We start from the raw sequence: 248,441 nt of genomic DNA, 5'->3' as shown, positions 1-248,441 counted from the left end.
GTTTAAAAAAACCGTAAAGTTTATTGACCACCACCCTTAAAAAATCAATACAGGTTTAACACCTATTTATGTGCTTAGCAGAGAAATCTATCCCTCAAGATAAGCCTGACTTAAAGGTTAAGCAAATCAGACAGGCATAGTAGAAGTAATAAATTTGATGCATTATCTCACCATTTAAAAAGCAGTTTAAACTTCGGTAATACCTGGTATTGGATCTGCTATTCCTTCTGAGATTAATTTTGTTCTGGGAGATTCTGTTTTCCTCCTGGCGCCTACATCCTTTTGTTCCTATTCATTCCTTTTTGTAAGTCTTTCGGCACCTGTGATGCTTGGAGTCTGGTCCGGGGTGGGGAAGCAAGGAAGTGAGTAGTCGTTATTTACAAATGAATTCAAATGTGTGGACACAAGTGACTTTGCCAATTTTATGTTAATCCAAGTATGCATTTACTGAGGATATCTTTGAAAAGTGGTTTTCTTTGGGGAAGGAATTTGCCAGATAATATGAGATCCTGCAGAGAAGTAACATAAATCTTCCTTACAACATTTACTTTTCTTATTGCAGACTGGAGATCTGTAATCTAAATAAAACAAAAAAAAAATTTTTTCACTACTAACTATTCATTTATAAGTATTTTTGTGAGCACTAAAGTTTTGGCTGTATGGAAGGTGTAGGAAGTGGAGTGGCATGATATGTTTTATGGCACTTAGTTTGATACCCACAACTGGTACTCAGAATGAGTTATGCAGGCAATACCAAACAAGTGGCAATAAAACCTTTATAGTCCCTCACACCATTATGTAGTTTGTTTATGTCACATGAATCAGAGAAAAGATATTAAGGGGAAATTTTAGTATTTTATTTATTTAACAGTAAATTTTATTTATTTTTATTTTTTATTGGGGTATAGTTTTACAATGTTGAGTTAGTTTCTACTATACAGCGAAGTAGTGAGTATTTTAAAAATAATATTACTCTGTCACCATATATGATGTTCCTTTGCCCATTAAGTGAAATTTCCCTAGTTTATCCTAAGTCAATGCAAGTATATTTCCAATGTTACAACATGTCTACAAAATAACATCATAAAATCTTTTCGGTAAAATTGATGGCATTATCTGAAGAATGTCTTCTTCCCTACTGAAAATATACTCCCAACACTGCAAACTTTTCATGTTCTCTTTCAAATAATCCCCAACCACGCTGTTTAAGTCTGATCTAGACTGCCTCAAAAGTCTACAATGAGCCTTGTTGTTCTTGTTTTAAGTAAAAATGTTCATTCCAGTCTTTGCCTACGGAACTTATCCAGGTCAACTGTTATGTCTTCCATGACATTTCCCCAACTTTCCAAGGCAAAACCAATTGCTTCCTTTTCAATTGCTCTATGGTGCTTATTATATTTATTATATTTAACACCGTCTTGTTGCATTGCAATTCGTTGTGTATTTGCCCCTTTCCCTCACAGATCATGAGTTCCTTAAAGGCAGGAGTTGTGTTTAATTCATCCTTGTATCCTCAGTACTTACCACTACTCCTGACATTATATTAGGCTCTAAATACATATTTATTGAATGAATAAATACAAATAGCATTTTTAAAATACCCATTCAGAAATTCCATTTAATCATTTACATACTCCTTTCTAGAAACAAACAAAGACAATTTGGTTGCAAGATGAATTGAGACCCTCCACTTAAAAGAGCCTTTCCTCCTCCCCCACTCCCATCTTCACTTCCTTCTGAGTTTATTGACTAGAAGTTAGTGATGCCTTAGAAAATGTCCATGAACACTCTCCCCGCATTTCCCAACCTTCCTTCCATCCCATTAAAAAATCACTGAGTATTTCAACTGGTAGGAAACTTGGAGTAGTTCATCACCCTCATTCTGTTGTTGATGAAACTGAAGCCCAGGGTTCAGCTTGTTTTAAGGTGATAGAGGCAATCACTTGGGGGAGGGAGTAATGGAACTCTATCTCCACTGAGGCAGCCTTGTTTATTAGCTTGTGGGGAAATGCAGAGTTTAGGGTTAACTGATTAGAAATGTAGTCAGTAACTCTATATATTCCAATGTTACAAATAGACCAACCATTAATTAGAAAGATACAAGAAGGTCAAGTTTTGTGCGAAGTAGGTTGGTTAAGGGAGGGGGCCTTAATTTTCCATTTTTCCTTTCTCCTCTGGCATTGGGAGGGGGAACTATAAGCCCTGTCTTTGCCAGGAGAGAACTCATTTCAGTCTCTTAGGTCAACATCAGAAATTAAAACATCAGAAATGAAGTAAGTCCCACTATCATTTTCTCTGAGGCTTGACCATACCAGTCATCTTTGGCTGCTCTCTCTCTTGCCTATCATACCCTCCAGGGTGACAGCAATGGAGTCAGAAGAGCTGCATTTAAGCCTGATTCTTTGGAAACCACAGGTGTCACTGAAAGACAGTGATGAGTCACATTCCTCCCAGTGAGGAGAACTTCAAGAAACTTACTTGATCATCAATTTTGTATGTAGAGGAAGGGTCTAACTACAGATATGGATGACCTCTTGAACTCTGGTGACTGGCTTAGCTGATAGGGGTCTGGAAGAAGCCAGGTTGAATGACTAGAGACCAAGAGATCTGGGGATAAAGCACAGTTTAAGTATGAGCTGGAAAGACAGGGGTGTGGCCTGATCATGAAGTCTATCATTGAGTGATATCTTTTATCTCCCCGAGTAGATTACAGGAAATTTACACCTGTCTCTGTGGATGATAGCTCTTCTCATCAGAATAACCAATATGTAGAGCGGGGGAGGCATCACCAACGCCACTGCCATCACTTCCTCAGTCATGCCAAAGCACGAGTTCTCTGTGGACATGACCTGTGAAGGCTGCTCTAATGCAGTCACTCAGGTTGTCAGTGAGCTGGGAGGAGTTCAGTTTGACATTGACCTGCCCAACAAGAAGGTCTGCATCAACTCTGAGCACAGCGTAGACACTCTGCTGTAGACCCTGGGGAAAACAGGTAAGGCCGTTTCCTACCCTGGCTCCAAGTAGTGAGGGCCTGGGCCTCCAGCCTGCAGGATGGACCAACGTAGACACAACTCTGATCCTCTCCTGCCTTCCAGACAGATCTAAGACCTGGCAATCCTGCTCAGTGATGGGAGTTCCTGCAGAGACCTTCACTTGCCCTGCTCCTCTGTAGCTTCCCTGCAATAAAGTCCAGCTGCTTTTGCTGGGGGAGGTGGGTGGGCAAGAATAACCAATATGTATCGAATACATATGTGCTAGGTCCTGTGCTATGGGCTTTGCATGGTTTATCTCATTTAATCTTCAAAATATCCTTACAATGTGGGTGTTGGTCACTATTATTTCCATTTTATAGGAAATTGAGGCTTAATGACATTAACTGCCCAAATCATATAAACTAATATAAATTGATGAGTGCAAGTGGAGCTTCAAACCAGCTATGTTTGACTCCAGAACCCAATAGGCTTGGTTCAAGTGCTACTGCCAGGTATCTCCACTAAAGGGTTGCTAGGTTTTCTTTTATAATTAATGTTTTGTGGGTACTTTAAGACTGTAAACTCCTGAAGCATCATTCCTTCACCACTGGTTTTAGTATCTGTATTAGTTTCCTGTGGCTGCAGCAACAAATTATCACAAACTGGGTGGCTTAAAACCATAGAAATTTATCGTCTCAAAATTCTGGAGGACAGAAGCCCTAAATAAAGATGTCTGCATGTGTGCTCCCTCTGGAGGCTCTAGGGGAGAATTCTTCCTTGCCTCTTCCAGCTTTTGGTGGCATTCCTTGAATCGGCTACCTCACTCCAGTTTCTGCCTCTGTCTTCATATTGCCTTCTCCTCTGGATGTCTTTCTCATCTGTCCTTTATAAGAACACTTGTCACTGGATTTAGAGTCCCCCCCGGGTAATCCAGGATGATCTCATCTCAAGATCCTTAACTTAATGACATCTGCAAAGACCCTTCTTCCAAATAAGGTCTGATTCACATGTTCTATGGATTAGGAGATGGACACGGCTTTTGGGGAACCACAAATCAGCTCACTACAGCATATCCACTGATGATTCTTGATGAAATCAATTATTATTATGGTTACCAAATTGTAATTTTTGTAACTCCATCCTTTCTTCTATAATAATTTGTTATCATTCTTCTACAAGAAGGAACTTTTCTTTATCCCCTATTTATCTACCTATCTATTTATTTCGGTATAGATTCATGAATTTTTTTATTCAATGGATTTGTGCAGTATAGAAATAACTTAGCAGGTTCAGGTTGTCCAAACCCTGTGTATTCCAAAGAAAGGTTTGGCCCTTGCCAGGCTCCAGGGCCATAACTTCTAAGCACTTGAAATATCCTGCCTGTTAAGAGTGGTTTTGTTTACCTAAGGCCTTGGACCACACTAGATAGCTATGCTAACAATGTGATTTATGGTGGGGGCTTTGGACCACACAGTATCAGCTTGACCACTGGAGGGGTTAGAGAATTAAGGTCAGCCACCAGGGAGTCAGCCATGCCTATGTGATCAACCTCCCCCCCAAAAAAACAAAAACCCTGGACACTAAGGCTCAGGTGAGCTTCCCTGGTTGGCAACACATCATGTGATGAATGTCCACAGCACTCCACTGGGAGAACACAACTTCAAGCTGCACCTGGTCTCCCTTAGACTCTATACTCTGTGCCTTATTCCATTATTGATTTTAATCTGTATCCTTTCATTGCAACAAACTGTAACCATCAGTATAACAACTTGACTGCCTTGTGAGTCCTTATAGCAAATCATTGAATACAGGGTGGTCTTGGGAGTCCTTGAACACAGGATTATAATCTGTTACCATATTTATTTATTTTGATGTTCAAATAGTGCCATATTTGGCCCAATACCCAAACATTTAATTACTTTAGTATAATTCCTCACAATAAGGAGCCATGTGAACCTCTTAAACAGGGAGTAAATGATCAAAGCTATGGAAAACATTCCCTTGCCCTTCCTAAAGTCCCACCCCATTCCACATCTTCAGCCTGGATGGAACATCAGTGTATCAACATGAGAAGTACAGTCCCTTCATAGGTTTACACACATACACACCACCACCACCACCAACAACAACAACAAAAAGAAAACAATATTCCACTACTTAAGACAGTCCTATTATACTCCTGTTCTGGTTGTTTGCAAACACAACTTGAGGCAAATATCTTCCAGAGGTTTTGCGGCTGGAGGATTGAACCTCAAACCAAGGGTGGTAGAGCATGTGTTCTGAAGCCTCCAGTTTGTCATCTATGGCCTAAGAGTAGGGCACTAAAGCACACTCTGCCTGAGCAGAAATCCCCCTGCATAGCTGGTTTATATCCTCTCCCTTCTCTTGTTGCTTCTCTGTTCCCTTTATCACAAAGCCCCAGATATGGTGGTGGTAAAGGAAGCTTGTTGGGAGAGATCTAGACTTCACCTAATTGTTGTGCATGTTAATGTTAGTATATGTATATTAACTACTAAGCGTATCATTACCTGGTATCAGATTCAATTTTGTCAAATGGGATTTCTCCGTTACTTAAGATCCAGATACATTAGGCTCAAACATCACGTGGAAGTCCAAAACCCTCTAACAATTTTCTGCAAAGTCTAGGGAAACTTATAGTCTCTTGCTCAACGTGTCTTCAAGTTTCTTCTGCTTCCATGAGTTGTTTCTCTGTTCAAGGGAGAAATTGAAATTCAGTCTCTTTATAGAGTTACACACACATACACACACACACACTCCCTCTACTCATAGAGAACATTTTTGAAAGTAACCACAGACTATTCATTATCCTAGTTTTATTATTTTTATGCATACTCATCTTTTTTTGCTACTCATGTAACGTGGCTGCTTGCTCACAACATTAAAAACTCAGAGGGAGCATTGGTCATGACATGTTGTAGCAGACTCCTCTGGTGCCCACATCACATCGACAGTGCTGACTTACCTTGTGTGCATAGCAGCCTACCCCAAGACCCTGCCATGCATCTTTCTGCATTCTGCTTTCTTGGGCATCACTGGAGCTCCCCAGAATGCAGGGGAGTTTGTATTTCCCCATCAGGAGAAATCCTCAATCAATGGAGAATGGATGTCCAGCCTCCCAGCTTCCAGGTGGGCTGTTATAGGAGGAATTTTTCATCCTTCTCAGAGAGTGGTCCTTATAGAAGTGAGCCCCTGCTGCCGACAACAGCAACTTTGATAATATGCCCTTTGGTTTGTTCTCCTGTCCTGCCTTTCTCCCTTCACTGTCATTCTTGCTCCCTCCCAATTAAACTACCTGCGCCCAAATTGTTCTGCTTTGGGGGGAACATGTCTTATATTATTGTTTGATATAACTACTTAATTTTAGTGTTGTGATTTAAATTTGTATGTATGAGCTGTCCCAAGTCTTAGTTACTGAATCTTCTCCTATCAGCTATGGATTGGCTAAGGGGACAAGGCAGAGTGAAGGAAAGAATGTTGCTAAAAGTGCTAGAAGCTACATCTTGAAAACATGTTCAAGAGGTCAGAACTTGGACATTTCCAAAGAAGTTATGATACAAGGGTGAAACAAGTGGGCTGGGGTCTTTAAAAAAACATAACAAAACAAAACTGTAGTCCTTCCTAACAAAAGCTTACATGCCCACCCCCACCCCCCAAATAAAAACTAAAGATATACTCTTTGGAGAGACAGAATAGCATAATGCTTAAGAGCATAGACTCTGGAGCCAGGCTACATTCACTCAAATACTGCTTCTGCTGCTTACTGTGTGAACTTGGGTAGACTACTTACCTTCTCTGTGCCTCAGTCTCCTTTTCTGTATAATACCTGCCTGTAAAATTATTACTTAGTAATAATACCTGCCTCATAAAGGTATTAAGAGAATTAAATAACAGTATGTGCTTGGAACAGTGCTTGGCACATAGTTTTCAATTATTTTTTAACTTTTTATTTGGACATGGAGTAGAATAAAGAATAATACAAAGCATATCCTGTATCATTCACTAACATTTCATAAATGCTAACATTTACTACATTTGCTTTCAAACTCTCAGGCACACCATTCTTCTCAACATCATACTGGAGGTTCGGCCAGAGCAATAAGGTGAGGAAAACAGAAAGAAAAAAATAAAACTATGTTTATTTGTGAATGTCATGTTTATGTCATAGGAAATCCTAAGGAATCTATTTTAAAAAGTAGAACTAATAATTGAATTTAGCAAGATCATAGGATACAAGGTCAATAAGTAAAAAAACAATTGTATTTCTACATAGTAACAATAAACAATTGGAAAATACAGTTTCTGAAAATTGAGATATTCACAAATTCTTAATTTCAAAGTATTCAATCCAGTGGCTTTTAGTATATTCAAAAGGTTGTACAACCATCACCACTATCTAATTCTAGAACATTTATAACACCTCAGAAAGAAACCTCATGTCTAATAGCAAACACTTCTCATTCCCTCCTCCCCCTAGCCTTTGACAACCATTAATCTACTTTCTTTATGGACTTGCCTATTCTGGACTTTTCATATAAATGGAATCACACAGTATGTGTGGACTTTTGTGTCTGACTTCTTTCACTTAGCATAATGTTTCCAAGGTTCATCCATGTTGTAGTATCTATCAGTACTTCATTCCTTTTTACAGCTGAATAATATTCCGTTATATGGATACACCACATTTTGTGTATTCATTCATAGGTTGGTAGACATTTGGGTTTTCCACTTTTTGGCTATTATGAATAATGCTACTATGAATATTTGTATACAAGTTTTTATGTGAATATGTGTTTTTAATTCTGTTGGGTATACCTAAGAGTTAGAAAATTAAATTTTAAAAATAGCATTTTGAATAGCATAAAAAGACACAAACTGCTTAAGGATGAATTTAACAAAATATATGCAATCCTTGTATACATAAATCTATGAACATTGCTGAGGAATTTTTCAATATCTTGAAAAATATATTATGGATTGGAGGACTCATAATTGTTGAGGGTGATTCTCTTCAAATTTTTCTATAAATTTAATGCAATTCTAAATTCCCCAAAGTATTTTGATTTAGAAGTTGACAAGCTAATTCTAAAATATACATGGAAATGCAAAGTGCTTTGAATAGCCAAAATAATTTGGGGAAAGAATAAAGTTGTAGGACTTACACTACTTCTTTTCAAGACTTACTACAAAGCTTCAGTGAGCAAAGCAGTACAGTGTTGGCATAAGGATAGACAGAGATGAATGAAACAAAAGAGGGCCCCAGGTATATCATCAATTGATTTTCAACAAAGATTCCAAGATAATTCAGATAATTAGGTGGGGAAAGGATAGGCTTTTAAACAAATCTTGCAAAAACAATTGCATAGTTGAATGGAGGAAAATGAATCTCAATCCTAACTTCATATATACACAAAAATTAGACTTACATGTTAAAGCTGAAACTGTCAAATGTCTAGAAGAAAACAGAGGGAAATCTTTACAATCTTGGGGCAATGATTTCTTGACAGGGCACACAAAATAATGAACATAAAAGAAAAGCAGATAAATTGGACTCCATCAAAATTTAAAACTTCTGCATTTTGAAAGACACTGCTAAGAAAATGAAAAGGCAAGCTATGACTAGGAGAAAATATTTGCCAGACACATATCTGACAAAGGACTTGTATCAAGACTATACAAAGAACACTTGTAACTCAAAAGTAAGAAGAGAAATTAACCAATTAAAAAATGGCCACAGATTTGAATGAGCACTTGATAAAAAGATATGCAAATAGACAATAAGCATATAAAAAGATACAAAAATAAAATTCTTTTTAAAAAGATACTCAAGGGCTTCCCTGGTGGTGCAGTGGTTAAGAGTCCGCCTGCTGATGCAGGGGACACGGGTTAGTGCCCCGGTCCGGGAAGATCCCACATGCTGTGGAGCGGCTGGGCCCGCGCGTCTAGAGCCTGTGCTCTGCAACGAGAGAGGCCACAACAGTGAGAGGCCCGCGTACCGCAAAAAAAAAAAAAAAAAAAAAAAAAGATACTCAATATCATCAGTCATCAGGGAAATGCAAATTAAAACCACAATGAGATACCACTACATTCCACCTGAGTGGACAAAATGAAAAGACTGTAACAGCCAGTGTTGACAAGAATGTGGGAGCCACTGGAAACTTCATATGTTCCTGTTGGGAATGTGAAATGGTTCAAGCACTTTGAAAAATAATTTGGTAGTTTCTTATAAAGTTAAACATATGCCCATCTATTACCAGCAGTACTACTCTGAGGTACTTACCCAAAAGAACTGAAATTATATGTCCACACAAAGACTTGTAGAAGAATGTTCATAGTAGCTTTATTCACAAATACTATCAACAGGTGAATAAACAAATTGTGATATACCAATACAATGAAATACTATTCAGCAATAAATAGGAATGAACTACTGGTATATGCAACAATATTCTGCTGAGTAAAAGAAACCAGACACTAAAGAATACATGTCATATTATTTGATTTAGTATATAAAAGTCTAGTATAGGCAAAATTAATCTGTAGTGACAGAAAATAGGTTAGTGGTAGCCTGAGGCTGGAGAGTCAGGGAATTGATAGTAAAGGGGCAGATGGGAACTTTCTTCAGTTGGGATGATTGCTACTTGGGTGTCTACATTTGTTAAAACTCATGGAACTGCTCGGTGAAGATGGCTCCATTTTATGGCATGTAAATTATACACCAGTGAAGTTGTTATATGTGTAAAAAAAATCAGAGAATACAAAAGTGCTCTTGGAAATTAAAAACATGACAATCTAAAAATGTTTAATTTAATAGAGTTAGAAGTTAAAGTATAAGACCTTATGCAGAAAGAAGAATGGCTGGAGGAAGAAATTGGAAATAGTGGATCAATCCAGAAAGTCCAATATTCAACCATTAGGAATCATACAAAAAGTAGAGAAAACTGAGGAGAAGAAAGTGGCAAAAAATTATACAAGAAAGTTTTCTAGAATTACGGGGCACAGAACTTCACATTAAAAGGAGGCACTTGTTGCCATGAACAATAAATGAAAACCAAGGCCCAGAATTGTGAATTTGAGATCACCAGGGATAAGAAAGTTTGCAAGTTACCAGAGGATGAAAACTAGACCTCGGGAGACAAGAACAAAAACAGGGAGACCAGTGTTATGAGTGAATTGTGTCCTCCTAAAATTTTAGATTTGAAATCCTAACCCTTAGTATCTCAGAATGTGACTGAATTTGGAAATAGGGTCTTTAAAGAGGTAATTAAGTTAAAATGAAGTCTTTAGGATGGGCCCTAATCCAATATGACTGGTATCCTTACAAGAAGAGGAGATTAAGACAGACGCAGAGAGAGAAGACCGTGCAAAAACAGAGAGAAGATGGCTAATCCACAAACCAGCTAGAGAGGCCTCAGAAGAAATCAACCCTGCCAACACTTTAATCTCAGACTTCTAGCCTCCAGAATTGTAAGAAAATAAATTTCCATCGTTTAAGAAAAAAAAAAAGGTTTCCCGAGGGAAATAAATATGTCAAGAAATGGAATCAGAACACTGTTAGAATTCTTAATGGCGATTAGATGCTAGAAGATGTTAGAGCAATATCCACATTATGCCAAGTAAAATGATTTTTTAACCTAGAACACTACACTTAACTAAATTATAAATCAAATTTGAGAGTACAGAAAACATTCAAGGTCATGCAAGAATGAGGGATTTGATCCGCTCTTTTCAACTACTTTTCCTTTGGGTGTGCCTTAGCCGGCTAAGGAACAGGACCAATTTCTCAAATTGTTCTCAATATTATAATCTCTGATATAAGTACTTTAATCTGTTTAAAGCTATTTAATGCTAGGAATTGTTGGAAAATGAACAAGAATGAAATGAAATGAAAATGGTAAATAATGAAACATTACAAAGTTTTCAAAAGCTGTAATAATACTACTATTAGGTGTTAACTCACGTTTACATAAAACTTTGCAATTGAAAGACTTTTAACATGGTCAGAAGAAATGAAAGATCCTGTAGAACAACGGTCCCCAACCTTTTTGGCACCAGGGACCGGTGGCTTCCTGGAAGACAATTCTTCCTCGGATGGTGGGGGCAGGGGATGGTTCAGGCAGTAAAGCAAGCGACGGGGAGCGACGGGGAGCAGTAGATGAAACTTCAATCACTCGCCGGCCGCTCACCTTCTGCTGAGCGGCCCGTTCCTAACAGGTTCGCGTTCTGGTCCGCCGCCCAGGGGTTGGGGACCTCTGCTGTAAAGTAAGCGTTTGGCCTAGAGACTGGCACATGATAGATCCTTATGGTGGACACACTCTAAGGTGGTCCCCAATGACCTCTCACCTCTGGTATTCAAATCTTTGTAGAATCTCCTTCCTTAAGTGCAGGTGGAAACTGCAACTTTGTTCAAAGATAATGTGATGTCTCCCTTGTGATTATGTTACATTACATAAGGCTAGCCTCCAGTCCATAGAGGTCTTCAGTTCTACAGATGCAAGGAGATGAATTCTGCTAACAACCTGACTGAGCCTGAAAGTGGATTCTTCCACGACACAGCCTGCAGATGAGAACACAGCCTGGCCGACACCTTGAGTGCAGCCTTGTCAGACCCTGAGAAGAGGACTTGCTAAGTGGTGCCTGGACTCTTGACTCATAGAAACTGTGGGATTATAAATGTGTGTTTGTTTGAAGTCGTTAGATTTGTGGTAATTTGTTATGCAGCGAAAGAAAACTACTACACTGCTCAACAAATGTTAATTGATTTGAAATGTAAATGAGGTTACGTCTACTGTCTAATCGCCTTCTTTCTGACCATCCTCTTGGTTCTGCATTGTTTAACCCCTGCCCCACGTCATCTGGTTTGTGACAAGAGATTCTGATTGATCTTGCCGCCCGCCTTGGGATGATTCTTGATGTCTGAAGTAGAGAGCTGCTAGTTTTTCTGCCCAATATCCGCTTGCCCCTGATTTAGTAACAGCATCATCTTCTTTTAGGGAACTGTCTCTCTCCAACTTCCAATCATGGTATGCTATCCTCTGGATACAGGGTGGGCACATGAACCAGGCCTGCCCACTCATTGGCCCAGCTAAGGTCATGTGACCCAAGCATGGCCAGTTAGAATCTTGATGGTAACCTGTGGGCTTTGGATGGGAGAAATTGCTTCTCTGCAGTCACTAAGCAGATATAATGTAAGCCTGTGGCTGTGCCTTCCCCTGAGAATGGAGGAAGCCTGTGGGCAGCAGGACAGTGTTAACACAAAGAAGCAGATTTTAGAACTTGAGATATTAAGTCCCTGAGGACAGTTCCAACTGCAGACTTCCCAGTTTTGTAGACCAGTTTGAATTAAGTTTTTGTGACTTTCAACTAGAGCTCCAACTTATATAGCGTCTTTTAGACTCTGCCTCCTAATCTATTTACCAGTGACCCTGACATCATTTCTTCTGGTCCCTGAGTGAGAAAAATACGCTGAGTCAGCAATGGACTTCACAATCCTGCATTAACTTTGTAAGGACATTTCTAATCACCCTCACCTCCCAAATCTCTCTGGTTTTAGCCCTCAGAGTTGTCCTTCTTAAGCATATTTAATAAGCTGTTAGGACAGGTTCTATCTTTAGATGAAATGTGGCTACTCCACCTAGTTTTTTAGAGTTTGTGTCTGTGTTTCATTATCTTGTCACAGCAATCAAAATCTAGGAGATATATACATATATTTTATATTTTTTTAGAGATTCATATATTTTGTTTTTGTTTTTTGGCTGTGCTGGGTCTCCATTGCTGCATGCGGGCTTTCTCTAGTTGCGGCAAGCCAGGTCTACTCTTTGTTGTGGTGCGCGTACTCTTCACTGTGGTGGCTTCTCTTTGCTGTGGAACACGGGCTCTAGGTGCGTGGGCTTCAGTAGTTGTGGCACACAGGCTCCGTAGTTGTGGCTTGTGGGCTCTAGAGCACAGACTCAGCAGTTGTGGCACATGGGCTTAGTTGCTCCACAGCATGTGGGATCTTCCCAGACCAGGGCTCGAACCCATGTCCCCTGCATTGGCAGGCGGATTCTTTTTTTTTTAATTAATTAATTTATTTATTTTTGGCTGCATTGGTCTTTGTTACTGTGTGCAGGTTTTCTCTATGCGGCGAGCGGGGGCTACTCTTTGTTGCGGTGTGCGGGCTTCTCATTGCGGTGGTTTCTCTTGTTGTGGAGCATGGGCTCTAGGCACGTGGGCTTCAGTAGTTGTGGCTCGCAGGCTCAGTAGTTGTGGTTCACGGGCTCTAGAGCACAGGCTCAGTAGTTGTGGCGCATGGGCTTACTTGCTCTGCAGCATGTGGGATCTTCCCCGAACAGGGCTTGAACCCGGAACCCCTGCACTGGCAGGCGGATTCTTAACCACTGTGCCACCAGGGAAGTCCGAGGATATATTTTTGAATTTCTTGAAATTTTACTTATAGACTTCACCTAGTTAAATATTGCATAAAAATCATAACGAAAACAATACACTCTTTTTTCCTACTCTTCAACAGAATATAAGGAAGTGTTTTTTAAAAAAACTTTCAATTGGTCCTAAGAAAACTTTTTGTCTTAAAAGTAATTTTTTTTTATTAATACTTTACTTTTTAGAGCAGTTCAGAGCAAAATTGAGTGGGAAGTATAGAGTTCACATATACCCCATCCCCACACATGAGCAGCCTCTCCCACTATCAATATCCCACATCATAGTGGTACATTCATTATAATTGATAAACCTACATTGACACATCATTATCAGCTAAAGCCCATTATGGTTCACTCTTCATGCTGTACATTCTATGGGTTTGGACAAATGTATAATGACATGCATGCACCATTACAGTATCATACAGAGTAGTTTCACTGCCCTAAAAATCCTCTGTTCTCTACCTATTCATCCTCCACACCCACCCCCTCACCCAATCCCTGACAACCACTGATCTTTTTACACCTCTGTAGTTTTGCCAATTCTAGAATGTCATATAGTTGGAATCATAGTTTGTCGCCTTTTGAGATTGGCTTTTTTCTCTTAGTAACATTCATCTAAGTTTCCACTATAGTCTTTTCATGTCTTGATAGCTCATTTCTTTTTAGCAATGAATAATATTCCATTATCTGAATGTACCACAGTTTATTCACCTACTGAAGGACAACTTGGTTGCTTTCAAGTTCTGGCAATTGTAAGTAAGGCTGTTATAAACATCCATATGCAGGTTTCTGTGTGGACATAAGTTTTCAACCCATCTGGGTCAGTACCAGGGAGCATCATTGCTGGATCAAATGGTAAAAGTATGTTTAGTTTCATAAGAAATTGCCAAACTGTCTTCCAAAGTGGCTGCACCATCTTGCATTCCAACCAGCAGTGAATGAGAGTTCATTTTGCTCCACATCCTCACCAACATTTAATGTTGTCAGTTCTGGATTTTGGCCATTTTAATAGGTGTGTATCTCTTTGTTGTTTTGATTTGCAATTCTCCAATGACACGCTGTTGGACATGTTTTCATATGCTTACTTGTCACCTAAATATCTTTTTTTTTTTTTTGCGGTACGCGGGCCTCTCACCACCGTCGCCTCTCCCGCCGCGGAGCACAGGCTCCGGATGCGCAGGCCCAGCGGCCGTGGCTCACGGGCCCAGCCGCTCTGCGGCATGTGGGATCCTCCCGGACCAGGGCACAAACCCGTGTCCCCTGCATCGGCAGGCGGACTCCCAACCACTGCGCCACCAGGGAAGCCCCTAAATATCTTTTTGGTGAGGTATTTGTTCAAGTCTTATGCCCATTTTTTAAATTGGGTTGTTGGTTTTCTTACTGTTGAATTTTGAGACTTCTTTGTGTAATTTGGATAAGAGTCCTTTATCAGATGTGTCTTTTGCAAATGTTTTCTCCTAGTCACTACCTTGTCTTCTCATTTCATTGATTAAAGTAATTTTAAGGAGTGTAAGTATTAACATTTATGGATTATTCGATTGGATAAAAAAATTTAAGGTGGTCTAAATATTGAACATGAAGTTATGTTTAATAATTATTTATGTGTATGATACATAGTATTACTTGTGTTTCTCTAAAGTTGGAGGTACTATTACGCCTATAATTTAGTATAACATTACTATATTTTTTTGATTTTTAATTTATAGATATAGGTCACAGAAGTAAATTCAGTTTTAAGGAGTAATATATTATAAATTTGCTTCAAACAATATATTAAATATTAAAACAGTGTTAAGGAATATTGCACTTTCACAACTGCAACTAAACTGTTTAGAAAGCTAGCAGCACTGGGTGAAAGATACATACAGCAATACCATGCTGTAAACATTGTTTTGAAAACATGTTGTTCACATTTAACTCATATAATTATACGCCACTATATGAAGAATGTTTAATTGAAACAAGCAACAAATATTTACTTAACATAAAGTTTATTCACATGTATAAAAAGTGTCTGTGATAACAAATCCGTTAAAACCAAAATATAATCAAACCTGTAGGAAAAATATGCATTCAAAAATGGGTTGCTTTTTCCAGATAATGAAAATGCTGACAAATTTGTACTGAATTGCCTTAAACTCTTAAACTGTTAGGGAAACATTTGTAAATGACAAAAAATGTTGAAGGAAACACACAATACAGAAGATTGAAGGCATCATTATATGTCATATGTGTTCCAAAATGCTACACAGGCAGGATCTACAAAATAATCTACTTTTTAAAAAAATTACAGAAATTCTAGACACTCTTCTAGTAGTATAAATGTCACATACAACATTTCAAATCAAACTGGTAACTAATTTATTTCACATTCAGTTAGAACAAAAGCAAAACGAATAATATGAAATTAAGCTTTTAAACAGCTCTAACAAACTTTTTCTCACTAAAAAATTCTCTTGCACATATAGGAAAAGTGCACATATACATAACTTATCTGAGAAATAGGAAAAAATGATTAGAATTTTACAGGCAAATGGGAAACCAGACACAGAGGACGCTGTTGCTCTAGTTTTTAATTGTTCTGAGAATTATCACCCAGCTCTGTATAATCACTCAGAGGGCACAATATTAACAGATGCAAAACTTTGACACAGTCATAATTTGTGCTCTCTTTGATTTTTTTCATCTTGAAAAGAGAATATTCTGTGTAGAATTATCTAGCCTACTGAAGGCATAACCTATTAATGTATACTTGTCTTTTTCTAGGCTTATTCCCTTTTCATACCCATATTACATTCATTTCCTGATTGTGATAGAGGGGAAAACTGATATACCTAACTAGAAAGCTTTGTGTCAAAAATAGATTTAATGGTTAACACCGATAAGTTACCCAGGGAAGAAGCACAAAGAAAACAAATTAATCAAACTAGAAAACCCACCACCAAAAGTATACAAGGAATAGAAAAGCGTGAATGGGACAGAAATATGTGTCAATAATTTTATATTGATATTTTCCTTTTAATTATTATAAGTATTTGATTATGGTTCTATCACATTTTCTTTTTTATATTTAAAGTATTATGAACTCAACATTGGATGCTCTACAAATACCAGTTATTTCATAATCTTAATGATAAATTCTAGATTTGTTCAAGTCAGAGCAACAGTTTCACACTTAATGATGGCACATGACAAATCTAGGCTACTGCTGGGGTGACAGGGGTTGTCACAGGCTCTGAAGCTAGACTTGCAGTTAGATTCTTGTGAGTCAATGGGAGTAAACAAGTTCATGGAATATTTCAAATTGTGATTCAATAAAAGATATATCGTATCTTATATATATATTGGGTTTTTTTTGCAGTACGCGGGCCTCTCACTGTTGTGGCCTCTCCCGTTGTGGAGCACAGGCTCCGGCCGCGCAGGCTCAGCGGCCATGGCTCACGGGCCCAGCCGCTCCGCGGCATGTGGGATCTTCCCGGAACGGGGCACAGAACCCGTGTCCCCTGCATCGGCAGGCGGACTCTCAACCACTGTGCCACCAGGGAAGCACCCGTATCTTATATTTTTATTCATCCTAAGAAACACATGTGTGAGAATACATATACAGATATGTAATATATGCACCTATATACATTTATGTATATATGACAAATGTTTATACATTTCTCATACAAACTTAGAATTGTCTCTATTTTATAATTTCATAATTTGAGACAGTGTAATTCTATAGATATGAGATGGGCCTAGAAAAGTGTGCTTGCTCATTCTAAACCTAGCTCTCACCAACATGTTAGATTTTGGTCAAGCTATCCTTCTATGCCTCAGTGTGATTGCTAAAGTGAGTAGAGTTTGCCTCTGACCTTTTAAAGAGGATTAAAATAAGGGCAAAGTGCAAAGTTACATGAGGAAAAGTGCTTATGTAAGCCAAGGTATGACAAATAGTAAAATTTTTATAGGTAACATAGGTGGCTTTAAAAAGACTTCTTCCTAATTATATCTAAATGTTGCCAGATGATTTCTTTGTAACACACAACCAAAGAGACTGAAAATATAAAAGGTAAAGTCTTTAGCAGTCTATAATGATTAAGATCTTTCTTTTATCTGCATTAAGATCATGCTGTCTTAAAAGAGAGACATACACTCAAACACACAGTATGATTTATATTTTCTAAACATTTAATTTGGAAGGAATTATCAAATGCATGTGAGTTTTAATCTCACCTGTGTGAAAATTATAAAACAAAATACAATTTTATAAATGGTCTTAAACAGGAAAAAAGCAATGCCTGGCAAAAAACATAAAGAACAGAATTTTCTATTTCTCAGGAGTATGTTTTTTTTTGAGCTCCTGCAAAGAGGAAACAAATTCACATATACGTATACACCCACTCAAATAAATTTGTGCACAAACATTCATTCCAGAAATTTATAGCTTATACTCTACTATGTTCTTAAGGGGAGACTGGTCATATATACAATTAGAAGAAAATACAAAATATAGGTCAAAATGATTACCTATGGTGTTCTGTGTCTAGACATTAAGAGATACAGGGGGTTGCTGGTAACTTTAATCAATATTATTTTGATAGCAGAAAAGTAAGTTACTTCTTCCAAGTTCTCCAACTATTATTTATAAAATTCAACAAATTTTCCAGATTAATAGTTATAGTCAATACAGACAACGTAGCAATGAAAATGGGTGTGTCTACTCATCATTAATATGCACAACTTATCAAGTTGTCACTCCTAGATTTGAGGCCTGTATCTTTATTTGGTGGTATAACAACCCTTGCAAATCTGTAACATTGCAACCCTGTTCCCTCCGAAGAACTAACTCTCTAGCAAGTATTTGTTTGGTTTTTTTTAAAGAAAACTATTGACCCCACTCCCCATAATAAAACATGACTGATAGCGAGAGTTCACAATAAGAACGTGCAAAATATGGTGAATGCTATGCAATAATTTAAAATAAAAAAACAAGTGATTATATAAAGGCCACCAATTTATATTTAAATGCCAAATTCTGTGAAGTATTTCCAACCAAAAAGAAATCCTAAAAAAAGAGTAGGTCAAATATTATGACTTGGGATAATCTAATAGTTAGAAATTCTTACCTTTTTAGTATTCAATACAAGAAATCTACAAACTTCTTCTGTACAGAGGATACAGATAGTTCCCCAGTTGTAGCTGTGACACCCATAACAGATTTTTTGAACCATTAAAAGGAACAAAAAAGTGCTCTCTTCTTAACTGCAAAGATACAAAGTTCCTTATCCAGCTGATTATGATCAAGTTCAGGTCCAGGATGCTAACAGATCTCCAGTGGCATAGTACACGTGCTTGTTCCTCCTTTACTCTCTGCAGTTTGTCATAAAGGGCTGAATCGACATGTCTTTTTGGTTCAGGGAAAACAAACCATTTAAATAATGTGAATGTCCTATATCACCAAGACAACAAGGTGGGCTTAGTGAGATGGGAGTGACATAGATTTTTTAAATACCCTAAACCCTTTTGCTGGCCCAGGATATGGTGGTGGTGGCGAAACACTGTGTTTTCTGGTCAGTGCCATTGCCTGTTCATAAGAAGGTAATCCTGTGTCCTCCAATGAAGGTGGCAATGGAGACAAGACAGCCTCCTCAGGTCTTCTGAAAATGATGGAGGGAGTGTGTCTGCCCCTTCTTGCATAGGTGGCTGAAGAACTAAACAGAGACAGCATTGAGGTCTAGGAAAGGCAGCATTTTTAGGTTAAGATGGCAATATTAAAAAATCCAACCATTTTGATAAAGGTGAACCCAATTTATTTTTATTGTTTTAATTTTTTGGCCGTGCTGCGTGGCTTGTGGGATCTCAGTTCCCCAACCAGGAACTGAACCCGGTCCATGGCAGTGAAAGCACTGAATCCTAACCACCAGACCACCAGGAAAGCCCCTGAACCTGACTTATTAATATAACAACAGTTTTATTTTACCCATAAACTCTGAAAGAATCTTGATACAATGGAAAGATCAAGAACTTTGAAGTCAGTCATGGGTAAGAAACAGGATCTTGTCATTTCATAGCTGTGTGACCAGAGGCAAGGTAATCTAACTCAGCTTTCCTCCTCTATAAAATGGGGATAACAATAGCTACCTCAACAGAGATGTTTTGTGTGGATTGAGAAAGATGTCTTATGTAAAGCATCTAAACAATGTCTGGAACACTGTAACAAGGACTCAAAACACGTGAATTCCCTTTTTCTCCTGCTCCTGAATTAAAATTTTCTCAAAGTATGGTGTGAAACCAAATCCAGGCTTTGTTGAAAGGCAGCATAACTCCAAGCCTAGGAAATTGATGCCACAGAGATAATCACAACAGCGATGCCCGTCTCTCTCTCCTCTGTTCCCCACTGAATCCCTGCTGCCTGGGCCATCCCTCCTAAACAGGACTTCTATCATATCATTCTTCTCCGCAAAAGTCTAACCTGCAGCCTACTTTCTACTGAATCAAGTTCTAACTCCTGTGCCTCCTTTCCAAAGCCTCCCTTATTTTGGCCTCACTTTATTTTATAGCTCTCTGCTCTTGCCAAGGTAGCCTCTTTACTCTCCTCTGTATGTGCAATGAATTCTCTGGTCTATCTCTGTGGTTTCACCTGCATTGTTCCCTTTCTCAGATTATTATCTTTTCCCCATTGATCTCCATTGATTTAAGTCCAACAATTACAAAAAAATTTTTTTTAATTAAAAAAAAAAAAGGCCTAGTTCAATATGGCCACTGTTTTCACAAAACTGTCACCTACACCACCAGCCAATGAAATTTGAAATGCAACACAGGTCTGGTGTTTTGAAACTACATTTTCCCTTCTCACTTGTGAATTACAAATTAAAATTTAGACATTAGTAAATTGATCTGTTTAGACTGTGAAGTTGGCTGCCTATGAAGCATCTATGCCTAAATTAACCTCTTATAGTTATGACTAGTAAGATAATTAAAATGTAAAGGTAATCCCCAACCTCTAGTCAATATTTACAGTATTCTTCCCAATAAGAGACAGCTTAGCAGACCCAAAATACTGCAAACTTTTGCAAACTGAATCAATCAATTTGCCCCTTAGAATGCCTTTTCCTTTGGAGGTTATAATGAGATCTGGAACTGGACGGAAGGAGAGAGGAAAATTGCAGAGAGAAAAAAAGAAAAAAATCTGTGTAAATCTAGGAACTGGATAATCATCCCTTCAATAGTTGAGAGGTGACTGATAGCCTCAGAAGTTTACTTAGAGGAGTCAACACAATTCCTCCTCTGTCAGAAACCTGGAATGTATTCATGCTAGGCTTGTCACTTGCCACATTCATTAGCTTGTGACGAAAAGTTCTACTTGTTTGTTTATAGGAAACAGGAGAGACAGATGTTTTATTTGAAGAAATGAAGTTTTCCACGTTGACCTTCAAAATTTAAGTTACAGGAACAGTATAATTATATTAAAGTCATTAAGTGTCTCCACAGTGATTTCTTACAAGATTGAAATCAGAAAGTATGCACCAGGAACACCTCAAATAAGCTGAGAGCATTATATTATGCCTATTTTCCTCCGTAAAATATAGGGACTAAGAAATGAAAAGATCTTGTTTCCCATTTCTTGGCATGTTTTTACAGAGGAATGAGACAAACTATTCTAACAGTGATCTTATTTTTTACTCTTTTCTTTTTCAAATATTCCTCACCCTTCCCCCACTTCCAGACTTGCAACATGTAGAAAGAGAACACATAACTCTGCTGCAAGAATTTCTTGGGACAATTGATGAGCGGTACTTTACTAAGTATTTAAAAGTTAACCTTAACACAGGTGAATGTCTGGTTAACCTAGTTTGAAATGTCCCCTATAAAGGGTTTCTGTGAGAATCAAAGTGAGACGGTAGATGTAAAAACGACCTGTAAACAGTACAGCATTATGCTGTACTAACATTAAATATAACTAAACTTTTAAAATAAGAGATATCCAGGTCTTCAAAATGTTATAACAACACACATAGAAAATATGCGTAATAATGCACCTCTTTATTCCTTGTGTCTTTGAATTCTGCTTCTAACCTCATGCAGGGAAGAAGCTAGAAGGTTTCAGAGAAAAAAGGCGTAAGGTAAGAAGGTGTAGTGGTGCAGAAAAGTAGAAAAATGAAGAAAAACCGGAAAGAGGAGAGAAGACAATGTCGAGCATGAGGACACTGAACAATGGCTGTGCTCACAGACCTTGAGGGAAATTATTAAATGTGAGGGCATACAGAGACTTTTTGGGGAAAATACTATAAATGGGGTGGAAAAGAAGGAAAGATAAAAGGCAAGGAGAGTCTTTAAAGACATATTTTCCGATTTCTTCATTAACCTGTGAGTTTCCAGGTATGCTGCAGCTTGTGGAGAAGGACATATTGAATAAAATCTTAGTCAAAAGCCCTAGAAAACAGGAAGAACTTGCTCATTTCCTGTATGTTAAGTAAGGGAAACCTCTCAGCTTAAAACATAGTGGCTTAAGAAAAATTGCACAAAATTTTCCTTATCTTCTCTCACTTTTCAAAATTTTATAGGATTTACAGAAGTCTCAGACAATCTCCTTAGTCCCTGCCCACGATCACATTAATGCCTCAGGGAGTTGTTCAGGAATTCCAGCTTGGGGATAGAATTACACTATACTTTGCCCCTGTCCTCTGCCCCCTTTGCTGGCATGTCCTCCTCCGCACCCTTACTGTAGGCATCCTTAAAGACTCCGTCACTTGCCTTCTGTCCTTTCATCACACTCAGAGAACTTGCCTACTCTCATGGCTTCAGCTTTTATCCTCCAATGGATTTATCTTAATTCCATATCTGTTGCCCTAAACTCTTACCTTAACAATAAAGAAAACGTTTTTATTATGGTAAAATACGTGTAACATAAAATTTGTCGTTATAACCATTTTCAAGTGTACAATTCAATGGTATTAATCATATTCACAATGTTGTACAACCATCACCACTATCTATTTCCATAATCATTTTATCACCTGGTTACCATCATTAGCTTCTTCATAGAGTTTGAAAGTGTAAATTGGGATATATAAGCATTAATTTCGATAGCCTGTTTCGCATGTGGTACTTTTTGTTGAATAAGGTTAGTTCTTCACTTTCTCATCTCTACTTACAGATAAGATAATAGAGAAGATAATAACTTTTTATTCTAATAAGGATGTTGAGATTCTATTATGCAAACAATTATGGCCTTTATGAAGCTTTACTAATGTGCTGGAACTCAGTTAATAGTAATGTACCAATGCTGGTTTGTTAGTTTTACAAATGTACTATGGTAACATAGGATGTTAACAACGAGGGAGCTGCGTGAAGGATATAAGGGAACTCTCTGTGCTATCTTTGTAACTTCCCTGTGTATCTAAAATTATTCCAAAATCAAAAGTGTATTTTAAAAAAAAGGCAGCCATTTTTTTAGCCATTTAAACATGACAGTATAGAACGTACAATAGTAAATTAAATATTTTTATTTGGTACTTACCCTGGATGTCGTTGCCTGTGACACTTAGTGATACAAAGATAGTAACCAAGTAATCCAAAAATAACCAAAAATATTCCAGCAGCAATTAGTCCAGTCAGAAGGCCCATAACATCGATTTTCTCTCTGTTAGCATCTTAAGATAAATCATTAAAATAACATGAATATAACAACTGAAAAGCACCCCCTATGACTTCAATAAATTCAATGCTGGGTGTAAGCATGCTATTAGGCATCTAATAATTAATACTGATTACTTTTAAAAGTCTGTGCTAGAAACATGACCAGAAAAAATTTAGATACACTTCCTAAAAGCCCTAGCTCTGACTTCATTTATTTTTAATTTTTTTAAGTTTTTGACCACACTGTGTGGCACACAGGATCCCCAACCAGGGATCAAACATGCGTCATCTGCACTGGAAGCGTGGAGTCTTAACCACCAGACCGCCAGGCAAGTCGTTAGCTTCATATATTAAATGGATGAAGGTCAACACTCAGTGGGATAAACATGTTCTTTGTTCAACTATACACATTTTGGCATTAACTACTAAGATAAATGTAGTAAGCAACTCTGGTGTAGCTATGTAATACAGTCTCCCTATAGCTGGGGCCCTACCTAGGGGGAATGAAAAAAGAGCTGTCAAACACAAACAAAACAAAACAAACCTGACTAAAAAGCAGCTAGAGATGATAAATGTAGATAAAATAAAGGATCTCCCCTCTCTAGGAGTTACTTAATTCTACCTAACAATCCTAATTTACCTAGTAGCATAAGTATTCCGTTTACTTGTAATGGTAAAAAAGAAAAAAAAATTAAAATAGTTTACTATTTGAAACTAATAGAGTCCTACTTTTATTCTGTGCAAGTCTTGACTTAGCTGGACTGTTTAAAATAGCATTAAGCCTATTATCTCATTTCCCTACTATCTCACCAAACTTGATTTTCAGTGTGTAAATAGATGAATGTGGCCTTCTCTTAGATAGCCCAGTGTATAACTGAGAAATCTTCCTTGGCTTTACAAGGTATGTATGTTGTGCAACAACCAAACTCAAACAATGAAACTAAAAATGTACTATGATAGAGGGTGGGAAAAAACATGAAAATTGATCAATTCTTGCCTTACCTGATTCTGTGGTTGGTCCTTTAATTGAATATTCTTGCCAAAATGCCATCTAAGAGAAAGGTAAAATTTCCAAGTTTATTTAATTTCTTTATTGTCATTTCATTTGGTCTCAATGACCTAGACTAGGGGTGGTAAACGCTTGGCATGTGCCACAGGTAGGATACTAGCTCATTCATGCTGGAGGGCGTGACTCACTCTAATAAAGTACTGCCATCCACCACTGTTTCTTCCAACTCTGGAATTGGTCAGGGGATTATTGCCAGTGCTAGCTCTCTACTACTGTGCGCTGATAGTCTCCCTTCACCTGCCCAGAGCCCTCGCTCAGGCATCAGGGGACACTATCGCATTAGAGAGTCGATGAAAGTAGCAGAGGTGGAAGTTGAAGCAGGGGACTCATTATCATGTTTGAAAAGGAGTCTGATTTTTTGCTACATTAGGCGAGCCCTCAGTCTCCTAGGAAATTTTATTGAAAGTTATTTATTGATTTGGAAAGACATCCCTGAGACTGTTTAAGTTCAGTGTTACTTGAGAGAATGGAAGCCATTTTCAAGGAACCGTGATAAAATTAGAAAACGGGTTTGTGAAAAACAATAGAATTTCAACAGGCACAACTACAACGCAGAGTAGACTTTCTTTCCCTTCTCTAATAGATGCAGCAGATAATAGCAGGGAATGGAATCTGGGCACAATTTTGGAAGAAAAAAGAACTAAGTTTCAATAACACCTGCATTTAAAGGATACCTAGAGAGGTTCTTATTGACCAAAGAGTAAAATGGGATTCTTGAGGAAGGGGAAAAGGAGCTGGGGTTATTTAATCTACAAAAGTGAAAAATCTGGGTCACTTGTCATTCTTAAAGAATATGCCAGATTATAACAGGGACAGTGCTGGTTGTTTGTTTTGTACCTTTTCAGGATTAACAGATAGGATTTAATTGTATTTTAAGGGAGAACTTCTAAAGGTTTATTGCCAAGCAATGAAATCCTGAATGCAGGGACTATATATCTTATCTTCAGTCTCTAGCAGAGCACTTGGCACATAGTAGGTCGTCAATAAGTACTTGAAATATAAATACAGTAATCAAAAATGGTAAGTCCTAATAGAAAAAATTGCTCTGAGTCTTGAATGATTGAAGCCTGAGTCAGAGAACTAACTCAAATAATATCCTGAAGTTCAATTCACTCTGCTTCATTATTGTCTTTGAATATCATAATGTTAAACACAGAAAATCACGACATAATTGATAATTTGATAATTACTATAAGCCCAGTTAAGTATAAAGCCAAGTCTAAATGGGCTAATTATAATATAAGAAAGTAGAAAGAGATAACAGGTATGCAATCTGAATTTTATTTAAGGCACATAATCTCTACTGACTGAAAGTGCCACTTTCTTAAGTACAATTTAATAGATGTCTAGCCAATTAACATATCAACCAAATTACCGTTTTATCTTCATCCACAAAAATTTCTCTGGCTTCCTCATAATTACAAAGCTCTTCTCTGCATTCTCTTTCTAGGTCACTGGAAGTGAAGAGCTCCAAATCAAATCTATTATATAGGAGGTGTCTACGTATGAACAAGTTTGCTTCTTCTTTTGATGTAAAGACTAGCAAAAAAATAGAAAGATTTCAAACACCGATAAAAAATAAGGCAGAAAATTCCTGTTTTAATTACGGTAAAAGCATATAGTTCTTTTGATCTGGTTAAATTATACCAAACTTTCTTGTGTGGTTTTAAAATCTGACAAAAAGAAATATCATCAGTAAAAATAATTCCTGCTAAATATGAAGTACAGATACTAACAAAATTCCAGAACATACTTGAGTAGATTATGTCTGAAATTATCAGCATAAATAAAAATTATTTGAGTATCACTTTTTCCTCTAGACAATTATTTTTCCAATAAATGGCAGGCCAGACTATTCTATTTCTAAAGTGTTGGTTTCCTATTATCTTGACTGAGAAAAATTAGTCTGGTGTAATGGAATGGACAGAGTACTGGGCTAAGAGTTAGAAGACAGACTCTTCTTTTTGATTTGGCTTAGCTATCAGCTATATCCTGGGATAAGTCACTTATCTCTCTGGGTTGCCATTTCCTGAAACACTTTTTTTTTTTTTTTTTTGTGGCTGCACTGTGTGGCATGCGGGATCTTAATTCCCTGACCAGGGATTGAACCCATGCCCCCTGCACTGGGAGTACGGAGTCTTAACCACTGGACCTCCAGGGAAGTCCCGGGGTTGCCATTTCCTCGTTTGGAAAATGGGAATATGAACTAAATAATAACTAAGATCTCTTTATGTTTTAAAATTATAAATTCATACATTTATATTAAAATTGTTCTATCAGGTTTATACCAAAAAATTTTAAACTTCTAAGCTAATAAAATCATAAGTTAATTATAAGATTAATTAAAAGCCATTCAGTCCCTCCCAAAGGAGTAGCTCCCTCCACTCAGCCCCTAAACATGTGTCTACAAAGTTTTATAAGACTCCGTCTACGTGTGCATGTAGGGAAGGTAAATGGTAAACACCATAGCTAAGCACAGGTTGACACAAAACCAAAATATCCTACCAAGGCAGTATTTTCAAAACCTGAAAACTTCAAACTCGTTCTGGTGTCACACAAAGCTGAAGTGATCTTGCTCCAGATCGTATTACTGAGACTGGAATTCAGAAACTCTCTGAGAACTACCCCAACTGCTTATAAGAATTTAAAAGTCTTGGTATTTCTCACTGCTAACCATTACTAAAGGAAGAATATATTAAAGTGAGCAACTGAAAGATGGATCAAGACTGACGACAGGGACTTCCCTGGTGGCGCAGTGGTTAAGAATCCGCCTGCCAATTCAGGGGACGTGGGTTTGATCCCTGGTCTGGGAAGATCCCACGTGCCACAGTGCAACTAAGCCTGTGCCACAACTACAGAGCCTGTGTTCTAGAGCCCACGAGCCAAAACTACTGAGCCCACGCACCACAACTACGAAAGCCCACACGTCTAGAGCCCGGGCTGTGCAACAAGAGAAACCACTGCAATGAGAATCCTGCACACCACAATGAAGAGTAGCCCCCGCTCACTGCAACTAGAGAAAGCCTGCGTGCAGCCAAAAATAAGACCCAATGCAGCCAAAAAAAAAGACTGACGACAGTGCATGGTCTGGAAGACTAATACTAATCTGAGAGTGACCTCAGGTTGGCCATTTATTCTTAGCCTTTGAGAACAGTCACACCTTGGCCAAGATATTTTCCTTACTAATCAATCACTTTTCCAAGCAGGTCTGAATCTTAACAGAGCTGGATTTGTCCAATACAGTAGCCACTAGCCACGTATGGCTATTGACCACTTGAAATGTGGCTAGTGTGAATTGAGATGTGCTGTAAGTGTAAATACACAGGGGACTTCAAAGACATGGTTTAAAAAAATATCAAATATCTCAATGCTTTCTATCGCTTATATTTGGAAATACTGGGTTAAATATTTTGGATATATTAGGTTAAATTAACTACATTATTAAAATTAATTTCACCTTTTTTTTTTTTTTTTTACTTTTTAAAATATGGCTCTAGATAATTTTTTATGTGGTTCGTATTTTATTTCTATTGGCCAGTGCTATTCTAGTGTATTCATTTCTATGTTAGAAATAACACATATGAGCTATTTGAACCAAGGGGGAAGCCAGAATGGGATCATTGGTGACAGATGTTTTGAGAAATATTCTAAAGGGTAGACCAGTGTGATAAAATATTTTTGTTCTTTCTTCTTCTTTGTCTCCTTGTAGATTTTACACTACCACCTAATGGAGACAGAATGAAAAATTTTCCAAGTCTCCATCATCTCTCATTGGGATTCTTGCAATGGCCCTCTAAGGCAGAGGTCCCCAACTCCCGGGCCATGGACCACTATCAGTCTGAGGCCTCTCAGGATCCGGGCGGCACAGCAGGAGGTGAGCAGCGGGCCAGCGAGCGAAGCTTCACCTGCCACTCCACTCCCCATCGCTTCCCATCACCAGCATTACTGCCTGAGCCATCCACCGCAACATCTGTGGAAAAATTGTCGTCCAAGAAACTGGTCGCTGGTGCCAAAAAGGTTGGGGACCGGGCTTCCCTGGTGGCGCAGTGGTTGAGAGTCTGCCTGACGATGCAGGGGACACGGGTTCGTGCCCCGGTCTGGGAAGATCCCACATGCCGCGGAGCGGTTGGGCCCGTGAGCCACTGTCGCTGAGCCTGCGCGTCCGGAGCCTGTGCTCCACAACGGGAGAGGCCACAACAGTGAGAGGCCCGCATACCGCAAAAAAAAAAAAAAGGTTGGGGACTGCTGCTCTAAGGGCTCTCCTTGTCCCCTACAGCTACACTGGTTTCCAATGTGCCTGGTTCTCTCCTGCCTTTGAACTTGCTGTTTCCTCTAAATAGAACTTTCTTCTTTCACTCTGCTCTCTCATTTCCTTCAGGATTTTGTTCAATGTTACCTTGAACCCCATCCCCACTCACCCACCTCTGGCAGTCCCCATCTCCTACTATATTTTGTTTTTCTTCATAGCACTTATCACCATCTGGTGTTCTGTACGCTTTACTTACTTGTTACCACTCTGTTCCCCTAGCTAGAAGGAAAGTTCCATTAAAGCAAGGGATGTTGACACATAGAGATGCCAAAAAAATTACTTACAAAAATAAATGAATGAACTTGACTTTCCTGTAGTGGGAAGGAACTCTTGGACCTAAATTCTACCCGTTGAAGCAATTCAGAGGTATAGTCCGTTACTCAGCTTGGCATAGGTTTAAAATATTAAACCAGTAATGAAGTAACTCTGAACCTGCCTAACTTAGCTATATTGTACTTACTACATGAAATCTAATTTCAGAATGGAGAATTAGAATCTGCCTCTGTATTGCTACTTCTCAGGTACGCCCAGATCTTTACATTTTATTGGCTAGAAAAGCAGTGCCAAATTTCTCATCGTCGGTCTCCTATTCAAGTCAGTTTTCTGAGTTATAAAATGCCCCTGCCCTCCAAATGGGACTTTCAACTTAAAACGAAAATAAAAAAGCGAGTCATAAATATTTTTGTTGTTCCTGAAATGATATTTATGCCAACGAAAGTCTTCACTGATGTATAAAACATGCCCTCCAGGAGGGGCTGCTGTTTACCACTTCCCTGAGTGTGAAAGTTCTGATTCAGTCCATGGTTGACCTTACACTTTCAGTGCCTTATCAAACATCCTCCTGCCTCCCTTATGATCTTAGGAGAAATACTGTCCTTGTTATTTGGGTTCTAAGTAGCCCTGGATTTGCTTTTAATTGAAAGAGGCAAACTTCCTTGCCCCTGGAGCATCCTGAACTTCCAGCGAGAGTTCCTATTTTCCCTCTGGCTGTTGCTGGAGGATGCACTGGCCTTTGCACCTTTGTATCTGCCTCAGATTGTCTTTCCATCTCTGTCTCCTGTCTTAGACCATCCTAGGAAGTTGCCTGTGCATTCCCCTATTTTAAGTCCACCAACTGAGATATTCCATTTTCCTCCTCTCTCCTGTCTCCCCATGCTTTCTAAATAAATTCTTTTTAGGACATTTCAACCCCACCTTTGGGCTTTATCAGAATGCAGCTGAAGGTCCTTTATTTTCCTAATTACTTTTCATATCTACATTTATTATATCTCATTTGCAGATAGAGAGCACTGGCTTCTGTGCCATACAACTCTCCGGAGACAGAGTTACTGCTAACTCACTCTTTCCTCTGCTCTTGAAACTCTCTGTTTTAACTTCTGTCATAGAGTTTATGGAGATTATCAGTTTACACCCTGCCTCTCCCACTAGATGAAGTAGTCCTCCCGGTCAGGATTACAGTCTTTCATTTCTACATCTCCAGTGCCTAGCAGAGAGCTCAGCACATAGTATATATTAATAAAGAGGTTATTACTGAACAAATCAGCTTTTTAAATATAGAGGATTCTTCTTTTACATTTCCCACAGCTATCTCCAGCCTTGTGCACTCAAGTATGATCTCTAAATTCCTTCCATAGTTTGTGATGTCCTTGAGACTGTCTTTTATGCTGTATCGTGTGAATGAATGAATACACTCCCAAGCATTCTGGAGATCAGCATCTGGTCCTGCTGAGCATGGATCATCCACCTTATGTATGAGTGGACTTACATATATGGTGCAACTTGGGAGGCACCAAGAAGGATTTCCTTCCAAATCTCCCCCATCCCACTGGCTAGCCTATCCAATTGCCTAGAATTCTGCCGTCAGTGTTTGATTCCTTCAGGTTAAGATACTGCCCTATCTTAACACACACACACACACACCCTCCTAGAAGGTTTGAGACACTAAGCTGTATTAATCATTAATAAGTCATCCAGGAGTATTAGTGTCACAGATCCTTCCCAAAAGAAAACAAGAGTAGGATCTGATGAGAATGAATAAGGGACAGGAATGTGTGGAGAGGTAGATCCAAAGCACTGGCACTGGGTAGGGAAGCACAATGACTACGCAGGGAGAAATGAAAGCCATTTTTTTTTTCCTTTTCTGCTTTTTCTGGTTAGGCTTTCAAAATATGGGCAGGAATCAGTCTAAGACCTGGAGTCCACAAGGTATGGAATTCTAGGTTAGCAAGCCCCAAACCTAATCTTCTCATACCTTCTGACTTTACCCAGATAACCAGGCATTTAAAAGTTAAAAAGGACCTCAGAGATCATTCCACTCCCCATCCCCCATCATTTTACAAGCTGAAAGGGGTTAAGTAACTTGCCCAGAGTCTCCTAACACATCCGGACTAAATCCTGGTCTCCCTGTCCATCTTTCCAGGAAGAACTGGAAGAACTATGCTCATTATAATTACCACATAGCTTCATCTAGAAAAATGGCGCTCACTGATTTTCAGAAGTTGAAATAGGTTTTCCATTCGGTTAACCACCAACCTGGTCTTAAATATATACTTAGCAAAAGTAACTCACAGAAATGAATGTGTATAAATTGCACTTCACATAACAAACCACAACATTACCAAATAAACCACAAATTAAAGGACATTTTTAGTGCTTCTATGATTGACGGGGGCACGTAGTTTCAAAGACTGCACTTTCTGGTTTGAGCTCTATAATCCGAGTCGGGTTTCTAGGAGGATTTTCCTGGAGCCGGAAGCCAGGCTTACCTTCTTCTCCCGCATGCCTCGACTCCTCTGGACTTCTTCTGAGATGAGGGAACGCGAAGGTAAGTATGCGCAGTTGGCTGAGTAGCACCAGGAGCGTAAACATAGTCTGGCAACTGTCAAACAAACCGAAACAAACAAAATAACCAACAAAAACCACGTCAAAAAAGGCCCCGGCTCAGCACTTTGAGTTCCTGTGGGAACTGAGTCACCTACCTGTTGTGCTCAAAGCCACCGCGCGACTGCGCCCCGCGCGCGGTTTCGGTCGCCGGCGTCCGACCCGCGCCCGGAAAGCGGCGCCGAGAGCGTGCCCGGGGACAAATGCCGCCTCCGCCCTACCCCTCGCCTCCCCACCCCACCCCACCCTCCGGACTCTGCAGACGGCAGAGCGGGCACCTATCGCCGCGGCCGCCCTCTGCTTTCCGTTGGAATCGAGCCCGGTCCGCCGAGGTGGCCCCCTCCGAGTCGCCCATTCCCCGTCGGGGCCGAGCCGCCGGGCCCCGCACCTGCAGCTCCGGGCGCATGTTCCAGCAGCTCCCGGGCCGGAGCCCCGTGCTTGGGTAGTCCCTGCGGCCGCCAGACCCTCCGTCTCGGCGCCCCCAAAACCCTCGCCTTGCTCTCCGCAGGACCGGAGTGGCCCGCACGCTCGAGGATGCGCCTGGGGTCCGCGGAGCGCCGCCCTGGCCGGCACGGGGACGCGCGGCGCAGGCCCAGCCTTGATCCCGGGAGGCCGCGGAGCTGCGGGAAAAGGAGGAAGCAGCTCCTTGGGAGTACCTGGCAGCGCTCCTCCTCCCGGGGGCCGGCTCACCTGCGGCGGGCGGGCAGTTGGCCGGCGTCTCCGGGGAGCCGTCCCTCGCTGCAGCTGTCGCCGTCGCCGCCGCCACTTCTGCCCTGAGCCCTGGGCTAGCCCGGCCGCCCGCAGCCAGTTCTGGCCCCGCCTTGGCGCGCGGGGGGCAGGTTTGGGACTGGTTTCTAGATCCCGCGTCCTCCGCCGACTCAGGGGAGCGTGTTCGACTCCCAGTAGCTAAGCAGAGCGCCCCTCGGAGCGTCCGGGGCTTTTCGCTTTGGGTTCCACTAGGCTAGGGGCTCTGTCTTGAGACCTTAGGTCTCAAAGGGTGGTCCGCGAAGGAGAGCAAAACATTCATCGGAGAAGTACTATGAACTGGGAAGTGACCTTAAAAATTAATCGATTACGTTGGTTCTCAAATCGTGATCCCCCAGGTCTGGGTCATCTCCAAGATCCTTTCAAGGGGTCTCCGAGGTCAAAATGATTTCCTTTATGGTACAAAGACATGATTTGCCTTTTTCACTCTCATTCTCTAATGAATATACAGCGGAAATTTCCAGAGGCTGTTTGACGTGTAATGATGTCATCACTCAGCTAACAGGGCGCCTGCATGTGTATTGTGTTTTCCAGTATTTTCTATGGTAGTAGGTTTAAGTATCAACATGTACATTTTTATAGAGATTCAAAGAGATTAATAAAATTTGCTTGTTCTTAGTGCTTTCTGTACTGTTATTCGCTATCTTTAGTCATACCTGGCAGGATAGCTATAACATCATTTTTTCAAACAAGTAGTCATCTGAAATCTTGAGCTTTTCTTTGAGCCTAGGCAGGAAGACAACAAAAACTAAGTACACTTTGTTGTCTTGATTTGAAATAATATTTTGAAAACTTCTCAGTTTAACAGGTAATATGATAAATACCATTAGATAAAATTCACATAAGTAAAAGCTCTTTGGGGTCCACCACCTATAATGACTTACAGCATTTGGCAGTATGAACACAAACTTCAGCCACTATGGAGCTGCAAGATATTTTGAGATCAGGTAGCAAAGAGAGAAGAGACTAGTCAGTAACGACATTGTTCAAGATTGTCAATTTCTTCTGTTATTTATTTGCTGTATTCATCTTCTTATTTTGTATCATTTGCTTTTTTAAAGTCACAGTATTCTTATGCTTTTCTCCCAAAACATTTTAAATGCTTTTATTCTGGCCATCTGTAGAATTGGGCCGGATATTATGAATCTCATTTTACAAAGGATACTGAAGCATGAAGAAGTAAAGGATCTTGGACAGTCATTGGTCAAGTAGTAGCCCAGCTCTTGACTCTTTCCAGTGCTTTTTTGAGTTATTACCAAGCCGTGGAGGGCAGGAGGTAAAGAATTATTTAATTTCAAAAGAAAGAAAAAAAAATCAGAGCAATGAGATTAATAGACTTGGATTAGTATGGTAATGCATCTCTGAGTTTGAGCACATACCCACCCACTTACCTGTGTGAACTCAAGAATGAAATGGAAACTCACTCTGTTGTGTGGGCATGAGGATTGACTCAAAGACTGTGACAGGAAATGTTAAGGTTGCAGCCATGAAGCTCCGCGATGTTAAGGTCACATCCACATCCTTAAAGGCACAGCGTTAACTGTGTCATCAGACTACTCAGAACAGAAGATGCTACTTTACTGAACTTATGTTTCTGTGACATTTTAGCCTTGACATTTCAACATCGGTTGTTTGGTGTTTTAATTTATCCCCGTAAAATCAGTAGGTGGAAAATGAAAGACTCCTACTGTTCAAGGCTGATTCTATGTCTCTATGCAAGTATTTTCAGATTCAACAAATAGGCAGAGGGGCTAAAGATTTTATTTTAATCATTTGCTTAAATCCCTCTAAAGGAACTTTTGGCTAGAGCTCACATTTAATTCTATCATTTAAGAACAATGATTGTTAATAACAAAATAAAATGAAAAACAGTGTGAGAGGTTATCTGGTTTCCTGGTCACCTGATTTTATGTCATGCTGTGGTTAGTAACGAGAACTACATGTCATGTTAAAAAAAATAGTAATCCTTAGAGTCCTTACAGGGCACATAGGAACCTGAGTCAGTGTGGTTCTGAGCTGTCCTCTGGGGCCTGTGACAAGGACCTATGTCATAGCTGGTCACAAAACTCTCACTCTTTGTTCAGACCTTGGCATTTTCACAGCTATGATTAGTTCTTTCACTCATTGGACTCATTTTATCATCATAATCTTACTCTCTGATTGCCACACAATTTTTTTTTGGCCTCTTTTTTGTAAACCCAAGCTCAGGTAATAATGTGCTAAGTAAACAGTTGTTGTTGTTTTTCATACACAAGTTTATTTGGCATCAATTGCAAAACCATACTTTCATGCACAATGTCTGAAAAGAGAGTTTAGACAAATCATGTATTTTTAGCTACACAGCTGACAGTGTTTAAGAATCATTCAGGGACTTCCCTGGTGGTCCAGTGGTTAAGACTCTACACTCCAAATGCAGGGAGCCCGAGTTCGATCCCTGGTCTGGGAACTAGATCCTGCACGCCAAAACTAAGAGCCCGTGTGCCACAACCAAGACCCAGTACGGCCAAATATAGAAATAAATATTTTTTAAAAAGAGAATCATTCATTTATTCTGCATCAAAGAAGGGTAATAACGGAGTGCTGATGTTGCTGGTACTGATTAAAGACATACATTATATGGAAGACCTGTTAGGAAATCTACAACCTAGGATCCTATTTATCCTTCTTTGGTGAAGGATTCTCCTTTGTTATTTTATGTACCACCCTGGTTTGAAGCTCTCAAAATGAGAGTTCTCAATGACTGAGTTTTGACATATAAAATGTGGGTTTTAAAGCACTGTTTATTTTACTGATGTACACTAATGGCTTTAGTAGAGTTTATGGGTCTCTTTTACCCACCCTCAACACTGCCACTCTGACAGCAAATTGAGAGCCAGGAACAAAGTTCACCAATTTTCGTACCTTGTCGGGCACATGGCAGGATTTCCTGACCGCTAAGTGAATGAAAGAAGGAATAAGTTCTAGTCCTAAGTTTGCTTCTCTCTAGCTTTGGACAAATCACTTCTCATCACTCTCTCTGCCTCTTCTGAGATATTGAGGGTTTGGTGTGAATGAACTCTAAGACTCCTTCTTGGGACTTCCCTGGTGGTCCAGTGGTTAAGAGTCCATCTTCCAATGCAGGGGATGCGGGTTCAATCCCTGGTCAGGGAACTAGGATCCCACATGCTGCAGAGCAACTAAGCCTGTGCGCTGCAAGGAAAGATCCCGCATGCCCTGCATGCGCAATGCAGCCAAAAGTAAATAAATATTAAAAAAAAAAAAAGAAAGACTCCTTCTTATGCTAAAATTGTATGGGTCTTTGACCATTCTTAATCATGAAAGTATAAAGAGGGCTCTATTTAAGTAATTTTCTAATTTATTCTTTCCTGTCTGGATAGTTTTGGATTATTTGCTTTTATATAATTTATGTTATTTCAAATGAAGTCATTATATCAAAATATAAAATTTGGAATTTATATACACAAATTACCTATTTTATTATTTGTTCACCCTTAATTGTACAAAATGGGAAGTTAATATAATTTTCTATGTGGCAAAAGAGATAGTAAAACATTTTAAAATTTACTTTCTTTGGCTTCTCTGATAACTTGATTTACACTTTTCATTCTTGTGTTATCAGGAGACATTGCTGCAGAATCGTTTTCCTATTATTAGGACTTCTATTTTCTTTCTTTCCAACTTTGCTTTTTCTTGGATTTATATTGAATTTATATCTTTTTTTTGGTATTTCTACTACCATTTTCCCTGTTTTGGCTCTCCAACTGCCTCAATATTTTTTTCATTTTCTCTTGTATCCTCAGAATTTAGAATTTTAAAATATGGGGCACATTGATCTGTCTTTCTTCTCTAAGGAGAATAATGTTTTCTCTTTCTTTTGAGATACATGTTGTGCCTACCATGAGATTATCTGTATAGTGTTGGACACAATATACATTGGATGAATTAAATTATTTCGAATTTATTGAGCTTCCCTGGTGGCGCAGTGGTTAAGAATCCACCTGCCAATGCAGGGGACACAGGTTCGAGCCCTGGACCAGGAAGATCCCACATGCCGCGGAGAAACTAAGCCCGTGTGCCACAACTACTGAGCCTGTGCTCTAGAGCCCACAAACCACAACTACTTAAGCCCATGTGCCACAACTACTGAAGCCCGCGTGCCTAGAGCCCGTGCTCTGCAATAAGAGAAGCCACTGCAATGAGAAGCCTGCGCACCACAAAACGAAGAGTAGCCCCTGTCCACCACAACTAGAGAAAGCCCACACACAGAAACGAAGACGCAATGTAGCCAAAGATAGAGAAAGAAAGAAAGAAAGAAAGAATTTATTAGTTTTCAACAAACAAATTAACAAACAAACAGAAACCGTTTCTAAGCTCATAGATACAGGGAACAGATTGGTGGTTGCCAGAGGTAGCGGATAGGGAGTAGGTGAAATGGGTGAAGGGGGTCAAAAGGTGCAAACTTCCAGTTCTAAAATAAATAAGTCATGGGGAGGTAACGTACAGCATGGTGACTATTGTTAATAATACTGTATTGCAAATTTGAAAATTGCGGAGTAGATCTTAAAAGTCTTCATCATAAGGAAAAAATTTTTTCTGTAAATATGTATGGTGATGGATGTTAACTAGACTTATAATGGTAATCATTTCACAACAGTATATACAAATATTGAATCATTATGTTGTATACCTGAAACTAATTGTTGTATGTCAATTATATTTCAATTTAAAAAATTAAAAAATAATTTATTAGTTTTTATTGCCATATTTTTAAAAATAAATTTTATTTATTTATTTTTGGCTGGGTTGTGTCTTCGTTGCTGTGCGTGGGCTTTCTCTAGTTGCAACGAGCAGGGGCTACTCTTCGTTGTGGTGCTCAGGCTTCTCATGGTGGTGGCTTCTCTTGTTGCAGAGCATAGGCTCCAGGCACGTGGGCTTCAGTAGTTGCGGTACGCGGGCTCTAGAGCGCAGGCTCACTAGTTGTGGCACATGGGCTTAGTTTCTCTGTGGCATGTGGGATCTCCCTGGACCAGGGCTTGAACCCATGTCCCATGCAGATTCTTAACCACTGTGCCACCAGGGAAGCCCTCCATATGTTTTTATTGTTCTAGTCTTTTCTTTTTTTTTTCTTGCAGTACACGAGCCTCTCACTGTTGTGGCCTCTCCCGTTGTGGAGCGCAGGCTCAGCGGCCATGGCTCACGGGCCCAGCTGCTCCGCGGCATGTGGGATCTTCCCGGACCGGGGCACGAACCCGTGTCCCCTGCATCGGCAGGTGGACTCTCAATCACTGCGCCACCAGGGAAGCCCTGTTCTATTCTATTTTTGTTTATATGTTCCCTTGTTCCCGTTTCCCAATCCTATTTTTTTCTTTTTCCTTTTATTCCCTCTTATTTCTTCTAAGTTGCTATTTTGGAAAAAATTTTTTTTTCTCATGATTTTCAACTCTGTCTTCTTTCCCTTTCTAAGGAATTTCTTTAATTTTCTTAGGTTGAACTACATGAAATTGCCATTGTTGTAAGTTAAAAAATGCTTGACTATCAGCAATTTCAAGTGGTTCAACCTAATAGTTTTCCTCAGTGCTTAGCACAGTGCTTGGCAGATGCTCAACTAATATTTGTTGAATGAATTCATAAATAAATTCTTTTCACTGGTTTCTCTGAGGGCCTGGATAACGTTAAGCAGAGAACTCTTTACCAGTTGTGGACTCAGAAATTTTTAATCATCAATAATCTTACTGATTTGCTCATTACCTGGTCTTATTAGTTCTTTTCCTGACAACTAAGATCTTTTTTCATGCACTGATGAACAGGTGCAGATATTTTAAGAAATTTATCTAAGGAAATTTAGCAAGTGAATCAGGGGGAGCATTGAAACTAGGGTTTGTGGTTTCTACCCAATAGGATTTCCACTTCACCCCGTTGTCATTAGACTTACTTAATCATTCAGTAATTTCGTTTATGATTCATGCCCTATGAATCATGAAGAGTTTCTTTTGTTTTCTTTTAGTCATGAAAAGGTGAAATTCAAGATCTGTCTCTGACATGCGGCATCAACCTCTCATGCAATGAAGTGCATACTTTTTCTTTCTTTTTAAAGAAAGCAATATGTACGCTTTGTAAAACATCCAAATAATATAAAAGTTAATTAGTAAAAAGGCAACTGCTCCAAAAGAAAACTGTTAAAGTAGGTTTCAACACAGCCCAATCCTTTTTTAGTGAACTCTGAAGAACTGTTTAAATGCTATGTCATAGGAATTTTTTTTTATGTTAAGTGATGACTCCTTGGGCACATTTAATACTGCAAATATTTTCTTTGCACAGACTCTTTTATAATGTGTAATGTTTTAAAAATGTGTTTTTAAGAGTTGTCTCTCTCACATCTTATTCCAAAATAAACTCCAGATGGCTTTAAGAATAAAATGAAAAACAATGACCCCATAAAAGAATTGGAAGAAAATACAGGTGGAGAATATCTTCTCCTAGAGTGAAGAACTCTCTAATAATAAAAGCAAAGGAAAAATGATAAAGGAAAAGATTGATATATTTGACCTCATAAAAATTAAACATTTTTAGACATTATAAGACACCATTAAAGTTAAAAAGCAAATGACAAACTGGGAAAAATATTTGAAACATACGTGATAGATAAGGAGTTAAGATCTTTACCCTTTAAAGTACTGTAACAAATCAACAAGAAAAAAGATCGGGCTTCCCTGGTGGTGCAATGGTTAAGAATCTGCCTGCCAATGCAGGGGACACAGGTTCGGTCCCTGGTCCAAGAAGATCCCACATGCCGCAGAGCAATTAAGCCCGTGAGCCACAACTACTGAGCCTGAGCTCTAGAGCCCGCAAACCACAACTACTGAAGCCTGCGTGCCTAGAGTCCATGCTCTGCAGCAAGAGAAGCCACTGCAATGAGAAGCCTGCGCACCGCAATGAAGAGTAGCCGCCGCTTGCCGCAACTAGAGAAAATCCGCACGCAGCAACGAAGACCCAACGTAGCAAAAACTAGATAAATAAAAATAAATAAATTTATATTAAAAAAAAAAAGATCGGGACTTCCCTGGTGCGCAGTGGTTAAGAACCTGTCTGCCAATGCAGGGGACACAGGTTCGGTCCCTGGTCCAAGAAGATGCCGTGGAGCAACTAGGCCCGTGCGCCACAACTACTGAGCCTGCGCTCTAGAGCCCGTGAGCCACAACTACTGAGCCCTCGTGCTGCAACTACTGAAGCCCGTGCACCTAGAGCCCGTGCTCCGCAACAAGGGAAGCCACCACAATGAGAAGCCCACGCACTGCAACGAAGAGTCGCCCCTGCTCGCTGCAACTAGAGAAAGCCTGCGTGCAGCAACGAAGACCCAACGCAGCCAAAATAAATAAATAAAATTAAAAAAAAAAAAAAAGATCACCTAAAAACAGAGACGACAGGATTTCCCTGTCAGTCCAGTGGTTAAGACTTCACCATCCAATGCAGGTGGTGCTGGTTCGATTCCTGGTTGGGGATCTAAGATCCCACATACATGCCTCATGGCCAAAACACCAAAAAACAAAACAAAACAAAACAAAACAAAAGCACCATAAAACAGAAGCAATATTGTAACAAATTCAAAAAAGACTTTAAAAAAAATCTTAAAAAATACACATGACACATGAGCAGACAACTCACAGAAGAAGAAATATGAACAGCCAATAAATAAACCTTAGAAAATGTTCAGCTTTCACTAATAATTGAAGAGATGAAAAGTAAATGAGATTCCTTTTTTGTTAGTTACATCCTGTACTGAGAAGGGTGTGGTAAAAAGGACATTCTTTGTTCACTACTGAAATAACCATTTTAGAAGGCAATTTAGCAATTCACTTCAATTAATGCGGAGATTCTGCTCTTAAACATCATGAGAGATTATTGCCTTGTCCATTTTCATCAACCTAACTATTGCACTTTTGTACTGATGGTTTGTAAAGATAATATCTCATGGGTCATCTATCTAATTGTAGACCTAATGTCCCCTCAGTTATTTCTATATTTTACCTATTTATCATTTTCTAGGTATACCACTAACAACCTCAATAAAGTTCTAGTTTATTCATAACGGTTTAAAAAAATTAACAAGTTGACTTCAACAAAGTGAACTGATTTCTCCTGCCTCCATTACTTTTCAGAAATTTAAGAAATACTTTTATCATTTTCTGTTACAAAAGCAATATTTATGCTTATTGTAGAAAAATTTAGGGGATAAGGACAAGGGAGAAAGTTGCCTTATTCCACCTCCAAGTGTACCACTTGGAGGACATAATGCTTAGACCTTTTTCTAGCCATAAATATATGTATGTAGTATACATATTGTCAAATTAACCTCCAGAAAGCTTATAAATGTATATGCCCACCTACATGCAGTGGGAAATGACAAGCAAGATCATAATTTTCCCTTGTTAACAGTGGATATTAATGTTTTTAAAAATGATTTTTAAATGGTTTAAAAATAGCCTTTTTGTTTTAATTAGTTGTGGTTTTTTTTAACATACTCAGTGGATATTTATAGATCTTCTTTTTTTGAGTTCCCTATTAATATTTTTTGCTGGATTGTATTTTAGCCAAGTGTAATCCCAAGATTGTTGGAACTGTTTTGTTTTAGTTGGGCCCAGTTGATTCTTGGAATTTCTACAGATCAATAAATTACCTTTTATCTATGATTTGTTCTACGTGCAAATTGTAATCACTGTACTTTGTAGAAGTTGCTCAAATCATTTCACCTTTGCATTTAAGGTCATATTAAATCTCTCTCCCTTAAAAAAAAAGCCACACTTCCTTAATGATGTCTCTTTAGGCACTCTAGGGGATACAAAGATGAATAGTAATATAAACAACATTTTAAAAAATTGAGATACTAGTCACGTAACATAAAATTTATCATTTTAACCATGTTAAAATGCACAATTCAGTGAGTTTTAGTATATTCACAATATTGTACAACCATCACCACTAACGAATTCTAGAACATTTTCATCACTCAAAAAAGAAGCCTCATACCCCTTAATCAATCACTCTCCACGCCCCCTCATCCTCACCCCTGGCAACCACTAATCTACTTCTGTGTCTGTGGATTTGCTTATTCTGAATATTTCATATAATGGTCTTTTGTGGCTGACTTCTTTCACTTGGCATGTTTTCAAGGTTCATGCATGTTGTAGTATGCATCAGCACCTCATTCAGTTTTATGGCTGAATAATGCTCCATTGTGTGGATATACCACATTTCATTTATTTACCAGTTGATGGACATTTAGGTTGCTTCTATTGTTTTACTCATAAGTAATGCTGCTATGAACATTCATGTACTGTATATGTTTTTGTGTGAACATATGTGAACAAAATTCTCTTGGATTTAAACCTAGAATTGGAATTGCTAAGTCAGATGGTAACTCTACGTTTAAATTTTTGAGAGATGCATAACATTTCTGAAGACTTAATATGTGTGTGACACTTAGTAAGCACTTGACTTGCATTTTCTCATTGAATCCTCACAACTTTCTGTGGTTGGTCCAATTATTATGTCCATTTTACAGAAGAGAGCAACTCAGAGATGTTAAAAAAACTTGCTCAAGTACCCACAGCTAGTTGGGACAGATCCAGGTTTTGAACTATGGCAGTCTGGTTACAGAATCTGAACTCTTTACTACTTATTGCCTTGACACATATGGTTCGAATGGGCAGAAGATAGCTCACAATAATGAAACAAGGTGAAATGAAGCAAGAATTATAAGTCCCATGTAATGTGTTAAGAGGATTATAGAGGTGCAGAGTAGATTCAGGAAAGGCTTTCTAAAGGGAATATTTGAAGGGAACCTTAATTTATGGGAACAAGTTCAAGAAGAGGAGCTGGGGTGAAAGCCAACTAGGTGAAAGGACTATTACAGGGATGGCAAGTTAGTTTTACATCAAGTGGCAATTCCAGTTCATTGGTAGTGACTGTCTATAGCACTGTGTGGAGATACTGTATGCCAGCTCAGTGGGAAAGAGTATGATGAGTCATTAGCAAAATCTGCCATGGGTGAGGGAGTGGAGATTTGAAGACCTCGTGATATGAACGCTGAACTATTACGCTATGGAGATGAGAAATTATGGGGCATGTTCTGGAAAACAATGACTATATGATTTTGACTGGATCATAGGGTATGTGTAAGAAAGTGGAGGCCAAAATAAGATTGCAAATATGTGATGAGGCCATATTGCACAGTGTTTTAGATGACAGGCTGATGAGTTTGTACTTAATTCAGTAGACAGTGAGAGTCATTGAAGATTTTCGAACAGGGTAATATTGGCACAGGAATCCTACTATAAGAAGATTAATCTGGTGGCATACAGAATGCATTGACATGGAGAAAGGTTAGAAACAAGGAGACCAGTTAGGGTAATGTTAAAAAATTTAGTAGATGGTGATAAATTCATGTTAAAACAGGGAACTACCATTTTTTCCCCCCATTAATTCCTTAAAGATTAAAATGTAGGTGTGAGGAAATGAACACTCTAATACTCTGCTGGTGATACATTGGTTCAACTTTTCTGGAGGACATTTTAGCAATGTGTATAAAAAGACTTAATAATGGTTTATTCTTTTTAATTCAGTATCTGTAAATTTATGCCAAGGGAGTAATTCTGAACATATGCAGAGATGTAGCTCCAAAGGTGTTGCATTGCCATTTTAGAAAACAAATGTAGCCCAGTTACTGGTTGGGCAGTTTCTCTTGTCACCAGCCCATCTGAGTCAGGACTTGGCATTTAATTCACCGTGGAGAACACACTGCATGAAAAACATTTAGTTAGCAATGCTGAGTTTACTGAAGATTATGTAGGGGAGATGGAAAAAAATCTTTAAAAAAAATTGAAAAACATTCATTAGGGGGCTCCCCTGGTGGCACGGTGGTTAAGAATCCTCCTGCCAATGCAGGACACGGGTTCGATCCCTGGTCCGGGAAGATCCCACATGCCGCGGAGCAGCTAAGCCCGTGCGCCACAACTACTGAGCCTGCGCTCTAGAGCCCAAGAGCCACAACTACTGAGCCTGAGTGCCACAGCTACTGAACCCCACGTGCCTATAGCCCGTGCTCCACAACAAGAGCCACTGCAATGAGAAGACCACACACTGCAACTAAGAGCAGCCCCCGCTCGTCACAACTAGAGAAAGCCCATGTGTAGCAATGAAGACCCAATGCAGCCAAAAATAAATAAATTAGATAAATAAATTTTTAAAAAATTCAGTAAACTTGATAAATATTCCTTAGACATTCCTGCTTCCTCCACAGTGCTGAGCAGGGATCCTCATCTCTCTGCCCCTTCCCTACACAGAACTTAGCCCTGCTACCCCTCCTCTCTTTTACTGTTCCAAATTACTTTTTCTGCTTGATTTTGGGAATAAAAGTCTATTGCAAGTGGGCCTCTTTTTATAAAAGCTGGTTTCTATTAGAAAAAAAAGTGTCATAAATATTTATGGAGGATATAAAAATTACTTATGAATTACACAAAACATTGGGAAACATGTTAAAAAAAATAGGAGGGATTTGTTGAACAAATTATGGCACAGCTTGTTACTACCTAACACTTATTGAGTGATCACTCTTTGGAAACATTTTCTCCCTAGGTGTATTCATTTCCACGGTTTTAAACATTACTTATGTGCTGACAACTCCCAGTTGTATACCTCTAGCACAAATCTTTCCTCTGTGTTCCAGACACATATTATCTCACTCCAGACTAACATATGTATACTTGGTATCTCTACTTGATGTCTCATAGATGGCTCAGAGTTGCTATGTTAAACCTGGTCCTCCCTGATCCTGGTCTTCCTAAACTTGGAAAATGGCTGTGCCATATGAAAAGTTACTGAAGTTAGAAGCTTAGTAGGCAATCTTGATTCTTAATTCCTTCCTTTTTCCTACCCCATATCCACTTTATTTGCAAGTCCATTGAGTACTGCCTCCAAAAGAATGCCATCAATCTCTTTTTATAGCCACTGCTACACCCACACCAGAAGTTTCCATGCAGAGAGTACATGATGTGTAAAGGCACAGAGACCTAAGAGGACTGGATTGTCTGAGGAAACTATAGGTACATTAGTGTGGTAGGTCCATGTGGTTTTAAAGAGATGCTGGAAAGGATGTCCTTGCAGAAGTGGGAGAGGATGGGATTCAGAGCAAAGGCAGCAAGCAGGTTTGGGTGAGGACCAAAGCAGGGACATGGAGGAAACACTCAGGCCATCTCTTTTTAGAAATATTAGTAAAATAAAAAATCATACAACAAGGCAGCATAAGTCACAGTCTTTTTTTTTTTTTAAACAGGTACAATGTTTGTTATTAGAGACATAGCACAATAACAAGTGGGAGAGCATACAGAGAAACAGTTCTTTTTCTTTTTAAATAAATTTATTTATTTTAGGCTGCGTTGGGTCTTCGTTGCTGCGTGTAGGCTTTCTCTAGTTGCGGTGAGCAGGTGTGCGGGCTTCTCATTGCGGTGGCCTCTCCTGCTGTGGAGCACAGGCTCTAGGCACACGGGCTTCAGTAGTTGTGGCACGTGGGCTTCAGTAGCTGTGGCTCGCGGGCTCAGTAGTTGTGGCTCCCGGGCTCTAGAGTGTAGGCTCAGTGACACACGGGCTTAGTTGCTCTGCGGCATGTGGGATCTTCCCGCACCAGAGCTCAAACCTGTGTCCCCTGCATTGGCAGGTGGATTCTTAACCACTGCACCACCAGGGAAGCCCCAGTCACAGTCTTTTAATAAGCAAAGAGATGTTACAAAACTGTTGCCATCCCATCTGGAAGGATAGGTTTTGCTAAATGTACAATATCAAAGGTGTTACTATTAAAAGCAGTTATTAGAAAAGGAAAAATAATACAAACATAAATGTTCTCTCTTAGTCATGAGTGAATTTGTTTAATCTCAAAGTCAGAAGTAGTTTTACATTGGCAGATTTTGACTTTGGAGGAAGGCCCAATACACACTTTATTTTCTCTCTCTCTCTTTCTTTCTTTATATTAAAAAACTTGAATTAAAGATGTAATTCATATACCATAAAATTCACCTTTTTAACATGTATGATTCAATGTTTTTAGTATCTTCACAAGGTTATGAAACTGTCACAACTAATTCCTGAACATTTTTATCACCTCCAAAATAAACCCCATACCCACTAGCACTGATTCCTGATTCTCCCTCTTTATAGCTCTTGGGAATTACTAATCTACTTTCTGTCCCTATGGATTGGCCTATTCAGGATAGCTCATGTGCACAAAATCATACCATATGTAGCCCTCTGTGACTGGCTTCTTTCACTTAGCATCATGCTTTCAAAGTCCATCCATGTTGTAGCATGTATCAGTACTTCATCCCTTTATATAGTCAAATAATATTCCATCATGTGAATATACCACATTTTATCTATCCATCTATCATTTGATGGGCATTTGGATTGTTTCCACTTTTTGACTATGATGAATAATGTTGCAATGAACATTTGTTTACAAGTTTTTGTGTGGATGTATGTTTTCACTTCTCTTGGGTATATATTTAGAAATGGACTTGCTGGGTCATCATATGGTAACTCTGTGTTTAACTTTTTTGTGGGACTGCCAAACTGCTTTCCAAAGTGGCCCACCATTTTACATTCCCCCTAACAACAGATTACAATTTTTCCACATTTTTTTGCCAGCACTTGTCATTTTCTGTTTTTGTTTTGTTTTGTTTTTTTTAATTACAGCCATCCTAGTGCCTTCCCTTCCTTTCCTCTCTCTGAAGTCCTATCTCATTTGCTGGCTGAAACCTGATATTTCATTTATCATTCTTCATTTTAAATCATCTGAGGATGATTGAAGTTGGCAGTCTACACAGTGTGTTAAAAATCAAGACATTTCTAGAAAGTCTAGAATATTTGGAAGTTCTGGTAATACTGGGCAGCAATTGGCTGGAGCTGAGTAGAGACTCTCCAGTCTTCATCATCTTCTACTGTCTTACACTTGGGTCGCTTTCCACGTTGTTCGTTTTTACTTGTCTCCATAGATAATTGAGCTTTCAGGTCCTGGTTAAAGCCATTTGGCATAACTTAATTGTGAATACTGACTCTCAGATCAAAATATAATGTACTCCACATAGAAATAGAGGAGGTACATAAACTTCATGGGGAAAATTATAAAACTTTACTGAAAGAAATCAAAGAAGACCTAAATAAATGAAGAGAAATAATATGTTCAAGGATAGAAAGATTTAATTCTCCCTAATATAATCTAATTCAGTGCAATATGATAAAAATTCTGACAGGCTTCTTTGTGGAAACTTGACAAAATAATTCTAAAATTGATTTGGAAAAGCAAAAGGCCAAGAAAAACCAAAACACTCCTGAAGAAGAATATGGTGGTGGGAGAGTTGCCCTACCAGATTAACACATGACTTAGTATGTGAAGAAATCTGGCATTACAAATCATAAGGATAAAAGGACTCTTCAATAAAGGGTGCTGAAACAATTTGTTATCCATGTGGCAAAAAAATTCAGTCCTCATATGGTATACGAAAATAAATTTTAGGCTGTTTAAAGACCTACATGTAAAAAGCAAAAGTTTAAAATATTTAAGAACAAATATCGAAGAATATACAACATCAGGGAAGGAAAGGATTTCTTAAGCAAAACACACAAAAAAGGACATCCTCAGAGAAGAATATAGGTAAGTGAAATAAAATAATTTTCAGCAAAAGACATAATGAAAAAATGTGAAAGGACAATTTACAAACAAGAGGAAATATTTTCAAAACACATCATTGACAAACAATTGGTATTCAGAATATATTTTTAAAAACCTCTTTCAAGTCAGTAAGACAAAGACAAACAACCCAATAAAAAATGTGCAAAGGAGGGGCTTCCCTGGTGGCGCAGTGGTTGAGAGTCCGCCTGCCGTTGCGGGGGACATGGATTCGTGCTCCGGTCCAAGAAGATTCCACATGCCGCGGAGTGGCTAGGCCCGTGAGCCATGGCCGCTGAGCCTGCGCGTCCGGAGCCTGTGCTCCGCAACGGGAGAGGCCACAATGGTAAGAGGCCCACACACTGCAAAAAAAAAAAAAAGTGCAAAGGAGAAATCAGAATGGCCAGTGAATATATGACAACATGTTCAATATCATTATTAATCAGAGAGATGTAAAATAAAACTAGTACCTTATTGGAAGAAATAAAAACATCTGACACTTCCAGGTGTTAGAAAGGATATCCATCAATGGAAACTCATAATTACTGCTAGGTAGAGTGAAATTGGTAAAAATAACTCCAGAAAGTAATTTAGCATTTTCTCAAATTTGAAGATGCCCATACCTTACCACTCAGCAATTCCACTGCTGGAGTACTCTTGAGTCCATGAAACAGGATAGAGGTACAATAATATTCTTGGCAGTATTGTTTGTAATTAAAAAATTGGGGTGGCCATCAACCAAAGAATGCATAAATACATTTTGGTGTATTTATCTAATGACAAGCAATACAGCACTGAAAACAAATACTTTAAGGCAACATATAAAAATTTTTAACAAATGAAATGAGTGAAAAAAGAAAGTTGTAGGAACATATTTACATTTATGCCAATTATATTAAGTTTGAAAGCATGCACAAACTAAATAGTGTATTGATTAGGGGAACATTCACATGTAATAAAACTATAAAGAAAAGCAAAGAAATAGTAGAAAAGAAGTGACAGTTACTTACTTCTGAGCATGGGAGAAAAGATGCAATCGAGAAGGGATAAAGAAGAAGTGGTATACAAATGGGGTGTGTGTGTGTGTGTGTGTATGTGTGTATACACATACTGTTTATGTATGAAGTAGTATAATAAAATCTCAGAGGAGTTTTCATGAAGAAAGGTAGTGGGGAGAGGAATGGGTTAATTGGGAACCTGGGTTTGTGTAGGAGTATAAAATGCGGAAGGGAGGTATTGAAGAAAGTCTTCACTTCACAGTTTTGCCTAAGGTTGGCCTTTTCCAAGATAGGGATTCTACTTCTTTACACCTTAATGTCACAAAGAATTGGGAAAATGTACGTTTTTAAAAATTATTTTGCATAAGAGATGACTACCCCTCAGGGCATAGGAACTGCAAACATTACATACATTACCAATGTGAAAGGCACAATAAAGGAATTTCCTTTTTTCCCCTTTAAATGGCTTGATAAATTTGAAAGAGCCCTGGATCAAGAGTCAGAGAACCAAGTTTCTAGTTTTGCTCTGTCCTAATTAATTGTGTGACCTAGAGTAACAATTTTGTCTCACTGAATCTCAGTTTCCTTAGCAAGATTATTTCTAAGGCTCAGCTTTTTTTTTTCTTTTTGAGTTACGCGGGCCTCTCACTGTTGTGGCCTCTCCCGTTGCGGAGCACAGGCTCGGGACGCGCAGGTTCAGCGGCCATGGCTCACAGGCCTAGCCTAGCCACTCCGCGGCATGTGGGATCCTCCCGGACCGGGGCACGAACCCGCGTCCGCTGCATCGGCAGGCAGACTCTCAACCACTGCGCCACCAGGGAAGCCCCAAAGCCTCAGCTTTAACTTTAGTCATTCTGTGAGTTACAGAGCCTCTCAACCAAAAAGAAAGTAGGCATGTTCATCATTTTCATTCATTAAAATTCATCATTTTAATAAAGATATATTCTATTAATTTGGAAAAGCAGAAGAGAGTATTAATTTTCCTCCCACAGTCTTAATGAAGAAATAAAGAAACTAATTTTCCATTACCATTCAAGGAGCAATCCACTCCTTCACAGATTGTGAAATTAATGTAACAGATTCAACCAACTGAACCGTCTATGCATCTTTCTTCCCCTCTCCCATTCCAAGCCTGGGAACTATATTTTATATAAACAAAGTTTAAATAGTTAGCTAAAAACAAATGCCTTTTTAAACTTAAGTATATATATAGTACTGTAGTTAGAGCAAAATACCTGCAGACAGTTTCCAGTATCTTTGACTTTATAGCATTTATTATCTTCTGTGTCTGAAGCACAGCAGATATTATGATCTTTACTAATTATAATTTTCCTAATTAAAGTAACTTGTATCTATAATGCCTTATTTTCCTAAGGTGTTCAATGTAGTTAGCAGATATTAAATCATTTATCTTTATAACATATCAGTGAAGCTAGTAGAAGTATTGTTCTCATAATTTAGAGGAGAATATGAAAAGTCAATGATCATAGGTCATGATCATACAGTAATTTTTGTCATGAACATTAAGATTAGATCTCTGTCTCTCTCTCTATATATATATATTTTTTTTCCTCCCCCACCCACTTCCCATTTAGGGGAAATTCCCTACCATGCACAACCCTAGTGGGATGCAGGGATCTGCCTTCCACTACTGAAACCAAAGGGCAGTGATATCCCCTCTCCCTGGCTTGGGGCAGCCAGAGTAAGGGCACATTATCCAGAATATAGGATTTGGACATTCTAGTTCAGGGCCTTGAATCTTTTTCTTTTTTGAAAATAATTAATTATTATTATTATTATTATTTTTGACTGTGTTTGGTCTTCGTTGCTGTGCACGGGCTTTCTCTAGTTGCGGTGAGCAGGGACTGCTCTTTGTTGCAGTGCATGGGCTTCTCATTGTGGTGGCTTCTCTTGTTGCGGAGCACAGGCTCTAGGCACACAGTCTGCAGGAGCTGTGGCATGAGGGCTCAGTAGTTGTGGCTCGTGGGCTCCAGAGAGCAGGCTTAGTGGTTGTGGCACACGGGCTTAGTTGCTCTGCGGCATGTGGGATCTTCCTGGACCAGGGATGGAACCCGTGTCCCCTGCATTGGCAGGAGGATTCTTAACCACTGAGCCACCAGGGAAGTCCCCTTGAATCTTTTCTTAATTTTTATTTTATATTACAGTTGATTTACAATGTTGTGTTAGTTTCAGGTGTACAGCAAAGTGATTCAGTTATACATATATATTTTTTTTTTTTTTCAGATTCTTTTCCCATATAAGTTATTACAGAATATTGAGTAGAGTTCTCTGTGCTGTACAGTAGGCTCTTGTTGATTATCTATTTTACATATAATAGTGTATATATGTTAATCCCAACCTCCTAATTTATCCCTCACCCCCACCTTTCCCCTTTGGTAACCATAAATTTGTTTTCTTTTTTTTTTCAGCATCTTTATTGGAGTATAATTGCTTTACAATGTTGTGTTAGTTTCTGCTGTAAAACAAAGTGAATCATCTATATGTATACATATACCTCCATATCCCCTCCCTCTGTGTCTCCCACCCACCCTCCCTATCCCACCCCTCTAGGTGGTCACAAAGCACCAAGCTGATATCCAAAAATTTGTTTTCTAAGTCTGTGAGTCTGTTTCTGCTTTGTAAATAAGTCCATTTGTATCATTTTTTAAGATTCCACATATAAATGATATCATCTGATATTTGTCATTCTCTGTCTGGCTTACTTCACTTAGTGTGATACTCTCTAGGTCCATCCATGTTGCTACAAATGGCATTATTTCATTCTTTTTCATAGCTGAGTAATATTCCATCGTATGTATGTACCACATCTTCCTTATCCATTCATCTATCGATGGACATTTAGGTTACTTCCATGTCCTGGCTATTGTAAATATTGCTGCAATGAACATTGGGGTACATGTACCTTTTTTTTTTTTTTTTGCGGTATGCGGGCCTCTCACTGTTGTGGCCTCTCCCGCTGCGGAGCACAGGCTCCGGACGCGCAGGCTCAGCGACCATGGCTCACAGGCCCAGCCGCTCCGCAGCATGTGGGATCTTCCTGGACCGGGGCATGAACCCGTGTCCCCTGCAACGGCAGGCGGACTCTCAACCACTGCGCCAGCAGGGAAACCCTTCGTACCTTTTTGAATTATGGTTTTCTCAGGATATATGCCCAGGAATGGGATTGTAGGATCATAGGGTAGCTCTGTTTTTAGTTATTTAAGGAACCTCCTTACTATTCTCCATAGTGGCTGTACCAATTTACAGTCCCACCAACAGTGTAGGAGGGTTTCCTTTTCTCCACACCTCCTCCAGCATTTATTATTTGTAGACATTTTGAGGATGGCCATTCTGACTGTTGTGAGGTGATACCTCATTTTAGTTTTGATTTGCATTTCTCTAATAATTAGCAATGTTGAGCATCTTTTCATGTACTTTTTGGTCAGGGCCTTGAATCTTGAGAGAGTAATGCACAGATGCAGAAACAATTAAGAATTACTTGTACGTACTAGAAAAGATAGCCAGAATCTACAATGGTGTTATGTGTCTGCTGTCAATTGTGTCGTGTGGTGTGACCTATCCCAGCGTCCTAGCCAGATGATTCCTCTGGTGTTATCTGGGTTCTGGTTCCTGATGATGAAGCCTCCTTGGCTTCTGCCCATTTTCTGAATCTCCTCCTCCAGGTTTCTCATTGATTTTGTGAGCTGCCCAATGCCCTTCCAATAAATTCCTCTTCTGCTTATGTTAGCCAGAGTTGATTTCAATTATTTGCACACAAGAGCACAGATTCCCTTAATCTAACTGCTTTTGAAGGCATGATTTTTTTTTGGGCCGCACTGCGCGGCATGCAGGATCTTAGTTCCCCGACCAGGGGTCAAACCTGCAGTGGAAGCAGAGTCTTAACCACTGGACCACCAGGGAAGTCCCAAAGGGATCATATTTTAATCACTAAGTTGTCCTGTATACTTAGGATATTTAAGTTTTGCACTAAATTAAAAAATTTCTCTGCTATATTAGTTGAAGTCTAGCTGCAAACTCATAAGTCTTTGTATATAGCCTTTAGGATAATGTCAACCACATATTTTTTATTGGACCTAATCAATAAAGTTAAAATGGAATTACAGATTGAAAATATTTCCATTATATCGAGCAAGGAAAAGCAAGATACAAAGCAGAATGTATAAAATACTCTCAATTTTATACACATATTGGTGAATAGAAAAAAGTACTGGAAGAATAGGGAATAAAAGCACTCAGACTTCCCTTGTGGTGCAGTGGTTAAGAATCTGCCTGCCAATGCAGGGGACATGGGTTCAATCCCTGGTCTGGGACGATCCCACATGCCACAGAGAAACTAAGCCCGCGAGCCCCAACTACTGAGCCCATGTGCCGCAACTACCGAAGCTCACGTGCCTAGAGCATGTGCTCCGCAACAAGAGAAGCCACCACAATGAGAAACCCGCACACCACAGCGAAGAGTCGCCCCGCTCGCCACAACTAGAGAAAGCCCGTGCGCAGCAACGAGGACCCCAAAACAAAAAAGAACCCCCCAAAACTCCAAAACACTAATAAGTGTAGTGGGAATATAAGTTTGATTTCTTTGTGCTTTATTTTGACATTAAAAAATTGACATGTATTATTTCATAATTAAGAAAAACCCGTAATAACTTAAATTTCTGTTTTTTTAAAAATGGAAATTTACTGTTAAAAGAAACATTTCCACAGACTCTTTACTGATTTAGTGGGCTTTTAGTCAATGATTCATGGATCAGGCAGCATTCAAACTAACAGAGAGGAGCTCTGAATAACTGCACAAGATGAGAGATTTTTATAGACTAAAGTGAGGGGAACAAGGAAGTTATACTGGGCATTTGCTGGTTGATTAAAGCAAAGTTACTTTCCTTATATGGAGCAAAGGAGCGTCTTGGAGCAGGTCGGGTAACTTGTGCTGAGCAGGCAAGTACTGATTTGTTGACCTAGGACTTCCTTTCTTGGGAGAGCCAAGCATAGAAACATAGTGAAGTTTTGTTTTGCTGACATGGGGCTTAGCATGAGCGACTCCAGCTTGGGCCTCATCTGATTACTTTATACCATTACAAAAATAGAAAAAACTAGACCTCATTTTGCAAACATAGAAAGAAAATTAGTCATAATTTGGCTTCAACAATTACCAACACATGGCCTTTCTTGTTTCATCCGATATATGCTTTACTCCCACTAATGCTAAATTATCAGCTCAGAAAGATTTTTTTCATTTAATTGATTATTCCTTCTTTTGCATACGTTACTCTCCCTTTTAGGAATTCTTAATCAACATCTGTTTCTTTCACTTCTTTAAACCTTATTCTCATATTTTTCTTTCCTTTAGCCTTTATCCCTTTATTTTGGTTAAATTTCTAAGTTTGCCTCCTGCTTTACTAATGCTGCTTCTAACTTTGCTGTGTACTGTCTTCAATGCAATTTTAAATCCAATCTTTTCTAGTCTCAAAGTGTTTCATTTTTATGAATGCTGATTTTGTTCTCATAAACAATCACTTCTTCGATCTTATTGAGAAAAAGAATCAGAAAATGTTCTAGACTTTTCTTGTTTTTGTATTAAATTTATTTTAGAGGGATCTTTTCCTCTGATCATTCTAGATCAGGGGTGGTCAAACTACAGCTCTCAGGTGCCTGTTTTTGAAAACAGTTGTATTGTAATACAGCCTCGCCCCTCTATTTACATAGTGTCTAGGGCTGCTGTTGCATTATAAAGGCTACAATAGCTGCTTTCCTGCTACAATACCACTCTGTCTAGTTGCCACCGACTGTATGGCCTGCAGAAGCTAAGATATTTACTATCTGGCCCTTTATAGAAGACGTTTGTTGACCATTTTCCTAGGTGGTATCTTACTTTTGAATTGCAGAGTATTTTCATAATTCCAGAGATTTTTCTTTATTTGCCTATCAACAAGGATTATGAACAAAGGGTTAGTACCAGAATCAAAAGGGGACCCTTTCAAATTTTGCCTGCCTGGGACCCACATTAGACCTACCAAATGAGAATTCTCTGTTGTGCCAACCTTCTTTCTCTCACTACCCTGGCTCCACTGTCAAGAAGATGCTCTGACCATCTGCTTTTATGGCCAGCTGTGTAATTTGTACCTGGGGAGGCTAACTTCCTGGACGTAGTCTACTTGGAAGACTGGTTTTTTCTCCATGCTTTTTCCAGTTTCTCCGCTACGTTAATACAAACCAATAGGAATCAAAGTGTTATTTTAAGCTGCTTTGGCTTGACATAAACAGCTATAATAAGTAACCAAAATAAACTTGCATTTTTAACCTCCTTTAACTGGTTTCTTACTCAGAGTATAGATTATACACATATACGCATGTTAATTCACACAGGGCAATGTGAGTTAAACACCATTATTAACTCAGGTCAGATTAGTTTGCTACTTCAGAACCAGAAAAGAGGACTTTCCAAAATGAGTCTTAGACCTGAGTAGGAAAAAATGAACCATAGATTTGGTATTAGTGTTAGCTTATTTGTGATTTCTGGAAAAATCTTTGAATTTTCTGTCCTCTGGTTATTCAAGCTTCAGAATTGTAGTTGGAATTGAGACTTCTATCTCCTTCCAGCTCTAAAATTCTTTACTATAACAATACTTGAGTATAGTCCTGGAGCCTGTACTAGTGCTAAGCTCCAACGAGTCTCCACAGAGGAGCCCTGGTTGATCAGAGGGCCAGCTGGGAGGCAGGGGAAAGGCATAATGATGTAGAAAATAATTGAAAAGTAATACCATGGTTTTTCCCAAGACTGGTCCAGATCTCTCTTACTTGGTCTTGTGAAGTTGTTTTTAACTGACTTAATAGGGACGTTTCAAGCCACATTTGGCCAGAATATAAATTTATTAGATAAATCTGATCTTCAGAAAATTATCTCAAGTTGGCCTTGTGTTTTATATCTTTATTTAACTTAGATCCACATTTTGGATACAGGTTTTTACTGAACTCTGTGAATAAAGGAGCCCAACAAGCAGTGTATTTTATAGCAGTATAAGTTTTAAGAGCTCTTTCATCCTTTCCCGACTTATGTGGAATTCCTGTTAATGTCAGCGGGATTTACAATGATTGAAATGAAGGGAGTCTGTGTCCTTGAAAAGTTTGTAAACAGTCTTTAGATATATAAATGATATTACATACTTATGAACAACATATAAAAGTTTAAATAGCATTAACATGAACAGAATAAAATAAGATAAAGATATGTCTGTATTAGCAATTGAAGAGAATTGGAGAGGAAATTGAATTAATTATCTGGGTAATTGCCTTGTTTTTTCACTTTAAGTTTGGGACAGAGGCTCACTACTCAGGTTGAGTAATGAAGTGCCTTCTTTCAGATACAAGGTTCTGTATATTGGAGTTAATAAATCAAGGACTGCAAGGATAGAACCACTTTCTTCCAGATGAATTTTTTTTTTTTCTTTTCTGTTCTCTTAAGATGATTTGTCTCTGCATCCATTCCTTTATCCCACAGTTTGAGTCAGGGAAAAATATGTGGGTGTTTTATCTATGTTCTACAACTAATTTTGGAGGAAGAAGGGGGTGGAGGTTGAACATTCCATTATACATTCTGGCATAAGTGGGTCTCTTTTTTTTTTCCTAATAGATTTATTTAATTAATTAATTAATTTATTTTTTGGCTGTGTTGGATCTTCATTGCGATGCGAGGGCTTCTCATTGCGATGGCGTCTCTCATTGCAGAGCACAGGCTCTAGGTGCGCAGGCTTCAGTAGTTGTGGCATGCGGGCTTCAGTAGTTGTGGCTCGTGGACTCTAGAGCGCAGGCTCAGTAGTTGTGGCACACGGGCTTAACTGCTCTGAGGCATGTGGGATCTTCCCAGACCAGGGCTCGAACCCATGTCCCCTGCATTGGCAGGCAGATTCTTAACCACTGCGCCACCAGGGAAGCCCTAAGTGGGTCTCTTTTTTATCTCAATGTAAATATTCAGTGAGGAATATCCCAGCTTCATTCATCAAAGGTATACAGACAGGGCTTAAGTAAATCTTTGTTTTGAGGTTATGGACTAAATCTTTAATCTAGTTTAAAAGAAAGAGAGGAAAGAAGAGTGTGGAAGGCTCAGAGCAGCCCATCCACACTATTTTAGAAAAATACTTGGCCTATTGAACAGAGGAATAGTTTGGTATTTGAAGCCCTAGGCAAAATCCATCAGTAAGTCCTAAAACTTGGAGTAAAGGAGTAAGACAGGAAAAGACAAGAATACTGTTACTCTGAAGTCTTTATCTTGATTAGGAGAATAATGCCAGCAATGGCATAATACAAGTAAAGGGGTGAGAAAGAGGATCTGGTTGAAGGGGCAAATAAGATAAATTTTATAAACTTGCTGGATTTGTCTCATTGCTTTTCATTAAGATTTGGATTGGAAGTTAAAAGAAAAACCTGGTATATTAGGAAAAAAAATAAAAGTCTTAGGAAGAATATGTTTAATGCAAATTTTCTGATACGAAGATTTTTTTTTTTTTTTTTTTTTTGCTGCGGGGCTTGCGGGATCTTAGTTCCCCTAGTTTCTCCAACCATGGGTTGAACCTGGGCCCTTGGCAGTGAAAGGGCAGAGTCCTAACCACTGGACTGCCAGGGAATTCCCAAGGAATTTTTGATTTGTTCTCCTATGTAGTATACATGCAACATAAGGTTAAATAAAGTCAACTAATCATAAGCTCCAAAAAAAAAAACCCACCAAATCATAAGCTCACAATAAAACCTCTCCCGTAGTATAGGTAGTACGTATAGTAAATGTTTTGTAGTTTATTAATCTATTGTCCTGATATTGACACCTAAAATTCAATAGCTAATTGACATGTTACATTGTTATATATGTCAAATTGAAAAGCCAGAGTGAAGACCCAATATGTACCGCAAATTTTAGAGCGATTTCGACTACAATTTGTGACACTACCAACATGAAATTCTTTAAGTTATATGCAAATCTGACTTTAAATTTAAGTATATATCCATAAGTATTTATTAAATGTGTATCATGTGCTGAGCACTGTGCTGAGGCTGCAGATACAAAGATGCATAAGATACAATCCTTTCCCACAAACGTGGAAACGAATAACTATGATGAAATGTGATAAACGCTGTGACTAACAAGTTACAAGCACTTGTTTTCACTATAGCATTTTGATATAAGCTATAGAAACCTGTTCATTTACTTTGTGCATATAACATTTTTATTTGATGTACATATTATCTCCTGTTATTCTCCTAGGGAGTCATTGTGCTTATTCATGACAAACTCTTAAGTAGCTCCAGGCCTATTAATATAGGATGTGAAAACTGTGATTATAGAGAACCTAGTTTGGGAGACATGTAAATATGCTCACTCCCTTTACGACACCAGGTAAAAATGACATACTTTCATTCTCTGACAATTATGGTTAAGGTTGGATTAAGACATTCTGAAGCCTTAATCTGTGTCAAGTGTAAAAGTGATTCTACATTATAATAAAGATTCACAATCTATTTAAAAAAGAACACACACTTTGTAGTGAAGAAAGCTTTTACTTTGCATATATGTAAAGTTACATCAGATTAGTTGAGAGGAGGAAATGAGGACAGAGAGCTAAAAGGGAAAAAAGAGAGAGCACAGAAGAAAGAGGAAGAACTTCCCATCAACTGGGCTAGGACTTAGATGCCTGATAGCCAGTTAATCAATTAATACTTATTCATTCATTCATTAATTCACTTACTTAATACTTATTGAGTTCTTAAAAATAACACGCATAATAACAATAGTAATACATAATAGTAATAATAATAATGATAATAATAATAATTGCAGTTATCAGGTATGAAGTGCTTACTACTTGCCAGGCACAGTACTGGGCCCTTTATGCACCTTACCTATCATAGTTATATCTTATAGGTGGTTACTATCATTATTCCCATTTTACTGATGTGGATTTTGAGGCACAAAGAGATTGAATACCTTGCCCTAGGTCATCAGCTAGTAAATGACAGAGTCAGAATTTGTATCAAGCCATCTGCTCTTAACCACTAGGAATGTGCCATCCACTGTGCTAGCCTTTGGGGATTTAAAAAGTAAACATGACCAGATTCCCTGTCCTGAAGGAGTTCACAGTCTTACTGGAGAAAGAAAGTGCAAATAATTGCCCTGCAGTGTGATTAAACACTACGATAAACATATGTAGAATCCAGTGATTATACAAAGGAGGGAGTGATTAATTCTGCTTAGATGGGAGTAAAGTGTTGATGAAATTTCAAAGAGGCAAACTGTGAGCGGGAATTTAAAGAATGAGAAGGTGATTTTTAGGCAGGCAGGGTAATAGTGAAAGTAGAAGGAGCAGCATATGTAAAAGCTAAGGGAACTTCAAGTTGGGGCGAGGTACTGGGGAGGGAGAGCCTGGAAAGGAGGACTCCAAGGATATGCCAGGCAAGTGGAAGAAGTGTACGGAATTCTAAACAGTTTTATTATGTTTATTGACTTTTAGATAAGGCATGTCTGTATTAGCAATTTATTCAAAGGTAAAATAGCCTTTGAATAAGCCATCCGTTAAATAGAATTCATTATAAAATGTAACAATTTTGATAAAAACTTTAAAAAGTAAAAGACTTTCCCAACAGTTATTTTCACCTCAAGGGTATCACTTTCACTTTGGGGATATCACTTCTGGGTGATATTCATTGTACACACAGACATTTCAAAAAACAAAGTTCCATCTTATTACACTGTATTAAAATACCTCTTAGATATTTTGACATAGATATCTGGACCAGGTAGTTTCCATCTGGCTACCAGCATCAAAGGTCTGGTGTTCAGAGACAGAAGAAACAAGGTCGGCAACATAACTTACAGAATGAAGTCCTAAGGCTTCTGTTTGTGAGGTATGAGAGAGAAAATCTCAACCTGGGGAATGGTGTCTAGCTTGAGTCCTCACTTAGGTCCTCTGAGTTTTACAGGCCCTTTCATAAAGAATCTGGGGCTGGGGTCAAAGAATCCTAAAGCCCTCTTTAGGATTTTTCACTTTTAGTCTTTAGACTCTTCCTTTTACCTCTTCCCCACACAATTGACTAATACCATGAATTAGATCTCTGACGGATACAGAGGGGCAGGTAGCACTGTTTCTAGTATGAGTCCATTAAATAATCATGTGATAATTATGTAATTAAGTATTATGGTAATCATATGATAAATAGTTACATACAATAAAAATGTTATGATTATAATAGAAAGGTGTTTCCTCACAATTTCCCTATTATTTTTTGTGTAATCTTCAATTTTAGTGTACTATAATTTACTCATTCTTTAGTATGATATTTAGGTTATTTTCAATTTCATGCCATTATAGATAATGCTGCAATAAATAACACTGTGTACATATTTTTTCCCACATGTTATTTCCTTAGTATAAACCCCCAGGAGTGAGGGGAAAAAATAATATTTTCATAGCTTTTCTGTGTATTACCATATTGCTTTCCAAAAAGGGTATGCTATTTATAAAGATACCAAAGGTATGAGTGACCGATTTAGTCTCGTACTTCACCGGCATCAAGTGTTACAATTCAACAACAAAAATTGCTGATATAATAGGAGTAAAAAAAATCTCAAGTTTATTTTGACCTGCAACTCTTTGAGGAACTACAAGGATGGTCATTTCATGGGTTCTCTTACTGTATGTGAAAGAAAATTCCAATTTTGACTTAAGGCAAACCTACATAGTTATAACTTAAAAGAATAAGGTGTTAGAATTTACCAGGTTTTGTTAAATATTTTAATAATTTAAAAAATTCCGTAAGTTTACATTTAAACTTGGCAAGTTACACTGTGCTAAAGTTTTCTCTTATCCTTCTCAGAATTCAAAGATATATTTGTAGTTTTAATCAGTGTACCCATTGCTGTGTTCTTTGAGATTACTTATATTTTTATGCACTGAAACAGTATACTTATTTTTTAAAGGTTATGAAGGGTTTGAATATATTAATATACTATGTAATTTTCTAAATATCCAACATTTCAGAATAATTATTTCAAAGTTTTCATTACTATAAATAGCATTGCTATGAACACCTTTGTACAATTGTTATTCTCCTTTCTCTTGTCTCTATTTGATTATTCCCTTTGGAATGTTATCTCAAGAATGGGATTATGGGGTCAAAGTATGTGCCTAATTTTAATTGTTAATTGTTGTTAACATAATGATGGGTTATTATTTATTTTTTTTTGCGGTACGCGGTCCTCTCACTGTTGTGGCCACTCCCGTTGCGGAGCACAGCCTCCGGATGCGCAGGCTCAGCGGCCATGGCTCCCGGGCCCAGCCGCTCCGCGGCATGTGGGATCCTCCCGGACCAGGGCACGAACCCGTGTCACCTGCATCGGCAGGCGGACTCTCTACCACTGTGCCACCAGGGAAGCCCATGATGGGTTATTTTTAAGTGATTAACTACTCTTGTTTTAAAATAGACACTTCAATTGGAACCAAGGTGTTTTCCATTGAACCAGACAACTATAATGAATATTTTAGAAAAGGAGAAGTGGCAAAAAGTTCTGAAAATTACTTTAACTATTTCTTCTAGGGACAAGTTATATTTTATATTTACCAACCATTGGGACATTTGCATAGAATTATAAGGGGATCAGAGGTCATTAAGTTCAATTCCTTAACCTCTGAACACCTTAGTTTCTTTTTTTTTAGCATCTTTATTGGAGTATAATTGCTTTACAGCGTTGTGTTAGTTTCTGCTGTATAGCAAAGTGAATCAGCTATATGCATACATATATCCCCATATTCCCTCCCTCTTACATCTCCCTCCCACGCTCCTTATCCCACCCCTCCAGGTGGTCACAAAGCACCGAGCTGATCTCCCTGTGCCATGCAGCTGCTTCCCACTAGCTATCTATTTTACTTTTGGTAGTGTATATATGTCCATGCCACTCTCTTACTTCTTCCCAGCTTACCACTCCCCCTCCCCGTGTCCTCAAGTCCATTCTCTGTGTCTGTGTCTCTATTCCTGTCCTGCCCCTAGGTTCATCAGGACCATTTTATTTTTAGATTCTATATATGTGTGTTAGCATACAGTATTTGTTTTTCTCTTTCTGACCTACTTCACTCTGTATGACAGACTCTAGGTCCATCCACCTCACTACAAATAACTCAATTTCGTTTCTTTTTTATGGCTGAATAATATTCCATTGTGTAAATGTGCCACATCTTCTTTATCCATTCATCTGTCGATGGACACTTAGGTTGCTTCCATGTCCTGGCTATTGTAAATAGTGCTGCAATGAACATTGTGGTACATGACACTTTTTGAATTATGGTTTTCTCAGGGTATATGCCCAGTAGTGGGATTGCTGGGTCATATGGTAGTTCTATTTTTAGTTTTTTAAGGAAACTTCGTACTGTTCTCCATAGTGGCTGTACCAATTTACATTCCCACCAACAGTGCAGGAGGGTTCCCTTTTCTCCACACCCTCTCCTGCATTTATTGTTTGTAGATCTTTTTTTTTTCCCTGCGGTATGCAGGCCTCTCACTGTTGTGGCCTCTCCCGTTGTGGAGCACAGGCTCCGGACGCGCAGGCTCAGCGGCCATGGCTCACGGGCCCAGCTGCTCCGCGGCATGTGGGATCCTCCCGGAACGGGGCACGAACCCGTGTCCCCTGCATCGGCAGGAGGACTCCCAACCACTGCACCACCAGGGAAGCCCCTGTTTGTAGATCTTTTGATGATGGCCATTCACACTGGTGTGAGGTGATACCTCATTGTGGTTTTGATTTGCCTTTCTCTAATGATTAGTGATATTGAGCATCCTTTATGTGTTTGTTGGCAATCTGTATATCTTCTTTGGAGAAATGTCTATTTAGGTCTTCTGCCCATTTTTGGATTGGGTTGTTTGTTTTTTTTGATATTGAGCTGCATGAGCTGCTTGTATATTTTGGAGATTAATCCTTTGTCAGTTGCTTCGTTTGCAAATATTTTCTCCCATTCTGAGGGTTGTCTTTTTGTCTTGTTTGTAGTTTCCTTTGCTGTGCAAAAGTTTAAGTTTCATTAGGTCCCATTTGTTTATTTTTGTTTTTATTTCCGTTTCTCTAGGAGGTGGGTCAAAAAGGATCGTGCTGTGATTTATGTCATAGAGTGTTCTTCCTATGTTTTCCTCTAAGAGTTTGATAGTTTCTGGCCTTATATTTAGGTCTTTAATCCATTTTGAGTTTATTTTTGTGTATGGTTGAACACCTTAGTTTCTTAATGTGCAAAAAGTATATAATAATAGTGCTGTTGTGGAGACTAAAACAAGAGAATGCATGTAAAACACTTAGCTCTTTGTATGACACATAGTAAATTATCAGTAAATATTACATTATCAGAGTATAGCTGCTATAGTTAGCATATACCATATTGAAAGGTCGTATTCTATCCATTCATTTACTTGTCATATGTGAGAGGCATTTTTTGAGAATTTGGTATGTAAAAGTGAACAAAGCTACACAGCAAAGAAAACCATTGACAAAATTAAAAGGCAAGTTACTGAATGGGAGAAAAAATTTACAAATGATATGACTGATAAGGGGTTAACATTCCGAAGTACAACTCAACATTGAAAAAACAAACAATCTGATAAAAAAAATAGACAGAAGACCTGAATAGATATTTTTCTAAAGAGGACATGTAGATGACTAACAGGCATATGAAAATATGCTCAACATTGCTAATCATCAGGAAAATGCAAATCAGAAGCACAATGAGATATTACCTCACACCTGTCAGAATGGCTATCATCAAAAAGAAGACAAATAACAAATGTTGATGAGGATGTGGAGAAAAGGGAACCCTCATACACTGTTGGTTGGAGTGTAAATTGGTGCAGCCACTTTGGAAAACAGTATGAAGGTTTCGCAGAAAACTAAAAACAGAACTACCATATGACCCAGCGATTCTACTCCTGGGTATATATCCACGAAAAACCGAAGCACTAGTTTGAACAGATACACGAACCCCAGTGTTCATAGCATTGTTATTTACCATTGTCAAGGTATGGAAGCATCCTAAATGTCCATCAATAGATGAATGGATAAAGAAGTTGTGGTATATATACACAATGGAATACTACTCATGCATAAAAAAGAATGAAATTTTGCCACTTGCAGCAACATGGATGGACTTGAAGGGTGTTATGCTTAGTGAAATAAGTCAGATGGAGAAAGACAAATACTGTATGATATCATTTATATGTGGAATCTAAAAAGTACAACAAACTACTGAATATAACAAAGAGAAACAGACTCTCAGATATAGAGAACAAATTAGTGGTTACCATTGGGGAGAGGGAAGGGGGGAGAAGCAAGATAGGAGTAAGGGATTAAGAGGTACAAACTGTTATGTATAAAGTAAATAAGATACAAGGATATATTGTAATACACAGGGAATATAGCCAATTTTTATAATAACTATAAATGGAGTATAACCTTTAAAAATTGTGAATCACTATGTTGTACACCCGTAACATATAATATCATATGTCAACTATACTTCAGTTTAAAAAAAAAAAAGACAAAAGAAAGTGAAAAAACTAGTCTCTGACTACATGGAGCTTATGTTTTAGGATATAGGCAATAAACAAATATACCATGTTAGATGGTGATTGTGTTATAGAGAATAAAGTGTGTGTGTGTGTGTGTGGGAGAGGGTGGAATTCCCTGGCGGTCCAGCGGTTAGGACTTCGCCTTTCACGGCAGTGGCCTGGGTTTCCAGGTGGGGGAACTAAGATCCCGCAAGCCAGCCACGTGGCTCCGCCAGCAAAACAAAACAAACTCAAGACCTTGCAGAAGCGCAGTAGGTACCATTTAGTACAGTCTATTGTGAAGTTTCATCTCAGGGGCACTGTTCATATAAAAAAGCAAGGGAGAGGGTAGTAGAATATGTGTATGTGTGTAACTGTTTTATTTAAGGTAGTCAGGGATAATATGGTGACATTTGGGCAAACACCTGAAGGAAGTGAGGGAGTTAAAAGAAAGTTCCAGATAGACTTTTACTTGCAAATATGGTTAAAATTTTGAGGACAGGGACAATTTCTTTCAGATTTTGGTAGCAGAGCAAAAACTATGTAGGAGGCCTGAGACATATTGCATTCTATATTAGTTAGGTGCCGTAATAGGTGTGATCATCAGTGTGATTAGATGTACAGTTTTTCTCTTAATTATTTCATTAAAAAAATCAACGTTTAATTTTTTGCATGCATAACACTTTCATACGATTCAAACATAAAAATACAAAACGATATTCAGTGAGGCCTCCCTCTCTCTCCTGTCCCCATTTGCAGTTCCTATTGCTCCTATTTTCTTTATCCTTCCAAAGTTTGTTTGTTTTTCCTACTTAGGAGGTCTCATTGAAAACTTGAGATCACGTAGCCGTGGCTGCCGCTCACCAATCTCCTGTACAGCTGGTTCTGTTGGATACTTGTCAGCTGTGAGCCATTCACTCTCAAACACACACTCTGCAGAATCCGAAGGATTTTTTTTTTTAACATGGATATATAAACCAATACTGAAAGTAAACAGAGAAAAGCATCGAACATCCAGAGACAACTTTCCAGGAGCATTATTGTAAAAAAAAACCCAAACAAAACCCCCAAAAAACACAATCATATTGCCCCAGGTGCTCAAGATTCCCCACCCACGCTCGACTAGGGTTCCAAACGCCTGAAAACCGGAAGTGCCCTAGGGGTGGGAAAGGTGAACCGGAAGCGCGAGGGCAGCGGGGCTCCGGAGTCCTTTGGCTGAGGTAACTCAGAGCAGTCAGTAGCTTGCGGGTGACCGTTTAGAAGCAGTCCAGATTGTTTTCATCCAGGGTCCATTTAAGAGTTTGACCTGCATCTCTGGCTGCTCAGGGGCTGACTTTCCCCCTCGTCCTTCCCCTGACTGTGCGTTGGTGGCGTCTAAAATCTTCCACTCACCGGATCAGGGAGAGGCCGGCACCCTCGGACCTCCCTCTCTTTGGGCTTCTCGTGCCTTTTCCTGAAAACGATGTCAAGGCTGCGGGTTAGTAATGTGTGTCTTGTCTGTTCGTCATAGGGAAGCGCAGACGCGTCCATCCTGTACTTGTGCTTTAGACTTGTTTTGTTTTTAAACCTCGCATTCGCGTTTTGAATAAATGTAATCATGTTGGTCATTCTTGTGAAAAATTTCGAATGAGTCTGGTGCTCGAAGTTTCTAACATTTCAGACTGTGACTGGTGAGTCTCGATTTTCTTTGGTGGATGTTACTTGGCGGAACGTTTGAAGTATAGTGCAAAAATCCTTCTAGGGCTATGAGCAGTTACCGAAGTGTGTACATTCTCAAGGAAAGTTTCTTTTTTCTTTATTCTTAGGGTTATTTTATTCTGAAGTGCCTTGCACAAGCAAACTGGAATGGAATCTGCCTGGTTATGAAATGACTGACCTCATCCTGATAATGCTGAATTGTAGATTTTTTATTTTTTAATTTTTTTTTTTTTGCGGTACGCGGGCCTCTCACTGTTGCGGTCTCTCCCGTTGCGGAGCACAGGCTCCGGATGCGCAGGCTCAGCGGCCATGGCTCACGGGCCCAGCTGCTCCGCGGCATGTGGGATCTTCCCGGACCGGGGCACGAACCCGTGTCCCCTGCATCGGCAGGCGGACTCTCAACCACTGCGCCACCAGGGAAGCCCTTTTTTTTTTTCTTTTTTTAACATCTTTATTGGAGTATAATTGCTTTACAATGGTGTGTTAGTTTCTGCTTTGTAACAAAGTGAATCAGTTATACATATACAGTATGTTCCCATATCTCTTCCCTCTTGCATCTCCCTCCCTCCCTCCCACCCTCCCTATCCCACCCCTCTAGGTGGTCACAAACCACCTAGCTGATCTCCCTGTGCTATGCGGCTGCTTCCCACTAGCTATCTATTTCACGTTTGGTAGTGTATATATGTCCATGCCACTCTCTCACTTTGTCACAGCTTACCCTTCCCCCTCCCCATGAATTGTAGATTTAAATTACTCATGTTATTGTCTTAATCTGCCACTTAGCTTTGCTTTTGGACATAGTCAGTGATGACTCTCAGGGCGTTTATGGGAACCTTTATAATCAGTATAGTTCATTTAGGGGACTGCCCTGGCGGTCCAGTGGTTAAGACTCTGTGCTTAGAATGTAGAGGGGCATAGGTTCGATCCCTGGTTGGTGAACGAAGATCCTGCATGCCGCCTGGTGTGGCCAGAAAAAAAAAGAGCAGTATAGTTCATTTAGAAAGAAAATGTGAATATTCCACTAACAATCTTCCCCTTAGATTAGTGAAATCCTTTGATTTTGATTGTTTGCTATTTTGTCTTGGTTGTGATAAATGTCTATGGCTGTTTTTGTTTTGTACCTTGAAGGAAAAACCCTTGCTGAAATATTCCAACCTGAAAATCAGCAAATGCTATGTAGGTGGAATTTATTCTGCAGGCCTTCACAGTTTTCTTCGCTAGCCATTTCTTTAGCCAATTTAAGTGTTTATGATAACCTTCCCTGGTTTCAGGGTTAGTTTGGAGTAGTTAGTGAATTTTAAAAAATTATATTCCCCACTTGATGATTTATAAAGTGTGCTAATGTAACTTGAGAGAATATTTTAAATTTTATACGGCTTCATACCATATTATCAGGAACTAGTATCAGTTTTTAAATTTGTTTAAATTAAGAAAATTTTTAACATCTTTATTGGAGTATAATTACTTTACAGTGGTGTTTTAGTTTCTGCTTTATAACAAAGTGAACCGGCTATACCTATACCTATACATATACTAGCATCAGTTCTTATAGTGCCCACTGGGTGGCAGCATGGTGTTTTTCAGTTTCTTTAGCTTTGACTATGGATTTCATATTTCCTCTTGCTATAATAGTGATATTCTGATTGTAGTAGATACCTATCATATGCTGAATGCCAGACACTGGACTAAGTACTTTATGCATATTATTTCATTTAATCCTAAAAAACAAATCCAAAACCCTCTGACATAAGTATTTCCATTATTCTTATATCATACGAGGAAGCTGTGGGAAAGAGATTAAATAATAATGCAAGGCCGATAGACTACAAGGCTGATAAACTACACAGCCAATAAGTGGTAGAGCCAGAATTGGAATACAGGTGTTTAACTGCTACTTCTTGCTAGTCAAATTAAAGTTATTGTAAGTTTGACCAAATAGTGAAGAACCAACAGTTAAAATGAGAAATCTGGATATTCTGAAAGAGGTGAGAACTGAACATTGGTTTTATATAATGTGCCTCAAGACAGTTGGGGGTGCATGGTTTCCAAAAGGCAGCATTTCCTAAATTGTGTTCCAAGGAGCACCAGTCTTGCGAGATGCTTCAATAAAAAAGGTTCCTGTGACCAGAAATGCTCTTGGAGATTCATTAAAGGCTCTCAAAAATCCTGCAGAAAAGGAACCTGTTTAACCCAACTTTTTGGAACTGATAGCGTTCTTAAATTTTCTGATTATATCCCACATTAAAAATTACATTTTATATGCAGGCCAGTATAATCATATGTATATACACCTGAAATAAAATACTAAAATAAATACACATGAGGCAATACTTACCTTTAGTATGAGCAATATACTCTTATATTTTCTATTTTATTTTTTTCCAGTCTTTTTTAAAATGGTAAATATCTTTGTTGATATTTATTCTTTTATTAGTCCTGGTAATAGTTGAATTAACACAGTGTTTCTTGTTGGGAAAGTATCCTTTATAATCAATTCAGGCCACTAGCAAAGTAAGAACACAGGAACAATTTTATTGTTAGAATTCTCCAAAATACATTTTTTGGCACACATGTTCCCCAGAATATTAGTTGGCCTTGTGAATTATCAAAAAAGTGTTCCACAGTCAAGATAAACTTGGGAAATTCGGTTTAAAGTTAAACAGGTTCTACCTATGCTAATGGTATTGTTAATCTCTGAGATGGGGAGTTAGTGTGCAGTGTTTCCCAGATTTATTTGACCATGAAACCTATTTTTAGATCTTGTGGCTCTTGTGCCTGTTAGAATACACTTTGGGAAACGATCATATTGATAATTAGGGCAAAAATGTTTTTGTTGTAATATATGCATTTCAATTGAAAATTTTTATTGTAAATTATTCACCTAATTTTCGTAAGTCATTTATCCTATTTGCTAATATACATGGCAGAGAAATATGTCAGAAAGCCTTTTAGCTTCTTAGTTTTCTTCTGACCCATGGAAACTTTCTGTTAATAATAAGAAAAGTATGAAATTCTCTGGCACTGATTAATTTCATATAAACTAAAACTTTTATTTTCAGTTTAAATTCAATGAGCAGTAAATTTCCAGGTGTGTTAGAGTCAACCGTATTAAGACATTTTGGCAATTTGTGTTTCATATTTGGAAACATTTGGAGTTTAGTTAAAGGTTATAAGTGTTTAAGAAATGTTTAAAGGATTTTCCTACATTTTATTTATAAGCTGGACAAAATCAGCGGTTATATATTTGATCCAGAGATCTCTGTTGTGTTGCTTTAGATTAGTTGAATTTATGGTACCTTTAATAGTTTATTTCATGTTTGGTTCCGTAATGATCCATAGGGAGAGAATTTCCAGTTCTCTCATTTCCTTCACACATCTCAGACCATTCAGTTTTAGAATTTAGATATTTCTAACTTTATAAAATTTGTATATGAAATCCCTACTCCTTTTCTTAAATCGAGGAGAAGTTTGACAAAGATTTTACCAAATGTGAATAGAGAATGTTTTACTCATAATAGTGTAAAACATTTTCTGTGAGAAACTCAGTGTTTTAGTAATTACACATAATTTATAGAAAATTTAGAGCAATACTTATCAAGTGTTCCCACAGTGCATTTCCCACTGGAGCTTAAGAAACCTATAAACTAGGGACTTCCCTGGTGGAGCAGTGGTTAAGAATATGCCTGCTGATGCAGGGGACATGGGTTTGATCCTTGGTCTGGGGAGATCCCACATGCCGCGGAGCAGCTAAGCCCGCGAGCCACAACTACTGAGCTCGTGCGCCACAGCTACTGAAACTCACGCACCTAGAGCCCGTGCTCCTCAACAAGAGAAGCCACTGCAATGAGAAGCCCGCGCACTGCAATGAAGAGTAGCCCCTGCTCGCCGCAGCTAGAGAAAGCCCATGTGCAACAAGCAAGACCCAATGCAGCCAAAAAATAAATAAATAAAATTTAAAAATAATTAACTTGAAAAATAAAGAAACCTATAAACTAAAACAGTTAATGAAAAATAACTTCTATGGCAGCATTATCAGTTGATGTAATAAAGTACAAGATTATGTGAATTAGACAATAAGAACAGGCAGTATGCACAATAAGGTACTAATCATATGATATGGGCAGCAAGTACAGTTCAGAAAAGGAGCAGTTGGTGTCAGATGGATTCATAAGAAAGTTTCATGGAGGATATGGAATTTGATCTGATTTTTAAATATGTTTAAACAGAAAAGGTAGAGGAAGGCATTCTATATGAGAGCAGAATGTGTGAAGGTATTAATCAGTTCAAGCTCCTTAACATGGCATGAAAGATCCTCAAGATGTGCCTGCTTCTCAAGCCTCATCCCATCATCTCCCAGCTTTACATGTTAGACTCTAATATCCTTAAACTGTTTTTAGTTCCTTATAGAAAGTGATGTTTCATCCATTTGTCTTTGCTTGTGCGGTTTTTCCCCTCTAAAATGCCCTTACCTCATTTTCCACTTTGCTAATTTCTTAACTTTAAAGATTTTTAAGCCTCAACCTAAAACTCACCTCCCTTAGGAAGTCTCTGACCTTCTCAAGCCTTCCTTGATCTCCCCTTTCTGTTTTAGAAGCCCCTTCTTCCTGATACCATAATACGCTGTAGGAGAGATCTCTACCATTACACTTAACCACATTGTATTATAATTATCTGTATATATCTGTAGCTTTCTACCAGAGTTAATTCCTTGAGGACAAGGTCTCTATTTTTTTTTAATCATTACATTTTGAATATAGAAGGGGCTCAACAAATGTTTGTTTAATGAATGAATTTTTTTTGGTTTCCTTTATTTATTTACATTAATATTTTCAGGCTTTAATATTCTCCTTAGTTCTGGTATTTTGAAATTTATTGAACAAGATCAGGTCTACAATGTTATAATGTCCTGTTCCTCTCTGGAATCTCAAAAATCTTTGTATCTTGGCCCTTGATCTTATTCTTCACTCTAATTTCTAAGAAAGAAAGGAGAGTTGTTCCCTTTTTTTCTGAAGGCTAATCATTCTCTCAGACCTCACTTCTTCAAATCCCTCTCTTCATGTTTAATCACATGATCTTTACTGGCTTTTTTCTATAAAATGTAAAATGTTTGAATTTCTTCTCTTCTGTCCCCTACTTTTCCTTGATCACTTATGACCTTAAACTACTACCTTATATCTCACTTAACATATCATTTTGTGAAAACTGCTCATCAACAACCTCCTACTTTCCAAATCGATTTGTGTCAGTAAGAACTACCCTCCTATCCTTCAGCCAAATTTGATTTCCCCTTGCTTATGGTATATCTCAGAATTCTCCTCCATGAACTATTTCTTGAATTCCTCAATAGTCTAAATCTCTTCTCTGAAGGTTAATTAAATCAGAAATTTACTGCTAGAAATAGCACTAGACACCATCTGCTTCAATTTGCTATTGCACTTATAACTATTTGGGTAACAAGACAGGATATTTACAAATTAGCAATCAAATTAAAATTTAAATTTAGTTTAGCATCCTTATTTTATAGGTGAACAAATGAGGCTCAGTCACTGTGTGCTTTGAACTCTGAACCCTTAGAGAACCCTTTTTTATCTATCATGTCTTTTTTATCATGCCTAGTGTTATCATGTCTGGGATTACACTTACTTGAATAAATGCTTTACATTTCTCGACTTTGAAGGTAAAGACCATTAACTCACATTTGTATCACTTGCAGTTTCTTGAACAGAGAGATGTACTGATATTTAATTATATCACTGTTTACTATATGTAAGAAGTCTAATTTAAAAAATCTATATGTGGGGCACTTTTTCCATTTTTTCTTCATTACATAATTGTTCTTCCCTAGGTCTTCCTAGTGTTACAGAATCTTTCTTAATATACCTTATTATAAAATGTAGTCATCTTAATATCTCTTAAGATACAAGCACAGTTACAAGAAACACTTTCAGTGCAACATGCAATGCAACGCAACAAAAATTAATTGACTGCCTGACTTTAGTAAATTATTGTATGAGGCAGTATGGGCGTGAGCGGTGAGGTGGTCACTCAGGCCCATGCTCAGGCATATGACCTGTACCTGTCAACTTTTGCCCTATCTGTTAAATATATGCTATGTCATTAAATGCTTTTAAATCTAAAAAAAAAAAAAAAGAATGAGACTTGGCCACTAGTCTCACTACTTAAAATGTAACAGCTAACACATAACTATTGCTAATACAAGATAGAATGTGAATGCAAATTTAATCAGTTCCCGTTTGGCACTGTGCTAAGTGGAATATAAAAAACCCTTTGGGGGAAAAAAAAACCCTTTGGGGGCTTCCCTCGTGGCACAGTGGTAAAGAATCCTTCTGCCAGTGAGGGACACGGGTTCGATCCCTGGTCCAGAAAGATCCCACATGCCACGGGGCAATTAAGCCCGTGCACCACAACTACTGAAGCCCGCATGCCTAGAGCCTGTGCTCCTCAACAAGAGAAGCCACTGCCATGAGAAGCCTAAGCGCCGCAATGAAGAGTAGCCCTCGCTTGCCGCAACTAAAGAAAGCCCGCGCGCAGCAACGAGGACCCAACACAGCCAAAAATAAATAAATTAATAATTAAAAAAAAAAAAACCTTTGGTTCTTCACTTTTAGAGGGGATACACTGTAGGAAATGTTTGTAATGTTTATCATACTGTTATAAACGGTCCTGATGGAGTTAAGGTGATTTTCCAATGAATCTTATAGCAATCCAAGATCAGATAATTAAATAGTGATTATATATTTTTAAATCCTGCTTCGGTAATTTTTTCTCAATGTTTTTCAGTCTACACATACACCAGCTTGTGTGTGATTAATGAATACAATTTTTTACATAAGGGTTCACTTTTTGTGACATGTCATCCATATTTTACACTCAAATATATTAATAATTACTTATGAAGGAGACATGCTTATAAAACTGATTTAGCATTGATTTCAAGTCATAAGAGTATTTCCAAGAATAAAAAGCAATATGAAAAACTAACTTATGGGCTATTTAAGGAAAAAAAAGGAAACTTGGAATTTAGAGCTCTTTAACAAAGAATTTTTGGGGAAAAATTCTTGAGAAGTTCTAGTAACTGAAAAATCAAATCTTTATTATATATGTAAAACGATTTTTGATGATTTTGTTTATAATCTGAATGTTTTAGCTAATGTCAAAGCCTACCAATTGTTATTATGTGAAATGATAGTGTGAAATTGATGCTGTTATAGTATAACAATAAGGACGTGACTCATGTATTTTATGTACACATTCATTCAACTGTAGTGACAAATGGCTTCATGCTGTGTGATTAAATGCATATTAGCGATTGCCCTAGGCATTTGATTATTACCATCTTTACTTCATTACATTACCACACTGTATGGCCATATAATTTATAAGATAATACACACATCACTTTGTTGCTGATAGGAATTATTCTGTTTTATGGATGGTGTCCTTTAATTTTGCCTTTCATGGATTATAAAATTGGTTAATATCTGCTGAAGTGAATCACTGGAGAAGCAAATAAAGATGTTGGCCTCAGGTCACAGTGTCATTTGTGATACTGGCAAAATCTTACAGGTTCATTTATCCCTGTACATGATTGATAACGGCATGGGTTAAATGGAGAAAGCTTTGCTTCTATTAAAGGATCATCATGAATGAAGACCTCCCACTTAAAAGTCAGGCATGATGAGAAGACAAGAGACTATCTACAGGTCAAATTAAATAACTTAAATAATTTAAGTAGAATGACAGTGTAATTTGTCCATTTTGTGTTATTACTCTGACCCCTATCAGGACTATAGGCTAACTTACTTTCTTCTGTATAGTATTTAAAGTGTAATTTTTAATAAATACTTTCAAAGATAAAAAAGCCTTTAGAGCTCTTAAATTGTGGTAAAATATAGATTTTTTATTATGTGCTTCTGAAAAAAATCTCTTTTTAAAAAAAACTGCAATACTTTAAAAATTCTGAATTATATGGTGAATGCTGAGGTAATGCTTTAAGCATTTTATAATATTATATTGACTTTATTTAACTATATGTTAATAATGAAATAGAAATAATATAAATGTCATAACTATGTTTTATAAGTATATTTATTATAAGTATTTATAAATATTATAAATAATAAATTTATTATTATAAATTACTATAAATGAACTATTTACAAGAGTTTGTTGGTAACACTTTGATGCCAAATGTTAAAAATAAAGATACAGTCAGCATTTTTTAATGACTGCTTTCCTATATGGAATCATTGTTTGAGTTTAACTATTAAAATTGTGGTTCAAAATAGGGAAGCCATATGCATTTTTAGATAATAAAAACAGTATTGAAATGTGAGAGTGTTTTGATCTGTTAAGAGTAAAATACAGTAGGGCTTCCCTGGTGGCGCAGTGGTTGAGAGTCCGTCTGCCGATGCAGGGGACGCGGGTTCATGCCCGGGTCCGGGAGGATCCCACATGCCGCGGAGCGGCTGGGCCCGTGAGCCATGGGGAGAGGCCACAGCAGTGAGAGGCCCGCGTACCACAAAAAAAAAAAAAAAAAAAAAGAGTAAAATACAGTAAAGCAACTATACTCCAATAAAAAAAAAAAATTGAAAAAAGAGTAAAATGTGGATGAAATCTCAAATTAAATATTACGTGTCTCTAACTGACCAGAAAGGTATTTTTGTACATAAAAGCATTCTCATTTCTTGTTCATTGGCTGTTGAACCCTTACTATATGCCAGGACTTTAATATATTACCTCATTTAATCCTCACATCCTGTGAAATAATTATCCCTGTTTATAGATGAGGAAACTGAAACTCAGAGGAGTCACACGGTAGGTAAGAGGAGACAGAATTTGAACCCACATCCACATCTGTTGGGGATTCTTAGAGGAATCTGCAAAGATGGATATGTCGTTTTCAAAATACATAATAAAAATCTACATTTTATCACAGATCTTCAAAACTGTGCATTTCTCACTTTATCAAGCGGGCTATATTCATACTGTGAAAACTTTTTCTGGACTCTTGGTAAAAAATACATTTCACATCATGATCCAGTACACATACATGTGTTTACATTTACATATAATTAAAACAAAAGTTTTATGAAATTTCCCTCATGTGAAGATTGCTGATATATTCTAATCTAACCTATTCTGTTCTTTTCTATTCTCTTTCATGATAAGAATTGCTGCTTGCAACTAAACTGATTTTATATCTCTCTAAGGATTCTCAACTGACGTAATTCTGTACCAACTTAAAACATACACAGTAAAGTTTTTTCCTTCATTATAGAAGTTATGTATACTCTTCGTAGAAAGCAGAATGAAGGGGAAAACTCATACCTTGATAACTGAAAGACAACTGCAGTTAACATTTTGTTGTATTTTCTTTCAATGTTTTTTCTGATGTTATTTATATTAGTATTGTTTTAACTATGATATTATGTAATTTTGAATCCAAATTTTAAAAATTTAGTGTTTACTTTTATCAAAGTTATGCGTGCATGTAATGGAAAGAATCAAAAAACTTTTACAAGGTTTGTTCAGAAAAACAGTAATCTCCCCTGCCATTTCCAACTTTCCAGAGCAACTACTTTAAATTATTTTAGCTGATTCTTTATACATTTACTTCCAGAGCTCTAAATAATATACTTATCACTACTATTTCTTCATTTTCCAGTTAGGCATTATTAAATGACTTTCCATAATGGAAGATGAGGATTTAACTTTCTTTCATCTTTTGCCCCAACCCTTCCCCCTTCACATACTATCCATACTCCCCATATAGTTACATCACGATCTTGATTATTTCTGTACTTAGAGTTATATTATTATGACTGCATAAATGCTTTTCACAGCCGAACCATTGTAGTATGCTATGATTATTTTTTCTTTCTTATACAACATTCTTCCCAACTCCATTGTCTTTTTTCCCCCATTCCTTAATTTTTAATGTATTCATCACTAATTCCAAATTTTTCTCAGTTATATAAAATTGTTATTAATGACTTAAAAACAGTTGGTAAACTGTTAATTTCATCCTATTGAGGAGCTTTCTACCAAAGCTTACTGTCTCCCTTCATTACTACTATCTCCCTAAAGTTTTAAAATTTGGATTCAAATTTACATAATATCATAGTTAAAACAATACTAATATAAATAAATACCATCGGAAAAAATATTGAAAAAGAATACATCAAAATGTTAACTGCAGTTGTCGTTCAGCTATCAAGGTATGAGTGACGTTTTCCCCTTCATTCTGCTTTCTATGAAGAGTATACATAACTTCTATAATGAAGCTATACTGCTATTTCCCTTCACCATCCCTGGAGTTCCTTTCCTCTTTCTCTCTTGTATAGGATACCCTGTTTCCTGCATCCCATACCTTTCTCTTTCTCGGAGAAATCCTTAAATAGCTACCTGAGAAAGGGTGCATGGAAGGAAATTGTTTTGGACACTGCATGTCAGAAGGTATCATTTACTTTCACACTTGACATGGCTGGTGAAATTCCAATTTTGTAGTGATTTCCTGTTAATTTTGAAGACTTAGCTTCTTTATTCTAGCTTTCATTGTAGGTTTTTTTTAAAAAAAATTTATTTAGTCTGTGCTGGGTCTTAGTTGCGGCCCACAGGATCTTTAGTTGCGGCATGCAGGCTCATAGTGGTGGCATGCAGACTTCTTAGTTGTGGCATGCATGTGGGATCTAGTTCCCCGACCAGGGATCGAACCCAGGCCCCCTGCATTGGGGGTATGGAGTCTTACCCACTGGACCACCAGGGAAGTCCCTCATTGTAGATATTGAGGAATTCTAATGTAATTTTTCATCCTTTGTATGGAAAAAAATGTTTTCCCTTTCTGGAAGCTTATAGGATCTTTCCATTTTCTCCAGTGTTTTATTATTTCACCATGTTGTGTCTTGGTGCCAGGTCTTAAATGAGCTCTTTGCAAACTCCTATTTTTTAGTTCTGAGAAAATTGATTTTGAAAATTTTTGGTGATTTGATTTATTCTCCTCCAGTTTCTCTCTTTGCTTATTTTGGACTTCTAGGGTACAGTTGTTGGACCTTCTGAATTATCTAATCCTTTTTTCACTTCAATTCTGTATTTCTTTGACTTTCTGCTCTTCTTTTTATAATATTTCTTCAGTTTTGTCTTCCAATCCTTCTGTTGAAGTTTTCATTTCTACTATCTTAATTTTTTTTTTTTTTTTTTTTTCTGTGGTACGCGGGCCTCTCACTGTTGTGGCCTCTCCTGTTGCGGAGCACAGGCTCCGGATGCGCAGGCTCAGCAGCCGTGGCTCACAGGCCCATCTGCCCCGTGGCATGTGGGATCTTCCCGGACCGGGGCACGAACCCGTGTCCCCTGCACCTGCAGACGGACTCTCAACCACTGTACCACCAGGGAAGCCCCTACTATCCTAATTTTTAAAAGAACTGTTTCTTTCTGTGAATCTTCCTTTTACGTTAGCATCTTCCTTTTTTTCCATAAATGCAGTGTATACTCTTATTTTTTAATAAGAATATTAATGATGTTTCTCTGCTTAATCTTTGCTTCCTCTAAATTGCTTTAAAATTTTTTCTATTAGATTTTGTCTGTCTTTGAAATTAGACACTTTCCCCCAAAGTCAATTGGTCTTAAGCTCTCTGCTCTGTATTTAAGAATGGGGCACCAAAAAAGTGGATTGGAAGCTCTAGCTATATGGATAAGGCTTACTGACTGCAGTCTTCATTTTAGGGTAATCTGACCAGAACATTTTGTGAGGAAACTCCCAGTGTCATATTACTTATGTTTTTTCTCTTGGCCAGTCAGATCCTTGAAAACACACTTCCAGTCTCCTGCTTTGAGTGCTATCTGCCTGTCAGAAGGTGTGGGAGCCCTGTAGAGGAAGAAGGCTTGTGGGCCAGGGATGTCTCAAAATTTGGTAGATAAACTTTTCAGTATAGTAGCCACTCCCCCCAGCCCCACCCCCGCCCTTCTCAGCTGTGCCTGTTATCTCCTGGTTTTTTTTTTTTTTTTTTTTTCTGTGGTACGCGGGCCTCTCACTGTTGTGGCCTCTCCTGCTGCGGAGCACAGGCTCCGGACGCGCAGGCTCAGCGGCCATGGCTCACCGGCGCAGCCGCTACGCGGCATGTGGGATCTTCCCGGACCAGGGCACGAACCCGTGTCCCCTGCATCGGCAGGCGGACTCTGAACCACTGCGCCACCAGGGAAGCCCTGTTATCTCCTGTTTTAGAGACCCTGTTTTATCATCTTCAAAACAACTTCTAATTTGTCCAGGTAAGGGAAGAGTAGTCATTTGGCTACCCAGAAAGAGAGCAGGAATCCGTGGGTCCAGCCTCTTCTTAAATAGACTTTCAAGCAATTGTCCTGTTTTTGGCTTCACATTACCTTCACCTTTACTTTAGAAGCCCTTGGTATCACCAGACCATTTGTTTGCACATGGGAAAGGAGGGACCAGGGAAGGGTTTGGGGAAGTGGGGCAAGTGATGTAAATCAGATTACTTCTTAGTTTTCCCTGTTACTGGCTTTGCTTTTTCAGGTCTTGCAAATATTATTACTCTCCTATCTGCCTGCCAAAAGCCGAAATTTTATTGGTTTTGTCTCATCTCTCATTCTCTTGGTCAAAGGTTTATTCCTTAAATCGTGCACTGTCATTTACTGGGGCCAAACTAAATGCCTGTGTTTAACCCACTATCTTTAACTGGAACATTCTGAGTCCTGTTGTTGTTATTGATATTTTAACAAAACATTATAACATAAGTATTTTCTGTCACTATAAACTACACAAACACATTTTTGAGAGGCACTATAATGTAGTGGTTAGGAGTGAAGCCTAGAATCTTCTTACTGGGTTCATATCATGGTTCCACCCCTTACTGTGTAACCTTGGGCAAGGTACTTAATCTCTTTTAGCCCTGTTTTTTTTTTTTTTTCATTTCTGAAATACTAATAGTAAATATCTCTTAAAGTTGTTTGGAGAACTAAATATAGTGTTAAGTTTTGCATATAGTAAGTGCTCAATAAATATTAATTATTATATTTTCATTTTAAGTGGCTGCATATATTTCATCAGGTAGTGATAACTTAATTGACTAATTTCTTATTACTGGACACTTAGGTTGTTTCCAATTTTTCTTTCTTGTTTTTATTAACAAATATTTAGTAGTAAACATGTTAACATGAAATTTTTCCTGCATTTAGGATTTTTTCTTTTGAATAGATTCTTAGAAGTAGAGTCAGTGTCTATCTGTATAGTTTATGACTCTTGGGATATTTTTAATTGTCTTCCAAAGGATTGTTTCTGCTTACATTTCTACCAGAACTGTTTGAATGCTTTTTTTTTACTGTCCTTTTACCAGTACTAAGTATTATTTTTTAAAAAAAACCTTTGCTAACTTGGTAGGTAAAAATATGTCATTTTAACATACATTTTTTAGATTACTAGTATAACACTTTTCAAGAAGAAAAGCAGCCAGTTTTATCTTCTATTTTAGCTCATTTAGAGATGTGTGGTAAGCTATCATGGAAAGTTGTTTTATTGATCCACATATATTCTTCCTCTTTTTTTTTTTTTTTTGGCCATGCCACATGGCTTGTGGGATCTTAATTCCCAGACCAGGGATCAAACCCAGGCCCTCTGCAGTGAAAGCAAGGACTCCTAACCACTGTACCTCCAGGGAATTCCCTCTTCGTCTTTCTTGATGACAGTACCTGACATTTCCCTAAGTAGTCCTCTTCACTTTCTCGGGCATGTGATGTTTGTGAGAATTACCTGGATTGACTTCATCTCCAGCTGCAAAGGATGAGCTGGTAGAACTGTGTTTCCATTAATCCTGAGCTCAGTAATTGGTTCAGGGATGGAAAGGTAACCCAAGCAGCCCCTAATAGGTAACCTTAGGACTTTCATTGGGACACAGGCTCTCTTTTTTCTTTCTGAAAGAAGGAACAAGGAAGTGTGTAGCCTTGGTAGCTGCTTGCAGCCGTTTTGGCATTATGAAATGATAGTCTATGGAGAATGTAGCCAACATCAAGGGAGCATAATCAAAAATTAAAACAATAACAATCCAGGTGCTGGTCACATTGGTTGCCTGAAGCCAGATCTAATTCTAGTCTTTAAATCAGACAAGCCAATAAGTTTTCTTTTTAAGCCAGTTTGAGTTGGGTTTTCTATATTTGCAGCTGAAGGTATCCCACTCACTGAGTTAGCAGTAATAGTTGGAGCAGTGCTTCCTACTTTTTTACATCTCACATCATGGCACAATTGAAAAATGATATTGGTACAGTGCAGAGGGGCATGCGGACAAAGTTAACTCCTGACCAATTGCAAACAGCCCTGGGTGTTTGGCTTTCCCAGGCTGTGCCTGGCCTTTGCATGACTGAGAGGAGTAATGAGTCTCAAACCTGTAACTTATTCGTAGTATACTGTCTTAGCACACCAGTCGGAAAACTCTGGGTTAGAACAAAATACTTATGAACTTAAGACCATGGGATTGATTCCCATAGACTTTGCTTATTTTGCTCCTTCTATAACACTCTAACTCTGATTATGAATTTAAAATGTGTACCAAATGGGGAAATAATTAAATCTTCCTAATCATTTGCCCTGGTTCAGATTTTGGGAATATTTGCAAATTTGTGGGTACTTAGCATTAATTTTCTCTGATTCTTAATACAAAAGATAGAGTTGTCACCAAGTTTCTCATTTCTATTGTTGAGGCTTGAGTATAGTCCTCATAGTTTCAGTTAGTCCTTTAAATCAGCATTTGGTAAACTAAAACAAGGAAACAAATCCTTTCCTAGATGAGATCTAAAATCTACATTTTCTATATATTTAAATAAAATTCAATGACCAAATAAGTATCCCGTGCTTAGGTTAATTTGTATCTGTGTTTTTCCACACTTGAGTGGACTTGTTAAAACAGGATTGTTGGACCCTGCCCTCAGTTCTTGATTCATTGGATCTGACTTAAGCCCTAGAATTTGCATTTCTAGCAAGTCCTTAGGTGTTGCTGATATTGTTGGTCCAGGGACTACATTTTGAGAACCACTGATTTATTTCATTGCTTTTGTTGTTTGCTTAACACTATTGATTATTAAAGTTAGCCGATAGGTAATATGATTTTCTACTCTTAACATAAAGATACTGTTCTCAAATTCTGCAGATATTTGGCTAATGATTTCGAACTTTGAGCATTTAGGACAAGCAGTGTTGTATGTAGCAAGAAGCAAATACCAGGTCACTAAATAAATGCAGTTTAAAGTGTATTTCTGATAAATGAATAATATTTTGACATTGACTTCCTATATAAAATAGAAGGAGCATTCTGATGGAAATAATTTAGCCTTCTGTAGTAATAAAAATCACAAATAAAAATGTAGCAAGCTTCTTAAAGTGATCACTATGTAAAATCACTTTTGGGATATGTTGGGATATAAGTAATAGATAATATCTATTTAAAGAAATATAGCCTTCTGATAAAATATTAATAATACTTAAACATTACCATTATTTTGTGTATTATTTTTAAAGGTGTCAATAGTATAGAAAATGAAATCATACATAGTTGTCAATTTTTCCTGTATTCTTTTCACAATTATTTATTATTAATTTAACTGGTTGGAGTTGTTAATTCATCTAAAAATATATTTCAAGCCTTTAACAGTGCTGATCTTTTAAAATATGAACCTGTGTTTTGGGGGTTAAACTTGAAATTTATTGTCAGATTAGGGAACTGAGTCTTTTCCCTCCAAGGTTACACAGTTGATAGAGCAGTCAAGTTTTTACTCAAGTTTAGGCCTCTGACTTTTAGTGATTTTTTTTTTTTAAATATACCATACAGGAAGTAATATCCTACAAACCTCAGAGAAGCAATTTAAGGATCAAAGGAAAAATATAGGTGAAACTGCTTTGTAATATGTAAGAAGTTGTATAAAAACAAGCTACTCTAATTGCCTGTTAATTCATTGAGTACTTTGTGCCTAGAAATGCTGTGGGGGGAGTAAATGAAAGCATGTAGAACAGTTCTTGCCTTTAAGAAACATCCAATTTGGAGAGGCAGTTGGAACACACATAGAACAACTGGTAAATTATTGTTATACTTTGTAGTGTTGAATTTAACCACTCAATAGAAATTTAGAAAATGGAAGGGTCAGAGTGGTTTAGAGTGGTCAGGGAAGGATTCCTGGAGAAAAGAGGCCTTTAATTGGGCATAAAAGATAGATAGAGTTTAAATGGGGGGGGGAGTTGAAAAATTATTCTAGGTACTGAGGTGGTAATGAGCATGGATTAGGTAGGAGACTGTAAGGAAACTATAATAGAGGATGTCTTGGTCTTCTGTTGGGACCTCTATTTGGTGTAGAAGAAGATTAAATTTGAATCAGAGGATGAAACTAGAGAGTGGGGAAGCTTTAAAAACCGGGCAGATGCATTTGGACTTGATTTGTAGACAAGAGGAGCCCTCTTGAATTTGGAGATTGATGAGATTTAAGTGGTATTTTGAAAAATAACTCTGGAGAAAATATGCAGGATAGATTGAAGTGGGGGAGAAGATTAAATAAAGGGATAACAGGAAAATGTGATTATAATTCATGTCTGAGGTAATGAGAGTCTGACTAGATTGATAGCAGTAGGAGTAGTGATGCAGAATGAATCCAAGGGCCAATTAGAAGGAAGAACAAACAGGTCCATTTAGAGGTTAGATTTAGGGGATAGAGGGGAGTGAAAATGAGACTGAGAGAGGGGGGTGGGGATAGAGAGAGAGAGAGATGGAGAGAGAAAGAAATCAAAGATTTTATGAATGTTCGTTGGAGACTTAAATAAAATATATCACATATTTTTAAAAGTTTAAAAGATTTCAGGGAGAAATGCAAATGTTGATTTGTTAAATCTGGGGTGAGAAAGTGCAGTGAGAACTTTTGAGATAACTGAAGATACATTGGAAATCATTCACAAGGTAGTCACAAAATAGAACTTTGGAACTGGAAGTAAATTTAGAGATAAAGTAAGAAAGTAGATTTAGAAAAGTCAAGCATGCTTGTTTGTCTGAAATCACATGACTACCTATTAACAGATTTGTTAATATCAACTGATTCGGGTCTGTTGCTCTTTGAATGATTATTTATGTGCCTAGTGCAGGGGTCACTAACTAAATACCTTTAAGGAGTAGGAAAGTGAGGTAAATTCATTGAATAGTTAACAAATATTTATTTAATCTCTGATATTACTTTATATCAGGCCCTGTCCTAGGTGCTGAAGACACAGCATGGCCAAGAGAGATGAGATTTTGCTCTCACAAAGCTCATTTTTTTAAAGGAGGAGACATAATAAGCCAGGTAAACAGATACATAACAGATAATTTTGGGTAATGGAAAGTGCTGTGAAGAAAATAAAACAGGATGATGTACTGAAGAGTGATGAGGTGTGGTGCATACTGAAGAGGTAACATTTGATCGGAGACTTGAAAAACATTAAAGAAGTTCTGTGTAAAGGTGGAGATAGAACACCTCAGGAGGAACAGCAAGTATGTAGAGGTTAAAGCTGAAGTAAATTTGGTATGTTTTTGAACTGAAAGAAGATTTATTCAGTTTCTGTTATATACCAGACATAATGCTAGGCTCTGGGGGATACAGCAGTGAATAGAACAACAACACTGGCTCCTCAAACTAAGTGGCAAATCATCTAGATTTGCACTATCTGTTGGACACTTCTATTGGTAAATTGATAATTTTATGTAAATGATAAACAATATAAACATATAATTATCATTTTGTTTATGTTATTTTCCCCCCATAGTCTTTGCCAAACAATATTTAAGGCCTAGCACACTTATTATCTTTTCCTGTAACACTCTCTTTAAGCCCTGTGGACAGAATTAGTTGCTTTCTTTTTTTTTTTTTTTTTTTAATTTATTTAAATTTATTTATTTTTTACTGTGTTGGGTCTTCGTTGCTGTGTACAGGCTTTCTTTAGTTGTGGCGAGCGGGGGCTACTCTTCGTTGTGGTGCACAGGCTTCTCACTGTGCTGGCTTCTCTTGTTGAGGAGCCCGGCCTCTAGGCATGTGGCCTTCAGTAGTTGTGGTGCGTGGGCTCAGTAGTTGTGGCTTGCGGGCTCTAGAGCACAGGCTCAGTTAGTTGCTCTGTGGCATGTGGAATCTTCCCGGACCATGGCTTGAACCCGTGTCCCCTGCATTGGCAGGCAGATTCTTAACCACTGCGCCACCAGGGAAGCCCTAGTTGCTTTATTTGCATTTTCATTGACACTTGTATATGCATCTACTTTAGTGCTTTTCACACTGTTGGTTTCCATGTCTGTCTCTCCAACCAGCTTGTGAGCTCATATCCTGGGAAACTTGCTTAGTGCTCTGCATGCACTAGCATGTGCTCTGCATATGCTAACCTAATAAAAGTTTCTTTAATCAACTGCTCTGTGCATTTCATCATGTATTTTTTTGAGGACTAACATTGTTCAAGGTGGTCTATGCATAGCAGTTTCTCTAATTAAATAGGATGTGGGTTTTGCAATCCTGTTTGAGGCTTTTGGTTAAACATGATGGATTGACCACAAAATTTATTTTTCTCATTCTCATTAAAAGGCATAAAAGGAATATTAACTCAGACAAGAGAGAGCAGGAGATGATTCAGTAGCATCTCTCAGAAAGCAAATAGAGAAGTGGTGACTGACTTAAAAGTTTGGAAGTATGCTTGGCACTTGGAAATACCAAATACTAAAGACAGGAATAAGGCTTGGGCATAAAAACGATTTGTTGAAAATCTTGGTATAGAATACTTGAACCTTCCCAGTCTCCTTCCCCACAGGAGATGGGAAATTTATGCTCTGAAAAAAATTAAACCATGGCAGTTCTAGTCAGGAGTACACCAGACACAGTGGAGGACAGGGTTGAGGCATAGGACTGCAAATGAAAATTGAGTAAAAATCTGTCCACTGAATTGTGGAACCGTTACCTCCTGTCTATCACACTTCTATCACAGTGCACCAACAGATAAAATCCTCTTCCTCTCCTCTTGCATTCCAAGACAGAAGAATGGAGTTTTTCTCTGGAGAAAATGAAAGTCCTGAGAGAAACGATGTCTACATATTGATGTTGGGGAGGTGGTCCCCTAAGGAAAAGACTGTCTTGCCACCCAATCAGCCAGTATTGGAGGCTCTTAGTCAGTAAGCCCTCCCCAGAACTTCCATTCAGCTTTTTAGTATATTATTCCATTTAAAACAATAATAGCTTTATATAGATATATTTTACATACCATACAATTCATTCATTCAAAGTGTACAATTCAGTGGTTTTTAGTATAGTCACAAAGTTGTGCAGCTGTTACTACAATCAATTTTAGAACATTTTTATCACCTGAAAAAGAAATCCCAAGCTTATTAGCAGTCTCTCTTTTTTTAAAAATTAATTAAGTAATTTGGTTGCACCAGGTCTTAGTTGAGGCAGGTGGGCTCCTTAGTTGCAGCTCCCAGGCTCCTTTGTTGAGGCTTGTCAGTTCCTTAGTTGCGGCTTGTCAGCTCCTTAGTTGCAGCATGCAAACTCTTAGTTGCGGCATGCATGTGGGATCTAGTTCCCAGACCAGGGATTGAACCCAGGCCCCCTGCATTGGGAGTGCAGAGTCTTATCCACTGCACCACCAGGGAAGTCCTAGCATTCTCTCTTTATTCCCGTCTAATTTTCCCAACCCCCAGCCCTAAGCAACCACCAGTCTACTTTCTGTCTGTGTGGGTTTACCTATTCTGGACATTTCACATAAATGGAATCATACAATATGTGGCCCTTTGTGACTGGCTTGTTTCCCTTAGTATAATGTTTTCAAGGTTCATCTGTATTGTAGCATGTATCCGTACTTCGTTCTGTTTTATGCTGACTGACATTTCCATTTTATGGATATGCTGCATATTATTTATCCATTCATCAGTTGGTGGACATTTGGGTTGTTTCCACTTTTTGACTATTATGAATAATGCTCTTATGAACATTCATGTACAATGTTCTCTTGAGTACCTAGAGGTAGAATTGCTGGGTCATGTGGTAACTCTATGTTTAAACCTTTAAGGAACTGTAAACTTTTTTTGTTATTCTTAACAAGCCTCTTTTAAGCACACCTAAGTTTATGTTAAGGAGGTAATTTTTGTTTTTAGCCTTATTTATTCATTATTAAAATATAGTTGATTTACAATGTTGTGTTAATTACTTCTGTACAGCAAAATGATTCAGTTATACATATATATATTTCTTTTAAAAATTCTTTTCCATTATGGTTTATCATAAGATATTGAATATAGTTCTCTGTGCTATACAGTAGGACCTTGTTTATCCATTCTCTGTATAAAAGCTTACATCTACTAAGCCCAACCTCCCACTCCATCCCTTCCCCAACCCCCTCCTCCTTGGCAACCACCAGTCTGTTTTCTGTATCTGTGACTCTGTTTGTATCATATTTTAGATTCCACATGTAAGTGATATCATACAGTATTTGTCTTTCTCTTTCTGACTTACTTCACTTAGTACGATAATCTCTAGTTGCATCCATGTTGCTGCAAATGGCATTACTTCATTCATTTTTATGGCTGAGTCCTATTTCATTGCATATATGTACCACATCTTTATCCATTCATCTGTTGATGGACATTTAGGTTGTTTCCATGTCTTGGCTATTGTGAATAGTGTTGCTATGAACATAGGGGTGCATATATCTTTTTGAATTATAGTTTTGTCTGGATATATGCCCAGGAGTGGGATTGCTAGATCATATGGTAATTCTATTTTTAGTTTTCTATGGAACCTCCATACTGTTTTCCACAGTGGCTGTACCAACTTACATTCCCACCAACAGTGTAGGAGGGTTCCCTTTCCTCCACACCCTCTCCAGCATTTGTTATTTGTAGAATTTTTGATGATGGCCATTCTGACCAGTGTGAGGTGGTACTCACTGTAGTTTTGATTTGCATTTCTCTAATAATTAGCGATGTTGAGCATCTTTTCATGTGCCTGTTGGCCATAAGGAGATGATTTTTGGAAAGCCCCAAAGGATGGGAGCTGGTTGCCAGGGGAACCAACCACATCATTAGAGGATTGGAACTTTCAGCCTCCCCACCCTCAACTAGACCTTGTGGTAGGGAAGAGGGGCTAGAGAATGACTTGGTCACTATGGCCAATCAATCATGTCTATGTAATGAAGCCTCCATAAAATTCCTTGAACTATAGGGGTTTGGAGAGTTTCTGGATTGATGAACAAGGATGCATCTATGTGCTAAGAGGGTGACACACTCCAAACTCTATAGGGACAGATGCTCCTGTGCTTGGGACCCTTTTGGGTCTCTCCCTGTTTATCTGTTCATTCACATCTTTTAATGTCCTTTGTAATAAACTGATAATCTAGTAAGTAAACTGTTTTTCCTGAGTTCTGTGAGCTGTTCTAGCAAATTAATCAAACCTGCAGAGGGGGGTCATGGAAACCTCTGATTTACATGATTTACAGGCAGTTGGTCAGAGGTACAGGTGACAACCCGGATTTGTGATTGGCATCTGATGTGGTGGTGGGGGGCAGTCTTGTAGGACTGAGCCCTTAACCTGTGGGATCTGACTCTATTTCTAGGTAGATAGTGTCAGAATTGAGTTAAATTGTAGGACACCCAGCTAGTGTTGCAGAAATGCTTGGTATGTGGAAAACCCCTACACATTTGGTGACCAGAAGTGTCAGAAGTGAAGTATTGTGTATGAAGGAAAACAATAGTGTTTTTCTTTATAGTCTCCATTCTGCTCCCTGGATGTGTTCCTCTAGTCTGTTGGTTTCTTCTTGGCTCTACCTCTGGATTCTTGGCTCAGTTCTTTGAAAGTCTTTTCATTTTCCATGAGAAATGGTCTCTGTTTGCAACTGAGTAACTGTTTCAGTCTTGTTTCCCACCTGTAGAACTTTGGTGGCCCAGAGGCTTCTTCACTTTGAGCTGTCTGAGTCCTTTTTAGTCCAAGCTGGCAGTGCTCCTACCAGTACTATTAAACAAACAAACAAAAAAACAAAAACCAAAAACAAAAAAAACCACTGAAACCAAAAAACCCATAAACTAACTCAAAACAAAAATCATAACACTTTCTGAGTTTCCTATGAATTTTTTCTCCAAAGCCACACCCATAATTGTTTTCAAGATGGACCTCTGTCTGCTTTGGACATATCAGGCTGCTCTGAGATAATGCCCTTGAGATTCTTATATAGTAACATTGCCTTGCATTTTCTGAGGCATTAAAGGGTCTTGCTTTGATATTTATTTTGAGCTCTTTCTTACTGTGAACATTTTTGTTGATTAGAGACTGGAAGTGTGAACTGGTTTTAATTTTCCAACCCAGCACATCTTGGGCCCTTTATATTTCCTACAAATTTGACTTAATGAACCTAAACAATTCCTTCTTTAATTTATCTGTCTTTACATAGCTTTAATATTCAGCTAGAAAAAAAAAGACTAGTTGACACTTCCAACATTCTGCCTGGTAATCTCCTTAGTCAGATTCACATTTTAATTAGGTACATTTTTTATCTTCCAAGTTACCTTAGTACTTTGGCCAGTTATTTTGTGCCATCTTTACAGACTCTAGTAACACTTCCTCATGGCTCTTCCAGTTTCCATAGTCTTTTTGCCACTCTTCTAGCCTCTGCTTACCATGCAGTCACCGCATCAGTGCTACATATTCTATGGTTTTGTATGGCATCATTTCATTTCCAATATTCATTTCTGTATCAGTTACCTGTTGCAGAGAATAAGAAACTACTCAAAACTTAGTGTCTGAAACAACAATAATTTATTATTTCTCATAATTTTGTGGATTGACTGGGATGTTTATCTGTTGACTTTATGTAAGCTGTTTCATACAAGTTTATTTAATTGATGGGTTTGCCTGGGGCTGAGTTCAGATAGAAAAGATAGAACTCCTGGGTTGCTTTCTTTGTATGTTTTTTCACCCCAGATTGCTTAATAACATGGTGATCTCTGGGAAGTATTCCAAGAGTTCAAAGGCAGAAACTACAAGACTTCTTGAAACCTAAATTCTGGTACTCAGACAGTGTCAATTCTCTCACATTGTATTGATCAAAGAATGTAATACAGCTAGCCTAGATTCAGAAGGGTTAAGAAATATATTTCATTTCTGGATGAGAGGAGCAAGAAAGCTCATACTGCAAAGAGGTGTGAATATTGAATGGGAGGAATTTGTCGCTGTTAAACATGTATGTAAGAATATACACAATATATAAATAATCACCAGATAAGAGAGGTTTTTATGTTTATAAAACAAAAACACAATTCAATGCAATCCCTATCAAACTACCACTGGCATTTTTCACAGAACTAGAACAAAAAATTTCACAATTTGTATGGAAACACAAAAGACCCTGAATAGCCAAAGCAATCTTGAGAACGAAAAACGGAGCTGGAGGAATCAGGCTTCCTGACTTCAGACTATACTACAAAGCTACAGTAATCAAGACAGTATGGTACTGGCACAAAAACAGAAAGATAGATCAATGGAACAGGATAGAAAGCCCAGAGATAAACCCACGCACATATGGACACCTTATCTTTGATAAAGGTGGCAGGAATGTACAGTGGAGAAAGGACAGCCTCTTCAATAAGTGGTGCTGGGAAAACTGGACAGGTACATGTAAAAGTATGAGATTAGATCACTCCCTAACACCATACACAAAAATAAGCTCAAAATGGATTAAAGACCTAAATGTAAGGCCAGAAACTATCAAACTCTTAGAGGAAAACATAGGCAGAACACTCTATGACATAAATCACAGCAAGATCCTTTCTGACCCATCTCCTAAAGAAATGGAAATAAAAACAAAAATAAACAAACAGGACCTAATGAAACTTAAAAGCTTTTGCACAGCAAAGGAAATCATAAAGAAGACAAAAAGACAACCCTCAGAATGGGAGAAAATATTTGCAAACAAAGCAACTGACAAAGGATTAAGCTCCAAAATTTACAAGCAGCTTATGCAGCTCAATATCAAAAAAGCAAACATCCCAATCCAAAAATGGGCAGAAGACCTAAATAGACATTTCTCCAAAGAAGATATACAGATTGCCAACAAACACATGAAAGGATGCTCAACATCACTAATCATTAGAGAAATGCAAATCAAAACTACAATGAGGTATCACTTCACACCGGTCAGAATGGCCATCATCAAAAAATTTACAGACAATAAATGCTGGAGAGGGTGTGGAGAAAAGGGAACCCTCTTGCACTGTTGGTGGGAATGTAAATTGGTACAGCCACTATGGAGAACAGTATGGAGGTTCCTTACAAAACTAAAAATAGAACTACCATATGACCCAGCAATTCCACTACTGGGCATATACCCTGAGAAAACCGTAATTTAGAAAGAGTCATGTACCACAGTGTTCACTGCAGCTGTATTTACAATAGCCAGGACATGGAAGCAACCTAAGTGTCCATCGACAGATGAATGAATAAAGAAGCTGTGGCACGTATATATAATGGAATATTACTAAGCCATAAAAAGAAACGAAATTGAGTTATTTGTAGTGAGGTGGATGGACCTAGAGTCAGTCATACAGAGTGAAATAAGTCCAAAAAACAAATACTGTATGCTAACACATATACATGGAATCTAAAAAAAAAAAGGTTCTGAAGAACGTAGGTGCAGGACAGAAATAAAGACTCAGTTGCAGAGAATGGACTTGAGGACACAGGGAGGGGGAAGGGTAAGCTGGGAAGAAGTGAGAGAGTGGCATTGACATATATACACTACCAAATTGAAAACAGATAGCTAGTGGGAAGCAGCCGCCTAACACAGGGAGATCAGCTCAGTGCCTTGTGACCACCTAGAGGGGTGGGATAGGGAGGGTGGGAGGGAGACACAAGAGGGAGGGGATATGGGGATATATGTATATGTATAGCTGATTCACTTTGTTAAACAGCAGAAACTAACACAACATTGTATGGCAATTATACTCCAATAAAGATGTTAAAAAATTAAAATTAGGGCTTCCCTGGTGGCACAGTGGTTGAGAGTCCGCCTGCCGATGCAGGGGACACGGGTTCGTGCCCCGGTCTGGGAAGATCCCACATGCTGCGGAGTGGCTGGGCCTGTGAGCCATGGCCACTGAACCTGCGCGTCCGGAGCCTGTGCTCCGCAACATGAGAGGCCACAACAGTGAGAGGCCCGCGTACAGCAAAAAAAAAAAAAAAAAGAAAAAAAAGAAGAAGACATAGAAGACAGGAATCAGCAATTCCAATATAAGAAAATGTCAGTGGAAAACTGGAAAACAGTGGTTGTACATCTGAACCAGGCTAGGTTGGAGCAACAGAATGCAAGGATGTGGGAGAGTCTTGACTAGAATCATTTGATGTTTTTGAAAACATAGAAAAATTATTGACCAACATTTTTTGGAGCATTTGGAGAAAGTAAGTGGCAGGTACAAAGCAAAGTAAGAAATGGAAAAAAGTCTCAACAGTTATTAAACTTGAGGACAACTGAAAAGGACATATAATTATATTTTACTTGGCTTGGCAGTAAACAATATTTACATAGTTTTAATAATTTAAACCAGTAGTTCTCAAAGGTTTGAGACCTTTTTATACTTTTAAAAGTTATTAAAGACCTTAAAAAGAGCTTTTATTTATATGGGATATATCTTTTGCTCTTTTCTGTATGAGATGAGAAATTAAAACTGAGAAAATTTTAAAATGTTTATTCAAATAAAAATAACAAATCATGAAATTGTAACATGAAATAACATTTTTATAAAAAATAACATTTCCTTAAGCAAAAATATTTAGTGATTAAAAATGGCATTATTTTCTATTTGCAAATTTTCATATCTGGTTTAAAAGGAAACAACTGGATTCTCATATCTGCTTCTGCATGCTTTTGCAGTATCATAGTATGTAGCTTATGGAAAATTCCACAGTACACTAATGAGAAAATAAAAATAAAGAAGGCAAATAACACTGTAGTATTATAGTGAAAATATTTTTAACCTTGCAGAACCCCCTTCCCACAGTTTTAGAACTACTGATGTAAGGTGACCTTTGAGCCAATCAAAAACTGAAGATGGAAGAAGGGAAAGTGGTGGTAATTGTGTGTGATGTAAGTGAGCTAAATCAATTACTATAACAGGACGTAAAAAGTACAGTAAAATGGATACATCAAGAAATAGAGTTACATTATTTGGAAATATAAAGGTATATATCTGAAGAAACGGCCAAAATTATTGAAAGTAGCAGACTCTGGGAAGTGGGAATGGGGAAATGTAGACCATATGATCACTGTTTTCCAGTGTTTCTTATCAGCTCTTCTTTTTTAACCAAATGCCAATATTACTTTGGTTAAAATTAAATAACAAAACAAAGCAAAGAAAGAAAATTAAATAAGACATGACCCTGCCCTTAGGGGTCATCTAATGTAAGAGTTGTCTTATATAACAATAATTACTTGTAAATATATGTAGGTATACATAGTTATAATAGATTCTCAATGATATAGTAGCATGATAGATTAGAATTCCTTTGCAGCAGGTAATATAAAATTTGACCGAAACTGTCTTAAACAAGAACATTTATTATCTAACATTATGCAAGCGTAGAGGTTGAGTAGATTCCTGGTTTGGTATAGTTGGTGCCTGAGCAGTGTTGTCAAGGACCAAGTTTCTTTCTTTATTACTATTCTGTCATCCTCACTGCCCTCAAGCTGACTTACCTTGTGGTGAAATGTGGCTTCAGCAATTCCAGGTGTTAAGACTAGACAAAACAATATCCAGCATAAGAAAAGGCTCATTTCTTCCTGTGACTTCTAGGAGCAAGGAGAGCTTTCCCAGAAGCCTCCCTTCAGAATACACTTTCCTTCTGAACTCTTTGGCCAAGATTGAGTTGCTTGCTATTTATAAATCAATTAATGGCAGGAGTAATGGGATTATGTAATTGGTTTAGTTTAATCTTCTATGGTGAAGAAGATGTTTGGGAATTAGTTACTGTGACTCTAGATATAACATGTATTTTAAGATAGTTAGATATTATTATAGCTGCTCAGCAAAAGGAGAGAACCACTCTAATTAATGAGACCAAAATGACTTCTTGGGGGAAGAGACGTTTTAGTGGAGCCTTGAAGTATGGTAAGATTTATAGATCAAAATGGGAGTAGGGATATATACAGAAGAAAGTAATTCCTAGGTCATAGGGGTGTCTGGTGTATTACATAAATGGACACCATTTCTACCCTTTCTGTATATACACCCTTTGCAATGTGACTTTGCATCGCTGTACATTAAGAAATGGAGTGTAGTTTTTCACCTCTTGAATCTTGGCTGGCTTTGTGCTTTGCTTTGGCTAATAGAATATGACAGAAAAAATATTACACGATATATGAGCCTTGGCCTCAAGAAGCCTTGTATACTCTGCTTTTTTCCTCTTGGAACCCAGTCCAGCCACTATAAAAACAAACTTAGACCACCTTAATAAATGATGAAAGGTATGTGGCCCAACTGTCCTCGTACTCCAGCTGACAGTGATTCCCCTAAAGCAGAGTCATCTGACACGCAGCTGATCACAAACTCATAAATAGCCCTAGCAGAGAACAGAGAAACTACCTAGATGAGCCTAGCCCAAATTGCCAATCCTCAGAATCTTGAGTTAAATAAATGTTTTGTTTCTTTTTAAAAATTGAGGTATGACTGACATGTAATGTTATATTAGTTTCAGTTGTACAACATAATGATTCAGTATTTGTTATGTATTGCAAAATGATCACCACAATAAGTCAACGTCTGTCACCATACATAGTTTTTTTCCTTGTGATAAAACTTTTAAGATTTACTCTCTTAGCAACTTTCAAATATACAATACAATATTATTAACTGTAGTCACCATGCTGTATATTACATGCCCATGACTTATTTATTTTAGAACTGGAAGTTTGTACCTTTTGATTACCTTCATCCAATTTCACCCCCACCCCCATATCTGGCAACTGCTAATCTGTTCTTTGTACCTATGAGGTTTTTTATTTTTAATTTTTGGGTTTTTTTTTTTAGGTTCCACGTATAAGTGAGATTGTACAGTATTTGTCTTTCTCTGTCTGACTTATTTCATTTAGCATAATGCCCTCAAGGTTCATCTATGTTGTTGCAAATGGCAAGATTTCCTTCTTTTTTTACTGCTGAATAATATTCCATTATATACATATGTATATACCACATGTTCTTTATCCATTCATCCATTAATGGACACTCAGGTTGTTACCATATGTTGGATAGTGTAAATAATGCTGCAGTGAACCTAGTGGTACATATATCTTTTCAAGTTAGTGTTTTCATTTTCTTTGGATAAATGTCCTGAAGTGCAATTGCTGGATAATATGGTTGTTTTATTTTTAATTTTTCGAGGAACCTCCATACTGTTTTCCATAATGGCTGTACCAATTTACTTTCCCACCAGCAGTACACAAGGGTTCACTTTTCTCCACATGTTCTTTCTTGTCTTTTTGATAATAGCCATTCTAACAGGTGTGGAGTGATATCTCATTGTGGTTTCTATTTGCCTTACCCTGATGATTAGTGATGTTGAGCATATTTTCATATACCTGTTGGCCATCTGTTTGTCGTCTTTGGAAAAATGTCTATTCAGAGCTTCTGCCTTTTTAAATTGGATTGTTTGCTTTTTTTGCTAGTGAATTGTATGAGTGCTTTATGTATTTTGGATATTAGCCCCTCATCAGATATATGATTTTCAAATATTTTCTCCCATTTGGCAGTTTGCCTTTTCATTTCTTGATTTTTTGTTCTTTTATTGTTGTTTTTGTTTTTGTTTGCTGTGCAGAAGCTTTTTAGTTTGATGTAGTCTCAGGTGTTTATTTTTGCTTTTGGTGTCAACTCCAAAAAATCATCATCAAGACTGTTGTCAAGGAGCTTAACTCCTGTTTTCTTCAAGGAGTTTTATGGTTTCAGGTCTTTTGTTCAAGTCTTTAATCCATTTTGAGTTAATTTTTGTGTACAGTGTGAGTTAATGATCCAGTTTCATTCTTTTGCATGTGGCTGCCCAGTTTTCCCAACACCATTTAACAAAGAGACTGTTCCTTTTCTATTGACTTTATTTCTTTAAACATACTAAGCATATATTCTTTTTAAAATGTTTATTTATTTATTTTGGCTACGCTGGGTCTTAGGCATGCAGGATCTTACAGTACCCAGATACTTGGTCAAACACCTGTCTAGATATTGCTGTGAAGATAATTTTTAGATGAGATCAACATTTAAGTCAGTTGACTTTGAGTAAAGCAGATTACCCTTTATAATGTGGATGGACCTCATCTAATCAGTTGAAGGATGTAAGAGAAAAAGACTGAGTTTTCCCAAGGAAGAAGAAATTCTGCTTCCAGACTGCCTCTGGACTTAAGTTGCAATATTACCTCTTTCCTGGGTCTCCAGCCTTTTGGCCTGCCCAAAAGATCTTAGACTTGCCAGACCCCACAATCACATGAGCCAATTCCTTAAAATAAATCTCTTTCTATATATACACATTCTATTGGCTCTGTTTCTGTGAAGAACACTTGCTAATGTAATACCTGTCAGAATGGCTAAAAAAAAAAATAGTGATACCACCAAATGCTGATGGGGCTTTGGAGAAACTGGATACTTGTACAGAACCAAACGGAATGTAAAATGGTATAACCACTCTGAAAAATAGGCAGTTTCTTTTAAAACGGAAAATTGACTCAATATTTATTCAGCCTGGCAGTTGCACTCTTGGACACTTACAACTAAAAAATGAAAACATGTGTTCATGTTAGAAACTTGTACATGAATGTTCATAGCAGCTTTATTCATAAGAGCCAAAAACAGAACAACTCAGATGTCTTTCAATGAGTGCATAGTTAAACAAACCATAGTATATCCACACCATGGAATGTTGCTCAGCAATAGAAAGGAATGAACTATTGATACACACAACAACTTGGACAAATCTCAAAGTAATTATTATGAGTGAAAAGAATCCAATCTCAATGGATTACATGATATATGATTCCAATTTATAATATTCTTGAAATAACAAAATTAGATAGAGAAAAGATCAGTGTAGTGGGCATGGAGACAAAGAACCTGCATGAGGGAGCCTGTGTTAATGGTACAGTTCTGTATCTTGATTGTAGTGGTATAGCTATACAAATAATAAACTTGCACAGAATTATAAACACACAAAGACACATACACAAACTAGTGTATGTATAATTGGTAGGATCATTATAAGCTCTGTGACTTGTACCAATGTCAAATACACAGTTTTATATTGTACTCTTATTACATAAGATGTTAACATTAGGAGAGGCTGAGTGAATGGTGCATAGGACTCCTTGTACATTTCTTTGCAACCACCTGTGAATCAATTATTAAAATGAAAAGTTAAAAAGAAGAGCTTCTTGGGACTTCCCTGGTGGCGGAGTGGTTAAGAATCCACCTTCCAATGTAGGGGACACAGGTTCGATCCCTAGTCCAGGAAGATCCCACATGCTGCAGAGCAACTAAGCCTGTGCACCACAACTGCTGAGCCTGTGCTCTAGAGCCCGTGAGCCACAACTACTGAAGCCCGCGTGCCTAGAGCCTGTGCTCCACAACAAAAGAAGCCATCGCAATGAGAAGCCCGCACACTGCAATGAAGAGTAGCCCCCGCTTGCCGCAACTAGAGAAAGCCCGCGCTTAGCAATGAAGACCAAATGCAGCCAAAAATAAATAAATAAAAAATAAATTAATAAAAAAAAAAGAAGAGCTTCTTGCAGCCTGATTCATACATTTTCTGGGTTGAGAAAGACATTGAAATGCCTTGGTTTTTAGTAAAAGGCAGTTATCCCAGTCCTTCTTTTTTAACTTTCTTGGGTTTAAGGATTGCATTGCTGTTAATTAGTATTCACACCACCCTTACAAAATGCTTTATATAAAAGCAAAGTTTAGGAAGCACAGTATCCATCTCAGCCGTTGTATGAAGGGATTAGTGATAGGTCAAGCCTTGTCTGTAACATTAGGAACCCAGCCTTTGGGTGTTAAAGGGCAGAAAATTTGGTCTCAAGGGTACTAAGGTAACAGAAAAAGCCTCAGCCACAGAGAAATAGAATAGGATCATTGTTGCTGTTTTGTGTATGAAGATCAGAATAGCAATGATGACAAAACTGTTATTCAGTGTTAAACCTGGAGGGTTATGGGATACAGGTTGTTATATTTTTATGGTAACTGTGCTTCTACTTGAAAAACCTAAGTAAGTTTTTTTTTAGTTAAAACAGAATGGGCAGTCCATGTGGAGGCAGAGAATTTTGACACAGTTTTAGGTTCTGTGGTTTGGAGACAAAAGAGGAGCAAGTTTGGAGTGGGAATGGAGACAGTAGCATGACCTCAAATGGGCAGCCAGGGCAGGATTCTTCTCGAGACCATCCTGTCAGAGGGAAGGCTTGTGAGGCTTTGGGAAATAGGCCAAGGAGAATGGGGTAAAGTAGTAGTGTTTCTCTTCACTTATAGATTTTTATCCCGTAGGCAATAAGGGGCTAATCCAGACTGAGTAGAGAAATGACACAAATGTGCTGTAGGAATTTCAACCAGCAGTATTTTATAGGAGAAATTAGAGTGGATGGAGAGTACCTATATGGCTGAAAACCAGTTTGTTTGTTTTTTAATTTTATTTTTTGGCTGCGTGGCATGTGAGATCTTGGTTCCCCGACCAGGGATTGAACCTGGGCCCCCTGCATTGGAAGGTGGAATCTTGGCCACTGGACCGCCAGGGAAGTCCCCCAAAACCAGTTTTATTCAACAAAAAGTGTTGTATTGGGTTGGCCAAAAAGTACCATAACATCTTACAGAAAACCCGAACGAACTTTTTGGCCAATCCAATAATTCAACAAAGTGGTGAGGGTCCTGACTCACCTGGGAGTATAAGATAGAGACATGTATTTATGAAAATGATTCTGTACTCTAGTAAATCTTTTTCGGCGTGGACTAATTTGTATCTCTTCATAGTCATACTCTGCACGATCTGTATATAGTGCATCAAACTTAGAAGTGTGACCTTAAATTTAAATTTTGTTTAAAAAACCAGGAGGTCAATAAAATTTAAACTGCTTAACAACTATGTATACAAAAAAAAAAAAAAAGAGACATGTGAGAGGACTAACGCGACTGAATCTTTAAAAAAGGCTGGAGTTTGAACTTGAGTACATAGAAAAAAATGGTAACATCCATGGAAAAGAGTTAACTTGGGAAGAGAAGTTGTTTTGCTTTGCTGTGTGGGTTATGGTGGGAGGGGCATAAAATGGTGAGGAGGGACTGGACTAGCAGCCCTCCCACAGCTGGTTGAAGCTTGAGTTTGGACCATCCTATGACTGGTGGGCCACAGCTGACAGGAGTGGGGAGGGAGGGAGAGCCCGAAGGAGAGCTTTGGGAAATGATTACCTCTGGGGTGCAAAGAATGAAGCAAAGCGGGTTAAGTGAAAAATGGGATGTATAAGGGCCACAGCGAAGTTTAAATAAGTTCCAGTCTTAGTCCCAAAACCTTTAGATTTGACATATTTATGCCTACCACTTCCATTTAAAAGTTGGGGTACTGTCACATCTTAACTCTGGACTGTTGTCATGACTTCGATTCATGTTCAGTAATTTGGAAGGGGTTTTTAAAAATACGGTGACTTAACAATATGAGCAGAGTTGTTTGGCTTTGGTATGTTTAGTCCCTGCTTATAAAAGATGGCAAGAGAGACTGTTCTGGACCACTGTGCTTAGAGACCCCTCATGCATAAGAAAGAAGCGCTGTGTAAGCTCCATAATGAATGGGACCATTCTAGATGTGTGTGAGCCCTAGATCACGATGTCTAACATTGTAAAATACATAAACTAAAACACCGGCAGCTTTACCTTTAGCCTTCTCAAAGTCTTATTTGTTTCTGAATTCCCATGTCACTTCCCATGAGAGCATGTATGAATCTTTTTCTATTTTGGGTAATAATATTGTTTATAAATTTACTCCCTCTCCCCCTTCTTAATACTGTAGTTTAGTAGTTTTTAGCACTTTCTCCTTTGGCCATGTCTGAAAGAAAGTCTGGGGAATTCCCTGGTGGTCCAGTGGTTGGGACTCCTTGCTTTCATTGTCGAGGGCCCAGGTTCGATCCCTGATTGGGGAACTAAGATCCTGCAAGCTGCATGGTGCAGCTGGAAAAAAAAAGTCTGACTGAGCCGTCCTGTGAAGAAGATAATGGGAACTTCAGTTTACTCCAGGTTACACAGTCAAGATTTTAATTTCCAGACTGAAGTCTCTCTTCTATAAATTGTCTGTTATTATTTTTGCCAGTGATACTTTCTGCTGTCAAGAGCTATAGAATGATATAGAATAGTATCATGAAAAACAGGTCAATTTCTTAAAAGTTGTGTTTTTGATTTATTTTTTCCTTTTGGTTTTTAAGCAATTTGGATTATTTAGTGTATGAATCATTTCTTCCCTCAGGTAACTGTGAGAGATTAAAAACCAAGTTCCCCTACAAAGTAACAGAGATTCGAGGCAGATGTTACAAAGTTTAGGAAATACCCAGCAGCTCTAGAGGTTGGTATCTATCCTGTGTCCAGTTCATCTTATGATTTGCTTTTTGGACTTTATTTGTTTGGGGTTTCCTACTTGGTGTCTGGTCTGCCCTTCAAAGCTAACACTGCTTATGGGTAATGACAAACAGCCGAGTTCTACCCAGGTAACAGACATACCTTGTAAAGAAGGCCCTACCTTACAAGATTAGAGCCAAAGCCTTTCAATTCTATGGAATGTTATTTTTAAGCTGGCTTTCACACTTAACTCCTGATCTGTTAATGGTAGTATGTAGTGGGTTAAAATGGGATTTTGTAAGTGATCCTGGCAGTTTCACTCTTAGTGTCCCAGCTTAGAGCTGGGTGCTGGAAACTTAGCATCTCCCTTAAGGGGCAGTAGCTTGACAGGCTTCCCTATGCAGAGTCTTGGCATTGAGTAACCCTGCCTCACCTCAACCCCTGGTCCTGGAGCTGTGGCTTGATGGCTCCTTAAAGGCCATTTCTGCCCTGCAGTGGTCATAAAGGGAAGACTGATAACTAAGCTCAGGCAAAATTTCAAGACCTTTGGCTTTATCCTAAAAATGGAAACTAAAGATATTGGTAATGATTCTCTGTATAACATCTTGAATCTGTTACACAACCAATTTAAGGAAATGTATTCCATTGTTATTTCATAGGAAATAAGTTGCTGAGTTCCAGCTTCAAGGAAGAGCTAAATATTACATCATATGATATCTCTCTTGATTGAACTATTAAAGCATTGTATCAAAAAACAAGAAAATGTGACATTGTAAAGCCTTTGGAAATATAAGTTGTAAAACAGCAGATAAATTGAATTGCAAAAGAAAAAAAACCCTTTTTATATTACAGGAAATAAATGTTAATATGGAGAATGATTTTAAGACTGAGTTAGCATCATCTGTCTTCACTCTTCAAAGTTCTTCAGAGACATTGTTTTCTATTCAGCTATTAGATTTCAAAACAAGTTTACTGGAAGCATTAGAAGAATTACGTATGAGAAGGGTAAGTTTCTTTTTAAAATGCTTTTTTAAATCAGAGAACTTGATTTTGTCTTAAGGGGAAAAAAAAGGCAATGAAATAACCTCTTATTTAGAAAGAAGAAATACAGCCCAGATAACAGAGTAAAAGAGAAAAGGTCAGATTTAGTCGACATCAGGAGATGGAAAAGAAGAAGTTATAAACTAAAGTGAAAAATAAAACAGAGATTTGGTAAGTCAGCTAGTACTGAGTGCCTTGGAATTCATAGATAGCATTACAGTTGGATACTATGGCTGATAAAAAAAAGAACTGCTCTTTCAGGAGATTATAGTTTTGTTACGGCTGTAAAATGGGTGCCAATGAAATGATTAAATATGAAACAAGTAACATGATTAAGTGACAGAATAAGTGTATGTAGTAAGTATTCTGAGTTCAAATAATAAACTATCCTTATTTTTGGAAGTGATAACCTTGAGATTTTTAGAAAGGAGATATCTAGTATAAAATTGTAAAAGATGTTTGGTTTTAGCAGGAGATCTGTATTGGACAAAAACCCTTAAAAGCATTTCATTTCTGAGATTCTGTGGGTCTGAATTTGCAGAGCATGTTGTCAGCTCTTTATTAGATAGGTTGGAGTTAGTAAGATTCTGAAAAGAAGAAAATAAACTCTAAAACACTGTAATAATGATCTAGGGATGTGGTCACTAGGACTTATGTGTAACTGAAGATAGAACAAAAGAGACAGAAAGGAGAATCAATAGAATTTGCTAACTTTCTGAAAATAAGGTATAAGTGAGAGAAAAAGAGATCTGAAACAACATTTTTATTATATGAACCCTGTTCTAGGATTTAAAAATATTGCGATTTGTTGTCATAATAAGAAAATTTAATTACCACAATGCTCATCATGTATAAAGCTACTTACGGGCTTCCCTGGTGGCGCAGTGGTTGAGAATCTGCCTGCCAATGCAGGGGACGCGGGTTCGAGCCCTGGTCTGGGAAGATCCCACATGCCGCGGAGCAACTAGGCCCGTGAGCCACAACTACTGAGCCTGCACGTCTGGAGCCTGTGCCCCGCAACAAAAGAGGCCACGACAGAGAAAGGCCCGCACACTGCGATGAAGGGTGGCCCCCGCTTGCCGCAACTAGAGAAAGCCCTCACACAAAACGAAGACCCAACACAGCCAAAAATAAATAAATAAATAAATAAATAATCCTTCCCTCTACTTTAAATAAATAAATAAAAATAAAGCTACTTACTATCAGTATCACAAAACTCTATTAAACAAAGAAGAAATCCCGCTAAAAAAAGGTATCTTAGATAAGCATTGAAAATAACTACTATTATAAAATTACCTTAAGATGTTATCTTTTCTAAGTAAAGCAAGTTTAGGTAACTATTTAAAGCTTTATATTCTGTTTTATTACGTTTTAAACACTATATTTTTGTCTGTTTATATTTCTTCCATGAAAAATAAGCTTCCCTTAAAAATCTTCTGAGGGCTTCCCTGGTGGCGCAGTGGTTGAAAGTCTGCCTGCCGATGCAGGGGACACGGGTTCATGCCCCAGTCCGGGAAGATCCCACATGCCGCAGAGCAGCTAGGCCCGTGAGCCATGGCCGCTGAGCCTGCGCGTCCGGAGCCTGTGCTCCGCAATGGGAGAGGCCACAACAGTGAGATCACGGCCCGCGTACCGCAAAAAAAAAAAAAAAAAAAAAAAAAATCTTCTGAAAAATTTCAGGGTAACAGTAGGAACAGTGCTTTTTAGTAATCAAGTGCAGGAATGTGTACTACGTTTTCTTAATATTTATTTATTTATTTTATTTTTATTTTTGGCTGCATCGGGTCTTAGTTGCAGCATGAGGGATCTTTGTCATGGCATGCGGGATCTTTCGTTGTGGTGCATGGGCTCTTTGTTGCGGTGCTTGGACTTCTCCCTAGTTGTGGCACACAGGGCTCTCTAGTTGTGGCTCACGTGCTTAGTAGCTGCAGTGCATGGGCTTAGTTGCCCCGGGGCATGTGGGATCTTAGTTCCCCAACCACGGATCAAACCCCATGTCCCCTGCACTGGAAGGTGGATTCTTAACCACTGGACCACCAGGGAAGTCCCGAATGTATACTACTTTTAATAACATTCCCCACTGAAAGGAGAACTTTATTCTTAAAAAGGGGGAAGTTCCTCCTTTCATTGGAAAATGACAGTTATGATTTTCACATTTACCATAATGGCAACACTTTATCCATATTGCTGGATTTTATTTTTCATCCATATTTTAATAGGAAAATTTCAAAAACGCATAATAGTTGAAAGAATTTCACAGTGAACACCCATATATCCACTAAGATAGGGAGAATAATGGCCACCCCAATGATGTCCACATTCTAACTCTCAAAACCTGTAAATATGTTACCTAACATGGCAAAAGGGACTTTACAGATATGATAAAGTTACATATTTTGAAATGGAGGGATTATGCTGAATTATTCAGATGGGCCTAATTTGTTCACACGGGTTCTTATAAGAGGAAAGCAGGATAATCAGAATCAGAGCAAAAGATATGATGTCAGAAGTAGAGGGTGTGGTCAAAGAGATTTGAAGATATTATACTGCTGGCTTTGAAGATGGAGGGTAGAAGCCACAAGTCAAAGTGTGCAGGTGGAAGCTGGAAGAGGCAAGGAGTTCCCCCACAGAGACTTCATGAAGGTGTACAGCCCATCCAACACCTTGGTTTTAGCTCAGTACGAATATTTTAGATTTCTTTCTTTTTTAATTTATTTTTTTATTGAAGTATAGTTGATTTACAATGTATGTTAGGTTCAGGTGTACAGCAAAGTGATTCAGTTATAGGTGTGTGTATGTATATATATATATATGTGTGTGTGTGTATATATATATATATATATATATATTCTTTTTCAGATTCTTTTCCCACATAGGTTATTACAAAATATTGAGTATAGTTCCCTGTGGTATACAGTAGGTCCTTGTTGGTTATCTATTTTATATACAGTAGTGTGTATATGTTACTCCCAAATTCCTAATTTATCCCTCCCCACTACCTTTCCCCTTTGGTAACCATAAATTTGTTTTCTATGTCTGTGAGTCTGTTTCTGTTTTGTAAGTATGATTTTTTTAAGATTCCACATGTAACTGATATCATCTGATATTTGTCTTTCTCTGACTGACTTACTTCGCTTAGTATGATAATCTCTAGGTCCATCCATGTTGCTGCAAATGGCATTATTTCATTCTTTTTTATGGCTGAGTAATATTCCATTGTGTGTATATCTATATATTGATATCTATATCACATCTTCTTTATCCATTCATCTGTTGATGGACATTTAAGTTGCTTCCATGTCTTGGCCATTGTAAATAGTGCTGCAATGAACACTGAGGTACATTTATCTTTTTGAATTATGGCTTTCTCCGGATATATGCCCAGGAGTGGGATTGCAGAATCATAGGGTAGCTCTATTTTTAGTTTTTTAAGGAACCTCCATACTGTTCTCCATAGTGGCTGTAACAATTTACAGTCCTACCAACAGTGTAGGAGGATTTCCTTTTCTCCACACCCTCTCCAGCATTTATTATTTGTAGAATTTTTGATGATGGCTATTCTGACTGGTGTGAGGTGATACCTCATTGTAGTTTTTGATTTGCATTTCTCTAATAATTAGGGATGTTGAACATCTTTTCATGTGCCTTGTGGCCATCTGTATGTCTTCTCTGGAGAAATGTCTATTTAGATCTTCTACCCAGTTTTTGACTGGGTTGTTTGTTTGTTTGTTTTTGATATTGAGCTGTATGAGCTGTTTATGTATTTTGGAGATTAATCCCTTATCAGTTGCATCATTTGCAAATATTTTCTTCCCTTCTGTAGCTTTTTTTTGTTTTGTTTATGGATTTTTTTGTTGTGCAAAAGCTTTTAAGTTAAATTAGATCCCATTTGTTTATTTTTGTTTTTATTTCCTTTACTCTAGGAGACGGATCCAAAAAGATGTTGCTGAAATTTATGTCAAAGACTGTCCTGCCTATGTTTTCCTCTAGAAGCTTTCTAGTACCCCGTTTTACATTTAGGTATTTAATCGATTTTGAGTTTGTTTTTGTGTATGGTGTTAGGGAGTGTTCTAATTTCATTCTTTTACATGTAGCTGTCCAGTTTTCCCAGCACCACTTATTGAAGTGACTGTCTTTTTTCCATTGTATATTTTTCCTCCTTTGTTGTAGGTAAATTTACCATAGGTGCATGGGTTCACTTCTGGTCTTTCTCTCCTGTTCCATTGATTTATATTTCTGGTTTTGTGCCAGTACCATACTGTTCTGATGACTATAGCTTTATAGTATAGTCTGAAGTCAGGGAGCCTATTTCCTCCAGCTCTGTTTTTCTTTCTCAAGATTGCTTTGGCTATTCGGGGGTTTTGTGTTTCCATACAACTTAAAAATTTTTTTGTTCTAGTTCTGTGAAAAATGCCATTGGTAATTTGATAGGGATTGCATTGAATCTGTAGATTGCCTTGTGTAGTACAGTCATTTTGGCAATATCGATTATTCCAATCAAAGAACATGGTATATCTTCCCATCTGTGTCATCTTTGATTTCTTTCATCAGTGTCTTATAGTTTTCGGAGTACAGGTTTTTTGTCTCCTTGGGTTGGTTTTTTCCTAGGTATTTTATATTTAAAAAAAAATTTATTTTATTTATTTGGCTGCATTGGGTCTTAGTTGCGGCACGTGGGATCCTCATTGCAGCATGCAGGATCTTTTGTTGTGGTGCACAGGCTCTTTGTTGTGGTGCATGGTCTTCTCTGTAGTTGTGGCACGTGGGCTTAGTAGTTGTAGCACGTGGACTCTCTAGTTGTGGTGCATGGGCTCTAGAGCACACATGCTCAGTAGTTGCGGCATGCAGGCTTAGTTGCCCTGCAGCATGTGGGATCTTAGTTCACCAACCAGGGATCAAACCTGTATCCCCTGCATTGGAAGGTGGATTCTTAACCACTGGACCACCAGGGAAGTCCCTGTATTTTATTCTTTTTGATGCTATGGTAAATGCGATTGTTTCCTCAATTTCCCTTTCTAACCTTTTGTTGTTAGTGTATAGAAATGCAGCAGATTTCTGTCTATTAACTTTTTACCCTGCAACTTTACCAAATTCATTGATGAGCTCTAGTAGTTTTCTGGTAGTGTCTTTAGGATTTTCTATGTGTAGTATCATGTCATCTGCAACCAGTGGCAGTTTTACTTCTTTATTCCAATTTGGATCCCTTTTATTTCTTTTTCTTCTTTGATTGCTGTGGCTAATACTTCCAAAACTATGTTGAATAAAAGTGGCGAGCGTGAACATCCTTGTCTTGTTACTGATCTTAGAGGAAATGCTTTCAGCTTTTCACCACTGAGTATGATGTTAGCTGTGGGTTTGTCATATATAGCCTTTATTATGTTTGGGTAGGTTCCCTCTATGCCCACTTTCTGGAGAGTTTTTTTCATACATGGGTGTTGAATTTTGTCAAAAGCTTTTTCTGCATCTATTGAGATGATCATATGGTTTTTGTTCTTCAATTTGTTAATGTGGTGTATCACACTGATTGATTTGTGGATATTGAAGAATCCTTGCATCCCTGGGATAAATCCCACTTGATCATGGTGTATGATCCTTTTAATGTACTGTTGGCTTCAATTTGCTTGTATTTTGTTGAGGAGTTTTACATCTATGTTCATCAGTGATATTGGCCTGTAATTTTCTTTTTTGTGTGGTATCTTTGTCTGATTTTGATATCAGGGTGATGGTGGCCTCATAGAATGAGTTTGGAAATGTTCCTTCCTCTGCAATTTTTTGGAATAGTTTCAGAAGGATAGGTGTTAACTCTTGTATAAATGTTCGGTAGAATTTGCCTGTGAGGCCATCTGGTTCTGGACTTTTGTTTGTTGGGAGTTTTTACATTACTGATTCAATTTCATTACTGGTAATTGGTCTGTTCATATTTTCTATTTCTTCCTGGTTCAATCTTGGGAGATTGTACCTTTCCAAGAATTTGTCCATTTCTTCTAGGTTGTCCATTATATTGGCATAGAGTTGCTTGTAGTAGTCTCTTAGGATGCTTTGTATTTCTACGGTGTCTGTTGTAACTTCTCCTTTTTCATTTCTAATTTTATTGATTTGAGTCCTCTCCCTCTTTTTCGTGATGAGTCTGGCTAATGGCTTATTAATTCTGTTTATCTTCTCAAAGAACCAGCTTTTAGTTTTATTGATCTTTGCTATTGTTTTCTTTGTTTCTATTTCATTTATTTCTGCTCTGATCTTTATGATTTGTTTCCTTTGCTAACTTTGGGTTTTGTTTGTTCTTATTTCTCTAGTTCCTTTAAGTGTAAGCTTAGATTGTTTATTTGAGATTTTTCTTGTTTCTTGAGGTAGGCTTGTATAGCTATAAACTTCCCTCTTAGAACTGCTTTTGCCGCATCCGATAGGTTTTGGATCATCGTGTCTTCATTGTCATTTGTCTCTAGGTATTTTTTGATTTCCTCTTTGATTTCTTCAGTGATCTCTTGGGTATTTAATGTATTGTTTAACCTCCATGTGTTTGTGTTTTTTACGTTTTTCTCCCTGTAATTGATTTCTAATCTCATACCGTTGTGGTCAGAAAAGATGCTTGATATGATTTCAATTTTCTTCAATTTACTGAGGCTTGATTTGTGACCAAAGATGTGATCTATCCTGGAGAATGTTCTGTGCGCACTTGAGAAGAAAGTGTAATCTGCTGTTTTTGACTGGAATGTCCTATAAATATCAAATAGATCTATCTGGTCTATTATGTTATTTAAAGCTTCTGTTCCCTTATTAATTTTCTGTTTGGATAATCTGTCCATTGGTGTAAGCGAGGTGTTAAAGTCCCCCAGTATTATTGTGTTGCTGTCGATTTCCTCTTTTATAGCTGTTAGCAGTTGCCTTATGTATTGAGGTGCTCCTATGTTGGGTGGATATATATTTATAATTGTTATATTTTCTTCCTGGATTGCTCCCTTGATCATTATGTAATGTCCTTCCTTGTCTCTTGTAAGTCTCTTTATTTTAAAGTCTATTTTGTCTGATACGAGTATTGCTACTCCAGCTTTCTTTTGATTTCCATTTGCATGGAATATCTTTTTCCATCCCCTCACTTTCAGCCTGTATGTGTCCCTAGGTCTGATGTGGGTCTCTTGTAGACAGCATATATATGGGTCTTGTTTTTGTATCCATTCAGCAAGCCTGTGTCTTTTGGTTGGAGCATTTAATCCATTCACGTTTAATGTAGTTATAGATATGTATGTTCCTATGACCTATTTCTTGATTTTTTGCGTTTGTTTTTGTAGGTCCTTTTCTTCTCTTGTGTTTCCCACTCAGAGAAGTTCCTTTAGCATTTGTTGTAGAGCTGGTTTGGTGGTGCTGAATTCTCTTAGCTTTTGCTTGTCTGTAAAGCTTTTGATTTCTCCATTGAATCTGAATGAGATCCTTGCTGGGTAGAGTAATCTTGGTTGTAGGTTCTTCCCTTTACATCACTTTAAGTATATCATGCCAGTCCCTTGTGGCTTGCAGTGTTTCTTCTGAGAAATCAGCTGTTTTCCTAATGGAGTTCCCTTGTATGTTATTTGTCGTTTTTCCCTTGCTGCTTTCAATAATTTTTCTTTGTCTTTAATTTTTGCCAATTTGATTACTATGTGTCTCAGCATGTTTCTCCTTGGGTTTATCCTGTATGGGACTCTCTGTACTTCCTGGACTTCGGTGGCTATTTCTTTTCCCATGTTAGGGAAGTTTTCAACTATAATCTTCAAATATTTTCTCGGGTCCTTTCTCTCTCTCCTCCTCTGGGACCCCTATAATGCAAATGTTGTTGCATTTAACGTTGTTCCAGAGGTCTCTTAGGCTGTCTTCATTTCTTTTCATTCTTTTTTCTTTATTCTGTTCCACAGCAGTGAGTTCCACCATTCTGTCTCCCAGGTCACTTATCCATTCTTTTTTTTTTAAAATAAGTTTATTTATTTTATTTTTGGCTGCATTGGGTTTTTGTTGCTGCACGCGGGCTTTCTCTAGGTGCAGTGAGCAAGGGCTACTCTTCGTTGCAGTGTGCAGGCTTCTCATTGCGGTGGCTTCTCTTGTTGTGGCGCACGGGCTCTAGGCACGCGGGCTCTGTAATTGTGGCGCACGGGCTCAGTTGCTCCGTGGCATGTGGGATCTTCCCAGATCAGGGCACGAACCTGTGTCCCCTGCATTGGCAGGCAGATTCTTAACCACTGCACCACCAGGGAAGTCCCCACTTATCCATTCTTTTGCCTCAGTTATTCTGCTATTGATTCCTTCTAGTATAATTTTCATTTCAGTTATTGTATTGTTCATCTGTTTGTTTGTTCTTTAATTCTTCTAGGTCTTTGTTAAACATTTCTTGCATCTTCTTGTTCTTTGCTTCCATTCTTTTTCCGAGGTCCTGGATCATCTTCACTATCATTATTCTGAATTCTTTTTCTGGAAGGTTGTCTATCTCCACTTCATTTAGTTGTTTTTCTGGGGTTTTATCTTGTTCCTTCATCTGGTACATAGCCCTCTGCCTTTCATCTTGTCTACCTTTCTGTGAATGTAGTTTTTGTTCCACAGGCTGCAGGATTGTAATTCTTGCTTCTGCTGTCTGCCCTCTGTTGGATGAGGCTATCTAAGAGGCTTGTGCAAGTTTCCTGAATGGAGCGACTGGTGGTGGGTAGAGCTGGCTATTGTTCGGGAAAAATCTTTAATTCCAATTAATAAATGTAGGAGGAAGCAGAGAAATAGAAACCACCCTTAGAACATCACAGTAATAATTCCTGCAGGGAAGATCCACTGATGAATGCTAAAATTAGTGGATGAAACTTTTAGGAGAAACAATAGTTGCATAGTCACACAATATCTTCCCCAAATTATTTAATAAGTTACTGTGGTGGTTTTATACATGTTTACATATTGTTTGATACTCCTCCCTCTAGGAAGTGGAGCTTAATTTCCCTTGCCTTGATTGTGGACTAAGTTCTAACAGACAGAAAATATAAAGGGAAAAATACTGTGTTTTTTTTAAAACACAGTATGTTTTTAAAAATACAGTTTACTGTGGAGAAACCTGGCAGACACCACCTTAACTAAGTGATTAAGGTTAAGATCCCCAGAAAGAATTTGTATTGTATCAATAATTCATGTGAATATGAAGTACTCATGATATGATGTGATGAGAAGGGATCTTTACCTCTGTGGTATTCTTCCCCGAAACATAGTATAATCATGAGAAAATATCAGACAAACCCCATATGTGGAATATTCTGCAAGATACCTCAACAATGCTTGTCAAAAGTATCAAGGTCATGAAAAACAGGAAGGCTGAGAAATTCTCACAGATTGGAGGAGTCTAAGGAGACATGATTAAATGTAACATGGTATCCCATTTTGTGTTCTGGAACAGATATTGGTGGAAAAACTAGTGAAATATATAAACTTTGTAGTGTAATCAATAATATTGTTACCATGTTACTTTCTTAACCTTGATAAGCATATCCTACTTATGTAAGATTTCAACATTAGGGAATCTGGGTAAAGGGTATACAAAAACTCTACTATCTTTACACAAGTCTTCTGTAAATCTAAAATTATTTCAAAATAAAAAGTTTGTAAAAAGAAATTAGTACTTTGAAACAGTGAAAATTCAAGAAATAGTATAGTACAAATTAATGTGATTCTTTTTTTTATTTTTGAGAGATATTAAGTAAGCAAGACTATATTTGGTCATTCACTTAATGTTTCCTGAGCACTTACTGTGACAGGTTTTAGAGATTATAATACCATGTAATAATAAAGGAGTGCAGAATATACTGTGAGAGTGTGGCTAAGGAAATGCCTAACTTTACTAAGGGGAGTGAGGTAAGCTTCATGGAAGAAGTAACTCATGCAAAGATATGAATGAGTAGGAATTTTGGATCAGTCTTTCTATCAATTATGTTAGTCTTTTTAAGGAATTAAATTTTGACTTTGATGATTCTCTTGCATATTTGTTTTATGTTTTATTACTATCTGCTCTTATCTTTATTATTTCCTTACTTTAATTTGTTGTTTCTTTGTCTTGAACTTTTGAAGATGGTATTTAGTTGATTAATTTTAACCTTTTTTTCTTTTCTAATATACAGTATTTAAGGCTCTAAACTTTTCTCTTAGCATGCCTTTAGCTGGATTCTACAAATTTATGTAGATTTTATCTTCATTATCATTCAGTTCAAATTACTAATTTTTTTTTTTTTTTTTTTTTTTTTTGCGGTACGCAGGCCTCTCACTGTTGTGGCCTCTCCCGTTGCGGGGCCATGGCTCATGGGCCTAGCCGCTCCGTGGCATGTGGGATCCTCCCAGACCGGGGCACGAACCCGTGTCCCCTGCATCGGCAGGCAGACTCTCAACCACTGCGCCACCAGGGAAGCCCTACTTTCTAATTTTGTTTTTGTTTTTGTTTTTTTTTGCGGTACACGGGCCTCTCACTGTTGTGGCCTCTCCCGTAGCGGAGCACAGGCTCCGGACGCACAGGCTCAGCAGCCATGGCTCACGGGCCCAGCCGCTCTGCGGCATGTGGGATCTTCCCAGACTGGGGCACGAACCTGTGTCCCCTGCATTGGCAGGTGGACTCTCAACCACTGCGCCACCAGGGAAGCCCACTTTCTAATTTTCATTGTAATTTATTCTTTGACCCATGCGTTATTTAGACGTGTACTACTTCATTTATAAATATTTGGGAGTTTTATTTTACTTTTTTTAAATTTTACTTTTTATTAACTTTTAAAAATTGAATTTTAGCATAATTTTACTATGTCAGATTGTAAGCCCTATATAATTTCAATCACTTAATATTTTTGGAGCTTTTCTTTCTAGCCAAGCATATAATCAAGTTTGGTAAATATTCCAACATAGATGAACTTGAATATAATATGTATTCTGTATTTCTTGGGTGCAGTATACTATGACTGTGAATTTGGTCAACTTTGTCAGTCTTGTTCAAATCTTCTATATAATTATTGATTTTTTGTCTATATTTTCCTTCTTTTTCTTTATCTGTCCATGTTTCAGTCTGGTTATTTTTTTTGTTCTTTCAGTTAATGAATTTTCTCTTCAGTTTACCTAATCTGATGATTAAGTCAATCTATTGAGTTCTTAATTTCACTTCTTAAATTTTCAGTCCTAATATTTTCATTTGGTTCTACTTTTATAACTTTCATTCCTCTGCTGAAATTGATTTTGTCATATAATTTCTTGAGCATATTAGTTTTATCTACTTCAGGTCTGTGTCTATAAACGCCAATATCTGGACCCCTTGTAGATCCATTTCTATTGTCTCTTTTTTTCTCTTCATTTCTGGTGTTTTGACCTTTTGGCGGGGCGCAGCCAAAACAAAACACAACAAAAAAACCCACAATGATTTGCTAGGGAAATTGTGAAGGAAACTGGGTAATTATTGGTATAATATGTGGTAAATAACATTAAGCAGCATTTTAATGCCCCATAAAATTAGTTATGCTATGAGTGAAATCATACCCCTTTGTAATTATAATGATTTGTAGAATCTGTATCTTTATACTGCATAGAAAACTGATAAAATGAGTATTATCCACATTGCTGAAAGATAACATTATAATATGCTTCTACTATATTAGGATTTTGATTTAACTTCATGCTTTTTATTAAAAATTATTATTTACATTTTATTTGAACTTTTCATTTTTATTCATCAAGCAGCTTTCAAAAGTTATTAATAAAAATTCTTATTAAATTGTCAATGAGAAAATATATATTAAATTTGGTAAGAAAATCCCATGTGTAACTTCAATAAAGTATACAAGATAGAACCTTAAAAGTGTTTATTTTTTATTAGCTGCCTTAGGACTACAAGGATTTAAGTGTTTTTATAAAAACAATAAAAGAGGAGTAATTTGATGGTTTATTTACTCTTTATAACCTTTAGAAAGTGCCATGCTTTTTTTGAAGTACTTGCTTCAGGCTGTAGTTTTACAAGATGGGCTGTGTATTGGTCAGGCCTCTTCAATTCTTGACCCTGAACAGATTTAGGGACATAGTACATACACCAGGCACTTGTCCAAGCAGCCAAAACTGTTACTGGGTACTTTTATTCTCCTTTTCAAACTCATAATCCACCTCCTACGAAATTGCCCAATTCAGTTCCTCATGTTGTCTAATACAATACTAATCTCTCTTTCCGAGAGTTTCTTGGTTTGATTATCTATAAAATATCCAAGATAAATATCTCTAATATGCATGGCATAGCCTAAAAGTTCACATTTAAAAAAAAACTCTTTCCTAATTCGTATTTAAACTACTGTTTTCATGTTAGTCAACTTAATCTATTACAAAGACTTCCCAAATAGAAAAATATTAATATTAGAATATCCATAACAATTTAAAAGTTTTTTGCCTTTCCTTTCAACAAATATTTCTTATTTTGAAGTGTTCAACCAAATAATCAGAATGTATTTGTATATTTAAAATAGGTAGTGTGATTTTGAATGGTTTTCTAACTTTTATGGGATATGAAGATTAAATTCTGAAGTTTTTGAAGGAAAGGAGTATATTATAGCAATTCATACTGTCCTACACAACCCACAGTTTCTTAAAGGTGATATAATGGCATGTTTAAGAGACTCTGGAGACAGATCATCTAGGTTCAAATACTTGCTCTGCTGTTTACCTGCTATATGACTTTAGGCAAGTTATTTATCCTCTTGCTGATAACCCAGTTTCCTCATTTATAAAATGGCAGTAACAAGAATACAAGTAACGCATAAAATTATACCTAAGGTTAAATTAATGTATAAAAAGTGCTTAGAACAATATCTAAATCATAGTAAGATCTGAGAATCCCCTGTAGCCACTGAAAAAGAAGTGTAGGGCTTCCCTGATGGTGCAGTGGTTAAGAATCCACCTGCCAATGCAGGGGACGTGGGTTCGAGCCCTGATCCTGGAAGATCCCACGTGCCGCAGAGCAATTAAGCCCGTGCGCCACAACTACTGAGCCTGTGCTCTAGAGTCTGCGAGCCACAGCCACTGAAGCTCGCGTGCCACAACTGCTGAAGCCCGCACACCTAGAGCCAGTGCTCTGCAACAAGAGAAGCCATTGTGATAAGAAGCCCACGCACCACAACGAAGAGTAGCCCCCACTCGCCACAACTAGAGAAAGCCCACGTGCAGAATCAAAGACCCAATGCAGCTAAAAATAAAACAAATAAAAAAAATAAAAAATAAAAGAGAAGTGTATAACCAGGCCCATATGAAGAAAGCTGTATCTTGTACATTTTCAATCCACCTGCTTTGGGAAGATATGCATGTTATATGTTCTACACACCTCCCCCCAAAAATGTGTATACACTTATTTCTTTTTTCAACGTTTTGGCTGTAGGTACATATTACTTTGAGAGCTTCTGTTCTCTCCTCACTTTATTTATCACATAGCATACCTTGTTCGTATACATTCTGTCCCTTATTCCATGCTGGAAGAACCTTGACTGTGTCTTAGGGTCCAACTCTCACCAATGTGAGTTAGGTAAATCCTGACTGTCCTAACCTCTCAGGAAGGTTCAATGCATTTCACCAGCCAGCAACTGGTTTAGGAGTGGGCATATGACCTAGTTATGGCCAATGAGATATCAGAAGATATGATTAGGAAGCTTCTGGGAAAAGTTTTGTTATCCTTTTAATAAGAGATTACACTTTTCCTACTGTAGGATAATGTCCTTTCAGTCCTTGATGCCTAAAGTTAAAGTAGCCAAGGGGTGAAAAGCTTAAGGAAAATCACTTGGATAATGGCAAAATGGAAAATGGGCAGAATTATAGTCCTTGATGATATTGTTGAGCCACTGAAATAAATTCTAGAAGGACTCTGCCTTTGGACTTGTCATGTGAAACAGTTAAGTCCCATAAGCCATTGTGAGTCGGGGTTTGTTGTTGCTACTTGCTGCTGAAAGCATTTTCAGTGAGACAGCTTTCATGAAAGCCTCTTTGAATACCATAGCATAAGTGTGTGTATGTGTGTATGTAATAAAACAAAGAACATGTGAGAGAGTCATAGGAAAATATTTCATAACAAAATGTATTTTATCTGTTAACATCCACTCTTTGATTTCTCCCAGTTTGTTATGAAAATTGTTAAACATACAGCAAAACTAACAGAATTTGACAGTGAACACTCATACACCATTAACATTTTACTGTACTTGTTTTATCACGTCTATCCATCTACTTAACCCTCCTTCAGCTTTATTTTTGATGATTCCAGAGTAAATTGCAGGCATCAGTGCACTTCCTAAATACTTCAGAATGCGTATCATTCAGAATTCTATGGTGAAATTATGTGGGCCTGTACATTTCTTTTTTTTGAGCTTTTAAATTTATGACTATAGGGCTTTTGAAGATTGTTATTTATCTTCTTGGTTGAGGTCTGATAGTTTGTGGTTTTAGAAGAATTGGTCTGTTTCTGTAAGTTGTCAAATTTATGAGCATAAACTTGTTTGTAGCATTCCCTTAACTTTTTAATGGCTTTAGGACTTTTGTATATGGTTCTTTTAGCACTTTGAGCATATTTTAAATGATTGATTTATTAAAGTCTTTGTCTAGGTCCGTTGTCTGCACTTGCTCAGGGACAGTTCCTATTAAATTGTTTTTTTTTTCCTGTGTATGGATCACACATTTTTTAAAAATAATTATTTTATTTATTTATTTTTGGCTGCGTTGGGTCTTTGTTGCTGCACGTGGGCTTTCTCTGGTTGCGGTGCGCGGGCTTCTCACTGCGGTGTCTTCTGTTGTCACGGAGCATGGGCTCTAGGCACGTGGGCTTCAGTAGTTGTGGCATGTGGGCTCTAGAGCGCAGGCTCAGTAGTTGTGGTACACGGCTTTAGTTGCTCTGCGGCATGTGGGATCTTCCCCGACCAGGACACAAACCCGTGTCCCCTGCATTGGCAGGTGGATTCTTAACCACTGTGCCACCAGGGAAGCGCTGGATCACACTTTTCTGTTTGCTTGCATGCCTTGTAAATTTTTTTTGAGAAATGGACATGAATATTTTGAATATGTGACAACTCTGGAAATAAGATTCCTACCTCTTCTCAGGGTTGCTTCTTGTTTTTGTCATTATTTTTTTGTGTAGTGACTTTTCTGAAATAATTGTGTTAAGTCTTCAGTTTTTGTCCTGTGCTCTTAGCTTAGTGATCAGCTAGTGCTTTGTTTGACATAGATTTCCTTAAATACCTGGAACCAAAACAAACAAGCAAAAAAACTCTGTCTTTGCAGAAGAGCTCTGTGTGTGTGTGTTGGGGTATGCCTTCAACACTCAACCAGGCAGCTTTCAAGTCTACCCATTGAAGTTTCTGACAGAAGCTTCAGATTTCTCTAGTGATACCTTGTGTTTATTGTGTGGGCTAATTCAAGAGTATTACAATATTTTAAATGAAATCAGAGGGTTTTTCTAAATAACTGCTTCTTGCTTGGCTTTGGGCTTCCCCCCTTGACTTTGGGTCTTCCTTTTGTGCTGCTTCCCAGAGAGAGTCTATCCTTTCAGCTCTCCCGGCTATGTCTCACTGTTTTTTTACTTGACACTTGTTAGTTGGCTGGTGGCAGCAGGTGGGGAATAGGAGCATTCTCTGATGTTTCTATTAAGCCTCAGTTTTTGGTGAACCCAAGTCTCAAGGTGAGGCCTCCACAAGAATTCTGATCCCTCTTTCATATTTAATTGTGGGCCTAGCATGTATTCCTTCCCCTCCCCAAAGATAGAGCTGTTTTATTTTTCTAGCCTTCTTCTCTCAGCTGCAGTGGGTTTCCATAAGTGCTCTCATGGGCTAGTTTTTATTGCCCTTCCCCCTGTAGATTAAGGCTTTTGTTCCTTAGAGGAGATAAGAAAGACAGGTCTGTCTAGGTAGAGTTTTCAGTGGTGTCTGCTGGTCCCTTTTCCCCCCGCTGCAGAGGATTTCCACTAGTGTCCTTAGATATAGTTTTTGTTGTCCTATCCCCTGCAGATTAAGGTTTTTGGTCTGTAGAAGATTTAGGGAAGAAGGCTTGTGACTGCTCTCCTCCTCCCCAGCCAGTACCACAGGAGAAAAGCTTTCTCAGATTCTTCCCATCCTTCCCTGTAACCACCTGGTGGGTTTCATGGAAGAAAAGCCTGTTAGAAGGTATAAACCTCCTTATTTCTAGAAGATATAAACCTCTTTATTTCTAGGGACCTCAGGAGATTCATGTTCTTACACCAGCCCATGTTCTGCCTTTAGAAATTTATTAAGGACTTTTAGCTGAGTTTTTAAATCGGTACTCAATGGCTTATGTCCCAGGTAAGCAAATGCTGTGGTTCTGTTCTCCCTGCAGTAACCCGTTTCTCTACCCAGATTTTGGATTACTTGGTCGATCTGGGACCTCAGTTCTCTGATGGATTTGGCTATTTAATTTGCAATTTTTCTAGCCCTTTTCCTTGTTGTAAATGTGGGAGGATGCTCTTTTTATCTCTCTAGAAAGAGTTGAAACTGGAAATTTTCAAGTCCTAATTTTCCTAGTATTTTTCTTCTTTTTGACTTAGGAAGCAGAAGCTCAGTATGAAGAGCAGATTGGTAAAATTATTATGGAGACACAAGAACTTAAATGGCAAAAGGTGAGTATTTTCTCCCCTCTAATTAGCATTTTATTTTATGTATTTTATTCCTTAATTGTGAAGTTAATTTTTAAATTTCCTAAACATATTTGGGGAATTGTGCTTCATTTTAGAGAGTCTCAAGAAAATTCCAACTAAAACTGTTAAGAACATTTAGGCTTCCAGAAAACTGAGAATAACTTTTTTTTTTTTTTTTACAATGTTGTGTTAGTTTCTTCTGTGAGAATAACCATTTTTCCCCAGGCTTTCTGATAAGAAAATAGACAAGGATAACTCTGAAAACTACTATGAACTATTTCATATCTGAGAAACATATTTTGTGTTATAGAGGAGTCAAAATATTTTTTAAGAAGTGAAACTTCAGAATAGTACCGTATTTTCCTAGGCTGTTGTTATATACTATAACCAAATCTTAAAAAAAATAGTATCATATCTGATTTTCTTTTGATCCTTATCCATATAGAGGCATTTTTGATAGTGCCTCTCTTGCCTTTCCACCAAAGTAATCTTTTCTTTTTTAAATATTTATTTATTTATTTATTTGGCTGCACCAGGTCTTTGTCGTGGCACATGGGATCTTTGTTGACATGCAAGATCTTTTAGTTGCAGGTTGCGGGCTCTTAGTTGCAGCATGTGGGATCTAGTTGCCTGACCAGGGATTGAACCCAGGCCCCCTTTATTGGGAGTGTGGAGTCTTAACCACTGGACCACCAGGGAAGTCCCCCACCAAAGTAATCTTAACAGCTAAAAATTGAAAGCTTAATTAAGATGACCCTTCTTCTCAGTATTTGGCAATATTGAAACAGGAACTTGGAGATAACATGTCAGAAATAGAATTCAAATGACAGAGGATAGGCCAACGATGGGAATTTTGAGGCCAGAGAGATCCACAAGGTTGTGTTGGGTTACATATTAGGGACAGGTCAAATAAAGAGACCTGTTTGTGGAGAGAAAAAACAGGTAAACACCAAATACAATCTAAAGCTCCAAGCAGACATAAAGTCAGAATGTAAAGTCAGAATGTAAAGTCGTATCTTGTTTTGAATAGAGTCAATAGTAGAAAATTATCAGAATCCTTAAGTTAATCAGTAAGTTTAATACAATCCAATTTAAAATACCAAGTGTGTGTTTGGTGTACTTAAGCTGATTCTAAGGTTTATATGGAAATAAACTTACAATAGTGGCTGGGAAAGTTTTGAAAAGGAATCTAGTCACACTAGATTCTTAAATATATTATAAAGCTATAATAGTTAAAATAGCTTGGTAGTATACATGAACAGATAGACTATAATGGAGTCCAGAAATCGATCCAAATACATAAGATAATTTAGTGAATGATAAAGGTGACATTGCTGATCAGGGGGGAAAAGTAGATTATTCAAGAAATGATATTAAAACTGGGTATACCATCTGAAGAAAAATAAAACCAGATTCCTACCTTACTTTACAAAATTGTAGAAAAATAGAACTTTCATATATTTCTTATTGGCAATGTAAATTAAAAGTATCTTAAGTTCCCCCAAACACCTAAATCCCATAGCCTTCTATATAACCCAGTTCTAATTTGTTCCTTTTGAGATACTACTAAGACTCTGTCAAGGTAGTGTCCTCACTTACTGCAGTGAATTCCAATAAACATGGTTTTGCTTTATTAACAGGTTGTTTGGTGGTGTTTTGATGGAGTTCATTTTTGTATATGGTGTTAGGTAAGGGTTCAGCTTCATTCTTTTTCTCCTTTTTTTTTTTTTTTTTTTTGCGGTACGCAGGCCTCTCACTGCTGTGGCCTCTCCCGCCACGGAGCACAGGCTCCGGACGCGCAGGCCCAGAGGCCATGGCTCACGGGCCCAGCCACTCCACGGCATGCGGGATCCTCCCGGACCCGGGCACGAACCCACGTCCCCTGCATCGGCAGGTGGACTCTCAACCACTGTGCCACCAGGGAAGCCCAGCTTCATTCTTTTGCTTGTGTATATCCAGTTTTCCCAGAACCTTTGGTTGAAAAGACTGTTCTTTCCCCTTGAATGATCTTGACACCCTTGACCATGTGTGTGAGGGTTTATTTCTGAGCTCTTTATTCCATTGGTCCATGTGTCTTTCTTTATGCCAGTACAGCACTGTTTTGATTCCTGGAGCTTTACAGTAAGCTTTGAAATTAGGAAGTGTGAGTCCCCCAGCTTTGATCTTCTTTTTCAAGATTATTTGGCTATTTTGGGTTCCTTGAGATTCCATATGAATTTTAGGATGGGTTTTTCTATTTCTGCAAAAAATATTATTGGGATTTTGATAGAGATTACATTGAATCTGTAGATAACTTTGGATAGTATTATTTTACAAATATGAAGTTTTCTAGTCCCAGAGCAAAAGATGTGTGTGTATTTTTTATTTTTAATTTAATTTCTTTGGGCAGTGTTTTGTAGTTTTCATTGTACAAGTCTTTCATCTCCTTGGTTAAGTTAATCTCTATGTATTTTATTCTTTTTAGTACTATTGTAAATGTAATTTTTTTCTTAATTTCATTTTTGGGTAGTTCATTGTTAGCATATAGAAATGCAATTGATTTTTGTGTGACTTTGTATCGTACTACTTTGCTGAATTCATTTATTCAAGTTTTTTGTGGAATATTTAGGGTTTTCTACATATAAGCTCATATCATATGCAAACAGATAACTCTTTTTCCTTTCCAAATTGGATTTCTTTTTCTTGCCTCATTGCTTTAACCAGTGCTTCCAGTACTATGTTGAATACAAGTTGTGAAAGTAGGCATCCTTGCCTTGTTCCTGATCTTAGAGGAAAAGCTTTCAGTCCTTTACCATTGAATATTATGTTCACTGTGGGGTTTTCAAATATGGCTTTTATTATGCTGAGGTAGTTTCCTTCTATTCCTAGTTTGTTGAATTTCTTTTTTACCATGAAAGGGTACTGAATTTTGTCAGGTTCTTTTTATTGCATAAGTTGAGATGATTATGTGCTTTTTTGCCTTCATTCTGTTAATGTGGTGTATTACACTGACTGATTTTTTTGTATGTTGAACTCTCTTATCCCAGGGATAAATCCTACTTGGTCATGGTGTATGATCCTTTTAATATGCTTCTGAATTCGGTTTGATAGTATTTTTTTGAGAATTTTTGCATCAGTGTTCATCAGGGGTACTGGTCTGTAGTATTCTTGATGTGTCTTCATCTGGCTTTGGTATCAAGGTAATACTGGCATCAAGCATGAGTTAGGAAGTGTTCCTTCCTATTCAACTCTTTGGAAAAGTTTGAGGAGGATTGCTGTTAGTTCTTTAAATGTTTGGTAGAATTCACCAGTGAAGCCATCAGGTTCAGGGCTTTTCTGTATTGGGAGATTTTGATTATGGATTCAGTCTCCTATAGTCTCTTAAAATTTTCTATTTCTTCATAATTTGGTCTTCGTAGGTTTTGCATTTCTAGGAATTCTCCATTTCATCTAGGTTACCCAATTTGTTAGCATGCAATTGTTCATAGTACTCTCATCATACTTATTATTTCTGCAGAATCAGTAGTAATGTCCCCACTTTCATTTCTGATTTTAGTAATTTGAGTCTTCTCTGTTTTTCTTAGTCCATCTGGGTAAAGGTTTATCAATTTTGTTATCTTTTCAAAGAACCAATTTTTAATCTCACTTATTTTCTCTATTGTTTTTCTGTTCTGTTAAAGGGAGGGGGATCTCTCCCATTCTTTTCTTTTTTAAAAATTTATTTATTTATTTATTTTTGGCTGCATTGGGTCTTCGTTGCTGTGAGTGGGCTTTCTGTAGTTGCAGCAAGCGGGGGCTACTCTTTCTTGCAGTGTGAGGGCTTCTCATTGTGGTGTCTTCTCTTGTTGCGGAGCACGGGCTCTAGGCATGTGGCCTTCAATAGTTGTGGCATGTGGGCTCAGTAGTTGTGGCTCACAGGCTCTAGAGCACAGGCTCAGTAGTTGTGGCACACGGGCCTAGTTGCTCCATGACATGTGGGATCTTCCCAGACCAGGGATCAAACCTGTGTTGGCAGGCAGATTCTTAACCACTGTGCCACCAGGGAAGCCCTGCTTCATATATTCTGATGGTCTGTCATTCGGTTCATAAATGCTTATAATTGTTATATCTTCTTCCTTATTGAACGTTTTATGGATATATAATATCTTTCTTTGTCTAATGTAACTTCTTAAAATTTAAAGACCATTTTTAATTTTATTTATTTTTTGTTCTTTTGGTTATTATTTTATTGGAATATCTTTTTCCATTTTTCTACTTTCAACCTGTTTGTGTCTTTAGATCTAAAGTGAGTCTCTTATAGACAGCATAAAGTTGGATCATGCTTTTTATCCATTCTTCCAATTTTTGTCTTTAGGTGAGAGAGTTAAAATATACATTTAAAGTAATTACTGATAAGGAGCAACTAACTTGTGTCATTTTGCTATTTGTTTTCAATGTGTCTGATAGTTTTTGTCCCTCATTTCCTGCATTACCATCATCTTTTGTGTTTAGTTGATTTTTTTGTAGTGAGATGTTTAAATTCCTTTCTCATTTCCTTTTGTGTATATTCTCTAGCTATTTCCTTAATGGTTACCATGGGGATTACAGTTAGCATCTGTCATTATAGCACTCTAATTTGAATTTGTATCAGCTTAATGTCAATAACATACAAGAACTCTATTCCTTTATAACTCCATCTACACCCTTTTCAGTTGTTGATATTATAAAATTACATCTTTATATATTGTGTGCTCAAGAGAATAAACTAGTAGGGTTTTTTTTGTTTTTTTGTGGTACACGGGCCTCTCACTGCTGTGGCCTCTCCCGTTGCGGAGCACAGGCTCTGGACGCACAGGCCCAGCGGCCATGGCTCACAGGCCCAGCTGCTTCACGGCATGTGGGATCTTCCCGGACTGGGGCACGAACCCGTGTCCCCTGCATCGGCAGGTGGACTCTCAACCACTGCGCCACCAAGGAAGCCCCTAAACTAGTAGTTTTAAAAATGCATTAGTCTCTGAATTATGTAGAAAGCAAATATGGAGTTACAAACCAAAGGTACAGTAATACTAGCTTTTAGCCTAATAATTGTCTTTTTTAAAAAAGTATTAGTTTCTTTAAAAAGAAATAAAAACTGCTGTTAGAGTAATACTAGCTTTTATAAATTGCTCATGTATTTACCTTTACTGAGATTTTTATTTCTTCATACGGCTTTGAGTTGCTCTCTCTTGTCCTTTCAATTCAACCTGTAGGAATCATATTATTTCTTGCAGGGCAGGTCTAATGGTAATGAACTCTCTCAACTTATGTTTATCTGCATTTTAGATCATGTAGAGGAAAGGCAGCTTATGTGAGATGGTGATAAGACTATGAAGTGTATTTCCTGAGTCCTTGGAGTACTTTCCCAGGTTTGTCTGAAGTAAGAAAATGTCCAAGATTGGGGCACAAGTAGCCAGTTTCATGTGGTAACCTCTAATAGGTGTGTATGGTAGAAGCCAGTGAAGTATAGGAGACTGTGGACTTAATAGTATTGAGAGTTAGACATAACCTTCTTGGTCATGGAAGTTCAAGAATGTCAGATTTAAGGTGCCATTAATTCTCTCTACTTTTCCTCAAGATTGGGGATGATTGGGGCAATGACATTTCTAAATCAATGACAAGACTTTGCAGAGTTCTCTAAAAACAGGTCCAGTAAAATGAGTGCCTCTGTTACTGGAGATCCTCACGTTGGGAACACAAAATCAAGTAATTTTTTTCCTACTCTCATAATTATAGCTCTCTCTCAAGAAAAAGTTTTAATCCATCCAGAGAAGTAGCAAGCAATGGTCAGAACATATTCAGAACCCACTGTAGGGGTTTATTTTAGGAAGTCCATTTGGACATGTTCAGTGGGGTCCTGAAGCTTGGATTTACAAGGATAACAGTTTTACTAGGATTGTGAGGGAGACAGATGAGATTTGCACCAGAGACATCCTCAAAAATCTTAGTAAAATTTCCCCACCAATGCTAATTGAATATCGTTTTCAATATGTCCTTGCTCTGATGGATAATTCCTTGTAAAATATGTTTGCAGAGTTTCGTCAAGGTTCTCTGGTGCCACCAAGTGTCTGTCCTGAAAGTGCCAGGGATTCTCTTGTACTTTACAACCATGTATTCTTTTCAGATTTTGGAGCCAGTTGTGGGCATTCCAAAATAGGATTTTTTAATCTCCAGAAAGATTTAGCTTTTTAGAGTATAATGGGGCCAGGACCTGATTGAGGGCTTCCTGTGTGTCATAAAGATAAACCTAGGATATTTCTTTTAGCCTTTGTTATCCCTTAATAGTGTGGCTTCATGATAGCCACCTCCTTAGGAAGCATTAGAGTACTTAAAAGTACTTAAAACTGTTGTTCATTTTACATTGGGATTCCTATTAAGGTTGGAAACTCTCATTGTTTCTACAGTATTACAAAATCATGGACTACTCTGAAAGGTATACCTAATATTAGTTTTTTGTTAACTCTCTTATCTCTTGACAATTGGCAAGCCCTGCTGAGAGGGTAAGTACTGTCATCAGGACTGGTTTTACTTCTGGTAAGGAGTCATGTTTTAGGGGTCAGTTGAGACTGTTCCAGTATATCTTGCCTTAGTTCCCATTTCAGTTATAAAAATAGATATATCAACAAATAATATTAAACCTAGATTTTCTAGGAGGAGTTTCTAATAAATCCATTTGAGGCATAGTCATTGTCTGGACAGAGGTTAGATCTCATGGAATTCCCCTTCTTTGGGTAATGGGAAAAGAGTAGCAATCTTTAAAGTATAGCACTGAGTTGAAATGTGTGAGGAAGAAAATAATAAAAAGTTCATAGGATGTAAGCCTGCTTGCCAAGAAGTGTGTTTTCAGTAGCATCCAGGATTGTACAGCATACAGAACCATCAAATTTAAACAAGATCCTTAAACCAAGTCAGTAGAGGCCTCTACTCGTTTGGCTGCTGCTTATTACTATCCTTAGATAAGGAGTAGGATTTTCCCCTCACTGGGTTGAGGGGAAGATTGTAGTAAGCAGTTGGGCCCTGATGATATCTGTGGTGTTCTGTTAGAGTATTAAGGACTTGTCTACATTGCTCAGATACAAATAGATAGAAAGCTTTATGACAATTTGGAGGGCCCCAATTGCGGGGGTCCAAGGGGGACTGTTGAGAGTTATTTTTAAATCACAAAATTCTTGTCCATGTTTAAGTTCCTAAGGGAAAGGTTCCATTGTTGAGGACTTAAATTATATAGAAATGTGTCAATTTCAGAGATGTTTGGAACCCAGTGTCTACAGTAGCCAGTGTAATCTGGACAACTTCTTAATTTTCTTTTAGTAACCAGCCTTGGAAAGTATTGAAGGGCTCATAATTTATCAGGAATAATAGATTTACCCCCTGGGGATAAATTATTCCCTAAATAATGCACTTTATTCTTACAAAATACTAAACTGTTTTTTGGAATTCTCATGTCCTTTCTGAGCTAAAACAGTACATAGATAAATGGAGTCAGTCTTAGAGCTCTCTTCATCTTTAGAACATAACGAAAGCTTGCCCGCATATTGTATAAGTGTAGAGTTTACAGGGAGGTTTAAGGTCCCTAAGTTCCTCAGTAAACCACTGAGGCATAACTGTCCAGGTAAATTGTTGACTCTCCCAGGACAGAACAAACAGGTAAAACTATTTTGATCTAAAGGGACGCCATAGAAAGCAGAACACGGATAAATATATAGTAGTAAAGTATGTAGAGTCAGGTGGCACTAAAGATAAAATAGTATCTGGGCTCAATGAATTGGGGAAATTGATATTTTATTTATGGCCTTAAGGTCTTAAATCTTCACCCATTGGGTTTTTGACTGGGGAACAAGTCAAAATTTTAAAACTGGTATAGGTATGATTGATTCATCCTTTCTTTATTAGGCTTTAGGACAATTGACTTTAGTTCTTCTTCGTTTCTGGTTTTAGAGGTATTATATAAAGTTAAGTAGAGGTTTAGATGGGTCAGTCTGAACCCTGCTGCCAATATCAGTTAAGACATTTTTCCCACAAAGAGTCCACTTCATGGAGATCTTTATTTGGTTCCATGGTACACACAGGTACCTAAGTCAATATCCAAATAAGCTATGATCTGATTGTGAATAGAATCCCCAGGAATCTTAAAAAACAAACAAACAAAAAAAAACTCCTCCTCCAAAAAAACAGGAGTTTAATTTTTCAGTTCTACTTGCATAGTAGATTCCTATCTCTTAAGTCAATGGGTGTGGCGTCATAAAGGAGAAAATAATATTCCTCACTTGAGAATCCAAGGATAACGGTTATGGGCTAAAACGGGACGAGTATCTTTGGATTATTAGAGATACACCCTATTTGAGTAGCTCATTGACCCTGAGGGAAAGGTTATGTGATGTTGCCAGAGTCTATGGTATGTATAAAATTTCCGGGTTTTTTTTTAATATTTAGAGAAATTGCTCTTTGCAAGTTTGAGGAATAAATGGGAAGTTGGGTGTGTGTCAGAGCAGTGACATTGATTTGCCCACCTGATATTTTTTCCCTTCATTTTCTTAGCTAGTTCAGGATGTTTTTTTCCCCAGTGTCTTTTCTGCTTATAATAAGTATCTACAGGTGTCTTTACCATGAGACTCACTCCTCTCATGCTTGATGACAGGAGTGGGAGTATTAAATTGTTTTATCTGTAAGGGTACCAGTTTCTTCTTTTGTTCTAAGGCTTTTTGAAGATCTGAATTTGTAGATCTAGTAATGGGGCTGTTTCCCATTCCAGTTTTTGTTGCATATTAAATCTATTTCTAGATTTACGGCTGTTCACAAAAAACGGGGAGAGAGCTGGAGTTCATGTTTACTTCAGAATCTGCTCCTCAAAGGATTTATCCCTGAAGTGTCCTATAAATTCATTCTTTCCTTGTTTGCAGGAGTAGAGTCTAATATATTTTTATAAGAAAACTGGGCAATATCCTCTGAAAAATTTTGTCCAATATCTACAGCTTTTCTAAATGTCTGGTTTCCGGAGAATTCCCTGACAGTCCAGTGGTTAGGACTCGGTGCTTTCACTGCCAGGGCCCAGGTTCATTCCCTGGTCAGGGAACTAAGATCCTGCAAGCTGCATGGCGTGGCCAAAAATTTAAAAATTAAAAAAAAAAATGTCTGTTTTCCTATGCAGTTCGGGATTTCCTAAGTCATTCTTGGGATCTTCTCACTTTGCCTTTTCTATTCTTTATTTTTTGCTTCTGAGCATATGAACCAATTGATACAGACCTTGGAACTGGCAGTATTATTTTTCAAAATTAGTTATGGGAATTAAAATATTTTAAAGTAATTGCTAACTTCAGGAAAAATAAAACTTGTATATATAGAAATGTAATCATGGGACTTCCCTGGTGGCGCAGTGGTTAAGAATCTGCCTGCCAATGCAGGGGACACAGGTTCGAGCCTGGGTCCAGGAAGAGTATCCCCCGCTCACTGCAACTAGAGAAAGCCCACACGCAGCAACGAAGACCCAACGCAGCCAAAAATAAATAAATAAATAAAATTTTAAAGAAGAAATGTAATCATGATATACCATATGGCTTAGCATTGAATAAAAATTGCAGTTATAAGAGTATAAATACTGACTGTTGATTTAAGCCACAATTTTTATATAATTCTGTTGGAAGAATAGACGGAGGACATGTAGGATTATGGTTATACAAGAAAGCTATCATATAGGAGGTCAGTAGATAAATTTTTTAAATTGTAGAATCATGGAGTAAAATAACAGAAGCATTTGAAAGTGGTTGCCAGTTTTACTAAGTTTTTAAATTATGAGAATTATTTGATAAAGATAGAAGAAAAAATTCATCTTGAATCTAAAGGACAGGACACACAACTTGTACCAAAAAAAGGTGGAGGGGAAAGAAATGGAATTGTATACATGGATTTTTTTTCAAAAATGCCCTGTGGTAGTTTTGGTTTTGTAAAAAATTATTTCAGTGAATTTAAAGAATCATATGTTACCATGTAAACATTTGTGCTTAGATAATAAAATTGGTGTTTTTGGAAACTGTAATAAGACTATAGTCTGCTTGTATATTAGACTTAATTTTAATAACTTTTGGTGAAAGGTATTTTCTTGAAGAAAACTTTAAAGTAAGCTATATTCAGAGTTTAAAATTTTAGAGAGCAATATGTTTTATCATGAAGAAGCAACTGGAAGCAAAATTATTGTATGCTGAGTCCATGACAGTTAAAAAAATAATAAAATTGTCATAAGTTACATTTTAAGAGCATAAAATAATATGTGCAATGAATATGTTTAACTTTAATTTGTGAACCCAATTAAAATTTAAAACTGAAAGTGGCTAGAATCTGTTTTAACTTTTCATGATTTTAAAATAGGAAACTCTTCAGAATCAAAAGGAAACATTAACAAAGCAACACAAAGAAGCAATGGCAGTTTTTAGAAAGCAGGTAATTTCATAAGGATAGACAAACATTACAGTTTTAAATATTGCACTTTTCCCACTTCTCATGAATATTATGACAGGTTGTTCTCCATACTCACTGAGGACAAAAAGGTTATTATTGGAAGCAGGAAATAAGATTATTTTGAATCACAACTGATAATAATGTAATGTAGTAGAATGATTTAGTTAAGGAAAGAAATTAGGAATACTATTTTCTTGGAGATGTGTTTTCATTGGTCCTAAATAAAATATGTTAGTGATATGTGTGTTCTTGCTCTTTCTCTCCCTTCTCCCTTTTCTGTCTTTAATTAGCATATCTTAAGAGCTTACCTTTTCCACATTACTCCTTTACCCAAGCTAACATTATAACACTGGTGAAAAGCTGAAATGCAAGTAGGAAGAGATGTGATTATCATGCACCTCCATAAATATCAACTACTAACAACTAAGAAAGATCAGTAGAAGAATTGAAAAAAATATATTTTAAAGAAATGAAGAACAACTCCTTCTGTTATTTTGAATTCTATAGCTCTTCTTTACTACCTCACATTTCTCTTCAGTTCCTAATTATAAAATAGAAGTGTAAGAAATGTGCCTATGGAAAATGTACTCTAGAAATGCTTTTCCTTATAGCCATGCCAACATCACCATTTTTTTTTTCCTTTTTCCTTCCCCCTTTTTTGTTTTTATCTCCATACAAGTGTGTGTGTTCAGAGAGAAATGCATAAAAAGAAATAAACCTATATAACCTAATCACTAGTGGGTTAAGGTTATTGGTAATTTACACTGTAGTGTGGATTTGTTTAAGCAGATGATAAACTTCCTTATAGTCTGAAATTGGCTTTACCTAAGTTATGAGAGTTTTAATTGAAGGGTGAGGAAGCAGAAACCAAATGTACAGCATAGTATTCTTTAGGAGAGAGCAGTTCTATGTCTCTGTTACCACAAGGGACTCTGGGCAAGAAGAAACATCCAGGTAATTGAAGGGTAAAGGAGAAAGTGCTATTGGGTTCTTTTTTTTTTTTATTTTATTTTCTTCTTTCTCTTAAAAAAAAGGATTCTTGAAGGTAAGTGAGGAATATGGAAAATGAGATGGAGAAATTCCAAAGAAAAATTTTATTTCTTGACAACTTTGCCTAGTATCCTTGTGTTGCTTGGAATATTTAATTGGTTTCCTTTGGCAAGTTCACCCTAGTTTTAAAATGTCATTATTTATTTATTAAACTAACACATGCATTTAAAAAAAATTTCAGAAAATACTGTCAGTGCAAATACAAATGATACCAATTTTATAGAAGTATGCCTTCAGAAATTGTTATATGTTATTGTTTATGAGTAGATGGCAAAATATTGAAACATTTAAAAAAAACTGGAGGGAAAAACTAAACTTTCAAGGATGATTGGTGCTCTGATCGTGAGATTAAATTGTTCATTTTCTTTGGTGACTATCTTTTTTCCCCCTTTTATACCTTTTATTATTTATTTTTTCAGTGTAAAAGTAGCATAATCACATTGTACTAAGTTCAAACAATATAGACATGTAAAACATTTCTGTAGTCTCACTGACCAGTGCAAATCACTGGTAACATTTCACTTACCTGTATTTTAATTTTTAAAATTCTTTATCAGTTGCAAATGAAGATGTGTGCCTTGGAAGAAGAAAAGGTATATATTAATTTTTTAATAATTTGAAACATAGCTTAAATGCATTTAATTATCAGTTGTTCACCATAATGGAAAGGAGCATTGGTAATGAACAAATGGAGACTGTTAATTTCTTAAAATTTTAGAAACAGAAAGGACCTAAGGAAATCATGTTACTTGAGCTCTTATCATTTTACAGTTGAGAGTACTGAGGCCTAGTAAGATATGAATGACTTGCTGAAGCTCCCATTTTGAAGTGGCAAAGCTGGGACTAGAACCTAGATTTCTTCAGCCCCTAAATTAATTGCTCTTTCCACTATACTGCAGTGTTTCTATTAAGTATAATATATTTTTAGTGCCTTTTCAATGAAATTACCTTCTTTAAAAAACAGTAAGATGATTTGCATCTGCATGCAGACCAACAGGAAAAGAGTATACAACTCTGAACAATGCTAGAAATTCATGTGGCATTAAATGTTTTCTCTAGCTATTCAATAGTTCATACATGTTTTTATTATATCAAAGGACATGTCATTTATAATATTAAAACTTAGAGTTATTTTTAGCAAAAGACTTTCTTTTAAAATTTTTCTCATATCCTTATACTTATAAAACAAATGTACTTGTGTCTTATTGATTAGAATATATTTATTCTAGCCATATGAATTAAATAATTATATAGTATCCATAAGTTCTCAGGAATGCTCTACTGATAAAATGATTTATTGTTATAATGAGATTTTCCATTTCATGATATTTGTAACCTTGTATAGACCTTATTGTAATTTTATGGTATCTTGAAGTCATTAGAAATACAAGTTGTAGTACAGATACATGTTTAAATTCTGTGAAGTATTAGGTTGCAAGCAGAGATTTTGGTTCTTGAACTCTTGTTCTCCCTGTTAATAATGTCACTTACATTGGAAAGTACTGAAATATAGTTTTTTACTTGAAGGGAAAATATCAACTTGCTACAGAAATAAAAGAAAAAGAAATAGAAGGATTGAAGGAAACATTAAAGGCATTACAGGTAAAGTAACTTAGTATTGCTTGAAAAGTAATTTGGTATTTTAGCATTGTATCAGTAAAATGCTGTAAACATGTAGTGTAGCAAAGTGAAGCTGAAAAAAATTCATATATCATATATAATTTAGTACTTTTTCCTGAGAGCCTTGGATTTCAAATTAGTAGGATTTTTGCTTTATCTTTTATTTTAAAAGGAAATATTAACATAACTTTCATTATTTCTCACAGTAATATAATTAGATATATGTTATTTTTAGCACTTTATAGATGACAAAAGCAAGTTAGGCCTATATATTATAACTGATTTATCTATGGTCCTTAAAAATTAACATAAAATAGCATTTATTGTTATTATTATTTGCTAAGTACTATGCTTATTTTCTACAAATACAAAGATGAAGGAAACATCACTTTGCCTTTAAGTCATTCAGTCTCATACAGAGGTATGAGGTATACAACAGATGATGAATCATTCAATACATATTTATGAAGGTCTACTATGTGCCAAACCCTGCTCTAAGCACTGGGAATACAGCTGTGAGTAAAAGGGTCAAAAACCTCTGCCCTTGTGGAGTTTACATTCTAATGGGGAAGACAAACAATAAAAAGAGATAAAAAGTAAAATAGAGATTGTTGGGGGAAAAGATATTCACGTGATTTCAGAGTATCACCCTATAGATAATATTAATTACAAAGAGCAAAGTAATTATTTTACAGTGGAAGGATCTTGATGGTTACTACCTGAATCAGGTAATTCACACTGTAGTGTGGATTTATTTAAGCAGTTGACAAGCTTTCTTCCTTTAGTCTGATTACAGTAGTACAAGGATTCCTTTTCTCCACATCTTTACTAGCACTTTTTATCTCTTGTCTTTTTGATCACAGCCATTCTGATAGGTGCGAGGTAATCTCATTGTGAGTTTGATTTGCATTTCCCTGATTATTAGTGATGTTGAGCATGTTTTCATATACCTGTTCATCATTTGTATGTCTTTCTTTGAGAAATGTCTGTTTAGGTCCTCAGCTCATTTTTTAATTGGGTTATTTGGAGTTTTCTGCTATTGAGTGTGTATATGACTTCCTGCTACATTTTGGATATTAACTCCTACTCAGATACATGGTTTGCAAATGTTTCTCCCATTACATAGGTTGTCTTTTCACTCAGTTGCTTATTTCCTTTGCTGTGTAGAAGCTTTTTAGTTTCATGCAGTCCCACTTGTCTATTTTTGGTTTTGTTGCCTGTGCTTTTGGTGTCATGTCTAAAAAATCATTGCCTAATGTTGAGAAGCTCTTTTCCTAAATTTCCTTCTAGTAGTTTTATGGTTTCAGGAGTTATGTTTAAGTCATTTTTTTTTTTTTTTTTTTTTTTTTTTTTGTGGTACGCGGGCCTCTCACTGTTGTGGCCTCTCCTGTTGCAGAGCACAGGCTCCAGACGCGCAGGCTCAGCAGCCATGGCTCACGGGCCCAGCTACTCCATGGCATGTGGGATCTTCCCGGACCAGGGCACGAGCCCGTGTCCCCTGCATCGGCAGGCGGACTCTGAACCACTGCGCCACCAGGGAAGCCTTATGTTTAAGTCTTTAATCCATTTTGAGTTGATTTTTGTTTATGGTATGAAATTTTGTATATTGCATGAGGTAAGGGTCCAGTTTCATTGTTCTGCATGTGGATTTTCAGTTTTTCCAACACCATTTATTGAACACTATCCTTTCTCCATTATGTGTTCTTGGTGTCCTTGTCGAAGATCAGTTGGCTACAGATATGTGGGTTTATTTCTGGGCTCTCTATTCTGTTCCATTGGTCGATATATCTCATGTTGGTTTTGGTTTTGCTTTCGTTTTGTTTCTTGTCAGTACCATGCTGCTTTGATTGCTGTAGCTTTGAAATATATTTTGGAATCAGGAAGTATAATGTCTTCAGTTTTGTTCATCTTGCTCAGATTGCTTTGGCCATTCAGGGTCTTTCGCGATTCTCTATAAATTTTAGGATTGTTTCTTCTATTTCTGTAGAGACTGGCATTGTGATTTTGATAGGGATTGCACTGAATCTGTAGATCACTTTGGGTAATACAGACATTTAAACAATATTTAATTTTCCATCCATGAACACAGTATGCCTTTACATTTATCCGTGCCTTTTAAATTTCTTTTATCAATGTTTTATAATATTCAGTGTACAGACCTTAGCCACTCTGCTTAAATTTGTTACTAAATATTTTATTCATTTTGTTGCTATTGTGATTATTTTCTTAATTTTCTTTCCAAATAGTTTGTTGTTTGTGTATAGAAATGTGGCTGATTTTTGTATGCTGATTTTGTATTCTCAATTTTACTGAATTCATTTATTAGTTCTAACAGTTTTTTTGTTGTCTTTAAGGTTTTCTATATGTATGATTATGTTACCTTCAAATAGAGATAATCTTACTTATTCCTTTGTGATTTGGATGCCTTTTATTTCTTTTTCTTTTCTCATTGCTCTGGCTAGGACTTCCAGTATTCTGTTGAATAGAAGTGGTGAGAATAGGCACTCTTGCCTTATACTGGTTTGATTATGATGATCACTGTGGGTTTTTTATAAATGGCCTTTATTGTGCTGAGGTAAATTTCTTATATACCTATTTTGTTGAGAGTTTTTATCATGAATGGATGTTGAATTTTGTCAAATGCTTTTTCTACATCTATTGAGACGAACATGTGGTTTTTTTTCTTTCATTCTATTAGTGTGGTGTATCACATTGATTTATTTGCATATGTTGGACCATCCTTTTAACCCAGGGATTAAATCTCACTTGGTGATGGTGTATGATCCTTTCAATATGCTCTCGAATTTTGTTTGCTAGAATTTTATTGAAGATTTTTGCATCTATGTTCATCACAGATACTGGCCTGTAGTTTTCTTTTCTTGTAGTGTCTTTGTCTGGTTTTGTCGTCAGAATGATGATGGTCTCATAAAATGAGTTTGGAAATGTTCCCTGTTCCGTGTTTTGGGAGAATTTAAGAAGGATTTGTATGAAATCTTCTTCAAATGTTTGGTAGAGTTCTTCCATGAAGCCATCTAGTCCTGGGCTTTTCTTTGTTGGGAGGTTTTAAATTATCGATTCAATATCCTCATTTGCTATTGGTATGTTCAGTTTTTCTAGTTCATCGATCTTCAGTTTTGGTAGGTTGTATGTTTCTAGGAATTTATCCATTTCTTTTTTTTTTTTTTTTTTTGCGGTACATGGGCCTCTCACTGTTGTGGCCTCTCCCGTTGCGGAGCACAGGTGGCTCCGGACGCGCAGGCTCAGCAACCATGGCCCATGGGCATGTGGGATCTTCCCGGACCGGGGCACAAACCCGTGTCCCCTGCATCGGCAGGCGGACTCTCAACCACTACGCCACCAGGGAAGCCCTCTATTTCTTTTAATGGGAGAATTTGTTGGCATATAATTGTTCATAATAGTCTCTTACGATCCTTTTTATTTCTGAGGTATCCATTGTAATGTCTCCTTTCATTTCTAATTTTGTTTATTTGATTCTTCTGTCATTTTCTTAGTCTAGCTAACAGTTTGTCAATTTTGCTTATTCTTCCAAAAAACCAACTCTTAATTTCGTTGTTTTTTTTTCAATTGTTTTTGTATTTGCTATTTGATTTATTTCTGTTCCAATCTCTATTATTTTCTTCCTTCTGCTGATTTTGGCCTAGTTCTTCTTTTTCTAGTTGTTTGAGATGTAAAGATAAGTTGTTTATTTGAGGTTTTTTTTTTTAATGTAGGTGTTTATCATTATGAAATCTCCTGTTAGTATTGTTTTTGGTGCATCCCATAAGTATTGATATGTTGTGTTATTGTTTTTGTTTTGTCTTGAGATACTTTTAAAATTCTCCTTTTTTTTTTAACATAATGAATGTTCAAGAGTATGTTGTTTAGTTTCCATGTATTTGTGAATTTTCCTGTTTTCTTACTGTTAATTTCTAATTTTATTCCACTGTGATCAGAAAAGATACTTGGAATGATTTTGATCTTCTCAAATTTAAGACTTTTTTGACGACCTGTCACATAGAAGGTGACTTTTCTGTGATACACCATATGGTAGACATATGATCTATCCTGGAGAATGTTCCATGTGTGCCTGAGAAGAATGTGTATTCTTCTTCTATTGAGTGAAGAGTTCTGTATATGTCTGTTAGGTCCATTTAACCTATAATGATGTTCACATCAACTGTTTCTTCATTGATTTTCTGTCTGGATATTCTATCCATTATGGAAAGTGAGGTACTGGAGTCTCCTACTGTCATTGTAGTTTTGTCAGTTTCTCTCTTCAGATCTGTTGATGTTTGCTTTGTATATTTAAGTGCTCTGATGTTGGGTACATATATACTTATTATATCTTCCTGTTGAATTGACTCTTTAGCATTATAGAATGACCTTCTTTGTCTCTAAAGACAGTTTTGACTTAAAGTCTATTTTATCTGATATAAGTTTAGCCACCCCTGCTTTCTTTTCATTACTCTTTGGTATATCTGTTTCATCCTTTTACTTTCAGTCTACATGTGTCCTTAAATCTACAGTGAGTCTCTTACAGATGTATCACTGGATTTAAAAAAAATTTGTTTAGCCACTCTGTGCCTTTTTATTGGAGAGTTTAATCCATTTACATTTAAGTAATTATTGATAGGTGTGGAATCACTGTTGTCATTCTGTTGATTGTTTTCTGTTTTAGTTGTGTTGTACATCTCTTCCTCTCTTGTCTTCTTTTGTTACTTGATGTTTTTTATAGTGATTTTTAAAATTCTTCTCCCTTTATCTTTTGATGTTGTTCCATAAATCATATGGCCTTTCTTCACCCTCTTTCATTCTTTTTTCTTTTCACTGGATAATTTAAAATGATCTGTCTTTGAGTTCACTGGTTTATTTCTTTTGTTCCATTGAGTGTGCTGTTGAAGCTATTACATTTTTCATTTCATTCATTGTGTTCTTCAGCTCTAGAATTTTTTTGGTTCTTTCCTTATGACTTCTGCCTCTTTATTGAACTTCTCATTTTATTCATGTAATATTTTCCTGATTTTTTTGAGTTATCTATCTGTGTTATCTTGTAGTTTGCTGAGCTTCTTTAAAACAGTTATTTTGAATTCTTTGTCAGGTAGTTCATAGATCTCCAGTTCTTTGGGGACAGTTACTGGAAATTTGTAGTATTCCTTTGATGGTGTCATGTTTCCTTGATTTTTTGTGTTCCTTGTAGCCCTTTGTTGGTGTTTGTGCATTGAAGGAGCAGTGACCTCTTTCAGAGTTTTTGGACTAGCTCTGGTGGGTATAAACCTTGACCTACTGGTGGATGTGAGGATGCTGGCTGGGTGGCATATGTGGTGGTGCCAGGTGTAGTGCTGGGTCTAGCAGCTCTGGCTTGGTTGGGGAGCAGTGATGCTTCTTGTTCCAAGAAAGGGCACAGTGGCCTGGGCTCTAGGCAGCTCCATCAGCTCAGGTAGGTGTAGACATTAGCAAAGACTGTCAGTGTCCTTGGAGGTGAAAGCTGCTGGCGTCCATGGTAGTGATGAGGGCTGTTGAGGTCCTTGGTGGTGAAGGCTACTGGTCTCTTCCTGCTCTCCTTTTCTCCCATTTGGGGGGAGTTGTTGCTGAGGGCATTTCTTTTGGCGCCAAGCTGTATGAACCTAGACAATTGAATGACACAGGTGAAATGCTTCCTATATTTTTCTATTCAGACATCCTTGTTTTTTTGTGCTCTACTGGGTTGCTGCAGCTTCTTAATAGTACTCCAGAGCTCTTCCAGAACTATTTTCATTTTTAGGTACTTGTTAAATCATGTGGGGGTGTGGGAAGGCTGGGACCTCCTGGTCTACCATCTTTCTGATGTCACTCCCATGAATTCTTTATATTTCTCTGAAATAAGCCCTTTTTGTTTGTGTTCTGGATTTCAGATTGTTTCTTCAGTTTGTCATTTGTATTTTGATTTTGTTTGTTTGGCTTTTTGTTTAACATTTGCTATAAATTATTTATTTTTCCTTTACGGCTTTTGGAGATTGTCATGGTTAGAAAGGCATTCACAACTACAAAGTTATAAAAAGGATTTGCCAATGTTTTCTTTTATTACATCTAAGTACTCAAATTTTACATTAGATCTTTGATCATTTGAAGTTTATCTTTGTAACAGTATGAGATATGGATCTAAGTCTATATTTTTTCAGGTTGTTATTCAGTTGTCTTAACACTATTTAGATTCTCCTCATTTGGGATATTAAGCAATTTTTATTTTGGATTTCATTTGTTACTTTGATGTAACAAAGTGAATAAAAATTAAGTACAACAAAATGTCAATGAGTTCCAAGAAGAATGTTTTTAATAAAAAGAAGGGCATGGATTCCATGCCTCAATTTGGATGAATTAGAGGCTGGAAGATATTAGTGATATAGTAAAGACTCCTTATATCTTGTTTCTTCAACAACAACAGCAACAAAGCAGTAAGTGATTAGAAACTCCAGAGAAAACAGATTACTGTATAACTAAGGCATAAAGTAAATTAAAATTTGGGATGGTTTTGAGCAATTGATGGGTTAAAACAAGAGAAGATATTTAGGTCCTGACCCTAGTAAAATCATCCTTCATGTAGCACATTGGACCTATACAAAGGAAATGTGGTATTAACACCCTGTTGGGCTTGGCATTAAACAATATCTATATTGATTGTAATAACATAAACACTGTTGACTTCCAGTTTTTAGAATTAACCTATAAGCAAAGCATGGGAGACTTAATTATGGTTACAGAACAAAACTTAAATGTTACTAACCTTGTTGATGAAAAAGTAAAGGTGCAGTGAGATGAAGTTGATGGTGATATCCAGAAATATTCTTTAAAGTTGATGGAAAAGAAATAGAGGTTTAAGGCTACTATTTAAAGTTTATGTAGTTATACAGTTTAGTGATTCTTATCATACCTCAGATATCCAGTTTAAAATGACCCCAGTAGGTAAACTTTTTTTTATTATTTAAATTAAAAAGTTGTTCTTATAATTGAGTATACCGAAATTACCATTATAGCTATTATAGAAGACTCTAATGTGTTTTCTTACAGTATCTTGAACTAGGCATAACTTACCTCTTATTTCTGAATAAATCTTGAAAAAGTGTTACTTTTTTTTTCTACTAAAATGTTGTCAATAAAGAAATATGCCAATTTTGTTATAAGTGCTTTGTTATTTTAGCACTTTTTCTTGAATTATTTCATTTGATACCACTCATGCATGTTTAATTATCTGGATAATGTAATGAGTATTTTCAAATCAAAAGAAATTTCTTCATATGGCTGACCCTCTGTGCAAGAGCTGTAAGGATTTGTTTTGCCTTGTTCAGCCTGTGACATAGTACAGGTGATGTATATATTACTTTATGGCTGGATGAACATGATATATAAACAGTGTAGAACAATGAAGATACTTCTGGTGTTTCCCCTCCAAGTTAAAGAAAAAAATTTCCTCTTTAATTATGGATCTGATATAAATCCATTAGGCAAAGAAAGTTCACAGCCTCTTAGCCATCATGTAGCAACCTCCCTCCCTCCTTTACTTAGGTTGCTACTTTTTTTCCTTTCATGAGGTTGTGCCTACCATGTGCAGGAATAAGAAATCAGATAATGCCTTTTCTTGAAAAGCTCATAGCCAAGCCACTCTACCTACTGAATTCTAAAATGAAACAAACAGACACAAAACCACAACACACCAAAAGCTGAATTATTTTTCTTTTAATGGATTCTTTGAATGTGTTTAACTTCTATCTAAAATGGTACCTTGTTACTTGATTTTAAAAGGATTAGTTAGGGCTTCCCTGGTGGCGCAGTGGTTAAGAATCTGCCTGCCAGTGCAGGGGACACGGGTTTGTGCCCTGGTCCGGGAAGATCCCACATGCCGTGGAGCAACTAAGCCCGTGCGTCACAACTACTGAGCTTGCGCTGTAGAGCCTGCGAGCCACAGCTACTGAAGCTCGCACGCCTAGAGCCCGTGCTCTGCAACAAGAGAAGCCACCACAATGAGAAGCCCGCACACCACAAGGAAGAGTAGCCCCCGCTCACCACAACTAGAGAAAGCCCGCGTGCAGCAGCAAAGACCCAACACAGCCAAAAATAATAAATAAATAAAAATTTAAAAATATATACATATTAAAAACTAATAATAAAGGGATTAGTTAGAGCAGGGCAACCTGCTTATATCTTAGTTACCTGACAAATTAAACTTTGTTTATGTAAACAGTATGCCTAAGGGCTAAATTTTGCTGAGTGTCCTGTAGATTTTAAATAAATTATTTCTGCCTATTAAAGCCTTACTATTATACATGATCCTGTGGTAAGCCTTTGTCTTCTTGAACCTCGATTTTCCTTTAGGTAAAATGAGGAAATTGAAATACATCAGCATTTCCCAAACAAGACCATTTTGTGAAGCAATAACGTATTATATTCTCTACTTCACTTAATTTTTTTTTTGCGGTACGTGGGGCTCTCACTGTTGTGGCCTCTCCCGTTGCGGAGCACAGGCTCCAGACGTGCAAGCTCAGCAACCATGGCCCACGGGCATGTGGGATCTTCCCGGACCGGGGCACGAACCCATGTCCCCTGCATCGGCAGGCGGACTCTCAACCACTGCGCCACCAGGGAAGCCCCTACTTCACTTCATTTTAAACTTACTGAATTTATAAATTAAGACATTAATTCCTCTCACAGAACTGAAGGCATATTTAATACATAATGTGTTATTTCTACTATTGAATCTTTATCTTATTAGGCCTTACCTAACCACAGTGATACAAGGGAACTAAATTCCTAGAGCTTTGACTGTGCGCATTTATCCACAAGGAATTCTTAGATATTTGGAAATTTTGTAGTTTGGAGAATCATAAACTTACAGAGATGTTAGAAATACGTTACAGAGAACTATTTTCCTGGATGATTTAAAAGTAATACGCCAGGGACTTCCCTGGTGGTCCAGTGGCTAAGACTCTGTGCTCCCAATGTAGGAGGCCCGGGTTTGATCCCTCGTCAGGGAACTAGATCCCACATGCAGCAACTAAGACTTCACATGCTGCAACTAAAAGATCCCACATGCTGCAGTGAAGATCCCACATGCCACAACTAAGACCCGATGCAGCCAAATAAACAAATAAATATTTTTTAAAAAATAAAATAAAATAAAAGTAATATGCCAATCTGATGCCCTGTCACCCCAAATACTGTAATATCTCTCCTATAATCAAGGACATTGTCCTACAAAACCATAACACAACCATAAAATCAGGAAGTTAACACTGATATATAATTGTAAATTAATTCTCATGCCCCATTCAGGTTTCACCAATTGTCCTAGCAAAAGGATCCAGTTTAGAATCTTCTGTTGCATTTAGTTGTCATGTCTCTTTGATCTCTTTCAGTCTGGAACAGTTCCCCAGTCTTTGTATGATTTTAATGCCTTTGAAACTCTTGAAGATCACAGTTTAGTTATTTTGTAGAATGTCCCTCAATTTCTGTTTGTTTTTTTTTTTAATTGAAAAATAGTTGATTTACACAGTTGTGCCAATCTCCCTCAGTTTCCGTTTGGATATTTCCTCATGAATAGAGATAGTTTATGCATTTTTGGCAAGAATATTACAGAAATAAGGCCTTATTCCTATAATTGAATTCTATCAGATAGCTGATGATTTCAGTTTGTCTTATTATTGGTGATGTTCACTTTGAACATTTGATTTAGGTGGTATCTGACAAGTTTCTCCACTGGAAAGTTACTCTTTTCCCCTTTCTAATCAGAGTATTTTATAAGCAGGTACTTTGAATAGAAATGTTCTGTTTCTCTCCAAACATTTAATATATTCATTTATTTATATCAGTTTAGAACCGTAGTTTCTTATTTTATTCAATGGATAAAAATCTGTGACTATCATTATTTATTTTGATCCTCACATGATCATTAGTTTGGCCAGTAGGAGTCCATTCAGACTGATTTTTTAGTCTTTTGGACATGACTTTATCATTCTTTCAGCATTTTCCTGCTCTCAGGTAAAAACAAAATGTTCCAGGATCACCTTGTAGTTTATGTAACCTTGCCCTGGAATACAGCATTTCTTCACATTGCCTTGGTTCCTTTTAGTGGAAAATGGAATGTAGTCACCCAGATCTGGGCATTGTTACACTCACTGCTATTGGGGTGTCATTGGTCTCAGACCTTCTTAGTAGACAGAGCTAGGGAATCTATGTATGTATTTATATACACACAAATATATAAACACACATTTATAATTATGTTTGTTTCTCTATCAATCTATATATGTCAAAAACCATGAATTCACATTACTTCCATTTCCAATCCAAAACCATAAGGTTAATTTTAATTTATTTCCCTTCCATATTTATATATTTCTTTACTGTTACAGCAAGAAATATGACTTTCTTTATTCTTAATATATTTACTTATTTGATAAATTACCCTGTATGTGATCAGGCCTCCATTCTGCTACTCCTTCCTAATGTGGATGCCCTCTTCTCCCTGCTTCAACTCTGATACCTGGGTTGCCCTTTTTCAGCACTGCCTACTAAGCACCCTACTCAGCTTTTGACTCCCCATTCAGTCCTGATACCCTGTTCTGGAATGCTGCCACCACTACCCCTTCACCTCTTCCCCACCTAATGAACTTGGGACTGAGTTGTTCAGGAAGGTGAGGGGTTAAATATTTTTAGCACAGTACTTAAAGGACTTTATTCCCAAGTAACATAAATCCCATTAATTTAATGGGAAAATAGATTTGCTCTAAACAAATGTACTTTACAGTAAACTTTTCATAAAATTTTCCAAAAAGTGAAGGATAGCTATAACTAGGAAAACATTTGTGCTTTATCTTTCAAATTGCTTTCTGTTGTTAATACACTAATTAGTGTTAGTATAGTTTTGTTCCAGTATTAGAAAGCTGCCTATACCTGGTATTATAAACCAGTTTTATGTGATTTCAGAATGAATAATCATTATATAGAACATCTGTAAAAAGATTTCATGTCAATCTAGTTATGTTACTTTCAAATTTGACTTATTTGACATAGGAATGCAGCTACATGATAGTTTTTTAAGTTGGAAAGTGCTCTAGAGGTGTTGATAAAATAGAGCTGTGAATCATGGTTCAGAAAGAATAAAATGCAGAGATATTGATGTTTGAAGAACAGTGACCTGAAAGAATTTGGTAAATTTGCTCTATGTTTATCAGTTTTATCTTTGGCTAATGGTAGCTGTATTAGTGAAGGTTCACCAGCGAAACAGAACCTGTATATATAGAGAGAGAAAGAAAGAAAGAGGGTGATTGATTGATTATGAAGAATTGGCTCACACAATCACACAATTATGGAGACAGAGAAGTGCCATGATCTGTTGTCTGCAAGCTGGAGATTCTGGAAAGCTGGAGGTATGATTCCAGTCTGAGTCCCAAGGCCAGTCTTTTTTTTTTTCCTCTTATTTTTCTAGATGACCTCTACCTTTTTACTTTGCTTTTGTCTGTATGCCTTAAAAATACTCTGATCTCATCTAGTCTCATTTCTTTAAAATGGGGTCTACATGCAGAGGGCTTCCAAATGTATATCTCCAGCCCCAACTCCAGCCTGGATTGACTATTGGATGTCTAAAGGACATCTCAAACTTGACGTGTCCAAAACTTAGTTCCTAAAATCTCGCCCTGAAAGCTAACTAACTTATTTGTCTTTTCTGTTTTTGTTAATTACAACTCCCTTCTTCCTGTTGCAGATTTTTTTCAGCTTTTCCCTCAGAGTATATCCAGAATCTGACCACTTCTCACTACATCTACTACTAACACCCTAGTCCTCTTTCATCATCCTCTTTCATCTCAATTGCAGTAGTTATATGAAATGTTCTTCCTGCTTCCACTTCTGTTCTCCTTCAGTTTTAATATAACAGTCAGAGTGATCCTTTCAAGGAGTAAGTGAGGCTCTGTCACATTTGTGCTTGGGTCTCTTCCGTGGCTTCCTGTCTCATTCAGAGTAAACCATTATTATGTACCCCAAGACCTACAGTGATTTGGCCCTACCTCCTCTCCTACTCTTCTGTGAACTCATCTTTTGCTGTTCTTCCCCTTGCTTACTAAATCTTCCAGCCACATTGGCTTCTTTGCTGTTCTTTGAACACACAAGACATTTGCCCACCTTAGGGGCTTTGCACTTGCTGGAATACTCTTCCTTACTTTCTGTTGAGTCTTACTCAAAAGTTGCCCTCTCAGAAAGGACTTTCCTGGCCATCCTGTGTAATCCCCTTCCCTGATTTATTATTTTTCCTTAGCACTTATCAATATCTAATAGAGCTATATATTTTAACTTATTTATATTGCTAATTATCTACATTCCCCAGAATTTAAGCTGGACAGGATTTTTTGGTCCAATACTATACCCCCAATGTCTACATTAGTGCTTTACTTATAGTAAGCATTCAGTATTTGTTGAAGAAATGAATCACATATAACTCATTCCACCAAAATGAAATAAAATTATTAGTTCAAGGCAGTATGCTAAAAATTTATTTCACAGGAAATGTGAAGTAATTTAAAGAACTTTTGCTTAAATTTTAGCAAATATTAGGTGGGTTTAAGTAAATAAGCACTCATACATGGCTAGTTGGAGTTTAACTTGGTCCACCATTCTGGAGGACTATGTGTGTAATAACAATTGTTAAGTCTATAAAAATGAACAAATCTTAGGAGTCCTGCTTCTTGGAATTTATTCTGCTAAAATGAATAACTACAGAGTTTTCTTGGTACAGCATGTTTATTTCAGAATTCTTTCACAGAACTGAAAACTCGGTAAATCTACAAAAATGAGAGTGATTTGATAAACTATGGTATAAAGTTAAACAGTGGAATACTGTGTAGCCATTAAAAACTTGTGTTGTAGATTAATTTGTAATATAAAAGTGTTTGCTATATATTAAGTAAAAATAGGTTACAAAATAGTACATGTATTATTTTTCTACCCCCTACTGACTCTCTTTTAAAGTATAAATACATAGAAAAATATCTGGAAGTACCACGGTATTAATGATTGTTATTTCTGGGTTGTGAGATGGTTTAAGACAATGTTTTTCCCCTATGCTTATCTATTTTATCAAAATTTTTTCAACGAAGAGCTAATATTAAGTAGCAGACTCTCCTAGACTTTTCTTGCTGTCCTTCTTGCTTTATTTTTCTTCATAACTTCTTTACTTTTTACTTATATTTAATTGTCTGTCTACCACCACCCCCACTAGACAGAAAGCTTGTTACGGGGCAGGGACTTTGTTCTTTACTTTTTACTTATATTTAATTGTCTGTCTACCACCACCCCCACTAGACAGAAAGCTTGTTACGGGGCAGGGACTTTGTTCATTGTTGTATCCCAGGATCCTAGGAAAATGGCTGGCATATAGTAGGTGCTCCATAAATATGTGTTGAATAAATAAATAAATGTATTGTTTTTGTTATAAAGAATAAAGTTATGGTAAGTAACATTTTGAAAAAGTGTCACTGGAAAAAATTGCATATAAGATACACGTCACATTATATAACATATAATTTTAATATCACAAGGAATTTATAACAAATAACTAAAAAGTTTTCATGAGACTTTTTTTCCCCTTATTGTTTTCAAGGTTTCTAAATATTCTTTACAGAAGAAAGTGAGTGAAATGGTAAGGAAATTTCAAAATATACACCCACCCCAGATTAGTGCATAATGTGCACAGTATTTTTGTCAATATTAATGTGACATTTATTGTAAAAAAATGTTGAAACTGGATATTAATATCCCCTTTAAAGGACTGAATTACAATTTCAGATATAGCTTAAATGAATTTATTTTACAAATTTATTTCCAGATAGTGTTTACATGTTATAAAATAAATTTAACACAGTTCCCAAATTATTGGTAGAGGTCTTATATGAAAATTGAACAACAAAGAAGTGAAAACAACAGAATTCTGAAACCCCTTACTTTAATGATATCTTTTCTAGGTATTTGTGTAAACACATAGTTATTACTTTTAGCCTGAAAATTTGAAATAATATGAAGTAGCATTTGAATACTACACTTGGGATATGGTACTCATCCCTTATCATTCAACAAGTGTTAATTTGTTGTGCATTCCTCTTCTGCAGTATATTAAAATTAATATTTACATTTTTACAGCATAACATTTTATGAAATATTTACTTTGATATTCTATCTTTCTATCCCTGTTCGATTCAGAAGAATTTTTTTCTCTGTATTTTTGATTGAGCAAAATTCTCCCATATCCACTTATATCTTTAGAGGGCTTCTTGGGTGGGTTTATGCTATTTCGTTCTTCCTTCTTTGGAGCAGACTGTAAGGCAAGTAAAAATAATTTTTGAGTAAGGTTTATGTATTATATCTATGAGAAGTAAGAAATGAGAGATCATTCCTTATGACGTTAAATACAAAAATATAAAGTAAGTATTTTGCTTCTTGAAATGTTTTGGTGTGTTAGAAAATAAAAGAGCCATAGAAAGATTGCTAAGCTTGATTGAATAAAAGATGTGAAAATTCTGTCACTGTTCAACTGGAAAGGCTACAGATAATATTGTCAGACTATTTTAAACTATGATTTTAATTAAGGAGCTGAAAAACTAGATTCTGGTTTAGCTTTAAGTACCATGACATTTGTACTGAAAGTCATCTTCAACGCTACAGTGGTTTTACACAAAATATAGTGAAATTGAATAATGTACCCTCTGACCTGGGAGATAAGGCTACAAGTTAAAGATCAAAGGCAACATAAAATGTGTTTTATTTTATTCCACTTTAAAATTTCATCAAACAGATACTTATAATCTTAAAAAAACATGGAAACATGCAATATACTTTTGATAGTTTTTGGTCACTTTTGAACATTTTGTTAATGTGAATTTAAGACTCTTAAGAACCTACTAAAATTTGAATTATAGTTATATTTTTTCTGACAGTTCAAAGCATTAAATAAATCACTTTACATTAAAATAATTTTATATATTGATAGATATACAATATTTCATGCCAATTTTGGCAGAATATTATGTATATTTTAGATGATGGATTTAAAAGTTAAAAATAAACCTTTTTCTAAACATTCTTACATTATTCTTTTTACATTATTCTTATATAATTCAGGTGACCTTTTCTTTATTCAAAGTACTAAACAGTATTCAGTAATCCAGTTAATTTTATTCAAATCAGCACATTATCCTTTTATATTGATATTATTTGACTATGTGCAAGACATGAAACAAGATGGTCACTTGTGCCAAGGCAGGACTTTGGGGAGCAATTGATAAGTGTCCCAAAAGAAATAATTTTAAAAATAGTATTAAGACACTTTTAAACAAGTTCATGATTTCCTATAGGCAAGCTCTTAACTACTAGTAAATTTCTGTCTTGTGGGAATTCAATAAGGTGATTTTCATGTAGAGGTGGTATGTCTCTAGATAAATTAACACAATTATGAATGGAAAGATTCATCTAGCTCTAAAAGTACCCAAATTTTCTCTTGAACAAATGATCACATTGATCATTACCAATAAAACAAATGCAACTAAATATGATAAAAATAAACTATAGAACATCAAATTAATTGATTTGGTCATTGATGAAAATCTTTCCTGCTTTGTTCCCATAATTACTGTATAGGTGACTATGTTGTGTAACTGAGTTGCCAATAGAGCTTAATGAACAAAATAAAAATTTATCCAACCATCTCTTAGTTATAGTTTCTTTTTTGTATATCACTTTCCTTTAAAGAAAAGACTTATAAGAATAATTTATTTTGTCTTTATTAAATTAAAACAATTTTTCAGTATTGAAGGTTTTGATGAGATTTGGAATTACCACATATTTTCTTTCAGAGTAGAATATTTTTAGACTAAAGACTTGTCTGGAAGTAATCTTCATGATTATAATAATTATATACATCTGTACACATAAAATATGTAACTTTAGTTTTTTTAAGTAGTATATACCTAATGTTGTGACTAAAAAGGTGAAAGTATCAATATCCTAAGAAAGATGCCATGGGTTTTTAAAAAGTGAGTTTTATAATCCATTGATTTATTTTGGGTTTATATTGAAGAAATTAAAAGGTAAGTTGCAAAAATAGAAATGAGGAATATATGAAGTTTGTTTTGGGGTTTTGAATCTTTTTCTCTACAATTTACTTATAACAAACTAATTGTTTTAAGGGAAATTAATTTTATCTCCAGAAGTTTTCAAATCAGTCTCTATAAGGAAATAAGAAATGAGGGAAATGAGCAGCTATGGCTTTTATTAGTAAGTATAGTTCTGAAAAGTTGGGTGTAAATGTTATTTTAAAATTATTCTTATTTTAAATGCCTTAAGAGGCTTTTAAATAAACTTTTAGACCACACACACTTGTAATTATGCATGTGCTGTCTTTCTCTAATCTTGATTTTCAAAGATTAAAATTGTTTAAAATGAGGTACGTATGTATTTGGAAAGCAGGCAATCCTGATATTATTTTCTTGTTGACAGTCTTTGCATTTAGTAGTAAAAGTGTATAAAAGAGAAAATAACTTGACCCAATTCAGACAGGTAAAAAGAACAAAAACACTACATACTTAGCCATTTCTTAGTCATTGCAATAAAATAATCTTTATTATGCTATAGTATGTAATGTTAAAGTTATAATAACACCATCAATTTAGTTGTATTATTCTTTATAATGTTCTTAGCTTTCTCAGGCAGGTGTTACCAATCTGCTTTTTGTTGTTGCTTCCCAAAGAATTTAAACTATTTGCTGACAGTCATGCAGTTAGTGGCAAGCTGCCCTCTTCATCTCATTATCAAAACTAAATCAGGGCAGCCAAGTAGGTTTATATGTGAACAGCCACATATAGGCCTGTATGAGCTAATGAGCTGTAGGTACCCATTGTGATTTAAACGTCTTTATAGCATTTATCATGGCCATTGTATAGACTAATGTATTTGAAAATCAGAATTGTATCATGCAAACAAATGAAACTGCATTTTAATTCAACTTTGGCTTCAAGCAAAGGATGTTGGGATAGAGTATGTTACAAACTAATCTAATGTGTACAGAGCTCTATGTATGTAGAGAACACCTATGAACTCACTTTGATCTTTGCTGCATTTTTACTTCCCGGGATTAGTTAACCTTTGCAGACATTAACAGTATTAATGTGTATTAATATGTAGTAGATGGTATTCTCATAAAGGCTATCTAAAAATTGATTTGACTTGAAAAATTGAAAGAATTCATTGAATTGAAAAAAATGTCTTTAGATCAATTTTTAGTGAAATTGTATTCGGTTTCTACACATCTCCTGAAAGGAGTATAATTCTCTAGAGAATTAAGTGGTATTTGAGAGGAACAGAATATGGGTCATTATTGTTCATTGTTTAGTTATTGATAATAGTGACTACCCAGGTAAGCATAAGATCTCAGGAGTAAGTGCACTTGTCAGCTTGTTTGAATTTATAACTGCTGCATGCTTAATTCAAATGACTAAGTAGTGAATTTGAAAAGCCCATAGAAGTGCATGAGAAAAATTTAACTCATCTTTCATAACCATTGCCAGTGTACTTATTACCACTTTGCTTAAAATTGTTTAAAAAAATCTTTGAAAAAGTTAAGATTTTCACCAGATTTGCCAAGTTAATATAGTTAGGTACAACTTAAAGTATGATGTGTGTTCCTTATTAATATTAGAGAGGGCTATTCTTAGTCCAAATAAAAATTAGGCTATTGAAGGCACTTTTATCATTTAAGGAATAGTAATAACAAAACATTATATTGTACTTGGTATGTGATAGGCTCTGTTCTTAGTGCTCTGTAGGCATTAATTTGTCTTATCTTCACAACAACCCTATGAGGGAGATACTGGTATAATCTCTATTTTAAAGACAGGGTAGATAATTTTCCTGAGGTCACACAGCAACTAAATTACAGAGGCAAGATTTAAACATAGGCAGAATAGCTTTTGACCACTCTACTATACTGCCTGTACTTTGGTGTTAAGCAGTACAAAATGGCTCTGGTTAACTTATGCAAAAGGAAATTTAGTGGAGACACTTGCAATCAATCAGAGAGTCAAGAATAGTTTTGAAAATGAACAGGGACTAGGTTAATTCCGGGGTTTGAGAAGCAGGATGTAGGAACCCAGGACGGAGGAGGTCTCATATCAGTCTGGATAGGATCACTACTGAACTTCTTTAGCTTTATAGTCTTTTTTGCTCAAGATTCAAATTCCAAGAATGTAGAAATCAATTGGTTTATTTGGAGTAATATGCCCTATACTTGACTAGGGGAGAATAGGACCCCTGAATTTGGTCTACTAGATTGCAATGAAGAAATATTTCAAGGAAATACTTGAAAATGTGTTACTTTTGGGTAAGGGAAATAGATGCTGTCCAGGCAAATGTAACAAATTGCCACTGTCAGAACTCTGTGAGACAACAGTTCATTCAGAAAGTAATTACTGAGTGACTATTGATGGGCTACACTGTTCTTTGTTTATCCTCTCTCAGTAGGAACTGAAACGTGTGGCAGAAATGAATGAAAGTTGTGAAATCAATGATTCTGCTAATGCCAGAATAAAAACTTTCAAAGAGTGTTATTGATTCTGTTAACATAATATTTCTTCTAAAAATTTTAAGTCATTTTTCTAAGTATGGTAAAACAAGCTCCTTTAGCTGAAAGCAGTGAAGGCCCATATTATATTATATATAGGGTCTAATTTTTACCAACTGTGTCTCCTAGCTTAAGTAAACTTTCTGCTATACTATACTGTCTCCCTATCACTGATAGATATTGTTCTCATTGTTCCAGTTTTTAATGCAGTGAGAAGGTGCTATATTCATTAATATTAATCTCAGAAAATTTATCTGAGTTTTGATAATGTACATTATGCCAGCATTTAGAGAAAAAAATTGTTTCCTAAATAATCAGGAGTATTGCTTTAATAATATTATCCTCACTTTGCTTAGTGCTGTACTGGACTAATTAACTTTTCAGTAAATAAAACAACCAATTGATTTTGAAAAAGAAATTATTAACAAGGAAAATATAACTTTAAGTGACTATTTTGTTACAGGAAAAAAAAATGCTTTAATTTTACCTAGATTTAGAACCTAACTAATATTTCCTCTCTAAGGTGTACTCAGAGAGTACTTTTTCATGACATACTTATGTTAATAACAACAGTTATTAAAAACAATAAATTGTTATGTATGTTTAATAAATATGTGTGTATATATATATATATGTATGTATGTGTTATATATGTATAACATTTAAAATAACTCTTCAAAATAGGAACAAAAAGTCCAGTTACATTTTCTGGCTAAAGAAGATCATCAGAAGCAACTGAATGAAATTGAGAAATACTATGCTACAATAACAGGTCAATTTGGACTAGTAAAAGAGAATCATGAAAAGTTAGAGCAAAATGGTAGGTGCTATCTTATTTAAACTTAACATATTTAAGAGGAAATGTTTAAATGGACTTATTTATAATGAATAAATTGAACTTATCTGATACTGGTAATAGTAAATGGCAGTTTAATTAATATTATTAAATTCAGTAATAATTATATATATTTCATTGAGGCTATTTTCCTTGTCCATGTTAGTAATATTTCCTTAAAATGTACAATGAATATAATGTTTTCCTAAGTGTCTTTCATGTTACAGTACAAGAAGCAATACAGTTAAACAAAAGACTTTCAACTTTAAATAAAAAACAAGAATCTGAAATATGCAGTTTAAAGAAGGTATGATTGATATAGTTTATTGTATTATATAAAACTAGTTTTATGAAATAATACCAGAAAAGTTGGGTGGGTTTTTTTGTATAAAGATAAATGAAATGTTTTAAATACAGATTTATAAACTTTGAGTTATGATTTCAATAAATGCAATGAATGAATTTGTTCTAACCCATTCAAAATATTGTTTCTTTGACTTGTGACCAGTGGCATGCATTTTTATGATGATATGAATAACCAATAAGCATTCACTATATGTTAATCTCATTAGCACCATTCATTCATTCATTCAACTTTTGAGTGGCTCTGTGTGCCGGGTACTATATGGCACTTAGGGTACAGGTATGAAGAAAATGAAACATGTTCCTGCTTCTTTGAGTTATAGTCCAATGGAGGAGTTACATATAAAACCATCACACAGATCAAATAAGTTAAAACTGTTATAAGTGATATGAAGAAAAAGTAGAGGATGTGATGACATTATCATAGATGACTTCATTACATTGGGGGTAAAGTGGTGGGGGAGGGAAGAGGATGATGTTTCAGGCAAGGGAACAGCAAAAGCCTTGAGACAGGAAAGAGTTTAATGTATATGAGGAACAAGAAAAAGTCTGGTATGGCTGGAGCATTTTGAGTGAAGGAGTGCATTGGATATTTATTGGTAGCTTACTGAGCGTCAATATCCCCTTTCTCCTTTCTAAACTTATCCAGAGTTTTGTTTTGATGCCTCCAGCTTTAGAGAGGAGCCCTAAATTGGCACAAGGCCATAAACATATTTCATTACTCTAGCCACAGTCTTTGGCTTAGGAGTGGATAAATGACCTTACCCGGTGGTTATAAACCAGGAAGAATGTAACTCCTACTGGGGCTGGTAGTCATCCTACAATCATGAGAAGCTAAAAAGGAGGAACTTGAAATGTGGATGCCAAATTGCTGTGATATAAAGAAACCTGTTCTTTGATGACACTTTTGAGTTCCTGAATGGACCAACCCTGCACTTGCCCTGCCTCTAGACTTTTCAGTTATGTGAGCCAGTAAATCCGCATTATTATTTAAGCCAGTTTCCTTAGGGCCAGTTTAATTTTCCATTATTTGCAACTAAAAATATCCCCACTGATAACAGGGGAGAACGGTATGAGAGCAAGGTGAAGTAGGCAAAGCCTTGTTCTTTCTACAGAGAATGACTTATTTCCTTTTCCTAATCTTTTCAAAGCCCCAACTGAAATAATACCACTTTGGACCACCTCCTTATCCCTGAGAGAATTAAGTACCTGTCTTTACTGACACTGAATAAATGCTTTGAAACAACATTTACTGAGTGTCACTTAAATATCTTTGATTTTCTAAAATTGGAATATGATATGCCTGGGTTTAATTTTTTTATTTTTATTTTTTTTGCGGTATGCGGGCCTCTCACTGCTGTGGCCTCTCCCGTTGCGGAGCACAGGCTCTGGACGCGCAGGCACAGCGGCCATGGCCCACGGGCCCAGCCGCTCCGCGGCACGTGGGATCTTCCCAGACCGGGGCACGAACCCGCGCCCCCTGCATCGGCAGGCGGACTCTCAACCACTGCACCACCAGGGAAGCCCCTGGGTTTAATTTTTTTAGTCACTTTTTCTTCTTGATGTTCTCTGAGCTTCTTGGATTGTGGTTTGGTGTCTGACATTAATTTGGGGAAAGTCTCAATCATCAGTGCTTCGAATATTGCTTCTTTTTCTTTCTTTCATCTTCTGGTACTCCCATTATGTATATGTTACAATTTGCATATGTTACATTAGCTGACCCGCAGGTGATGGATAGTCTCTTATGCTTTTTCAGTCTTTACTCTTTGTTTTCAGTTTTGGAATTTCTATTGTCATATTCTCAAGCTCAGAGGTTATTTACTCAGCTTTGTCCAGTCTACTATTGAGACCATCAAAGTCATTCTTCATTTCTGTTGCAGTGTTTTTGATCTGAAGCATTTCATTTTTATTCTTTTTTAGAATTTCCATCTCTCCATTTACATTATCCATCTGTTCTCCCATGTTTTGTCTGTTTTTTCCATTAAAGCTTTTAGCATATTAATCATAGTTTTAAAAAATTTCAGGTCTGATAGTTTTAATATTCCTGCCATATCTGACTCTGGTTCTGAGGCTTGTTCAGTCTCTTCAAATTGTGTCTTTTGCCTTATAGTATGCCTTGTAATTTATTTGTTGGAAGGCAGACATGATATACTGGGTGAAAGAAACTGCAGTCAATAGGCATATAGTAATGTAGTGGTAAGATAGGGGTATGGGTGCCCGATGATTAGATGAGCCTGTTGCCCCTGGACTGTGAATTTCACCAGTGCTTCTCAGTCCCTGCCCACCCACCCCGTACGGCACAAGGATGGTTGGAGGGGGATAGAGTTGGATATTACCCTTCCCTCAGGTAGTTTAGACTCAGGTCAAATAGTTTCTCCTGAGGGCAGGACTTGTTGATAAGAAAAAAATGAGTTGGTGTATTCAAAATGGTTACTTTTTCTCTCCTTTTCCTCCTGCTTTTAGCAGGAGGGAATTTTCTCTGATATTCACTATGAGAGGACCTGGAGGTAAAATTTCACAAAAGTTTGAGACCCCAATGACTGTGTCCCGCTGAATTTTTTAACTCTGAATTGTCCACTCTGAGCCTCTGGGAATTAGTCAATTACAGTTCAGTTTTTCCTACCCTGGCATTGGTTCCTGTGGAGGTTTCTGTTTCTGATTCTCTGTATTTACCTGTCCATCTCTCCAATTTTTGAGGCAGCAATTTGCCTTATGACCTCATTTGTCTAGCAGATGTAAGAGGAGTTGTTGATTTTCAGTTCAGCTTTTTACTTGTGGTGGGATCAAGTGGAAACTTCTAACTAAGCTCATTACATGCTGGACCAGAAACCAGAAGACCCTCTGTTTTTATATTTAACTATAATTTTACAAAAATTAAAAATTTATTAAGACAACTTATTATTTACAGAGACACAGGCTTAAGTTTTGGAGAGTGTGCTACCAGATAAATGACATATACTTTAATATGTAATTCAAGAAATCAGGAAATTTTACTACTTTATCTTTTAGTACCATTTCCAGGAAAGCAGGACCACAGGGGCTAAAGATTGATGTGACTTCTGAATGCTAAGCCAGAGTTCAAAGACCATTAATATTTGTAACTCTGTTATATCTAGGTCTTGTTCTTATAACTGCCAATAAATTGGTTTCAAATTCCTTGGACTCTCTCCTTATACCCGAGGGATCAGAAAGTAAGAGCATAGGGGTAGCCCAGTACAGAATATTAGAATGGTAATAAGTGTATGTCCCTAGCCCTTAAAAATCTTCTCTCTAAGCAGAAACTAACACACCATTGTAAAGCAATTATACCCCAATAAAGATGTTTAAAAAAAAATCTTCTCTCTATCTAGCAAACTACCTAAAAGGATAGGTTTTTAAAAAATATTTATTTATTTGGCTGCATCGGGTCTTAGTCACAGTGTGCGGGATCTTTGTTGTGGCATGTGGGATCTTTCGTTGTGACGCGTGGGCTCTTTGTTGCGACGCACGGGCTTCTCTCTAATTGGCGTGCAGGCTCTCTAGTTGTGGTGTGCGGGCTCTAGAGCGCGCGGGCTTAGTTGCCCCCTGGCATCTGGGATCTTAGTTCCCTGACCAGGGATCGAACCCACGTCCCCTGCATTGGAAGGTGGATTCTTAACCAGTGGACCACCAGGGAAGTCCCAAGAGGACAGTTTATATGTAAAGAATATTTCTTTTCAGTCACATTTAAGAATATTAGAGATGGTTCTTACGATATAAGGAGAAAAAGCTGTAATTTGAAAATTTCGTCTGTCATTTCAAATCAGAATTGTTAAATGGACCATTCATTTTTATCAATATAAACTTTGAAAGCAAATATAAATAAATAATACTGACTGAGTAGTTGTGAATAAGCATGTTTTCAGTGATATCTCTTTGGTTCATTTTTTGTTTAATATTGTTATCAGCGTCTTAAGTGGTTAGATCATTAATTTGATGATTATATTAAAATAGTCATATGTGCTTTATTCAGTTAGTTTTTGCATTATTATGAAAATATTATACCTCATAAATTTCTCTATTAAATTATGTTTTTTTTTCATTAAATAAGAACAAATGTTGCATTGTAATGTAATAGACTATTGTATTTCTAATGTATAGTTTAAGACTGACCTGTAGATGGAGATGAGGCTCATGTACATCCATGGAGCATTTCCCTTGCTGGATTTTTGTGAAAGGAGTAAAGAATGTCTCTGTACACAAGTGGAATAGTGTTGCTCATGAGCACACTTGCCCCCTTTTCCCAGGTCTTGCAGCCTTGGCCAGGGCTGCCTAAATGTACTGAGGTGTCATGTGATGGTGGCCTCTGTCTCTATAGAAAGCATTAAGTCAGTAATCATGCTGCTAAATAGTTCTTGGAAGAGAGATTGTAGAGAAGGGTAAAGTGAGAGAATGTTACTACCTTTGAGAGTTCCAAGTTCGAGAAGCTGAAAGGGTAAGAATTTACAAATATATTTTTAAACAGATAGTTTTTAATATTTCAGACATACTAGGCACAATAATTTTGTAGTTTTTAGTGTAGCCTTAATTTTTAACTTTAAGAAAAGTGTGTTCTGTTTTGATTTTCTTTTTCAGAGGCTAATCGAGCCTACTAACATAGTTTTCCATTACTCAGTTAACACTTTTAATCATTAATTTTTCCAAATATAACTTTTATTTTTCTTTTATGCTGTTCTATGATTATGTCCAGGACAGTTAAGTTACTGGTTTGTGATAAGATGGAATTCTTTTTTTTTTTCTTTTTCCTTTTGTGGAACAAAGTTAAACAGACCAAACTTACTTGTTAGATAAAACTAAGTATTACAGTTCTGAATGCTGGGTTCACCATTATGGCAATCATGAAGAATTCCTGATACTATCTGTGAGCAGCATTCATAACCTCTGCTATTTGTCTGAGTAAACGTCAGAGGACTCAAGGAGATAGTGATATTTAACAGACTACCTCATACCAGAAGAGGAGGGGTAAAGGAGAAAAGGGCTTGATATTTATGACTCTAGGAACTATAAGTTGTAATTTAATGAGATCAAAGCATGTGCTGCATGCTTATTTGCTGCACTAACAGCTTTGAATAAAATGGTTAGAAAACAGACAATGTACTAAAAGTTCAGGATATTTAAAAGCTATAAGAGCTATAAAATCAAAAACGTACTTTCAGTCGAAAATCATTTTGTGAAGGTCTCTGCTTTTAATTTAATATGCTATTAAGATTACATAATATATAAAAGAAAAAGAAAGACATAAGAAAAGATTAGTTTTTACTTTTGTCAGCCACATACTGGGTTTTTGCCCCTTGCCACTCCCTTCCCACTTCCCTGTTGTTTTATAACAGTTATTGTAATAGGAATTGATGTATTTTAGAGTATCTTCTGTAAAACTTAGCTGATTACAACAGCTCCATGCTTTCAGTTGTGGAAAAATGTATTGACAGAAAGACATAAGACATTTGTTGCACTTTGTAACCTAGGCAGAAGAAAAACTTTTAGAAAACTAATCCTTTTTTTTAATTCAGAGAATTGTAAGCTACTTTAAGTTTTAGCCATATACTTCAGTTTAATTATATTTTTATCAATAGGACATTGTATCTTAGGAGTGAATCTAGAACAGAACACTAATTTAAAACAAGCCATCTAATTAATTTCTAAGTTGTTTACTTTATACAGGTGTATCTTGCTCCAGGAAAACCCAATATAGAAAAATTTTAAATTCAGAAAAATTGTTGGAAGTTTTCTTTTAAAAATTACCATTTTAGTGCACAAAAAAGCAGCTTGAAAGCAAGGTTTTAGAACACCATGTGCAAAGCAAAGAAAGATGTACATTATTTTAAACCTAATATCATTGGTGTCTTTTAAAAAAATCAGTTCAGCATAAAAGATTTTTTATTACTCAGGTGATGTTTGATTAAATAACAAGAAACAACATAAGTATTAGTCAAACATCCTGAAAATCTGAGTTGAGATTAAAACTTTGAGGTACTCTAACAGATATTTTTCCTTTGAACTAATCTCTTTTAAATTTTTAAAAACTTAAATTAATTGCTGAAATGACTGTCTTTAGTTTTGTATCCTTCAGTACGCGTAGTCAATTTAACTATCATCCTGTTTTTGAATGTTTATCCAGGGTGGATATAATAAGATCAATAAATTCGTTTATTCAGGAAGTTTGTTGAGTCAATGACCATATGGCTTATGAACTAGAATGTTTTATTATATTGTCTTATATCTGTAATTGTTTCGTAGAATATTCTTGGATCTGAATTTGTAATGCAGAATTAACCCATTTTAATCTCACAAGTTTAGGGTTGTTGATTAAGACAGTCAAGGTTCTAGCCCCAAAATATGCTGTTCTTTTATTTATTTATTTATTTATTGCTGTTCTTTTAAAGTTAGCATGATGTTAGTGACTCACCACCTACTAAGCTTTATTTTTTTATCATCGATAAGAAAATTTTAGTGGTCTGTTCACATTTAAATGAGAAGCATCTATTTATAACATGGTGGTCTACAGGGTTGTGGTTGTTACCTTGATCAGAGGAAGCCATCTTGTTCAATCAGTGATTAAACCCCCAGCACTGTACTTCCCTATATGCTATACAATATACTGAGCACTATACTACACCTACCACTTTCTATACAATTTTACAAATTGACTATGAACTATCGTGTCATTAACAATAGTCTTATTTGGCTGACATTGACTGCTGTCACCAAGTATTTTTATTGCCATTTGCTTTATCCTGAATAAATCAACTTTGATTTCATCAAATCTTATTTTAGGCAAAGGTGTCACATTTTTTTAATATCATGTTCATCACTCTTTTCTTCTTATGTTCATTAAAATTTTTAGTTCTTCTTAGATCCCTGACTGTATTACGTTCTATGGGATAAGTATGAAACATGGTTCTTTTCCTTGAGATGTTCATAGTCTACAAAAAAACTCTTATTGTAATCAGTTATGAAATAATGAATCTTAATTCTTTAAATAAAGAATACTTATTCATAACACCATTAGGACTTCAGACCACTTTATTCTAAAAGTAGAGAAAATAATCATAGAATCCCTTGAATTCACCTTAGTAGTAATAACAGGTAACAGTGCCTAGAACATAGTAGATGCTCAACAAATACTTGTTGCATAGATTATTACATGCCAGGCACTCTGTTAGTGTTTTAAAAAATTATATCTCCATTTTACAGATGAGGAGCTTGAGGCAGAATGCATTTAAGTAAGTTACCTAAAGTTACACAACAAGGAAAATAGAATGAGGTTTGGAACCCAAACAAATTTGGCTCCAGAACCTGTGATCTTAACCATTCTACTGGTAACAGTAACAGTATAAGCAATTCATCCGTGTAAGTTTCCTCTCTGCTTCATTCACCATTAGAAAGCATATGTTTATTAAAAGGGGAAGTTGCTAATATTCATCCTCCTAAACTACTAGGTCCCCATAGACCTTGACTCTTTGTATCTAGACTAGTATTTCCATTACCTTGAAACTTATCATTAAATACTGCTTCCTTTGGGCTCTGTCATTCAGCCCTTCTCCTTCTCCAACCAGAGCATCCTTTTCTATCACCTGTACCATTTACGCACCCCACTCTGTTCTTAGATTGACCTCTAGTCTTTTAGTCTCCATTACTTCACCCAGTCCATTGGCCTGTTTCTGCCTACACATAATTCCCTGCATAATATTTCTCATTTATTCTGTTTATTTTAACTCATACTTTACCTTTTTTCTCTAAAACTAAACCTTTCAACTATAGTCATCCAAAGGAGGTACATGACTTAGATCATACTAGTGTTGCTTTTCTCCTTATATTCTCATTTGCAATATGAATTTAATGATATCTGCCTTTCCTGTTTTATATATGTGTAACAAATATAAAATAATATGTGGAAAAGCACTTCAGAAAGTTTAACATGCATAGAAATTTATGGGATTATTGTTACTTGCAAGTGGAATTAGGTTAAAATTAAGGCACATTTTGATGGTGCAGTTTTTCTGCACCATAACTATAGGTGGGTTATATGCATAGGCTTTCAAGACAACTAAAACATTGCCTCATCTGATAAATTTTTTATCAGATAGGAAAGTCTGAAATTTCTTCCAACTCATTAATTGCTTTTTCCCCCTTCATGCTTGAATTATATTCTGTTTTTACAATGACTAGTTCTCTCCCAACTATTTGTCTTCTTCAGATCTTCTCTAAATTTCATGGAATCATAAGGATCATCTGATCTACTGGTTTTTACCTTTCTTTGAGTTGTAGAACCTTCTGTTAAAGATGTGGAAACTCAGTATTAAAACAAAGTAGAGCTACTTGTGCTTGAAGGGAGAGTTTTAGGAACACTGGAGCCATGCAAGTTGGCTCTTTCTTCTCTATCAGCAGCTGTGGAGGGGCTCCATGGAACCGCTAGGACTTCTCAGAGCACAATTTAAAAACCGTTAACTGGATCCAACAGTTAGTTGAATTATTCAGAGTCAAGCATCTTGTAAAAAAGTCTCCATTTATCCTCATTTTGTACTGTGTACTATTTGTAGTCAGTAATATTCTAAACAACCTATAAATTTTATAATGTTAGTTGAAATTCTTCATGTAGTGGATATTGTGATAATTCCTCAACATCTAGTGCACCTCATATGATCAGTCGGTCTGTAAGCCAATTAATATCATCTCCATTCCTTATGCCAGCATTTGGTTCAGGAATGAGCATGTGATCTAATTCTGGCTAGCAGGAGGTGGTTCAAAGAAAAATTCTCTTACTCTTTAGTAAGAGTTCCAGGAAGAGACAGTTGCTGTGGAATACCTAAATTACCTCATTATTATTTAATGGTTTAAGTATGGTTTTCTGATAGTTATAACCAAAGCATCCTAACTTATACTGACAATTCATGCTTTTCATTACAGAATATTGTATTTTGTACAAAATGATGTTTAAAATATAAAATGTATTAATTTTGAACATCTGTGTGATAGTTCACTTTTTAAGGGTCTTTGGGTACAAATAAATTCCTCCGGTTCCCAGATTATCTTTTTTTTTTTCCGATTCCTCCAAAGCTGTATCATAATGTCTCTTTCTTTTCTTCATATTCTTTTTTTCAATTAGCTCATCCTCCTTAATTCCATCATTCACTTCATATAGTTGACTTCATATCTATATTTCTAGCCTCGCATTTCTTTTAATGTCCAGTTCTGTATTTTCAACTGCCTGCAGGTCATCGCCTTTTATGACTTACTGTAACTTCAGGGTCACCCATTGGATTGATTCTTTATTCCCCCCATGCTTCCTCCTCCTGCTGCCAAAAAAAAAAAAGAAAAAATCATGCAACTCTCCTTTCAAAGGAAACCATCTTGCTGCCTATGAAGGTGAACCATCACTGATACCTTGAAACTTCATTTGAGGGAATTCATCATATGTAACCTTTTATAATTTGAAAAATAATAAATGAATGATTTTTTTTAGAACAGTAACAGCCTATGGCTTAGGCTTTGTGATTTGTGCTTTTTAACTTTCTTAAGAGTGAATCTCAGAATATTGTCCCTCTCTTATTTCTTGTCTTTAATAGATTTTTCATCTATTTCATCAGTAAAGTAGATTTTTCGTTTCCTTTCCATTTTCATGCATCTCTGTTTCACATTTCATGGTCTCTTATTTCTTCTAGCTTCATCTAAACCCTTTGAAATCATCTTTTTTCCTTCATTTCCTTTGTCTATTCAATTATATCTTCCTTTAGAATGTCTCATATTTTTCATTATCCATTTCTCAGTGGTATAGACATTCATCATCTCATGCCTGGATTAGTAAAATAGCCTCGTAGCCAGTGTTCTATTCTCCAGTTGTGGTTTGTTTGTTTGTTTTTTGGGGCGGGGGGTGGTATGCGGGCCTCTCACTGTTGTGGCCTCTCTCGTTGCGGAGCACAGGCTCCGGACGCGCAGGCTCAGCGGCCATGGCTCACGGGCCCAGCCGGTCCACGGCATGTGGGATCCTCCCGGACCGGGGCACGAACCCGCCTCCCCTGCATCGGCAGGCGGACTCTCAACCACTGCGCCACCAGGGAAGCCCTATTCTCCAGTTTTGATTCACTCTTTTTGCTAGACTAACTTTACTAAGTTACTAGTTTAATATTCTTGCTTCTACGTGCCTGACACATGCTAGATACTTAGCATATGTAGAAGGAATGATAAATTGAATAGTTCTCCTTTGTCTACCAAATCAAGTCCAAAACTTTTTTTTCCAGCTTTATTGAGATATAATTGACATATAACATTGTTTAAGCTTAAGGTATACAACATGTTGATTTAGTCCCAAACTTTTAAAATTGGCTTTCCAGAACTTCCATGGTCTGGTCCCATTTTACATCTTCAACATTGTTTCCTACTACTTCCTAATAAGCATCTTCCATTCTGTTTAATCCAAAATCTTTGTTGCCATTATCATAATTCTTAATTTTCCCTATCTTTTTACCTTTTCTCTCCTCCATATTCCCTGCCCCAACTTGAAATGCCTTCTCTCAGCTTACTTGTATTAAACAGGATTGAGGCAGGAAACAGATGGTACATTGGTATGGGAAATTGAGAAAAGTTTGATGAAAGAGCTATTTACAGAGTTGTAGGCAGAGTTAAGGGAAACCAGCAAGGGATAGAAGCTAGACCTGACGGTGGCAAGGGAAGGAAGCAGATACTGGAACCTGGAGGGAGCTATAGGTAAAGCTGTAGAAGAAAGCTACAGTTCAGAAGCTGTGACCTTTGATAAAGGTACAGAGCTATTGCCAATTTGTTGTCATGTAGGGAGGGAGCTGGGGAAACACCTCCATCTCTCTATCTTCCCAGCATACTGATTTACTGATGCTTCCCAGAGATTGAACCCCACAAGCCAGAGAGAAGGGAGCTTGCTTGCTGTATCCACAGATGCCACACAGGCCACAGAGAAAGTAGAGGGTGAATCAGGAGCGACAAATGAAGGATATCCAGTATACTACTCATTCTTCAAGGCCTACCTCCTTCATTAAAACTTCTTTCATTATTCAGTACATGCTGATTGTTCTCTTTGTACATTATTTTGTCTGCCTGCTTTTCTGAAAATAAAGCTGTATCTCTTAACCCACGCGGTTACTTTAGCAGTCATTTTATGTAGTGCACATATCTAAAGGGAATATGTGAACTAAGACCAATGAATCCATTCTCCTGGATTTTGGACTAGGGGGTAAAAGGTAATCAATCAGGCAAGTTTCCCTCTAGGTGGCTGAGGTTATAACATGCAGAACTGTGGAGGTATTGACAGCCCTGTTTTCTGCTCTTCCTTTTTCAGCTTCCTTGATACCACATTCTCTTGGTTTTCTTCCTGCCTCAGTTGACTGTATTTCTCAGCCTTCTGTATTAACAGCTTCTTTAATCCATGAATCTTGGAGTTCTTTAAGACTCAGTCATTTGTCATCATCTTTCCTCTAACTAATAACTAAATGACTGCACCTGTTTCCATAGCTTTACATACTATTTAAAAACTGATACATGAGAAATATGTGTTTATTGTAGAAAAAAAGAGAAAACACTTAACAGTAAAATGAAGAAAATAAATTCACCACTGTAATCTCACCACACTAATTAACCTACTTCGGTACTTAAATACAACCTTTTAAAAATTGAAGTATATTAATCAAGATTCTTAATTGTAAGATGATTTTTTTTAGCAAGGGAATTTGGATGTTGGTCATCTCAGACTTGGAAAATTGTCAGAAACAAGAGAAGGTATATAACCAACTTCCACTACTAAGTTGTTGTACACTGCAGCTTGTACCATCACTGTTGACCATAGTAGATACTGCTACTGCTACAGTAGTATCACTGTTATCCATGGAAGGTTGAAGTAACTAGCACAGCCCCTGCTATCTACCAACAGAAAGGTTTGCAACAGTTCTTGTTCTTATGTTACTAGTTCCTGATCCAATATCCAAGACAAGTGCTTCTGATTATCAGAGCCTGGTGTCATGCTTATAAAAGTAGTATTTGGCATTTCTGGCTTCTCTAGTGGGCCTTCAAAATTCAAAGGGAGTTCAGGTGCTGTGTAATCAAGAATGTGAAAATCAGATCCTTGAGTATTTAATATACAATATACACAGAACAGCAGTACAATAAAGTACACGCCATTCAGAAGTTGGTGTTTCGGGATTTAAATGTGTTTGGATTTATCTGTTAAACTCAGTGGATATATAACTTCACAGTGAAGACTTCTTTTGTATCCCCTTCAAGTCTATCCTCTACAATGATGCCAGAGTTATTTTTCTAAAATGCAAATCTTGTTATGTCATTCTCTTATTCAAAATCCTTCAGTGGTTAATTCCTCATTGTCTATAGGATAAAATTAAAACTCTTTAGCTTGGCCTACATATCTTTCAATATTTGAATTTTGCCAAATTTCTAGTCACAACTACCAGTACTCTACTCCTCCCCCTTACCCATAACATATTAGCTCCAACCATATCATATTAGTTCTGTTTCCCTGAAAAATATGCTCTTTCATGTTTCTGTACTTTCTGAATCTTTTTGCCTGGAATATCTACTCATTTTTTTGTCCTCTTCAAAAATTTATCTTCAAAGACTCAGTTCAAATACCACTTTCCTGTGTAATGCCTCCTTGATGCCCTCAACCAAACTGTTTCATTCTTTATACTTCTATACATTCCTTCCTGTATTATAGCACTCATCACATTATAATTATTTCTTACATAAATTTTTCTTATTAGCTGCTAATAACTTGGGAATTGATAATCTTTTATATCATGTTTTTATCTTAAAGGATTTTTGTTGAATAAGTCATCAGTGAAAACACCCTGCTTCTGGTTGGTTAGTTCATTTAGTTAGTGTATTCTTTTTAAGAACAAAGATCATGCATTCTATCTTTGTGTCATTGCGTTTGCCTATTCCATGACTACAAATAGCATTGGCTAATTATCTTGCAAGGAACCTAGGGAAAAAGGACCTTGATGGGCAAGTAGTAGTATCTTAATATATGAAATATAGTAAATTATAGTGATAGGTTTAAAATTAACTTTAAAACTGTCAGAAAAGTGCCTTGCTTTGATGAAACGTGTACTGAATTCTCTGTTTGATGTTTCTTATGTTAAGGAACTTAAAAAAGTAACCTCAGACTTGATAAAGACCAAGGTCACATGTCAACAACATAAGATGGGAGAAGAAAACATCAGTTTAACAATTAAAGAACAAAAATTTCAAGAACTTCAAGAAAGACTCAAAATGGTATTTAATTAAATATATTCATGTTTATAAAATGAACATTTTTGTAAAATTTATGAGATATATAAACAATAAGAGGATTATAATACAAAAACGTTCCTTCTTTGTAGAGTTAATATACATAGTAAAGATTTTACAGATTTTTAAAAAACTGCTAGATAACTTTTGGCATTATCAACAAAACTTTAAGATAATAAAATTTAGCTATAACCACTTTATTTTCACTTTAATATGGTATCAGGTAATCTTCTGGTATAATGGTATCCTCAAGAAAGATTCTGAAGATGAGAAGTTCTGTAATTTCTAACATTAATGTTTATAAGTTTGCACCAGCCTGTACTGGGTATCTAACACCATCTTCAGTTCACTAGAGTCACTGCTTCAACAGTAATCAAACATTGGTTCTCTGGAGTAATAATAGGTCATCACACTCCCAAATTTGTTAAGCACTGAATTGAATGTACAATTTGCTGAATTTTGTATCATAACTTTAAAATTATTCACATATTTTAGGAATTGGAATTAAATAAGAAGATTAATGAAGAGATTACCCATATTCAAGAAGAAAAACAGGCAAGCAATCATAAGATAATTTGGAAGCCAGTAAATATTTTAAAAACCAAATACAATGTAGGAAATAAACTAAGTTAAGTAACAAATGGAATCATGCCTAGGTCAATTCCTAGCACATAGTAAGCACTCAGTTGGTGTGTATTGAATGGATACATGTGTACCTCTTTTAACCAGGTCTCACCTATACTCCCATTAAAAAATAAATCAGAGGAGAAATGGAGAGATGTTCATCAAAAGATACAAACTTCCAGTTGTAAGATGAGTTAGTTCTGGGGATGGAATGTATAGCATGATGACTTTAGTTAACAGTACTGTATCATATATTTGAGAGTTGCTAAGAGAGTAGATTTTTTTTTATGAGACTCCGAAGACATATTATTTTAAAAGTATTTATTTAGTTAGTTGAGGGGTAGTCGATTTACAATTTTATATTAGTTTCAAGTGTACAACTTAGTGATTCAAAATTGTTATAGATGATACTCCATTTAAAGTTATTATAAAATATTGACTATATTCCCTGTGCTGTACAATATATCCTTGTAGCTTATTTATTTTATACAGAGAGTCTTAAATGTTCTCACCACATACAAAAAACTTGGTGATTATGTGTGGTGATAGAGATTTTAACCTTATTGTGTTAATCATATCACAATAAATATGTGTATCAGATCATCACGTTGTACACCATAAGCTTGCATGTTATATGGCAATTATATCTCAATAAAGCTGGAAAAAAGATTACATTAAAATATTTTATAAATAAATAAAATAAAAAGAATAAAAATAAATTAGTTTTTTTCCTTAGTTTGGACCACTAGCAGATAATTATTGAAATGTATGTATGCTTAGAGCATGCATTTACAGGACATTTTACTCTCATTTGCATTTATTTGATATTTATACTTATTCTATTCTAAAAAAACATATGTGAAAGAAAATTTCTCCTGTTTCTTTTTTTTCTCTTCTGCTTTTCCTCTGTTTGATTCTGAATGCATGCCATGCCATCCTAGCCCACCAGCAGTGATATATTTTAGTAGTGATAATATTTACCATTTGGGGAGAAAACCAACAAAAGTTTTAGTTTTGAATTCTTTACATTTTTCAGTAGTGTCACAGAATTTGTGGTCCATTTCAAAAACTTTGTTAATTATTTGAGGAACTCTTAGAAATAATACTTTGTAAGAAATCATGTAATACAAATTATGTTAAATATTAAATTAATAAAATATGCCATTAGTTTATTTTAGTATATTGTTTATTATGGCATTGAAATTAAACTGTAAAGATAATAAGTTAAGAAGCTAGAAAATATATTTTTAAGAATGAGTTTAGAAACATACCTACTGCCTTAAAACTTTATCAATTAATATGTCATATTTATACTTTTTTATAGGGCATCATCATTTCTTTCCAACAATTGCAGCAGTTACTTCAGCAACAGACTCAAGCTAATACTAAAATGGAAGAAGAATTGAAGGTGCTAAAAGAAAATAATCAGGATATGTATACATATCCTGATTATATATATATATATATATATATATATAAGTATATTTTCATCTAATGAGTTTTACCTGTTTAGTTGCATTCGTCTGTCCAACTTTATCTGAGATCATTTTGAATTTTAAGGGTAAAATATTGGTCTCCTTCATCAGCTTGTTATCAATGTCCAAAGTAATGAGCATTTATTTTATTTTATTTATTTATTTTTCCCCAGCATTTTTTAATGAAAATTTTTGAACATACAGGAAAGTTGAGAGAATTGTATCATAAACAATCATACACCTACCGCCTAGATTCTACAATTAATATTTTACCTATTTGCTTTATCATATGTTTCTCCACCCCTTTTTTATAATATGCATTTCAAAGTAAATTGCAGTCATCTGTACACTTCACCCTTAACATATTACATCATGAGCATCATTAAATAGAGCTCAGTACTTGACAGATCTTTTGTTTGCTTTTTGAGGTAAAATTTATGAGCATGTTTTATTTTAACATTTAAGTTGCTAGTTAAATGTTCAGTTTTATCAAGTAACTGATTTGTAGCAGATTGGATGGGTTAGTGTTTTTTTTTTTCTGTGTCTTAGAATTGTGGCCAAGATCCAAAACTGAAAATAAAAGGTGACAACTGTCACCACATTCTAGGAGAGGAATCTGTGACCTCACAGAAATGGAGCGGGGCGGGGGTGGGGGGTGGAAGCTCCCTCTTCACAGGAACATGATAGAACTGGCCCTATTACCATAACAATCACCCCATCATCCTCTTCCCAGTATATATACGAAAATGATTGTGGAGGAGAAGAAGTTATGGCCACTGATGTTTTGGGAGTGCAGGTTCATTAAGAGAGATTTTTCTCTTAAATCCCTAATAGAGAGAGATGCACTTCCCCTCATGAATCTAAGTGAAGGAGTCTACAGGAAAATCGTGTAAAAATTGGGGTACAAAAAGGGGAAACTGCCATCTTGTTTTTTAGATGGATGTTTGAGATGCTATCGAAACCTGAAGGTCCACTGTGGTGTTGCCAGTAAAATGTGATAAGTTCACGTGGGAGAACTTGGCATATGTTTCTTGAAGTTTTGAAGTGTATACCAAGAACATATAGACTGATGCCCAGTGCTAGTCTAGAAATTTCAAGGAGGAAAGTTTTTGGAGTAATCTGTTCCAGTGGAGCTTGAAGTGTATATTATGCTTGTTCTAATGCTATATGGCCCTGGAAGTGTGCAGAATTGAGAATATGGTGGTTCCTTGGCTCCACGTGAAGGCATGTGGAGGTTAGTGGAAGAGCAGAAACTGCCAAGTGATGGGATGTTCAACTCAAGAGAAGGCGTTGGGGACATGTTCCACTGGGGTGGCCAGTGGAAAATATTTGTGCGCCTCTGAAGGGATTCTTGGTAATGAAGGGTGGAGCTGAGCATTTCCCAGGAAAAGTACATTCACCTCCCACAAAAAGACCACTCTCAGCAGAGGCCTGGGCCAGCTTCATGGGAATGTAACCAGTACAGTTGCATAAAGCCCAGAGGAGCCTTGAGTTCAGGTTTAATATTCTGTGGTCACTGTCTTAACATTATTTTTAATTAATTAATTACTTTATTTATTTATTTTTGGCTGTGTTGGGTCTTCATTTCTGTGCGAGGGCTTTCTCTAGTTGCGGCGAGCAGGGGCCACTCTTCATCGCGGTGCGCGGGCCCGTCACTGTCATGGCCTCTCTTGTTGCAGAGCACAAGCTCCAGACGTGCAGGCTCAGTAGTTGTGGCTCACAGGCCTAGTTGCTCCGTGGCATGTGGGATCTTCCCAGACTAGGGCTCGAACCCGTGTCCCCTGCATTGGCAGGCAGATTCTCAACCACTGCGCCACCAGGGAAGCCCCGTCTTAACATTTTTTTAAAATTCTATTTATATATTTAATTTATTTTTGGCTGCGTTGGGTCTTCGTTGCTGTGTGCAGGCTTTCTGTAGTTGCGGCGAGCGGGGGCTACTCTTCATTGTGGTGTGCCGGCTTCTCATTGTGGTGGCTTCTCTTGTTGCAGAGCACGGGCTCTAGGCATGGGCTACAGTAGTTGTGGCTCGCAGGCTCTAGAGCGCAGGCTCAGTAGTTGTGGCGCACAAGCTTAGTTGCTCCACAGCATGTGGGATCTTCCCGGACCCAGGCTCAAACCCATGTCCCCTGCATCAGCAGGCAGATTCTTAACCACTGTGCCACCAGGGAAGCCCCTTTTAAAAATTTTATATTTGAATATATGTTTTGTAAATTAAGTCTGATGAGAAAATGGAGCATGCACTGGGGCTTGAAGCCTCAGCTCCAGCATTCTCCTGCCCCCTACTGCCTACCAGGAACCATTCTTGGCTGCTGACTCTTCTACCTTTTGGTGCCCTCAGCCCGGCACAGCCTTAGCCTCCCTGCTCCTGTCTTGCCACTGCTGTGAGTCGACTGGGTCACATTGGTGGGTAGAGGCTTGTGTTCTCTTGTTGCCCTTTAACACAGGTGGAGGCCTAGATGTAGCAGGGAGGGTCTGAGCTGAGTACATGTGCCCTGAAGCATCCTCTGTCCCAGGTTGGCAATGCCCCGGCACATTAGGTAGTTGCCTTGGCAGGGAGTGAGTCCCCAGTCCAGGTACTGAGTTGCATCCCTGCCTGGCAGTTGCAGTCCTTTAGAGGTTACCCACCTACTATAGGTTGGGGCAGAGGAACCATGGGATGGAGAGACTGACTTCACCAACTTCAGCCAGGACATAATACATAGGTGTAGCAGCTTGCAGGAGGTAGAACCCAGTGCTGAGTCGTGTGGTGAGGCCCTTAGGCATCTGTGAGGGTCTGCCTTTGGCCTGTGAATATTCCCAGGGGACCATAGCATTAAGTAGAAAATAAAAAGCACCATGGTAGGTGGAAAGGAAGGAAAAAAGAGAGGGGGAGAGAGAGAAAGAGAGAAGGAGGGAGGAACCACAAAGAAAAGAAAAAGTTTTGTATCTAAGTGTCTTTAATTTCTGTCACCTGGCCCCAGAAATTATGCTGAGTCCATCATCATTGAATGAAACGAAACTTAACCTGAACAATGAAACACTTATCTTCTTACCATTGATGTTCTATGACTAGTCATGTAAAGAGAGGTTTGCCTTCCTCTTTTCTTTTGCCTGCCCCCAGTACTAGGGAGAGGGAAAACGTATACTAGAGCCAAATCTCTCCCTTCTTTTAACGCTTTCACCTACTCCAATAAAAGATTAGTTTAAAAAAATTTCTCTTGAAGTCCAGTTATCAGCAAGTATCTCCCCCCCTCACCTCTTCTACCCACCCTATAGATGCATAACTGGGACTGTTTCTCTAAGGTGTTGAACTTTCTCTCAAGAAACATATGATATAATTTATCCAAATTGTTGATGAGTAACAGTTATCAGGATTGTCTGATAACTTTCAATCCATTTAAAGGAGTTGATGCGTAGATTTTTAGGATGATCAAAATGTTAGAGATTAGCCAGTCCAACCATTTCATTTTGTGATGAAATAGAGATCCACTAAATGTAAGCAGTGTAGTTCAAGGCCCTATAATTAGTGGCAAAACCAGAATTAAATCTTTGTCTTGATTCTACTTCAGCACTATTTCTACAACATTACATTGTTAAGATATTTTTTCCTAGATCTGTGAGAACTGCCATTCTTGTTACATCAGTTATACAAAGACTGCAACTTTCAAATTGCCCTTCATCGGCTCTAAATCCAATGTTTATGTATTGTTGAATTCTACAGGGCCTACAGTAGTCATAAATATATGTAGTCATGTGTTTCTTTGAGTTAGTGATGAAGGTAACTATGGTTCCAGGATCTTTTAACTATAACTGCCAGTATTTTAGATAATCCAAATGCCTCTCTCTTTTACCAGCCCCATTATTGCCTGAGCCTTGATAGTACATGGAGAAACTAGATTTCATATAGTAAAATTTCAAACAAAGTATTGGCAAGAACAGGGTAGAATTGTCCGCTTTTTAACAGATAAGGGCATTAAAAAATAAACAATACCATCTATCATCACTTTCATTTTATAAAAGATAACGTTTTAACACCAAAAGTATATTAAGGATGTAATATCAGATAAAGGACAGTCCTTTACAAGAGAACACACTTGATGACTTTATATTGACATTTCTTGCCATGGACTAGTGAGATTTTTGTCATGGATCAGTACTTGTTTACAGACTGGTGCTGGAGAACCACTGATATATAGTATAACAAAATATTAATGTTTAACTCTTGCTGAGGATTATGCTGCGTAGATATCTCAAGTGTTTTCCCGAGGAGCATTCTAATCCCACCTGTACTAAAAGGGATCATTACTCTTCATAATGGCCTACTGTTTTTCAGTGCACTGCAATCATGCTATCACCTGTCTTATTTTTTTTTAAGTACAATTTGGAGCATAGAGACCTAAATTCTCATGATAGAGAATATTTTCTACTATGATTTAATCATAGTTTAGTCCAGATAAAAGTATAGTTATGCTGCTATTATCATAGTGTTAGGAAGAATAATTTATTTATTTAGTTTGCTCCTATAGTCATAGTGTTAACATAGTATTAACCAGAATAATTTACTTAGTTTTTGGTATATTAAAGCATTAACAGGTGGTTTTATTTTGATTTTCCACAATATACATTTTTTCAGAGAGGGTTTTCAGACTTGTTAATCCAGATGCAAATAATAGCAAATAACTTCCTGGTAGACTGTAAATTCCATAAAAAGAGTAGCATTTTCACTAATAAGAGCCCAAAAGAGTATCTGCCACATGGTAGGAGCTCATTAAATCTTATTAAATTAGTGAATGATTAACAATGAGTAAATTCAGACTCTTTGCAAGTTCAAATATTGCTAGGTCAGGGCTTCTGGTTAAACATATCAGATTGAACCTATACATTCCCTTCTATTTCCTTCTGAAACTGCAATAAATGACATTAATAAATCCACAAGGATGAGGAAATAGGGAGAAGAAACAATAAAAATTAAGTTTTAAAAGTGGGAACCATATGGAAAATTAGTAATTTACTTAGCAAATGAGAGAAAGTAGAAACCCAAGTTGAAGATACAGAAATAATCAGGAATTGCAAGCATCATGTGCCTCTAGAAGTAAGGTGCACAACTGAAGCCAAAAACTAGAAGGTCTGTATAGGAAGCTGTTGCATATCCAGATTCTTTCCCCTACCCTGCACAAATAGGCACTCCCTGCCTTCTGTTTGGCAGAAGATTGGAGAATTACTTTGGAGAGTTTGAGGAGCAACTGAGGTTTGGGAGATTCAGTAGTGTGCTAGAGGCAACTGGTACCAGGGAGAGCTAGTTGTTAGAGCTGTTGTCATTTTGTTAGTTGGTTCAAATGAGTGGTAGCTTGAGTTGACCATGGTGGGGTTTTTAACACTAATGAAATTGGCAAGTGCTGCAAATCAGGCTTTTTTTTTTTTTTTTTTGAGACCCTATTTACCAGCACAGTGCTAAGAGTATTGTATTGAAAACAGTTTGGGAAGTCTAAATACTGAATTCTGAAACCACCCAGCCTAGTCCTTAAGAGGACAGTTAGCCTTGTAACATCCAGGCAGCAGAATGGAAGATTCCATTATGGGGCAACTAACCTGCTCAAGAGAAGAGACTATAGCTGCTGCAGTTAAGCTCTCCCGATGAAACAACTCAGCCAGATCAGTGCACACTGAAGCCCACCATTATAGTGACAAAATTTTGTAGTTGACAAAGCTTTCAGCCAGCTTTTTAAGATTTCATTGTTAAATATGAACAAGCAGTTAAGGATCACTGGATATTTGAAGAAAGTCTCCAATGTGAAAAACAAACAAAACAAACAGGGTAATGAAAAAAAACTTGGAGAAGCTAAGAAAATATACTCAGTTAAGAGAAATATATTTATTAATCCACAAAACAGTAATTGAGTCTAAAAAAAGAAACATTCCTAGAATAAAAGAGAACCCTTAAAATAAATGTATTAGTAGACATGAAAAAGTACAATGGAAAAGTTGGAAGATAATATCGAGATGATCTGAGAAAGTAGAACCAAAAGACAAGAAGATGAAAAACAGGAAAGGAAGAAAATGAGGGGTCAGTTCAAGAGGTCTGGTGAGTTTCAGAGAGAACAGAGAAGATGGAAGGAGAGCAAGTGACCAAAGAAATAATGCAGGAAAGTAACCCAGAACTGAAGGATCTGAGTTTGTTTTGCCTAACAACAGTGCATATCATTACGAAATTTCATACTACACTTAAAGAGAAGATTATAAAACTCTCGGTGGGAGAAAAAAAAGTAGGTCACATAGGAAGGATCCAAAATGAGAATGGCAACATAATGACTTCAGACTTTTCATTGGCAGCACTGGAGGTAGAAGATAACAGAACCATGCCTTCAGAGGTTCCAAAGCAGAATTGTATGGTATTTAGCCAAAGAAGTTGTTGAGTATTGGTAGAATAAACATATTTTCAGACAAGCAGGGTCTCAAAAAATGCCTCCTTTATCAAGAAGTAGTAGAAAGGTTGCTTTATCAAGACAAGGGAGTAAACCAAGAGGAAATCATGGGATCTAGGAAACAGGAGACCCATCACAGAAGAAAAAAGGAAAATTTCAGAGATTACCTGATCAGTGTAGCAGAATGAAAGAGCAATTGGTCCAAATTCTAAGGGAAGGATGGAATGTCTCCAAAACATGGAAACTGAGAAAAAACCTGGCAGTTTCTTTTAGATGGGGGTATAAGTAGGGACAGGAAATGATTGATATATATTAATATAATATACTTTTTAAGAACATAATGCTCTTGGTCATTTATTATTACTAGGATAAAGTCTTGGTATACTCTCCCATGTCTCCTCTAAACTTTGATTTGTCCATCTTAAAATACAGTGTTATTAATATAAATACTGTAAATATTTATTACAATGTTAAAGTACTAAGCATCTATTAAATACATGCCATTGTAAATATTCAGAGACTGCCCTGTTATTATAATATGTACCTATAAATTAAGATGAAATCATGACTTATATAAAAATATTTGCATTGTCCTAAAGTAGAGGCAGTCAAAATAGGTATTCATTGAGTGCTCTCAAAGTGCATAGTTCTTTATGAGCTAGAGGAGAATCTTCATGTTAAAACTGCAAAATGCTTTTTTTAGATGTTTCCATAATTTTGCATAATTATATCCTTGCATATTGATAATCTGTATAGTAATTGAGAACTCTAAATAGATGGAATACTATGAAGCCTTTATTTTATTTTATTTATTTTTTTGCTTTTATTACTTATCTTTATTTGAACAGAAATCTTAAATCTTCAGAGGCTCACAAGTCCACTGTCTACTATAGTTTCCTCTAGCTTAGAGACTCTCCTTGGTGCTTTGACGTTGTGGGTTCTGCCTTCACGGGTGTGGTGAATCCATGGCTTAACCCCAGCTGCTTTCACTCATAACTGAGTGGTTAGCAAGACCTCATATGGCCCCATCCTGTCCACTTCACAGCCAACTGATGGTCATGTCCTTGCTCTTTCCAGCTTTTGAGGAGGATGAGGTGTTTGGGTTGAATAGGGTCCAGGGGTACTTCAGGTGGATAGGCATACCTATTGGAAGCACACTTATAAACAGAGGTTGGTATAGTGGCTATAATTTTGACATAATTAGCAGTAGTAGGTCCTTTTAAAACATCACTGGATTCTTCTGCCTGAGTAGACACCTGGAAAAGCCTGCCACACAAAATTTCAAAGGGGCTTAATTTAGGCTTGCTTCTGGAATCCACTCTAATCCATAACAGGGCAACTGGCAAGGCTTTATCCCAAGTGAAGTTAGTCTCGACATACTTTAGCATTGCTCTTTTTTTAAATGTATGATTCATTTTCTCACCTTTTCCTGTTGATTGTAGTCTCAGGATAAATGTAGTTTCTAATCAACACACAACGCTTTAGACACTTGTTGGGTTATGCTAGAGACAGCAGCCGGTCCATTGTCACTTTGAAGGGTGTTAGACGATCCAAATTAGGGAGTGATTTCCATAATGAGGGCTTTAACTACTTCAGAGATGTTTTTCTGTCCAGGTGGGATATGCTTTCACTCATCCCGAAAAAGGTACAAACACTAACACGGATTTAAAATTTCCTGGGGCTCTGGGAATTTGAGTAAAGTCTATTTTCCATTCCTCAGTGGGGCAAGTTCCTCTATGTTGAGTTCCCATTTGAGGGGACCTGTCATGCAATTCTGAGTGACTTGCTGGATGACCTTTTGCAGAATAGCCCCTATTGTTATTATTATTTTTTAACATCTTTATTGGAATATAATTGCTTTACAATGGTTTGTTAGTTTCTGCTGTATAACAAGGTGAATCAGCTATACATATACATATATCCTCATATCTCCTCCCTCTTGCATCTGCCTACCACCCTCCCTATCGCACCCCTTTAGGTGGACACAAAGCACCAAGCTGATTTCCCTGTGCTGTGTGGCTACTTACCACTAGCTATCTATTTTACATTTGGTAGTATATATAAGTCTGTGCCACTCTCTCACTTCGTCCCTGCTTACCCTTCTGCCTCCCCGTGTCCTCAAGTCCATTCTCTACGTCTGCATCTTTATTCCTGTCCTGTCCCTAGGTTCTTCAGAACCACTTTTTTTTTTTTTAGATTCCATATATATGTGTTAGCATACAGTATTTGTTTTTCTCTTTCTGACTCATTTAACTCTGTATGACAGACTCTAGGTCCGTCCACCTCACTACAAATAACTCAATTCTGTTTCTTTTTATGGCTGAGTAATATTCCATTGTATATATGTGCCACATCTTCTTTATCCATTCATCTATCGATGGATGCTTAGGTTACTTCCATGTCCTGGTTATTGTAAACAGAACTGCAATGAACATTTTGGTACATGACTCTTTTTGAATTATGGTTTTCTCAGGGTGTATGCCCAGTAGTGGGATTGCTGGGTCATATGGTAGTTCTATTTTTAGTTTTTTAAGGAACCTCCATACTGTTCTCCATAGTAGCTGTATCAATTTACATTCCCACCAACAGTGCAAGAGGGTTCCCTTTCCTCCACAACGTCTCCAGCATTTATTGTTTGTAGATTTTTTGATGATGGCCATTCTGACTGGTGTGAGGTGACACCTCATTGTAGTTTTGATTTGCATTTCTCTAATCATTAGTGATGTCGAGCATTCTTTCATGTGTTTGTTGGCAATCTGTATATCTTCTTTGGAGAAATGTCTGTTTAGGTCTTCTGCCCATTTTTGGATTGTGTTGTTTGTTTTTTTGATATTGAGCTGCATGAGCTGCTTGCAAATTTTGGAGATTAATCCTTGGTCAGTTGCTTCATTTGCAAATATTTTCTCCCATTCTGAGGGCTGTCTTTTTGTCTTGTTTATGCTTTCCTTTGCTGTGCAAAAGCTTTTAAGTTTCATTAGATCCCATCTGTTTATTTTTGTTTTTATTTCCATTCCTCTTGGAGGTGGGTCAAAAAGGATGATTTATGGCATAGAGTTTTCTGCCTATGTTTTCCTCTAAGAGTTTTATATAGTGTCTGGCCTTTCATTTAGGCCTTTAATCCATTTGGAGTTCATTTTTGTGTATGGTGTTAGGGAGTGTTCTAATTTCATTCTTTTACATGCAGCTGTCCAGTTTTCCCAGCACCACTTACTGAAGAGGCTGTCTTTTCTCCGTTGTATATTCTTGCCTCCTTTATCAAAGTTAAGGTGACCATACGTGTGTGCGTTTATCTCTGGGCTTTCTATCCTGTTCCATTGATCTATATTTCTGTTTTGTGCCAGTACCATACTGTCTTGATTACTGTAGCTCTGTATGATAGTCTGAAGTCATGGAGCATGATTCCTCCAGCTCCATTTTTCTTTCTCAAGATTGCTTTGGCTACTTGGGGTCTTTTGTGTTTCCATACAAATAATGAAATTTTTTGTTCTAGTTCTGTGAAAAATGCCATTGGTAGTTTGATAGGGATTGCACTGAATCTGCAGATTCCTTTGGGTAGTATAGTCATTTTCACAATGTTGATTCTTCCAATCCAAGAACATGGTATATCTCTTTATCTGTTTGTATTGTCTTTAATTTCTTTCATCAGTGTCTTATAGTTTTCTGCATACAAGTCTTTTGTCTCCTTAGGTAGGTTTATTCCTAGGTATTTTATTCTTTTTGTTGCAGTGGTAAATGGGAGTGTTTCCTTAATTTCTGTTTCAGATTTTTCGTCATTAGTGTATAGGAATGCAAGAGATTTCTGTGCATTAATTTTGTATCCTGCTACTTTACCAAATTCATTGATTAGCTCTAGTAGTTTTCTAGTAGCATCTTTAGGATTCTCTACGTATAGTATCATGTAATTTGCAAACAGTGACAGCTTTACTTCTTTCCGATTTGGATTCCTTTTATTTCTTTTTCTTCTCTGATTGCTGTGGGTAAACTTCCAAAACTATGTTGAATAATAGTGGTGAGAGTGGACAACCTTGTCTTGTGCCTGATCTTAGAGGAAATGGTTTCAGTTTTTCACCATTGAGAACGTTGTTGGCTGTGGGTTTGTCATATATGGCCTTTATTATGTTGAGGTAAGTTCCCTCTATGCCTACTTTCTGGAGGGTTTGTATCATAAATGGGTGTTGAATTTTGTCGAAAGCTTTTTCTGCATCTATTGAAATGATCATATGGTTTTTCTCCTTCAGTTTGTTAATATGGTTTATCACATTGATTGATTTGCGTATACTGAAGAATCCTTGCATTCCTGGGATAAACCCCACCTGATCATGGTGTATGATCCTTTTAATGTGCTTTGGGATTCTGTTTGCTAGTATTTTGTTGAGGATTTTTGCATCTATGTTCATCAGTGATATTGGCCTGTAGTTTTCTTTTTTTTGTGACATCTTTTTCTGGTTTTGGTATCAAGGTGATGGTGGCCTCATAGAATGAGTTTGGGAGTGTTCCTCCCTCTGCTGTATTTTGGAAGAGTTTGAGAAGGATAGGTGTTAGCTCTTCTCTAAATGTTTGATAGAATTCACTTGTGAAGTCATCTATTCCTGAGCTTTTGTTTGTTGGAAGATTTTTAATTACAGTCTCAATTTCAGTGCTTGTGATTGGTCTGTTTATATTTTCTATTTCTTCCTGGTTCAGTCTCGGGAGGCTGTGCTTTTCTAAGAATTTGTCCGTTTCTTCCAGGTTGTCCATTTTACTGGCATATAGTTGCTTGTAGTAATCTCTCATGGTCTTTTGTATTTCTGCAGTGTCAGTTGTTACTTCCCCTTTTTCGTTTCTAATTCTATTGATTTGAGTCTTCTCCCTCTTTTTCTTGATGAGTCTGGCTAATGGTTTATCAATTTTGTTTATCTTCTCAAAGGACCAGCTTTTAGTTTTATTGATCTTTGCTATCATTTCCTTCATTTCTTTTTCATTTATTTCTGATCTGATCTTTATGATTTCTTTCCTTCTGCTAACTTTGGGGTTTTGGGGTTCTTCTTTGACTAATTGCTTTAGATGTACGGTTGGTTGTTTATTTGAGATGTTTCTTGTTTCTTGAGGTAGGGTTGTGTTGCTATCAGCTTCCCTCCTAGAACTGCTTTTTCTGCATCCCATAGGTTTTGGGTTGTCATGTTTTCATTGTCATTTGTTTCTAGGCATATTTTGATTTCCTCTTTAATTTCTTCAGTGATCTCTTGGTTATTTAGTAGTGTGTTTATATTTTTTTACAGATTTTTTTCCTGTAATTCATATCTAGTCTCATAGCATTATGATCGAAAAGATACTTGGTACGATTTCAATTTTCTTAAATTTACCAAGGCTTGATTTGTGGCCCAAGATGTGATCTATCCTGGAGAATGTTCCATGAGCACTTGAGAAGAAAGTGTATTCTGTTGTTTTTGGATGGACTGTCCTATAAATATCAGTTAAGTCCATCTTGTTTAATGTATCATTTAAAGCTTGTGTTTCCTTATTTATTTTCATTTTGGATGATCTGTCCATTGGTGAAAGTGGGGTGTTAAAGTCCCCTACTATTATTGTGTTAGTGTCAATTTCCCCTTTTATGGCTGTTAACATTTGCCTTATGTATTGAGGTGCTCCTATGTTGGGTGCATAAATATTTACAATTGTTATATCTTCTTCTTGGATTGGTCCCTTGATCATTATGTAGTGTCCTTCTTTGTCTCTTGTAATAGTCTTTATTTTAAAGTCCATTTTTTCTGATGAGAATTGCTACTCCAGCTTTCTTTTGATTTCCTTTTCCATGGAATATCTTTTTCCATCCCCTCATTTTCAGTCTGTATGTGTGCCTAGGTCTGAAGTGGGTTTCTTGTAGACAGCAGATATATGGGTCTTGTTTTTGTATCCATTCAGCCAGTCTATGTCTTTTGGTTGGAGCATTTAATCCATTTACATTTAAGGTAATTATTGATATGTATGTTCCTATTACCATTTTCTGAATTGTTTTGGGTTTTTTATTGTAGGTCTTTTCCTTCTCTTATGTTTCCTGCCTAGAGAAGTACCTTTAGCATTTGTTGTAAAGCTGGTTTGGCAGTGCGGAATTCTGTTAGCTTTTGCTTGTCTGTAGAAGTTTTAATTTCTCTCTCAAATCTGAATGAGATCCTTGCTGGGTAGAGTAATCTTGGTTGTAGGTTTTTCCCTTCATCACTTTAAATATGTCCTGCCATTCCTTTCTGGCTTGCAGAGTTTCTGCTGAAAGATCAGCTGTTAACCTTATGTGGATTCCCTTGTATGTTATTTGTTGCTTTTACCTTGCTGCTTTTAATATTTTTTCTTTGTATTTAATTTTTGATAGTTTGATTAATATGTGTCTTGGCGTGTTTCTCCTTGGATTTATCCTATATGGGACTTTCTGTGCTTCCTGGGCTTGATTGACTATTTCCTTTCCCATATTAGGGAAGTTTTCAACTATAATCTCTTCAAATATTTTCTCAGCCCCTTTTTTTTTTCTCTTCTTCTTCTGGGACCCCTGTAATTTGATTGTTGGTGCATTTAATGTTGTCCCAGAGGTCTCTGAGACTGTCCTCAGTTCTTTTCATTCTTTTTTCTTTATTTTGCTCTGCGGTAGTTATTTCCACTATTTTATCTTGCAGGTCACTTATCTGTTCTTCTGCCTCAGTTATTCTGCTATTGATTCCTTCTAGAGAATTTTTAATTTCATTTATTGTGTTGTTCATCATTGTTTGTTTGCTCTTTCGTTCTTCTAGGTCCTTGTTAAACTTTTCCTGTGTTTTCTCCATTCTATATCCAAGATTTTGGGTCATCTTTACTATCATTACTCTGAATTCCTTCTCACGTAGACTGCCTATTTCCTCTTCATTTGTTTGGTCTCGTGGGTGTTTACCTTGCTCCTTCATCTGCCATGTGTTTCTCTGTCTTCTCATTTTGCTTTACTTACTGTGGGGTCTCCATTTTGCAGGCTGCAGGTTCGTAGTTCCCATTGTTTTTGGTGTCTGCCCCCAGTGGGTATGGTTCATTCAGTGACTTGTGTAGGCTCCCTGGTGGAGGGTACTGACGCCTGTGTTCTTGTAGATGAAGCTGGATCTTGTCTTTCTGGTTGGCAGGACCGCATCTGGTGGTGTGTTTTGGGGTTTCTGTGAACTTATTATGACTTTATGCAGCCTTTCTGTAGCTTGCTGGTAGTTGAGTGGAGCTGGGTCTTAGCGTTGAGATGGAGATCTCTGGGAGAGTTTTCACCATTGATATTATGTGGGGCCAGGAGGTCTCTGGTGGACCAATGTCCTGAACTCGGCTTTCCCACCTCAGAGGCTCAGACCTGACACCCAGCTGGAGCACCAAGACCCTGTCAGCCACAGGGCTCAGAAGAAAAGGGAGGAAAAAAAAGAAAGAAAGATAGAAAACAATAATAAAATAAAGTTATTAAAATAAAAAAATTTTTTTAAATAAAAAAGTAATAAAGGGCTTCCCTGGTGGCGCAGTGGTTGAGAGTCTGCCTGCCAATGCAGGGGACACGGGTTTGTGCCCCGGTCCGGGAAGATCCCACATGCCGTGGAGCAGCTGGGCCTGTGACCCATGGCCGCTGAGCCTGCGCGTCTGGAGCCTGTGCTCTGCAACGGGAGAGGCCGCAACAGTGAGAGGCCTGCGTATCGCAAAAAAAAAAAAAGTAGTAAAAAACAAGCAAGAAAGAAGAGAGCAACCAAACTGAAAAATAAATCCACCAATGATAACAAGAGCTAGAAACTATACTAAAAAAAAGAAAATGAAAAAAAAAAGAGCCCTAGGACGTATGGTAAAAGCAAAGCTATACAGACAAAATCACACAAAGAAGCATACACATACACACTTAGAAAAGGGAAAAAAAATATATATATATATATAAAAGGAAGAGAGCAACCAGATCAATTAACAAATCTACCAATGATAATAAGCTCTAAATACTAAACTAAGATAATCATAAACCAGAAACAAATTAGATGCAGAAAGCAAACCCCAAGTCTACAGTTCCTCCCATAGTCCACCAGTTCAATTTTGGGATGATTCGTTGTCTGTTCAGGTGTTCCTCAAATGCAGGGTACATCAAGTTGATTGTGGAGATTTAATCCGCTGCTCCTGAGGCTGCTGGGAGAACTTTCCCTTTCTCTTCTTTGTTCCCACAGCTCCTGGGGTTCAGCTTTGGATTTGGCCCTGCCTCTGCGTGTGGGTCGCCTGAGGGCATCTGTTCCCGCCTCTGCGTGTGGGTCGCCTGAGGGCATCTGTTAGGGGGCTGTGGGTCCCTCAGGCCAGAGGGAGGGAGGGGTACGGAATACCGGGTGAGCCTGCGGCGGCAGAGGCCAGCGTGACATTGCAACAGCCTGAGGCGTGCCGTGTGTTCTCCCGGGGAAGTTGTCCCTGGATCACGGGACCCTAGCTGTAGCGGGCTGCACAGGCTCCCGGGACGGGAGGTGTGGAGAGTGACCTGTGCTCGCACACAGGCTTCTTGGTGGCTGCAGCAGCAGCCTTAGTGTTTCATGCCAGTCGCTGGTGTCTGTGCTGAGAGCCGCGGCTCGTGCCCGTCTCTGGAGCTCATTTAGGTGGTGCTCTGAATTCCCTCTCCTCGCGCACCCCCAAACAATGGTCTCTTGTCTCTTTGGCAGCTCCACACTTTTTCCTGGACTCCCTCCCGGCTAGCTGTGGTGCACTAGCCCCCTTCAGGCTGTGTTCACGCAGCCTACCCCGGTCCTCTCCCTGGGATCTGACCTCTGATCAGCTCCCAGCCCCCACCCGCCCCAGCGGGTCAGCAGACAAGCCTCTCAGGCTGGTGAGTGCTGGTCGGCACCGATCCTCAGCGTGGGAATCTCTCCACTTTGCCCTCCGCACCCCTGTTGCAGCGCTCTCCTCCGTGGCTCCGAATCTTCCCCCCCACCCCATCTCCGCCAGTGAAGGGGCTTCGTAGTGTGTGGAAACTTTTCCTCCTTCACAGCTCCCTCCCAGAGGTGCACGTCCCATCCCTATTCTTTAGTCTCTGTTTTTGTTTTTCTTTTGCCCTACCCAGGTGGGGAGTTTCTTGCCTTTTGGGGAAGTCTGAGGTCTTCTGCCAGCATTCAGTAGGTGTTCTGTAGGAGCTGTTCTGTAGGTGTATTTTTGATGTATTTGTAGGGAGGAAGGTGGTCTCCACGTCTTATTCCTCTGCCATCTTGAAAGTCCCCTAGGCCTATGAAGCCTTTAAAATGAGATAGATCTATATATAATGATATGGAAATTAAGCAAGATACATTATTCATAGTTTTAGAAAAGCAGATTGCAGAACAACATGGTATGTATGATGTGGTTTCATCTCTACTTAAAAAGATATATTTTATGTACTTGTATGCTTATAGATAATTTCTGGAAGGATACACAAGAAACTACTAGAGTGGTTACCTCTGGGGAGGAGAGCTGGAAAAACAGTAGAGGAAAACTTTGCCTTTTCTTTCTATCCTTTGTGTGGCTTGGATGTTTACCCTGAATGTACTTAGCTTTAATAACGATAAACAAATGAACATAAAAATTTCAGATATATTAGACATGTAGGGAGAGTTCTTACTATTTGTCCTTTTAGAGAAGTTTACTTGGATTATCAGCAGACACTGAAGAAACCTAATAATATTGGTGACACTGATTTAATTGCTTTTAAACCCTTGTCTTAGAAAACAGTAGTATTTTTACCCTTTAAAGGTTTTTTGGGAACAGGAGAGGGGAGTGTGGTGGTGATTATATAATATGTTAATATATGAAGTAATAAGTTAATATAGTAAATATTGAAGTTCTACTAAAAAAGTGTTAATTTGAAATTAAAAATTTAAATTGTATTTAAGAGTTTTCCAGCCAATTAATTTCTGAAATAAACAGATATGGAAAATACGTTCTGTGGTAGATAAAAATTTTTAGTAGGGTTAGGCTGGATTGTGCTACATTTCATATTTTTCAGTGCTGTAGTTTATATTACTTTTTCAGTACATTAAAACTTATGCAGTGAAACTGAATAATGGCAATGTTTTTATACCCTTTTATAGCCATTTCTTTTTCATAACCTCCCCCTATTTCCTGTTAACTAAACTATAAGCACCTTTCTGTTAATTTATGAAAATTATTGTTGAGGTAGCACATTATCACTGATCTGTATGGCACTTTCAGCATGTTAGAAGCAAAGGTCCAAGCAACATAAAACACATCAAAATTCATTAATGTGGTATTGATTATTTTTTGGATAATTAATTTTATTGCAGACCCTTGAAAGAGATAATGAGCTGCAAAGGGAGAAGGTGAAAGAAAATGAAGAAAAGTTCCTTAGTCTTCAAAACAAGCATGAGCAAGCACTAGAAACTTGGAAAAAGCATGTAGGTTTATTAAACAGTAAAATATTAAAATATTTTAAGTAGTAGACATTTAAAATAACTATTAAATGCTAAAAAAAAATTGCAAAAATAATATAGGAATAAAGTCAGACACATTGTCTTCTTGTACTTATATTTCCAAGAAGTGAATGTTTTTAAAGCTAAATTTAATAAAATTTTCTGTAATGCTTTCGTGCATGAAAAACCATACATATATGTGTGTATTTATGTATATTTTGTATGACTTTTCGTATGTGACAAATAAAAATTAATTTTCCTTTTCACAAAACCATTGATAGTGTTTTAGTAAATGATTATAATACAGAATTATATAGGCCTTATTGTTAGCTGATCTCTTTAGCTTTCCTCAGCAGTTTTCTTGACTTGTATTAAAGCCATGTGTTGAACATATATACAGTAGTTGTGTTCTATAGTATTAACATTTTATCATGAGAATTGTTATGTTATAAACGTACTTCCTTAAAGCACAACTCTTTATTTTACATTAAATTTTAATTTCAGTGAAGTAGATAATAAAAGTGAAAAGTGATGTAAATTAAAGTTGTGAAATATAAGGTTCACTTTTATGACTGGTGAACCCCCAAATCGATTACTCTGCTTTATTATCTATTTTTATTGCCTTCAATTCTTTTAAAAGAACTAAAAAAAATAGAAGGTAATTATTTAAGAGTTTATGAAAGCTATATTTTGGGTAAGTAAGATTATATTTTAAACTATTATACTAATTATAATATATAATTCTAATACTATAATAATATATATATGCATACTATTCTGTAGATGATTTTGTTTGATATAAATTGTTATGTAAGTAATTCTTGATTTTTTGATCCATTTGCAGCTAACATGTTCTCTTAATCTGTATTTTGAAGAGATCAAATCTTCACTGATGAATTTGATAAGCGTTACCTAATTCTCAAAAAATATTTTGTAATTAATTGTATCAGAATACTATAAAATGCTTAGTGGCCCCTAAATAGGTAAAGTTTGTCATTAAGCAACAAGCATAGTAATTTTCATTTTAGCTTCAGCTAATCTACCCTGCATCCCAACACTTCCTTCTCATTTCTAAGGCTTAAAAGATCATGGAAATAGTACTGTCAGGATAAGGAAAACTATGAAGTAAAAAGAGAATATAAACTTGAATATGCCAGTCACACCAAAAATAATTAGTTGAGATAAGAGAAAATTAAGCATTTATTTTTCCTAATGATATTTCAAGTATGTCCCTCCCCCAAGAAAAAAAAGTCAATTGAATTAAGAAAATAAGCATTCAGCTTCACTGGTGAGGCCGCAGTCTATAATTTGGATAAAATTGGTTTTGTCTTAGGATTTTTAGCATCTAAAATCATTTCACTTCCATATGATTTCATACTAAACAGAACATAGGTAAATTTCTAAAAAGCTGCTTTGGTTCTATAGGAGTTTTCTTGAATGGGAGGTCAGATCTACTCTTTAATTGTATTTCTATCTTGATATCAGTTTTTCACCATTCTTGAGTGTTGCTACTGAGATTGGATCAAGATGGGTTTTTAAAAATCATTAAAAGATACTGACAAAAATAAGATGAAATCATATATACTGCTGTTTAAAAAAATAAACAGTGACTATTACTAGATAATATATTTAAAACTCATTGAAATGTCTTAAAGAACATGGTATGTGTATCTGTTTTTATTTGGCTAGTTATACAGCCAATGGTTGTGTATAGATAAAAAGATAATAAATGGGGATGTTTAGAAATTATTTAGGGAAAGGGGGTATCACAAAAGGAATTCAATTCACAACATATGTTGAGCATCTGTTATGTGTTAAGCACTATTCTAGGTGCTGGATTTTCAAAGATGCCTAAAATACAAAGATTATTAAAGAGCTCACACTCTCAAAAGACAGGTAATTATTAAGTTAACCACAATAGTGTTGAGTGTTTTTAGTAGTGTTAACATTAGTATTAACAAATTACTGTGAAAGCACAAAATAAATCATATTGTTTAACTAGGTTGGAGAAAGTTTTAGAGAAAAGATGACACTAGAATTTGGACTTGAAAGATGAATAGGGTTTCACCAGGCAGAAGGTGCCTGCTTCCTATACTTCCCATTCCACTCTGTGGGTATTCCATTTGAGAAAGGGAAAAATGATGGAGGCATGAAACTGCATTCTCCAGGATGATGAATAGTCTGATCTAGAATGTGACAGTGGAAATTAGGTTGAGATCACCTTCTGAAGAGTTCTTTACTAAGGAAGTTGAATTTTATTTTATAAGTAATGGGAAGCCATTGAGATTTTTAAAGCAGAAAAGTGACATAGATCTGCATTTTAGAAAAATAACTCTTGCAACAGTATGGAGAATGGCGTTATGGAAAGAGATTAGTAAGAAGAATGTTGCAAATAAGCTAACCACGAGCCTATGAGGGTGTAAATTAGGGCAACAGTAGTGAGAACAGAGAAGAGGGATAGATACAGGAAGCATTTTGGAAGTAGAATTAGCAGGATTAGTGACATTTTATGTATAATGGATTTTAGAAGGAAAAGGAGTAAACTGTGATTCTGAGATTAATATAATGAGCAGAATAATAATGTCACTTATTGACATAAGGAATGTGAAAGGAGAAGCACATTTGGTGGATGAAAATGAATTTAATTTGGGAACTGATGAATTTATGGTGACGGCAGGACATCTGACTTGAAATGTATATCATGCATTTGGAAACGTGAATCTAATCTTAGGAGAGAGGTTGGGAGATGAGATATAGATTTAAGACTTATTAGCATAAAGATGAAATTTGAGCGTATGATAAGATCATCTGTGGAAGGAGTGGTAGACTTGAAGAGAAGGCTAAAGAAGAAAGAGCCTTGGGGAACACCAACATTTTGCGAGTGGTTAGTGTGTGTGTATTGGGGCAGGAGGGGAGAGGGAGCCTGATAAGAATGGTGAGAAAGGTAGAAGGATAAAAAGAGGTAGTACCATGAAAATGAAGAAAAGAGGCTATTTCAAGAATAAGTAGTCAACATAGTCGAGCTACAGTGCTGTTAAATGGTGTGAAACTTGGAACAAGTCCTTTGGCTAATTTGCAGGTGATAGCTGAGAAAAATAATCAGTAGAACAATGAGGGCAGAAGTCGGTTGTTAAGGAGTGGTGAGAGATTAGAATTTGAAAGTAGTAAGAGTGGACTTTATTTTAAGAAGTAAGAGAGTTAGAGTAATTGAGTCAAGGAGAAAAAAGTTAGGAACGTGACAAGAGCATATTTGTTGGCTGAAAATATACTGGTATAGTGGGAAAGATTGAGACTAGGCAGGAGTGAAGAGATCTTTGCTAGAGCTAAGCTCTAAGGGAGACAGGAGTGACTTCCCTGATGGTCTAGTGGTTAAGACTTCACCTTCCAATGCAGGGGTGTGGGTTCGATATCTGGTCGGGGAGCAGATCCCACATGCCTCGCGGCCAAGAAAAACCAAAACATAAAACAGAAGCAATATTGTAACAAATTCAATAAAGACTTTAAAAATGGTCCACATCAAAAAAATCTTTTAAAAAATGGGGGGAGGGGGAGACAGGAGAGGATGGGATAGAGAGCACTTGTGGAATTTTTAGTCGTTTAAAATTAAGAGAAACTTTTGTAATATTTTATGACAAAAAGGTATTTTTCTCTTCAATGGAACTTACTTTGTCTTACATTTGAGGTTCCTATGAAGGAGAACCCCCCCAAGAAAAAGATTATGAAATTTTATAGCCAGTAAAAGCCCAGTGTGTAGATGCAAGTATTAGGCTGAAGAGTCAGTTTCTGTTGTACTGCTTAGTGCTCAGTATTCTTCATCTAATTGAGTTAAAATCTGTATATCTAATTTGCAACAAGAAAATAAAACTTTAAGAAAGCAATGAAGTGGTAACTTTTATAGAATTTTTATGATTAAAAATAAATTAATTTTTCATTTGTAACAAGAGGTAGTTTAATGTAGTACTTGAAAGCACAACCCCTAGACTTAGCCTTGGATTTGAATCTTGACTACCACTTTATATCTACCTGATCTTGGGCAAGCTACTTAACGTCTGTGAGCCTCACATTTCTCGCCTGTAAATTGGAGACTAAAAATACCTCATAGGATTTTTATGAGTATGAAATTATGTTTATTAAGTACTCAGCACTATTCAATAAATGGTAGCTTTTAATATTAGTAATTACTTCTGGAATGTTTTCATTTTTTACTATTTCCAAAGACTTGTGTTAATGAAGTATTTTTATACAAAATAAATTTATATACGTGTTCATTTTGGTTAAATGTTGTATTAGGTTGAAGAACTTAATGGAGAAATTAATGAGATTAAAAATGAGTTATCATCACTTAAAGAAACTCATACTAAGTTACAAGAACATTATGACGAATTATGCGATCAGAAAAAGTTTGAGGAAGACAAGAAGTTTCAGGTAAAATTCAAGTATGTTGGGGGTATAAGCTCTTAAAGAAATTAGGACCATCACTGATGATTTTCTCCATGCTTCATATTTTCCATTTCTCAACTTTAAAAAATTAGTATAAGCGTTTAGTCTGTAATACATTTTTAGTTAATTTTTATGTACAATATGACATAAGGATCAAGGGTCTTTTTTTGGACATGAATTTTCAGTTCCAGCACATACCTTTGTGGAGTAGACAATTTTTTCTCCCATTGTGCCTTGGTACTTTCTTTGAAAATCAGTTAACCAAATAAATATATGTGGGTCTATTTCTGCACCCTCTATTATATTCCTTTGATTATATGTCCATCTTTAAGCCAATATAACACTTTCTTTATTAGCGTAACTTTATAAGAAGTCTTAAAATGTGGTAGTATAGGTCCTTCAATTTTGTCCTTTTCCAAAATTGTTTTGGCTATCCTAAGTCCTTTGCGTTTCCATATAACTTTTGGAATCAGTTTGTCAGTTTCTAAAAGAAAAAGTCTCTGGGGTTTGGACTTGGATTGTGTTGAATGTATAGATTAATTTGCAAAGAATTGACATCATAACATACAATTCATGAACATGGTATATATCTTTACATTTATTTAGATATTCTTTAATATCCTTCAGAAATGTTTTGTAGTTTTCATTGCACAGGTCTTGAAAGTATTTTGTTAAATTTATCCCAGAATATTTCATGTTTTGTGCTCTTACTGTAAATAGTATTTTAAAAATTAATTTTTCTAATTGTTGCTAGTATATAGAATTAAAATTGATTTTTGTACATTGACCTTGTATCCTTTTACCTTTTCTTTATCCTTTTACCTTTTTAATTAACTTATTATAGTAGTAGGGTTTTTTTGGTTGGACTTTGGAGTTTTCTATATATATGATTATGTCATCTGAGAATTTAAGGCAGATAAATTTTACTTCTTTTTCTGCTCTGTATACATTTTATTTTTTTCCTCAACTTATTGCCCTAGCTAGGACTCTTTAGTACAGTGTTAAATAAAAGTTGTAAGAGTTGACATGCTTGCCTTACTTCTCATCTTAGATGGAGCGTATTTAATCTTTCATCATTTCATATTATGTTAGCCATAGATTTTTTTGTATATGCTCTTTGTCAGGTCAAGGAAGTTTCCTTCTATTCCTAGTTCGCTGAGTTTTTATCATGAATGAATTTTTATCATGAGTGGGTATTAAAGTTTGTCAAATGCTTTTTCGGTATCTATTGAGATCATATTTTTTTCTTTATTCTGTTAATGTGTCAGTATTAACCAATTAATTACATTAATTAATTTCTAAATTTACCTTGCATTCCTGGGATATGTACTATCCTTTTTATATATGGCTAGATTTGATTTGCTAATGCTATGTTAGGGGTTTTGAATTGATGAGGAATATTGATACGTAGGTTTTGTTTTTTCTTTGCATTCTTTTGGTCTGTTTTTTTGTATCAGAGTAATACTGGCCACATAAATTGAGTTGGAATGTGTTCTTTCCTCCTGAAAGAGTGTTGTGTAGAACTGGTGTTACTTACTAAATATTATATACAATTCATTGGTGAAGCTATCTAGGCTTTTTCTTTGTGGGAATATTTTTAATAACAAATTTAGTTTTTAAATTATTTATAGGGCTATTCAGAGTCTCAATTTCTTTTTATGTCAGTGTGCAGAAAATAGTTGACATAGCAGGCCTGTGAAAGGCCTCTGAAAGACCTGCTTGTAAGTTTGGCTCTTGACTGATACCTGGAACTTTGGATTTGGGGAGGGTTCCCACCACTTTCTAACAGACAGGAATGGCTCACTGGGCCTAAACTATTAAGTAGTTTACTTTGAACATCTGCTTTCTTTCTGGGAGTCAGGAGTTTTGGCACATGCTAGGCAGAGAGTGACCAGCAACCAAAAAACTTTGGGCACTGAGTCTCTAATGAGCTTTCTGGTAGACAACAATTTACATTTGTGATCACAATTCATTGCTGTGGGAATTATGCATGTCCTATGTGACTCCACTAGAAGACTCTTGAAAGAGGCTTGTACATGGTTTCCTCCAGACTTCACCTCTTGTGCCTTTTCCCTTTGCTGATTTTGCTTTATATTCTTTGCTGTTATAAATCTTAGGAGTACAACTGTATATTGAGTCATATGAGTCTTCACAGCAAATCACCAAACCTGGGGGTAGACTTGGAGACCTCCAGCACAGTCCATTTTGCTAATTTTTCTTTCAAGGAACTTGTTCTTTTCTTCTAACTTGTCAATTTATTGGTTATTGGCCTTTCTTCTTTTCTAATATAAGCATTTAAAGCTATTAATTTTCCACTAAGCACTGCTTTAGCTTCATTCTACAAATTCTGACGTGTTGTGTTTTCATTCTTATTCAGTTGAACATATTTTAACATTTCTCTTGTGAGCTCTTCCTTGACCCATGAATATGAGTTTGACCTATAAGCATGCTGTTTAATTTCCAAATATTTGAGAATTTTCCAAATATATTTCTGTTAATGACTTCAAAGTTAAGTAAGACTTTTATCATTTTAAATATATTAAGACTTGTTTTTTTGCCAAGTATATTGTCTATCTTGGCAAATATTTCATGTACCCTTGAAAAGAATGTGTATTCTGTTGTTGACTGGTAGAATGTTTTATAAATGTCAGGTCAGTTTGGTTGATAATGTTGTTCAAGTCTTCTCTATCCTTACTGATTTTTTTGTGTACTTGTTCTATAAATTAGTGGGAAACCTTTAATTATAACTGTGAATTTATATTTCTCTTTTCAGTTCTGTCAGTTTTTGTTTCATGTGTGTTTAAGCCCTGTTATTAGGTGTATACACAGTTATAGTTATTATGACTTCCTGATTAATTGACCTTTTTATCATTATGAAATGTCCATCCCTATCCTAGTAATATTATTTTGTCTGATATTAATATAGCTGTTCCATCTTTTATGATTAGTGTTTGCTTTTTTCACCTTACTTGTGTATGAGGGGTAGACCTCACACAGCAAGACATTTTTGAGCTGAGTTGTTAAAAATAACTAAGAATTTTCCAGATAGAGATTTAAATTAGATGGAATAAAGTGAGCAAGAATCAAAAAAGTGAAATATTGTTATTCAATATGTAAACTAGATGTTGGTTAGCAAGGCAGTAAGTAGCAGGATAAGAGGTTGAAAAGATAGGCAGAAGACCGACTGTAGAGGGCTATATAGTCCATTCATAGAAATTTGTTCTTGACACTACCATTTGGGGGCTTTTAAACAAGGAGTAAAGTGCTTAGATTACTTTTTTGAAACATCATTTTGGTGATGATGTGGGTAGACAGTGGGACAAAGCTAAAGGCATGGATTCCAACTTGGAGAATACTGCAATAGTCCAGGCCAGAGATATTGATTGTCATTTTAATATTCATGGCTATAACATAGCTTGAGAGCTATAAATAGCAAGTAATTCCTACATCTGATTGATTATAGAAATGAATATAGACTTGCATTCATAAAAAGTTGATCAGCATTCGTTCACTTTCATACTGAAAATAACTTATTCAGTCAGATTATAAATCATGTTTTTATTTTAAGAAATGTAGACGATATAGATACTTTAAAATAAGAAAGTGAAGATCACCCATAACCCACCATCCAAAAATAGTGATTGTTAAAATTATGGTATATGACTTCCAGCGTTTTTCTATGTGTGTGTTTGTATAGAAACAGACACACATAGGTATTCATTTATATGCATACTTCATACTTTCTCTGATGTTTTGTAGACCACTTTTATTTAGAAATTTCTTTTATTGTGGTAAAAAATATATAACATAAAATTTGCCATTTTAAAGTGGTTAAACTTAAAATTACAATTCAGTTGTACTAATTATGATTTAGTGGCATTAATTACAACTACAATGTTTTGAAATCATCACCACTATTTCCAAAACTTGCATCATCCCAGACAGAAATTGTGTAACCATAAATCAATAACTTCTGATTTTCCCCTCTCCCCAGGTAACCTCTAATCTACTTTCTGACTCTATGAATTTATCTATTCTATATTTTTTATATAAATAGAATTGTACAATATTTGTCCTCTTTGTCTGGCTTATTTCATTTAGATGATGTTTTCAAAGTTCACCGATGTTGTAGCACTTCATTCCTTTTTATGGCAGAATAATATTCCATTGTATGGATACACTACATTTTGTGTGTCCATTCTTCTGTTTTGGTTTATTTAAAAAATAAATTTATTTATTTAATTTATTTATTTTTGGCTGTGTTGGGTCTTCATTGCTACGTGCGGGCTTTCTCTAGTTGTGGTGAGCAGGGGCTACTCTTTGTTGCGGTGCACGGGCTTCTCATTGTGGTATCTTCTCTTGTTGCAGAGCACAGGCTGTAGGTGCGCAGGCTTCAGTAGTTGCGATGCATGGGCTCAGTAGTTGTGGCTCGCAGGCTCTAGAGCACAGGCTCAGTAGTTGTGGCACACAGGCTTAGTTGCTCCGTGGCATGTGGGATCTTCCTGGACCAGGGCTCAAACCCGTGTCCCCTGCACTGGCAGGCAGATTCTTAACCACTGCATCACCAGGGAAGCCCCATTCTTCTGTTGATGGACGCTTGGGCTTTCACCTTTTGGCTGTTGTGCTGTTGTGAACATTAGCATACAACTATCTGTTTGAATCTCTGCTTTTAATTTTTGGAAGGTATATACTGAGGAGTGGCACCAAGTGATTCCCACCTCCTGGTGTTCATGTTCCTTCGTAATACCCTCCACTGAGTGTGAGTTGGATTTAGTAACTTGCTTCTAGTTAATAGACTATAGCAGAAGTGATGCAATGTTACAATTCTTCTGAGATTAGGTTACAAGAAGACTGTGGTTTCTGTGAGAGCGTGGGTGAACACGCTCTCTGTCTCTCAGTCTGTGTCTGTCTCTCCGCCTCTCTCTCTTTCTGAGCCATGTAAAGAAGTCCCAGCTATCCTGCCAGAGAGGCCACATAGTGAAGAGGGGCTCTGGAGGATGAAAGACCACATAAAAGAGAACTGAGGCACTCCTCCACCCAACAGCCCCCACAGCTGCTAGACACGGGAGTGAGCCTTCTTAGAAACAGAACCTCCAGCTCCAGTTAAAGTTTCAGACGACAGACAGCTTGACTAGACCCTCATGAGAGACCCGGGTCAGAACCATCAAGCCAAGCCATTCCTAAGTTCCTGACCCATCAAAACTATGGGATAATAAGTGTTTGCTGTTATAAACCACCAAATTTGAGGTATTTGCTGTACAGCAATGGATAACTCTTAAAATGGTTGACCCCAGAACAACTCCAGGGTTAGGGGCACCAACCCTCAGAGCAGTCAAACATCTGTGTATAACTTATAGTTGACCCTTCATATACGCGGTTCCTCCATATCAATGGTTCAGCATCCACAGATTCAACCAACCAACAGCAGATGTGTAGTGCTGTAGTATTTACTATTGAAGAAAACCTGCGTATAATTGGACCTGTGCGGTTCAAAGCCATGTTGTTCAAGGGTCAACTCTGTAAGTATCCTTCTAGGGTTTCACAGTTAATAGGTACTGAAACAGGATTTGAACCTATATTTATCCAACTCCAAAGCTCCTGGTAACCACCATACTATTTTTCTCCATCTCCTTTGCAAACTCCCCCTTTGCAAGATTCCCTTCCCCTGCCTCTCCCTTGGGGATTTTCATTAGCATTTTATTTTTTATTCTCTTTCTTCTTAAAATATACTCTTAATCAGTCTTATCAACTTGTATGTCTTCAGCTGCCCTCTATCTGCCAGAGATTTTCAAATCTACATTTCCAGCTCAGTTTTCTCTTAAAAGTTCCAGTTCTATACATCTAGATGTTCATTAGACATCTCCCACCTTTTTGTCTTACTAATAACTCTTCAAACTCGAGAGATTTAAGAAAAATTTTTTTTATTATTTTTAAAATTTTTTGGCTGCATTGGGTCTTCGATGCCGTAAGCGGGCTTTTCTCTAGTTGCGGTGAGCAGGGGCTACTCCACCTTGCAGTGCGTGGGATTCTCATTGCAGTGGCTTCTCTTGTTGCAGAGCATGGGTCCTAGGGTCGTGGGCTTCAGTAGTTGTGGTGTGTGGGCTCAGTAGTTTGTGGCTCATGGGCTCTAGAGCGCAGGCTCAGTAGTTGTGGTGCACAGGCTCATTTGCTCCGTGGCATGTGGGATATTCCCGGACCAGGGATGGAACCCGTGTCCCCTGCATTGGCAGGCAGATTCTTAACCACTGCGCCTCCAGGGAAGTCCCATCAAGAGATTTAAAATGAACTCGTGATATTTCTCTAAACCTCCTACTCCTGTTTTCTAGCTCAGTAAATAACACCCACCAGTCACCTAGGTACCTAATCCAAACTCTGCACATCAGTCTCGACTCTCCTCTCAGTTTTCATAACCAATCATTCAACAGTTGATATTAGCTTAATAAATAATTCATGAATCTATTCAGGCTTTTCATCTTTGCTGATATCACCTGGACTACTGTGGCATTCTTATGACGCATCTCTCTGCCTCTTGTTGTTTCCCCTTAATTCAGTGTTTTTCAGACTTCTAAGTGCAGCCTGTTAGTGGTACATGGAAATCAGTCTGGTGGTTTCGTGACTGGCATTCCTTTAAAAATGAAATAAAATAATGTAACATAGAAAATATTAGAATGTATCTCATTGAGTTGGTGTTACTTGGTATGCTCATTGTGTTGTAAAACATATTTATTTCTTATTTCAGGTTTTAAACAGTGAAGTTTGGAAAACATTACTCTAATCCATTCTTTATACTGCAGCCAGAATGGTCTTTCCAATCAGCTCATATTAATCACCTTGCCTAAATCCTTCAGTGACTTCTCATTGACTTCCTGGTAGAGTTAGAACTCCTTAGTATGCTATATTGGGCCCTTAACGACCTAGGCCTAGTTCAAGCTTCATTTCTCTCCATTCTTCTCCCAGCATCTAAGCTCAAGCTGAAGTAAATCCCAAGTAGTTCCACGAAGTAAAACTACATGAAAAGACTATAATTTTGTTTGCTTTTAACATCTGTGAATGCCATTTGTTCTCCCTGGAGTGCCTGCTTATCCCCATCTATATTAAAATTGCCTGTCATTTCTTTTACTATCTTCCCCAGTGGACCATAACTTTTTTGAGGATAGGGACTATATTTTGTTCATCATTGTATCCCAAAGCCTAGTGCAGTGCTTCCATGTAATATGTGCTCAATATTTAGGGGGAATAAAAAGATGTTGAATTGATTCACTATTTTAAAGATACATAAAAATACCAAACACTCAAAACAATTTGCCTGCCATGATTACTTTGCTTTTAATAAAGGAGTAGTTCTTAATGTGTGGTATTATATAATAATGTGGAATGCATGTTTGAAAACATCTAAGGCTCTCCGTTTTATTTAAATATGATAGACTATACAAAATTAACTTACAGTGATCTTGTTACAAAGAACAGTATATTAAATTTAGTCAAAAAATCATTTGGCTTTCAAATAGAAACTGCTGGATGGTTGAACTGAAATATAGATTCCACTTGCATTAGCAAAGTTTGTTCAGATGTTTTATACTTTTTAACAGTCTGTTTTTACATTAAAGGAACCTTTTCTATTTTACACTAGAACCTTCCAGAAGTAAATACTGAAATGTCAGTGGAAAAATTAGAAAACACCATCATACAGAAATATAATTCCAGGCAAGAAGTAAGGGAAGAAAATACTGAGAGTTGTTGTTTAGACACTGAATACAGAGAAAAGGAGGAAAAGAAAGAAGCCCCATTTATAGAAGAAATCACTATAGGTGATGAAGGTAACTTAAGGTTACATTGATATTTTCTAATTTTTATATTGATCATTTTAGGGGAATATCAATTACAGTCTTTGCTTTGAGGACCTAGTAGTATAATTGGAGAAATACTTTTCCATTTGTATGTGTCTTAACAAAAGTACTTGTATGTCTTTTGAGCTATTCTTCAATAGAGTCAATATTAGGGGGAAAAATACATTTTTGCTTTCCCTTCTCATCACTTATTCATTGGCTTTTTGCATTCTGGTTTCTGCCTTCACTGATTTGCCAAGAATGAGCTACCAATAACCTTTTGATGACCAGACTCCAGAGCACTTTTCTTAGTTCAAATGACCTTTCTGTAACCATTGAAAATTTGACTGATTCGTCCATATTGAAAAAGAGTGGTTTAAAGAAGGTAGTTTGAAGTTTGTTCAAACCTAGGCTGAACAACCACTTGGTGGAGATGTTGTAGAGAGAATGATTGGATTAAAAAGACCCTTCATGCCCTAAATTTGTAGTCCAGATTATTGTAACTGTACTGAAATTTTGAAATCTATGGTTAAAACCCAGATGAATAAAATTAATATCTTAAGTAGATATTCTATATATTTTACCCAAAAGTATTCCAAATTTTAAAAATATTTACAAGGTAGTGAGTAAGAAAGTGATGATTATTAGTCTTGAAGAAACCAGCTAGCAATTTCTGCATCTACATAGTAAGAGAAATTACAATATGACCGTTAGAGTAAATTAATTTTTATCTAATCAGCTGTGTGTTTATATGGAATTGTACCGTATGCCCAAAAGGAAGCAACAGACTAGAGAAATAACCATTTTGTAATGCCCTCAACTTACTTTTTGTAATGCCCTCAACTTAACTTTTTTAAACCAAAAATACTTTCGCTGTTATGAAATAAAAATTTAGTGTGAATAGAGTCGAACATTTTAGCATGCTTATTAAAGGGAACTCAATATTTATATAAAATTGGTGTCATTATGTTTGTGTAATAGCTTGCCAGTGAAATATTTAAAGCTAAATATGTTTTTATAAAAATAGTTAACATGCATTTTATAAAAGCAGGCTTTTGTGTATAACCCAGAAATTTACTGTGCTCTCATTATAACAGACTTACAACCTTTTGAAAAAAGCCCCAAGAAGAAAATTAATACTATTGTTCCTCAGAATGAAAATCAAAGTGAAATCTCCCTAAGCGAAACCCTCAGCATAGAAAAAGAATTAATTAGTCAAGGACAAACCTTGGATGTTACTGACTTTACAAAAGTGGTTACTACAGAAATACAAGACAAAGTGGACTTGGAAAAAGATAATGGGTGTACAGAATTTAAATCACCAAATATTTCTTTTTTAGTGCCAGATATATCAATAGAAAGAGAAAAGATACATCCAGAAAGAACTGAAGGATTAGATCATCACCATGCAGATGTACACCTGGGGGTTGAAAATAACAGAACATCATTTAACAGTATTTTAGATGAGATGGCTTGCAATACAAATCATAAAAAAGATGTTTCTGAAGATGAACCATTCAAACAGCAATTCAGATTGCTTCCAGGGACTCAAGAAAATGACACGGAGAAGGAAATTACAAATAGTTGCCAAACCAAAGCAGATTTGGATTCATCTCTAGATGTAAAAAGGAACCTTGTCCAGTGTCAGAAATATAATTTACCGGATTCAAGGAATGTTATGTTAGATGATAAACAATGTAAAATAAGACAAATACAACTGTTAAATAAAAAAAATGAATGTAGCATATTGCCATTTAAAGAAATTTCAGATTTTCAGCAAGTTGGTGATGATACTTCAGAGCAACCTGAACTAACTATTCCCTGTGATATAGCAATCAACCGCCCCATTTCTTCTGCTGTTTTCAGTGACAGTTTGAACGTACTTTTAAAGAATTCAGATAAAAATGTTAATATTATGCCTGTGTTGGTGACACCCAACTCAAGCCCTGTGAAAAGAACTATATATAGGAAAAATGTGAATGATATGCATAACAGTCAAGGTAAGAACTGTTTGGGGTATCTAGAAAACAATGTGACTGTTTCCCATCTTCAGATTAACAATGAGAATATAGATGCTTCACAAGCCAAAGATATGAAAACTGCTATTCATGTGAAAACTTCCACAGAAATACAGTTTTCCAGTAGAGAGAGTCAGATTGATGAGAATCAGAGAACTGAAGTAAAAAAAAATGACCTCTTCCCTAATGAAAGACAGCATACATTGTTAAATAGTACAGATACGTTGTTAAATAGTACAGAGAAAACAGAGTCATTAAATGACATTGTTTCAGGAAAAATTTACAGTGAAGGACAGCTGGAAGAATCATGTCCATTTCACATAAAGCCATCTGGAGATTTAGTAAACAGAAGTGGAAGGTCAGCCTTTGATCTTTCAACTTCAGATAAAAAAACTGAGAAAACTCTAGTATATGTGAATTTTTTAGACCCCAGTTCCTGGCCAAAAGTAAATCAAATTGAAAGTCAAACAGTGAGCACTTCAACATCTAGCATTCCTTTGTTGCTGAAGAAGAGACCAATAGGTCTATTAGAAAACAAAAAGATGGTTTCGTTGACACCTTGTAAAAATGTTGGTGTGGATGATGACGGGAAGGATAGCGGACCAGGTAAGAAAATAAGGGTTATGTTTTAATTCTTTTAAAATTTGTATTTCTACTTATTATTCTTGGTAAAAATTTTCCAGATTGTTTAAAATGAAAATTTATTTATATTACTATATATATGTATTTTTTTTGCCTAAACCTAAAAGACTCCTTATATGTATTGATATATATGTAAAAGTAGGAAAAGTTTTATTTAAATGGAAGTGGACTTATTTTCACCTAAATCTGAGCCAGTATTATCAACATGTACAGAGGTCAATTGCATTTTGGAAATTAAAAAAAAAAATCCTTTCATTATCAAAGAACTGAAAATAGCAAAAACAGCCACAAGTCTGGGTCATTAATTTTAAATTAGGAACATCCACCTAATCCAAGTCTCTTTTTTTACTTTGTAGAGCAAATGCAGTGAAGTTGTTGATACGGCTTCTGCCAGTGTTATGTTTACTCCTTTTCTTTCTATACTAAAAAAAACCCCCCAAAAACAAAAAACATACCCAAAAAACCCCAAACTTCCTTCTCTCAGAACTATGTTTTAGTTTCTCTCCTATGTTGTCACTTTCTTCTCCCAATTTTTTCCCTCTTTCCTTAATTTTTCTATTTTTATCTGTCCCTTCACCAGCACCACAAATCTAGCTTTGTTCTTTTATTTTGCAAGTAATAGTGAGGTGTAACATTAATACCTTTCATATCATTGATATTTATCATTGTTTGAAACACTTTAAATTGAATCCCTTAATAATTATATGCCTGTATTAATACATTCAAATATTAAATAGTTCAGATAGTGGAGACTGTTTTACTCTTTCAAACCACCACATGAAATAACAATGTGCAAGTTTTGCTTTAAAAATCCTCCAGGAAAAGGGAGCTCTCTTGCACTGTTGGTGGGAGTGTAAATTGATACAGCCACTATGGAGAACAGTATGGAGGTTCCTTACAAAACTAAAAATAGAACTACCATATGACCCAGCAGTCCCACTACCGGGCATATACCCTGAGAAAACCGTAATTCAAAAAGAGTCATGTACCACAATGGTCATTGCAGCACTATTTACAATTGAGCCAGGACATGGAAGCAACCTAAGTGTCCATGAACAGATGAATGCATAAAGATGTGGCATATATATACAATGGAATATTACTCAGCCATAAAAAGAAACAAAATTGAGTTATTTGTAGTGAGGTGGATGGATACAGAGTGAAGTAAGTCAGAAAGAGAAAAACAAATACCGTATGCTAACACATATATATGGAATCTAAAAAAAAAAAAAAGGTTCTGAAGAACATAGGGGCAGGACAGGAATAAAGATGCAGACATAGATAATGGACTTGAGGACACGGGGAGGGGGAAGGGTAAGCTGAGACGAAGTGAGAGAGTGGCATGGACATATATACACTACCAAATGTAAGATAGCTAGCTAGTAGGAAGCAGCCACATAGCACAGGGAGATCAGCTTGGTGCTTTGTGTCCACCTAGAGGGGTGGGATAGGGAGGGTGGGAGGGAGACGCAAGATGGAGGAGATATGGGGATATATGTATATGTATAGCAGATACACGTTGTTATACAGCAGCAACTAACAACAATGTAAAGCAATTACACTCCAATAAAGATGTTAAAAAAAAAACACCAAAGTATAGGAAACTTGGTAAGTTATAACAAAAGAATCTTAAATGGATTGCAGTTTACCTAAAACTTAGATCATTCTTAAAATAATCAGAAACAAAAGATTATAAAACAATTTTTTTAATCCTCCAGAATTAAAAAAAAAATAGGGAGAGAGGTAAATGGATGAAATACGTGACTTAATATTGAAGTACTGAAGGTGGGTGATGAGTACATTGATGTTCATACCCTTCATTTTCGTGTATTTGAAAATTTTAATATTGAAGATATTTTAACAGAGAGATATACTACATAACATATATAGGTGCTGTATAAATGTAACTTAAAAATAACTATTGTTTAAGAAGTATGATCATGATAAAAATATGTTTATTTTGCTAATAGCAATCTCATAGTTAAAGTTGTTGAGGTTGTCGTAGACAGTCTTAGATTTTACGGGAACTTTGCCTGTTGTCTAGACCCAGTGAAGAAATATGGATTACAAGGAAAGCTTTGCATGGCCTTCTGACTTAACAGGCTTCTTTTAAAAGGGAAATTGAGAAAATTTTAAAAAGAAAATGTGGGAATTAAAAGCAAAATAAGTATATCTTGTTTACTGGCATGAATGGAGAAGTAATATAGGGGAAAATAGAAAACACCAAAACATTGTAAAATCTCACTTCACAAACTGTAATTTTCCTGATATAATAAAATGTATTAAACTTCAGATTCCATTAATTTTTTCTGTCAAATGCTGTGGTTAGTTTACTGCTGTTAGTCAATGGACTGGTCTAACATTTACGATTTTCTCACAAGTCCTTTCTTCTAAATTAAATCTCAATCATATAAATTAGGATGGAAGGAGAGATGACTAAAATTCTATAGAAATTCAACTTGTAAAATACTCAGACTTATAAAAGATACTCCTAAATATCTTTTAACCTTACATGTTTCTCTAAATCATTGTTATCTATTTATTAAAGCCCAATGACCCCCTACTAGACAGCCCTTTGTTGGATTTTTTATCATGGCCAATTTCTTTTTAAATATATTTTACAAATCTGACTTTCAGTTGGTTCAGACTTTTCCCTTAGAATTGGTAAGATGTTCACTATATAAATGTTTATATGTGTAGGCAGTGCAGTAACCAGGGGAATAAGGATAACATTTTAAGGTATGTTATATTGCTTTAGAAGATATTTATACCATGTCACTAATTTTAATGTGAAATCAGCAGGTTTTAGAAAGCAATAAAAAAATTGTTTTCTGAAATGAAATGCCTAATGTAAGGGCAAACCCTATGGAAACCAGTGTTCAAAGTGAGAAGAAAATAGAAATTGTTACTTTTTAAATACAAAGCATAGGATCAGAAAAAAGTTTAGTCACTAAAATGAGTGCCTGGAGAATAAAATTTAGTTGTCATTTCCTTTTTGTCAACCAGATAGTACCAGCATTAACAGAGTTGCTGACATTTTGAATAACTCGAGTATCCATCCAGATCCCAGGAGAGAGCCCAGTGAAGAGAGGAATGCAATTGCAAAGACTTTTTGTGATTCTTCTTTTCCCACAGAACATGTAAGTCAATTAAAAATATTGCGGAGCAGACCTTAGTGAGCTAATTCTACAGATATGTGTAGAACTGTGTGCATCTGGATGCTTTGAGACCTAACTGATCTTCAAAATAATATCAAGAGGGCAACATGGCACCATTTTTCACAATTAAGTTTGATGGAAAACAGCAGGAAAAAGTCACAGTGTATAAATCAAATAGATATAATCCAGCCTGTTTTGGGAAGGAGAGTGTGAGGTAGTGTATTAAGTACGTATATTTTTTAGTCACCTAAGTTCAGGAATAGTGGCATTTGAGCATTTATTTATTTAAACTATTAAAAAAATAGTTCACTCATTTGAGCATTTAAAATTTTAATAAAAGATGCCTTAAATAATCAATAGAGTTCAGTTGTTTTCAATAGTGCTTAAGTTAATTTATATTATTTTGGGAAACTGACTATTGCGAAGGAAGAATTTGTCTATTTTAAATTATTTCAATTAAAACACAGTATGTGAAAGGATCAAATATTCATAAATATATCAAGTATGGATATAAATATTAAGCAAAGTATTTGTAGAGATTATTTGGCTCCAAGAGTCCATTTGTCATATGAAAAGCAAGTAACTACAACTGACAGATTTTTTTTTGGAAAATTTGTAAGTTTTTTAACTTAGTGTGCAAAACTTTGGTGCAAAAAAGACTGTATTAAAAAAAAAGGCTGTTATTTTTCAAAATCTAAAAAACAATTACAGGTATAACTGCTAAAAGGTAACCTAAAAAGTTTAGGAAAAATGACAAAAAAACCAACTGCATAGTCACTGTATATTTTAAATTTTAGAGATGCACATTAAACAACTTTTCCTTTAGCACATCTAAAGTGAAAATTATAATACTAACACAGCCTTAACAAGTAATAGGTTCTAACAGTATTTAATTTCCATTTTTAAATTGGAGAAACCTCAAGATAGCATAACTCTCCCTTTGGGAAAGTTGAAACTAAAATCAGGATCTACCTTTTCCACCTTTGCATAACTGAGCTCAAAAACAGATCGTTTCAGCTTGATGTTCAAGTGTACAATCTTTAAACTATGGTAACTAAAGCGCAGTGGGCCGGGCACTGGGAAATCTAAGTTCTTACCTTGGCTAATTGGATAAGTCATAGAATCAAAGCAAAAGCAAAAAGAAGCTTGGGTATCAAAGCTAGACACCCATTCTAATTGGGTTGAATACTTAATACTTCTAATTGTCCTGTTTCAAACAGTTTAAGGGTATGATGGAACATTTCACATCTCCCTTTCAAGCCCATTTTTATAATAAACCCAATAGGGAAGTTCTTTGTATCTGATTCCTAATGCCTTTTCTGTTAATTAATGTTAAGAATTCATGTTTATAGAATTTAAAACTCTTTCGTAGAAGTATTCCCACAACAGTCCTACATCTTTAAAAACAGATGAGACAGGGCTTCCCTGGTGGCGCAGTGGTTGGGAGTCTGCCTGCCAACGCGGGGGACGCGGGTTCATGCCCCGGTCCGGGAGGATCCCACATGCTGCGGAGCGGCTGGGCCCGTGGGCCATGGCCGCTGAGCCTGCGCGTCTGGAGCCTGTGCTCTGCAACGGGAGAGGCCACAACAGTGAGAGGCCCGCAAACCGCAAAAAAAAAAAAAAACAGATGAGGCAGTGACACAAATGTGAAGTAATTTTCCAAAGTCATTAGGAACACAGTCTGCAGTGGACTTTGACTAGGTATCTTGGCTCTTAGTTGCATGCTACATAACCTTCTCAATTTTCATAATATAAAAAATTTCTTCTCAAAATACTGGTGTATGTAAAACACTAAATGTCTGTTTAGCTAAGTGATTATCACTAGGCATCACGCACTATGCTATGTATCATTATCCCAGCTGAACCTTGATTACCAATTAACATCTGATGTGGGACAAATTTAAAAGCAGATCGACTCTTGCCTACTCTACTGAAAATGCTTTGATCCCTGGATTAAACCAGGCCAATCTAGTCTCTTTATGATGCCTGTTTACTTGCTTACATACACTTTTCTAAAATCAGGGGCTGTTGAATGACAGCTGGCAGGCCAAACGCAGCCAACTGCTTTGCTTTGCCTGTAGTTCTGTGGCTGCTTTTGTATTGCAGTGACAGAATCAAGCAGTTGTGAGGAGACCACTTGGCTCACAAAGCCAAAAAATTTACTCTGGCTCTTTACAGAAAAAGTTTGCCAACTTCTGTTCCAAATGAAAAGTGAATTTTATGAAGACTTATAGCCAGAAAGGGAATATAAGTTCTTTACATTTTTCAACATATTTTTATGCATACTGTCCACATCAATCCTGTAAAATTTGGGTAGTTATTATGAGCTAATCCACTTTTGCCCTACAGATCCAGAGCAACATGAAGAGCATTTTTTATTCTTAGAGCAGGGGTTAGGTTGGTAGCCTGCTGCAATCTTGATTATACCCAGGAATGATGGGAGAGAGGGGCCAGAGTAAGCAAAGAAAGCCACTTATTTTACACAGCCAGTGATATTAGGTTCATTTAAGTTAATTTTTTTTAACATCTTTATTGGAGTATAATTGCTTTACAATGGTGTGTTAGTTTCTGCTTTACAACAAAATGAATCAGTTATATATACACATATGTTCCCATATCTCTTCCCTCTTGCGTCTCCTGCAGGCTTAAATAAAAAAGACTAGTACCAGGGTAGGGGAAGTTCTAGGCCAGAGTAGATCTTTTGAGCCAGGCAGAAAGAGGTTAGGAGGCAAGTGATTTTTATGAGAAGAAAAGGAAGGAGCAAAGATATGTGGGAGCATCCCTGTAACTAGAATTACTTCTGTAGGCTGCAAAACCTAAATTAAGCTAAATAGGACAAGTTTTATTAAGTGTAAACTTTAAAATTACATCTTGTTTCTCTCTACAGCCAATCCTTCCTGCCCCTCCCACCAAGTAGGTAAAGGGAAACAAACTAAAGCAGATATGTATAAATGTCTCCTTCCTTTTTCAAGATTAAAAGTCAAGGAATCAGGTTTTTGGAAAATTAGGTGATTTGTACTTGATATCAAATGCACCAAAACGCTTCTAGCATTTTGTTGGCAAAACAGGACCATTATGTTATATAGATCATCAATCATTTTACTCCAAAATCAGTAGCAACCTACATTTAGATTTGGTCTATTTCTCTGTAACTATTCTCAGTAGTGCATGAAACTGACACACTGCCCACTGCACTTAGGAAGCAGGTTCTCAGTGTTGCATGGATGACTAACATTCATTTTGGCCCTGTGAGCTACATGAAGTACGCTGAACACTTCTATGCCAGACATTATGAGAAATATACATTTATGCACATTTTTATCTATTATGTTACTCTTTACAATAACAGCATTTTCTAACTAAAAGAAGCTGATGAGAAAACTGAGGCCCACAAAAGTTAAACGACTTAAGGTCTCTTGGTGGTCCTGTGCTGACTAGAATTCTCAGGAACCAAAGAGAGCAATCCAAAAGTTCCCTTTAGGAAACTGAGGTTAAATGTAAACATTTAAACTCATTTTAAAAATTATTACTATATAATCTCACTTTGAAAAGACAATGTTACAAATATGCCATTTTTATCAGACTGGAAAAGATTTTAATGTAAGGCAGTACTCAAAGATCTTCACAAAGACTTATCAACAAATGACATTCATTATAGCCTAATTTATAACAGTAAATGTTTTCCAACAACTTAAATGTATATTTAAGTATATTAAATTATGGAACATGGAATATGATGGAGCCATGCTCTTTCTAGAGGGAAATGTTTAAAATGTTTTTAACCCAACATAGAAAAAGATATAAATATGATACAAATTTTTTGAAAGTGTATATATAGAGGAGTCCTGAATATTTACATCAAAATGTTTGATGGTGGCTGGAATCTTGGGAAATTTTAATCTAATTCTTATCCTATTCCATACCTCTAAAATATATTCCCTTTAACAGAGGATTTTATCTGAGAATCTGATAAGTCCATAAAAGATTTTTTTCAAGAAATTAATTTTTGATAGGGATAAATTGGAAACAAATGTTAACAACAGCATAGTTAAATGATCACACATCCATAAGAAGTATTTTGCAGCCACTGATATTTGCTTACGAGAAACTTTAATGACCTAGGAAACAACTTACAGAGGGAAAAACCGAGATATAAAATTCTATAGAATGGTCAAATACGCTAATAGAAAGACTAATAGCAAATACCAAAATGTTGACAGATCTCTCTGGATAGTGGATTTCTAGTGATTTTTAATTTCTTTACACTTTTCTCTATTTTCTAAATTTCCAGTAATTATTTTATAATCAGAAGAAACCTTAAAATGGAAAACTTATTTAACACGGTATTAGAAGTACGACCCAATGTGGTGCCTTGGAAACATGCCAGCTTCCAAATACCTCATTGCTCTTTCCTGTTTCTCCAACAATGGTGCTCCGAAGCGCAAGAGGAAACATGAAGTAAAAGGCAGTTTTTATATGGCAGTTTACTTCCGTTAGCATTTTAAATTTTCCCCTGGCTTTGATAGACGTTACAAAACATAGACATGTTTGGGAAGGGAAGGGGAGTAGAGGACAAAACAGATTTTTATCTGCATTGTTTTAAATATGTTTTCTTTCAATGTAAGCTTAAGACCTTTAAGGAAACGTTTGTGGTATTCCTGGAATACATTAGGGATCTTGAAGAGCTACTACATAAGCCTACAGATTCACATTTTATAGTTTTTTGGTGCCAAAATTACTAAGGTAGTTGTTGAAAATTAGCCAAGAAAACGGTAGCTTTTATCACATACTCATAATTGCAGAGGCTTAAGGATTTTCTTGAAACTTGATGATTGTTTAGAAAATGAGTAAAAATTTCAGTGGTAAAACAAGTTTGGTATTTCCTAGGTGAAAACAAAGCCTCTGAAATCAACCCTGCCACAAAGCCATTTTCAGGAAATCAAGATCAAAACCAGCGGTTTGGCTGTGTCTTCTACTGGTGAAGATGACTGGCAGAGCTTGGTAACAAATCAAATAAATGAAATTGAAAAGTTTCTAAGCTCCGAAAATGACAACCTACCTAAAAAAAGAAAAGCAGAAGAGATGGTAGGAAAAACGGATTAAAATAATGTTGATAAATGCTTTCAGTGGTGAACTGACTTAATTGAAATATTGATGTGGTTTAGACCAGAACACGACTGTTACATCTAAAACTTACAGCTGTAGTCAGTTTTCCAACTTTTTCTGTGATGAAACTGTGTTACTGTTAACGTTTTCTCTCAGTAAATGCTTCATTTAAGATAGCTAAGATTGCAAGGTTTGCTGTTAGCATTCAGTTTCCCTTAATTAAATGTGTCTTTCCTCCATATACTCTTTCATCAAAGCTCTTGCTGCACACTCCAAAACCCTTCCTTACAGAATACAACTTATGTGTTATACAAAACAGACGTAGTGACCCTTTGTAATCTATTACTTTGTACGCTCTGAAGATTGTGATTTCTTTTAAATTTGAGACAATAACTATCCAGACTGTAGTCAGATTTCAGGCTATGTTTTACTATGATTTAGATCTTCCAAAAAGAACAAAATTATATAGCATAAAAATTCAGGTATCTGAAAGACTCAAAAGGCTGTTTTTCACTTTGTTCAAGTTTTGTTTCCAGGCATTAAGTGTGTCATAGAGTTGTTGCCATTGTTGTTTTCCAAATGTCCGATGTGTGCTATGACTGGAAAAATTAAAAACAAAGTTATTACTCAACCTTTTATCCTCTGGTATTTTTTTTTTTTACACAATATTACACACTTCTATCTAGTTAAAAGCAAGGTTAAATATACACAGAAGACATAATGTAGAGTTGTAAGAATGATTAGAAGCTTATTTTTTAAAAAACCTTTATTTGCCATACTGATCCTAAACCATCTATTTTCCTGAACTACATAAACCAGACACGGAAGTCATTAATATTCTAGCCAGTACTGAGCCATTAAATGAAATGTGCTGGAAAATAGGACTCTTTCATTAAATAAGCTAATCACATTCAGTCTGAACTTTAATAAAATTATGATAAATGGCAGCTATTTAACTACAGTCAACTGCTAACACCACCTTGGTTCTCTAAACATTTAAGTGAAATAGAATAAATTGTTCTACAAAATGCTGCAAAGTATTAAGTGTCTTACCTGACAACTACTTTTCTCTGGGTTTGATCAATTTTGCAGTAGACCATTTTAGTTCTTACCGCTGAAAAAAAGATGTTTTACATGACATGTTATATGGAATATTCCCAAGGAAAACAGCCTAAGGTATGAAGCTGTGACCAAGTAAACCATAATAAAACTTTACAGTTTTCCAACATTATTTTACAAACTGGCTCTTTGAATTTAATAAGAAGCCCAGCAATGTAATGCAACCAAAAGGAAGGCCATGAATTTGTCCTCTGGTTGCTGCGCCTATCTATATTAAATATCACATACGGTTTTTATTAAGAATTCTGGCGTTCTCTGAAATCACATGGGGGTGGGGGGGGGGGAACGGGGCTAGTTTCTTAAGATATTATAATACATGTTATTAATCTTAAAAGTCCTAATTAAAAAAAAAAGTCCTAATTAACAGTTAAACCACTTTATAATGTAATTATTGAGGAAGAAGGTGCTATTTCTAGGCCAATCATAAAAAATTGGTAATGGTTAATATTTGCAGATCATTTACTATGTGCCAGGCACTGAGCTGAGTGCTTTACCTGCATTAATTCATTTAACCCTCACAACCAGAAGACCTAGTCTCAAACACAGGTCTAATACTAAAATCTAGGCTCTTAACCACTATGATATACCGCCTAAAGGTCTTTGTTCTACATGACTTCAAGGAATAGACACACACCAAAAACCACACAGCTCTTTATATTCCACTGAACTTTCACTATGCTACAAATATAATCTTCTAATCTACTAAGCTCAGTTTCAAGATTAAAAATCTTATGTTTCATGGGGTAGGAAGAAAAATTCTAGGAAAAAACGAAAATGTTCCAATTGCCTTACCATCAATAACAAATGCTTCAACATCATCAGCTCCAATCTGAAGTTCTTGTTGCATTGTGTCAAAAGAAATTTCTTTACTTTCCACTGCCATTCCCATAAAAGTAAGTAGTCTCATTTTTGCCATATTCTGTTCATGTAGTAGGCCTGAGTAACACAGTAGTGAAGCCAGATGAGTATCCATACTAATTACAGTCCTGCATGATTACAACTCTCGTGTAAAATCGTGGAAGTCACTGTGTTTGGGTACTTATACAGAGTAATTTTCACAAAGCTTCTTATATTTCAAACCATAAACTAACCCCATAATTAAATTATGAAGCAGTTAAAATTATTTTTCTATAACTACATTTCTTTATTGCTTCAGTGCCACAGGTGATAGATTCAAAGTTAAGAATAAGCTATAAAATGGTATTTTTAGGCCCTAAGTTTTATACATTTTACATTTTTAATATTTATTTATATATTTTAGGAGATAAAGTATACAAAGTACATTTCATAAGAATATTCTCATTTAATTGAATTAAACTTACTTTTACTAATGGCTCTCCATTTAAACACAAGATTCCTTATCTACTTACTATTTGTTCTGTGTCTGAGTTACTGGCAAACATGGAGTTTTAAAATATTTTAATATACATTCACTTATGAAAATATTCCATTTCCCTTTAGACCACTTTGGACTTAATACTTAAAAATCAAAACTGCAGAAGTGTATTTAACATTTATAGGTTTAAAATGGTTAGTACTAGATAAAATTAACAGTGATACCTGTTCTTTTTAAGGCAAAAGTAGAAAAACTGTACAAATAATCAAATTTTGCCTTATAATTTCTAATAAAACATTCTGCTACAATTATTCAGATCACAAACAACTGTTAAACCTTAAAGGAACAATGAATTACCTAGTCCCGATCCTTTCACTTTAAAAAAACAATAAAACTGAGTAAAGAGATTAAGTGATTTACTTTTTAATAACAAGGTGGCAGTCCTAGGCCTAGAAAAGAAGTTCATTTATAAAATAAATAACTAGAAATACAAATACCTACAAATCCTGAATATCCAAATTACCTATTCCTAAATAGAAGCTGCATTAATAGCACAAACATACTTGACTTGATGCTATTTCTTAATTACAAAAACAAGTTTCTAAAGTTAATTTAGAAATACTTAACATGTTCCTTTTCTCTGAACTTGCAACTTCTGTAAACTCAGCAAATGACCAATCACGTACCCTCTAGTAATTAAGAGCCTCAAGTTTGTACTGTTAAAAAAAGTTCTAAGCACATTTAAAATTTACAACATTCAGAATATTAGCAGACGACTAGGGAAGCCCATTAATATAGGACATAATTGTTAATTAGCTGTAATTATGATGCAGGCTTTCTATTTGGCACAGATTCAACAAAAACATGATCACCATAACTCAAATGAATGAGGTACCCAAGTAAGTACTGCTAACCAGGTTTAATGGAAATCTACAAGCATCAAAAAATCAATTAGTGCACATTAACCCTAATTAACAAATGCAAATTAGATGCTGATTAACTTTCCGAAGCAAGAAGGCAGCAACTGGATAACACCAGATTACATGTGGACATGTTAGGGCAACTCAGCTGACACAAGATAGTGCTACTGTTGGCCCAAGTTGTCAGTGTTAATAAGTGTTCTGAGATAAACTGATGCCACCTGTGGAACCTAGACATTTGTAACCAGGCTTTCAGCTGTAATAAATGTTTAATACATCTAAAAACCAAAAATAAACATTTAGTAAGATGTTTTCCCAGAAACATCTTTCACAAACAAATTTCCAATAAATGGTTGCTAATTTGCACAGATTGCGAGAAACAAAAGGCAAAACAGGGAATCTGATTTCTGGTTTGCACAGAAATTCTATTATGTTTTTTCTATCACAGAATACTAAAGATTTTTCTCAATATTTGGCAATATAAGAAAATTCCTTAACATTACCAGTTCAATGGACATATTTAGTCCTCTTTTAATATGATAAAATGATAGAAACTCCTAAAATTTTTAACATATAATTTAAAATACTCTTGAAATTAGATTTGTTTTACTGCTACGCCCTGTGCAGTGACAAGCTTACCGTAAATCAAAAAACTTAGAGGAATGAAGATTGTTTCTAGAATGAATTATGTAAAACCATGATCTAACACGTAGAAACCTGCATTTAAAAACATTTCAAACTGATGTTTAAAGTAAAACAGAACCAAACTTAAAGGCTTTAGGACTCTTGTTCTCAAAATCAAACTATTATGCTAGTGAAGTCTGAGTTTAGACTTGTAGGAAGCTGTGCTTTGTTTCATGAAAGTAGAATATTACCTTCAAAGAGGAAGTCACAGTGTTCTGTGTCATATTTCAATTTTAAAGTTATAAAAAAATCTAATTTTATGGAAACATTTATTCATTACTAATATGTCAAAACCTTAATGCAGTAATAAAAAAATGTGCATCATTGAGCAATTTCTGCATTGTCACTGACCCCTGTCTTAAAATGCTGCAATATAGAAAACGTAATTTTAATGCATGCAATAGCTTATGAACCAGTGCTCCTTTGAAACAGTCAATTACACATCAATGGGGGAGTGTCAAAGTGTTAATTACTACTCCTTTTTCTTTGGTGCGTAAATAAAGAGGTTGCTGACATTAACATTCCATCACATAGCTTCATGCCAGGAAACAAATTAACTGGGACAGAATGTGGTTTTCTGGGTCTAGTGCACCTGGCAAAGCATTCAACACAAACACACTTGCATCTACTTTATCTTGGTGTATTTCAAACACCTTATTATGTTCAGAATAATTCAATCTTCCCAATTCCAATGGCTGCACAAAATTTACAGGTGACAGGAATTAATGATTACCAAATTGAGGACTAATAGTATAATCAAAGTAGATTATAAATGTATTCTTTATCTACACTTCAACCAACCAGGAAAACTAAATTCAATTTTAATATGGAAAATATAACTAGTCTCTAATGTGTTCTGATTATTGCCCAGTAGAAAAACAAAGCATCTTAGCTTCAGTTGACTTCACTCTCAAAAAATGGGTAGTTTTAGAACAATTTAAACCTGTTCAACTACAGATTTTCTAAGTTTTCCCTTTTTAATTTTAGCATGATAAAAACATGCTCCAGAAGGAATATATTGAATATATACTATGCAGTTTGCTCAATGAGGATAAGATTCAATTCGGCAACATTTACTGAACTCTGTTGGTCTAGAAAGAAAGCTCCAAGATAAAAATCATAAACCTTAAACTTACTATGCTGTCTTCAACAAACTGTAGTTAGGAAAATTTCTCCTATCACACAAAATCACAACTCCATTTCTAACTCTTATCTTCAGCTTCACGTAGATGTGCTTAGCAACACAGTATATATATGCTTCTATAATTTGTTAATGGGGGGAGGGGGAGAACCAAGTATAAAAGACTATATTAGAAGGAAAAAAGCTATTTGCTACAAATGTGACTATGGCTTTTTAAAAGAAGTACCAAAAATGTAAATCACCGAGCATCTAAGGAATAAGATCTTTTACACCACTGGTTAGGGTAACCTACGCATAAGGCCATGATCATATTTGCTGGATCTTTCATTCCTCTCTCTCTCTCTACCCCTCCAAAGAAGAATCCCCACAACTTACCAAGTGAATCAATGAAGTCTTTATTATTCTGATAAAACTTGACATATGATGCCAATTTAGCACTCACAAAAATGGTTAAAAGCTATACAGATAAACACAAAAAGACAAAGATACAATATTCAATATAGAATTAACATTTATACTCAAGATACTTTTAAGACACTGACTCCCAGCAACAAGACTCCACATTTCCTTCAAGCAGAAATTTCAATCTGTTTGATCAAATTACCATCTGAATTTGCTTTCATTAAAACTCATTTAGATGAAAGAATCAGTAAATACGGTGTCCTCTAAACGATCTACCCCAAAACATGGTGGAAATGACAGTACAAATAGAAATAATCCAAAATGTATTTATAATTGCACTTGAAAAGTACATTCATCTGTTTTTTAAATATCAGATTTATCTTTCTAATTGGGGATAGCTGACACTATATACTAAGAAGAAATCTGTATTCTCTAAGTTCATAATGGCCAGGCAAGTGAGATGAAGGAAAGGGAGGAAGAACAGGAGGCATGTGTTTGGTGGCTGGAGAAAAGCTGAATTCTAGTACTAAATTTCAGTCTGTTCCTGATACAAAAATGAATATAGTTCTTCTCTTTCTAGATTTCTCTAAGAGTCATGTTCATTAATACAAAGAAGTAGAGTTACGGTTCAGTATGTTAGATTTAGGAGAAAATATTTTTAACATTAAGGATAAACTACTTACATCATGAATAAGCTCGCCTTCCAAAAACTTGACTGGTTTTAAAGTAAGAAGATGGTCAAAAAGAAATGCATTTGGGTCTTTCAATGCTCGCACAATACACCTTAATTGGAAAACAAAAACCCAAGCTCAGAGTCTTGAAATTCAGGTACTTTTCACTGCCTTTGCAGACTGCAAAATATATTCAATTAAGTAAAATATCTATGAGTTCAATATACACTGCATTAAAAAAGCTACAAAACTGGGCTTAAAACACGCCAATAAATCTATCAGTGATGTCCATTTTAATAAAATTACTCGTAGAGGGACTTCTGTGGTGGTCCAGTGGTTAAGAATCCACCTTCCAATGCAGGGGCTGCGGGTTTGATCCCTGGTCGGGGAACTAAGGTCCCACATGCTATGGGGCAACTAAGCCTGTGCCCTCAACTAGAGAGCCCGTGTGCCACAAACTAGAGCCCACGTGCCACAACTGGCGAGAAGCCCATGCGCCCCAATGAAAGATTCCACATGCGGCAACAAAGATCCCACGTGCCACAAATAAGACCCGACACAGCCAAAAATAAATAAATAAAATTTTAAAAATAGTTACCATAGACAAAAACAGCTGGAGAGAAAGCACCACCAAAGTAATCAAAGAATAAAACAGCACCAGTATTTTTTTTTACTATTTATGCCAGACACTAAGGTAAGTGCTTTAACATGTATTACTTCATTTCATCCTCACAGCACCCTGAGAGACATATGGTATTATCATGCCCATTTTATCAACGATGGAATAACCCTATAAAGAAGTTATCATAATTTCCATTTCATAGATTTAAAAAACTGACTCTATTCTTATTGCTACTAAATAGATCTAGGACTGTTTGAAGCAGTTATTCCCATTAACAATGGGCTAATTTTTACAGAAAGCCACCAGCCTTTCCCCATCTATGTACCCTAGTATTAAGGTAAAATCAACCCAAGATTAGGTTCTACTACTCAGGTTGGGAACCCCCACTGCAGCAATACCCCAAATAGCAAACACCATGTGGCTATTTCACATGCATTCTTTGGTTTCTTTCAATACCAAATCTTGAATTTTGGTATCTACATTAGAATCCTCATGGCGCACATGGTATCAAATGGCTTTGGATCACTGGTAGATGCAAACATGACTTCAGCTATATGACTGAACGGTGTAGCTCACCTCTACCCTGTTGACAGTCATCACTGGAACACTGTGTTTAACGTTACCTGTGGGCATCAACTCGAGCCTGGGAAGCATTGTCCTCCGTGTAACTTCCTAGCAATTCCACCATGACTTTTGATGCAGCATCACTAAAAAGAAATACAGCTTTAGGAATTTCACAGTATCATTACTGCTATCCATTCATTCAAAAATATTTACTAAGTGCCAGGTACTGTGTTGATGATACATATAATGGTGACCCAGAGACACAGTCCTCCACTATGGAAAAAGTCATGGAACTTTCCTTCTAGGAGGAAAGAGAGACGACTAAGGAAAAATAACAAGTAAGTGCCATAAAGGAAATAAATGGTGATGTAATAGAGTAACAAGAGCAGAGACAGGAAAGAGGAGGCTACTTCATATAGAATGAGCAAGGAAAGTCTCTCTGAGGAAATGACATGTAAGCTGAGATCTAAAGAATGTAAAATAATTGGCCATGAAACGTACTAGAGGTAGAAGGTGGGGGCTGGATGAGCTTCCAGGCAGAGAAGACCAGGTATAAAAGCCCTAGGTGAGGAACTTCGCTGGTGGTACAGTGATTAAGAATCCGCCTGCTAATGCAGGGGACACGGGTTCGAGCCCTGGTCCGGGAAGATCCCACGTGCCGCAGAGCAACTAAGCCCGTGTGCCACAACTACTGAGCCCACATGCCACAACTACTGAAGCCTGCGCACGTAGAGCCCGTGCTCCGCAATGAGAAGCCACTGCAACGAGAAGCCCATGCACCGCAACGAAGAGTAGCCCCTGCTCGCCACAACTAGAGAAAGTCCGCGCGCAGCAACGAAGACCCAACGCGGCCAAAAATAAAAAAAATTTTTTTAAAAATTAAAAAAAAAGCCCTAGGTGAGAAAAAGGTTTTGTGTCTGAGAAACTGTTAGGATAGTACAGCTGAAGTTGAGTCAACACCAGATATTTAAATAACTCCACTAATGATATCCTTCCAATTGAATCATCCTTAGAATTATGCAGATGATCAATTTTAACTGCAGTGAAAAGTACAAAAAAATTAAATGCATTCTCTCAATCTGAACTCTTTGTAAATGTTTATCTTCACCCTTCATTTCTTCCTTTAAACTGATGAATCTTCAGCCAGTTACAGAAAGCTTAACAGTTCCCTATCACCTTTTTTCATTTTCTAAAAGCCCTTCTTTCCCCCCACATCTGGATTCAACCTGGGTAAAATCAGTAAGCTATACCATTTATTTTAAAAACTTAAATGATATTCTAAAACTCCCCCACAAAACCAGGATTCAATTAAATTATTATCCTGCACCACACTGCAAGCATAGGCACACTTTCCAGTTTTAACAACCATAGTATACTTCAGTCTAATACATCTTATCAGTTAAAGAAATCTGAATTCACAAAGATCAGATAAAATGGTCCATTTAAAGTGCACAATATCTGACATATAATGAGGACTCAGAAGATATTACACAATTTGCACTCATCAACCACCAATATAAACAAAATCATGAAGGGGGCACCCATAAACGTAAGCATTCTTACTAAGAGGGCAAGGCAACTCTCAGAATTCTATTTAGAAGCAGAAACAAACAAACCAACAAAAAGCCAAACAACAACAAAAAAACTACCATTTTCTGTGTACTAGACAAAAACCAAATCTTAAAATTTAAATCATTAGCATGACAGAAATTTGAATGAGCATCCTTCCCTAGTTCCTTAAGTGTAGGTAGCATTCATCAACTCAGGGCCCATCACTACCAACAGATTGGGAATACAATGGTTGACAGACAAGGTTCCTAGCCTTCACTGAGCCTAAAACCTCATAAACCTTTTAACCAAGCGTGTGAAGCGCCATGATAAAAGTACAGGGTGCTGTAAATATGGGAGGAGCATTTCAGGCAGAGAAAAGGAGTTGAGTGTAGTTCTAGACCAAACATAGGCAAACTTTCCATGAAGCACCAGGCAATAATTATCTTAGGCTTTGCAGGCTATCTGGTTTCTGCCGCAACTACTCAAGTCTAGGCAAAAGCAGCCACAGATGATACATAAATGATAAGTATGGGTGCATTCCAATTTGCATTTCATATAATGGTCACAATTCAAAAAATATCCTCCTTCTTTTGATTTTTTTTTGTCAACCACTTAAAAATGTAAATACCATTCTTAGCTTGTAGGCCATATAAAAACAGGTACCAGCCTCTGGTCCAGACTGGGAAAGAGCATGGGTGCTTTTGCAGCTGACACAGGTTCACTATGTCTAGGGTATGATATACCAAGAGGAAGGGTATAGGGTCGTGTGTATGTGAGAAAGAGGGAGAGAGGGGGAGAGAAATGGAGGGAGGGAATATCCATACAAAGAAAACAAAGTTTCTGTGGTTTGTCACTGCACCATACAAAAATGGCAAGAGGATTATTATCACATTCACCAAGCCCATGCTACTGCAATAAACAGGAGCCCATGTCAGAAAGGACTTATACGCCAAACTAAGAATTCTGTACTGTATGCTAAAGAAAATGTAAACCTAAAGAATGATAGGCTGAAAGTTTTGTTTCACAAAACCACTGTAGAGAGAATAAACAGAAGACCACTTCAACATGTCTTGCTTAGGAAAACAGAAACTAATTTAGAGGGAGAAAACGATAAATTCATTTTGGTCACATTGAGTTTGAGGCAACTATGGGCCACATCTAAGTAGAACCAGGTAGAAAGCAGTTGGACATAAGGGTCTGAAGCTCAGAAGAGAAGCCCAGGTTGAATGCCTCTGGGAAGGGCATACACTCTAGTTCCATAAACCACTTCATACTGCCTTAAGTCACTGCTTCTTACATCCACTGCTTTTGCAACATGTTCATTTTTCAGATATATTCATTTAGCCCTTATATACTAAGTACCTACTCATGTCAGACACTGTTCTAATAATGAACAAAAAGTTCCTGCCCTTGGGAAACTTACATTCTAGAGGGGACTGACACATAATAAACATGAAAATATAGCATGTCAGTTAGTAATAAGTGTAGTGGGGCCGATAATAAAATAGGGATGAGGGGAAAAAAGCAATGTGAGGGTAAGGGAATACTGTTATTTTTACAGATAGCCAGAGAAGGTCTTTCTGATGAGGTATAAATTGAGCAGATTCGAAGAAGGGAGGGAGCCACAAATGAGGTGTGAATGAAGCAAAGAATCTAGACAGGTGCCCCAAAAGCCAACTGAAGGAAGCGTTTCAAGAAGGAAAGAGTGATCACCTGTGACAAATGCTGCAGACACTTCCTAATATGTTAACATTAGGGTATGTCTAGGAGAGCACAAGATGGGTAATGATGTCTTATCTCAATTTCTCTGAGAATTAGCTTTGTAATTCTTTGTAATTACCTTAGTTATTTCCTTTTTACACAGAAAAGACTGAGGATCTACTAAACAGCAATTAGAGAAATCATCCAATGAGTAGTCATCAACTCTGATAAGCACTAGACATTCAAAAGGAAACAGTAACACTCATCATTTTAAAATACTGTACCAGAAAAAAGACTAACTTTTTATTTTATTTATTTTTTTTGCGGTACGCGGGCCTCTCACTGTTGAGGCCTCTCCTGCTGCGGAGCACAGGCTCCGGACACGCAGGCTCAGCGGCCATGGCTCACGGGCCCAGCCGCTCCGCGGCATGTGGGATCTTCCCGGACCAGGGCACGAACCCGTGTCCCCTGCATCGGCAGGCGGACTCTCAACCACTGCGCCACCAGGGAAGCGCAGACTAACTTTTTAAAGATGAGCTTGAAAAAATGAAAAGGATGATAGGAATAAAATATCCAATATTTACTGAGTACTTTCTCAATAAGGAAACCACTATTTTAAGAACTTCATGTGTACATTAGCTTATTTAATCTTTTCAACAACCTTATGAGGTAAGTACTACTATTATATCCACTCTGAAGTTGGAAACTGAGGTACAGAGATTTATTTAGTGTCATATACAAGTAAGAAAGCCAAGGTTTGAAATCCCAGTAGTTTTATTCCACAGCCTGCACATTTATAGCATGTTAAAATATGGACTCTTTCTCCAACAGCTTTTATGCCCTCCCCATTTGAGACTGTCCAATATAAAACTACCTACTCTTAACAGTTACTGACAACTGGCTAGAATGCTGCCACAAGTGTGCTAGCATGTAACAGACCGTTGCCACTGATACAAAATGAAATAGGCTATTAATGCAAGATTCCCTATTTAACTTCTTTTATAATAAAACGCTGCAACTTTCACAACAAAAATATAATTTCCTCTTGTATTGTTAAATGTAAATGATCTGCAAAAACTTTACATTACTTTAACGTAACAGAAACATTAATCTTATTGATCGTCTCTAATATATTAAACACCCTAGCACTGAAAGCAACTATAAAAATTGTGCAATAAAACTAAACCGAAGGGCATCCCTGGTGGTGCAGTGGTTGAGAGTCCGCCTGCCGATGCAGGGGACGCGGGTTCGTGCCCCGGTCCTGGAAGATCCCACATGCCGCGGAGCGGCTGGGCCCGTGAGCCATGGCCACTGAGCCTGTGCATCTGGAGACTGCGCTCCGCAACGGGAGAGGCCTCAACAGTGAGAGGCCCACATACCACAAAAAATAATAATTAAAAAAAAAAACTAAACTGAAGACTGATTACTTTTCCTAAAAGTCTTTAACCACTATGTGAAAAGAGAAATTAAAAAGCCAGGTCAAAATGGTAGGATTATCCTTCAACCCTAATTCTAAAAACTGGGCCAAATATATCATTTGGTAGCATCCATAAACTGGATGAAGAATAAATATTTTGGGCATGAATTTTGCTGGGCTGAATACAAGCCTTAGAAACTCAAGACCTTGCAAAAGCACAATTAAGTACCATTTAGTACAGTCTATTGCAAAATTTCATCTCAGGGGCACTGTTATATATATTAAGAGACTCTGACTATGACTATGACTGATAGACTCTCACCACCATTAAACAAAAGTGATAGCACTACCCTATACTAAGACATCAAAGCACCATTAAATAACTTAGTCTAATATTACAGCTTTGGGATTAACAGTTGTACCATTTTTAGAATAAAAGCAAGTTTTGCTTTTTAAAAAGTATAAAGATGGGAAAGACTATTTTAAACTTTGCAGTTATCTTTAATTTAGTAGGTGAAATTTACAGAAAGAAATTTATAGCAACTCCTTAGAGAACGAAGTAGAGCAAAATCACTTATCCTACCTGTCCTTAAAAAAGTCTCAACTACTTATATTGCCATTATGTTTTAAGTCAGTACATTAATTCTGAATACCTTTTCTTACAATCCACAAGTGCCTCATAAAGTAGCCTTAAAAGGGTGTGTTTTTTCTCAGTGGTGAGGTTCCAGTCAGAAATCCATTTTCTAACCTACAACGAGATTGACAAAAAGGAGAAAATTTAGTGACACAGTGAACATATTTTCACAATTTAAAAGATAACATTTAGAAGACATATTTGCTTATTTGAGCTCTAAAACTATACTTCTTATAAGGAGAACAAGTATTTCACATGGTAACTCACTTGATCCAGCTCAGTTGGAATATACTGGATGGCCCCACAAGATGCTGCCACTTTAATGAGGCTGCAATATACTGTATATCTTACAGGAGTATTCTTATCCATCCCATGGAAAAGGTTGCTTAGCCTGGTTAACAAACAAATAATAAGACAATGCTGGAGATCAGTAACTACGGTAACTAAATTGAGATTATATGTTCTGACAACAAACTTGAAAGGGATACTATTAAGAACGCCACATTACAAGGAGGGAAATGGTGCACAGGAGAGTTAAGTGACTTGTCCAAAGACACACCACCAATAGAAGTCACAGGTGACAGTCAAGTTCTAGAATTCTTGCTTTTAACCATTAAATGACAGTAACATGAAGAGCCCCTTGAAAAACTGGGCCTCTTGCAGTTCTTAACTTACAACTGCAGTCTCAGAGATGGGCGTTCACCTTCCCGAAATTTGACCAGTTTCTCACACAGGCTTTCAATCAGAGCTTCTTGCTTATCTGCTTCCAGGATCAACAGGAGGGATACGACACTGTTCATCACACTTTCAACATCTACACATGTATGGATGACACAACAGTGATATTATAATATTTAATGTATCTTGTTAAACATGTATTTCCAGTGTTTTAATACACCAAAGACCATTAAACATAAAACACTTAAAAGGTACTCTGGCTACTGTAAAGCAGTTCTAAAGAACACTTTTCCTTCAATGGTGTGCATTATACTAAAAAACATAGTCACATGAATTCAAACTAAACCAGCTCTGTTGTATAGTTATCATTCAGAAAGCAACTCACACATTTTATTGAAGGACGAAGTTACTACCCAAGATTTGGTTTTCAACCAGTAAAACAGAAGACTGACTTACATGTCTATGTAGTATACAGTTTCAATTTTACTAGCAAGATACTAATTGTACACCAAGTTTAATCTCAAACCTTAACTAGAGATTTTAGGACTCCCAATTTTCAAAATTTCCCCTTTTATCTCAATAAATAGGGAATCAGCCAAATAATTAAATCAGCTTTTAGATTACCTGAAATTGTATTCCATCTCATATTAATCTAAACCTTATGAAAAGAAAAGATTCATTTTTTCCTTCAGTTCATTCTGAAATTACCAGTATTTACCGTGTGCAATAACACTCAAAAAACATGTAAAAAAGATGTTTTATCAAAATAGGCTTATTTCATGAGTAAAACAGATGAGAATAAACTGAAAGTGTGTGCAAAGATTAAAAACAACAGTGCTTAAAAGTTCTAAGGTCTAAAACAAAACAAATATAATTCACATGAAAGTTTTAAAAGTAGGTCCTCTATGATTAGTAAATATTACAAAAAATTAAAGACAAACCTTTATCATCTTCCTTCAGACATACATCACAGGCTTCAATAATTTGAGCTAAATCTACATGAAGTCCACCTTCTGAGTTCTCTTCCGAAATTTCAGCTCCTTTAGATTTCAAATAAGCTCGAAGCTCAGCAGCCTGTTGAATCAAATAGGGTTGCTATATATATCTATAAAACGAACTATGAATCACAAATCACAAGATTTCAAACCATTCTGACGTATTTCTAAAAAAATAAAATGTAAACATAGCACTTAATGGTAACTTTAAATTATGTTAAAGTGCCTTTCCCCCAGCTCATCCACCATCACAGCCCCACAGGTTTTCGTCAACAAGTGGCTACACAGACCCACTATAACCCACACTGATCACTGTCAAATTTCCCTCATATCACCTATATATCCTGCTGGACTTCCAGTATACAGCAAAAACCTTTCTACTATAACACAAAGCTTTTTTTGGGAGGAGGAGTGGGGGAAGGGAATAACTGATCTGATTTCTTTTAAAGAAGTTTTATTGCTCTCAGGTCTACATAACACAATACTTTAAAAAGTTACAGACATTACCCTGGCAAGAAAGTAATCGTTCGTTAATTAAATGTTTGAGGACCTATCTAAGATAAGTGCTGTGGGAGACACAAAGATAAAAAGGTGATGCCTTTGAATGTCACCTTGAATAAAATGTTTCTATCAAATAGCATCTACGATGTAATTACTCTTTTAAAATGCATACCTGGATCAGAAAGCACTTTTGGATCTATAAAAACATAACTATAGTACTACATCCAGATATTTAAATATTTTCTACTCTAATGCATATATAATATTTAACAACTTATTCTTCTGAGGACTTGGTATTTATGGCAACCACACATGAATGCAAACAGTGTTTAAGATAATAAAATGAAGAACTGAAATGGAGATGTAGGGATACCATTAGTAAATATGTAGGCATCACATTTCTAAACCCACAAATATGTCTGGCTACCTAAGTGTATTAAAGCTGTTGCTCTGATGGTGCTATCATTTCAGATAACACAGTAACTTCACATGAATTGGTATCATAAACAAGATTTCATAAAACAAACCTCACCATATCAGAGTGCACAAAAACATCACTGCATATTTCTCTATGAAGGAAACATGGTATGGTTCCCCCCTACCCCACAAAGGCATCTGTTCAGTTTCTGCTTTGTACCCACAAAGCAAACTATTCAATCAACAGTTTATTGTTTTCATCTGTCATCCCTACTGGCCACAGGTGGTTATGGAGTGGTAAAAACAAAGAAAAGGAAACAAGGACTCTGAATGCCACTTAACTCTAATCAGAGAATATGACCAAAGTTTAACTCCCAAAGCAGTCACCTATTTACTGTGAAACAAGAACATTAGCATAACCTAACTAGAAATGACACTTTAAAACTAATATAATCAATGACAAGAAATTTCTGCATCTACAAACCCTCTTCTATGTTAGAAAAAAAAAACACTTTTTTTCAGTCACCTAATAGCCAATTGCTGATAACGTGATTCCATTCCTACTCAGATAGGCCTTTTTTTCCTTCCACATCTTCTTTTCTAATTATGCTTAACTCATTCCCTAGCCTTTTTTCCCCCCCATTTTTCTTTCCCCTTCTTCCTTTGCTCTTCAGGACTGAAGGTCTGCATTTCTACCAAGGGTGTGGGGGGGAATCACATCTGCAATTCTAAAAGTTATCTTACACTAGTATTGATATTTTCTCTTCTATCGAAACCAAAATTTCCATGTTAGTGGAGTAGCAGAAAAATACAAAATGACAACCCTTAACGACTTCACAGAATAGTTTTCAGTTCTGCAAAATTAGAGAAAATCATTTCAAGTTTAGTTTAACTCCCACCAACTAAAGTTTAACTTTTGTTATGGGGAAAATGAGAAGCATGAGCCATGCAAACCAAAGAGCAAACCCCAAACAGAAAATTTAAAAATATTAAGATTGTTCACCAAGTGTATGCCTCAAAGTATGAGGACGGAATTGACGTTATGCGTTCAGGTTACAGAACCCTCACTCTTGCTCAAGTAAGAATGTAAAATAGGGCCTACGTATAAAATAGGCGTCACCTGTGCCCTTGTGGCCACAATAATAATATAGCCATTTTGATCTTTAGTACCAAATTATTTTTCCCTGAACTGCTTACGCTGTCTAAAGATTCGCCACCTCCCACTCCGGATGTGGCTGCATTTGGAGGACGGAAGCAGATACCCTCCGCAATGAGTCAAAAAGTACCGTGTCGACAGACAGCAGTGACTCCAGGCTGGAAGAGCCCCGACGCCGACTAGGAAGTTGGCCGTCAGGCCTCGGGCCCAGCACTGGGAGTGCTGGCTGGCGGGCAACCCCAGGCCTCCAGGAACGCGCGCCCCTGCCTCGCGGCCTCCGCACTCCGAGGTGTGGAGGACTGAACCGCGGCTCTCGGCTCCGGGGCGGGCTCCGCGGGGCGGCGTCCCGCTCGCCCGGCCCTGGCTCGGCCCCGACTCGGCCCTTCACACTTCTGAGCCTCCCCTACACCCCACCCTGGCAGCATCCGCCTTCCGGGAGCATACCTGATCTTCCTCGCTGATGTCGATGAACGCCGGGACGCTCATGGCGAAGGCTGGAGCACTTAGAACACTCGGCCCTCAAACCACGCCGACCGGAAAAAGGAGTTGGGCCGCGCGCCGGCGCCTCACAACCGCTTCCGGGTCAGCCTGCGCGGGTCTTGCGGGGCGGGGTCACCAGGACGGGCGAAGCCACGGAGACCAATCGCAGCGCGCGCTCTGTGGGGCGGGGCCGGGCGGAGGCGGAGGCGGAGGCGGAGGCGGAGCGAGCCCTACGGGCTACCTTCCTGCGTGGTCTCTCGTCTCTTCTAACTCCGGTAGGTGGGGTGTGGTCTGGTCTGTGTTCCGTATTATCGCCCCGCTTGCGCCTCACGGGGACCACCTACCCTTTTGAAATTTGGGTGCGATTTTTTTCCGAGTTATAATTTAACCCACATTTCAGCCTTTATTGAGGGACTAGCTAGCAAGCAGGCAGTGCTCTCTACCCCGGGGACAGCAGTAGTTTTCAAAATAAGCTCCCCGACGTGCAGCTTACATTCCATTGGGGGCACACAGAACACAAACAGTACAAAGTAATTAGAAACGCAGACCTGAATAGTGTAATGTTTTACAGCACAGACTCCAGAATCGAATTTCTTGGGGTGGAATCCCTGCTGCACCATTTGATGGATGTGTGATTTGGGGCAGTTGCTTAACCGCTGCTTTCCAGCTTCTTCTGGAAAAATTAGATCAAGTACTTAAATCATGGCGTTGTTCTGAGGATTAAGTAAATTAATATATAAAGCAATTAAAACACGGTGAGCTCTAGATGTATTAGCTGTTATTCAGTAGTTATGTTAATTAGCACCAGTAAAACAACAGAGAAAGGGGTGGTGTGTGTATGAGTGTGCGTGCATGCCATTTTAGATAGAGTAAGCAAAGAAAATGGCTCACATGTCATTGAGAAGTGAAGGAAATGAGGAAAGTACCAATGGAGAAATCTGCAGGAGAGCTTTTCATGCAGAAGACAGCAAGGAAAGGACGCGAGGCAGGTGCAAGGAAGCCTGTAGGCTGGATTTGAGGAGGAGAGGAATAGATGAGATAGCCATGGCCAGATCATTGTCTTGTAGGCTATAATAAAAAATTTGGTTTTGACTTTAACAAGCCTCTAACAGGTTTTGAGCAGAGGAGTGAGGAGGTCAAACAACTTTTTTTGTAAAGGATCACTGTGGCAGGTGTGTTGCAAAATGATATAAGTTGAGCAATGGCCCAAGTAGGGAAACTGGTTAGAAAGCTATTACAGAGACAGAGCAAGAGAAGATGGTGGAGTGGTGGTGAGAAATTGATTGAATTCTCAATGGTAAAACTGCTAAGATTTACTGACAGATCAGGTAAGGAGTGAGAGAAAGGAACTCAAGGGGATTCCAAAGTTTGGCCTGAATTCAAGCCAACGCCTTCTAACATTCTGGGGCAGACTGTCTACTTGCAGTAATTGCAAGCTTGCTTCTTATTTGAAAAAGCAAGAAAAACAACATGGAGGCCTTGATACGCACCCAAGATGGGTATTGTTTAGGAAATTAGGGAAAATTAAGTTTAAAAAAAAATGGGAAACTCAATAGTAAGAAAGAGAACAACCCAGTTTTAATGCAAATCAAAAACATGATAAGATACCACTACACACTTACCACAAAAGCTAATTTAAAGAAAACAATACCAAGTCCTAATAAGGATGTGGAGCAACTGGAACTCTGATAAATTGCTGGTAGGAATGCAAAATGGTAATAGTAATCAGGATAGTGTGATATTGACATCAAGGTAGACAGTTAGATCAAAGGAAGAGAAAAGAGAGCTCAGAAATAGACTTACACGTGGTCAATTGATTTTTGCCTAAGATACAAAGGCAGTTTAATCTTTTAAACAAATGGTGCTGGAACAATTGTATATTCATATTTGAGAAAAATGAAACTGAATCCATACTTTTACCATATGGAAAAATGAACTTAAAATGAATCTTAGACCTAAATATAAAATCTAAAACTGTCAATTAAACTTTTAGGAGAAAACACGGAAGAAAATTTTTGTGACCTTGGGTTTGTGACCAAAGATCTTTTAGATACATCTCTGAAGGACATGATCCATGAATGAAAAGAAATTGGCAAATTGGACTTCATCAAAATTAAGAACTTCTGCTCTCTGAAAGACACTTAAGAGAATGAAAAGACAAGCCACAGACCAGGAGAAAACATTGGCAAATTACACATCTGGTATGGACTTGTATCCAGAATATATAAAGCACTTTCAAAACTCAATAAGAAGGGAATTCCCTGGTGGCCTAGTGGTTAGGATTCCAGTCTTTCACTACAGTGGCCCTGGGTTCAATCCCTGGTCCCCTGGTTGGGGAACTGAGATCCTGCAAGCTGCGCAGCCCAGCCAAAAAAAAAAAAAAAAAAAAAAAAAAAAAACAACCCACAGGCGAATGGATAAACAAATTGTTATATATTCACATAATGGAATACTGCTGTGCAATAAAAAAGGATGAACTATTGATACATGTAAGAATATGGATGAATCAAAATAATTTGTTGTGTGAAAGAAGCCAGACATACTGTATGATTCCACTTACATAAATCTCTAGAAAATACAAACTAATCTTAAGTGGCAACACTATAGATTGTCATTGCCTGGATGAGGGGGACTAATATTCATTTAAAAATAATATCTCAGATCTAATTGGTTTTTAAATGAGTCAAAAAATTTTAGCTCTATTTTGTTAAAATAAGTGTTCTGTGGACTTTTGTTTTCCTTTTTAAAGGAGACAAATCTCCCTTAACTTGGACAAGTGGTATAAGAAATATTGTCTATTCTTCTATATATGGCATGTTCCATATGTTCCAAATGTTTCAGATAAAAAAGTTTGGAGCCAATTGAAGAAATCTGGAGCCAGTTGAAATTTGAGCTGGCCAATTTTAACTTGATCCTATGCCCAAAATAAAATACAGGTCAACTGGTGTGTTAAAGGCAATAAAATAAGAGTTGTCGTTTATACTGTCACAATAGCAACCTGTTATTATTGTATCATATTCTCAGTTTCTTAAAAACATATCTAGGCACTTTCAAAAAATGAATTAGTACCAAGATGTTGAACAGGTCCTCTATCTTCTGAAAGACAATATTCTCTAGCTGATTTTTTTAACCTGAAAAATACAGCTAAATATTTATAGTTTTTCTTTACTGTTTATTTTGCCTGCTTTCCCTCTAGTAATATCTCCTTGTTCTTTCTGATGAAAAATTCTGGAAAACCTGGATTTAGCTCTATTTTTAATTGTCTTATGTGAAAGGACCATATTAGTATATTCACCTGAAATTTTATAATTGGACAAAAACTACGTTGTTTTGCAAGAAGAATGCATTGCATGATATTGATATCCAAAATTTGTCTTCAAGTATATATCAAGTATCTCAAAACTATAGAATTATTCATCTGATAAATAAAAGTATATTTTTCTACTAAAATAGTACATGTAGTTGATTACCTAAATAGTAATGCTATATTTTAAAGGGTAACCCGTTCGAAATGGGCATTATTTATAATACTTAATCATCGTCCTTTTACTGAATCAATATCCTGGGAGCTTTGAGAAGGCGGGAATGTGTTCATTATTTCATTCCTTTGCTTATGGAAGTGGCTGATACGAAGAAGGAGTAATAAATATTTGTTATATTAGTGAATGATATCATAAAAGTTAACTAACTAAATTGACATATATTTGATATGTCAGATATAAAGCAATGATATCCGATCATTGCTTTAAATTTTGAATGAAAAATAGATGATTACAACATTCTAGAAAGACATGGAAAAGAGTGGGGGAAAAAAGTGTGGCACAGACTGCTGCCACTTGTCAGCCTGCTATCCATCCTCTTATTCCTTAGTAGCAAGTCCTCCCTATAGTGTAGATGAACCCTTCCATGCAACTAAATGAATGAACCCTTCCATGCAACTAAATTTATCAGCCTTATTATGGCTGGGGTAGCCAATGAGATGTAAATGGAAATATTGGGAGGAGCTTCTGGGAAAGCTCTATAAAAGCAGCAGACCTAGCCTCTTTTGTCCTTTTCTCTTTCTCGCTGCCTAAGAACACATGTACTTGATGGTGGGAGTTGCAGTAACCAAACTAAAACCAAGATGTGGCCTTAAAGGTAGAAGCCAAGATAATGGAAAGGAAAGATGGAAGAGCCTATATCCCTGATGACATCAGGAAGATGCAGTAACAGGCCATGACTGCCTGCCTCTTGACTTGTTTACATAAGAAAAAAATAAACCTCCATCTCATTTAATCTACCATTATATAGGATTTCTCTAATATACAACTGAATCTAATCCTGATTGACACAGAGAGAAAAGTTTGAAATCTAAAGTCATAATTTTGTAAATAAAAAGTTTATGTAAATGTAAGTCAACAACTTTTTGTAATGTGTGTTTATGGTGGGAATCTTGGAATCTCTCTTAGTGCTGTTGTGGTATAACACTGAATTTACAAAGCAACCATCATCTTAGGGTCTGAGAGATTTATAACTAATAATTAAATTTTATACTAGTGATACAACATATGATTATAGTGACTTTACAGGTGAAACAACTAATGTATAAGCCAGTTAATTGGTGGCTTACTGAAATATATTGCACCTGAGCTGTAGATTCAGCACTGGAACTAATACAGTGCTTTAAATCTCAAACACTTTGACCATTAGAAAGCATTAATCTTCCCAATTAACTTCCCCAAATTCATAAGGTTAACTTCTGCACATGACATAGCCGATTATTGAAACATTAATAAATCTGTTGAATCCAAAGAAGACACATTCATCATTTATGTTTTTAAAATGATTTCAGAAAGACATGTCTATACCAGAGGGAAAATCTCACTGCGCTAGTCAAGAGGCGTACCAACTGCAAACCATGTGAATGTAATAGTAGTTTTATGAGCTAATAATTTTTACATTTTTGGAAAAAACATGATTTTTAGCTCCTATATGAGCTGCACTAACCACAATCCTGTGAGATATTATTAGTTTTACAATTTTATTGAAAGATGAAGCAACAGAGGCTCAGAGGAGTTAGGCAGCTTTGCCAGCCTGAGACACAGAGCATCCGTCAGCATGGGTTCCTATCCAGGTCTGTGTCACTTGAAAGCTGCTGCTCTTGTCTCCCTTTTTGTTGCTTGGTAATGATTTCATTTTAAAAAATAGAATATAAGAAGTCTTTACCTGATGTGGAATATGTGCTTTCAAAATAAACTTTTTATTGAAGTGTAACATGTTCAGAAAAATGCACCAATCCTGTGTATACTTTGATGAATTATCACAGTGAACATATACATGTAACTATCATCCAGGTCAGAAGAAGAGCACTCATTAGCCATTGGGGAAATGCAAATCGAAAGCAAAACGAGATACCCTTTCACACCCACTAGAATGGCTACGATATAAAAGACAATAACAAGTGTTGATGAGGATGTGGAGAATTTGGAATGCTCATAGAGTGATGATGGGAATATAAAGTGGTACAGCCACTTTGGAACTTTGGAAAACAGTCTGCAGTTTCTTAAAAGGCTAAACATAGAGTTATCATATGATGCAGAATTTCCACTCCTAGGCATATATACAAGAGAATTGAAAATATATGTCCATGCAAAAACATATACAAAGTGTTCATAGCAGCATTATTCATAATAGCCCAAAACATTCATATTAGTCAAATGTCCATCAATTGATGAATGGATAAACAAAACGTGGTATATTTATACAATGGAATATTATTTGGCAATAAAAAGGAATGGAGGACTGATACATGCTACAACATGAAAGAATCTTGAAAATATTATGCTAAGTGAAAGAGGCCAGAAGCAACACATATTGTATGATTCTATTGGTGGTGTGTGTATGTGCTGGGAGGGGAAGGGGTTGAAGGGGAAGAAGGGGGAACGATAACTAAAGGGTAAGAGGTTTCTTTAGGGAGTGATGAAAATGTTCCCAAATTGATTGTGGTGCTGGTTGCACAGCTCTGTGAATATACTAAGAACGAATGAATTGTAGATTTTAAATGGGTGAAGTGTATGGTATGTGAATTATACCAACAGAGCTGTTTTTAAAAAGAAATAAATAATATACAGGAGAGGCAGATGGGGGAAGAAGTAGTGTCTTCATTGTTGATAGAGATAGATCATATGATGTGGCTTTTGACCTGTTAACTAAATATGCTGGGTAAACCTCAACTCCAGAATGTGGAAGATTTATCCACCTAGCCTCCTGGATAGGAAGGCCTCTGATATGTAAGACTTACACAGTGGAGGAGGATAGAACTCATGCTGTCTGTGACCAAGAGGAGAAAAGGCAGTGATGGACTGGTTCCCAACTACACAAGGCCAGTAAGGAAAGAAACCTCCAGTTTCCAGCGCAAGGCTGTGCTCCACGGGGGGGGTCCACTCCCTAGTGCAAAATGGTGGACCTGAAATGCTCCTAGTTATTCTTCCCACAGGTACTGGTCAGAGAAATCACTCAACTGCCCATTGGGCAGAGGGAGGTAAAGGTATGGAGAAACCACAAGTGTCAAAATGGACACTCTGTACAGCTCTCTTCACTTGGAAGGAAATGTCAGAAATAGGGAGGCACTATTTTCCCCCAATTCTGAACAGCTTTTCTACCCTTTTGATTAACTTTTCGATTCAGACCCTCATCATTTCTTGTCTGGACTGTTGAAGTTGTCTCCTATATGTTCTCCTACCTTCACTTTCACTATCTGGCCATGAATTCTCTGAGATTGTACTCAGAGAATCTGCAGTACAGATAGAGCTTAAAGGTATGTTTATTTCTCCTATATAGCACTTAACTTTTTAAAAAATTAATTGCTGTGGCAGACATTGCTGGTAACGTATCCAATACATGTTTTCTCTTTTTACTTTACTAGCAGAACCCATCTTTTGTTCAGTATGGCATCATGCCTACCTAAAGAATTGTGTTTCCCAGCCTCTTTTGCAGCTGGGGGTGAGGATGTGATATCTTTGGGCTGATAAAATGACAGGAAAGTTGCTACCTGGGCTTTTTCAAAAGTTCTTTGAATGGAAGCATACTTAACTTCTGCCTTTCCCCTTCTTGCTATCTTGGTTGTAGATGTGAAGCTGGAGGTGGGGCAGCCACTTTGCAACCACAAGGTAGCAAGCTGAGGATGAATTTCACTTGCTAAAGGGCTGGAGTAGAAAGCTAGAAGGAACCTGGGTCTTGGTTCACTATGGAACCACCCTTTCAGCCCTGGGGAATTCGAGATTTCTAGCTTTGTGGGGAAAATTCACACCTTATTTGTCTAAGCCACTATACGTCAGTGTTATTTTGTTACTTGGAGCCAATTTAACCAAGCAGATTTGGTACCAGAAGTAGAGTGCTTCCAACAAGAGAACCTAAAGTATGGTATTGACTTACGGAAAGAAGTAAGGATTTGACCATGAGGACCCAGATTTTTCAGGCTTAGAAACAGCATGAACCTTGTTAAATGATGTCAAAACATTCTCCATGGAAAACTGTCTTCTTTTATTTCTTGGGACATAAACCATGATATTTTATGTTGTTGTTGGGGGAAAGAGTAGATATAATCCATGTTGACATATTCTGGTTACTCCTTGCCACTTTCAGCAAAGTCTCAAAAGATGGGGTGGATGGGCCCAGATGTGTGTCAGATGTGCACGTTACAGGAAAGTAACCCTGAGCTTAGGGAGCCCAAATAGTTTATAATGGACTGTAAGCATGTTTGCCCTTTGTTCTGGAGGGAAACACTATCTCAATCTTCCAAGGCTGTTTTCTACACAAACACCCTTGAAAAGATAGCCTGAGACAAAGGGTGATCAGTGCCTCTGCCTATAAGACATTAGAGAGACAAGAAACTCAAGGAAAATTGTCTCACAACAGTATGTTGTCAAAGAAATTCCAGACTTGTCTAGCAACAGCCTATAATTCTTCAACCCCTTAAGCCACCCCAGGTTCCTAAACTCACACCTATTAGAAGTGGACTGAGAGGGTCCTGTGAGGTCCCCAGGAAGGGCATCCTTTCTAAAGCCCTTATCCATGGCCTATTATCCGTGAGGCCATGCATAATAATGGACCCGGAGGATTCCTCCAGAGGGCAGAACCAGATCTTATACCACCACCAAGGCACGGAGTCCTCCTTCTCACTGCCAGAATACAGGGTTTGATATTTCCTGTGGCTGCAACGTTTCCTATTCACTTTCCCGACCCGAAGTTACTACTGCATTCCTGCTCCTTTTCTATTGTGTATTCAATACATAGGGGGCAGTTATCTTTTAGTGTTAAGGTCAGGGGACCCTGAGGTGTCATATCTGGACCTGCACATCATCCAGAGAGCTAAGATTCAGCTGGGTACAGTACTTGGATGAGATTGTTTTTTAGATTGTCTCCCTTTGGGACAGGGAGTGTTTTTATTTGCATCAGGGACGTTTGCACTGTGATCAATAGGAGAATTCTATCGTGATTGTTCACGTGTTGTTATTAAGTTTAAAATAATGACATATTAATGTTGAACAGCTAAAGAAGTATGCTGTAGTGGACTTTCTCATATTTTTTGGCTACCTATCACTTTTTGGACATACTTGTTATGATTTCCTGCCTTCTAATTCCCATCTCCCTTGAGGGGGAATCCAGAAGACAAATTCCTCCAAATTTGACCTTAGGCTCCGTCAGTTAGATAGACCCACTTGAAACTAATATATGGCAATTGAAGAAGAAAGCTGTATGCATGTCTGTTTGCTGGGCAGAGGTGGTGGTGGAGGTCTCTGGCTTTCAGGGGCAGCACTGGCAGCGGTGACTTCCTCTTGCGTTCCCTGGGGCAGCAGCTGCAGAAATGGTTCTGTTAGGCCAGGTGGGCCACATGGTCCGGGGTGTTGTTTCAAAAATAGCCTCAAGCCTGTTAGTCCAGTTTGCCCAACACTTCTGTGAGCTGCCCCAGATATTCTTTCTTCTTCTTTTTACCCTTTTATTGAAACATAATATGCATACAGAAAAGGGCACAATAATGAGGTGCTTTGTCTGTGGATCATTTTAAAACATATATCTCTCTAAAATATTATTATATATAACATAATATTATATAATTATATAATATCAGTATAAATATATTCATTAAAGAATTCAATAGTAACTGCACCAAATGCTTAAAACTTAACCATGAAAAGATTTTTTTTCAGGGAGGACTATTTTATCACTGACATATTTAGAAGTAACTATATATATGCACATATATAATATGTAGAGAACTATATAGACATTATACACACACACACTCACACACACAAGTCAAATCAGTACCGTTTTATTTCCCATCCTTTAGTAAGCATTGTATTTTATAAAGAAGTTAATTTGGAGGACACCCAGTTATACAGTTAGGACCTGACAACTCTGGGCTCAGTTACATGTATACATTTCAAGAGTACATCTTAAAGTCCTGAAACCTTTTGAGCTGGCTTTCAGCACAGATTATGGTTCTCCAGACTTCTGCATATAAATAGGAGGTTTAGAATAAATGACTGGTAGTACAGTGGTTGTAAAAACAAAGAAACAGAACTTGAATTACTTCAGTTCTATCAGTCTATGTGAGTACTTGAAGTTTTTATTTGTGTTCAAAATATGAAACAGAGAGGAAACTGCAAGATGTAATATTTTTGTATGGTAAGTATAAATTTTACTTCATACATAATATATGTTCCTGAATATGAACAATATATTTAAAATCAAAATTTCTTTTTTTTAGATTGTTAATTATTTAAAAACATATGTGTGCGTGCATAGGTATATAAAATTTAAGTAAAGAAAGATTTCACTATCTACATTTCTTTTATGGCCACTATTTTAGTTTTATTTCATGACTATCATTGAAAATTATTTTGTCATGTAGGTGAGTAGATGTTTAAAAACAAACACGCTAGGGACACCTCTGCACGTATCATAAATGTATTGCTCAATAAATCTTCACAAACAAACAACAATGTACCCAGAGCCAGACTAAGAGACCACCATGAGAACCTCAAAATACCCTGTTGTGTGCCCCTCCAATCACAGCACTCCTAACACAACAATCACAACAGAATAGTGGTAAACACTATTTAGATTTCAAACAGCATGGATTAGTTTTGCCTGTTTTTGTGTTAAATATAAATGGAATCACACAGTATGTACTCTTTGGTTTCTCGCTTCTTTTGCTCAATGTTATGTTTGTGAGATTTATCATTTGCTGCATGTAGTTGTAGATCGTTCATTCTCATCGTACACAGTATTCCACTGTGTAAAGGCATTATACTATATCATCCTTTCTATTGTTAATAGGCATTTGGGACATTTCCATTTCTTGTAAGATTCATGGCGCTCCTATGAATATCCTACTACATGTCTTTTGGGGAACATACCTTTAAATTAGGTATGTATCTAGGGATGAGGTTGTTGGAACACGAGGTATACATATGTTTGCCAAATAATTTTCTAAGTAGCTTTCCTAGGTTAAACATCTTTTTAATAAACGTATTTTCTGCTTTATCATCCAGAATCTGTTTCTGTTCTTTGTAACTAAGAACCTTACTGATATAGCCAGTATGTAAATACTGGGAGATTTTACATGAAAATATAGATAATCACTTTATTTTGAAAAAGTGAACAGTCTGACAGCACTGGGTTAAAATTCCTACTTGTCAATAATTGACTGAGGCTACACAGTGACCACTCCCTTAGCCGAGGTTGTGCTCTTTGGTTTACCTCAGCCCCCACCACTCCCGGATCATTCCATGCAGCCTACTTTAGTCATTTATTTTACATGCCTAGACCATGTAAGCATCTGGGATGAGGATCTTGAACAATACTACTAAAAACAAAATCTTTGTAAAAGCAAATCTGATTGTTGTCCTCTATTTAAAACTTTGAATGTCTCCCCATTGCCTATAATAGCAGTCTTCAAACTTAGGAATCTCTGAGAGAGCTTTGCAGACTCTTGGTCTTTCTGACCTCACTCATTGTTCTTCTTGAGATTCTGTATCATTAGAGCCCAGGGATCTGCATTTTAACAAGGACCTTCTAAAACAGTCTGAGACAAGTGTTCCTTGGATCAAAATTTGAGAAACACTGGCCGATTGAATGAAATCCCAACTCCTTAACAGAGCATATAAAGGGTCATGTACCTCACTGCCTACACACACACACACACACACACACACACACACACACCAGGTCCAGTCATACTGAATTGTTTGTACTTCCTTACTCACCAGCCTGTTTCATAGCCTCGAGCCTGTGCTTGTGCTTCTCCCTTTACCCTGAATGTCCACTGTCCACAGATGAACACACACTAACTTTCAAAACTCTGATCAAGCATCACCTCTCCTGGGAAACTTGTGTGGTGTGCACACTTCCCTCTCTCCGTCTCCCCAGAGGAATGAAGCACTCTCTTCTTTGTCTGCACTGTTTTCTGTGCATACTTCCATATTTGATCCCTACAACATTTCATTATACTCATATGTCTGCCTATCCGTATAGTCTAAGAGCCCCTCAACAGCCATGGCCCTGGGTTACTGGTCTTTGTAGCAAGGGCCTAGCACAGTGCTTGATACTCATCAGATGGCTTAAAAACATTGAGCTGCTCAAAGAATAAAAATATTGCTCTCTTGAAATTAAGCCAAGTACCACAATTCATCTCTAACTAGATATACCTCTAGCTATGAAAGTTCTTTTCAAACTATAAAAGGGCAAAAGAAAGAGCTTAATAAAGGAAAACATATCAAATTTCTGCTGATCCAGAAGCTCCATGAATGAGCAGGATTAATATTTCAAGATACGCTCTCTAGGAGTTTCTTCTAAAGTCTCAGGAGATCAAGGTCTAATGCCCTGACTCCAGACTTTTCCTCTCTAAATTATTAACATCAGAATTAATCATTTCTGGCATTTTTCATTACAGAGAAAGGGTGTTCCGAAGCATAGTTGTTTTGGAGGTAAAAACAACCTAATTACATTTGAATCTGAGGCAAAGACTTGGCCCTTTACACTCAGGAGCTCTGTTTCCCTCTTCTATACGGACATAAACAGATTTTACTTCTCTGGCCTTATATCCCACCCCCATATACATGCTAATATTAAGCTATAAAAATTCCTTGTAATTTCTCCCCACCTCCTTCTGAACTCGGTGAACTTGTGCACGGCTGTCAAGTCTCTCTTTACATATTGCCCTCTGGATGAAGCCTAAGCCTTTCCTGTCGGGGCTGTTTCCATCTACACCCGGCCTGGCCCCGCTCCTTATCTGTGCTCTCATCTCCCCCAGCACATACCACTATCACTGCGCTCTGCTTCCTGCTCGCATCATGGTGCTTTAGTTCCTTTCTCCTTCTCCTAGGCCGGAAGGACTGTATCTCATCTCTGTAGCCTCAGTGCCAGAATCGCAGTTGCTTAATTAATGCTTTCTGAATTTCCTGCACACTTATGGTGTGTCAGACACTGTCTGGGCACCTGGGACACACCAGCAAACAAAACCAGCAAAGGTCCATGGCCCTTGTGGGGCTTACATTGCATCACAGAGAGACAAGAAGACTTAATAAACAAGCAAATCATATATTATATTGGAAGGTGATAAGTTCCACTGAGAAAAAAAATCGATCAGGATAAGAAGTAGCAAGCAGGCAGGGGACAGTGGTTTATAAAGGAGCGGCCAACTCACCCCACAGGCCTGAAGCCAGAAGCAAGACTGTAAGGGAAGTTTCACTTGACCTACACATAGGGGACTGAATAGGAATCTCTCAAGGTGGAAGGTGGTAGTGAGAGGTTTAAACCCCAAAGAGCATTCCAGGCAGAGGAAGCAACGCGTGCAAAGGCCTGCGGTCTTGAGGGCCGTTGACGTGAATGGTGGGAGTTCAGCGTGGCTGGGGGAGGGTGCCGTGCCAGGCGGAAGCCGTGGAAGACGAAGCTGGTGAGGAACATGGGGCCAGATGTGAAGGGACTTGTGTGCCCTGCTAAAGAGTTTGCACTTTACCCCGTAGACAGCCAGAGTCCTGTTGATGATTTTATGCAGGGGAATGTCATGTTTATATTTATTTTTAGGAAGATAATTCTGGCAGATGGACTGGAGTGGTGAGGGACTGGGCAAGTCACTTAACCTCTCCCTTCCTCTGTTTTACCATCTATCACATGAGACGAGCCATATCTGCTCTACTTACCTCATAGGATTTTGGTGAGAAATAAATGAGATAAGAGACGTAAAAACATTTTGAAAAGTAGATGGTACTGTAAAAATGCAAGCTGGTGCTGCTGTTATTTCAGCTGTGCTGCATTTGGGAATGTGATTTTAGAGAAGCCCAAGGAATCAAGGAGCGAAGCAGAGGGACGACCCCATTTCTGTCTTCCTAAAAGAATAAAACCCAATTATTAATTTATTAAATGCCTATTTCGGCCCTCTGCTGTACAAAGAGCTAAGGGGATTTTATAGAAAATAGAGAAAACCAACCCTAGGGAGTTTATGGTCTAACTGGAGAGATATAGTACCTCTAGAAAATGAAAACAAGTACATGAAAATATCCAATCCAAAAGGAAAATGCCGGAGGGGGACAGAAATAGAAGGAGTCTAGAGAGACTCCCTGTGAGAAATGGAAGTCATGTAATTTGCTCTAATGAAGATGATGATTTTGTAAATAACAAAATCTCTGTTATTCTACTCCCTCTGATGAGGCAGAAATGGGTAGAGGAACTAGGAAAACATTTCACCAAGTAGAAAATTTTATTTCATAATTGGTTGCATCATACAGATCATCTTTCCAAAAGCAATGCTAATAAATTATGACATTTTGACATTTTAAAAATTATGAGTTACTTGATAACAAATTTGAGTAAACCTCATTACAGAAATATCTTGAGTCCATCTACCAACTGCTTTTCCCTTCTCAGGTATGTTTTAGGTAAAAACAGATTCTAGGCATATTAAATTATTTCTCTAGGCTCCTTCATGAATGCAAGTCTCCTCCTTTGAATTATACCTTTCTATCTCCTGCTAGCCCATGTTGTTCCATAAATATATTACATTGACAATTTTATGTCCATCTGTATTTTCTTTTGTAGATGATGGTACAAGGTGGGTATCTTTGTATGACTGGCAGAATCCTTGGTGTTTTGGAGATATTGATAAAGGATGATGTAATAACTATTTGTTGTTGTTTTTTTTGCAATACGCGGGCCTCTCACTGCTGTGGCCTCTCCCGTTGGGGAGCACAGGTTCCGGACGCGCAGGCTCAGCGGCCATGGCTCACGGGCCCAAACGCTCCGCGGCATGTGGGATCTTCCCGGGCCGGGGCACGAACCGGTGTCCCCCGCATCGGCAGGTGGACTCTCAACCACTGCGCCACCAGGGAAGCCCAATAATTAGTTTAATAAGAGATATATTAGCTTCTCCCTAGCTTTTGTATAAACATTATTTCATTTATTAAACACCCTCTGAGTTGGTGAATTATCCTTTTACTCAAGGTTTTTAGTTAGGAATTATATAATCTTTAAGATACTACTTTGATAAAGCAAGCATTCAACTAAAATGGAATTCCCATTATGTGAGTTCTTAGTATGTACCTAGAATGTGCTATAGTTAGTTCTAAGTATGTACTTAGCACATGGTCATCACCTCATTAAACCAATAACCTGATTAAGGAGACAAAATTTACACATAAGAAACAATTATCAGGGCTTCCCTTGTGGTGCAGTCGTTGAGAATCCTCCTGCCAATGCAGGGGACACAGGTTCGAGCCCTGGTCCAGGAAGATCCCACATGCCCTGGAGCAGCTAAGCCCGAGCGCCACAACTACTGAGCCCATGGGCCACAGTTACTGGAACCGGCACACCTAGAGCCCGTGCTCTGCAACAAGAGAAGCCACTGCAATGAGAAGCCTGTGCATGGCAACAAAGAGTAGCCCCTGCTCACCACAACTAGAGAAAGCCTGTGCACAGCAACGAAGACCCAACACAGCCAAAAATTAAAAATAAATAAATAAAATAAAAGAGTTATCAAAAATACACTATAGTATAAAATGTGCTAAATTATGAGGCATAAGCTAAAAGAGCTATGAGAATGAATTAGCTTGGTTAGAAACAAGTTTTTAGTTTTGATGCTGATCTATCAACAAGTGCAACTGATAGTGCATATAAATATGACTGTTCCCCTTGCCAAGGGCCTGGTGCAATGGAAAGAGTGTGGCTTCGGCATCCAGCTGACCTGGGTCCTGATCCAGGCTCTGATACCTTCCTTATGGCCTTGAGCAAATTATTTAGCCTCATCCATGCAATGCAGCTATTTTTAAAAAATTATTTTCTATTTAAAAAAAATTTTTTTGGCTGTGCCACATGGCTTGTGGGATCTTAGTTCCTTGACCAGGGATTGAACCCCCGGCAGTGAAATGGCGGAGTCCTAACCACTGGACCTCCAGGGAATTCCTGAAATGCAGCTATTAATAGTAGCAATCATGACTCTTGTAAATAAATAATGGCAATTTCTAGAAAGAAGAGTAATATGTCAGCATCTTTGTATTTAGTTCTGCCTCTTACCACCTACCCCAAAATTAGCCAGTGTGGGGTATTTTCCTGAGAGCCCTCCAAAACAAGGAAAAGATAGTCATTTTCCTATTGAAATTTAGGATAATGTCTCCCCACAGAAAGTGTGTAGTAGGAAGTACAACTGGATAGGTAGGGTGGGGTGGATTACGAAGAAGCTTGAAAGTCAGGCAGAGTTATTAAGGCTTGAGGAGAAAAGCAATAGGAGGCCACTGGTAGGGCTTGAGCAAGGAAGTGTCAAGATAAAAGTGATGGAAACTGGAGAGGTTGGGGGAGATGGGCATGGAAGGGAAAAATCAGATATGAGACATTTAAAAACACCATTTTGTCTTCTTATACTAAATGTAACACGTGCATTGCAGCAAGTCAGGAAGTATACAAAATCAAAAGAAGAAAATAATTATCAAAGTCCTTCACCCTGAGATACTCATTGCTTATGTTTTGTCATATTTTTTTCTGAGTCCCTCCACATTCATTACCCCTAATAGACATTGGGGGAGAATTTTGAAATAAAGATGATATAAACCTTATATGTCACTCTTCTGGGAAGCCTTCTTGGATTTCCATGCAGGATTCATTCTCTGTGCTTATAATATTTTGTACATATGTAGCAGGAGCCCAAAATAATTTTAAGCCAAATGAAAGTGATGTAATTAATGTCAGTTGTTCTAAGAGTGCGGCAGAATTCTTCTTTAAAGGAGGATTGCTGTTTTATTTGTATGCAGCCTCTCCCGCTGCGGAGCACAGGCTCCGGACGCGCAGGCTCAGCGGCCACGGCTCACGGGCCCAGCCGCTCCGCGGCACGTGGGATCTTCCTGGACCGGGGCACGAACCCGTGTCCCCTGCATCGGCAGGCGGACTCTCAACCACTGCGCCACCAGGGAAGCCCTATAATGTGCCTTTTGACTTATGCAAAGGGAAAAGCAAATCCTGCTTTGGGATAAAGCAGTTCAGGGTGAGGTGCTAAATTGCTTTACATAACAATGTAAAAGACAGTCAGGCTGTGATCAGGGAGTGTTTCTGTAGAAATTATTATTTAAACAGGGCTTTTACTTGGGGGGGACAAGGGAGAGATTTTGGGGTGCTTGACTTGGGTGGGGCCTGAGAACAGGCCATCGAGGACTTCTCTTTTAAGGTTTATGGGCTGACTCCTGCAATCCAAAAGTAGGCTGAGGGCTGAGCAGAGAGATGCCCTGTAACTGACTTCCTGGAAAGGGGCGTCATTAGTGAACTCTGGGTTCTAGCAATGCTTTCATAAACACTAGAGTATTTATCAGCAGTGCTTTCAAAATTAAAGGAAGCAACTATAACAGCTAGAAGTGCTGTAGACTTACGGGAACATAGCATCCTGAAGAAATGAATAAGACACTTAAGACACGTGGATAAAATCCTTATTACGTCAGGTACGTACTATTCTGAGACCTCTACAGATGTTAATTCCTTTAATCCCAGCAACAACCAACGTTATAGATGAGGAAACAGAGGCACAGAGAAGTTAAACAAATCAAAGATATCTAGGAAGTAGTGGAAACTCAAGTCTGTGCTCTTAACCACTGAACTCTAGTATCTTGAAAAGGGATCATGCATGCCATCTGCAGACACACAGCATGGTGGTTCAGGCAGCATCCATTGAGACTCGGAGGGAAAGAGAACATACAAAAGCTGGAGAACTTAGGAACTTCCATCAGAGCATTTGCCAGATATTTTCATCCATGTACCTCTCCCACCCACCAGACTGATTTCTTCATGGACTGGAATGTGTTGTATTTTCTCTGTATCCACAGTGCCAAGCACAGTGCCCAGCACATAAGCACACAGCAACCACTCAGAAATATTTACCCAAAAGAGCACATGAGACACATCAGTGATGACTCCAAAGCGTTGAGTCTGGTTTGCTGAGAGAAGGATGTTGCTACTGAGAGAGAGCTAACTCTTTAGTTGGAAGATCCTTACAGCCTAATAAGCATACTGTTATTTTGAACAATTTATATATTTTTCAGCTTTTCTTCCTAGAAAAGTCTACATTAGGAAATGGGCTGAATTTTGCTTGCAATTTTCCTGCAATGCCAAGGTACAATAGGGCAGGAACCAATCTGAGATTTATAAACTAGTATATTATCAAGATATTTAAGAACAGGTAATAGGAGCAATCTATGAACTTGGTAGGATTTATAGCATGTTTAAGTCTTGTGTCTAGCCCTAATATATAACAAAACACAGTGGGACATTCAAGTAAAATTCATGTAGAATGCAAGGTGCATGGAATAGATAGCTAGTGCCCCAATGCCTGAACTTGAAACTTCTGTTCCTTACTAACAAGTCCACGGGGAATTTTGGACTACTAATGCACTGCAGCTGAAGACATTTCACTGTGTTTAGCTTAAAATAAAATGCCCTGAATAATCTGTGTTTAGTAGTATTGATATTATTGTTGTTGTTAGGTTTAAGCCAAGAGCAAAAGCAAGATTTTACCTCAAAACCAAAAGACAAATATGAAAAAATTCAAATATAGACAGAAATGGAGAGAATAGTATAATCAGTTCTTACGCACCTATCATCCACTTTCAACAGTTAGTAATTTGTGGCCAATCTTGTTTCATCCATTGGTCCTTACTCCATTCCAGATTAATTTGAAGCAAATTCCAAACACCCAAACACCATATCATTGTAGCTCTAAATGATAAAAACTCCTTTCTTAAACTTACCACACCTACAAAATTAACCATACTTCTTTAACATCATCGAATATCTAGTCAGAGTTCAAGTCTCCCTGATTGTCTTATTGTTAGATTTTTGTAGTTTGCTTGAATAAGGATACAGCTAGATTCTATACCTTGTGATTGATTGTAATGTCCACTGAGTCTCTGTTAATTTATAGGTTCCGCCTTCATCTCTTTTTTTTTCTTGTAATTTTGGTTCTGAAGAGTACCTCACAGGTGGATTTTACGAATTGCACCTAAACAAGTATTTTTTTTTTTAGCATGTTCCTTTCTCCTTCGTATGTCCTGTGAATTGGTTATTAGCTCTAGAGTTTTGATTAGATTCATTTTAGCAAGATGTGTTATAAGTAGTGGTTCAGAGGTGTGTACTTCTATCAACAGGCATCTATACCTGGTTATTTTAATTTTTATGACATTAGCAGCCACGGATCAACATTGCCTATATCCATTAATTCATTAGGAGTTGCACAATTCACTGATTCATTAGGGGTTACCTTGATATTTCTAATTCTAGAATTCCCTAAATGTTTATCAGCTGAAATAATTCTATAAAGAGAAAATTGCTCTCATCAACTACTTGATTTCCCTAGGATATAGTTCATATGAAAAAAGCAGGACAAATGCATGATTCTTTCCCTTTATTTACCAGATTTTAAAATAATAAATTGATTCCCCAGCATCCTCCAAAGATGTCGAGGAATCAGTTCAAACTCATGGACTTATATATATTTGATATATTTCAATCCATTATGATTATTGACCAGTGGGATCTTTTGCAAGTTGTCTCTTGACCTTCTAACTTTCACAGAGAGATGTTTCAGGCTCATATTGTAGATTTCCTACCCTAGACCTGGAATCAGCTATTTATCCAGTCATTTAGAGGGAAATGGTACTAAGAAACCACAATCTGAAGACTAGGGTGACTAGGACTTGTTTGAATTAAAAAAAATTCTAGATCCAAATATCAAAACCTGTCAATATTTAAAGCACCACTCATTTAGAGGGGCTCTCAAGATTCCTGAAGATTTTTTTCCCATAGAGAGTTACTACTTAGATAAAGCACTGTGTTCTTGGAACATCCAAGTTTAAAATCTAGAAGGAAATAATAATACAATATAAATACTTCATACTTGGCACCTATGGTAGGCTGAATGTGTGTTACCCCCATCCCGCCTCCAAAGATGTTACCTGATATGACAAAAGAAACTTCATAGATTCTGTGATTAAATTAAAGATGTTGAGATGGAGAAATTACCGAGAATTATCCAAGTGGGTCCTAAATGTAATCCCAAGTGTCCTTGTAAGAGGGAAGCAGAGTGAGATTTGACTACAGAAGAGGAGAAGGTGATATGACAACAGAAGCAGAGATGGAAGTGATGTGACCACAAGCCAGGTAATGTCAGCAGCCATCAGAAGCTGAAAGAAGCAGATAATAGATTCTCCTATGGAGCCTCCAGAAAGAACTGGCCCTGCCGACACTGATTTTAGCCCCAGAAAACTTATTTTGGACTTTCATCTTCCCGAACTGTAAGAGAATAAATGTCTGTGTTTTAAGCCATTAAAGTTGTCGTAATTGATTAAAGCAACAGCAGAAAACTAATATAAAGACTTACTCTAAAATGAGAGATAGGAAGGAGGGCAATATATTTTGGAGTTTTTCTGCTCTCATCTGCACCTTGGGCCTCGGCGTCCAGTGCAGAGACGGCTCCCCCTCCCAGCTCCCTTACAGGGACAGGGCTCTGCTGTCCCACAAGAACCCCAGGGTCACCTGTCTGGTCTGCACCCAGTAGGTGTCTCTGTGGACCTCTCGGAGGTCAGGTCCACCCCATTTGGACCCGGGCCTGTTCTGCCAGGCTGGAGGAGTCGCGTTGTCTTCGGGGCCTCGTCCCCTGCTTTGTTCTCCCTCACGTCTCTGACATGCTGCTCCGACCAAGCACTGAATGCTTTGGTGCTCTCCTCCCCCTGTTCTCAGGAACGAGCTGATAAACTAATTCATTCTCAGGTGTAAGTGTCTAATAATACCTTAAAAATGAGAAGAAAAAAAAAAGCAGAAAAGTTGTGCCTTAGGGGTCCTCTGGGATCTGTTGAGAGGCTCATATTTAGATAAAAGAAAGTAAAAGGACTAGTTAACAGCGTAGTTATTAAACTTCACTTTCCACATCTGTTTTAGCATCTTGAACTTAGGCTCAAGCAGCAGTGGAGGTGATTTGCAGGAGGCCTGACTGCAGGTAGCCACACCAGGTTTTCAGGAATGTGTGAAACTCACAGGAGCAGTTAGGTACTGATGTGATGGGTTAGATGGGACTGGCAGAAGGATGGGAGGCGGGACAGCAAAGGCGCTCAGACCCACGGTTCTTGGTAATAACAACGACTGTTAGCAAGTAATAAAAGAGCTTTTCATCAACCATCAGCCGTGGAATAATTCGAAACATATTTTTGTGAGGAAAGAGGAGGTAATGGGATTGTGCCGTAGTAGGAACCAGGGAGCTGAAAACGATCGCTTCTTTAATAGGAGTTCAGAGGCTGGTGCTGCGACCTTACGGTCTGTGTGGTTTACACGAGAAAGTGGGAATCAGCCCCCTGACCGAATGCTTCGTAAACTCTTCCCTCTGACTTATGGTTTCTAAGACAGACACAGTACATACTGGCTGCATTTTGCTTCATGCTTCAAAAGTTTAAATAAATAATCCTTCACTTCAATTCAGCAGCTATCAGGGAAAATGATATTGTTTTTACTCATCCTGCGAGGGGAGGCACTTCTGAAGTGCCCACGCTTTCAAGCAGAAAGAGAGCATTTCTGTCAATGAAGCGTGTAGTGAGTTCCCAAGTCACCAGCCGAACTTTTTATCACAAAGGAAAGATGAATGCCCCCATCTAAATCTCAGAGGCCTGCTATTTTTCCTATATATGGTCAGCGGTTTCTATAGCATCAAGTATGAGAAAGGCTTTTGACAATGATGTTTTCTTCTCTTGGCTAACTGAAAGTTTTTGATATTTAGGTGAAAAAGTCAGAGTACTTTGTTGGATGGGTTGTGAAATTCACGAGGGAGCAGCAAATTCACACTGGTGTCGAGCAGCCCCACGGGGCCACGGCAAGGTTACTGTACTTAGGAAGAAGGGAAATGAATGTTCCTTTAAAATTCTGCAAAGTCCCTTTCATAAAAGTGTATCAATCCCCATTAAAAAACACAACTTGATAATTTTGACTTCCTTTGGCAAAATAACCGTGAGAGTTTGCTATGAGTTGGACATCAAAGAACCAATTTATTTAATGAGTAGTTTTCAACACTAAAGCCTCACTAGCTAGTATGTTTCACTATTACTATGCCCATGTTAAGAAAAAAAGAATCTCGATTCTAATGGACACGCCTCTCAAGCTTTAGCATAGAGAATGTGCCCAAGACCTGTCTTATGAATAGGTAGACTAGTGATGTAAAGGCTTGTGGTCTAGAATATGCCTCATGGTGCCTAGAATGTTGTCATTAAAAATCCACTGCTTTCAGTGAAAAAGGCTTTTCTACACTCTCTTCTCTGCAAATGCAAAGGACGCTATGTTAAGTCACACATTATCAGATTACTTTTCTCTGGGAAAACAGGGAGGATGTTAGGAAGCCTTGGGAAATAGGGGTAAAGTGAAGTTGAAAGGTGGGGAAAGGGTGTTGAAAGGGGAGATGTAGGCTGAAAGGACAAGCTGCCTCCTCTTCACAATCTTTCATAGGATGCCCTGAATCTTCCCGTTATCTCAGGGGATGCAAACTGAAATGTCTATGAGGCATCTTAGCTCAGATATCTATGGGGCATCTTTAGTTACAAGGTAAGTTAGGTAAGTAGTGAAAACCATGGGGAACTGGATAGCAGGTCTTGTCTAAAGAGGTCAGCATCTTCTTAGCTGCAGTCCGTTGTTGCCGTGCACATTGTCAGGTGCAAGTATGGGCTCAGTCTTGCTAGACCTTCTGATTTTTCCAAAAATCTGGAAATCCAAATTTCTATATGCAATCCCCTGATTTTGAAATATAATCAACTACTTGCCCTGTTCTTAAAACACAGCGCAGACTAAGCAAATTGTGTCTGTAAGCTGAATCGAGCCTTGGGTCACCATTTCACATCTTTCACATTAGCTTAAGAACAAATTTTGCATTTTCAAGAACATGTTGGTTATTTATAAGAAAAGGCTGGGGTTCCCTTATATCTTCTATAGATAATGTCCCAGGTAAGAATGAAGAAGGAAAATAATCACTTAAAAAGGAAATCTTAAATGATACTTAAAAAAAAAAAAGTTCTTTTGGCCTTTAATCTCACAGACTACTTATTTCCAAAGTTGCACCTTCAGACAGGTTGTTTCATACAATTGTAATAGAGTTGACTGTTTTGCCACATTCTTCAGGAGGATCCCCCAGCCTCCTAAATGAGTTTTTAAAAATCATCATACATTACGATTCACCTTTTCTGCTGTGAAATTCTACGGGTTTTGGCAAATGTATAGCATCAATTATCCACCATTACTGTATCATAGAGAATAGTTTCACTACCCTAAAAAAATTGCCCTGTGCTTCACTGTTCAAATGATTTTTGGTCTAGTCACCATGAGTCAGACAATAAGAAACAGTATGGAGCTCAAGCTAAAACTATACTATTTTAAATACTAAAATTTTCTTTTTCATTGCCATGAGGTATTGGTAGGGTTTAGTTGACTAACTTGCTATTTAAGCAGAAAGTGATTTAATTAGGATTCTAGGTTGGATCTCCAGAATTACTCCAAAAACACCACCAAAGAACTGACCTGCCAGGAGAGCTGCTGCCTTTGCCACATTTGGGAAGGTGGGAATCAGGAGGACTCTTTTGGCTTCAATAAGACAGGTTTGGAGCTGCCTTCTAGAGATCAGGAAGTCCTGCAACTGCCCTTGCTCTTTACAAATTTAAAAGCTGTCCTTACTAACTTGCTGCAGAAAATCCGAAGATCTTAATAACTGTGATTGCCAACAGCTTCAGCCAAGGTAGTAGAAAACTAGCCCCCTCCTCACTTCTGCCTTCCAACTCTCACGCAGTCCATCCAATGGACAGAACCAAGTTCGCATCCAGAAACCTAGTGTAGTAGGCTGAATGGTGGCTCCCCCAAAGACATGTCTACCCAGAACCTGAGGATATTACATTAGTTGGAAAAAAGGTCATTGCAGAAATAATTATGTCTTGGGATAAGATCATCCTGGACTATCTGGGTGGGCACTAAATCCAATGGCAAATATCCTTGTAAGAGACAGGAGAAGACACAGAAAGAAGAGAAGGCCATGTGAAGATAAAGGCAGAGACGAAAGTGGAGTGATGCAGCCACAAACCAAGGAATGCCTGGAGCCATCAAAAGCTGGAAGAGGGATTCTGTCCCAGAGCCTCCAGAGAGAGCACAGCCCTGCCAAAACCTCGATTTTGGAATTCTGGCTTCCAGAAAATATACTTCCGTTGTTTTAAGCCATCCAATTTGTAGTAATATGTTAACGGCAACCCTAGGAAATAATATACCTAGCTTCAAGTGAGTCTAGGAAGTGTCCTTCACTTTAGTTTTCCAGCCTGCCGTATAAGAACACTACTAGAAGAAGGCTGGATGGATGCTGAGTGCTAATCTACCATGTTTACCACTAGGAAACAGAAATTACATGGATCATGCTTCTTCTGAGCATGTCTGCTCGGTGATAGGTAAATTCAAACCATCTTGTTTGCATTTGTAAATCCATGGATCCAGCCCTCATATATATGCCCTTAATGCATTCACACCAACCAAACACACATAAAGTACAATGCCGATAGCATTGTTCTTCCTTTTCCTTTAAAAATGTTGCCTGTGTAAAGAATCTTGGGCCAAGTATAAATTGGATGAATTTATCTTGATTTATGAAGTATCAGGAGGTATATTCTTTTGTAAAAAAAAATCTTGGGTATTGTTTATTTCCACTGCTGTATGTATATGCCTTGCCAATTACAAATTGGCACTTACCATCTACCTCTACAAGGGTTAAATTATGAGCTGCTGTAGCTGCTGACTTTCAACACCCCCTGAAAGGAGTTCAGGGTGGAGATTGAGAATGAGGCACTCTGTGATCTGGGAAAAACTGGCAGAACAAGGCTTCAGCTAGTTAGAGACTTTCAGAAGATTTTATGAGCCCAATTCTTTCATCTCCTCATATTTAGAAAAGCACTAAAATCCTTCATGGTGAAGTCTGCTCCTCATGACTAGCAGAAACCTTCTGCAAAAAATATGTGCTTGATTTCACGTATTCCCCCTTCACCAAAATCACATATATATTAACCTTTCCCTGTAACCTCTTTGGAACAGTTTCTCAGGGCTATCCGAAATGCTGTCTCCCAGGCTATAGTCCTCATTTTGCCCCAGATAAAACTTAACTCACAAGTCTCACGTTGCACATTGTTTTTCAGTCGACAGCCTCCTGGAGTTAAGTGTGAGGCATAAAATACCATACCATGGTATATTTTACATATACATTCTATTTAAGACATGCAAGAATATGTCATGTTTCTGGCATCGTATGAGGTTGGTTAAATGGGGTTAACAGTCTTACAGAATAAAAGAATTATTTCTCAGGCTGTCCCAGGAAAATTGAATCTAAGTAAGCCATTACATAACAAATTATTATATGACAATTACTAGTGTTGAAGGTAAGATTCTGCCTATGTGTATTCTACCACCTTTTTGCTGGGAGATTGGACTGGTTGGTCCCTGTTAGATTCTGTGCAGGTGGAATTTCTCATTTGAAACTAGTGGGGAGACCAGAACCAGGAGAGACAGCAGAGTTTAGAATCTTGTGAAAATCCAAAGTTCGAAAAGCTAGAAGGGGAATGTGATGGGTCTTCAAACAGAAGGGGGAGTAGCATATACTGAAATAAGGTGTGGAGGCTTCTGCTGTTTGTGCCTTCCTTTCAGGAAGAGCTAGGGCGTGTGGTGAGTTAGGCAACTTAAAGGGCCAGAGTAGAAGGTACCCCTGGGATAATGAACACTTCAGGGTAATAATAAGCATTCAATAAACGTAGTCAGAAACTCACTGAAGTGATCCACATTTTCTCAGCCATATGGATAGTATACATATAATAATAATCGATTTAGCATTAAAGATGCACAGTGTAGCCTCAAACTATAAATTAATGAAATTCGGAACCCTTATATGTTTAACAATAGCACAGAGTAGATAGCAGTTTTATGATGTGATGTGTTGGAGTGATGGTTGGATGAATGGATGGGAAACATATCTCCCAAAACATTCTTCCCATTTACCATTCTACCATTACCAATTCCTTCCTACGGCCAAGGTATCACCACAAACAACCTCTTTTCATATGTAAATAAACCACGCTGAGTAATAACATATTAGTTTCACTAACAAAGGCCATTTCTATAGAGCTGTGCCATTTTCAAAGCATCATCTTGTAAATATTCCGTATCACTTTTCTAACATTTAGGGGGAGAGATCAGGGAGGAAATAGGAGCTTTGATGGAGAGCTATGGGAGGACTAATTTGGGAGCAGAGGCCATGGTCAGAGGTGACGGCTAGAGTGGAGAGACGCATCAGAGGGCCCCAGGCATTGCGGGGCCACTCGGGGCCAGCAGGGGCCTGGGAACGCCCGGAGAGGGAGCGCTGCCAAGGAGAGCTGTGTTCCAGGTGACTTCACTACGTCAGCATCTATACCCCCAGCTCAGAACGAGGAGCTTGCTGACATTCTCTTTGCTGCTCGCCTGTATGACTTCGATCTACTCTGTCAGTGAGCTTAGCAGCCCCATGGCCCAGCTATTTCCAGAGGCAAAACCACCATATATTGATCTCCAGTGGCAAAAATCTGAGACCCTTTATTTGTTGTGGAAGAATATGGTGGGGAGCTATTGAATGATAGCTACAACCCTGGGATTTAGTGACTTAATTCAAGAACTTTCCTTTACCAGTATATGCTTGGATATTTTGTGTGTATTATCTCAGTACTTTATCACCACTGTCACACTCTCTAAGTTCTAGTTATTGGCAGGCATTTTGGCGGCCTTTTTTTCAGTAGTCAAATAAAAATCTCTATTTTTTAACATAATGTGAGCCTTAATAATGGATAAAACCATTAAAGTGGAGAAAAGACAAAAAAGAAGAAAACTGTAATAACCATGAGAAGCAATTTTCGGTTTGGTGGGTTTTTTTGGTGCTGGGGCTTCAAATGAATTTCAAAGTAAACATTACTTTGGATAGTTGATCAAATGGAGTGTGTGAGTTTACATATTGATTTGGTAGCAGTGATAGTCTTGTTAGAGCCGGGGCTGAAGGGGTTGGGTCACATTCTTTCCATGACATTTTAATGAGCAGTTTAGGGAGTGTGGCTGGTGTGGTGATAGTAAGTGGGGACAAGTGGCAAAGATTAACTCACTGTTCATTTGCCCAAGTGCAGAATTTAATACCTTACTGTGGCTGGTACTGTCAACACAATGGTAGAAAATATAAATTAGATCGTGCTCTATGATATCTTGTATGTAATAACTAGACCTGTTTAAGTATTTTTAAAGGTTTTTGAT

At 37.1% G+C, this 248,441-nt stretch overlaps 3 protein-coding genes and 1 long non-coding RNA gene across 10 annotated transcripts; 2 read left to right on the top strand and 2 right to left on the bottom strand.

Moving 5' to 3' along the window:
- Positions 1-17,164: 17,164 nt before the first annotated feature.
- PRRG4 (proline rich and Gla domain 4) lies at positions 17,165-31,969 on the bottom strand. 2 transcript variants are annotated; one of them, XM_029208819.1, is made up of 6 exons: positions 31,956-31,969; positions 31,185-31,297; positions 25,486-25,649; positions 24,044-24,092; positions 22,923-23,055; positions 17,165-19,113 (listed from the first exon to the last, which is right to left on the bottom strand). In XM_029208819.1, the coding sequence occupies exons 2-6, from the start codon at positions 31,285-31,287 to the stop codon at positions 18,879-18,881; spliced, it is 684 nt and encodes a 227-aa protein (XP_029064652.1). In that variant the 5' UTR covers positions 31,288-31,297; positions 31,956-31,969; the 3' UTR covers positions 17,165-18,878. The 2 variants fall into 2 exon arrangements, with proteins under 2 accessions (XP_029064652.1, XP_029064653.1); XM_029208820.1 differs by lacking the exon at positions 31,956-31,969 and adding an exon at positions 31,688-31,826.
- A 67,541-nt stretch (positions 31,970-99,510) lies between these two features.
- Positions 99,511-204,828, top strand: CCDC73 (coiled-coil domain containing 73). 6 transcript variants are annotated; one of them, XM_029208521.1, is made up of 17 exons: positions 99,511-99,659; positions 116,233-116,304; positions 126,679-126,750; positions 128,376-128,411; positions 129,346-129,420; positions 143,063-143,101; positions 148,754-148,889; positions 149,132-149,211; positions 162,408-162,539; positions 163,050-163,109; positions 164,503-164,586; positions 181,308-181,418; positions 185,724-185,858; positions 193,504-193,690; positions 194,797-196,323; positions 199,366-199,499; positions 204,405-204,828. In XM_029208521.1, exons 1-17 carry the CDS (start codon positions 99,522-99,524, stop codon positions 204,618-204,620), a joined length of 3,234 nt encoding a protein of 1,077 aa, XP_029064354.1. In that variant the 5' UTR covers positions 99,511-99,521; the 3' UTR covers positions 204,621-204,828. The 6 variants fall into 6 exon arrangements, with proteins under 6 accessions (XP_029064354.1, XP_029064355.1, XP_029064357.1 ...); XM_029208522.1 differs by lacking the exon at positions 126,679-126,750; XM_029208524.1 differs by lacking the exon at positions 181,308-181,418.
- A 203-nt stretch (positions 204,829-205,031) lies between these two features.
- Positions 205,032-221,705, bottom strand: EIF3M (eukaryotic translation initiation factor 3 subunit M). Its single transcript, XM_029208527.1, has 11 exons — positions 221,577-221,705; positions 219,005-219,137; positions 218,061-218,199; positions 217,653-217,776; positions 217,405-217,499; positions 212,142-212,225; positions 210,909-211,008; positions 210,199-210,280; positions 206,535-206,678; positions 205,677-205,737; positions 205,032-205,222 (listed from the first exon to the last, which is right to left on the bottom strand). Exons 1-11 carry the CDS (start codon positions 221,616-221,618, stop codon positions 205,102-205,104), a joined length of 1,125 nt encoding a protein of 374 aa, XP_029064360.1. The 5' UTR covers positions 221,619-221,705; the 3' UTR covers positions 205,032-205,101.
- Positions 221,706-221,830: 125 nt separating this feature from the next.
- LOC114887120 lies at positions 221,831-224,011 on the top strand. Its single transcript, XR_003791491.1, has 2 exons — positions 221,831-221,887; positions 223,606-224,011. It is a non-coding gene; the product is annotated as an uncharacterized LOC114887120 (long non-coding RNA).
- Positions 224,012-248,441: the final 24,430 nt, after the last annotated feature.

The sequence above is a fragment of the Monodon monoceros genome, unplaced genomic scaffold, assembly GCF_005190385.1.
Source record: "Monodon monoceros isolate NGI ecotype Baffin Bay Population unplaced genomic scaffold, NGI_Narwhal_1 Super_Scaffold_7, whole genome shotgun sequence".
NCBI classification, from domain to species: domain Eukaryota; kingdom Metazoa; phylum Chordata; class Mammalia; order Artiodactyla; family Monodontidae; genus Monodon; species Monodon monoceros.
This window is presented reverse-complemented; position numbering and strand designations above follow the sequence as displayed.

Coding starts and splice junctions, on each gene's coding strand:
- PRRG4 (XM_029208819.1), bottom strand. CDS start 31,287: ATGTTTACGCTCCTGGTGCTACTCAGCCAACTGCGCATACTTACCTTC. Junction 25,650..31,184: donor GAGGCATGCGGGAGAAGAAG/GTAAGCCTGGCT, acceptor TTTTTTTGCTAG/TCTTTACATCAAAAGAAGAA. Junction 19,114..22,922: donor CACAGGCAACGACATCCAGG/GTAAGTACCAAA, acceptor GTCTCTGTTTAG/TTCTTCAGCCACCTATGCAA.
- CCDC73 (XM_029208521.1), top strand. CDS start 99,522: ATGGAGAATGATTTTAAGACTGAGTTAGCATCATCTGTCTTCACTCTT. Junction 148,890..149,131: donor TGAAAAGTTAGAGCAAAATG/GTAGGTGCTATC, acceptor TTCATGTTACAG/TACAAGAAGCAATACAGTTA. Junction 164,587..181,307: donor AAATGGAAGAAGAATTGAAG/GTGCTAAAAGAA, acceptor ATTTTATTGCAG/ACCCTTGAAAGAGATAATGA.
- EIF3M (XM_029208527.1), bottom strand. CDS start 221,618: ATGAGCGTCCCGGCGTTCATCGACATCAGCGAGGAAGATCAG. Junction 210,281..210,908: donor AAGGCGAGCTTATTCATGAT/GTAAGTAGTTTA, acceptor TTATCTGTATAG/CTTTTAACCATTTTTGTGAG. Junction 206,679..210,198: donor AGACTTCATTGATTCACTTG/GTAAGTTGTGGG, acceptor TGTGTTACTCAG/GCCTACTACATGAACAGAAT.